General features: G+C 42.2%; 2 protein-coding genes across 5 annotated transcripts; one reads left to right on the top strand and one right to left on the bottom strand.

Annotated features, from left to right (window-relative positions):
* The first annotated feature begins 97,305 nt into the window (after positions 1–97,305).
* AGPAT4 (1-acylglycerol-3-phosphate O-acyltransferase 4) lies at positions 97,306–161,596 on the top strand. The gene is made up of 8 exons (XM_054986389.1): positions 97,306–97,529; positions 116,753–116,922; positions 132,343–132,504; positions 135,688–135,841; positions 141,670–141,772; positions 142,245–142,320; positions 147,529–147,727; positions 161,122–161,596. The coding sequence occupies exons 1-8, from the start codon at positions 97,352–97,354 to the stop codon at positions 161,211–161,213; spliced, it is 1,134 nt and encodes a 377-aa protein (XP_054842364.1). The 5' UTR covers positions 97,306–97,351; the 3' UTR covers positions 161,214–161,596.
* A 3,876-nt stretch (positions 161,597–165,472) lies between these two features.
* On the bottom strand, positions 165,473–245,665 carry MAP3K4 (mitogen-activated protein kinase kinase kinase 4). Of its 4 annotated transcripts, none has more exons than XM_054982231.1 (27): positions 245,284–245,665; positions 216,003–216,193; positions 210,805–212,165; positions 205,698–205,940; positions 204,169–204,315; positions 203,058–203,215; positions 198,661–198,777; positions 198,184–198,283; positions 198,005–198,088; positions 196,528–196,794; positions 193,520–193,669; positions 192,606–192,767; positions 191,970–192,103; positions 187,993–188,071; positions 187,719–187,797; positions 186,194–186,290; positions 184,117–184,233; positions 182,824–182,924; positions 181,321–181,401; positions 179,136–179,327; positions 176,850–176,920; positions 176,328–176,444; positions 175,681–175,840; positions 174,523–174,645; positions 171,901–172,007; positions 170,194–170,373; positions 165,473–166,044 (listed from the first exon to the last, which is right to left on the bottom strand). In XM_054982231.1, exons 1-27 carry the CDS (start codon positions 245,358–245,360, stop codon positions 166,024–166,026), a joined length of 4,716 nt encoding a protein of 1,571 aa, XP_054838206.1. In that variant the 5' UTR covers positions 245,361–245,665; the 3' UTR covers positions 165,473–166,023. The 4 variants fall into 4 exon arrangements, with proteins under 4 accessions (XP_054838206.1, XP_054838217.1, XP_054838225.1 ...); XM_054982242.1 differs by having other exon boundaries at positions 187,731–187,797; XM_054982250.1 differs by lacking the exon at positions 184,117–184,233.
* Positions 245,666–280,662: the final 34,997 nt, after the last annotated feature.

Genomic DNA, 280,662 nt, shown 5'->3' with positions numbered 1-280,662 from the left:
GCAGTAGTCCATCGCTGAGATATGATCCTTGTAACTCACATCTACTAGTCCTCTGCCCTTTCTACATTGGATTATAAAAGGTTTATCAAGGTACCATTTGATTCTTTTCTGGAAAAAAGTCTGGTAGTAGAGTTTTTAAATCCAGATGGAATCCAAAGGAGAATGTGGATTCTGGTCAGTCTTGAGACTTTCCACAGTGGTAACGTACTCTGCACAAACAGAGAAGTCTCCAGGGTCTCAGGTGGAGGTCTTCACCATCACGTGCTACCTGACCCTTTTAACTGGAGATGCTAGGGATTGAAGACGAAACCATGTCAAGCAAATGCTCTACCCCTGAGCCACAGCCCAAATGGTCCAGAAGGAAAGGATGGGTGCATTCACCCTGTTAAGTGCCTGACAAAGATCATCTAGTGGAGTTACCGGGGCAGTTTCTGTCCTAGAATTGCAGCGGCAGCCAGTTTGAAAAGGTTAGTTCTCCCAGCTAGAAAAGGCAAATGATGCTGGAGAGTTGTTTGGGGGCTACTGGGGGAAATATAAAGATCTTCAAATCTGCTGATTTCCCCTCAGTCTGGCAATTCATGGTTACAGAAGATCTTCCAGCCAGCACACCTACAGCCTGCCTGCCTCCAAGGAAGCAGCTGCCCTTCATATGAACACCCGACACCTAAAATCAACGTGGAAGTATTCTTGTCAAGATCCTGTTCTAAGATCCAAAATGTTGATGTTGCTTTTGAGAATTACGAGCAGGATCGATGCTAATTTGGTTTTCTTTACTAGGCTGGGACTTTTGAACATTTTGAAAATGGTGTTACAGTAGGAAGCCATTACCAACTGTTTTGTTCCTTTTTTGCAGTATAGTCCTGATCTATCAACATACTCTACAGTTTTCATCTGTTTAAAATGACAGACTTAAGATACTTGACAATCTCCTGAAGTTCTAACTCACAAATTCCACTATTTCCAAATGCTTAGTTAGTAAAAGTCTAAATTTAGGTGCACATCTTTCATGCAAAGGTTAATTCCTCAGTCCATTGCCAAGACATTTTGAGTGAAGAGATGTTCACATTTGCGTGAACATGGCAATCACTCATTTTATTTTTAGATTCAAACCTGCTAGGACTTGAGTCATTCAAAAGATAGGTGAAGCATTTTGTCATGCAGGTTTGCTTTTCTTATATATTAACTCCCACCAGTTTCTGTGCTGATTACAAGCAAAGGGCTGTCATGAGCTGGCAAAGTCAATGGAGGATATTACTTGCATTTGTGATGTTCTAGTGTCAGGATGATAACATCTGACAGATCACCTATATATACACCTGAAATCCTCGCCCTTCATTTTAAAGTTACTAGGCATCAATCACCTGTTTCAATTGTGTAGACACACTGGTGCAGGATTTAGTGGACATGGGAGAAAAGTAGCTTTGCTAGTCACATTCACAATGTAGACCTATGCAGAATTACTCCAAAATTCATTGCAATTATGGCTGCAATCCTAATAACACTTTCTTGGATGTAATGCCCATTGACTAAAGTTGGATTCACTTCCAAGTAGACTGCTTCCTAAACAGTCTACATATTAACACCTGTCCAGGTTTCCATTAAAGTATTGGACTCATTGAAAATGCATCTTTTTCTTAGGTTTTTGTATGCATTTAAGACAAATTGTAAATTTTAAAAATCAATTTAAACGTTTAGAAAATCCATTGATGCCTGCACAGTACCTACAACTTCACAATGCAGATAAGAGAGTCAATGTTTTTTTAAAATGACCACACACATACACTGCTATGTCAAATATATATGGAATGTCACCATTCAAGAAGGGGAAGTTCTAACAGTTCTAAAAAGTTCTTTGCCTAACATGTTATGAAATTTTAACCAGGAGGAGCATTCAGACTTGATTTTCTGGCCTGCCTACTCCGATGACGTCTTTTTTCCAAATGATGCTTGACTCTGGCACTCTTGAACAATGGGAGTGGCCAGTTAATCAAATGTGCTAGATACTCAGGCTTATTGTTTTGCCCTACCTCCTACCCACAGAGGAATATGCAGCAACCAAACCATCCCCGTTGGGAATATTATGGTGGCAATCCCCACACACCTCAAACTACACGTTCTTGGCAATATACTCACTTTCTTTTTAAATAAGAAATGGGATAAAAATAAATATATGTAGCAGTCTTTTCAGGAAGGCTGCCAGCTATAAACTCTTTTTTGCCCTTCTCCCCAAGCCATGGAAGTATCTTACACAGCAGGCAGACAAGAAGGCCAACTGCCCAGAAACCCTCAGGCAGAGGAGTTGTTGCTGTTACGTATCAAAAATCCAATAAATGGGGATGAAATCCTTGCGAGAATTCATGGTTCATTTCAGTCAATCATAACGGAAATTTTGCTGTAGTTACTGCTGCACGGCACAGTGACAGTGTTTCCTTATATTTTGACCCAGAGATACAGAGAGCGGAAATTAAAAATTGCTCAGCTGAGGGATTAAATTATTAAATGAGTGCATGCTGCTGAGATGAAATGGCACAGTTTAAAGTACTTGAAATTTAAAAATATCATGGAATGTTTAGAGGAGGAGTTCCTGCAACTACCAGGCAGCTGAGACCACTGTCTCCATTCTGGAGAGTTGGAAGTAAGGCTCAAAAACAGGGTTTTCTGTAATTTTTGCAGTTTGGGATTTCCAAAACGTACACCCCTACTACATATGGCATGATTTGCTAACCTGACTAGTGTTGTGGCCCCTCCTGGGTCAGACTTGGACTCAGGATCAGATTCTTCAGAAGATGACTAGGACAAGCCAGAGACCACCCTGGGGAAGACCAGGGTCCACCTGACCTAGAGGACCCCTCCACCCCAGAACCTCTTCCACACCCAAAGCCCCTGACTCCTGAGGCTTCCATTGAAGGGCCTGCTCCTGAAGGCTTAGCTCCAGGTGAAGCTGCCAACTTGATTGTCTCTAGGGCAGCCAGTCCTCTGCCTTGTAGGACCAGCTCCCATACTACCAGTCCCAAAAGTTCTCTTCCCAGCCACCAGGCAGGCAAGCTAGGAAGCAATGAAGAAGTGCCATGTCTGGCAGCTCTGCTCATCTGTAAAGGATCTTCTGCAAGTGCAGACCTCCAAAGTGAGCAAGATCAACAACTGCCCTAATGTGCTTTGTCTGTTATGTGGAATGGCCTGCCTGAGGAGGTCAGGAAGGTTCTCAAACTTCTGTCACTCTGCAAACTAGAATTGTTGAGAGCTTTTCTATTTAAAAAATAGGGCTATAGTATAAACAAATATTTAAGGACAGCCCTTTATAAGGGTAAGGGATTGTGGATTATACCACTGTGTATAGAACATATTATCAGTTTGCTGCACTTTCTACCCTGTTGTTGTTTCAGTGTTTTCTACTGATGTAATAGCATTTTCTTCATTATAGCCACACACTCTATCATGCCTAATATGTTATCCTCATTCAGATTTCAGTAATTCTAGACCTAATACATTGCTTATTAAATGTCTCCTCATATAGATTGTATTGGCCTACTCTTAGATGTCTCTTCATATGTTATTGACCTACCCTGTGTAATCCTCTTTGAGTCTCAGTGAGAAATGCAGACTATATATACCATAAATATATATTATCATGCTATACTTCTCTGAATTTCAGAACCCCTAGATTCAGTGTACGTGCATGCACTTGCATGTTCATCTGGCGTGAGGTGCTTCCCAACGATGCAAATGCTCTTGTATTGGTATAAGGGCATCTTGTGACATCAAAAAGCTCCTAAAATGGGAGGAGCATACCAATGCAGTTCAGCAAAAGGTTGCTGATTTTTTGGAGGGAAAGGGATTGTTTCCATGACTATCACCAGAAAGCATAGATTCACATTCAGTCGACTTTGTTTGTCCTCTCAAACTACACGTTCATGGCAATATACTCACTTTCTTTTTAAATAAAAAATGGGATAAAAATAAATATACATACTAGTCTTTTCAGGAAGGCTGCCTGCTATAAACTCTTTTTGCTCCTACCTCTGAATCACTATGAAAATGGTTTTAAGCCTCTATTACAATTCCAGTGAAATCCTTCTGACATTCCAGTGTGGGAGTCTGCATCATGATTTGCGTAAAAAAATCATTGTAGAACATCCAAGATCAAACCTTGCACTCATATGAAGCCAATGGGAAACGTGTTCATTTATTTATCTTTATTTAAAACATATGCTGCCTTTCCACCCAAAAAGGACCCCCAAAGCAGCAACTATTGTGATACCAATGCACACAGGACTTTTTATATGTCATTATTAATTAATACAGTATTTTTAAGACCCCAAATCTAACATGAAATACCTGGTGCTTATTGAATTATTGGATAGCTATTCAGGTATTTAACATTACCATTTGTATCTGATTAACTTTCTTCTCATTCATATGTAAATATAAATTCAAGTTCTGCCATCAGGTACAGTGAATATATTTAATTATTCTTAATATTCCAAAGTATTTCCAAACTCACCATTGCCAATAAAACCTGTTTACTGACATGTGAATCTCTGACTTTCACCTGCAATCTAGTTTAAAAGATAGCTCATTGTAAGTTTTAAAGTTTGTAGTGACTCTCCTTTTCTATTTGACAATCCCTAGATAGCACTAGTCAGTGGGACAGGGTAAAAGCCAGAACGAGACGGAACAGGCCGGAACGGGCACTAAAGAAATGCCAGTGCCACAAAAAACAGTGGGATGTGTTAGAGACACTCCAGAACAATATTTTAGAAATGAAAACTCTGGACTGCCCCGCTTTTATTAACCCGTTCCATGCCAAAAAGCTCCCGGAACAGCACAAAACAGCCCGGAACAGCACAAAACAGCCCGGAACGGGCACTAAAGAAAGGCCAGTGCCACAAAAAACAGTGGGATGTGTTAGAGACACTCCAGAACAATATTTTAGAAATGAAAACTCTGGACTGGCACCCTTCAATTAACTCATTCCATGCCAAAAAACTCCTGGAACAGCACAAAACAGCCCGGAACGGGCACTAAAGAAACGCCAGTGCTACAAAAAACAGTGGGATGTGTTAGAGACACTCCAGAACAATATTTTAGAAATGAAAACTCTGGACTGGCACCCTTCAATTAACCCTTTCTATGCCAGTATGCTCACGGAACAGCACAAAACAGACTGCAGTTTTCTTCAGACTCGGGACTGAAAGCACACCCAGACCATGTTTTTCGCTTCCTTCCACCCCAACAATTATCTGTTGGTAGCCTGGGACTTAGCCTCAGGCGAAGAGGAGTTACCTGGCTGGATGCTCCAAGTAACAATAAAAAAATATGTCCTATTTTTTCAGTTATTTATTTGTTTATTTATTTGAAAAAAAATTAAGAGATGTCCAATTAATATATATAATAAACCAAAAAAAGGAATCCACTTTAAGGATTGCTTCCCATAGACCAATTCAGTTAGAGGGTCAAAATGAAGGTGAGTGCAAAAATGATGCGAAGGGTGTGTGTGTTTGTACAGTGAACAGTGGATTAATGTGAACAAAATCAGTGATGCAAAAATTCGTGACAGCTTGGTTGGAAAGCTGCATGAAGTATTGGTATCTGAAGAGGGTTTTGACTAAAGTGTCAGCAGGTGCTTGGAGAGACGGTTCAAGCATACAGGAGGGAACAGCAGAGCTGATTTGAAGAGAAGGAGACTGGGTAAGGTTGCAACCTCCAGATAGAGCCTGGAGTTCTCCTGGAATTACAGCTGATCTCCAGATAAGAGAGATCAACTCCCCTGGAATAGCTGCTTTGGAGGGAGGACTCTATGACATTATATGCCACCGAGGTTCCTTTCCTTCCTAAACCACACCATCCTCTGATATTACCCCTAAATCTGCTGGCACAAGCAGGAGTCAGCAACTGTAAGACTGGGGAGGCTGAGGATGGTGAAGCAGCAAATATCATAGATAGAGGGCTTCTAAGCAAGATCAGGTTTGCCATTATGGCCTCTAGGAGAAAATTTCCTATGGGATGGTGGTCTGGGGTACCACTTGTCTGCACACAACACACACATACGCCAGTGCCCAGGCAGCCAGGAGGGCCAATAAGGCTGGCAAGGCAAGAATCAGACAGTGGTCTAGTGGTGCAGAAAAGCCTGGTGCTGCAGCTGCTGCCTATCCTCCTCACCTGGCTTGCCTTTGCCTCAGTTGCCCCATCAGTGATCCCTCTTGATCAGAGTCACCAGCCACAGATGACCAATGATGAGGCAAGTGAGGCAAAGACGAGCCGAGGGAGACAGGCAGCAATAGTCCTCGGCTTCACTGCGGTGCTGCCTCCTGCTGCGGGGAGCGGGGGCGGGGCGGGGCGGGGGGCGTCGGGGGGAGCGGCGCAGCCGCGACCCCCGGGGGCCCCCGGCTGTCTTTGTCTTTGTCTTTGTCTTTGTCTTCGTCTTCGGCCCCTCGGCCCCTCGGCCCCTCGGGGATGGGGATGGGGATGGGGATGGGGATGGGGATGGGGATGGGGAATTTTATTTTTGGCAACCTCTTCTACATGCAAACCTTTTTTGGTACAATGTTGTAATGTTATAAAATGGTAAAAATTTCATAAAATTGTAATTTTACTAACAATCCAACTCAAATATGTTTATAGATAATTCAACCAGTATTGCTTCTGTAATCATATTAGGCATTAATATTAAACATAACTTTTAAACATTAAGTAAAAAGTATTAAATACTCGGTAGAGATGGGTTGAAGGTTTTATCTTAAATCCTGAGCAGCTTGAAACCTTCAAGTGAGAACTGAAAACACGTTTCTCTGTTTTAGAGAAACTGCTTTTCAGTACAAAATAAACGGGATGTATGTTTTCGTTGCACTCTCCCAACCAGGAGACAGACTCCTCCTAAGAGTTTAATGGCTTCTTTCATTAACAAATGCTAGTCATTTTCTTTACGTGAGGTATCAAAATATAAATGTTAATTTAAATAAAACATAGAAAAATAGAACAGATGGACACAACAAGAATTAAGTTTCCTAACATTTCTTAATGAAATCTAACTCAGTCAGATTAACGATGAAATGCATTCAAGTTACCGTAGCACATATTACAAGGGTAAGTTTCCTGCCTAGATCTTCATGAGATTTCTTTTGGCCAAAACCCTGATCTGCTATTTGGATTACCATTTTTATATCTTATCTTATGCAGAAATCTAAGATCTTTTCATATGATAACAAAGATAAATATCAAACCAATCATAATTTAATTCTTTTTTACTATTTCCAATCATGTGACATTCTACCTAGCCAAAAGTACCACTATGCCCAGCTGCAAGATAAGAGATATGGATAGTAAAAATGACAAGAAAAGTTACATGACCAGATCATCCTTGGTCTCTGCTAACAATTACAGAACATGTATCTGATACTGTTCACTATTTTTAATTGGCTGTCAAAGATAAAGCACCAGTTATACACCATACTAGAAAAAGAACTACAGTGATGTTCATACAGCGTTATTTAGAATGCATATGTTTCACGAAGTATGTGTTGTAAACCATAATCAGCAGTCTACTGGTTTGAATCCCACTACTGACATGAGCTCAGTAGGTGGCCTTGGGTCAGCCACTCCTCTCAGCCCCAGCTCCATTGTGGGGATAAGAATAACACTAACTTGTTCACTGCTCTGGGTGAGGCACTAATATGTGTAGAAGAGCGGTATATAAGCACAGTTATTATTATTATTTATATTTCCATGACACCATCCCTTGACCTGTGAAATTAAGTATTTTGATAAATATGAAAGTGATACAAAATATAAATGCATTGCATAATGTGTGAGTGTACATATACAAACTTTAAAAATTGTATTGGATAATACCGCAAAGCATGATTACTGAGAAAGCTGCTTTCACTGCTTTCAGTGTGGAGAGCTGCTTGTAGATCAAAACAACCTGACGAGCTGTCTTCATGCAGAGTACACTTGATTCTCTTGGCTTTCAATTCTGCTTTCGTTCAGCATGGGTAAATCAATGTGTCAGCAGTAAACATTTGTATCACTCCTCTCCGAATGACCTTTTAAATTTTACTGCCTATCGTGTCAAAGCAATTAAAATTAACAATACAGTTACTAAGCTGCTAAGATCAATTAATGGCTCTTAGGCTTTATCTATTGATCTAGTGACATCTTCAAAACCCAATGGTAACAGACTATACATATTTCTCTTCTATCCACAATATATACACAAGGATTGATTACATATTCTTATCTTCTAAATTACATATTTAAATGACATATTCTTATCTCCTAAATTAATTAGTCAAACTCTTAGTACATCAAGGATTGGTGACAAGTTGTGGACAGACTATGCTTGGACAGAATGTACACTGAGAATAAATGACATCAAACAAATTGGAAACTAAATAAATCACTTTTATTTAACAAATAAATTTCTTCTGAAGTCTCTTTAGAAATTAAACAATAGAAACAAACTATGTGGCATTCCTCAAATCCACGTGTAGGATGCTATGGAAGTGGTACTTAGAGGGAAATTAATCTCCGTTGCCTCCTGTCATGAAGAGCAAAAAGAAAACATTAGAAATGAAATGATATCTAGAATAAGAAAACTAGAAGATGAACACAAAAAAGGCCACCCAATCTATAAACTTGCTTGCATGAAAATTAGAGGGAAAAACCTCCTCACATTCTATACAAGCTATTAAAGGCACCCAGGAAAAACTCAAACTAATTCTGTAAAATTAGCCGATGTATTTGCTGAATACTACCAAACCATTTGTACATCAGACAATCCTGACACTAATCATATTTTAAATTATTTATCATCACAGGAAATTTGGAAAAAAACCTCACAAGAACATAAGCAATATCTGGACCAACCAGTCACAACAGAAGATGTTACAGTCACTATCAAATCCTTGAAAAAAATAACAAAGCTTCAGACAGGGATGGATTCCCTGCCAAATTTTTACAAAAAAATACATTCACCTACTTTCAACTCCACTAACTGCCACATGCAACTCTGTTATGTTGGGAGGTAGCATCCCTCTATCTTGGTCAGAGGCTGAAATACTAGTTACTCCAAAAAAGGACAACCATATTACAAATACTAAATCTTCTCAACCAATACCCTTACTGAATCAAGACCAAAAGATCTTTACAAGCATATTTGCCAAAACATTGTCTAAATTTAAATAACCAACTACATTCACCTTGACCAGACAATACACGTAACACTTTAACTATAATTAATTTCTGTGAAGCATACAAAACCCCTGCATTACTTCTGGCCTTTGATATAGAGAAGGCATTTGATTAAGTGGAAATACCATATCTAAAACTTTTACTTCAAAAAATGGGTTTTGGCGACCAATTCCAAAATGCCATTAATGCTCTTTATCTTTCTCCAAAAGCTACAGTTAGGACTAACAATGTACATTCAATAGATATCCATATAGCAAGGGGAACTAGACAAGGCTGTCCCCTTTCCCCATTTCTGTTTGCCATAACTATAGACAGGGCCAATGCTACCATTAGACCAACTAGGCAGCCGCCTTGGGCACAGACCTCAAGAGGGGCATAGTTTTAAACAGATTACTTTCTTGAAAAAAATGCAACTGAGAAAACCTATTGAGCGCCCCCTAAATGGTCCTGTCCACAGACATCAAGCAGCTCAAAAGCTCACCGTAATGTTTTTATTTATTTATTTATTTATTTATTTGATGTATACCCTGCCCTCCTCACAGATGGGCTAAGGGTGGCTAACAACATTAAAAAATACATTAAAATCACAGAAACATAAAATCAATCATATTTTTTTTAAAATAATTAAAATAGTCCAGGAGCAGGCTATTTAAACAAATATTGGGAGTCCGTATACAGGCATGGCTGATGGCTGAGGGCAGCTCCGGAAGAAATGGTGGTCTTAGATCGAAGAAGAAGGACACTCGCTGGCACTCAGCCAAAGGCCCAGCAGAACATCTCCGTTTTACAAGCCCTGCAAAACTGTAACAGGGCCCACAGGGCCCAGATCTCCAGCGGGAGAGCATTCCACCAGGCCAGGGCCAGGGCAGAAAAAGCCCTCGCCCTGGTTGAGGCCAGATGGATGTCCTTTGGGCCAGGGACCACCAGGAGTTGCTTGTCTGCAGAGCGCAACACCCTGCAGGGGACGTAATGGAAGAGGAGGTCCCGCAGGTATGGAGGTCCCAGTCCATGAAGGGCTTTAAATACCAAGGTTAACACCTTGAGCCAGATCTGGAACTCCACTGGAAGCCAGTGCAGCTGGCACAGCACATGATGAATGTGCGCTTGGATGGGCGTTCCGGTAAGGATGCGTGCCGCTGCATTTTGGATCAGCTGTAACTTCCGGGTCAGACCCAAGGGCAGTCCAGGATAGAGTGAGTTGCAGTAGTCTAGCCTGGAGGTGACCGTTGCATGGATTACTGTGGCCGGGTCCTGTGGTGAAAGATAGGGCGCCAGTTGCCTGCCCTGCCGAACCTGGGCCTCCATTGAAAGTGTAGCATCCAAGGTCACACCCAGACTCCTCACCATCAGGGAAGGTTTCAATTGTACCCCATCAACAGCTGGGAGCCGGTTCCCAGCTCGATTGCCCCATGATCCAGACACAGAACCTCTGTCTTCAGGGGATTCAATTTCAGGCGACTCTGATGTAACCATACCATCACAGCCTCAAGACCCTTGACCAAGGAATCCAAAGCAAGATCGGACTGGCCATCTGTAATGATTCCAAGTAAATGTGTGCATGTATCTTTAAATGCTTGATGAGATAGGTGAAGAGTGGGGGGTGAAGGAGATGGATGAGTGAGTGATATGTGTCAGGCTATGGCATTCCAGACTTGATAGTCTGTTTCACTCCCTTCTGCAAGAAGACGAGGTCTTTTGATTTCAAAAGGTTGATTGTTCAAGCCCAGATGTGCATATTCCAGGATTAGAGATCCTGGCCGAGCAAAGCGTTGCTAGGAATGAATCATAGAGCAAAGGTTGTTACATTTCACACTCCCGGAGCCCAGCCTCCCCCCCGAGTTCATACAGCAAAACTTCTCAGAGGTGCGCTGAGCTGGCCAAGGTCGAAACAGCAGATAAGACAGGATCCTTTCCCATGGAATCGGCTCCTTGCAGGTGTTGCCTGGAGGAAAAGAAGTCTAAACACTACACGATTAAATATGGCATTACTTAGGTTAAAACAGTTTCTGACAATATGATTGGTTGAGGACTGAGAGGGTGGGTGGAGTGAATGCAGTTTGAGACTGAGAGCAGAGAGAAAATTTTTAGTCAGAAGAAAGCAGGCTAGCTGTGTGCTGCCTGAATATGTTGAAGTGTTTATGAGAGAAATATAACCTGTGTGGAACCTGAACTGAGCATGTTTGTGAAAGGACACTCAGTCAGGGAAAGAGAGGCCAGCTGTGTGAATGAGAGTACATGAAGTAACTTTAAGAACCGAGAACTACGTTTATGAAACCGATACGCTTCTCGAATAAATAAAAGCTTATTTTTGTTTTGCTATATCCCAGTGTAGCTGTCATTGCTATATCCCATTCCTATCTTCAGGGCCACATAGAACCACGAAGGAGCCTGACGCTTAGGAACGTTACCAAAGGGAAAATTTAAATAAAACATCTTGGAATAAAATATTCCGGGTGGCAGCAGACTACCCAGAGGGTTAAGGGATAGATTAAAAGAAAAATCTACCCTAAAGAAAGTAAAGGTCATAACACCATCCATCAGCAGATAGAGCTGAGTGTCATCCGCATACCAGTGACAACCTAGCCCAAAGCTGCGGGCTAACGGGGCAAGGGGGCACATATAGATGTTAAATAGCATCGGGGAAAGAATCGCCCCCTGAGGGATGCCACATACCAAAGAATGGTAAGCAGACATCTATTCCCTGAGTGCCACCCTCTGTCCTAGATTGTGAAGGAAGGAGTTCAGCCATTGCAGGGCTGTTCCACGAATCCCCACATCGGCAAGGCAATGGGTCAGAAGATTATGATTGACCATGTCAAATGCTGCTGTAAGATCTAAAAGTATCAGCAGTGCCGACCCACTCCGGTCCAGGTGTCGCCGCAGATCATCTGTGAGGGCAACCAGAGCCGTCTCTGTACCATGGCCAGGCCTGAAGCTGGACTGGAATGGATCCAGGATAGAGGCATCACCCAGGTATACCTGCAGCTGTTCTGCTACCGCCCTCTCAATTACTCAAAGTTATCTCAGAAGTCTCAGTCAACTTGAGAGGAACAATCCTTAGTGAAACTACTCCTTTTTAGCTCTCCAGAGAGCCAGCTAAAAAGAAGAAAGCAAACAAATTAAGTAACTGCAGACAAAAGTATCTCCTTTTCAAGTACAACACAATTCTCTCTCTCATTGTCTCACAGCAAACATGAGAAGGGGGTGGGAGTAGAAGACACTCTGTTGTGCCAGCCAGGAAAAAGGTGGGGAAATAGCTTCCAATGCTAGAAAAAGAAACTTTTCAGCAACTTGAGGAAGCCAAGCAAGAGGTGAGAAGGAAAACAAAAGGGAAAAGGTGGGAAACTGCCTCCAGAGCTAAGAAAAAAACCCACTTCTTAGAGCAAACTGTATCCCAGCAACACCAAGAGAAGAGGCAGAGTGGAAAACACTAAAATCTTCACAGCTATTCTGCTGTGTCTGGAAAGAAATGGGCAGAAAGTCAGCTTCATGGCTGCAATAAAAGGGAGGAAAGTAGGGAAATTCTGCTATAGCAATGCGCATAGCATACTTGCTGCAGAGGAACAAGTGCAGGGAAAAATACCTCTGCACTAGAACCTACAACTATATAGCCAAGCTTTTAAGGTTTCCTCAAAATCTGAAAATCCTTTAAAGAGTTATGATGACCTCGTCCAATCCTTAAGGCCACTTTTGGTAGGTGCTCGAGAGGGAAAACTGGTCAAGACCAATTTGTCATCTAAACCTTGGTTTGATCAAAGCTGTATTTGTGCTAAAAATGCTTTAATCTATGCCTATAAGCTAGCACTGAGAGCTGATGAAAAGACCAGACAAGATGCATATCGTTCTCTTTCATTTTTAAAAAAGAAGTATAAATCACTGGTTGCCCGCTGTAAGAAAGAACATACCAGAAAACTGTGGGCCAATATAACTGAAGCAGCTACGAGCAAAAACTCAGTGGTGTTCTGGAAACTAGTGTCAAACCGCGCCTCCACAGCCGCCTCCCCCTTGGCTTCCTCTATCCCCCCAGATAAATGGACTTCTTTTTTCCAAAAAATGTATGATGATCCTATTCAACCCCCTCCTGCCCTAACAATAGAAAATCTGGCCAAATGCCCCCCAGTTCATGCCGAAGAGGTAACAGCTTATATTAGCCAGTTAAAGAATGCAAAAGCCCCTGGGCTTGATGGAATATCTCCAGAATTACTAAAAACAAATAAGGACTGGTGGGAAACTTTCCTAGCCTCCCTATTTACTTATATTGATGAAACCGGCTACATCCCCAATGATTGGGGAATGGCTATAGTAGTCCCCTTCCATAAGAAGGGAAAGAAGGAGGATCCATCCAATTATAGACCAATCAGCTTACTAAGCATTGTAAGCAAGTTGTCTACAAAACATCTGCTGAAGAAATTTTTAGACTGGCTAGAACAGGAGGATATAATTGCTGATGAGCAAGCTGGGTTTAGAGCTGGCAGGTCAACAATAGATCACTGCCTAGTAATGCAACACCTTGTAGAGAAATACGCTACAGGAGACCAAGCATCACTTTACCGGGCATTTGTTGATTTAAAAGCAGCTTTTGACACAGTCTCTAGAAATAGACTTTGGAGGAAACTGCAGGCCTCCTCTATTGATAGGCGACTGCTGTCCCTTTTAGGGGCTATGCACAAGCAAACTGCCCTGAGTAAGGTGCAGCCGAATTGGGCATTTGACTGACCCCATTCAAACTTACAGGCAGGTGTGCCTTCTAGCCCCCTTTCTGTTTATCTTCTACATCAACAATTTGGTAAACCTTTTGAATGACCCTGGATTGCACCCTCCCAAATTAGCAGATAGGCACATTCACGTACTGCTCTATGCAGATGATGCTGTATTACTTTCTAGGACCCCCATAGGGCTGAAACGAGCCCTAAAAAAATTCTCCCAATTCTGTGATACTGAACACCTTCTAACTAATTACCAAAAAACTAAGATCCTGGCTTTCGGTAAAAATCCAAAGATCAGACGATGGGAGCTTCAGGGGCATCAGTTAGAACAACTTACCAGCTTCAAATATTTGGGTGTAGTTTTGCAAGCCTCAGGTACCAAAACAACACATAGCAGCTTCATTGCTGATGTGGGAGAAAAAACAGCACACGGTATACTGAAATTCTATCGATCACAAGGGGGGCAGTATGTACTGGCTGCACTCAGTTTTGTTTAAAGCCAAACCATTGGCCCAATTAGTATACGGATCATTCTTGGGGCTGCCATCCTCCTCTTTCTCTCAACTTGAGAGAGTGCACTCCAAATTCCTTAGAGCTCTATTACAAGTGCCCAAATGCATGCCTAACTCATGGGTTAGACTGGAAACAGGAATGTTAAGGGTAGAGGCCAGAATCACCATCCTTTCAATTTTCAAATGGCTGTCAGGACGTCTAAACCCGCAAGGTCTGCTCCCTCTGTTATTCCAAGACAATCTAATTGGCAAAAGGCGACTCTGAAATCCCGGGGAAAATTGGGTCTTTCCCCTCAAAGTTTGCTAGTCATGGGGTTAGACCGAGCAAAATCACTCATTAAGCAGAGAGTGACAGGCATTGAAAGACAAACATTTTCTGGGGGGCGTGGCGTCGACGCCGATAGGAATGGACGCCTAAAGAGAGAGCTCCGTCCCAACCCCACCACGAAGCCTGTAAGCTCACCTTCCAGAAAGTTTTGATTCATCTATTATGAAGGGTAAGCAGGATCAGAATAATAAGAAACACTCTCAAAAGGCGGCAAAGTGTTTACAGACGTATTTTGCAGCCTCGCAGCAAGAGCCTGCTCTGGAAGCTGAAGCAGACGCGGGAGCAAACATGGCGACCGCGGGAAATAGCGATGACGCACAGATTGCTCCCGTATCAAACTCAATGCTTAAGCTAATGTTGAAAGAGCTTGAATCAAATATCTTAATTCAAATGTCTACCCTGATGAAGCCTTTAACAGAACAAGTTACTGGTCTTAAAGTGGCTATAGACAACGTAGCTAAAAAAACAGATCGTGCTTTGGAACTCAACACAGTAATGCAGGACGACATTAAATCGTTGCAAGCTGAAAATGATCGGGTGCAAAGCAGAATTACGAGTTTGGAGCTCCAAGTGTGCAGTAATAATTTGAAATTTAGGGGGATTGAAGAGGAGGTGACGAACAAAGTAGATCTCCCTAACTTCTTATCTGCTTGGCTGTCTGAGCTATTACAACTGGACAATATAGCCTTGATAGTATCGAAGGCGTACAGAGTTGGCCCCCCTAATTTGGATAAACGGAGAGGCCCAAGAGATATTATAGCAACTTTCTCGGACTGGAGAATGCGAAAGAAAGTCCTTGAACTGGCCCGAAAGCAGAAAACTCTTATGCTCGAGAACACTCACATCGCCGTATTTACTGACTTCCCGAAGGAGATCCTGGAGAAACGGAGACAATACAAGCAAGTAACTGAGGAACTACGAAGAGCGCAGATAGAATACCGTTGGATAAATCTCAGCACCTTAAAAATTCATTATAATGGCAAATCCTACTATGCATCAGATTTGGACACCGGACTTAAAATTCTCCAATCATTGGGTATAACAGCTCAAATGGAAACAGACCCCACCTCACAAAGCAGGAAACGAAGTCTACCGTTCTCTCCACAGAAAAACAGTAAAATCCCCGTCCGAAATTGAAGAAAAACGTATGGAAAGTACTTGCAATGAAACAAAATTAATTACTGCCTGTCTTTAAAGCATATTTTTGGAATGTGACTAAGCTTTTATGTCTTTCAGGAATTAAGGCAGGAGGGTGGGGTTGGAACGATAAGGTTCTCCACTAGCCCTACAAAGTTTAGACAGTCCTTTCTAGTGTAAATTCACGGTGGTCCCAAGATCAAGATCTATTGGGGCTACTGAGGACTGTTTAGCAATTATATTCAAGTTGATCATTAGTATATATAATAGTAGATAGTTGATTGTAGAAATAGTAAAATTTATCAAGAATCAGACAATATAGAACTTAGTAAGCGTATTAGATTTGAATTGTAGTGTTTTAAGTTTATTTGTAAATTTTATTATATAAGCAAAAATAAATAAAAAATAAAAAAAATATAAAATAAATAAAAAAATTAAATAAAAAAAAATCAGTTCATTATAGGGTAAGCCTCCGGCTTAGGACAATCGATTAGTAAGTTTAGAATTTATTGTACTAAATCTTAGAAATATTGATAAGTAGTTGTATTAGGAATTTGACTCAGTCAGTTGCAATAAAAAGTAGGTTAGACATTGATGTAGGGTTATCACGAAAGTTTGCTTGTTACTATAGTATTGACATATTAGGCTAAACAAAACAAAAAAATTGATAATACTTTCAAAGATTGTTGTCTTGTGATTTAATACTCAATAATTCTATATACAAGCTATTAAGTGATAGTTGATTAATATATATATATATATATATATATATTGTTATAAGGTTAGTATTATTCATTGACAAATATAACAGAAGAAGGAGATTTACAAGTTTGTTTGATTATATATACTGGAGAGTTGATCCATATATAATCAAGTATATCGGTGCTAAGTTACAATGTCTTTACAAGATGAACATACTTTCCCAAAATGTGCGTGGTCTTAATAATATAATCAAACGAAAAAGAATTTTGTCTAAATTAGCAAAACTTAATATAGATATTGCAATACTGCAGGAAACACATCTTCATGCAGTACATGAGGCAGAACTTAAAGCTTCATGGATGTTATGCCAATTTCATGCAAAAGGGTCTTCTAAATCTAGAGGGGTGGCAATTTTATTGTCAAAAAGGGTGCAATTCTCACTGAAGGCTGTAATGAGAGATCCAAGGGGAAGATACCTATTTGTTAAAGGGCATCTTAACGGTAATATGTATACTTTGGCTTCATTATATGCTCCCAACTCTGATCAATTGGGTTTTATAGAAGAAGTGATGCAAAAACTTTAAAAATTCCAAGAGGGTTCGGTGGTAATTGGAGGAGATTTGAATTACATAGCTAATTACAATTTGGACAAATCTCATTTTTGCAGCAATAAAAAAGCTAAAAATCTAAATGTGATACCAAATTGCCAACAATATTTGAACAATTTCACCTAATAGATATCTGGAGAGAGAAAAATGGAAACACCAAAGACTATACATATTTTTCATCACGCCATCACACATACACAAGAATTGATTACATCTTAGTATCCAACAATTTAATTGATCACATACAACAAGCCACAATCGGAAATATAGAATATTCAGATCATGCCTGGGTTAAATGTGCTTTAACAGTAGATTCAGAGGGCTTAAAGGAAAGACACTGGACACTTAATAAGAATCTGTTATTTAATGAAAACAACGTTAAGATTATAGAGCAACATATCAATCAATATCTCACAGAAAATCAAATAGAGTCAACCTCCACCTTGATGATTTGGGATGCATTAAAAGCAGTCTTAAGGGGCCAGTTAATAGCTTTGTCAGCTTTTTTAGTTAAGCAGAAAAATACTCAGAAACAGAGTATTCAGGATAAAATTAAAGTCTTAGAACGTCAGCATAAAGAAAATGGAGGTAAAAAAATCTATCGGCAACTTATTAATGAACGTATATTATAAGAGTCTTTAGAAACCCATAAAATTCAAAAAAAATCTTCTTTTTATAAAAAAAAAATATTGGAATCACTCTCCCAGGACATTGCGCAACATCTCCTGGAAAGTAAAAGAAAAAAAATCAATAAACATAACAGAATCATGCAAGATACAAATGGGAAAACTTACACTAAAACAGCTGAAATTCTACAAGCATTTAAAACCTTTTATTCTAAACTATATTCCTCCAACAATCCCGACAAACAAAATTTTTTGGAATATATTCAAAATCACAAAGGGATTAAAACACTTACAGATGTACACCGCCAATTAATGGACAGCCCAATTACGACCTCGGAAATCACAGCTTCTATTAAAAATCTTAAAAATAATAAGGCATCAGGCCCAGATGGGTACCCAGCGGAATTCTATAAGAAATTTGCCACCTCTGTAACCCCGCCTCTTTTGGATGCATGTAACAACATCTCAGAGTCAGGGACTCTCCCACCATCCTGGGTGGAAGCGACAATAACCGTAATCCCAAAGCCAGGGAAAAACACATCTAACCCAGCCTCTTACAGGCCGATCTCTCTACTGAATGTAGACTACAAAATCTTCACATCTATTTTGGCCAAACGCCTTAGTTCATTTATAGGTAGCTACATCCACTCAGACCAAGTAGGTTTCATACCTAATAGAGACCTGTCGGATAATATATATAAGGCTTTAAATATAATAGCTCTTAGCAATAGCCAACACTCACAAGCAGTGTTTTTATCACTGGACATTGAAAAAGCCTTTGATTCGTTAGAAATTTCTTTTTTGCAAACGCTTCTCAGTAGGATGAATTTTGGCAACAATTTTATGCAGGTCATGATGGCACTATATGCGGGGCCAATAGCCAAAATTAAAATCAACAACATGCTATCAGGCTCTATAGACCTCAAGCGGGGCACGCGTCAAGGCTGTCCCCTTTCACCAATTCTTTTCGCAATCGCCATAGAGCCACTAGCTGAAGCTATACGAAATAATGCCCAAATTCAAGGTATAGTAGTTAACAAAAAAGTATTTAAGTCTTTTTGCAGACGACATTTTGTTATATGTCACACACCCAGAAACATCTTTACAACCCCTTCAAGAGGAACTCACAAAATCTGGCCAAGTGTCAGGGTTACGGATTAATCAAAGCAAATCGAAATTACTACCTATTAATGTGTCAATTACGACATCCAAAATTATAAAGCAGAAACACAAGTATCACTGGGTCTCAGACTTACTTTATTTAGGTATAACATTATCACCCAAATTAACTGAGTTACTTCAGCTTAATCATTTACAGAAAATGAAAGAGATTAAAAATATGCTTTACAAATGGAATAAACTGCAGCTGTCCTGGTATGAAAGATATAACTTAATTAAAGTGTTTATTCTCCCTAAATTAATCTTTTTATTTAGGACAATTCCGATCAACGTCCCTCCAAAAATCTTAAGACAGTGGCAATCACTTTTTAACAAGTTCCTATGGCAATATAAACGACCCAGAATTGCCTTTAAGATACTGAGGAAACAACCACAATATGGAGGTTTTAAATATCCTGATTTGGAACTTTACAGCACTGCCTCTAGGTTGTCAAATGTCATTCAAATATTATGCAATAAAAACCAAACAGACTGGATTGAATTATTTAGCCCATTCCAGTCTTCAAAAATAACTAAAGAAATATTTTGGTCCCCACGGGAACTGCGCCCGCATTTAACGGCTCAAAACTTATTTTTAAAGACCCTGCTTAAGACATGGGATAGATATAAGATTTTATTACTTCCTGAAGTATCCAGATATTCAGTGATCTCAGCCCATAAAAACTTCCCGCATCACTATAATACGATGGACCCTAAAGCATGGGAACAAATAAAAGACCTAAGGTTATTGGACATTGCATCACGGAAAGGCATACTGGAAAAAGCTATTATAGAACAAAGAATAGATCAGAAAGTACCTTGGTTTTTTTATTTCCAACTGACATATCTCTTAAATAGGCTAAAAATTAAAGAAATAATGAATAATTCTAGAACAGAATTTGAACTGATATTGGACTCACCTACCTATGTCCGTAAAGGCCTTATAGCGAAAATCTACAACATCATTTTGAGCACTAAGGAGCTACGGAATACCAAAGTACAAAACAAGTGGCAACAGGATTGTGAAATTGATTTAACTGATAAGGACTGGGAACATGTATGGCTATCCCAAATGATCAAATCTCCTGTAATTAACATTAGACTGCAATCTTATAAGATAATCCAACAATGGTATCTCACACCCCAAAGACTAGCACAGATTTACCCTACCAGAACACCCCTCTGCTGGAAAAAATGTGGGGAGCAAGCTTCTTACTCACATTGTTGGTGGAAGCGCGAACATATAGTAAAGTTTTGGCAAACAATTCTGCGTCAAATTTATGCAATCACAACATATATTATACCTTTAAGACCCAAAATAATTTTTCTCGACATCTGGAAAGATCAAAATATACCCTGCCATAGTAAAGAGTTGATAGTGTCACTCTTAGCAGCTGCAAAAAATGCTATAGCCTCAAAGTGGAAGTCGCACCTCCCCCCAAATCTAGATATGTGGTATTCTAAAGTGTGGGAACAACTTATCATGGAAAAGATCACAGGGAGGATACAATTGTCATCAGATTCCAGTAAAGCAAGTAACTTTTATGAAAAATGGCACCCTTTCCTAGAATTTCTTACAAAAAATGATTTCCTAACTACAAAACTACCGCACTACATGATCATTAACCCAGAAATCTGAATCTTTGTATTTAAATATTTAGCTATAAAGAAATTTCTAGTAGTTGTACTTAATGAGTAACTTTAATCTCATGATATTGCATGACTATATTATGTACTCAGCTGTAGACATCTATTGGCATTATTATACCTTACTTGATGTTATTGCTATGTTGCTGGTTGAATGTTATGTTATTTTTGTTTGGAAAAGTTTAATAAAAAAAAAAAGACAAACATTTTCTTAGAGCACCAGGTTTTATTTCTTCAGATACTACTAAATATGTTGCCGCTCCTGCAGCCTATTTTTACTTTCTTGAATCCAGTAACTCCAGAAGGGCATTTGCTTTAGCTAGAAGTTCAACTCTACCCTCTGCCGTTCTGGAAGGAAAGTTTAAAGCTGTCCATTACTCTCTTAGGCTTTCCTCCTATCCCCTAAGAGAAATTAACTCAATGGAGCACATCTTCTTCAACTGCCCAAGTCATAGTAAAATTAGAGCGGAAACCATCAGTCCATTAGTAGAAAGATTCCCTGGAAGTTCAAATAAAATCAAACTTGATTATCTTTTGTCTGTTCGGAATCACCAGACACCATGTCAAGTAGCAAGATTCTGTGCCCAGGTCTACAAGCAACGTAAATCACATAAGGCAGCTTAAACAACTAATTTATGATGATCTTATTTTTTTACTCTTATATTTATTCATCATTCTTCCCCGGTATCCAGTCTCAACTGCTTTTAAACTGATTTGCAAATGGTTTTATATGTACTGGTCGCAGACTGTAATAATAAACTTGACTTGACTACCTCTGCACTAAGAACAGCAGAAATACCTGAACCTACTTCATGGGGTGAAATATCCTAGCTACCACCAGAAGAAGCTGAGAAATGGAGAAAAGCGGAGGGTGTGGTGTCAGTGTTGAAGAGAATGATAGCACTTTGAAAGAGCTCCGTCTCTCCCATGCCTGAAATTTAAAATTTATGTTGAAAAGGTAAAGTAAAAATATTTACCTTTCCAACGTAAAGATACGCTAAGAGATCCAAAAGGCAGATTCATATTTATTAAAGGCACTATAGAAAACCAAACTTACACATTTGGCTCAATTTATGCCCCAAACCAAGACAGCCTAATGAAATTCTAAAACAAAGTTCACATGTATCACACAAATTACAACTGATCTCCAAATGACAGGTTTTAACATTCTCCGAAACATAGAGGCTCCATATGTCCTATTTTACCTAAATTGGAGACAATGGTGGTATTGGCACCAGCACATGTGCTTGGTGTCAGGCCACAATCTTTGGTTGCGAATGTGGCCTGTCTCCAAGCACCCAGTATTAGACATGGCTTTGAATAAGGAAGTGGTGAAAATATAAGCCCTCTGAAACCCAAAACAATATTTGGATCACCCCAAATCACACACCCCTGAACTAGAGAGACTGTCCCCTACAAGAGGACATGTGCTGGTGCTGATCCAGTCTCTGGTTCTGGACCTAAGGCCTCGAATGTGGCCTGTTTCCAAACACCCTATATTAGACATGGCTTTGAATAAGCAAGTGGTGAAAATATAAGCCCCCTGAAACCCCAAGTTGGCAACTACTGTAAGGAGGTGCTTCAGACACCCAGTTGCCAATACCCAATTTGGGTTGTAATTTGTGGGGATCTCCAGGAGGGTTGACAACCACAGTGTCATCAAGCCAGGCGGCCTTAGCATGGACCTGCCTGCTGCCAGAACTGCCACTGTCTCCCAAAGAACCCCAGGAGCAGCGAAGGCTGAGGGTAAGGGCAGAGGCATGGACCAAGCACAGGAGCGCATGCCTGGCAGCCCACGGCCTTCCCCCTGCTGAGGAAATGTCAGGAGAGCCAGCACAGGATCTGATCTACTCCTCCTGAGTAGCAGAGATGAGCCAGCTTGGAGAAAGAAGCTTAATGAACCCAGCCTCACCTGTAGGAGAAACTCCCTTTATAAGGCTGCAGCTAGCATGGGATTAGCTAGTCACAATTGTGGTATTCTGGACCTGGCTGTCGGTGAGCTCTTCGGTTCTGGCTGCCTGAGCCTTGGTGGGTCACAGTCTTTGATTTTGGAATCTGTTACTTGACCATGGAGTTTGACCTGAGAATCTTTGTTGTTGGCCCTGTTGTTGTCAGAACTTGCCTCCAACCTAGTGAGTAGGATAATTTTAATCCTTCTGTTTCTATTTGTTGCTGTCCATTATACTCTTAGATTATGTTGCTGCTGTTTCTGTGGGTTTGTCATGAAAATATGGTTTAGAGCAAATTATACTAAGTGATACATGTGAACTTTGTTTTAGAATTTCATTAGGCTGTCTTGGTTTGGGGCATAAATTGAGCCAAATGTGTAAGTTTGGTTTTCTATAGTGCCTTTAATAAATATGAATCTGCCTTTTGGATCTCTTAGCGTATCTTTACGTTGGAAAGGTAAATATTTTTACTTTACCTTTTCAACATAAATTTTAAATTTCAGGCATGGGAGAGACGGAGCTCTTTCAAAGTGCTATCATTCTCTTCAACACTGACACCACACCCTCCGCTTTTCTCCATTTCTCAGCTTCTTCTGGTGGTAGCTAGGATATTTCACCCCATGAAGTAGGTTCAGGTATTCCTGCTGTTCTTAGTGCAGAGGTAGTCAAGTCAAGTTTATTATTACAGTCTGCGACCAGTACATATAAAACCATTTGCAAATCAGTTTAAAAGCAGTTGAGACTGGATACCGGGGAAGAATGATGAATAAATATAAGAGTAAAAAAATAAGATCATCATAAATTAGTTGTTTAAGCTGCCTTATGTGATTTACGTTGCTTGTAGACCTGGGCACAGAATCTTGCTACTTGACATGGTGTCTGGTGATTCCGAACAGACAAAAGATAATCAAGTTTGATTTTATTTGAACTTCCAGGGAATCTTTCTACTAATGGACTGATGGTTTCCGCTCTAATTTTACTATGACTTGGGCAGTTGAAGAAGATGTGCTCCATTGAGTTAATTTCTCTTAGGGGATAGGAGGAAAGCCTAAGAGAGTAATGGACAGCTTTAAACTTTCCTTCCAGAACGGCAGAGGGTAGAGTTGAACTTCTAGCTAAAGCAAATGCCCTTCTGGAGTTACTGGATTCAAGAAAGTAAAAATAGGCTGCAGGAGCGGCAACATATTTAGTAGTATCTGAAGAAATAAAACCTGGTGCTCTAAGAAAATGTTTGTCTTTTTTTTTTTATTAAACTTTTCCAAACAAAAATAACATAACATTCAACCAGCAACATAGCAATAACATCAAGTAAGGTATAATAATGCCAATAGATGTCTACAGCTGAGTACATAATATAGTCATGCAATATCATGAGATTAAAGTTACTCATTAAGTACAACTACTAGAAATTTCTTTATAGCTAAATATTTAAATACAAAGATTCAGATTTCTGGGTTAATGATCATGTAGTGCGGTAGTTTTGTAGTTAGGAAATCATTTTTTGTAAGAAATTCTAGGAAAGGGTGCCATTTTTCATAAAAGTTACTTGCTTTACTGGAATCTGATGACAATTGTATCCTCCCTGTGATCTTTTCCATGATAAGTTGTTCCCACACTTTAGAATACCACATATCTAGATTTGGGGGGAGGTGCGACTTCCACTTTGAGGCTATAGCATTTTTTGCAGCTGCTAAGAGTGACACTATCAACTCTTTACTATGGCAGGGTATATTTTGATCTTTCCAGATGTCGAGAAAAATTATTTTGGGTCTTAAAGGTATAATATATGTTGTGATTGCATAAATTTGACGCAGAATTGTTTGCCAAAACTTTACTATATGTTCGCGCTTCCACCAACAATGTGAGTAAGAAGCTTGCTCCCCACATTTTTTCCAGCAGAGGGGTGTTCTGGTAGGGTAAATCTGTGCTAGTCTTTGGGGTGTGAGATACCATTGTTGGATTATCTTATAAGATTGCAGTCTAATGTTAATTACAGGAGATTTGATCATTTGGGATAGCCATACATGTTCCCAGTCCTTATCAGTTAAATCAATTTCACAATCCTGTTGCCACTTGTTTTGTACTTTGGTATTCCGTAGCTCCTTAGTGCTCAAAATGATGTTGTAGATTTTCGCTATAAGGCCTTTACGGACATAGGTAGGTGAGTCCAATATCAGTTCAAATTCTGTTCTAGAATTATTCATTATTTCTTTAATTTTTAGCCTATTTAAGAGATATGTCAGTTGGAAATAAAAAAACCAAGGTACTTTCTGATCTATTCTTTGTTCTATAATAGCTTTTTCCAGTATGCCTTTCCGTGATGCAATGTCCAATAACCTTAGGTCTTTTATTTGTTCCCATGCTTTAGGGTCCATCGTATTATAGTGATGCGGGAAGTTTTTATGGGCTGAGATCACTGAATATCTGGATACTTCAGGAAGTAATAAAATCTTATATCTATCCCATGTCTTAAGCAGGGTCTTTAAAAATAAGTTTTGAGCCGTTAAATGCGGGCGCAGTTCCCGTGGGGACCAAAATATTTCTTTAGTTATTTTTGAAGACTGGAATGGGCTAAATAATTCAATCCAGTCTGTTTGGTTTTTATTGCATAATATTTGAATGACATTTGACAACCTAGAGGCAGTGCTGTAAAGTTCCAAATCAGGATATTTAAAACCTCCATATTGTGGTTGTTTCCTCAGTATCTTAAAGGCAATTCTGGGTCGTTTATATTGCCATAGGAACTTGTTAAAAAGTGATTGCCACTGTCTTAAGATTTTTGGAGGGACGTTGATCGGAATTGTCCTAAATAAAAAGATTAATTTAGGGAGAATAAACACTTTAATTAAGTTATATCTTTCATACCAGGACAGCTGCAGTTTATTCCATTTGTAAAGCATATTTTTAATCTCTTTCATTTTCTGTAAATGATTAAGCTGAAGTAACTCAGTTAATTTGGGTGATAATGTTATACCTAAATAAAGTAAGTCTGAGACCCAGTGATACTTGTGTTTCTGCTTTATAATTTTGGATGTCGTAATTGACACATTAATAGGTAGTAATTTCGATTTGCTTTGATTAATCCGTAACCCTGACACTTGGCCAGATTTTGTGAGTTCCTCTTGAAGGGGTTGTAAAGATGTTTCTGGGTGTGTGACATATAACAAAATGTCGTCTGCAAAAAGACTTAAATACTTTTTTGTTAACTACTATACCTTGAATTTGGGCATTATTTCGTATAGCTTCAGCTAGTGGCTCTATGGCGATTGCGAAAAGAATTGGTGAAAGGGGACAGCCTTGACGCGTGCCCCGCTTGAGGTCTATAGAGCCTGATAGCATGTTGTTGATTTTAATTTTGGCTATTGGCCCCGCATATAGTGCCATCATGACCTGCATAAAATTGTTGCCAAAATTCATCCTACTGAGAAGCGTTTGCAAAAAAGAAATTTCTAACGAATCAAAGGCTTTTTCAATGTCCAGTGATAAAAACACTGCTTGTGAGTGTTGGCTATTGCTAAGAGCTATTATATTTAAAGCCTTATATATATTATCCGACAGGTCTCTATTAGGTATGAAACCTACTTGGTCTGAGTGGATGTAGCTACCTATAAATGAACTAAGGCGTTTGGCCAAAATAGATGTGAAGATTTTGTAGTCTACATTCAGTAGAGAGATCGGCCTGTAAGAGGCTGGGTTAGATGTGTTTTTCCCTGGCTTTGGGATTACGGTTATTGTCGCTTCCACCCAGGATGGTGGGAGAGTCCCTGACTCTGAGATGTTGTTACATGCATCCAAAAGAGGCGGGGTTACAGAGGTGGCAAATTTCTTATAGAATTCCGCTGGGTACCCATCTGGGCCTGATGCCTTATTATTTTTAAGATTTTTAATAGAAGCTGTGATTTCCGAGGTCGTAATTGGGCTGTCCATTAATTGGCGGTGTACGTCTGTAAGTGTTTTAATCCCTTTGTGATTTTGAATATATTCCAAAAAATTTTGTTTGTCGGGATTGTTGGAGGAATATAGTTTAGAATAAAAGGTTTTAAATGCTTGTAGAATTTCAGCTGTTTTAGTGTAAGTTTTCCCATTTGTATCTTGCATGATTCTGTTATGTTTATTGATTTTTTTTCTTTTACTTTCCAGGAGATGTTGCGCAATGTCCTGGGAGAGTGATTCCAATATTTTTTTTTTATAAAAAGAAGATTTTTTTTGAATTTTATGGGTTTCTAAAGACTCTTATAATATACGTTCATTAATAAGTTGCCGATAGATTTTTTTACCTCCATTTTCTTTATGCTGACGTTCTAAGACTTTAATTTTATCCTGAATACTCTGTTTCTGAGTATTTTTCTGCTTAACTAAAAAAGCTGACAAAGCTATTAACTGGCCCCTTAAGACTGCTTTTAATGCATCCCAAATCATCAAGGTGGAGGTTGACTCTATTTGATTTTCTGTGAGATATTGATTGATATGTTGCTCTATAATCTTAACGTTGTTTTCATTAAATAACAGATTCTTATTAAGTGTCCAGTGTCTTTCCTTTAAGCCCTCTGAATCTACTGTTAAAGCACATTTAACCCAGGCATGATCTGAATATTCTATATTTCCGATTGTGGCTTGTTGTATGTGATCAATTAAATTGTTGGATACTAAGATGTAATCAATTCTTGTGTATGTGTGATGGCGTGATGAAAAATATGTATAGTCTTTGGTGTTTCCATTTTTCTCTCTCCAGATATCTATTAGGTGAAATTGTTCAAATATTGTTGGCAATTTGGTATCACATTTAGATTTTTAGCTTTTTTATTGCTGCAAAAATGAGATTTGTCCAAATTGTAATTAGCTATGTAATTCAAATCTCCTCCAATTACCACCGAACCCTCTTGGAATTTTTAAAGTTTTTGCATCACTTCTTCTATAAAACCCAATTGATCAGAGTTGGGAGCATATAATGAAGCCAAAGTATACATATTACCGTTAAGATGCCCTTTAACAAATAGGTATCTTCCCCTTGGATCTCTCATTACAGCCTTCAGTGAGAATTGCACCCTTTTTGACAATAAAATTGCCACCCCTCTAGATTTAGAAGACCCTTTTGCATGAAATTGGCATAACATCCATGAAGCTTTAAGTTCTGCCTCATGTACTGCATGAAGATGTGTTTCCTGCAGTATTGCAATATCTATATTAAGTTTTGCTAATTTAGACAAAATTCTTTTTCGTTTGATTATATTATTAAGACCACGCACATTTTGGGAAAGTATGTTCATCTTGTAAAGACATTGTAACTTAGCACCGATATACTTGATTATATATGGATCAACTCTCCAGTATATATAATCAAACAAACTTGTAAATCTCCTTCTTCTGTTATATTTGTCAATGAATAATACTAACCTTATAACAATATATATATATATATATATATATTAATCAACTATCACTTAATAGCTTGTATATAGAATTATTGAGTATTAAATCACAAGACAACAATCTTTGAAAGTATTATCAATTTTTTTGTTTTGTTTAGCCTAATATGTCAATACTATAGTAACAAGCAAACTTTCGTGATAACCCTACATCAATGTCTAACCTACTTTTTATTGCAACTGACTGAGTCAAATTCCTAATACAACTACTTATCAATATTTCTAAGATTTAGTACAATAAATTCTAAACTTACTAATCGATTGTCCTAAGCCGGAGGCTTACCCTATAATGAACTGATTTTTTTTTATTTAATTTTTTTATTTATTTTATATTTTTTTATTTTTTATTTATTTTTGCTTATATAATAAAATTTACAAATAAACTTAAAACACTACAATTCAAATCTAATACGCTTACTAAGTTCTATATTGTCTGATTCTTGATAAATTTTACTATTTCTACAATCAACTATCTACTATTATATATACTAATGATCAACTTGAATATAATTGCTAAACAGTCCTCAGTAGCCCCAATAGATCTTGATCTTGGGACCACCGTGAATTTACACTAGAAAGGACTGTCTAAACTTTGTAGGGCTAGTGGAGAACCTTATCGTTCCAACCCCACCCTCCTGCCTTAATTCCTGAAAGACATAAAAGCTTAGTCACATTCCAAAAATATGCTTTAAAGACAGGCAGTAATTAATTTTGTTTCATTGCAAGTACTTTCCATACGTTTTTCTTCAATTTCGGACGGGGATTTTACTGTTTTTCTGTGGAGAGAACGGTAGACTTCGTTTCCTGCTTTGTGAGGCGGGGTCTGTTTCCATTTGAGCTGTTATACCCAATGATTGGAGAATTTTAAGTCCGGTGTCCAAATCTGATGCATAGTAGGATTTGCCATTATAATGAATTTTTAAGGTGCTGAGATTTATCCAACGGTATTCTATCTGCGCTCTTCGTAGTTCCTCAGTTACTTGCTTGTATTGTCTCCGTTTCTCCAGGATCTCCTTCGGGAAGTCAGTAAATACGGCGATGTGAGTGTTCTCGAGCATAAGAGTTTTCTGCTTTCGGGCCAGTTCAAGGACTTTCTTTCGCATTCTCCAGTCCGAGAAAGTTGCTATAATATCTCTTGGGCCTCTCCGTTTATCCAAATTAGGGGGGCCAACTCTGTACGCCTTCGATACTATCAAGGCTATATTGTCCAGTTGTAATAGCTCAGACAGCCAAGCAGATAAGAAGTTAGGGAGATCTACTTTGTTCGTCACCTCCTCTTCAATCCCCCTAAATTTCAAATTATTACTGCACACTTGGAGCTCCAAACTCGTAATTCTGCTTTGCACCCGATCATTTTCAGCTTGCAACGATTTAATGTCGTCCTGCATTACTGTGTTGAGTTCCAAAGCACGATCTGTTTTTTTAGCTACGTTGTCTATAGCCACTTTAAGACCAGTAACTTGTTCTGTTAAAGGCTTCATCAGGGTAGACATTTGAATTAAGATATTTGATTCAAGCTCTTTCAACATTAGCTTAAGCATTGAGTTTGATACGGGAGCAATCTGTGCGTCATCGCTATTTCCCGCGGTCGCCATGTTTGCTCCCGCGTCTGCTTCAGCTTCCAGAGCAGGCTCTTGCTGCGAGGCTGCAAAATACGTCTGTAAACACTTTGCCGCCTTTTGAGAGTGTTTCTTATTATTCTGATCCTGCTTACCCTTCATAATAGATGAATCAAAACTTTCTGGAAGGTGAGCTTACAGGCTTCGTGGTGGGGTTGGGACGGAGCTCTCTCTTTAGGCGTCCATTCCTATCGGCGTCGACGCCACGCCCCCCAGAAAATGTTTGTCTTTCAATGCCTGTCACTCTCTGCTTAATGAGTGATTTTGCTCGGTCTAACCCCATGACTAGCAAACTTTGAGGGGAAAGACCCAATTTTCCCCGGGATTTCAGAGTCGCCTTTTGCCAATTAGATTGTCTTGGAATAACAGAGGGAGCAGACCTTGCGGGTTTAGACGTCCTGACAGCCATTTGAAAATTGAAAGGATGGTGATTCTGGCCTCTACCCTTAACATTCCTGTTTCCAGTCTAACCCATGAGTTAGGCATGCATTTGGGCACTTGTAATAGAGCTCTAAGGAATTTGGAGTGCACTCTCTCAAGTTGAGAGAAAGAGGAGGATGGCAGCCCCAAGAATGATCCGTATACTAATTGGGCCAATGGTTTGGCTTTAAACAAAACTGAGTGCAGCCAGTACATACTGCCCCCCTTGTGATCGATAGAATTTCAGTATACCGTGTGCTGTTTTTTCTCCCACATCAGCAATGAAGCTGCTATGTGTTGTTTTGGTACCTGAGGCTTGCAAAACTACACCCAAATATTTGAAGCTGGTAAGTTGTTCTAACTGATGCCCCTGAAGCTCCCATCGTCTGATCTTTGGATTTTTACCGAAAGCCAGGATCTTAGTTTTTTGGTAATTAGTTAGAAGGTGTTCAGTATCACAGAATTGGGAGAATTTTTTTAGGGCTCGTTTCAGCCCTATGGGGGTCCTAGAAAGTAATACAGCATCATCTGCATAGAGCAGTACGTGAATGTGCCTATCTGCTAATTTGGGAGGGTGCAATCCAGGGTCATTCAAAAGGTTTACCAAATTGTTGATGTAGAAGATAAACAGAAAGGGGGCTAGAAGGCACACCTGCCTGTAAGTTTGAATGGGGTCAGTCAAATGCCCAATTCGGCTGCACCTTACTCAGGGCAGTTTGCTTGTGCATAGCCCCTAAAAGGGACAGCAGTCGCCTATCAATAGAGGAGGCCTGCAGTTTCCTCCAAAGTCTATTTCTAGAGACTGTGTCAAAAGCTGCTTTTAAATCAACAAATGCCCGGTAAAGTGATGCTTGGTCTCCTGTAGCGTATTTCTCTACAAGGTGTTGCATTACTAGGCAGTGATCTATTGTTGACCTGCCAGCTCTAAACCCAGCTTGCTCATCAGCAATTATATCCTCCTGTTCTAGCCAGTCTAAAAATTTCTTCAGCAGATGTTTTGTAGACAACTTGCTTACAATGCTTAGTAAGCTGATTGGTCTATAATTGGATGGATCCTCCTTCTTTCCCTTCTTATGGAAGGGGACTACTATAGCCATTCCCCAATCATTGGGGATGTAGCCGGTTTCATCAATATAAGTAAATAGGGAGGCTAGGAAAGTTTCCCACCAGTCCTTATTTGTTTTTAGTAATTCTGGAGATATTCCATCAAGCCCAGGGGCTTTTGCATTCTTTAACTGGCTAATATAAGCTGTTACCTCTTCGGCATGAACTGGGGGGCATTTGGCCAGATTTTCTATTGTTAGGGCAGGAGGGGGTTGAATAGGATCATCATACATTTTTTGGAAAAAAGAAGTCCATTTATCTGGGGGGATAGAGGAAGCCAAGGGGGAGGCGGCTGTGGAGGCGCGGTTTGACACTAGTTTCCAGAACACCACTGAGTTTTTGCTCGTAGCTGCTTCAGTTATATTGGCCCACAGTTTTCTGGTATGTTCTTTCTTACAGCGGGCAACCAGTGATTTATACTTCTTTTTTAAAAATGAAAGAGAACGATATGCATCTTGTCTGGTCTTTTCATCAGCTCTCAGTGCTAGCTTATAGGCATAGATTAAAGCATTTTTAGCACAAATACAGCTTTGATCAAACCAAGGTTTAGATGACAAATTGGTCTTGACCAGTTTTCCCTCTCGAGCACCTACCAAAAGTGGCCTTAAGGATTGGACGAGGTCATCATAACTCTTTAAAGGATTTTCAGATTTTGAGGAAACCTTAAAAGCTTGGCTATATAGTTGTAGGTTCTAGTGCAGAGGTATTTTTCCCTGCACTTGTTCCTCTGCAGCAAGTATGCTATGCGCATTGCTATAGCAGAATTTCCCTACTTTCCTCCCTTTTATTGCAGCCATGAAGCTGACTTTCTGCCCATTTCTTTCCAGACACAGCAGAATAGCTGTGAAGATTTTAGTGTTTTCCACTCTGCCTCTTCTCTTGGTGTTGCTGGGATACAGTTTGCTCTAAGAAGTGGGTTTTTTTCTTAGCTCTGGAGGCAGTTTCCCACCTTTTCCCTTTTGTTTTCCTTCTCACCTCTTGCTTGGCTTCCTCAAGTTGCTGAAAAGTTTCTTTTTCTAGCATTGGAAGCTATTTCCCCACCTTTTTCCTGGCTGGCACAACAGAGTGTCTTCTACTCCCACCCCCTTCTCATGTTTGCTGTGAGACAATGAGAGAGAGAATTGTGTTGTACTTGAAAAGGAGATACTTTTGTCTGCAGTTACTTAATTTGTTTGCTTTCTTCTTTTTAGCTGGCTCTCTGGAGAGCTAAAAAGGAGTAGTTTCACTAAGGATTGTTCCTCTCAAGTTGACTGAGACTTCTGAGATAACTTTGAGTAATTGAGAGGGCGGTAGCAGAACAGCTGCAGGTATACCTGGGTGATGCCTCTATCCTGGATCCATTCCAGTCCAGCTTCAGGCCTGGCCATGGTACAGAGACGGCTCTGGTTGCCCTCACAGATGATCTGCGGCGACACCTGGACCGGAGTGGGTCGGCACTGCTGATACTTTTAGATCTTACAGCAGCATTTGACATGGTCAATCATAATCTTCTGACCCATTGCCTTGCCGATGTGGGGATTCGTGGAACAGCCCTGCAATGGCTGAACTCCTTCCTTCACAATCTAGGACAGAGGGTGGCACTCAGGGAATAGATGTCTGCTTACCATTCTTTGGTATGTGGCATCCCTCAGGGGGCGATTCTTTCCCCGATGCTATTTAACATCTATATGTGCCCCCTTGCCCCGTTAGCCCGCAGCTTTGGGCTAGGTTGTCACTGGTATGCGGATGACACTCAGCTCTATCTGCTGATGGATGGTGTTATGACCTTTACTTTCTTTAGGGTAGATTTTTCTTTTAATCTATCCCTTAACCCTCTGGGTAGTCTGCTGCCACCCGGAATATTTTATTCCAAGATGTTTTATTTAAATTTTCCCTTTGGTAACGTTCCTAAGCGTCAGGCTCCTTCGTGGTTCTATGTGGCCCTGAAGATAGGAATGGGATATAGCAATGACAGCTACACTGGGATATAGCAAAACAAAAATAAGCTTTTATTTATTCGAGAAGCGTATCGGTTTCATAAACGTAGTTCTCGGTTCTTAAAGTTACTTCATGTACTCTCATTCACACAGCTGGCCTCTCTTTCCCTGACTGAGTGTCCTTTCACAAACATGCTCAGTTCAGGTTCCACACAGGTTATATTTCTCTCATAAACACTTCAACATATTCAGGCAGCACACAGCTAGCCTGCTTTCTTCTGACTAAAAATTTTCTCTCTGCTCTCAGTCTCAAACTGCATTCACTCCACCCACCCTCTCAGTCCTCAACCAATCATATTGTCAGAAACTGTTTTAACCTAAGTAATGCCATATTTAATCGTGTAGTGTTTAGACTTCTTTTCCTCCAGGCAACACCTGCAAGGAGCCGATTCCATGGGAAAGGATCCTGTCTTATCTGCTGTTTCGACCTTGGCCAGCTCAGCGCACCTCTGAGAAGTTTTGCTGTATGAACTCGGGGGGGAGGCTGGGCTCCGGGAGTGTGAAATGTAACAACCTTTGCTCTATGATTCATTCCTAGCAACGCTTTGCTCGGCCAGGATCTCTAATCCTGGAATATGCACATCTGGGCTTGAACAATCAACCTTTTGAAATCAAAAGACCTCGTCTTCTTGCAGAAGGGAGTGAAACAGACTATCAAGTCTGGAATGCCATAGCCTGACACATATCACTCACTCATCCATCTCCTTCACCCCCCACTCTTCACCTATCTCATCAAGCATTTAAAGATACATGCACACATTTACTTGGAATCATTACAGATGGCCAGTCCGATCTTGCTTTGGATTCCTTGGTCAAGGGTCTTGAGGCTGTGATGGTATGGCTACATCAGAGTCGCCTGAAATTGAATCCCCTGAAGACAGAGGTTCTGTGTCTGGATCATGGGGCAATCGAGCTGGGAACCGGCTCCCAGCTGTTGATGGGGTACAATTGAAACCTTCCCTGATGGTGAGGAGTCTGGGTGTGACCTTGGATGCTACACTTTCAATGGAGGCCCAGGTCATGACTGTTGCCAGGTCTGCCTTTTTTCATCTTCGGCAGGGCAGGCAACTGGCGCCCTATCTTTCACCACAGGACCCGGCCACAGTAATCCATGCAACGGTCACCTCCAGGCTAGACTACTGCAACTCACTCTATCCTGGACTGCCCTTGGGTCTGACCCGGAAGTTACAGCTGATCCAAAATGCAGCGGCACGCATCCTTACCGGAACGCCCATCCAAGCGCACATTCATCATGTGCTGTGCCAGCTGCACTGGCTTCCAGTGGAGTTCCAGATCTGGCTCAAGGTGTTAACCTTGGTATTTAAAGCCCTTCATGGACTGGGACCTCCATACCTGCGGGACCTCCTCTTCCATTACGTCCCCTGCAGGGTGTTGCGCTCTGCAGACAAGCAACTCCTGGTGGTCCCTGGCCCAAAGGACATCCATCTGGCCTCAACCAGGGCGAGGGCTTTTTCTGCCCTGGCCCTGGCCTGGTGGAATGCTCTCCCGCTGGAGATCTGGGCCCTGTGGGCCCTGTTACAGTTTTGCAGGGCTTGTAAAACGGAGATGTTCTGCTGGGCCTTTGGCTGAGTGCCAGCGAGTGTCCTTCTTCTTCGATCTAAGACCACCATTTCTTCCGGAGCTGCCCTCAGCCATCAGCCATGCCTGTATACGGACTCCCAATATTTGTTTAAATAGCCTGCTCCTGGACTATTTTAATTATTTTAAAAAAAATATGATTGATTTTATGTTTCTGTGATTTTAATGTATTTTTTAATGTTGTTAGCCACCCTTAGCCCATCTGTGAGGAGGGCAGGGTATACATCAAATAAATAAATAAATAAATAAAAACATTACGGTGAGCTTTTGAGCTGCTTGATGTCTGTGGACAGGACCATTTAGGGGGCGCTCAATAGGTTTTCTCAGTTGCATTTTTTTCAAGAAAGTAATCTGTTTAAAACTATGCCCCTCTTGAGGTCTGTGCCCAAGGCGGCTGCCTAGTTGGTCTAATGGTAGCATTGGCCCTGTCTATAGTTATGGCAAACAGAAATGGGGAAAGGGGACAGCCTTGTCTAGTTCCCCTTGCTATATGGATATCTATTGAATGTACATTGTTAGTCCTAACTGTAGCTTTTGGAGAAAGATAAAGAGCATTAATGGCATTTTGGAATTGGTCGCCAAAACCCATTTTTTGAAGTAAAAGTTTTAGATATGGTATTTCCACTTAATCAAATGCCTTCTCTATATCAAAGGCCAGAAGTAATGCAGGGGTTTTGTATGCTTCACAGAAATTAATTATAGTTAAAGTGTTACGTGTATTGTCTGGTCAAGGTGAATGTAGTTGGTTATTTAAATTTAGACAATGTTTTGGCAAATATGCTTGTAAAGATCTTTTGGTCTTGATTCAGTAAGGGTATTGGTTGAGAAGATTTAGTATTTGTAATATGGTTGTCCTTTTTTGGAGTAACTAGTATTTCAGCCTCTGACCAAGATAGAGGGATGCTACCTCCCAACATAACAGAGTTGCATGTGGCAGTTAGTGGAGTTGAAAGTAGGTGAATGTATTTTTTTGTAAAAATTTGGCAGGGAATCCATCCCTGTCTGAAGCTTTGTTATTTTTTTCAAGGATTTGATAGTGACTGTAACATCTTCTGTTGTGACTGGTTGGTCCAGATATTGCTTATGTTCTTGTGAGGTTTTTTTCCAAATTTCCTGTGATGATAAATAATTTAAAATATGATTAGTGTCAGGATTGTCTGATGTACAAATGGTTTGGTAGTATTCAGCAAATACATCGGCTAATTTTACAGAATTAGTTTGAGTTTTTCCTGGGTGCCTTTAATAGCTTGTATAGAATGTGAGGAGGTTTTTCCCTCTAATTTTCATGCAAGCAAGTTTATAGATTGGGTGGCCTTTTTTGTGTTCATCTTCTAGTTTTCTTATTCTAGATATCATTTCATTTCTAATGTTTTCTTTTTGCTCTTCATGACAGGAGGCAACGGAGATTAATTTCCCTCTAAGTACCACTTCCATAGCATCCTACACGTGGATTTGAGGAATGCCACATAGTTTGTTTCTATTGTTTAATTTCTAAAGAGACTTCAGAAGAAATTTATTTGTTAAATAAAAGTGATTTATTTAGTTTCCAATTTGTTTGATGTCATTTATTCTCAGTGTACATTCTGTCCAAGCATAGTCTGTCCACAACTTGTCACCAATCCTTGATGTACTAAGAGTTTGACTAATTAATTTAGGAGATAAGAATATGTCATTTAAATATGTAATTTAGAAGATAAGAATATGTAATCAATCCTTGTGTATATATTGTGGATAGAAGAGAAATATGTATAGTCTGTTACCATTGGGTTTTGAAGATGTCACTAGATCAATAGATAAAGCCTAAGAGCCATTAATTGATCTTAGCAGCTTAGTAACTGTATTGTTAATTTTAATTGCTTTGACACGATAGGCAGTAAAATTTAAAAGGTCATTCGGAGAGGAGTGATACAAATGTTTACTGCTGACACATTGATTTACCCATGCTGAACGAAAGCAGAATTGAAAGCCAAGAGAATCAAGTGTACTCTGCATGAAGACAGCTCGTCAGGTTGTTTTGATCTACAAGCAGCTCTCCACACTGAAAGCAGTGAAAGCAGCTTTCTCAGTAATCATGCTTTGCGGTATTATCCAATACAATTTTTAAAGTTTGTATATGTACACTCACACATTATGCAATGCATTTATATTTTGTATCACTTTCATATTTATCAAAATACTTAATTTCACAGGTCAAGGGATGGTGTCATGGAAATATAAATAATAATAATAACTGTGCTTATATACCGCTCTTCTACACATATTAGTGCCTCACCCAGAGCAGTGAACAAGTTAGTGTTATTCTTATCCCCACAATGGAGCTGGGGCTGAGAGGAGTGGCTGACCCAAGGCCACCTACTGAGCTCATGTCAGTAGTGGGATTCAAACCAGTAGACTGCTGATTATGGTTTACAACACATACTTCGTGAAACATATGCATTCTAAATAACGCTGTATGAACATCACTGTAGTTCTTTTTCTAGTATGGTGTATAACTGGTGCTTTATCTTTGACAGCCAATTAAAAATAGTGAACAGTATCAGATACATGTTCTGTAATTGTTAGCAGAGACCAAGGATGATCTGGTCATGTAACTTTTCTTGTCATTTTTACTATCCATATCTCTTATCTTGCAGCTGGGCATAGTGGTACTTTTGGCTAGGTAGAATGTCACATGATTGGAAATAGTAAAAAAGAATTAAATTATGATTGGTTTGATATTTATCTTTGTTATCATATGAAAAGATCTTAGATTTCTGCATAAGATAAGATATAAAAATGGTAATCCAAATAGCAGATCAGGGTTTTGGCCAAAAGAAATCTCATGAAGATCTAGGCAGGAAACTTACCCTTGTAATATGTGCTACGGTAACTTGAATGCATTTCATCGTTAATCTGACTGAGTTAGATTTCATTAAGAAATGTTAGGAAACTTAATTCTTGTTGTGTCCATCTGTTCTATTTTTCTATGTTTTATTTAAATTAACATTTATATTTTGATACCTCACGTAAAGAAAATGACTAGCATTTGTTAATGAAAGAAGCCATTAAACTCTTAGGAGGAGTCTGTCTCCTGGTTGGGAGAGTGCAACGAAAACATACATCCCGTTTATTTTGTACTGAAAAGCAGTTTCTCTAAAACAGAGAAACGTGTTTTCAGTTCTCACTTGAAGGTTTCAAGCTGCTCAGGATTTAAGATAAAACCTTCAACCCATCTCTACCGAGTATTTAATACTTTTTACTTAATGTTTAAAAGTTATGTTTAATATTAATGCCTAATATGATTACAGAAGCAATACTGGTTGAATTATCTATAAACATATTTGAGTTGGATTGTTAGTAAAATTACAATTTTATGAAATTTTTACCATTTTATAACATTACAACATTGTACCAAAAAAGGTTTGCATGTAGAAGAGGTTGCCAAAAATAAAATTCCCCATCCCCATCCCCATCCCCATCCCCATCCCCGAGGGGCCGAGGGGCCGAGGGGCCGAAGACGAAGACAAAGACAAAGACAAAGACAGCCGGGGGCCCCCGGGGGTCGCGGCTGCGCCGCTCCCCCCGACGCCCCCCGCCCCGCCCCGCCCCCGCTCCCCGCAGCAGGAGGCAGCACCGCAGTGAAGCCGAGGACTATTGCTGCCTGTCTCCCTCGGCTCGTCTTTGCCTCACTTGCCTCATCATTGGTCATCTGTGGCTGGTGACTCTGATCAAGAGGGATCACTGATGGGGCAACTGAGGCAAAGGCAAGCCAGGTGAGGAGGATAGGCAGCAGCTGCAGCACCAGGCTTTTCTGCACCACTAGACCACTGTCTGATTCTTGCCTTGCCAGCCTTATTGGCCCTCCTGGCTGCCTGGGCACTGGCGTATGTGTGTGTTGTGTGCAGACAAGTGGTACCCCAGACCACCATCCCATAGGAAATTTTCTCCTAGAGGCCATAATGGCAAACCTGATCTTGCTTAGAAGCCCTCTATCTATGATATTTGCTGCTTCACCATCCTCAGCCTCCCCAGTCTTACAGTTGCTGACTCCTGCTTGTGCCAGCAGATTTAGGGGTAATATCAGAGGATGGTGTGGTTTAGGAAGGAAAGGAACCTCGGTGGCATATAATGTCATAGAGTCCTCCCTCCAAAGCAGCTATTCCAGGGGAGTTGATCTCTCTTATCTGGAGATCAGCTGTAATTCCAGGAGAACTCCAGGCTCTATCTGGAGGTTGCAACCTTACCCAGTCTCCTTCTCTTCAAATCAGCTCTGCTGTTCCCTCCTGTATGCTTGAACCGTCTCTCCAAGCACCTGCTGACACTTTAGTCAAAACCCTCTTCAGATACCAATACTTCATGCAGCTTTCCAACCAAGCTGTCACGAATTTTTGCATCACTGATTTTGTTCACATTAATCCACTGTTCACTGTACAAACACACACACCCTTCGCATCATTTTTGCACTCACCTTCATTTTGACCCTCTAACTGAATTGGTCTATGGGAAGCAATCCTTAAAGTGGATTCCTTTTTTTGGTTTATTATATATATTAATTGGACATCTCTTAATTTTTTTTCAAATAAATAAACAAATAAATAACTGAAAAAATAGGACATATTTTTTTATTGTTACTTGGAGCATCCAGCCAGGTAACTCCTCTTCGCCTGAGGCTAAGTCCCAGGCTACCAACAGATAATTGTTGGGGTGGAAGGAAGCGAAAAACATGGTCTGGGTGTGCTTTCAGTCCCGAGTCTGAAGAAAACTGCAGTCTGTTTTGTGCTGTTCCGTGAGCATACTGGCATAGAAAGGGTTAATTGAAGGGTGCCAGTCCAGAGTTTTCATTTCTAAAATATTGTTCTGGAGTGTCTCTAACACATCCCACTGTTTTTTGTAGCACTGGCGTTTCTTTAGTGCCCGTTCCGGGCTGTTTTGTGCTGTTCCAGGAGTTTTTTGGCATGGAATGAGTTAATTGAAGGGTGCCAGTCCAGAGTTTTCATTTCTAAAATATTGTTCTGGAGTGTCTCTAACACATCCCACTGTTTTTTGTGGCACTGGCCTTTCTTTAGTGCCCGTTCCAGGCTGTTTTGTGCTGTTCCGGGAGCTTTTTGGCATGGAACGGGTTAATAAAAGTGGGGCAGTCCAGAGTTTTCATTTCTAAAATATTGTTCTGGAGTGTCTCTAACACATCCCACTGTTTTTTGTGGCACTGGCCTTTCTTTAGTGCCCGTTCCGGGCTGTTTTGTGCTGTTCCGGGAGCTTTTTGGCATGGAACGGGTTAATAAAAGCGGGGCAGTCCAGAGTTTTCATTTCTAAAATATTGTTCTGGAGTGTCTCTAACACATCCCACTGTTTTTTGTGGCACTGGCATTTCTTTAGTGCCCGTTCCGGGCTGTTTTGTGCTGTTCCGGGAGCTTTTTGGCATGGAACGGGTTAATAAAAGCAGGGCAGTCCAGAGTTTTCATTTCTAAAATATTGTTCTGGAGTGTCTCTAACACATCCCCCTCTTTTTTGTGGCACTGGCCTATCTTTAGTGCCCGTTCCGGCCTGTTCCATCTCGTTCCGGCTTTTACCCTGTCCCCTAGTCAGTTAATGAAGACAGTTTAATGAATTGATAGTTCCACTCCTCACAGGTGCTTGGTCTAATTACATCCTTGTGTATTAAATTTACATATTCTCTTGCTGGCTGTTTGGCTGGTTCCTTTATTGGGTAAATAAAATTTTACCCCATCCAAACAATGGAGCCTTCATTTTTATAAATAAGCTGCTTCAAAGATTGATGGCTGTTGAAAATGGAGTTGCTGGGAACTGGTTAGCCCTTCAAAGAGTTAAGTCAACCAAGGTGAACTTCCTGCTGTTTGTTTGTTTGCTTGTTTTTTGTTTGAAAACACAGACATATCAGGGGATGTCTCGGAAATTACCTGAGAAAATTACCTAAGGACTTGTAAGTAAGCTCAGAATCCTACCTTGCATTCTGGTTAGCATCAGTCAGTATAGGAATGTTTGTATGTTTTCTAGTTTTAATGCTTGTCATGTTTTGATGCTTTTTTCTGCTTCTGCCATGTAAATTGCCATGTAAATTTCTGGTTTTCCTTTTATAACAATTTTTTAAATATTTTGAATGTGAGATAACCCTTTGTCTACTTCCTTCCATACTTCAGTTATGTATACCATAGTTCCCTGTTAAATATTGAGATCTTTTTCGCTCCTTATTTAGAAAGATTATAAAAAGATGCTTGGGTAATCTTAAGAGGTGTTCTAAGTACCTGAAATCTAGACAGTGACCTTTTACAAAAGTTTTGGTCCCTTGGTTGGATCAAGCAGAGACAACCCATTTCAGAGTACAATGATTGAGGATGGAAAGCAGTCCGAATATTTCAAAAGGCTTAGATCACCATTCTCTATATGCAAGCACTCCATGACCTTTTCAAAAAGAACCAGAGGAACTTCATGGTGGATTTTTAAAATAGCAATTTGAAAACATGTCAAAAAGTATGGCAGAATGGATTCCTCAAATCTACCACTCTGTTCCTATTTTTGGCTAAAATTTGATGTCCCCTCCTCCTAGGTTTTTCAAATGCAAGCAAGGCCATTTTTTGTTATTGTCATTGGGCACAAATAGTAAAGGAATTTTGACTTTGAAACATTCTCCAAATATCTTTTAAAGGCAATAGGCATATTCAGAAATGTCTTTCTCAGAAGCAAACTTATGTATTCTTTGTAGCATTTTGGTGAAGAAAGAGGAAGATGAAACTACTTGCATTTAATTGTGGCTTATTACTTTATTTAAGTCCCCTACTATCTAACATTCACTAATGAGGACAGTCACTGTTATGTCTACTTGTCGTAATACTATTTCTATGCATGCAAAGGACAATGTTAGCAGCACCCTGTAGGATAACACACAGGAAATAATTACCAAGGAAGATAAGAGATCATCATCCTCTCTGTTCTCCCACTGGGTTATTAGTCTATTTGCAAGAAGCTTTAGCCTGAACTACAAGAAAAAGCTTTTTATAAATAATCAGGAGGCTTCTGGCACTTTTATAGATGAACACATTTATTATGACATAAGCTTTTGAGGCACTTTTAAACATTTTCTCCTCAGCTTGCAAATACTTGCAGTGAGTAAAGGCACTTTTAGGGCAGATGCTTCTATAATTCTTTATTAAGAAAAGGAGGCAAATTCTGGCAATACACTAGCAGTGATCCTTAATGAGAGCTCAGGGATGTTATATACAGTAACACTCTATGAAATATTGTTAAGTTTATGAATCCTATGACTTGCACTGTCTTCCAATTCATCTCCAGGATTCCCCCAGTATTTTATGGGTCAAAAGGACCCTAAATGGTGTATGCTATTCTTTATGTGCCACTATCTGGAATTCTAATGTCCCTGTGAATTTCCCGCCCCACTCCTTAATATCTGTGCTCGATGTTTGATCTTTCCAAGATGTTGAATTTTATGGCTGGTTTGATTTTAATGATAGGCCTGTCTCTTGATGGGATGTGTAATTCTGTTTGATTGCTTTTATTATTCCTTTTATTTTGTATTATTTATTGTTCTTGATGATACTGAAAGTTGTTTTATAGACCTCTATGAGTTAAGAGCACCAATTTAATTTACTTTTATATTCAATCAAGTGCCAGGCAAAGTAGGACAGTGTGAAGAACATTAGGCTGAAGATTACTGAGGATTCCTATATTACAAACTGAATATTTACTCTGTTTGCTTCACTGATTCTTGATCATCTATTCTCCAATCTTCCCATTTGCTCCAGTTATACAGATAGTTTCTATTTGCCTTATACATTTACCTTTCAGGAGATCACAGAGAAGATGTATAAATCTCTTTTGAGAGCCACCATTGAAAATAATTGGGTAACTTCATTTAGGTTATGGAGACTACATGTTCTCAGATTTTAAATCAATTCCCAGCAACTTCCTCTTGAAACTGAATCAGCTTTATGTGTAATGCTTCTCATACATTATCTTTTATGCCTGTCTTCAAAAAGTAAAGGTCACTGAACTCTCTTACAAGCATCTTAAGTTTTTTTTAATAAAGTCACTCTGTTTTATATCCCATATATCCCTTTGGCATTTTCTTTTAATGGCAGCAAATATCCTTCTATATCTTTGGCAGCTTTTTAGGTTTCATGTATGTTAATGCATAATTATTTGAGCTTTAGCTTCTGCTTTTATTTTATAAATATTTGATTGCTGAGTGTAATTGAAGCTGGTGAGCATGCCTCACCTTGCCAAATACACAACCAAGCTGGCACCAGAGGACACTATCTGATTCACCTCTTCTCGTAGGTAATGCCCCACATTTGTTTATCCCAATTTTTTCCACCCTTTCCCCAAGGAGCTCAGCCCAGTGAGACAAATTCAGCTGACAGTGGCTTACTCAAGCTAAAAATTGAGATTCTTTGCTGATCAGGGATTTAAAATAGGCTTCTCTTGTTCATGCCCAGGACTTGGTTCACTGTGATACATTGATTATTATTTTTTTATATAAAAATTTTTATTGGATTAGATTATATCATTCAACACATACATTACCCCCTTATAAGTCTATTTCTAACCCCTTCCCTTTCCTCCCCCCTTTTTAGTTGACTTCCAACAGTTTTCCAACCCTTAGTCTATCTTATTACTTAATTACTTAGTATCTCATATATTCTATTAAACACACTTAATACTCTTTTCTCTAAGCTTGTTAAATCTCTACTAGAAATATCTCTATAATAGAAGTTTCCCTTTAAATACCTCATTTAAACCATATATTCTACATAAGATAATGCTAGCATAATAATATATATTAGCAATCAAGATATTAAAAATATAACATTGTGTCCGTTTACTTTCCATTTACTTTAACTCTTTACTTTCCACAATCATCCTGATTCTGATATTAGCTTAGACTCTAATATTCTATTACACACCCATCTTTTACTATTTCTTATTCTAAGCATACTTTAAGTCTATAAGGTAACTGTTATACTCAAATATCCATTATATACTCTTTACTTAAGCTATATATTGTAAATAATATCTAACTAGCTTAATCTTAAATATCCATAGTAAAACATCTATTATTTCATACTCTATAATTTTTAATTTTATCATAACCCCAATGGTAGCTTAGATTTTAATAATTAAATTCCCCCTTTCCCGGTAAAGTCACTTCTCTCTTCTTCTATTACATTTCAGTAATTCTCGAACTGTCACAGTTCCCCTTTCACGTCCCATTTTTTTTCTAGATATTGTTTCAATTTCTCCCAATCTGCATTAAATTGTCCTGGATCAAGATCTTTAAGTTTTCTTGTCATTTTGTCCATCTCAGCCATGTACAGCAATTTGTAGATCCAATCTTCTGTAGTTGGTATTTCTTGTACTTTCCATTTCTGCGCATATAAAAGTCTTGCTGCTGTAATCATGAAAAATAACAATGTTCTATACTGCATTGGAACATCTTCCATTCCCAAGTTCAGTAGCAGCAATTCTGGGTTCTTATTTATTTGAGTTTGCAAAACCTCATTAATTACTTCAATTATTTTTTTTTTTATAAAATTTTTATTTTTCAGTATACTACACAACACTACAATAACACTACACAAGACTATCACAAGGGAAGGGAAAGGATGACTTTAATTACTTCAATTATATCTCCCCAGTATTGCTTCGCTACCTCACAAGTCCACCACATGTGGTATAATGATCCTTCATGTTTTTTACATTTCCAGCATTTATTCGACATATTAATATTTCCTAGCGCAATTTTCTTTGGTGTCAAGTACCAATGATAAATCATTTTGTAGACATTCTCTTTAATACTTGTACATGTCGTAATCTTCAAAGTTGTTTTCCACAGGTATTCCCACGCCTCCATTGTTATTTCTTTGTGAAAATTTATAGCCCACTTCACCATCTGGACTTTTACTGTCTCATCCTCTGTAAACCATTTTAAAAGTACTTTATAAATCCTTGAAATTTCCTTTTTACCTTCTTGAAAAATTACATCTTCTAATTCTGAGTTCTCCATTCTTATTCCTCCTTTCAAACAATCCGAATTATAAAGATCTCTGATCTGTCTATATTGAAACCATCCATAACATGGAGACAACTCCTCCTCTGTTTTTATTCTCAATTTTGAAAATTCTACTCGTGTTATCTCCTTGTAAGTTAAACACTGCTGCTCATTATCGACAGTTCTCGGATCTATTACTTCATACGGAACCACCCAGGAAGGAATTCCGTCTTGTAGGTAATTTTTATACTTCTTCCAAATTGTGAACAGGCTTCTCCGAATATAGTGGTGTAAAAACATAGAGTCTGCTTTTACTTTATCATACCACAAATATGCATGCCATCCAAATATTTTTTTATATCCCTCCAAAGCCAGTAATTTGCGATTCTTCAGCATCATCCATTCTTTTATCCATGCCAAACATATTGCTTCATGATATAGTTTTAGATTGGGCAGCTGCATTCCACCTCTCTCTTTGGCGTCCTGTAATACTTTCATTTTCACACGGGGTTTTTTGCCTGCCCACACAAAGTCCGATATTTACATGTTCTGTCTGTAGGTGTCCCGTTTAACTACTCTCCTGATAGGCAGTTTTCCAAGAAATGAGTGTCAGGGCTCGCCACAGATGCCACTGGGCGGGGCACCGGCATGCCTGGCTCCAACTTCAGGGGGTGTCAGAGATACTGCAGGGCCCTGCCCTGTGAAAGGAGAGGCAGTATACTTCACCCTGGCACCCTCTCAGTCCGCTTGCTGGCCTGCTCAACCTGACCCCGTCATCACTCTTACTTTCCTCCCTCTCCTCCTTCGTCAACTCGCCTCCTCGCACTCTCTCGCTTCTCTCCACTCCATCACTCCTACACAACCCACCATGCCCTGTGGGTGGACTTCCCTTATGTCCCACCCCTCATCCCAGGCTCCACCTGCTAGGCCACACCCCTCTTTTGCCTTCCAGCATTGGCCTGGGCTGCCTCAAGCAGTTGTAGCTAGGGTAGCTAATTTGGCTGTGTTGGACAGCTATAGCTGTGCTTTCTTGGCTGGCTGCCAAGCTTCCTCTGTTCTGAGCTTCCAGCAGCCTCAGCTGGTCGCTATGACTCCCTTCCTCCCTGTTTGCAGCTTGGGGTGTGGTCTTGTGCTGCTTCTGCTGTCCTGCTGGTAAGGTAGCTGTCTGGCTGGCTGCCCCTATTTCTTGTACTTCCTCCCTCTGCCCTGGCCCCCTCCTAGCTGTCCTTACTTCCCCTGTCAGGGCCCTTAGTCTCCCACTGAAGGGTGGGTATTCTGGAAGCAGCTGGGAAAAGATGCTGGCTTCCAGGTAGCTTTAATGCGCCACCTCTTTCAACCCAGATTTCAAAGGAATCCTTACTTACAGTTAGAGCCAGTGAACGACACATGGTTCAATCAGAAGCAAGATACATCTTTATTGGTCCAGATTTATTTGTAGACAAGCGGTGAATTCATGATAGCTGTTGCATCCTTGCTTGAGGGGGAGGAAGGAGGAAGAGGACCATCAACTTTTAACACCTTCACAGGAAGCCTACAATAAACTTCTATATTGGAGGGGGGACTACAATTCCCATGAGTACCAGTTGTTAAAGGGACAGCACATAGTTCTGACTACACAGATACTGAGGCTTTCTAAGCTGTGGTTACAGTACAGTGGGGCTGGCTGTCTTTCACCTGCTCCTTCTGATCCTCTGGGGCTTGGGAGCTGCTCCACCTTCCTGTGGCTGGGTTGCCTCTTTCTCCCCTAGGGCTTGGGCAGTTAGATATTGGAGGAAATGATAAACCATCCTTAAACCTGTTGGTTTATTTGGAAGCTGAGAGATCTAACATAGTGCAGTGCAGAAGGCAGAGTGTTGTGTTTGGATAAGGGTGATTACAGGCAGATTCTCTGCATGTTTACTTGGAAGCAACTCCCACTGAATTCAATGGAACTCATTTCCAGATAACTGCATATAGGATTATGGCTTTAGATTCAAACAGTTGCTCAGCCATGAGGCTCACTGTATGAGTTTGACCAAGTCACAGTTTTTAAGCTTAGGTTACTCCAAAGACTTGAAGTGAGGATGCAATATTATAAGAAATATTGTTGTTATCAGACATAGCTTCTCCAGAATCTTTGCACTAGGGGGGGTTATAAAAAAACTGTCAAATAATTTGCCTATGATAAGAGAGTAGAAGAAAGTATATATATTATCTTATTTGCATCAACTCCTTTTTCATCAGTAGCAGTTCTTCATGCCCACCTCTAACATGCAGAGTTTACATGACATGCAGATGTGTAAATTCTCCCATGTGATCTGAAAGAAACATGTAACAAATGGCATTAGAATTTATATCTAGATGTGGAAAACTGACAGGCAGAAGTGGTCTCTTTTGTGGGAAAGGTAATGTGTAATATACGTGCCAGCCTCTTGTACAGCTGGTAAAATATCTTGGTTCATATTGCATTTGCACAGCAGCTGATAGACTCTACCTGTTTGTTGTTGGATCATGCTACTTCTCAGAAGTTCCTTGGTGATGGGGCTATGTTGATCTATAGAAAAATTATAGAAACAAAAGTTGTATGATGTTTTTTGTTAGAACCAATCCAACTTCCATAGGATAACATGTTTTTAAGTCCCCAGAAATCTTATCCAAGCTTTAAGGACCCTTAGTCAGGTTTAGTAGAAAAAGAAAAGAGTGAAAGAGAAAAGAAGTTGGGAGTGCCTCTTGTTTGCAATTTGATGAGGAATACAAGAAGTGTTGCAGACTTATGCTCTGTGCGTTTTGTTTAGCTCAAATCTTTCTCAAACCAGGCAATGGTACAGCTAAAGAGGTGAGGCAACAAATGCCACTCCTGTTCATCTGTAGATAAACCATTCATAAACATATTTATTGCACTATTAACCTATGTACAACACCCTGGCATAAAGATGAATGACGTTGTCAGCATAGCTAAGGACAATGTAAAATATATACATTGAGGAATGTGATTCTCTCTTCTGTAAATATTCTCAGAATATAAATGGGGGAATGAATTTGATCTTATCATTTAGGATGCTGCTGCTGAAAACAATAAATCTATAAAGTAAGGTGACTGCAGCAGTTTCCATCTTCTTGGATGGAAACAGGACATCAATGCCTTTCCTTCTTTCTCTTCTTCAGAGCATTTTCTGCTTTTGTAAGTTTATTGAAGTTTTCTTTTCCTGTTTTTTTTAGCATTTTAGTGAAATTTTTATTGAAACGTTTTAAAAAACAATACAAGTTTTAAAAGGAAGGGGGGGAACCCATGAAAAAAGAGCAAATTAAAACAAGAAAAGAATGAAAGGAACAAAAAGATATATAGGAACAGCTTTTGATTTTTTTCTACAACAAATATTGGCATAGGCCAATTCCACACCACCTTACCTCCCGCTTTTTTCCCGATATCATTGCGTCATGTTCGAGGGCGCAATAATCACGCACGTGTTCACATCACCTTCCGACTTCTGTCTTTTTTGCGCGACACCACGATCACATCCCCTAAACAAAACCCGCAATGAATGTGTGGGGGCGTGGTTTTGCTCTGAAAAGTCATGTGCCTTTTTTAAAAAAAAATATATTAAAGCGGTCGGTATACCGACACGATACTATCCTGTCCTGTCGAAACCACACCCCGTTAATTGGCGCTGATTGGCTCTTTCTCCTCCCACCATCGATAGTCTGCAGTGATTGGCCCCCTGTTTGGGCAGGCAGTTTTGAAATGTCTTTCAATACTGGGTCCGTGGAGTTTTCATCTCTGTGGGTAGTAGGCGGATTTTGGGATTGCTTGTCATGGCTCCTCGTGAAACCATCCTGTGACCAAATGACCAAAATAAATATCTTCTGATTAAGGCGGGTGATCGCCTGTGACAGGGGAGGCGTCACCCACTGCGGACCCCTGTTTCCACACTACATGACACTGGTTCCGTGAGGGGCAATCAACATCCTTGTCCGTCCTATGCATCATTCTCCCCAGCTTTCATCTGAAGATCCACTCTTGCAACATGACGGAGCAGTCAAGCCGAAAGCTGACATGACAGCTTGCACCGAAAAATGTTACGATTGTTGGAATATATGTGTGTTGCAAGGTCTGAGATTCAGTCATTATGGGGTTAATGTGTTTACCTATCATGCTATTGTTTAGATTGACCTGGAAAGGGAACCTGGCACAAAGCCAATAATCTGCAAGCCCGGGAAACTTGAGAGTGGCCAAATCCACATTCACCCATTACCCGCATGTTTATCGGATATCTTCCGTTTGCCTCCAATCCGTGATTTTTTCCTCTTCGTTCACATTCCTGCTTCCAATCCACCTTTCTCGTGCGTCCCTCCGGTTGCACGGCCGCTCGAAAACTGCTTTTTTGGGCGGGACCTTTTTCCCCTGCCCATTTTTTTTAAAAAATTTTGAGCTCACTTTTCCGTTATTTCGATCTTGTGTTATAAAGAAACATCATTGAAGATAATGATGCCTCTCTTTCCCCCACTGACGGCTCTCTCCCGTTTCTTTTTTGAAAATTTGGAAGCATGTGGGAAGCTTTCGTGGGCATTTACTATGCAGAACAGTTCAGTGCTTGATTTTTACTGAAGTTTCACAAAGCCAAGCTTTGGGCGGGTTCAGGCCGGTGAGTCGCTTTGGATGAAGAGGGGCCATACAAAGGCTGGTTTGAAAGGTGTGGGTTGCATGTCTGTGCGAGTGGAGAGCGCCAAGACGCCGCCCAGCTGTCCGCTCCCCCTTCCCCCCTCTCCAAGACTGGAGCAGCAGCGCCTGCGGAGTCAAGCCGGCTTGGTGGCCAGAGGGCCGTTTACCCCAAGAGGGGAAGGCTGCGCCCCCTCCCCTCCCGCGGACCGCCGTGCCGATGGGCGACCTCGCAGGGGCAGGCGCCCCTGCGCCCCGCGAGCCAGGCCTTTGCGTGGCGAGCGCCTGAGCCGGAGCGCCCGCAGTGGAGAGCGCACCTCGCAGCGCAGCGCATCCCCACCCCCCCGGCAGCACGGCACTGGCTCACTGCAGAGAGAGGCTTGGAGGGACGCGGCTGTCTCCTCGGCTGGCATCCCCAGCCCGCCGCCGCCCATTTCCCTCGGCAGCAGTTTTTAAAATCCCTGTTCGTCTTCAGCCCCCCTCCACAGACGTGCCAGCCCACGGGCCAAGCCGCCTTTGCTGTCCCGGCAGCCCCCGCAAGCCCCGCCATTCGGCTCAGCCGAGGATGCCTCGGCCAGTCCCTTCTCTGCTCTGAGCCGGGAGCCTCCAGCAGAGCCTATGGCGATGTCGTCCTCGCGCTGAGGAGCGAAGAGGAGCCCCGCGCTTGCCGGTCTGTTGGCTGCGCCTGGGCTTCCACTCGGTCTGCCGGGCACCTTCTTGACCCCGGCGGGAGGGGAGGCGAGCGATGAGCCCACCGGCTTCCCAGCGCCTCCAGCCCCGCTGCTGGGGCGGCCCTCGGCAGCGACTGTTTTCTTTATTTTGAATGATTGATTCACTGTAATTTCGATATTACAGTGATATAAAATTTAAAAAAAAACAGTTAAAAAGGAAGTTTCGCGAGTCCGTTCTGAGGATGGATTCACCCCAAAATGATTTTTCAAACTACCAGATTTGATTCTGAAACAGCATAATCAATAAATCCAATGCTATGAAGTCAACAGTCTTTTGCAGACTACGGAGCACTTGCAAGTTGAATCAGCCAATAGGAACTCTTGGAATGGCCGGAGAGACAGGAAGGGGGGTGGTTTTTAAAAAAACCGCGTAAATTGCACATTGGAACGTTCACGGCCACCGTGAAACTCCCGTTGAAAAACTGTGACCACATATTCGGGAGAAATGCGAATGAAATGCGTCTGTTTAATGAGGTAATGTGACCGTGGCTCGGGATTGCGGGGAGAATGCGGGGAAAATGCAGGAAAAAAAGGGGTAATGTGGATTTGGCCAGTGTTTGTAAACTGTTATTGGTCAACAGGTCAGGTGACTGTCCTTTCAGGGTCAAGAAGAAGGAGGAAGAAGAAGATTCTCCATTCTATTATCTCAGTTCTTTGTTGTAAACAGTAAGGAAAAATGTAGCTCCAGGTGTTTGTTGTTTTGTAGGCAACCTGTGACCCTTTTCCCTTTAGAAGTAAATGTTTTTTAAAAGCTAAACTCGTGTGCTGACTCTCTATTGATTCAAGATCCATTGCACCTCTGATTTAAAGCTATTTTTAACCTTTTCCCCCAACAACGATGCGGTCCGTTCTAATTCCGGGTAGGTGCATGGAGGTTGATTGAGTCGCGGTGTCGGCATACCGATGAATTGCCCTTCTTTTTTTTCCCCTTTGTGCGGGGGCGGGGCCGCGGAGATGAGGGGTGCATATTGATTGGGTGATGCTTTATGGGATGGATGATTTAATGAGCTCATAGCGCAGTGAAATCGCGGTGGTCTGCTGCGATGCCGTAGCGATACCATTACGATTTTTTTTTAAAAAACGTGTGAACAGAGGAATGTGTAGCACGGCGGCAGCGAAAAACTAGCGCTAAAACAAGGTAGTGTGGAATTGGCCATAGTTACAGAATTTACACTTGTACTCTTATCACAATAAAATTTCTCAGTTTTCCATAGTCCCTTTTTTCCCTCTTACACTTCAAAGCCACAAATCATCAGTTCATTTTTTTTCAGTTTCACACAGAAAGTCAATAGGTGTTTCCAATTTCTTATATATGTAAATAGTGTCTTCCCTCTAATCAAAGCCATAAGTTTAGCCATCGCGGCTAACTCCATCATCTTCACAGTCCACTCCTGAGTATATAATAACCTTGCTGTCAGGTCCAGAATGCTTTCATGTATGCTCTTACTTAACCGACTCCATTTTTAATCCTTTCAGTGTTATAAGTGCTTTCTTCACAGGTGCCAAGATGTTCCCAAGCAGCTATCTCACAGAGAGGGATTGTTTTGGCTACCGCCGTTCCACCAGGAACCAACCTTGAAGGACTTTCGCTTTCCTGGCTTCAAAGGGATTGTTTTGAGAACTATGGGAGGAGGTTGGGCCTGCTGGGATCTGTTACTTTGTACCTCATGCTTTGCCTGTCATTGGTAACAATTCACATGTACCATCCTGAATATTGTATTCAAGCTCGTGGACTATAATGAATTCTTTCTTCAGTAAACTTTTGAAAACAACGGGCTTTTGTCTGATTGCAGAAGGTAGTCTGGAGTAAGGACATTATCTAGCCACAGTTCTGACACTTGCCACTGTTGTCATATATAGAAATAGAGTACCATGTCTATTTTCCAGCTGTCTATCCATTAGTCGCAACAGAAAAGCTTCTGGTTTAAGTTTTATATTAATCTTCAGAATTTTCTGAATTATCATATGGATCTGTAGCCAAAATTTTTCGGCTTAGCAGGGACTAAAACTAGCTTACAGCAGAGAAAATAAGGCAGTGAGCAACAAACAAACCAATTACATCTTGGGCTGTGCCTCTATCACATTTAATTAAATGAAAGCAGATGGCTGAAGCATGGTAGCAATGCTGCTTTCTAGAGGGAAATGAAAACCATTTAATATGACCGGGAGGAAAAAATGTTTGCTAAAGGAAATAGTAGTTGTTCTTGTGATTCCAAAGTATTTAGGAAGCGATGTATTGTCGAAGGCTTTCACGGCCGGAGAACGATGGTTGTTGTGGGTTTTCCGGGCTGTATTGCCGTGGTCTTGGCATTGTAGTTCCTGACGTTTCGCCAGCAGCTGTGGCTGGCATCTTCAGAGGTGTAGCACCAAAAGACTGAGATCTCTCAGTGTCACAGTGTGGAAAAGATGTAGGTCATTTGTATCTATTCAGGAGGGGTGGGGTTGAGCTGAGTCATCCTGTAAGAGTTTCCCAGGGTGTGGAATGCTAATGGCGGGAGGCTTCACTGTGTCCTGAGGAGGTTCTTTTGCATATGGATTGGTGCTTGATGTGCTAATCTTCTCTGCAGGGCTATTGTCGGGGATAGAATGTTTTGTTAGCCTGGTGTTTTTCAGAACTGGAAACCATGCTCTGTTCATTCTTAAGGTTTCTTCTTTCCTGTTGAAGTTTTGCTTATGCTTGTGAATTTCAATGGCTTCCCTGTGCAGTCTGACAAAGTAGTTGGAAGTGTTGTCCAGTATTTTGGTGTCCTGGAATAAGATACTGTGCCCTGTTTGCATTAGGCTATGTTCAGCCACTGCTGATTTTTCAGGTTGTCCAAGTCTGCAGTGTCTTTCATGTTCTTTTATTCTTGTCTGGATGCTACGCTTTGTGGTCCCGATGTAAACTTGTCCACAGCTGCAGGGTATACGGTATACTCCTACAGAGGTGAGGGGGTCTCTACTGTCTTTTGCTGATTGTAGCATCTGTTGTATTTTTCGGGTGGGTCTGAATACTGCTTGAAGGTTATGCTTTTTCATAAGCTTTCCCATCTGATCAGTAATTCCTTTGATATATGGCAAAAACACTTTTCCTGTGGGAGACTGTTTTTCTTTGGTTGTTTGCTTCATCCTGGGTTTGATTGCTCTTCGGATTTCATTTCCGGAGTAGCCATTTGCCTGAAGTGCGTGGTTTAGATGATTAATTTCCTCATTTAGCAAGTGTGGCTCACATATCCGTCTTGCACGATCCACTAATGTTTTCATTATGCCTCTTTTCTGTCGGGGATGGTGATTGGAGTTTTTGTGTAGGTACCGATCAGTGTGAGTTGGTTTCCTGTAGACCTTGTGACCTAACTGAAAGTTTGCTTTGCGGATGACCCAGGTATCCAGGAATGGGAGTTTTCCCTCGATTTCTTTCTCCATGGTGAATTGTATGTTCAGGTGGATGTTGTTGAGATGATTCAAAAACCCCATCAATTCTTCCACCCCATGGCTCCAAATGATAAATGTATCATCCACAAACCGGAACCATACACTAGGTTTGTGGGGTGCTGATTCTAGGAGAGGAAGAAATCTGCATCTCAGAGAGCCTAATTATATGTTAACATTTTCCCCAGCACAAGCAATGTCCCCAGGCTGGCTTGAGAGAGGTGGTCTAGAGATATAGTTGCCAACCCTGGGTTGGGAAACTTGAGGATTTGAAGTTGGAGCCTGGGAAGAGGTAGAGGTCTCCATGAGATATAATGCCATAGAGTTCATCATCCAAAGGAGCCACTTTCTCTAGGGGAACTGATCTCTGTCACCTGGAGATCAGTTGTAATTCCAGAAGAACTCTAGGCCTCCTCTGGAGGATGAGATCCCTGCCTGGAGATCAGTGCTTCCTAGGGTGTGTGGGCCCAGTTCAATCTGGGACCATGCTATGCAGAAATCGGGAGTGCAGCCCTTCCTCCCTTTCACCATTTTCCTGATTAGTGGGGAGCCACTAATTGCTCTTTTAGGAGCTCCAGATGTACTGATGGGCTACAGAATTCCCCAATGGGCAAACAGCAGCAGAGATCATTTCACCGTGGAAAATTGGTCTATTGGATGAACACAGCAGAGGCCATAGCAGGAGGGGAAATGGTGTGTAGGGGGGAATCAAAACTCCTTTCCTGTGTGCTGTGCTCCCAATCTGAACTGGGCAGGGCTGTGTCTGGGACCATGGACCATGGAACTCCAGAACACTTCTTTTGAACCAATCAGTGGGTGTAGCTGGAGCAATGTAACATGTTAGTCCCTCAGAAAGGAAAGGGGAGGGGGGAAGAGTATGTGAGCTTATTTATTTATTTATTTATTTATTTATTTATTTATTATTTATTTATTTATTTATTTATTTATTTATTTATTTATTTATTTATTTATTTATTTATTTATTTATTGGATTTATATTCCACCCTCCCCACACCAGCAGGCTCAGGACGGATTACAAAGAGCCAGTTTGGTGTAGTGGTTAAGAGCACGGGACTCTAATCTGGAGAGCCGGGTTTGATTCCCCACTCCTCCACAAAGCCAGCTGGGTGACCTTGGGCGAGTCACAGTTCTCTTGAGCTCTCTTAGCCCCACCCACCTCACAGGGTGATTGTTGTGGGGTAATAATAACACTTTGTAAACCGCTCTGAGTGGGCATTAAGTTGTCCTGAAGGGCGGTATATAAATCGAATGTTATTATTATTATTATCTCCTGATTACAATCCTGATCTCCAGTCCATGGTTGGCAGCGTGATGCCTGCATCAGAACTTTGAGGGAGTGATATTACAAGCAAGGTTGTCACCAGCTTCAGTAATCTAGGAACTGGGGAAAGGAAATGGTGATTCTGAGCTTTGCTTCAATTGTGTTGTTTGCACTAAGCTAATTAAAAATATTGTTTCAGTTTTGTCGAAGGCTTTCACGGCCGGAGAATGATGGTTGTTGTGGGTTTTCCGGGCTGTATTGCCGTGGTCTTGGCATTGTAGTTCCTGACGTTTCACCAGCAGCTGTGGCTGGCATTTTCAGAGGTGTAGCACCAAAAAACAGAGATCTCTCAGTGTCACAGTGTGGAAAAGATGTTGGCAGGTCATTTATATTTACTCAGGAGGGGTGGGGTTGAGCTGAGTCATCCTGTAAGAGTTTCCCAGGGTGTTGAATGCTAATGGCGGGAGGCTTCACTGTATCCTGAGGAGGTTCTTTTGCATATGGATTGGTGCTTGATGTGCTAATCTTCTCTGCAGGGCTATTGACGGGTATAGAGTGTTTTGTTAGCCTGGTGTTTTTCAGAACTGGAAACCATGCTCTGTTCATTCTTAAGGTTTCTTCTTTCCTGTTGAAGTCTTGCTTATGCTTGTGAATTTCAATGGCTTCCCTGTGCAGTCTGACAAAGTAGTTGGAAGTGTTGTCCAGTATTTTGGTGTCCTGGAATAAGATACTGTGCCCTGTTTGAGTTAGGCTATGTTCAGCCACTGCTGAACTGGGCCCACTGCTGAAATCGAGTTTTGAAATCGAACATACATTGTGAATGTATGTTCAGGTGGATGTTGTTGAGATGATTCAAAACTCCCATCAATTCTTCCTCCCCATGGCTCTAAATGATAAATGTATCATCCACAAACCGGAACCATGCACTAGGTTTGTGGGGTGCTGATTCTAGAGCTGTTTTTTCAAAATGTTCCATGTAGAAGTTTGCTATAACTGGGCTGAGAGGGCTCCCCATGGCCACCCCATCCATCTGTTCATAGAATTCGTTATCCCATTGGAAGTAACTGGTTGTCAGACAATGATGGAATAAGGCTGTTACATCCTCTGGGAAAATCTGATTAATAAGTGCAATAGTGTCTTTTACTGGAACCTTGGTAAACAGGGATACAACATCAAAACTGACAAGTATATCTTGTGGATTGAGTTTCAGAGAACTGATTTTGTTGATGAAATCTGCTGAATCTTTGATGTAAGACGAGGTTTTCCCGATGTGGTCCTGCAGGAGATCGGCCAGATGTCTAGCTAATTCATATGTCGGTGAACCAATGGCACTCACAATGGGTCGGAGTGGGACTGAATCCTTATGTATTTTGGGGAGTCCATATAGTCTAGGTGGCTGTGCTTCTGTCTTGCATAGTTTTCTGTGCGTGTCAGGATGTAGTGAGGAATTCTTGATCAGCGCATTTGTTAGCCTGGTGATTTTGCAGGTGGGATCTCGTTTTAGTTTTTTGTAGGTGGAGGGGTCCAGGAGTTCCTTAATCTTCTTTTTGTATTCCTCTGTTTTCATGATCACTGTAGCATTGCCTTTATCAGCTGGTAGAATGATGATGTCTGGATCTGCATTGAGGGTCTTGATGGCATTTCTCTCCTTGCGTGTATATTGCTGGTGGGAAGCTTTGCCTTTCGTAGAATCCTGGCTGTCTCTCCTCTTATTTCCTCAGCTTCCTCTTCAGGTAGATGACGAATGGCAGCTTCTACATTTGCAATGATGTCTTCCACAGGAATTCTGGTGGGGGTGACTGCAAAGTTTCCTCCTTTTGCCAAGATGGAGGTTTCTTCTGGTGAGAGTTGACAGTCTGTCAGATTGATGACAATGCATGCATTGTCGAGCATTGGGCTTGTCTGTCTTTTTTCCTGTAGTTTGTTAAACTTCTGCTTCTGTCTGGATGTGTGGTTGGTAAAAACTTGTTCCATCTTCCTGTAGGTGAGGTTATCGACCTTGTCCCAATCCTGACTTCTCATTTTATGGCTGGTGTTGATATGCAAGCCAAATAGCTCCTTGTCTGTGGCAGCAAGCTCTCTGCGGGTAGTGTGGATTCTCTCACGTAAGAGGGCCTGTTCTAGACGGTCATAAATGCGGTTCGCATGTGTGGTTTTGAAGATTCTTTTTGTTGTGAGAAAAGATGGAATGGTTCTTGTGTCCCTGCAGCATAGGAGAAAGGTTAAAGAACAGAGTAGATGTGCTTTCTTGTTCCGAAGTGTTTCCAATCTCCGGGTCTGTTGGAATGTTTCCTCCCCATAGAGGTGTTCGATGTATTGTCGAAGGCTTTCACGGCCGGGGAACGATGGTTGTTGTGGGTTTTCCGGGCTGTATTGCCGTGGTCTTGGCATTGTAGTTCCTGGCGTTTCGCCAGCAGCTGTGGCTGGCATCTTCAGAGGTGTAGCACCAAAAGACAGAGATCTCTCAGTGTCACAGTGTGGAAAAGATGTTGGCAGGTCATTTATATCTACTCAGGAGGGGTGGGGTTGAGCTGAGTCATCCTGTAAGAGTTTCCCAGGGTGTGGAATGCTAATGGCGGGAGGCTTCACTGTATCCTGAGGAGGTTCTTTTGCATATGGATTGGTGCTTGATGTGCTAATCTTCTCTGCAGGGCTATTGTCGGGTGTAGAGTGTTTTGTTAGCCTGGTGTTTTTCAGAACTGGAAACCATGCTCTGTTCATTCTTAAGGTTTCTTCTTTCCTGTTGAAGTTTTGCTTATGCTTGTGAATTTCAATGGCTTCCCTGTGCAGTCTGACAAAGTAGTTGGAAGTGTTGTCCAGTATTTTGGTGTCCTGGAATAAGATACTGTGCCCTGTTTGAGTTAGGCTATGTTCAGCCACTGCTGATTTTTCAGGTTGTCCAAGTCTGCAGTGTCTTTCATGTTCTTTTATTCTTGTCTGGATGCTACACTTTGTGGTCCCGATGTAAACTTGTCCACAGCTGCAGGGTATACGGTATACTCCTGCAGAGGTGAGGGGGTCTCTACTGTCTTTTGCTGATTGTAGCATCTGTTGTCTTTTTCGGGTGGGTCTGAATACTGCTTGAAGGTTATGCTTTTTCATAAGCTTTCCCATCTGATCAGTAATTCCTCTGATATATGGCAAAAACACTTTTCCTGTAGGAAACTGTTTTTCCTTGGCTGTTTGATTCATCCTGGGTTTGATTGCTCTCCGGATTTCATTTCTGGAGTAGCCATTTGCCTGAAGTGCGTGGTTTAGATGTTTAATTTCCTCATTGAGAAAGTGCGGCTCACATTCACAATGGAGAAAGAAATCGAGGGAAAACTCCCATTTCTGGATACCTTGGTCATCCACAAAGCAAACTTTCAGTTAGGTCACAAGGTCTACAGGAAACCAACTCACACTGATTGGTACTTACACAAAAACTCCAATCACCACCCCCAACAGAAAAGAGGCATAATGAAAACATTAGTGGATCATGCAAGATGGATATGTGAGAAAAACAAGAGAAAAACAGGACTTGTATTGGGGCCCTAAAAAAGAGTGGGTCATGCTTTACCTAGATTATTCTAAAGAAGTGTCAATATTACATCATTAATTCACAAAAGCAAGAGCTTTTCCAAGAGATTTAAATTTGCAATACTACATCAAGTATCCTGCCGACTTTTGTGTCCAGTATCAGGATCAAATGAAGAAGTTTTACAAGCCAACTCAGGCCGTTTTAACACGTCTTACTGGCTCTGATACGCAAAGCTCCCACAAGGACAGCGTCTTCCTGGCACAATTTCCCCGTTCTCACGTGAAATTGCACCAGGAAGACGCTGTCCTTGCAGGAGCTTTGCGTGATGTACCAGAGCTGGTAAGACGTGTGAAAACAGCCTCGGTCTAAAATGATAAATTGTTTGTGCTGACCATCTGAAGAAATATTAGAACATTTATACATCTACAAATGAATCTAGAAACAAGCAGTCTTCCCTCAATCCTACATTCTTTCTCTTTTTGTTTTTAATTGCGATCTGAGCATAACTGGCTAGAGATAAAAAGGCCTGGGTTTTGCTAGGTTCTGTATGTGTGTGTGGTGCCTAGATGCTGTTACTTATCTTGGAATATCAATCTCAAGGAGTATTAAGTACATGAATTTGTTTAATTTTAATAAGCTGATCTCAGATATATCCTTGGATTTGGATAGATGGGCACTCTTAAACCTGTCCTTATAGGGTAAAGTAAATACACTAGAATATTATACCTCAAATTATATATGTCATGCATGCAATTACTTTTTATATATCTTGTAGATATATTCATAAAATTAATACTTTGTTTTGGAAATTTATGTGTGGTTCAACACCACCCAAGAATTAGATTCGCTTCTGGAAATGCTATGGGTTGAAATTACGGGCCCAAATGGAAACTTAACTGTGGGAGTTTGTTATCGCCCTCCAGATCAGAAAATAGAGGAGGATTATAAAATGATGACAGGATTAAAGATGGCTGCTAAACAAAAAAACTGTGTTGTAATGGGTGATTTTAACTACCCACACATTGACTGGGCCAATGGGTGTTCGAATCGGGGGAGAGAAAGTGAGTTTCTAGACTGTCTCAATGACTGTGCTATGGAACAGATGGTTACAGAACCTACTAGGGGAGAGGTGATCCTGGATTTGGTCCTCAGTAATGCTGAAGACCTGGTGAGAGATGTAAATGTGATTGCACCACTTGGGAACAGTGACCATAATGTTATTGAGTACAACATATGTATAAATAGGAAATTGCCAAATAAGACCAACACAGCCATGTTTAACTTCAAAAGGGGTAACTTTTCTGAGATGAGGGGGTACGTGAAGAAGAAACTGAAAGGAAAAGTAAAAAAGGTCAAAACACTTGGGGAATCTTGGAGACTATTTAAAACTACAATCCTGGAAGCTCAAATTAAATATATACCGCTGGTTAGGAAAGGCACAAATAGGTTTAGGAAAAGGCCAGCATGGTTAACAAGCAATGTAATAGAAGCTGTAAAAGGTAAAAAGGATTCTTTTAGGCAGTGGAAAACTAGTCGGAGTGAGGTTGATAAAAAGGAGCATAAGCTGTGGCAAAAAAAGTGCAAGTCTGTGATCAGAAAGGCAAAAAGGGAATATGAGGAGCATATTGCAAAGAACATAAAGAAAAACAATAAACAATTCTTTAAATATATTAGAAGTAGGAAACCAGCTAGGGAGGCAGTGGGGCCCTTGGATGACCAAGGCGTAAAAGGATTACTAAAGGGTGATAGGGAAATGGCCGAGAAGCTGAATGTGTTCTTTGCTTCTGTCTTCACTGTGGAAGATAAGAAGTGCATGCCCACTCCGGAAGCACTGACTTTAGGAGGGGTTTTGAAAGACCTGAGTCACATTGAGGTGACGAGAGAGGAGGTTATGCGACTGCTAGATAATTTAAAAACTGATAAATCACCGGGCCCAGATGGCATACATCCAAGAGTTCTGAAAGAACTCAAGTGTGAACTTGTAGATCTCCTCACAAAAATATGTAATCTGTCATTAAACTCTGCATCTGTTCCTGAGGACTGGAAGGTAGCTAATGTTGTCCCCATCTTTAAAAAAGGTTCCAGGAGATCCGGGAAATTACAGGCCAGTCAGCCTGACGTCAATACCGGGTAAGTTGGTGGAAACTATTATCAAAAATAAAATTAGTGGGCACATTGATGACCAAAAGCTGATGAGGAAAACTCAGCATGGGTTCTGTAAGGGAAGATCTTGTCTCACCAATCTGTTAGAGTTCTTTGAGGGAGTGAACAAACAAGTGGACAAGGGAGACCCGATAGATATTGTTTATCTTGACTTCCAGAAAGCTTTTGACAAAGTTCCTCATCAAAGGCTCCTAAGTAAGCTCAGTAGCTATGGGATAAAGGGCCAAGTCCTCTTGTGGATCGAAAACTGGCTAATTAATAGGAAACAGAGAGTGAGTATAAACGGGCACTTCTCACAGTGGAGGGTGGTGAGCAGTGGGGTGCCACAGGGGTCGGTATTGGGTCCAATGCTTTTTAACTTGTTTATTAATGATTTGGAATTGGGATTAAGCAGTGAAGTGGCTAAATTTGCAGATGACACGAAATTGTTCAGGGTGGTGAAAGCCAGAGAGGATTGTGAGGCACTCCAAAGGGATCTGTCGAGGCTAGAAGAGTGGGCATCCATGTGGCAAATGAGGTTCAATGTAGCCAAGTGCAAAGTAATGCACATTGGAACCAAAAATCCAAAATATAAATACAAGTTGATGGGGTCTGAACTGGCGGAGACTGACCAAGAGAGAGATCTTGGAGTCATGATAGATAACTCACTAAAAACGTCAGCACAGTGTGCGACTGCCATAAAAAAAGCTAATGCTATGCTAGGGGTTATTAGGAAAGGGATTGAAAACAAATCAGCCGGTATCATAATGCCTCTGTATAAATCGATGGTGAGGCCTCATTTGGAGTACTGTGTACAGTTCTGGTCGCCACACCTTAAAAAAGATATCATAGCACTGGAAAAAGTACAGAGAAGGGCAACTAAAATGATTAAAGGGTTGGAACACTTTCCCTATGAGGAAAGATTGAGGCGCTTGGGGCTCTTTAGCCTGGAGAAAAGACGACTGAGGGGAGACATGATAGAGGTTTACAAGATAATGCACGGGTTAGAGAAGGTAGAGAAAGATGTGTTTTTCTCCCTTTCTCACAATACAAGAACTCGTGGGCACTCTATGAAATTATTGAGCAGTCGGGTTAGAACAGATAGAAGAAAATACTACTTTACACAAAGGGTGATAAACACATGGAATTCGTTGCCACAGGAGGTGGTGGCAGCTACAAGCATTGCCAGCTTCAAGAGGGGACTGGACAAATATATGGAGCAGAGGTCCATCAGTGGCTATTAGCCACAGGAGATAGATGGTATTCTCTTTGTGGGGAGGTGGTGCTCTGTTGTCTTGGTGCTGGAAGGAAGGCAGTGGGAGGGCTTCTGGTGTCCTGGCCTCACTGACAGTCCTTTAGATGGCACTGGATTTCTAGCCACTGTGTGTGACAGAATGTTGGACTGGATGGGCCACTGGCCTGATCCAACATGGCTTTGCTTATGTTCTTATTTCTTTAAAGAGGATGCAACTTTCACTTAATGAAGGAGATTGCTCCTCTCAATTGGAGTATAATAATAATAATAATAACAACATTCAATTTATATACCACCCTTCAGGACAACTTAATGCCCACTCAGAGCAGTTTACAAAGTGTGCTACTATTATCCCCACAACAAAACACCCTGTGAGGTGGGTGGGGCTGAGAGAGCTCCAGAGAGCCATGACTAGCCCAAGGTCACCCAGCTGGCTTCAAATGGAGAAGCGGAGAATCAAACCCGGCTCTCCAGATTAGAGTCCCGTGCTCTTAATCACTACACCAAATTGGCTGTCCAGTATCCATCTTGGGTTCTCTTGGAGGCGTCTTTTTAAGTTTAATTATCTATAACCTTGCACAAGGTCAAAAGTGGATGAAGGATACATTGGAGTGCACATATACCATCTTTGTGAAAGGGATTCCAGAAACGGGACTCTGCACCGGTTTCCCGTCAGATGGATATTTCTATATGATTTATGACCTATAGTGCTTTCCTGGCCATCTATATTGTTGCATTGAATTGCATTGGACTGAGTTATTCTGTTTATGGATTTATGTATATAGCTATATAGCTGTGGTTATGGACTATTTGCTATACCAGCACTGAGCACTTTATGGGTCTTGTCACGAAGACTGTATGTATTAATATAGCTTTGCATTGTGAATGGATTTTGAATATTGTGTGAACTGCATGTAATCTGGCAAATTGTAATTGTATTGAATATATGAGTGTTCACTTTTGAAGTGGGTGTCGTTAGGTGGTCCTGAATTCTTCTGTTAGCCAACTTCTGCTGAATGGCAATATTTACAGTAGCAAAATTTGTTGGTGTCCAAATATGGTCTGGTGCCTTTGAGTGCTTCAGAATCTCCCCCACTCTTGGAGATGCTTATTGAATCAATACATAAAGCAAAATCTACAATATTTGTATATAAATATTTGAAGTCAGTTAATATGATATACAGAGCCTTAGAAATAAGTTGCAACTTATTTAGCAAAATAATGATGTTTATGGTATATTGGACTGTGCAGCGTCTTTTTATTAAAGGTTTAAGCACAGTGTCTAACTGTTGGCTGTGTAATTCATAAGATGCATCTCTTAAACGTATGCCTTGGACATGTTCAGTCATTTGGCCCTTGTGGGAGGAAGTTATTAGTGATATTAATTTTGTGTTAGAAAATTAATTTATTTTTGAGGATGTTAATGTCCTGTTAAGACTATTTGCCTGTCTCTTAGAATCTAACTAATGGTCAACAGAAATGGACCCTCTGAACCCTTACAGTTGCTAAAAAAACTTATGCTTCAACAATGGAAAGATAAAAGCCCACTTCCTGTAATTCACTGAATTACTTATCAACATTAGAACATATCATGCATAGAATACAATAGTGTATGGGCTTATTTTTAGATATTTGAAAATCTTTTATAGATGCTTATGTATAGATTTGCTAATAATGTTTTTGTAGTCAGCACTAGACATGAGCACGAACAGCATTATGAACAGAAAAAAAACCACAAACAGCCCAATCTGCTGTTCGCAAACCAGCTGTTCGTGATGCCCCATCCTAAACGAACAGGTGGTCATTGTAAGCCTCGTTCATTGCCTTCGGCAGCCGTTCATCAAGCCAGACAGTCTGGCACCTTCAATCAATCCCCTTGGCAACCAGAGGCAGGGACTGAACTCTGTCTGAACTCCTTCTGCCTTTCCTTCTGGCTTTAACCCTTCAACGTACTTCCAGCAGAGAAAATGACAGCCAATGGGGAGACCCGTGGATCATGCCTTTCCTGGGGTACAATCTCTCTGAAACTTGGGGGGGGGGTCTTCAGAGGACAGTGAGGAATATGCGCCCTGCAAATTTGGTGGGTATTGAACTTTGGGAAGGTCAGTTGGTAACCCCTCAAAGTAGATGCCAGCAGACACTGCTGTTTTTGCCAGGACAGTACCCTTTAAACTATCAGCTCGCTGGCGGCAGGGGGCAATCCCCGCCTGTCGCCTGCCAGTTGATAGTTTAAAGGAATCTTTAAAGGGCCAGGTAAGTAGGTTTGAGGGGAGGGGGGCTAAGTGGGGGGGGTTCTGGCCCCCACGAACAACGAACATGTCCGGGAACAGTTCATGTTCGTCCATGTTCATTGTTCATTGTTCATTGTTCGTGGATGGCACCAAACGACGAACAGGGTGTTCGGGTTTTTTTTTTCATTTGTGCCCATGTCTAGTCAGCACTGGGTTTATTGTGAATCCTGGATTGTATTAATACCATGTCAGTCTGGAATATAGACCTGGGTCAAGAAATGGTATTATCACACACAGCTGTGTCACCTGTGTTGGCATGTTATAGTGATTGTAGCTAGTTGTATGCATTTTTGTCCTCTCTGTTTTTTATTAGCTCTGATCTTTTAGTATTAAGGATGGCTTTTCAACCCCTGGTACTTAATACCAGGCTGTATAATTAGCAGCAGGTGATATGATGGGTGACCTCATTACAAGCGGGGTTTGAATGAACAGTAAGTTTTTATAAGAAGAGAGCATTTAAACATATCAGTGGGCATATCTTTCCCTATTACTGCATACCTGCCAGTTTTCCTCCCCCTTATTTTCACATTGAATTGCTCTGTTTTCAAGCTGAGCTGTTCTCTTCATCCTACACCTTCCCATAGCTACCATAAACAGGAAGTATATTCCAGCAAATGACAGCCTCCTACACTGCAGAAGCTTGATTCATTCATAGTTTTTTTTCTGTCTAGAAAATAAGACAAGAGTGGCACAGGAAGGGGGACCAAATCCAATCACTTGGGGGTGGGGGTGAGAGCAGAAGAATTTCTGACTTGGACTCATCTTAAAGCCTGAATCATTATAAGTCCACCTTCTGGCAAGTCCAAATTTGATCCATTCATAAATGTTGTTTTCCACTCAGCAGCCACACAAGTGTGAGTAAGTGCTTTGACTTTATAGATGATGAATGCTGTGTTTCAGAATACTCAGAACTGGTAAAGCAGTCAAACTTCTGAAGTATATTTATTGTTGTTTGCACTATATCTTTTCTGGCTGAATTAATATCACATCCACCCAACCTCATTAACCTGCCTTGAATGATAAAAGATTCATGTCTCCCAGAAAAAGCTACTATTAACTCTTCAATCATCTGTCTTTTCCAGTGGTTCAACTGATATGACTGTATAAATTATGCAATTAACAGAAATCATTAACTCCTTGGAATGGTTATAAAATGTAATCCCTGCCATGTGAAACACCTTGAGCTACTATTAATTGCAAGAAATTATTGTCGAAGGCAAGAAATTATGTTCTAGATTTGGTGTATACTCTAATCAGAACAGAATGCCTGACAAAACTTCAGACCTTAAATCACCGAAAGGCTAAAGAGTCGGGGGGGGGGTGCTGTTTAGAAAAAAATATTACTACAGGGGAGGATGGTAGAGGTTTATAGAATTATGCATGGAATAGAGAAGGTAGGTAGAGGGTGGGCAATGGGTATGGGCATCCATGTTATTGAGCATTATATAAAGTGCTATGTGGAAGCAGTTTTAATTCAGCTTTCTGCTGATTTCAGAAGAACAATGGGTATTTGTGGTGTAGTGGTTAGAGATTTCAACTAGAAATAAGGAGAATTGAATTCAAATTCAAGTAATTTTCTCTCAGCCCTGATATACCTCCCAGGGTGGTTGTAAGGATAAGAAGGAAGAACTAGATATACTGACCTGAGCTCCTTAGGGACAGCGTGGGTTAAAAATATAAGAATAAATACAAATAATGAGTCTGCAGATTTAAACAGTTCTAGTATAGAATTCTTTAGCAGAGACAGAAATTATACACTATTTTGATAGAAGTAAGCTTTGGCTCCATAGGAACTCAAAGCAGCTAGCACACTGTAGAAAGAATCTGCCTCTCTACAAAAGTTATATACACTGTGCATTTTCTTTGACAATTCATCACCAGGTGACATGTGGGCTCTGGCTCACAAAGGCTTTAACAAACAATGGGATTCCTTGTTACAAAAGAAGAGACTGGCCAGTCCCCCAGAATGTATTAAAGCTGGGTTGCCCTGTGAGACTAATATTGCTGCCTATGCTGAGAGTGGGGGAGGGGACGCTGTGCCGCCCCCCACGGGTCACAAAGCAAGAGAACCGGTCCCAACAAACCCGACAGACAACAGTGCTGGGATAAAAACAGGCCACAACTTTATTAACATAACAATAGGAGCATTGGTGCAGCATGAGGGTCAGATCCCAGCCTGAGTCAGCTGGCCCGCCTGCCAGCCGAAGAACCCACCCCCCTCAGCCATGCTGTGGGGGGGACCCAAGGAGTGGCCTTAGCGGGGAGTCACCTGGGTGTACACCCCTGAGTGGCCTCCCCAGCCACCTGGGAGTGAGTTTTCCTAGCTGCCCCCGAGCTGGGCATGCTCCTCCGAACTCACCCCCAAGATTCCTTATGGGAATCCCCTAAGGGAGGGGGCCTGGGCGCGCAGGCCCTGGCCCCCCCAAACGAGATCTGACCCGATGCCAACCGCCTACAAAGTTGCAACGAGATAATGCTATAACGCAGGGAGAGGTGGGTGGGGGCACAAACTCCGCCGGCGACTGAGCGAGGCGGGGGCCGGCCGCGGGCATATATGCTGAGCGGCCGGACCAGAGGGAGAACTGCGGCTCCGCGGTCCGCCCCTCAGCCACACCCCGGGCACCCATGATTGGGTGGCCGGGGTTCAAACCGATTGGCTGGCCTCGCCCGGGCCCCCGGGTGAGCCCAGCAACATGGTGGCCGCTGTGCTTCCCTCCCCCCAGCGCCGGCACCAAACCGGCCCTAGGTAAGTCTGAGGCCACGCTTGCTGCCTATGCTGAGAGTGGGGGAGGGGACGCCGTGCCGCCCCCCACGGGTCACAAAGCAAGAGAACCGGTCCCAATAAACCCGACAGACAACAGTGCTGGGATAAAAACAGGCCACAACTTTATTAACATAACAATAGGAGCATTGGCGCAGCATGAGGGTCAGATCCCAGCCCGAGTCGGCTGGCCCGCCTGCCAGCCGAAGAACCCACCCCCCTCAGCCATGCTGTGGGGGGGACACAAGGAGTGGCCTTAGCGGGGAGTCACCTGGGTGTACACCCCTGAGTGGCCTCCCCAGCCACCTGGGAGTGAGTTTTCCTAGCTACCCCCGAGCTGGGCATGCGCCTCCGAACTCACCCCCAAGATTCTTTATGGGAATTCCCTAAGGGAGGGGGCCTGGGCACGCAGGCCCTGGCCCCCCCAAACGAGATCTAACCCGATGCCAACCACCAAGAGAGCCCGGCCGCCCGGGCTCCCCGCCAACGCTCCTATAACCGCAGCCAAGTCAGCAAACCATCCCTGATGTCCTGCAGCCAGAGGTCTTGCCCCCAGCTGGATAGATGGACCCCGTCCGGCCGGAATAGAGCCTCCAGGCGATGAGAAATGTCCAGGTGCCTAATTAGGAGGCCCCCATTCTCCAAGGAAAACCGTTCCATGGCACGTGCAAGCCTCTGCCTGATGCCGTCCACCTTCCTGGGGCAGCGGGCCCCCCGCCAGGTGCGCCTCTGCAGCAGGTCAGACCAGAGAAAGGTCGTCCGAGGGAAGAGTCCTCATAGATGGCCCAAGTCGGCACAAATGGATCGCTTCAGGTCAGGACACTCCCGCTTGCCAATGTCATTCTCCCCCAGCTGAATTACGATGGCGTCTGGCGGGCCCAGCTGCTGGGCCTGGTGTGTCAACATGGGGACAAGGGCCTCCCACAACATGCCTTGGACCCCCATCCAGCGGATGTGAAGTTGCCCGTCCAGGCCCAGGTGCTGGCCCCAGCCGGAGGTTGCTGCATATTTGCCCGCCCAGTGGACAATGCTGTGGCCGCACACCCAAACGCTCTTCCTCCTGCCTGGGAATAACAACAAAACCCACAAATTAGTGCAAGGCCTCCCCAGTGGGGCAGATGTAGGAACGGAAAGCGCTGGAGCGCCAGCGACCGATGGACTAAATGACAGGCGGCGGGAGCCCCAAGCCAGCGGCCACGGTCGCCGCCCCGATGCGAAAGGAGTGTGAGCCAAACTGCATAGAGGGAAGCCCCGCGGCCTGCAGGCAGGCCCTGAGAACCGAAGAAAACTGGTACCGGGAGAGGGGGGACCCGTCCCCATGAATAAAGAGAGGGCCGCGGAGAGGGGGGCGACCGTCCATTAAGGCCCTGACGGCCCGCACTGGGCACAGGTGCCGACGCCTGGCTGCCAGCAGCGTGACGGTGCACCCCGGCCGCGCTGGTCGGTCTTGGAACGCCGCAGGGTGATGGTCACGCGGCGAGGGGAACAGGTGAGGTCAGAAACCGCCAGGGCCCGACCCGATGTGTCGGAACAGGAGCTCGCTACCACCTTGCTAACGTGGAAAGCGCCGAAGAAGGCTACCACAAAAGCGGCGCGAAAGAGGCGAGCCTCGCCAGTGGACCAGCAGAGGCCGGGCAGTGCATTAAGCACGCGTTCGAGGATGTCCAAGGTGATGGGGCGCCTGTGGTCAGGGAGCGGGGGGGTGACCCTGGCCCATCCCTCGAGGGCCCGACGGACCATGAAACTGCTGCAAGGGTCGGGGAAGCCCTGGGCCTTGCTGAAAAAGGAAATGGCCGCAAGATCCCTCCGCATGGAACATGGGGAAAGCCCCAAACCTCTGAGGTGCACCATATATTGCAGGACCATGTTCCGAGAAGTGGTCCAAGCCCCCATGCCCCCGGAGGTACCAGAAAAAGCCAAGAAGAGGGCAAGAGCCGACGAGTACACCCGGAGGATGGACGGGGCCACCGAGCACAATACTCCCTGCATCATGGCGTCCCTCCAATCAGCCACAAATCCTCTGGGAAGGGATCGGGGGCGCGTCGTGCCTCTGGAGCCAGCGCGAAGAACCTCTCCATCTGGAAGCGAGATAATGCATCGGCCAACCCGTTATCCACACGTGCAATATGGCGGGCTGAGAAGGTAATGTTAGCAGCGAGACATGTTAACACAAAGCGGCGGATGAGGCCCATGACCCGCTCAGAGCGAGAGGACTGCCAGTTGATGACCCTGACCATTGCTAGGTTGTCGCACCAGAAGGTGACCCACCTGTCCCGCAGCTGGGGCCCCCAAATGACTACCGCTACCACAATCGGGAAGAGTTCTAAGAATGTAAGGTCCCTGAGGATCCCCGAGCCTGCCCAAGAGGAGGGCCAGCGCTGAGCGCTGAGCGCACCAGTGACCCTTAAAATAGACCCTGAACCCCAGGCTCCCACCTGCGTCTGAATGGACTTGCAAGCTCGAGCCCAGGTCCAGGGGGTCCTGCCAGAAGGAGACCCCATTGAACCCCGCCAAGAAATCCAGCCAAACCTGGAGGTCAGCCTTGATGCCTTTGTTGAGACGGATGCGGTGATGGGGAGCGGACACCCCCCGGCATGCCCTGGTGAGCCGGGAACAGAAGGCCCGCCCTGGAGAGACCACCCTGCATGCGAAGTTAAGGTGGCCTATGATGGATTGAAGCTCCCGGAGGGTACTCTTTTCCCGGCGGAGGGTGGAAGTTATGAGGGCCTGGAGCCGAGCAAGCTTGTCTGCTGGGAGCCGAGACTGGCCAGCAACTGAGTCCAGCTCGATGCCTAGGTACGTGAGGCAGGATGAGGGCCCCTCCATCTTTTCCTGTGCGAGGGGAACCCCCAGCTCGCGGGCAAGGGCCTGGAAGGCGCTGAGGCGGTCGGCACAAGCCGAGCCGCCTGTGGGGGTCATTATCAGGAAGTCATCCAAATAATGCGTGACAAAAGGGGACCCCATGCGGTCCTTTGCAGCCCATTCCAGAAAGGTGCTAAATGTTTCAAAGGCCGCGCAGGCCACGGAGCAGCCCATGGGCATGGCCTTGTCAATATACCATCTGCCCTGGAACCTAAAGCCCAGAAGGCAGTGGTCCAGTGGGTGGACCGGAAGCAGGCGGAAGGCTGACTGGACATCGCATTTGGCCATGAGGGCGCCCGGCCCACATGCCCTGACCAGCCGGATGGCATGATCCAGCGAAGAATACCTGACCGAACAACACTCCGGGGGAATCAGATCGTTCACGGATGAGCCCTTGGGGTAGGAAAAGTGGTGTATCAAGCGGTACTCACCGGGGGTCTTCTTAGGGACGACCCCCAGTGGTGACACCCTGAGATTAGGCAGAGAGGGAAAATCGAAGGGGCCCACCACGCGGCCTGCCGCCACTTCCTTGGCTACCTTAGCTGCGACCACCTCCGGCAATTCCCTGGCGGATTGTAGGTTGCCGGAGGTGGTGGCCACAAGGGGGCCTGTAAAGGGGATCCGAAAGCCCACCGAGAAGCCATCCTGCAAGTACTGGGCGGCCTGCCTGTTCGGATAGCGCGCCAGGAGGGGAAGGAGGGCGGCCAGCCTGACGGGGGTGCTGGCGAGGCCCAGCGAGACCTGAACGGGACTAGGAGCTACCGGCGGCAGCTTGGGCAGCGGAGGCGGCCGGTCCTCCGTCCTTCCGGGCAGCTGTGGTGGAGGACCGGGCCCCCCGAAAGGGCTGGGATGAGGCAGAACCCCGGAGGCAAGACGGGCGAGCGTGGGGGCCGCCGCAGGAATCACAGTTGTGATCAAAACGACACTTGGGGCGAAAGCACTTTCCTTGATTATACTCCCAGCAGGGGCCCCTGGGCCTGTCGCGGCGGCCAGCCCACTGTGTGCCATGGGACCCCTCCCCCCTGCCCTTCATGTGAGGCCCCACCAACCAGAGCCATAGCTTCTGGTTTATAAGGTCCCACCGTGCCCTGGGGTTGTGGGAAGCCCTCTTCCGGAAAACCTCGTCATATTCCAAGGCCGCCTGTTCCCCGGCCAAGGCCCGAGCCCGAAGGACGTTGCTCAGGTGGTTAGAAAGGTGCCAACCCCGGTCGGGGTAGGCCACCTGAATCACCCCCATATACACCGAGAACCCCTCCAGCCAGTTCGCGAATGTACGCTCGGCTGTTGCCTTCCTCCCCGCCTTTTTGTCCCGTTTGGATGAGGGGGCAGACCTACCATCTTCCGTCTCAGGTTTTAAGAGTGAGAAGATATCCAAATAATACCCATCAAGAATGCGCCCCCGCACCCTGCGCGACAGGTGGAGGCCCGGGGGGTCCTTGTCGTCCATGAAGGACGAGACCTGCGGTGTCTTGTCGTCCGCACCCCAGACCTCCCGAGGGGTACCCTCCTCACTGCGTTTCCCCAAGCGCCGCCGAGAGGCCCAGGCCGATAAGCCTGGGACCCCTGCAGCTACCTCCCAATAATCTTCCCAAGAGGACCCCTCCTCTGACGATGAGGACCCACCTGATGTCTTCTCGCTGTCTGAATCCTCTCAGTGTTGGCGGCTCCTCTTTCTGCGTGGCCCCCGTCCCCTCTTCGCCGGCCTCTTCTGCTCCCTGCTGCTTGAATCCGATGAGCTGGACAAGGGGGATTGCGGCGTCTTCCGGCCCTGAGCGGGGCGCGTCCTGCCCTGCCTGTCCCTGCCACGCAGAGGGGGCCCAGCAGGCCCAGGGGCTGGCTGACCTGCCCCGGGCCCAGAGCTCCCCAGCTGTTCCACCCGGGCTGTGATGAGTTCCAATGCCCAGCTGATGCTGCTCAGTGACTCAGGTGCTGGCCCCTGCCCGGAGCGGGCCTGCTTCCCAGCCCCCTTTTGCTGCCCCAGCCGATTAGGGCTCTCTTCCCCTGCCCACGTGGTGGCCGAGTGCCCCGCCTGCTTGGCTGCCCCTTTTGAGGGGCCCTTTGCCTTGGAGCCGCGGCTCTCCCGTTTCCCACCTGGGGGAGAGGCCTGGAATGGCCGCCTCCCTTGGCCTGACGAGGCGAAGTGATGGCTGCCCCCTGAGCCGGGCGGCCGGGGGGGGAGAGGGTCCCCGGCCTTGCCCCTGGAGGCCGCGGCCCTGCTCCCCTGCCCTGGAGCGGGAGAACTGGGGCCCCTGGTCGAGCCCGGGCCGCCGGCCCCCCGACTCCCGGCCACCCGCACACCCCTTCCCTGTGTTTTGCCCCGTTTAGAGGGAGCCATGCCTGCCGGTCTCGGAATGGCCGAATGAGTGTGGGATGGTTTCCCACCGCCGCTCGGCCTCGTGTCTCCGTGCTCTCCTGGTGCTCCGGCGAGTGGCGCCGGCCTAGCTGGCCGCGAGGGACCGCCGTGTTGATCCGCCGCTTGAGGCGAAGCTGCGCCGCTTCCCCGCCACGAGGCACGAGGTTCAGCTCGGACCTCGCCTGCGTGCTCTTCAGGCGCCGTCCACCGACGTCTTCTGCCGAGGCTGGGCCGGCGAAGCTCCTCCAGCTAGGTCGAGGAGAGAGGCTCAGCTCCGACCTCCTCCTCTAACCCGCGCCCGCTCGGTCTTCTGCCGCTCCGTTCGCTCCGCTGCGATGCCCTCTTCCGTGCTGCATGAACTCCGCCGGCGACTGAGCGAGGCGGGGGCCGGCCGAGGGCATATATGGGATGCCCGTGATTGGGCGGCCGGGGTTCAAACCGATTGGCTGGCCTCGCCTGGGCCCCCGGGCGAGCCCAGCAACATGGCGGCCGCTGTGCTTCCCTCCCCCCAGCGCCGGCACCAAACCGGCCCCAGGTAAGTCTGAGGCCACGCATATTCACTGTATTCATTTTTGTGGGTTCTCTAATTATTCCTGCTCCTGACATTCCTCAAAACTAGAGGCACAAGAATATGCAATGAACATATGAGATACATTTATTTATACATAAAATATATGAAATAACAAAAAGCTAACAGGAGAACAACATTAAACTGAGTAATAAATCTCACTAAATTCCCTTCCTTGCCGCAAAAAGTGAGAACTGGTGTGGTGCAGTATAGCTGAAGGACTCGTTGCCTGTTCCGTGAACTCACTAGGTAACCCTAGGACAGATATACTCACTAAACCGCCATCTTCAACATGAGGATAATACTGACCTGCCTTACAACGTCGTCAAACTCTTATCTATGACGGACTTTAGAGGATTCAAAATGCTGGAGTACTATTAACAAGTTCTTTACAATCTTAGAGCACTCAAATGAATTCTTCTAAGTGCGAGCCTCTTCAGCAGAACTCTTGACTGTCCAGGCCTGCCACTGACCTTTGCATTGCTCACCCCAACTGAACATTTTCTAGATATCTGATAAAAAAATATGATGATGATAATGGATCTTAAGTGCTCTTGTGGAAACATAAGGTACTTCCACTCATTCAAGGTGTGTGTGAGAAGCGTCTGCAGAATTCATGGATTTCCCACACTCTTGTACAGGCTGCACTACTCCTAAGGGTCTCCTGACTTTCAGGAGAAACTTTTGGGATGGTGTAAGGGGCTGCAAAAAACAAGAAGAGAAGGGAAGTTGCCACTCCATGAATGGAGAAATATTTCTGGATCTTTAGATCCAACCCAATATTTGTATCTTGCTCTTCCAGGGGCATATGATATCCTCATAACAACTCCATCTAGGCCCAACATTTTTGAGCCTGTGAGTGCCTTTGGCATCCTCCTGACACAAGGTGGTGAGCCAACCACAAATCGGCCACTGCAGGAGGCAGAGCTGACCACAAAATGGCCACCATGGGAGCCAGTCATACAATGTCAGAGTGAGGTTATGCATAGCACTAATAGAAACGTTCAACATTTCAGAAAGATGTTTAACATGATGCCTTTTAAAATGTATATAGTGTTTTAAAATATTTTCTTGCATATACGCACAATTTACCTTCAGTCACCCAGTGAAGAACCTTGTGCTGTGGTGGTAGAAGCCCTCCTAGGCAAAAGTGTCACCATCTGCTTTCTAGAAACAGTTGGCAGGCTCCAGGGAATGCATCAGTGAGTACCATGAGTGCCACATGGGACCCTTGATCTAGGCTGAGAAATAATAACAATCATGGACTCCCAGTGAGTGACTTTTCATAGCTAAGCAGAGATTCTTCATATGCATTCAGGATGTTTTCACAAAGCTCTATACCCTCTCGTTTATATCTGGTCTGAACTGCTAAACATTGTCCTCCTTGGGAGCCACCCATACATAGACAGATAAAACAGTATAGTTAATTCAACATCCTGTCTCTTCCAGAGCGTTATATCTGTTAGCCTGCTGCAGCCAGAACAACAAAGAGCTTTGTTCTGTGGCATGGGCTTTTGTGGGTCAGAGGTCACAAAAACAGAGCTTGCAGCAGATGTAAGCAAAAAAACCGGTGGGTCTATACCATAATAAATGTTCTGTGCCTGTTGAGAGTGACAATGCAAATTATTCCTCAGGGAGGTACAAAATAGGATGCACTGACAACCCCTTTATTAATCCACAGCATCTGATAGTTAGAAGTATAGTATCTCTGAAAACAGGTGTTTCTTTTAACTATCATAGCCTATAGACATACACTTACACTCCATGCATTCACTTAATCCTTTTTACAACATTTATGTTTCTGGCCAATATAATATCCTGCGGCAATGGAATCTACAGCCTAGTTATGCATTATAGTAGTGTCAATGCCCCTATGTTTTTGCATTTTGAAAGCAAGCATTATTTTCTTATTTACTTGCTTTTGTAAATCTTTCTTATTTATTTATTGCCAGCCTTTCTCACTGAGACTCAAGATAGATTATAGAGTAAAGAAAGAGGAAAAAATGCACTCATACAGCATAAGGCATCCAATGAACAATGTGATAGGACTAGGAATACAAAATTCAACAACAGTACAATTAACAATATAAACAGGAAACTGCCTAAGGCAAAATGTTGTATGAGGAATGAATAAGTGGGATTGCAAAGGTATAAGATGATGCAGTAAAAGCCAACAATATTAATTGCAAACCTATTCCCATATGAAGGCAATAATAAACCACAAACCTATTCCCATATGAAGGCACATTTCTGGACTGTTCCCTCTTACTACAGTTAATTCCATTAAAAATACCCTTCTGAACATTTCTATTTTGCACATTTTGCAGAATAATGGTACTATGGGAGCCTTCAAGATCTCCTCAGGTAGACTGTTCCACAAGATCAGAGACACCTCTAAACTAACAATCCTCATCTCTTCAACCGTTTAGTCTAGGCTTGCACAATTTATAGCCCCACTTCCCAACTAGGCATGACAGCCCACCAGGACTTGATAAATCTCCTCCACCATCACCACCCTCTTCTTGGGACTGCAAACACAGAGGAGTTACATGAGATATCCAGGATGCCAAGGAGTCTAGCAGATTGTGTATAACTTGGTGGGGGTCACAGAACAAACCAATTAAAATCAGTGGGCCTGATGACGATATTAAAGTCTCCTGGACACCAATTCCTCACTCTTAGATCAATTTAAGTGGTGTGACATTTTGAATTTTTCTCTCCCCCAAAGTGACTTTTTAAGACTGCCAAGCTACTAGCAGTCATGTCCTGGGAAAAAGGAGTTACAGAATCCAATGTATAAGGCATTTCTGTGTGCATTGGAATGTGCAGCCTGGGGCACAAGTCCAACAATGTTATTAGAAGAGAACTAGTACAGGGTCTTTCAGATAGGGATGTGTGCAGTAGTATTTCCAGTCTGAAAATATACCTGGAAAATACTTTATCAGTATTTTTATCAGATCAATATCCTAGATTCTGAGATATTCCAATCCTGATTTGTCGTGGAAATATTCTGGAATATCTGGGAATAACCAGGGCCAGCATTTTAAATGTCTCAGCAGCTTGGACTTTTTTTTGCTTTTGCAGTTTTCAAGGGGGGGGGAAAGGGAGGGGGAAGGAGGCAACTTTAATAGGTGAATGGCATTGCACATTAGGGGGAGTTTAACTGTCTAGCCAATCACAACAATTCTCTCATAGCTCTCAGAAAAGCTGGTCTCTTGTAGCCTGTGTAATGCCATATTAATTTCTGTAGTTGTTTAGTCTCTCTCCCCTCTAGGTCCCTTCAAGTACATTTCCATGGGAGAGGATGCTGTGTCTTATCTGTTTCCTTCTGAGACGACCTTGATGAACCAGCGTTCCCACAGAGAAGCTGCCTGCTATGTGAACTTTGTGGGGAGGCTGGGATCTGAGACTTTGAAATGTACCAACTTTCATTTTGTAACTCATTCCTAACAAAGCGTTGCTCAGCCAGGATCTGATTGGTCCTGGAATGTGGACATCTGGGCCTGAATGCTGTCTTTCTAATAAAACCTTTTGAAATCAAAAGACCTTGTCTTCTTGCAGAAGGGAGGAAAGCAGACTCTAGCCAACTGGAATGCCATAGCCTGACATGCTGCAGCTTCAGAGTGAGATTTTTTTTAAGTGCATACTTTTGGCTGTTCTAGGCTCTTGTCTTACTTCTGTTGCTTGCTGCTGGGTTAGTTCTGCTGGGATTCTCTGGTTTGGCATTGGTTCTCTTGGGCTCTGCTGATTCTTTTTGTATTGAGAGGCTTTTGGTCAGTGGTTAATCTTGTGTATTTGGCTAAGGCTTCTTTGCCCTGGAGATTGGATTATTTCTGCCATAGGAAAGAATGGAGAGTAGCTGGAGTCACCTGGTTCAGGGGCCGATAGAATTGGACCCCTTGATCCAATCTACTTGAAACTTGGGGAGTCTTTAATGGACAGGCAGCAGCAGAAATTTTGGTTTAATTTGCATAAAAAATAGCCACTCCAGCCCTCTGGAATGATTCTCCATAGGGAATAATAGATCTAGTTAATTTCAGAATTCTGGGGGCAAAATGGATCCAAATATGAAACCAGTATGAGAGGACCTAATATACAGAACTACCAATATTTATGACCTTCCCAATATCCAAATCTGGAAATGCTTTTTTTTTTAAAGTGCACATCTCTAGTTTCAGAGTCCAACCAGCCAGGAAATGAGGAGGAAGTAAAGATTCTCAAAGGTCCCATATGTTCTATACCTCTCTGTAGCTTCTGTAGTGGTTAATGTATCAGTTTTAGTGCTTGAAATGCTACATGGTTGTTGCTATGATTCTGTCTCTGCCTACTGTAGGAGCCTCCCCTCAACCACAACATTGTGAACCACAATCTCAGAACCATTGACGTATCCTCTGATTTAAGTTAATTACAGTGCTAAGCTATTAAAAACAAGAGTACACCCACAGTCTTAATTAGCATAAGATCAAGAAGATTATAAATTGTATATGCTGTTTTAATTGGTTTGGTGCTTTTGCTTTTTAGTCATATGTACGCTTGCTTGCGTGTAAGCCCCATTGATCATAGTGTGATTTACTTCTCATGTAAAGATGCATAGGATTGAGCTGAATGTTAGGATGGTTAAGAGTGTCAGACTAGGACCTAGGAGATCCAGGTTCAAATCCCCACTCTGTCATCAAGCTTGTTGGGTGGCTTTGGGCTAGCCATTCTCTCTCAGCTTAGCCTGCCTCATGGGGTGTTGTGAGGCTAAAATGAAGAGAGCTGTAATATTCAGAAATCTGTATAATGGTTTATTATAGTTCTATGGCACCAGTATCTGGAGCATGCCAGACCAGGTTTTACTGTTGGCTCAGGATAAACTGGCTATGTGTATAAACTGGAAGAAGCAGTAGAAATCACACAAACTGTTTACTGGAACACAACAACTAACTAGTTGAACAGGCCACAACTAGGTCCCAGTAACTCTAACTCTTTCACTGGTAATGGCCACAAGATCTAAGCCTCTCTTTTCTAGAGAGTTTCTGGAAGTTGTTCTTTCTTGTCTTCTATTTCTAGCTCTTCAGTAATATTCTGCATGGTGAGCCATTCTTCATCTGTACTGCTCACTTAATCTCTGGGCTCAGCCCTTCATACTTCATACTTTCCAGGTATCTGGTACTGCTCACAATATTGTACTGAGATGCGACCGGGTATCCACTTCCAATGAACTTTCTACCTACTTGTTGCAGGGCGGCCTGAGCTGTGCAAGACTGCATTGTGGTCTCTACCAGGTCAGGCTGTGGATCAGACCGTTTGTGCCTTTGAGTCTGTGTGGATTCATGTCTGTTGGGGGTACTGACTCAGTTGCTGTCAGGTACCTTCTGTTGCACTGAGACCTTCCTCCTGTTGCTGTTTCAGTGTAAGAGGACCATGGATCAGGGCACGGTGCTATTACCTTTGCCGGCTTCCAGCCCTCTTATGCTTCCATGTGTACTGGATCCTGTGGCTGGAAAACATGTAATTGTTTAGCTATGGGCTGAATAATTGTGTGAGTGGATGGGAGAGTTGTCTTCAACATGCACCCCATCAGTGACTGTTCTGGGCAGTCATATAGGCCACTCACAGGTGCTAGATTAATTTGATTGTCTGAATTATGCATTTGAAAATTCCTTGGGTATCGTGAGTCACTGTTAGTGAATTTTATCCACCACAATCTAGCTAAATATGCGATTTCTTTGCTGGCAAGTGATCACTCATGACTGATTGTGGGCTGTCATGTCTGGCAAACATAGCTTTCATTCTGGCAATAACAGAGTATGCTGACTTATCTGGAGATATGCAGAACTATGGTTGTTGTGGGTTTTCCGGGCTGTATTGCCGTGGTCTTGGCATTGTAGTTCCTGACGTTTCGCCAGCAGCTGTGGCTGGCATCTTCAGAGGTGTAGCACCAAAAGACAGAGATCTCTCAGTGTCACTGAGAGATCTCTGTCTTTTGGTGCTACACCTCTGAAGATGCCAGCCACAGCTGCTGGCGAAACGTCAGGAACTACAATGCCAAGACCACGGCAATACAGCCCGGAAAGCCCACAACAACCATCGTTCTCCGGCCGTGAAAGCCTTCGACAATACATATGCAGAACTTCTGGAAACTTTCAGTAGCAGTCCGCTACTAGTAAGTATGAGTCCCTGTCAAAGTAAAAGATATCAGTAACTATTTTATTCCATAGAAGGTCTGGGATTTTCTGTGGCAAGAGTGATTCCTTCAGATTGACTTGGTCTCTGATCCTAATATACTCTTTCAATCATTTCTTCTATGAGCTGGATTATCTGCAGCCAGTGCGTGAACTGCCTTGCGCAAGAACACTCCCATGCCCCACAGGGGCCCACAATGGGCCCAATCCGTGCCAAAAAGGGCCCAATCCGCACCTGTTTTGGCACGGATTGGGTCCGTTTTGACGCGGATTGGACCCATTTTGGACCCCTATGGAGCATGGGAGCGTTCCTGCGCTCCGTAGGGGCCCACAACAGGCCCAATCTGCGCCAAAACGGACCCAATCCATGCCAAAACGGGCGCGGATTGGGCCCCTTTTGGCGCGGATTGGGCCCGTTGTGGGCTCCTGCGGGGCATGGGAGTGTTCTTGCGCAAGAATGCGGAGCACAGGAATGCTCCTGCGCTCCACAGGGGCCCCGATCCAGGCCAAAACAGGCCTGATCCTGGGGATGCTGTGTGCGGGGGCGCGCAGCACCGCAGGGGGGCGCGCATGGAAGGTGCGCCCCCGCGCTGGCCAGGTAAGTGGGGGTGGGAGTGGGAGGGTTGGGGCGGGGGGATCCCCCGCCCCCACCGGGGGTCTGGCAGCCCTAACTGTGCTTCAGTTGTATCACAAGATCCATGTAGATTGTGGTTACAGGGTCCAACCAATAGATTGTTTTTTTCTTCTGTATTGTTGTTACCTGGTATCAAGGTGTTTAATAGGGCTGCTCTTGACAACACATCTGCATTGAGCATTCCATTGCCAGGAAAGTGTAGGACAGTCAGGTCATGTTCCTGCAATTGGACTAGCTTGTGCTGTAGGTGTGCAGGGGCCTGTCCTAGAGGTCGGTAAAATATCACTTCAAGTGACTTGTGTTCTGTCTGTACCATTTCCTGCACCCTGTAGTTGTATTGATGGATTTTTTTATAGCAAATACTATGGCTAAAGGTCTTTCTCTGTTCATAATTGTGCTCAGCTGCAGTCAAAGCTCATGAAGCAAATGGCACAGGCCCCACATCCTGTAATAGTCAGGCACCTAAATCATCTTTGGAGGCATCTGCTTGGGTAGTAAATAACTTTTCAGGTCATAAAACTTGAGTACAGATGTTGTGAAGTGCAGTATTGCCATTTTTCTTTTCAGCAATTATTAAGCCATTGTTTCAGGATGGTTTACTTTGACACTACTTAATCTTTTTCTAGTTGCTTCAGTGTGCTTTTCAGTTTGTCCATAATGATGAAGAGTATGTTTCTGTACCCATGTATGACAAGGATAACTGCTGCATCTACATGTATATGATGCGTGCCCCTGAATTCTCCCAATTCTTTTAAGCCTGTGAGATACCATGTAATAAGTTCTTCCTTGGTTTGGTATCTAGTGGGACAATTCTTCATATTAAACAGAGTTGCACATAGGCCTTCTTCCCAAGTACAGGTGTTATTGATGCTCTGGTAATGAAGAAATGGAGATTTGCCTGAGTTTAGCTGTTGTAGCTTTTAAGGTGAATTCTCCCTCAGTTTATTCTGGAACCTTCATATGCAAACAGATTGATCTACTGGTATGGAATTTGGTAGGTTTTCCAAAAAGTAGGCTGGGAGAACAGGCCTCAGTATCCAGCTTGAATCTTATGGACATGCCTCTTTTTATTAAGGTGGAGTACCATGGTTTTGTCCCTGTTGCATGAGATTGCCTCCTCTGCATCCACAAAAATGAGCTGCTTACAGTCAAGCTCAGACATTCTCTGTTGCTTAAGAAGACCCTGTGTGATTGTGGTATCTTACAAGAACAGTATGTGCTTCCCTGAGCTCCTCAGAGGAAAGGTAGGGTTAAAAACTACCAAATAAATAAGCATGTATCCATCAAAAGTTTGTGACATTAGCACTTAGCCTAATTCATTTGCTATTCTGAGCAGTGATCTCAGCATAAATGTTTTCTGCAGTGCTCCTTCATTAAGAAATTTGCAAGAAAGGAAGGGTCCATGGCCTGTTTCAAAATAATACCGTCAGCAGTGTTTCTTTTAAATTAATAATGCTCTGATTTGGAGAAACCTGCTCTGGGCATGACACCAGCATTTGACCTGGAAAGGTCAAATGAAGTCCCTTTGGCATGAGAGGAGGGTCAGAGGAGGGAGAGAAAGATGCTACGTAAAGAGCTTTTGTTCCAAGGTTGGTTTCTATAACAGCTGAAGGCAAAGAGGGGTGGGGGAGTGACTCCCTCCGACTAATTAGCAGGGCTTTGAGCCTTTGACGGAGGCCAGAATCACGTTACACGAGGGGAGCATCCTGCTCTTCCCTCCATTGCTGAGCCGCAGCTTTAAAAGGAAGTGACATGCGGCGGGAGAAACGTCAGCCGAAGCGGCCTGTTTTGTCCTTTTTTTAAGGACCCACCCCTAGGGTGGAGTCTGGCTTTCTTTCACTGTGTTGGCTGACTTGCCGCTCGTGCAAAGTAGAGGCAATCCTGAGCTTCGCTCTCTCGCTTTTGCTTCCCTGAGCTTCTCTGTCAAGGGCTGGCTAATACGGGTATGTGTGTGTCTTCTTGCTGTTTCTTCTCGAAAACTTTGAGTTTGCATGCAATTAATTGCCTCTTTCCTTCGCTTTTCTTTCATGGAGTTTCCCCCCTTGAAAGGCGTTTAGTGGGGTGGGGGCGTATGCAAGGTGGGGAGAAGGAGCTGTGCTGCCTCCTTAAACTTAGCGGCTTTAATAATCGTCTTGCTGCCTCTCGCCTTTACCTTCTTTAGGCTCCGTTTCTTAATTCATTTCCGAAGCTAACAGGAAATCTTCCAGCTACATGTTGGTTCTTTCTGTGTGTGTCATGCAACATGTCTTTATTCTCTGTTCCCATGGAAACAGCCCCCCCCCCCCCCGCCTCGTTATCCCCAGCTACATCTAGAAAAGTCTTTTGTGCATTCGGAAAGATTTTTATTCGCGAGAGGCTTCAGCACGCGTTTGCCGTTTCCCCTCATGTTCCCGTTTGGTTTTTCCCCACCACAAAGAGGAGGTGGGGGAGGGAAGGGGTTGCCTAGGAAACAGACACTTGTGACATTCTATTTACAGTCGTTTTCCTGAATGTGCTTTACTAACCGAGTGAACCGTGGTGTAGGCTAAATCATTAGCTGTTGCTCTGGAAATGTAACAAAGTACTCAAATACATGTGTTGTGCTTTCCATCCAGCCTGTAAAAACTCCGAAGGGTGCTTCTCTGGTTTGGGAAGCGCGAGCTGTCCTGGGTTACTCTTGGTTAAAGTTGTACTTGGATGAAGGTGTTTCTCTCCGGGACATCGAGGCTGTTGATGATAATTAGGGTCATTATTTACACTAAGGCAATGCCATCTCTGTTACCAGAATTTTTTTTTAGGAATACTCTACTAAGCTTGCCAATTACACATAACATAATTTGTTTCAATAAGCAGGAATTGACTGAAGAACATAAAGGTCTAGGCAAGGGTTTGTGATGAAAACCTGATTTCTAAATATGTGAATTTGTTTTGCATTCTGAAGGCTGCATTTTTTTGCTTCAATAAAGATTGGCATGGGGTGGCTGTGTGCTAGCATGAGTGTGTAAACTGGATTCAGTTTTGTAAAGGCCTGGAGGAATACCTCAGATCTTCCCAAATGTCTGAGAGAATCCAACAGAAATGCACCATATATCAAAGCACAATGTGTATGTTTCTCTTGATGAGTAGGCAATTGATACAGTCTCTGTATCAGGCATCTGAAGAAGAGAACTTGATTCTCGAAAGCTTATGCTAAAATAAAATTGGTTAGTCTTAAAGGTGCTACTGGACTCTTTTCAATTGATCATTGGCACTCATTATATGGCTTACTTTTAAGTTATAAGAGAACTCTCACAGTCCTTTCAAAAACATTGTTACGTGATTTGTTTGGCAAGTAAGAAAACTGAGGAAATTCTTATAAAACTGAACTTCAAATGAGCTAGGCAATTTGTCCTTGCGCAGAGTCTACAGTGGAACCTCCTGATTATCTATAGTAGTTTTATCCATGTACAATCTGAGTTTATGGATGTTTACCTGGAAATAAGTCTCATCGAGTTCAACGCAGGCAAGCATGCTGCTTAACTCTGCAAACATTTATTTAAAAGTAAGTCCTATTGAATAAACTAGGACTAAGGAGGGAGGACTGGGACTAAGAAGACTGAGCTGCGCTCCTCTCATCCTTTTGAAAACATCCTCAAAAACATGGTTTAATACGCACCACGCTAATGTGAAGACAAAACATTTGGAACCACTCAAGTATATGTAGGCTACCTGTGACCATTTAACTTTTTTTTCTGGGCAAAGAGTGAATGTGGTAGAACTTGATCTAAACTGATTGTCCTCCTCCCCCCCACCTCCTCCACTCTTTTATTAGAAGAAAAAAAATAGCTCTTTCCTATATGTCCTGCTAGATTAGGGTTTGTTTTATTGTGGGGTTTAAACTGCTCTTGGTTACCAGACTGAAGTGTTAAAGGTGACCATGAGACATGACAGCTTGAATTGCTTAATTATTAGAGAATGTTATTGATTCCTAATTTTATTAGGCATGAGAAGGAATGATACCTTGCACATTTGCCTCCTTTCTCTTGCTTTGCTAGCAGAAAGAACTTTCAGGGATACAATCCAGAGCCAATTTGGTATAGTGGTTAGGAGTGGCAGGACTCTGATCTGGAGAACCGGGTTTGATTTCCCACTCCTCCACTTGAAGCCAGCTGGGTGTCCTTGGGTCAGTCACAGCTCTCTCAGAACTCTCAGCCCCACACACCTCACAGGGTGATTGTTGCAGGATAATAATAACACATGGTTGTTGTGGGTTTTCCGGGCTGTATTGCCGTGGTCTTGGCATTGTTGTTCCTGACGTTTCGCCAGCAGCTGTGGCTGGCATCTTCAGAGGTGTAGCACCAAAAGACAGAGATCTCTCAGTGTCACAGTGTGGAAAAGATGTTGGCAGGTCATTTATATCTACTCAGGAGGGGTGGGGTTGAGCTGAGTCATCCTGTAAGAGTTTCCCAGAGTGTGGAATGCTAATGGAGGGAGGCTTCACTGTATCCTGAGGAGGTTCTTTTGCATATGGATTGGTGCTTGATGTGCTAATCTTCTCTGCAGGGCTATTGTCAGGTATAGAGTGTTTTGTTAGCCTGGTGTTTTTCAGGACTGGAAACCATGCCCTATTCACTCTTAAAGTCTCTTCTTTCCTGTTGAAATTGTGCTTATGCTTATGAATTTCAATGGCTTCCCTGTGCAGTCTGACAAAGTAGTTGGAAGTGTTGTCAATAACACACTTTGTAAATCGCTCTGAGTGGATGTTAAGTTGTCCTGAAGGGTGGTATATAAATCGAATGTTATTACTATTATCCATCCAAATAAATATCATTCCAGCCATTATCTTAATGGGATGTATATATCACAGTTTAACAATCTGATCTTATATAAAGTTAGGCATGGGGGTGCCTAATTTTGCATAGGGTAGGGCTGTAAACTGTCTGAAATGCAACTATACAGGTTTAATTTAATTTATTCAATTTATACTCTGCCCTCCCCACACCAGCGGGCTCAGGGCGGATCACCACAAGGCTTAAAACACATTATACAATTAAAACCATTATTACCATTAAAAACATAAAATACTACATACCACAATTTAAAATACCACATCTATATACATATAGAAACAAGAAGCATAGCAGCACATAATTTAGACGACCACCTTTTCACCATCTCCAAAGCATTTTTACCAGAAAAATATGTGGGAGATGGAAGGTGACATTGGACGGGAAGGCATATAGTTTATTCCCCCCGACTGGGGGGGGGCACTGCCTAGCATCAACCATATGCCTGGCGGAAGAGCTCCATCTTGCAGGCCCGGCAAAATGCTAACAAATCTTGCTGGGCCCTGGTCTCATAAGACAGAGCGTTCCACCAGGCTGGGGCCAGGACTGAAAAAAGCCCTGGCCCCGGTCGACGCCAGGCAGGCCTCCCTAGGGCCAGGGATCTTTAATAGATGTTTATCGCTCGAGCGAAGAGTCCTCTGGGGCTCATATGGGGAGAGCCGGTCCCACAGATACGTCGGTCCCAGTCCACATAGGGCTTTATAGGTTAGTACCAAAACCTTGACCCTGACTCGGTACTCCATCAATGCATCTGGTGCAATACTGGTGTTATATACCCCCATATTGGTGTTCCGGCAATGACCCATGCCACTGTATTCTGTACCAGCTGTAACCGCCGGATCAGATTCAGGGGAAGCCCAGCGTAGAGTGCGTTGCAGTAGTCCAGCTTAGAGGTGACCATTGCTTGGACCACTGTAGTCAAGCTGTGGGACGATAGATAGGGGACAAGTTGCCTGGCTTGTCAAAGATAGTAAAAGGAAGACCTGGCAACTGCAGTAATCTAATCCTCCATTGTCAGGGAGGAATCAAGAATCACCCCCAGGCTCCTAACTCTCAGAGCCAATGTAAGCACTGCCCCATCGAGTATAGGAAGCCAGGGTCCCGGATCCATACTTCCACAACTCAAGTACATGATCTCCATTTTCATAGGGTTCCGTTTCAGCCGACTTTGTCTCAACCATCCAGCCACAGCTTCAAAAGCATGCTCCAGGACGTCCGAGGCCGATTCAGGCCGGCCATCCAACAACAGATAGAGCTGGGTGTCATCCGCGTATTGGTGACACCCAAGCCCGAAACTCTGCACGAACTGGGCAAGGGGGCACATATAAATATTAAATAATAATGGGGAGAGTATCGCTCCCTGCGGCACACCACATACTAGTGACCTATGGGATGATAGCCTCTCCCCTAGCGCCACCCTCTGTCCCCGATCACGGAGAAAGGAGACTAACTGCTGCAGCGCTGTCCCCTGAATCCCCACATCGGCGAGGTGGTGGGTCAAAAGATCATAGTCGACCATACCGAATGCTGCTGAAAGATCCAATAGAATCAGCAGCGCCGATCCGCCCCGATCCAGATGCCTGTGGAGATCGTCTGTGAGGGTGACCAGCAGTGTCTCCACCCCATGTCCTAGGCAGAAACCAGACTGGAAGGGATCCAGGGCCGAGGTCTCCTTCAGGAAACTCTGCAGTTGTTTCTCCACCGCCCGCTCAACCACCTTACCCAGAAACGGGAGGTTCAAGACCAGGCGGTAACTGAGCGGGTCGGTGGGATCTAATGATGGTTTCTTCAAAAGAATCCGTACCACAGCCTCCTTTAATGCCCTAGGAAAAACTCCAGAGCTTAAGGACAAGTGTACAATCGTCTCCAAGGAATCCCGTAGTCCGTCGACACTGGCTTTTACCAGCCACGACGGACACGGGTCTAGGGGGCATGTGGTAGGCCGCACCACCTGCAGAATCCTGTCTACCTCCTCCCTGAAAAGGGGGCTGAAACGATCAAACATCCGCCCCAGAGATGGCCAAGGGGCCTCTAGTTCACATACTGTGTCAACTGTGGCTGGTAAGTCGTGGTGGAGAGACAAGATCTTATCAACAAAAAAGCTTGCAAAGGCCTCACAGCTTATCTCCAAATTCAAATTTTGGTGGTCTCTGCCTGATTGGGAGACCAATGAGCGCACCACATTAAACAACTTAGCCGGGTGTGAGCTAGCTGATGCAATGGAAGCCGCATAGTATTCCTTCTTCACAACTTTCACTGCCATCTCATAGGATCTCATAAGCAACCTATAAGATGTTCTTGCGTCCTGATCATGAGATCACGCGCTCAAGTCATCTTAGTTCCCGTTTTTGTCACCGTAGTTCCTCCGTATACCAAGGACCTCAGCGATTTCGGCAATGAAGATGACGACGGGGCGATTTCATCGATGGCCTCAGAGAGCCAGAGCTGCCAGTCCTCCACCAGCTCATCTAATGAACTGCCATGGCGCATCGGTTCCCACAGGGCATACTGGAAACCAATTGGATCCATGAGTCTTCGCGGGCGAGCATAAATTTGCTCACCGCCCTTGCAGGGGCGGGGGTGGCACACCCAGCCGAGCCTCCAGGACCGCGTGGTCTGACCATGGCACTCACTCTATTCTGTACAGAACCACATCCAGTCCCATCCCAAAAATCAAGTCTAGCGTGTGGCCTGCTTCATGTGTGTTTAAGTAATTTGAGGAATTTTCTTCAATGTGAAATTAAACCTGCCTTTCAGCTTCATGTGGGCTTTTTGTTGTTTGTTTTTGCAAATCAGATGTACCAGGCCTTTTAGCCCCTGTTGATCCCTGGCAGCTGCTGGCAAAGACATGCACTCTGTGATGTTGGCATGTCTCTGCACGACAGTATATTTAGTTAACATTTCCTGAGCTTGTGGTTTAACAGTACAGTACCTCATTAGACGTGCAGAATTCTTGTGAGCAAAAATAGTCAGTATGCTAGGGAATAGTTTTGACCTGCTTGACTTATAAGGAAGAACTATGTACATGGAACTGATGGAGTATTGGAATACAAGTTATTAAGTTCTGCAACTTATACAACTTCCAAGAATGCTTAAGGCTAGGACAACATGGGTTGTGGAAAGATCCTTTTAAAAATAAATGTGTTTAATTAGAAATAAATGAGAGGCTGCATGTTGCCAAATCAAAATTCCTACTAGAGGATTCAAAGTTGAAGGTGCATAAATCAGAGCAGTTTCAGGTGAATAGCCTTGTTGGTCAACAGTAGATGAGCAAGGTTCGAGTCCAGTGATCTTGAGAGCTAGATAGTTGTCTTGGTGTAGAGTCTTGCCTGGGTGGAATATGATTGGGCTCTTCTCTTATCAAGAATAGAGAAATTGGGGATGCATATAGGGTATGCATATAAGAATATTTACTTTGTCATCCCATTTAGGATTAGTAGACATATATGATACTGAGGCTTAGCAAGTTTGAATATGATCATTGCTTAGGAAGGAGACATTCTAGGAACTCTCTGAGTTTCATGATGAAAGGAAGGTGGAGTTTTAAAATGCAACTAATAAATCCCATCTCTACTTATAATGAGGGTATGGTGTATCTCTGTGTTGTAAGCAAGCCATAATTACCATTGCATGCATGTGTTTTGCATGACTTTATTGAAGAACAGTTATACTGGGACTAAGAAGGCATTCTGAAATTGTTCTTTTTTTAAAAAAAATTAAAAAATACTGTTACAACTCATGACTATGAATTAATCTTTTGTCTGGCTTTTCAGAAACAGATCACTTTGTAAACCTAACTTGCCAAACTGTGAGAGGTAACTACATATGCAACCTTGAGCTCTTTGAAGGAAGGGTCAGATGAAGATCTGGGGCAGGGCCATGGCTCAGTGGTACATACTTTGCATGTGCAATGTCTTGGGCATCTTTGACACCTTGTTAAAAGATTCACAGACATTCATAAAGCCCTTTTTCTGTTTGAGATTCTGAGAGCTGCTGCCTGTTAGAGCAAAGTGCTGAGCTAGAGTGACCAATAATCTCTAAAATGTTATTATGTTTTGTCTTCTGAATTTCAGTTAACAGAATTATTTAAGTTTCTTGTTGGGGGGATGGTCTTTTTAGGTGTCTTTAAAGTAGAATGTCTTAATTTGCTTCTAAGGCATTCCAAATGAATATTACATTCAAGCTTGCAACATCACTTCCTGATTTTAAAAAGTACTAATTGTATAGTTTAAAAGTAGAGATGTTAACAAATTTTGTGAAAACATTGGTTCTGTTTGAAAGTTCATGTTCTTCACAGTTGGGGCAGAACCGTTGCACACACGCACATGCACACACAGTGGTTAAAATTGATGCCAGTTTTTATTTCTGTGATATAAAATAAATTTTAAACACAGGAAATTTGCTGATGAAAATAGTCTTAAAGACACATATTCTTATATTTTTATTTAAAAGCTATTTGGATTCCAGATGTACATGTGGAATACTGTGCATGGAATTTATTTACATGAGGGAATGCTTATTAAATTTGCAGATCATACTAAATTGGTAGGAGAAGAAAATACGGTAGAAGACGAAGTCAGGATACAGGATGATCTTGACAGGCTGGAAAATGGGCTAAAACAAATAAAATGAATTTCAACAGAGATATTTGTTTATTTATTTGAGGAATTATAGTTAGTAACCATTACATCCATTTAAAAACATAAATGAGCATCATACTCAAAATACACAGCTTTGATATAAAAATAATTGTATAAAAGCTTAACGATATAAGTACAAAAATTTGGGCTTTCAGAATTAAGTGTAAAAACAAATGTCACTCCTTTACATCATCTCTGTGGATTCTGTAGGCTGCAGCTGAAAACTTGGCACTAGCAAGCATGATCTGGGAATTAGAACCTGACAGCTTATTAGTTAGCTCCATATCCAGAAGGCTCGGAAATTTCTTCAATACAGGTTGGATATATTTTATACATATTTCATGATAACGCTTACAGGCACGCATGATGTGCTCAATTGTTTCTACTTTCCCGGTCACACATGGGCAAACACACTCAGCCATTGGGACCTTTTTGTAACGGCCTTCAAGTACTGCAGATGGGAATATATTGCATCAGGCCAATGAAAAAGCCCTACGATGGGACGGAATTTCCAGACTTGATAAATAGGAAGCTGGGGAAACTACATATCTCATTTGGGGTGGGGGGGAGACTAGGAAATTCGAAACCCTAGCAAGATCCTTCTTTCAACATCTAACACTCGCTTTTTAACCATGGCCCTTGCCTGGTCTGGGGCCATCATCTGAAGAGATTCAAATGAAAAGCCTAGCGTAAATAGTTTCTGGTAGATGGCCCTGAGCCAGGCAGAACAGTACCTATCCTTAAGAATTAGAGAGGTGGTGTCCGATGGACAATGGCTGAGCTTAAGTCAAGTATTAATTGAAGCCAGGGTTACCATGGCCTCTATTCTCAGCAATCCGGTTTCCAAACGTAAAATCGCGTTTGAAACACTACACGGGAATCCAAATATGGCTCTTAAGAATTTAGATTGGATTTTCTCCAAAGGAGCTAAACATGAAGGAACTGGACCCAGTGTCGTCCCATATATAAGTTGCGGCACTGTCTTCAAAAGATATAATTTAAGAGCCACTGGAATATATTGCCCCGCTTTAGTGTGGAAGAATCTAATAATTCCTTGTACAGATTTCCGACTAGAATTTGCGGCATATTCATAATGGGCATTTTTTGCTCCAGTAGATTGGATCATAGCCCCTAGATACTTATAGGTTGCCACCTGTTGTAACGTATGACCCTTTATACTCCACTCCTTTATCTTGGGTTTGGGGCTGAAAGCCATTACTTTTGTTTTTTGATAGTTGATCTCTAAATGGATTAGGTCGCAGTAAATACTAAATTGCTTTAGTGTCTTTCTCAAGCCTACTGGTGTCCTGGATAGCAGGACCGTGTCATCTGCAAAAAGTAGGGCTACTGTATAGCGATCCACCAAAGAAGGAGGATGGGTGTCAATTAAGCGAAGGTTGTTAATCAAATTGTTAACATAAATGGCAAAAAGGGTAGGGGCCAAAACGCAGCCTTGTTTTACTCCTTTTGTTGTTGGGATACAATTAGTCAGGAGACCTTGACCTTCAACAGAAATAAATGTAAAGTTCTGCATTTAGGATGGAAAAATCAAATGCATAATTATAGAATGGTCTTGGCAGTAGTATATGCGAAAAGGATCTAGGGGTCTTAGTAGACTGTACACTGAACATGAGTCAGCAGTGTGATGTGGTAGCTAAAAAGGCAAATGTGATTTTGGGCTGTATCAACAGAAGCATAGTGTCCAGATCACGCAAAGAGATGGTATTGCTCTACTCTGCTCTGGTTAGACCTCACCTAGAGTATTGTGTTCAGTTTGAGGCACCACAATTTAAGAAGGCTATAGACAAGCTATAGACAAGCTGGAACATGTCCAGAGGAGGGCAATGAAGATAGTGAGAGGTCTGGAGACCAAGTCCTATAAAGAAAGGTTGAAACAGCTTAGTATGTTTAGCCTGGAGAGGAGACAACTGAGAAGTGATATGGTATTGGTAACCATCTTAAGGTAATTGAAGGGCTGTCATATAGAGGATGGCATGGAGTTGTTTTCTGTTGCCCCAGAAGGTCGGACCAGAACCAATGGGTTGAAATTAAATCAAAAGAGTTTTCGGCTAAACATTAGGAAGAACTTCCTGACAGAGCAATCTCTCAGTAGAACAGACTTCCTTGAGAGGTTGTGGGCTCTCCTTCTTTGGAGTTTTTTAAGCAGAGGCTTAGTCTGTGAACCTAGGCAGATGGTGAAAGGGAGGGCAGGAAGGGTTATTTCAGTACTTAGTTCTGGGAGCCCTTCTTATATGCCGAGGGTAATACCAATCACCACTTTGGGGTCAAGAAGCCATTTTCTCCAGGCCAATTTGGCTAGGGATCCTGACAATGTTTTGCCATCTTCTGAGCATGGATCAGGGGTCACTGGGGGTGGTGGGCAGTAATTGTGCATTTCCTGAATTGTGCAGGGGGTGGACTAGATGACCCCGGAGATCCCTTCCAGCCCTATGATTCTATAATTTATAGTGTGCCTTTCACACAGAAAATCAAGGCAGATTAGATTATACAGTGTAAATCAATACAATCAACAATATGGAACATCCAATAAACAATGTAATAGGAGTAAGACTGCAGAAATCTGAAATTGAGCTGATATGAAAGCTAAGTATTAGCAGGATATGTTAAACAATGTAAAAATTATGTACTAGGATAATATATATGGCAACAGATAGTATGTATGATACATAGTTGTATAATCCACAGTCTCTATCCCCTTATTAATGCAGCTCTCTGAACCATTTTGTTATAATAGAGCTCTATAATCTGTGTAAAAATGCCCTCGTGTCAGTTTTTCAATGTTTATGGAATGCCAGGAGAGTGGGAGCCTTCCTGACCTCATCAGACAGGACCTCCATATATGCAGAACTGCCTCTCCACCTATGCTCTACCACAGCAGCTTAGCTTATCCAAGCAGGGCTTTCTGCAGGTACCACCCTGCACATGGGCAAGATTAACATCTGCCGATATATGTGAATTCTCTGTTGTAGCCCCCACCTTATGGAATGGCCTGTCTGATGAGGTCAGGAAGGCTCCCACTCTCCTGGCATTCCATAAACATTGAAAAACTGACACGAGGGCATTTTTACACAGATTATAGAGCTATATTATAACAAAATGGTTCAGAAAGCTGCATAAATAAGAGGATAGAGACTGTGGATTATCCTACTATGTATCATACAGCTATTGGGTTTCTCATGAGAATTGGGACTTTCGCGCCTTTTTCTAACTGCCCCAGGGGAGGAGGGAATCCTAATCCTTATATCAAAGTGCCTTAGCTTGTGTTCTCATTCCTGCCAAATCCTATTCATCTTTGAAGGACCTGTGAACTGAATGGATCTCTATAATAAAACCTTTTCAACCAAGACCCTGGAGTACTTGCTGTGAGGGGTTTAGGGATGTATCTGTCATGGACTGCCATTCCTAAAACTGACAGTAGCACCTCTCCAAAGGTGCTCCTTCCCCCCTCTCATCCAGTGGAGTTGAAACCAGTAGGTGGGGAGTGAGAGTTCCGTGCTTCTCCTCTTTCGATGACCCAATTGGCAGGGAGACAATGCCATTGCCCAGGAAGAGCTGAACAAAAAATGCACTGATGTGCACTGCACACATTCTGCTTCCCGCCAATGGTGTTAATTGGTCTAACACTGAGTCTCTTCCCTTGGATTCTGACTGGTTGGTAGACTTGCCATTAAGGAAAACAAGATGCTGCTGCTGTACCAATGCTTGTCTGTCTACACTTGCTGCTGCATGGTAAGAGCTGAAGCAAAATGCATGAACTTTTCGAGGAGGGGAGAGTTGTTACAGCTTCTTTTCATGAAGCAGTTTCACCATTCTGGAAGCTGCTTTAATGAAATGAAACAGCAAATTCCAGGTGTAGTCCCTGCTTGTTTATTTCATTTTGCACACCTGCAATTTGCTTGAATTCTTCTATGCTGAAGATATTTGTTTTGAGTCCAAAATAATTAAGACAAAGTATTCCATCTTAAGAGCCATTCTTGACTCATTTTTGCAGTGTGAGTTAGGCCTAAAGGACACTTTCATACATTATACAATAAAATGCCTTATAGAACCTTTCTCTTTTTGAAAAATTACTTTTTCATTACATTATTCCAAGAGGCTTAAGCTGGTACACATGGTCCCCTTCCTAAATCTTCACAGCAACCTGGTTAAGTAGAGATTGACTGTTCTCTACGTTGCATTTGAGGAAGTGAGCTCTGACTCATGAAAGTTAATGCTGGAATAAATGTTGTTAGTGCCACTGGACTGTTTTTAGTTTATTCCAAAGTCAGTCATTGGGCTTGATGGCTAACCTGAGGCTCTAAGACAATATTACTAGCACAATGGTTAATCAGGCTACGGCCAAGCTACCCCTTTTATCAGGTGGGACTTGTTGGTACACGCTTTGACAGCCTTTTCTTGGTAGATCAGACAACTCCAGGCCTTGGAAAAATGGGTTTCTCTCATCTACTAGAAACACAAATTCTTAGCAGAGTGTGTGCTGTGAGGCAGTGGGAGACAGCTGTGCATAGTTATGGTGCTGGGGCAAAAAGCTTCAGATCTAGTGCTTCAGGCTCTGGCTTGGCTATAGCTCTTTTTGGATTCCCCTCAACTTTCCAGATTCCATTTTTTGGGCATGGGGTAAAAAAGCCTTTGCTACCCATGAATAGTGAACGGTGGGTGGGTAGAAAGCTAAGACAGTAATACCTGCACAATAATGTGTGCCATTTCTGTTGATGTCAAGACTTTGGAATATATATTTGCAGTAATACATCTAATATGAAAAAATTCATAGGTACTCCAATAATAGGCTCAAGTTTCAGGCTATCCGAGAACTAGAATGCTTAAGTTGAGCTTGGTAAATGGCTTTGAAAAAGTTATCATCACCCACAGTCTTAAGGCACTCATCATGGATCTAAGGCACTCATCATAACTGTCATGTGAATGGTGTTTTAGATTGCTTCTTATGACAGCCCTCTGCACATAACAAACCATTTTTCTGCACCAACTTGATGTGTAAATCAGTGTTGTTCAAGAACAAGGTCCTATAAATCCATTTGACTGCTTGTCAGCAGCAAACACCCACATGTCAGACAAAGAGCCCCCAGAGTTAAGGTACTGCCAGTAACACCTGTGAAAGAAAGAGAAACCAAAACTTGTGGACCACTCAGACTATCAGGGCTTGTGAGTTCCTTCCACCACCAGTGACCATTATTTATGTAGACTAAAGGCAGAGAAACTAGGTACGTGATGGGTTGGACTCCTGCAGTGAATGTTTACAATATGGCTGTTGAAAAGGAAACTAACCATGAGTATGTTGATTCCTGTGGTAAATAAAGTGCTTTGAGACAAGGATTTGTACATTTCTGCAATCTGTAGTGGAAGCTCAGTCTATCAGGTGCATTCTCCTAGTGCCCCAGAGTAAAGGAGACACCTCTTCTTGTACAATGTGGAAGCAGGGCTTGAGAGCATCTCCAAAGAGACTTTAGGCCCCACCTACTTACAGATGTTGTCATGTTGTGCCAGCAAATCTATGTAATAAGGAGGTTTTCAGGGTTATTTAGAGGGAAATGAATAGTAATCTGTACAAATGCTCTACTCAGCTTTAATTATTCCCTTTTTAAATCCTATACCAACTGTCAAGAGGTGGCATTTTGGACAGTTCTGATTACTTACTAGGAAAGTAACTGTTTTACTCTTTTTTTATTAAATAAAGTAGGAAGCAGATTTTCTGGCAGGTGTTCAGGAAAGACTGCCAGAAATAGCTGTGAGAACTAAACATATAAATGCTTATTATGCAGGTGAATATGCTTTTGAAGCAAGCTGTCATGTCAACAAATGAATTTGTTTTCTAACCAGTGTAAATTAAGTGGGTCCACTGTGATCTTTCTGAAACAACCAGGCTTCAAAGCACAAGAAATGAAGGACATGTATGTACAGTTTAAACTAAATGGCAATGCCATCCTATGAAGAGTTGTCCATTGTTTTCAATGAGCTTAGATTGGAGTAACTCTCCATAATGTAGCACTAAAGGAAACTGATTTCAGAAGCTGCAGGTCATAGAATTGAGAGAAATGCCCTGCCCCCTTACGGAGGCTTACAGAAGCTTTTCATAGCATGGAGGCAAATGACATCACCTGGTCACTAAGCTTCTGTTAAAAGGACAGGACTTTTTTTGGTCTAGACAGTTGGCCACATCGGAAACATTTGGCTGAAGAATGGGGCAGATACTTTAGAGGAAAACAACTGTGATATATTCTATTCATTTATAATAGATTTTAGTAGTGCGCAAAAACAAATGAGCCAGAAATACACCTGGAAATTGTATTGGCTTGTTAAAATAGCTTCTGGAAATGCAAAATAAATTTGGGAAATGAAGCTGTAATGACTCCTCCCCCCCCCACACACACACACAACAAAAAGTTCATGTGTTTCAGTTCTTACCGCACAGCAGCAGAGCGGGTGGTCAGTCAGGCAAAAGGCCAACAGCAGCAGGCTGCAGCATCTGTAATTGTTTTCCTTAACAGCAGCCAACCAATCAGATCTCAAGGGAAGAGACTGAGCCCTACCGTAGGGCTGAGTTAGGCCAAACAAGGCCTCTAAGGTAATTACTGTATTGAATGTTATGCACTGTTAGCTTCAGGTTATGTCAAGGTTCCTAACGCACTTCATTCTCCTTGGTTACATTGCCTGTACTTAATCCTCATTGGGTACATTCACATGCACATTCATTGGGTACTTCCTGAAGGCAGCAGCCAATCGGTCCTCTCAAAAAAAGACCAATCAGTGGCCTGCCTATCTTATACATTGTATATAGTTAATGCAAATGATGGTATTGTAAAGTACACATTCTTATTGGTTGCTAGCTATTCTTGGGGCGGGGTTTCTCTGTATATATTAAGGGCTTCTGTTCAGTCTGTAGTGAGTGTCTAGTGAGTAGTGTCTGCTGTTGTCTGTCTGTTCTGGCTTGCAATAAAGAACCTTGTTTTGGCTGAAATCACTCTGGGCTGCAATCATTCTGAGCTCCAGGCTCAGTACACAATACATAGTATAACTCCTTTGGTGGGAAGGGGATTGTGCACATTGGACATGAGTGCATTTTGTCTCCAGTGCCCTTTGGGCAAGGGCTCATTCTCGGAGGGATCAATTCACAAAAGGCTTGCTTTGCACCAGGGAGAGAAGCAGCTGAGGGCATGGCATCATCAGAGTTGCTTCGCTGATCCCTTTCTGTGTACTTTTTATATGCAATGCAAGGAAAGGCTGGCAAGCAACTAATGTCCATGTGGGTACGCATGCAGAATCGGGGAGGGAGGGGGTTCCTCCTGCCTCCAAGGCCCCACTGCAACAAAGGCTCATGTTATGCAAGTTAAGGTAAAAATTGGAAATAATAAACCACTATTAAAGGAGAGCCACACTGAAAAGGGCCCATCTGTGTGTGGGCCAGGTTGCCCATTCAGTGCCCTTCTGCTGCTGTGCTTCGTGTAGGTGCCACTACAACTAGCCTACAACGGAGAAGGTCCTCTCCTGGATTGCTACTTGTCTAGTCTCTAAGGCGGAGGCATCCAAAAGAGGGCCGCAGAAGGAGGGTTTTTGTTTTGGGGGTGGGGAGTCAGATATATTAGGGGAGGGGAGGGAGAGAAGGAAAGCTTAGTATGAATACTACTGACATCCAAGGAAAAACGATGGGCTGCTATTATAAGTAATGCTGACAACAGCTTTGGTGTTCCTCTCCAGAGATAGTAAATTCCAGCTCCTGATTATTTGCTTGTGTTCAAGTAGAAAGCATGACATTCTTAACGTGTGCTACTCAAAAATGGTAACAAACTTACATTGAAATTTTAAAGTGGGATTACAAGTATAAAGACTAGGAATCAGCTTGTCTTCAATAATTGACACATTTCTTATGAGGTTTTACAGTCTCAAAATAGCTTTTTGAAGTGCTTTGTCTGGTTCTTTTGATCTTCTTGTTTCTGCAGTAGTAACTAAGAACTAAATCTTGAAGCTTGCTTTATCAAATCCAATGCTGCGCTTACTATGAATGTGAATGACATCTGTGCTGAATCATGAAAAATGTATCTCTTTTAATTACATCAGGGTTTCTGGCTCTAGCAAACTAAAAATGTACAATGTCATTCTTTTCCATTCCTTGTGTTCCCATCTTTCTGTCCTTCATATTCCTGTCTTTGAAAATATAAAGTGTTTTCAGAATGGCTTTGAACTGAAAAATGCAGGAGGCTGCAAGCGATCAGCATGCAGGTCAAAGGGAAAAGAGGGCTATGGCTTAGTAACAATAGACATTCCATAACTAGTTGCAGAATATTTGCTGGATTTAACATGGAATCACATCAGCTTTGCTATGAATGAAAATTTTAGAGAGTGACACTGCCTCTCTTTTACTATTCTTCCTATGGCTTGGGCATGAAATGTAAATGTTTTATTGACCTCTGGTAGAAAAGATTAATTGAAGCACCGAGCGCTTTTTAAAAGCAGTTTTCTAATAGTAGGATTATGTCTGTTCTTTTTGCAGTGACTTTTCAGAATTTCTGGATTGCCTTCTTCATTCTGGAAGCTTGCCTTGCTGACTTAAAACATGGACATCATTGGGTTTTTGAAGTCTCAGTTCATTTGCCACCTTCTTATCAGTTACATATTTATAGTGTCGGGACTGATAATCAACTTCATCCAACTCTTCACATTAGTTCTCTGGCCATTCAACAAACAACTATTCAGGAAGGTCAATTGCAGGCTGGCTTACTGCATTTCTAGCCGTAAGATACTTTTATCTTTCTATTTTAACAAATGCTTATGGTGGGGGATGGAAAGAATTCAAATGTGTTGTTGAATGCTAATATAAAACATTTAATCAAAATAATCCCTTAAAAGAAAGCACAAGAGTATAAGGCATGTCTTTCATTTTGATCAAAACTCCCCACCCCACCCTTGTTGGAGATAAAGGTTTTTTTCCAGAGTAAAGTATGTTCAGCTGTGCTAAAAGTCTATCATGTTATGGGAGGATGACGTGTAGGTTGCACATGATGCTTTTTAAAAAGGTGATGCATTAGCAGAAACATTTGGCATATAACAGTGGTTTTCAGATTGTTCTGGGTAATCCTTGGCACGCTAAGCATTCTTCAGTACGATCAGTAATTGCAGACATGCTCCACAGCGGGATACCTTATTTGCCATTAGTGATCCTACCCTGAAATGCTCAGCACTAGGGTTGCCAGATGGGGTCTAGAGAAATACCAGACCCCAAGGAGAGGGGGAGCAGCACTCACCTGTTCTTTAAAAAATCAGCATGTGTGCAAAGTGTGCACACTCCTGCCCCTGCATAATTACATCACTCCCAGAATGATGTCATCATGCCATCCTACTTCCTGGCCAACCACTATTGGGTGCTGTAGAAGAGGCCAGGCAGCCAGCCAGCCACTCCCAGGTGGCACCACACATCTGCAGAAGATGGGCCAGGCACCCAGACTGGTTGGCCACTCCTGCAAGTGCTGCACAGCTGCAGAAGGCAACCTGGGCGGGGGGGGGGTGTGGCTGTTTATCTGGGCCACTGGGAGAGACCAGGTGTCTGGTTTGGGAGGAACATTTTCCCCAGACAGTCCTCCAAAATACCAGACTGTCCTGGTGAAAACTGGATACCTGGCAACCCTACTCAGCATTCTAGTTTGCCAAAAGACTGAGTTTAGCAGGCTTAGCTAATGTGGTATCCCTGCTTAACTGAGAGTCCACCCTACAATTTAGTCAGTGTTCACTGACCCCATGGCATCTACCAAGAGCAAACAGGTGGATATAGAAAAAGTTTGCAGAGGTTATAAATGTACCACGGTATTGAATCATCTATGTAGATTCTATTTACTTGAAGCATTTTTTGCATCAAAGGTGGGCACAATACTATTTCCTCATTTTACCTCCCACCTCCATTCCTCTTTTAGCTCAAGGTACATCTCCATTTACCATAATAAGGTACTCACAGAACCAGGCCCCCAAGGGTAGAGAGAGTATTATGTTTTGAAATTGTAAGCTGATCACACTACTTTGAGGGAGAAGCAGCATGAATTTGAGTCCATCAATCAACACCCCCCCCCACACACACACACACAAGAGCATCTGTGGTTTAATTGTGAACAAAAGTAAAAAGTCTTGTTATTCTGTAGTGAAGAAGGAAATAATAATAAGCTTTTACAAATCAAAGTGTGAATCCTTCATCTAATATTGCAAAGGTTAGAATGCAAATAGTACTGCAATAGTTTATTCTCCATGTTAAGCTCTTTCATGGAAACAGCCTATATACCCTTTCTGTTTCCTTCATCTTGAGCTATTGTTGATTTTTTTGGCAATTTCTGTGAACTTTTTCACTAGTGGACCAACTATGATACCTTTGCTTGCAAGAGTAAGATAATAGCATACGATTCATTCAACCTTGAGTAGCTCAGGATTCTCTGTAGTATGGAGGTTTATGGGAAGGGTGTAGGTGAGCCATCCATAAATCTCCGTTGCATGTTCTGTGTTGCATGCTCCATCCATAAAAGTGGGGTTTTGCACTGAATGAGTAGATGCTTATCACAGTTGATTGGAAATCTGGATGCTAATGAAATAACAGCTGTTGCCCTGTCTATTCTCGCCTCTCCCCTGGCAGGCATATAAGCCAAGCTGTTCTTGAGTCTAGATCAGAATTCCCTGTATTTTGTCTCTGTTCCAGTAGGAATACTACCAAAATGAAACAATTACCTGAATAATAGAAGATATTGGGGGAATTCCAATCCCTCCACCAATCCTCTGGAATTGTGATAGTCTGTAGAATTAATGGATACTACTTATTTTAGAACAGTATAGCTCTACTCATTTATATTCTGGGTGACATCCTACATTTTCAAGACCAGCATGTTTGGAAAATGATAGTGATGCTTCATTGTAAAGCTGGCAGGATTGAAAACACTTGCATATGTTATGCTGGAGTGGTTTTACTGGGGCTCGGGAGATGGGAGCTTCTGTGTTCTTTTTCGCACTCCTTTCTGGGAACTTACAGGAGTGTAAAGTAAAATAAGAGATTTGCACCATAACCTAGCATTTCCTGTCTAGGAATAACTTCTAGCACCCATGTGAATTACAAAATCGTAACTTGTAACCTCTCTTCTTCCCTTCCCCCTCCTCCCCTCCAGATTTGACATACTCAGAAGAACTCTCTTCATCTAGGGCCCAGGTCATTACAGTGAAGCAAAGCAAAAGAAAGAATAAAATTGATGGGCAGCACTAGATCTTTAAAAAGCCTCAAAGGGCTGTCCCTTCCTTAAGCCTGTATTTTGTAGTTACATTGGCTTTCCTCTTGTTTGCTAGCAAGCAAGCACTCAGGTAGATGCTGTTCTTTAGAGAGTTGTGCTTGTTAATTTGAAGACTTAATAAAATATTCTAACAAATGAAGAGAGATTGTTGGAAAATTTTATTCTAAACTTGTAGCCAAAGGCACATGCTGTTTTATTATCCTTCAAATTGATTATTAAATCCTTACTAGTGTAATAAATTGTGCTGTATAAAGACTGATACTCTAGAAACAAGATCAAAATATTTTTTTAAAAAAAATTCTCAGTCACACTTGATTGAAATATGGGAAAGAAATTGAAATAAATTTCAAATTGGCACTGAAAATTAGTGTTAAGTTAACCTTAATGTAAATGTATATGCTCACAAATGCCAGTTTGGTGTGATAGCCAGTTTGGTGTAGTTGTTAAGAGTGCAGGACTCTAATCTGGAGAACCGTGTTTGATTTCCCACTCCTCCACTTGAAGCCAGCTGGGTGACCTTGGGTCAGTCACAGCTCCTACTTCTGTCAGCCCCACCCACCTCACAGGGTGTTTTGTTGGGGGATAATAGTAACATACTTTGTAAACTGCTCTGAGTAGGCATTAAGTTGTCCTGAAGGGTGGTATATAAATCGAATGTTGTTGTTTTTATAAAACTGAATCCATGACTAGAGATGGGCATGAACCAGAAAAAAACCGAACCATGCGGTTCGTGATTCATCAAATTTCACAAACCATGAACTTTCATGAACCTGCCCCTGGTTCGCGAACCAGTTCGTTTGGTTCATGAAAACGTCACACCCAGGTCAGAAAATCATCATTTCTGGGTAAGCAGAAGGTCACTTCCGGGCCAGCAGAAGGTCACTTCCAGGTCAGCAGAAGGTCTGCAGGAAGTCCATCCCCTGTTGCCTAGGAAACTGATTGGCACCAGGCTGTCTGCAGTGACGAACCAAAAAATGAACCAAATGAACCAGTCTAAAAGTTCGTGGCGGTTCGTCAGAAATGGGGTCTGACGAACTGGTTCGCGAACCATGAACCAGCCTGGTTTGTGGTTAATTTTGGTTCGTATTTCAGTTCGTGCCCATCTCTATCCATGACCTTCCATTAAACACATCTGCATGAGTTTGTCTAGATAAAAATAATTAATCAGGGGCAGCAACATCTGACTCAAGCAGTTATAAGTTATACAGATGGACATGAATTATATTTATTATTGTGCAAATTTATAAATTGGTGGCCATCTAAACAGCAGTGGCACAATCCATATAATGTAGAAACACCTTCCTGCTCACCGACAAGTTGGCATTTAGTCCTTAGTTAGTATCCTTATGTATATATGGAAAGGGCCAAAGAGAAATCTTCAATTCTGTAGTGCAAAAGACATGTGGGCTGCATGACCAAAGTTTTGAATTACATTCTTGGGTGGTATAAAAGTTCATGTTGTAGCTACCTTTCAGTATGCATGCTTGTTTGGAAAATGGTTTAAATTTATATAGTCTTTAAAGTGCCTTGATGTATATCAATCAACACTCGTATTGCTGAATGCTAGTGTAATAGTAATTTTTACAAGGGTGCAAGTGCTCAAATGTGCTCAAATTCTACAATAAATATACTACAATAAATATACAGCTAATAAACCTTCATAAATAATCATAAATATTCATCAAGCGTCCAATCCTTCCAGTCCACTTTGAAAAATCAGAGTTGTAAACTGTATATTCTTAGATGCAGAGGAGTTAGCCATGGAGAACTTGATTCTCGAAAGCTTATGCTACAATAAAATTGGTTAGTCTTAAAGGTGCTACTGGACTCTTTTTGATTTTGTATATTCTTAGTTCTTGTTCTGTTTCAAAGCTGTTAATATCTGTGTGGAGTATCCTCAGATGACAGCATTTCCTAGTGGTTACAGCTGAAACACTCCAAGATTGTGCTATGAGAACCTGTATGATCTTGTTCTTTGTTCTGTTTCAAAGCTGTTGATATTTGTTTGAAGTTTCAGAACTGTTCATATACATATGGAATATTTCCTGGAAGATGAAGGAGCTGACGGACCATTGCCATGAGAGCAATGAGTGTGGTGGTGGTGGTGGAGTGATTTGTATGTTGATTTGAGCTTTTGATCAGAGATTTAGAAAGAGGAAACTATTTACAGGTGTTGGTTCTCTTCTGCAGTGGTATGTGCAGCATGACTCTTCACTTCTTTAAGAAGTCTGTCCACAACATATTCTCTTGAAAAGTAGTTTGGCACGGAGGGAGAGAGGTTCACAGTTCCTCATCATCATAACAACATTCAATTTAGATACTGCCCTTCAGGACAACTCTCCCATTGAGTAAAAATACAGGAGTGCCACTGTAAGCTGAAATTCTGATAATCAGAGGCACTCATTTGAACACTTGTTTCCAGAAGTTCCATGCCATAGACAGTAAAATCAGTGGTACACCACCACCGATTTATATACCACCCTTCAGGACAACTTAATGCCCACTCAGAGCAGTTTATGAAGTGTGTTATTATCCCCACAACAATCACCCTGTGAGGTGGGTGGGGCTGAGAGAGCTCTGAGAGAGCTGTGACTGACCCAAGGTCACCCAGCTGGCTTCAAGTGGAGGAGTGGGGAATCAACCCCAGTTCTCTATATTAGAGACCCGTCACTCTTAACACTACACCAAACTAGCTCTCTGAGAGCAACTTGTTCTTATTTTTAGGTGTACATTGCTCTTTCTGAGAAACCATCATGCTTTCCAAAATACAAAAACATGGACCCCAGCAAAACCTGAATAGCAAGCTCCATGCATGCTAGATAGCCTCTGCTGTGGAGTGTGCTTCTTGTGCTAGCACTTCAGTTTGCTTATTGAACAACCATTGATCTTGGGCAGATGTTAAGTGCTAGGGCAAGTGGAAGCACACTTGGCAGTGGAGAGTATCTATCATGTGTGCATGGAATGTGTTCATAGGATCCAGGCCATTGTCTCTAAAAGGTTCATTTACATTCAAGCAGAGATGTACAGAACTTCATGAGGATGGCTTGGCCAAAATCAAGGAACTGCTTTCTTGAAGAGTGTTTTCACTCAGGCAGAAGTTTCAAATCTTTGAAATTGCAGAACTGTAGGTTTGCTATGTTGTTCAAAAACATGGGAACTACTCAGATTTTATCAGGCTTCTAGGTAGCATTTGAGAAAGATTATTGCACAGAGCTTACACTTGCCTAGGTTTTTTTCAATTGATGTGTCTCTTATGTTACAAACAACATTTATATTGCAATCGTGCTACAACCCAGAATCTGAGGATGATATGCTGTCTGTAAATGAGGCTATGAGCTGTCAACAGAGCTAAATTGCTTGCAAGCCCCAGAGGTGAAGAAAATTGAAATGTTCCCTTCTTCTGTAATGGAGCAAAATGAAAAGTTGTCTTCAGGTCAGAGTGCCAGGGTTTTGTATGATTTATAACTGGAAATAAGTGAAAACAAGTGCCTGCTGAATGGGCATTAGACTTCCAGAAATATTACTTGATACATCTCTTGCAATATGTCTCTCATCCTAGCCATGGGGTTACTCCACTTTTTTAGTTACTACAGTCTTTTTGCCTTTTATTTTTAAAGCTAGAATTTCTCCTTTTGTCTTCTTTATGTAATTGAAGGGAGTGATTGAGGCCCCTACAACATTGGGAGTAGAAGAAGAAACTCATTTCTAGTGGTGTGCATAATGGGGAAAAAAGAGCTGAAATTACACACAAAATAACTGGTTCAGCTCATTAAAGCAGTTTTTGGAATGTTACAACAAAATCAGGAACCCAAGCTGTAATGGGTTCCTGCTCACTGATCACTCCATTTGTTTCACTCAATCAATCAAAGGTTTATTACGGTCGCAAGACCAGCTAAGTTAAGTACAGATAAAAAGAACAGTTTTTAAATACATAAAATGGATAAATACATAAAAGATAAAATCATATATATATCTAACAGTAAAACTCACTCCCTTCATTAATTCACTTCCCAGCAATTGACGTTTCCTTTGTCAAGTGATTCCAGTTCCTGAGTGCTATAACACAGAATTTTGCCACTGTGTAAGATACAGTTCTCTAGCTATCCTCTAAAAGATATACCCAAAGGGTTTTAGGACTGAAATCCATATAATACTCTAATGGTTTAAATCTATAGAGTAGTGGGATAGTTAATTATATGCTTTCTTCTTGATAGAATTCGCAGTGCAAAAGTATGTGTGTGATATTTTCGGCCACTTTATTTGAACAGGGGCAACAACGCTGCTGCAAAGGCAGGTGAGAGAATCTCCCATACAAAAGTGCAGAGGGGAATGCATCAAATCATGCTCTAGAGAATGCCCATCTACATCTTTCGTTTGTAATATCCGAAAGATATGGGGATATGGTGTAACTCAGTCCTTTTTTAAAGCTCTTATAGCTTAGAGGGCGCATTGCCTCATCATTTTGGGACTCTATATTAATTAATCTTTGGGTGATTAAAACTTTTGCTTTGTTGAGTCCCATATCAAGCAGGGCTACCGGGTCCAAGCCAATCTGTTTAATTTTATCAGCTATCTTTGAGCACCATGTAGGATAAGGTTCAGAAGCTAACAAGGGAATTAAGCCCTTTGGCTCAAGATGAATTCTTAGCCAGTAATAGATGACATGTTCCCAGATCAGTGAATGCCAGTCCTAGAGGTATGTCAAAACAGTTTGAGTATTTACTTCCAGGACCAGGTTATGAAAAAAAATCCACTGCAGATGTTGGTCTCCTGCCTATTCACATTTAAAAGATTTGAAGTGCTCATGCTCCATCTCCTGTTGTGAATGAAACCCTCTTGTGGTAGTGGTGGCTTTTGAGACCAGGTGCCTGCTTAATAAAGATCTAAATTTTCCTGGTTAAACAAGAGTCCTAGTTAGCATATCAAAAGTGGCAGAGGTTGTTGCTGACACTTCTTCTCCTATCCTCGTTTAACTACAAATAAAAAATTTCTTTCCTGAGATGAAACAAGGGAGCTCGTTTCCATCGTTGTGCCAGAATTAAGTCTGATTAAAAGTAAGGCGTTTGTACCAGCTCTAAACTAGATTGTGTGACTAAACACCTAATCTCTGTTTAAAATCTAGTTCACCAGAAATGTTCATTTTTCAGTAATTGAAAATCCACAAAGCAATCTTCTAGTTGGAATTGCTCTTCTCTAAAGAAGTAGGCTGGACTTAAGGCCTAACAATCAGCATTATAGCAGGTTCTTCGTGGCTATGTATGGGAATGACATTTCTCCTCCATAAGATGCTTTGATAGTAGGCACATTTCACATTCAAAGGAAGCCAGAGAACAACAGCACTTACATAGTGTGAACAAATGACTGGGGAGATTAGTTGTCTTGGCTCCTAATCTTATTCATAAATAAATAAAGACAAAGCTAATAACAGTTCTTGTGTGTTTCAAAAGGATGTTATTACAGTCCTGGATAAAGTTGCATAGTACAAATTATGAGCTGTGAATTACTTTTTAGAGAGATGTTGTAACATCAGTTTCCAGTGGTAGGAGAAGCTATTTGGTCTAAATCAAAATATTAGAGAACAGAGGAAATTAAGTTCTCTTGTTTGTGTGCCTAAAGAGAATCAGTTAAGAAACAAAGAACTGGTTGGGGGGGAAATCATTTTATAACAATAGAAGGCTAATGAAATCCAACCCCCAAATGTAACAATGGAGGAAGACTAGCAATCTGCATTGTGAAACATTGGAACTATTTCTAGCATTTGACTGTCTTAACATGGGGGGATTAGAATATGACACATTTCCTGTACATGTGTATTGTGAAATGGAGACTAATATACCTGGGATAAATAAAATGGATGGGCCCCATTATTCTTGTTTATAAATTATCTGGTACTAAGAACGAGCAGTATAACAGGTAAGATGCCGATGATGCTATATTATTCAGGATGGTAAATTCCAAAGATGAATTTGAATGCACAGTGGAATAAAGGTCACCTCATAGGCTCTGGAGGATATAGCGTTGGCCATATGTATTAGTGTTCAAAGACATGTCGTGGAATGGATGTTGCATTCTTTGCTCCTGGGTTTCCAGGTAGCAGCTGTGGCCAGGAGTAGAGATGGGCACGAACAGAAAACAAACAAACAAACATGATGTTCGTTGTTCGTTGCCATCCACGAACAACCACGAACATGGCCCTGTTCACGAACATGTTTGTGGTTGGCTGTTTGTGCGGGCCAGCAGGCTCTCCTCCAGCCATCATCCAAGTCAAGATCCCTACTGCACCACTCCCAGAAACCTTACCTGAGCAGGCAGCAGGAAAGGTACCAATAATAAAAATAGCTTGGCCCAGAGCCTGGCAGCAGCCCTGGAACTTGAAGGGGTAGATCCCTATCCCATGACTCACAAAGAAAATTCAAACTTCAATGCACTCTATCAAAATGCCAATAGCAACTGTCTTTCTCTCTCTCAACTGTCTGCAGAGTCAGAGCTGGGAGCCCCCCTACCCCCTGCTCTTTGCTCCCTTGGTGTAACAAATTTGGAGCTCCACACTTGAAAGGAAGACCTGCCTATCAAGCTAAATTGGGCTTAGATTGGGGCTTACAAGGCAACAGCAGGAGTTCAGACAATCCCTGCCTAAGTTGCCAAGGGAATTGATTGCAGGTGCCAGACTGTCTGGCTTGACGAACAGTGAGGCTTGCAACAACCACCTGTTCATTTAGAATGGGGCCTCATGAACAGCTTGTTTGTGAACAGCAGATTGGGCTGTTTGTGGCTCTTCCCCCCCACCCCCGTATTGCTGTTCGTGCCCATCTCTAGCCAGGAGTGCCTCTTGCTGCTGAGGCTGATATGTCAGCTATGAATTGTTCTGGTCCAGTTCAAATCACTGGCCTTTGAAATCATATATGGCTTAGGACTTTCAGCAACTGCCTTCACCAACGTAAGTCTATCATGTACCAAGATGACATGAAGAAATCCTGCTTAGGGTCATGTGCCTTCAGAGGTTAAGGAGGTAGTTAAAGAATATGCATTAGAGCCTTTGGGAGGCAAATCTGACACAGTCTGTACTTCTTGTTGTGAAATGATGAAGACCATTTTTTAGAAAGACTAACTTGCATTACTTCCTCTGAATTCCTCTACTGCTGTGTGCTGCTTTCCTCAGCATCTTTCCCCTTCTCTTGTGTCCTAGTATTTTTGTACTGGTTGCTATTAAAGTTTTAAATTGTTTTTTAATTTCTGATGTAAATCTGCTGTCACAGCTGCTGGTGCCCAGGGTAGCTGTCTGTAGGCCGCCACCACTCTGGTACAGGTTTCCGAAAGAAGGGCCCAGAGCACCCCACTAACACCTTTTGTTGATTCTTTCCCAGTAGGTTTGATTTAGTACATGACCAAATGAGGCATGAGGACCCAGGCAGAATAATAAAGAACTTTATTTAAAAGGTTTATTAATAACAGTTTTTAAACTTGGTAGATTAAAGAAAATAGTAAAGGTTGGTGAACAAACAAAAATAAAATACCCTAACGCGTCTAACTAGACTGCTCTTAACTGTCCTCTGGTTACTGGCTTCCAACTGTCTCACCCCTTCTGGATGAGGGAACACTCCGTCTGCAGCAGCCTCTCCTCAGCTGTGCTCCCTAGAAGTGAACACCCTCCCCCTGTGATGAGGCCTTTTATCTCTTCTCTCAGGAACCATCTCCCTCCTTTCCTATTGGTGCAATTTTCGCCTCAGAATCCCCTCTTACCCAATCACAGGGGCCAAAGGGAACCTGGGAAATGTAGGCCTTGCAGTAACTTGAGTGCAGGCTTCACCAGAGCCACTAGGCCCACTAGGCTGAGGCTCATAACATCTGCTCTGAACCCACTTGTGGGGAGAGCAGACTATAAATTAAATAAATTTTTTTTTGATGGTTGGATATGGTTTATTATCATTTTGTGTTGCTTTTGTAAACTGCTTTAGGGATTCTTTTTGGGGGTCAGTGGGAGGATCACTTTGCCCTGAGCGTGATGCTGGTGAGAGCAGAGCGCTCCACCAGGCCGCGCTGGCGGAGGTTGTTTCCTTGGGGGTCTGGGACAGCACCACTTACAACCTCGAGGCTGATGGCTCAGGAGGCGGCTGCCGCCACACTGTTCCTCAGTGGGACCCTCGAGTGAGGATCCATGGTGGCTGGGGGATCAGGTCCCTGGTCCGAATGACATGTCCTCTCCCTCCCACGCTGGGAATACCAGCGCGCTCCTCTTTGGCCTGGTGGTGGCGGGGGGGATCTTTCCACTTACCCCCCACATGACCCCCCAGCATCCGTGGGGCAAGGCGGGAAGGTGGGTGATGCTGCTGATGGAAGCCTCCTTTGGGCACTTGTGCAGCAGCTCAGGAACTGTTGCACATATAGTTCAGCCGCACGGTGCCCCCATCCATCGCAAATACAGAGCCCTCTGAGCAGGGGGGAATGGGTCGCTTGACTGATGTCCTTCCCGCAAAGGCAGGAAGGTGGGTGATGTCAGCTGCTGCTGCTGCTGCTGTCCCGTTTCTGTCTCCCCCTCTCAGGACCCACTCTGACCAGTCCAAACAATGTCTCCTGTCCTGCCCATCCCCTACTTTCCGCAAAGGCAGGACGGCAGATCAGGTCAGCCCCTGCTTCACAAGGGACTATCCTGTTACTGCTCCCTGGTTGCGCTCGCACAGCCGATTGTATTGTGTACGGATACAGTCAGTTGACAATGTGGTGGCACCCCTGTCAACAGGACTGACAGGACCTCTTTCAGCTGGGTGGGAATGTGTCCCACAACTCCCGTCCTTTCTGTCAAGGCAGGAAGGTGTGTACTGTCGGCTGCCTCCACCGCACTGTTCCTCAGTGGGACCCTCGGGTGACGACTCGCGGATGCTGGGGGATCTTCCCCTACCCCTCCTCATAATGACAGGTCCTCTCCCACCCACTCCGGGAATACCAGCACGCTCTTCTTTGGCCTGGAGGTTGGGAGTGGGATCTTCCCACTTACCCCCCACATGACAGGTCCTTCCTCTCCCTCCCATCTTTTCCAGCAAGGCAGGAAGTTGTATACTGTTGGCTCCCGCTGCCACACTGTTCCTTAGTGGGACCCTCGGGTGAGGACCCACGGATGCTGGGGGGTATTTCCCCTCCCCCTCCTCATGATGACAGGTCCTCTCCCTCCCATCCTTTCCAGCAAGGCAGGAAGGTGTGTATTGTTGGCTGCCTCCGCCACACTGTTCCTCGGTGGGACCCTCGGGTGAGGACCCACAGATGCTGGGGGATATTCCCCCTCCCCCTCCTCATGATGACAGGTCCTCTCCCACCCACTCTGGGAATACCAGTGCGCTCCAGTTTGTCCTGGCAGGCGGGCACATGGGGGGTGCCACCGGCGAGCAGCCAGACCCTCCACCCCCTGAGGGGAGGCGGGAAAGGAGGTGATCCATCTTAAAATGTAATTACTACTCTTCGTCTTGGTCCAGTGAACATACCCCCTGGGATGCATCATGACCATCCAAGTCTCTGGTGGGGGATCCCTGCCCCAGATCCCATTTATTCACTAAAATGCTTAATTTTGTTTCATGTAATTGTAGGTCAGAATGTTAACAGTGAGACCCCTCCTTCACACTAAAAAGGACAGTTTATGGATATGGAATATCATAAACCTCTTCCTCCTATGCCATGAGCACATGGCACTGCCTAGTAAGGCAGAACGGTTCCTGGAATGTGACTCATAGGTAGTCTGGCTAGCTGATGTCCCCACGCCCCGGAGAATGACACATGCCTAAGAATAGAGAGGTCTCACAAGAACTCCCAGTTAATCTCATCCACACCCTTCCTCTCTTGCTCGACCCACCTACCCAAATCAGAACTATTCAGCGAACCTGATGGCTCTCCCCATCCAGCAATTACTGTGTCACCAAGCCCCATTCACACTTTTGTCTACCTCAGGTAGAGCCATTTAGCCTCTCCTAACTTATTGTCCCAACCTCCAGACAAGTCTTTGAAGCAAAGTGTCAGTTTTGTCCCAGGACATGTTTTGCCATATAATTATACTCCCCCAGCCATATGTTCTATGTGTGTGATCTGGGACCCATCCACATATCCTCAGATTACATATGAGCCTTCCTTTCTCTTCTGTGTATTGCTGATTGTTTTGCTGCTCCTCCACAGACCTCTGCTCCTTCTTCAAGACTGGTAACTATAGCCCTCCTTGAAACTGCTTTCCCTTTTCCTCACTGTTTTCTTAGTTAGCTCTGGGCATAGGCTGTGTTATTTTCTGTATGCTTGCCTCTTATTTCTATGTTAATAAAAGAAACATTTCCTGTAGAACATCAGCCTATTCATTTAAGAGTTCTCTAAGGGAACAATCCTAGTATACATTGGTGGAGATCCCTAAGTTACACCCTCTCGCTATGTCTTCTTCAGTGCTAATTCCCCCAACTCACAAGGAGACCCCTCCATTAGGGTAACAAGAGGCTACAGAGCAAAAAGAGTTAATTTAGTAAAGAGAGAGTGTTATCAGCTCTCGCAGTTAGAGAGAGTTTATTAGCATTGCTTTAACACTTGGCTTGCTTGTGCAAAACAGCTTCAGTTGCCTTGTGGGATTTCTGACAAATCCAGGGCAACATGTCTTGGGCTTACATGTGGAAAAAGAATCCAATCTGATATTAAATTTGTTTGAAATGTTTTCTCTTCCTGGAAATATAAAATGGGAATGAGGGGGAAACACCTCATTTATTTCTCTGACTACTGCAGTTAGCAAAGATTGAGAATGCATTGCATTTTTTTACAAAATAACCCACTGGCTTTTCTTAGTTCAGCAGTTCAGACAATTCAAAATGTGAGATGATTAATTCTTAGGACTTCTTCACCTCTGAAGACTGTAGTTCAGGACCCAGAACCACTGCCACACAGCCCAATCTCTTCAGAGGGGTTAAGGTTTTATAATAAATTCTTCACCAGCTTACTAAAAAGAGTTTTACTATTAGGGAATGAATGCTTAGGCACGGCTGGGGTATTTCAGACGACGAAAAAAGAAGCATATCTTTAAAAATGTATAGGCAAACCTTGTGTTTCGTCAGCTTTGTATATCATCGTAGCTTGATAAAGTTGGTAGAACTAGTGTGGGGCCAGATAAAAACTGCTCAGGATTGTACTGTGACAATTTGACGCTGAGTTTACATGCTTGTAAACCTATTGGCTGTTGCACAACCTCTGGACCACTATCTAAAAGTAACTAATTAATGCTACTTACTAAATACATTTTATGTCTAAACACAGATTAAAAATAGTCTTCTATTAACATATTCTTGTAGGACACCAGAAAGCCACTGTCTGCACTATAACATCTCTCTGATAACATTGATGGAAGTTCACTAAGGTTAAGCAGTAGTTAAGGTTCTCCTTAACTAGAAGACAGGAGCCTCTCTGTAGTGTGTATCTTTCTCTCTTTCCAAGTTTCTAATCATTATGGCTATAGGCCCAACCTCAAAAAGTATGCAAATATTGCTCATGGACAGGCTACTAAAACTTCAAGAAGATCTAAAATGTCAGTAGTGAGCAAGTCAATGCTGCCAACCTGTTAGCTTTGTGAATGAACCATATGGACTAGTGGCATTACCAGTCCCTTGGTGGGGGCAGGGAGGTCTCTGCCCCCAGCTCCATGTTTCTTGCTGTTGCTCTGAGTAGCAGAGGGAGAAGAATGGCCAACAGGAGGGCTATGGTGTGATGTCACTTTCAGGGCAACTGCTAACAGCTACCCTCCCATGCCTCCCTAGTCTCTCACAAGTTGCCAGGCAAGGCCTGATATCACTGTATCAATCTAGGCCTTGGTCTGTCAAGTACTTATTCCTCTGCTGATTTGGATAACAAGGGAGTGAAGAGTCTTCACTAAAAAGTATTGTTGAGACTGTTTCATATTTTACAGTGTGTACTTCAGCTAGAAATAAATTTAGAATAAATTAGACCTCATCTCAGAGTGGCTCATGTTAAGGTTCTTAATGAGTAGAAGTATCAGTAAAATAAAAAACGTTGCTGATTAAAATATCACTCAATTAAGAAAAAATTGTAAAAAAAATTATTTTTGCAAAGCAGAAAAAGAAACACAACAAAAACAATGGTGGCAAGTCTATACATAGGCTTCTATAAAAGAGCTACAGATATCTAAAAATAAGTCCATACACAATTGTCTGTATGCGAAATGTTCAAATCTGGGTAGGTTTATAAAGTCCTCAATCCAATGAATTGTAGGAAGTGGGTTTTTATCTTTCCAGTGTAAGTCTCTTAGTGACTGTAGGAATATAGAGGGTTCACTTCCATTGACCATTAGTTAGGTTCCATGAGACAGGCAAATAGTTTAAAAATACATAAACATCCTCAAAAATAAATGGGTATTTTAATAAATAATGAGTATCGACTTCTTCCCCAAAGGACAAATAACTGGAGATGCCCAAAGTTTATGCTTAAGAGATACAATGCCAACAATTGGATGCTGTACTTAATACTTTACTAAAAAGTACTGTGGTATCCAGCATACCCTAAACATAATTCATCCTGGGCATGAAGCTATTCAGACCGGACATAAGTACATTACAGGCACAGGACACACTCTCCTACCGCTTGCAAAGGGATGGTATTCACGGACTTCACTTTAAAGATTTGAATGAATTCCGGACAGTGAAGATTAATGATTTCATGTTTGAAAACGAATGGACTATGTATTTTTGTAATTTTGTAATCATACTGTATGATTAATTATGTATTTATTCACCATAGCACTTTTGCACTTTGCACTTCAAAAATCTAAATACTGAAAAAAATATACATAATTAACTCTATGATTTGAGTATCCCTGGTCTTGTTGCTTCTTCTTGGTTTTTGTTCTGGGGCTGCCCGTTGTTTCTTTCTAAACTTATTTTATGGCTTAAATAAAATAAAATGTATCATTGTATGTATTCATTGTATGTCCTAGCTATTGATCATCTTGACTTGCATTGTGCAATCTGCTTTGAGTCTCAGTCAGAAAGGCGGACTTTAAATAATATAAATAAATAAAATAAATATACACTTTAGCTGGCATATAAAATTGTCCAATTAGTATGTTTATGAAATCTAAAAGTATAAACGCCTTAGTTTTCTACAAACGTAACTGCCAATATTCCAATTCTATGAGACAGAGCTTGAAATATCTTTGCCCTGTTATGCCTTATACCATGTATTTTTGCCATTTAAGAGGTAGGAAAAATAAAAAACAAATCTTGAAGTATACAGAAACAATTGTTTGCAATCTCAACAGGGCTTGTAGCATGTTTGTACAAACTATTATCATCTGTGAGAGAATGGGCTTTTAAATGAAAGGTATACTAAGTGCAGCACCCAGAGAGTGGAAGAGAAATAGTTAAAAACACTGCCTGAAGGCAGAATGATTGACAGGCTGCTCCCTAACCCTTTTGTGATTGGCCAGTGAGAAGGTAACAATTGGTGCTGACAGAATTGTTGAAGGAGTTGAAGTTTGGAGTCTGACAAGGAGGGTCAGACTAGTAGCCTTCTGTGTGAGGAAAAAGGAAAAGTTTGCCCCAACTAGGACAGTTTTAGGTACATGGAAAAATTTTAGTTAAAGTACTTAAGTGTGAGAGCTAGCACTGATTTACACAGAACCGGAGGTGTGTTGTTGGCAGAGGAAGTGGGTAGTAAAAGGAAACTCCCTTTCAGCCAAGTGATATGGGTTATACCTTTTGGAGAAAAATAATTCCTGCCCAGTGTCTAAAAAAGGGGGAAGTTGGTTTTGCGGAGGACCCTGGGTCTGGTGTAAAGGGAGAAGAGTGCTTTATTGAAGTCAGAATACCTAAGTTGTGAAGTGAAATCTCTGAAGGAACCTTGTTAAAATAACTTAAGTCTGAAACTACCAACCTCTCAGTTTTGAAAATAAGCTTTAAAAAGATTATTGTACCTAATACTTGTGAAGTATTCTGTTCTACAATCAAATTTTACCTTAGTTTTTCTTTCCCTGCCTACCTATTTACTAACCCTGCCTGTTTAATAAATCTGCTGTTTGCTTTTGAACTTTACTCAGCCTCTAATGCCATTTCATTTAAAGAAGACATGGGCTCTTGCTTCTCCCCTACCAAATATTTGGGCTGGGGTATAAGCAAAAAATATATATGTTTTAAAGTGTGAGACAAAAGGAACTTAAGATTACACCCAGAGACATGCTACCAGAGGCTGCCAGCGAGAACAACAAGCATTCTTGACCATTTTGGAGGGAAAATCTACCTCACAGTGGGGAAGTGAGTGGAACTTATCATCAAACTCATTATAGTATATTAGGCAGTATAGTGCAGTGGCTAGAGTGTCATAATATAAGTGATGATGTAGTGGCTAGAGTGGTGGCATATAAATAAAGTAAAATAAAAATTAAATGAAATTAATTCTTGCCAAAATTATTCACATTTAAATTATAACCATAGCCTTGAATATGGGTTGTATGTATCTTCAATGAACTTAGGAATTACCATTTACTAATGCTATCCTAATCTTGTCATATTTCGGAAGCTAAGCAGGGTCAACCTTGAATAGTACTTGGATGGAAGACCACCAAGCAAGTCTAGGATTGCTTCTCAGAGACAGGCAATGGAAACCACTTCTGAATGTCTCTTACTTTGAATACCCCACAGGGTAACCATAAGTCAGCTGTGACTTGAGGGCAAAAGAAGAGCTATAGATTCTTACAAAAATATTATCATACTATCCATCCTGAATGAGTAAATCTTGTTTTAAAAGCATTGCATTTTTTCCAAAAGAGAATGCATTTCATAGCAGCTTTTTAGCACTTCCTAAAATTTCCATAGGAAGAAATGGAAAAAAAGAATGGAAACAAATCCCCCTCCTGCTTTTTTGGGGCCTTCTCATTTCTAAAATAACCTTTTTGGGGACTCTGTAAATAGTGAGTAATATGTATATATGTATTGGTATATGTCTTTCTATATAGAGATGGGGGGGACCAAAAAGGTTGGCTGGTTGGTTGGTGAAAGGGAAGAAGACAAGGAGGAAAGGGGTTGCCAGGACAAGGGAAAGAGGAATTAGTGTGGGAAAGGGAATACAGGGGAAAGTGAGATGCCCCCAGCAAGTCCTTGCTGGTTCCCTACCATGTGGTTGGGTCTGGCCCAGCTGCTGGCACCATGCACGGGGGACCGGCAACCCTACTGGGGCACAAGCTTTAAGCAGCTCTTCCTTAGACATAGTTCAGGAGAAGTGTACTACAAATGTCTATCCTTACTCTTTTTGTGCTTGCCCTGATCTCATCAGATCTCAGAAGATAAGCAGAGTCAGCCTCGGTTAGTAATTGGAAGGGAGACCTCCAACAAAGACCAGGGTTGCAGAGGCAGGCAATGGAAAACTACCTCTGTTAGTCTCTTGTCATGAAAACCCCACCAGGGTTTGCCATGAGTCAGCTATGACTTGAGGGCAGTCTCTACCACCACCACTCATTTTGTCTCCCAACCACCCACTCCTTGGATTTTGTTTTTGTTTTCAGGAAAGACACCAATATGGTGCCCATGGGCACCTGGGTTCCCACTGAAATCTTTCCTGGCTCCTGCCAAGTGTTTTAGAAAGTGGGTGGGGCCAGATGGGTCATTTGTCCAGCAGGACTTGTGATTGGTTTTGCAGGGTTTTTAAAAAACAAACAAACAAACTTTGGTAGCAGCTGCTACCACATCACAAAAACCTGCACTGCATGACTAAAGGTAAGCTATGTGTATGCAAGAACATATTTTAAAACAATATGTTCATTTAAATATAACCTCTCTAGCGTTTTGTGGTTGGCTCCTCATGTCTGCTGCAGCTATTTTATAGTTGCTCCCACCAATCTGTGTCAGGATTCCAAGGGTGCTCAAAAAAGTTGAGGATCCTTTTTCTATACCATCTAATTTAAATGCTGGATACAAATACAATAGGCTCGACATTTCCCTGCTGATAGTGGGCAATCCCCTACTCATGCCTCAGTCCCCTGCCCTCAGTGATCTGAAGAGTGGAAAAAATAGCACTGATGATGATACTTTAGAAATTTCCTCAGTGTCTATGGTAAGGAGGGATTCTTGGAGCATCACTCAGAAGTGATGTCACATAGTCTAACCCTGCATTCTAGAGTGACATCATATCCTCTGTTTTATGGTCTTTGCCATAGAGATTGGGGACATTCCTAAAATCACACAGAAGATGTGATGCCACATTCCCTGAAACTCTACCCTTCCCAAGCACTACTCCACCCCTACCCCCAAAATCTCCCAGGATTTGCCAGTACAGAGCTGGCAACCCTAAAATACAGCAGAGTGAACTAAAACTAGGCAGTAAATTCTTGAAACTAAGGCTTCAAAATATATGCTTCTATTCTCCTTGCTTCTTCTTCTAAGAGGGGACCACACAGTCATTTGTGCTACAGGTTTTTATTTAGCATTATGTCAACTATTTTCACTGGACTGTATCCAACCACAGAATTTCTCTGACAAAAAAGCATTCCTCCCTCTCACTACAGATCACCACTTTGTCTCCTATTTTTTTTTCCTGAGGCTCTACTTCCTCTCAGGAAGGAAACGGGAAAGTCCTGCTTTGCAGGTGGTTAGAAACTGTGTTCTCTGGAAATGAGAACATACTCTGACAAATAACTGGTATATAGGCACCTTTGTAATGTTTATATTCATTGATGTATTGTTTTGTTCCAGAGTTGGTGATGTTGCTGGAATGGTGGTCAGGCACTACTTGCACCCTCTACTGTGACCTACAGAATTACCACAAGTACGGGAAGGAAAATGCCATCGTAATCCTTAATCACAACTTTGAAATCGACTTTCTCTGTGGTTGGAACTTTTGTGAAAGATTTGGGGTTTTAGGGGTGAGTTTTTGATTAGTGTTTCAAATGTTTACATGACAAAACAGCTTTCCCCAGAGTGTGTACTGGTGTGGTGGTAGTTATTGCTTGACTATAGCCTTCCTATAAGTGCTTTATGGTTTTGCTTTTTATTGGCTTAGAAGCGTTTTAGAGGAGGAATAAGGTAGAAGGTTGTATGATGTGCATCAATCTTATATAACTAGCAAATGACCAAACCTAGCCCAGCAGTCATATACTGTAGTTGTGCAAGCAGCAAAAATGAAAGATGTATTAAGTCCCTGATGAGCTGCAGTTAGCTGGATAATCACAAGTTACACAGCTGTGTTAAGCATAGAGCAATTAGTATTGCAGAGACTGTTTGCTAGAATGGTAAAACTGGAAAACCACTACATGAATACTAATATGTAAAATATACACACTGAGTCTGATACCTTCTTTCTCTAACTACCTAGGATTAGAAGACTCTTAACCCTATCCATGAAACTTGTCTTGATGCTCATCTAAGTCAAGGACAAGCACCTTATAAGGCAAATGGCATCTATCCCCGAGGCAGAGACAGAGCTTGTATGTAGCCCCTATGGAGGTGGAGGAAAGTGCTGTCAAGTCATAGCTGACTTATGGTGACCCCTGGTGATATTTTCATGGCAAGAAACTAACAAAGGTGGTTTGCCATTGTCTGCCTCTGTAATCCTGATTTTCATTAGAGGTCTCCCATCAAATTATTAACCAAGGCTGACCCTGCTTATCTTCCAAGATTTGATGAGATTGGGCTTGCCTGGGCTATCCTAGTTAGAGCATGAAGCCCCTATAGCATGGTACTAAAACAGTTTCTAGTTATGGTAGCAGTATGCGATTTTATTACTGCTGCAGGGGCAGAGTAGTCATCAATGTCAGCAACAGCAGCAGTGTGTATGTGTGTGTGTGTGTGTGTGTGTGTGTGTGTGTTTGCGTGTATGATGAGCTTAAACTTACATTTGAAATGTTAAAGTGCTTTCCAGGTTGCAGTTTTAATATAATAGGGTTTGAGGATTCAAGTATTAACACATTGAACTGTTTGTGTCATTTTCATTTGTAGTATTGTAGCAGGGTTCAGTGTTCCCAAGAATTGAGACTAGACAGAATCTTCAGGAAGGAATGATGTTTATTGCCGGCAGAGCTCAGCGTGACTAGTGCCACAAAGAACTGAGCTCCCGATTCATTCACAGTTCCTCATTTTATACATACAGCATATAGACACATCACATGGTGTTGGTGTCAGGTAAGCTAAGCTCATTTTAGCTAGAATGCATCTGTTTTCCCATCTAACAGCGAGGCACTTCAACTGACATTTTAGATAAACATGTCTACATTGCTTCCGCTTTCACTTTGAATGCAGGCTACTGTAAAATGTGAGAACAGAGTTTATTTTTCATTATAATCATTCAGTATTAATGGCACTCAGCATTTGCAATCTATTAGTTAATTAAACAATTGGTATTTCCTTCAGCTACATTGCCCCCCTTTCAGCCTCTGATTAGCGCAGCAAAGAGGCTGACCCAAAACTTTGTCTGCACAATTTATGCCTTTAGCCCCACATACTCCCCCTCCTCCTCTTCATCCTCTGACGGGAACCTCAGAGCCCGCATCTTAATTGAATGAACCCGTTCAGGAGATAGAGAGGTAACAGTATATAGCTGAGTCAGGGGTGGGGCTCCCCTGGGTGGAGGCGCCACCGGTGTGGCCATCATTGTCATGCCTGAAACTGTAGATTGTATGAGGCGAATAACACAGGGAATACAACAAGGGAGGAATATAATACCGGCTAGAGCACACCCCATCAGAAGCAAAGCTTTCTTCCACCAACCTCCTCCTAAGAAGGAGTCCCACCAGGTAGTGTCCCAAGCAGATTTCCCCATCTGCACAGGGACATGGGCTAGCTTGCGTATATTGGAAGCTATGTTTGTAACTGCTTGCCCACTGTCATCAATTGATAAACAACAATCCGAGAGATTAAACTTTCCACATACTCCTCCTTCCTCGGCTAGCAGGTAGTCTAGAGCCAATCTATTTTGGTAGATAGCTGCTGTTTGGGTCTGCTGCCGGGCCAAGAGTTCAAGAGCCGCAGCTGTTTGATTAGTAATAATCTCAAGGACAGCCTGAAGACGGATTAGGCGGTTCAGTATGTAAATAGGGGTGCGGTAGCCCTAAGACCCATCCTGTGCCCAGGTGACTGGGCTATAATACTTTATTATACGCTGGGGGGGCCATTTATCACCTCAATGCTGGGTACCACCAATTTTCAGGGAGCATTTGGAGCGAGAAAGATCATCAAATACCGGTATGCCCAGTGTATCACCCTTGTCTTTTGGCAGCAGAAAGAACCCTGGGCGGATGGTCCCTATAGTGCAGGATCCGGTCCATTTCCTGGGGAGACGGAAATAAGCAGTTGACCCACATACCCAGTACAGAACTTCTGGGGCTTCCCAAGTAAGGGAGAGGCTCTGTGGGTTTTCCCAAAATGGCTTTAGAGCAGTATGGTTTATCTAGGGATTTCGTGCTGGGGCAACTTGCTCATCTGTGGCATTCACCCAGGAAGGTGATAGTGTGGATGGGGAAACTGTCAGGGCCCATCGGCAGGGGGTTTTACCGACCTGGGAAGTATAACTGGCACTTGGGAACCGTACCAGGCAAAGGGTTCCTTCTATCGGGGCAGCCAGAGCCCAGCCACGGGGCCGTGCCTGAGGGGGGGGGGGGGCTGAACTGTATGGTTCCACTGGGTTAATATTTCAGGGGTCACTTCCATTGCCACCCAGGGCCATTGCTCACTCATAAGGGGTCCTCCACACACCCAACAATCTGAGACATTTAAAGAGGCGGCTATTTGTTCAGCAAGAGTCAAAAAGAGATTTCTACCAGGGGCGGGGATTGGAACATCTGAGGCAACCTCTTGATACAAGGAGGAGTATATAAGAAACACTGGGGGCAGGGTATGTTACTACAATGTTGTTGACCACAGTCAGGACAAACTACCTCTTGGATGCCTGTCCCGATCTTATAAAAACAACAGATATGGAGAACAAAACACAGGAAAAATGCACAGCCAGTAAAGGTATAGGAGAAAACACGAAAAAACATCAACTGTTACTGTAGTCCACCGATGATCGAAGCTTCAGCTGTGGGTAGACTAGCCAGCCCAGGAGTGGCTAGACCAGAGCGTCTTCAGCCTTGAACCTGAACAGCCTCCTGGAGTGCTCAGGTACCAGGCCCTGGAACTGTTGCCTGTGAATCTTAGCCTTTTCCGGTAGGCTGAGATCCAGAGGGTAGCTTCTTTAGTCAGAAACGGAGGGGATCGTCTGGACAGATCTTTGAAACTCAAGGCATGGCAGCAGGTTTAATATTAGTCCAATGAACCCAAACTGCAATGCCTTTTACCTTCACAGCAGTAGGAGTTGCTAACAGGACAGTGTATGGGCCCTTCTATTTAGGTCCTAGCAGAATTACTTGCCAGTCCTTTACCCAAATTTCATCTTTTGGCTGAAACTTATGGACTGGAATAAACACTGGCAAAGGCTATTGTTCTCCTACATACCTTTGAATTTTCTGCAAAGTTTTACCCAGGGCCATAACTTGTTCCCTGAGTATCAGATTTTCCAACTGACAAGGGTTTCCTGTAACACCTTGTAAAATAGGAGGTGGCCTACCAAACATTAACTCAAATGGGGACATTTTCACTTAAAATAACTGCTGGCAGACCCCACCGTCCTACAATTTCCTTTAAGAGACACCGAACTACCTCTCTGGCCTTTTCAGTTTTACAAGGAAACGCTTCTACTCACCCAGAATATGAGTTAACAAACACTAACAAGTATTGGAATACTTGGTACCGTGGCAATTCAGTAAAATCTACAACTAGTGACTGAAATGGCAGAGACCCCGGGGGTTGGAACCCAGGAGGTGGACCTGGTCCTTGTCGGGGGTTGTTTCTGGCACACACGACACAGCTTCTGGAAACAGCTGCACACAGTCCATGTAGTTTAGCAATGTACAAGTCCTTGTTTAGTAACTCTGCTAGTGCTGACTTTCCATAATGAGTGGCTTCATGGGCAGCTTTTACTACTGCATGAGCAATTGGTTCTGGCCCAAAGAGTCTTCTATCTGGAAACTGAAGCCAGTCATCACGTCTCTGGGTATTCTGAGGACTAGCCTAGTTCTCCTCCTCATGGAAATACTTTGGAGTCCAATCAGACATCTGGACTTGGAAAAGGACATTGAAAATGGGATGGCTGCAAAAATTCTTCTCTGGCCACTGCAATGCATGACAGTTACTTTTTAAAGCCTTGGAGCAATTGCAAAATCTCAGGTCCATTTTTAATTCGTTTTCATGAAGCAGTGATGAGACCTTTCTCTTTGTATAAAACTCCATAAGCATGCAGAGTAAGAAATGCATATTTAGAATCTGTCCAAATGTTAACCTTTTTATCCTTCTGCTAACTGAAGAGCTCTGGCTAAAGCAGTAAGTTCAGCTTTCTGAGCAGAGGTATTGGGTGGCAAGGGTTTAGCTTCTATATTCTTTGTCCAAGTTACTACTGCATACCTTCCGTTTCTAACCCCATTTTCGACAAAGCTGCTGCCGTCAGTAAAATAATGTCTGGGTTTGGCATGGGGACATCAGTCAGGTCCTTTCGGCTAGAGTAAACTTCATCGATGGTTCGGAGACAATCAAGGGTTGGGCTCTCCTCATCTACTGGCAGTAAGGATGCTGAGTTGAGAGCACTAATTACAGTTAGCTTCACTTGTGGGTTTTCAGCAATCCCTGATACGTGGTCATGCATACATTTGTGAACGAATCTCTTCCCTGTAGTCCATCAGGGTGAGCACAGAATGTGGGACTTTAACACAGACCTTCTGTCCCAAAGTCAGCTTCTGCGAATCTTTGACTAGCAATGCTGTGGCTGCTACTGAACGGAGACAGGCTGGCCAGCCTTTTGCTACAGCATCCAACTGCTTAGATAGGTATGCTACTGGCCTTTCCTAATTTCCCAGATGCTGGGTTAATACTCCAGCTGCTGTGCCATTCCTCTTATGCACAGAAGAGCAAAAAGGCTTCATAAGGTCTGGCAGACCCAGGGCAGGGGCTTCCAGCAACTGTCCTTTAAGAGTCTGGAATGCTTGCTTCTGCTCTTTTCCCCACAGAAAAAGGATCCCGTTCTCCCCCCTTTGTAGCTTCATAAAGGGGCTTTGCTGTTTCTGCAAAGTTGGGAATCCAAATTTGGCAATACCCTGCAGACCCCAGAAATTCTCGCACTCGCCTCCTGGAGGAGGGCTCTGGAATGGAGCAGACTGCTTCCTTACATTCATGGCACAGGGACCTGATTCCTTCTGATTTATCAAATCCCAAATATTTTACTTGGGGCTGACAGAGCTGTGCTTTCTGACACTTTGTAGCCAGCTTTGTATAGCACCTTTAGCAACTTCTGGGTAGCCTCATAACAAATCCCCTTACAATGATTGTTTTATCTGTCACTGGGACTACTGGCTGAGTTACTACTGAACGTTCAGCTCCAGTGTCCACTAAGAAAGAAATATTTTGGCTCCTCATGCAAATTTCAACCATGGGCTCCTGGGGGCCAAGATCGAAGGTGCTCAGTCTGGCCTATGCCTCCCATTCTTCGTCCCATTCAGAGTCTATTTACCATCCATATTTGTCCTCTCTCAATGCTGCTTCCATGGCTGGTCCTCATCTTTTATACATTCCATCTCGGACTTCCCCTCGGCTCTGGGGGGTCCCATCTTTTGCTTCTTCTATCATCTCGTCCTCTTCCACATCCCCTGATACTCTGTAGCCTCTCTTTGCACTCATCTTTCCAATGCCCTCTTTTAAAACACCACGCACGTTTCAAAATCTAGGGGCTGCCTGCCTCCTCTTCTCTCTCTCAGGGTGCCCCCCATATGTCCCCTTCCAGGGGGGGTATTGTCCCTGTTGGGGCTGCTGGGCCAGTGCTACAGCCAGCAATTCTGCCTTCTTTTTCATTTTCCTATCGGTCTCTCTTTGTGCTTCCTGTTCACGATTAGAAAAAACTTTATGGGCAATTTCAAGCAGCTGCTCTATATTCATTCCCAGGAACCTTTCTTGCTTCTGTATTTTCCTTCTAATGTCCCCTGCTGCTTAGGTGACAAAAGTGTTCAAAACCATTCTCCTATTTTCTTCTGCTTCTGGGACATAGGGAGTGTATTGACGGTAGGTCTGGTAGACCCTTTCTAGGAAAGCACCAGGAGGCTCATTTGGTCCTTGTTGACACTCTTGTATTTTTCTCATATCAGTTGCCCTTTTTCCTGCAGCCTTTATCCCTTGCATCAGGGCCTGCTGGTACCTGGTTAGTTTAGCCATGCCTCCCTCTTCATTGGCATCCCAGTTTGGATCTGCCATAGGAAATGCCTCTTTCACCTTTTGTTTCTGCATCCTCCCATTCTTTCACTAGCTTTGCTAGGTATTTCCTAGCTCCTTGTATAATACGTTTGCGTTCCTCTGTATTGAAGAACGTGATCAGGAGCTGGTTACAGTCCTGACAAGTTGGTTTATGGCTATTAATTATGGACTGAAACAAAGTAGTCACCGGTTCTGGCTGATCTGAGAATGGAGGTGTTTGAGTCTTCCAATTGTACAGATCAGTAGTTGGAAAGGGTATATATATTAAATGCGAGGTCCCAGAGCGAGGGTCCACTGTCTCTCTTAAGGGACAGGCTTTAGTTTCCTTCAAGGGATAGACATTGCTCTCTTCCCCTTCTTTTTCTAGCTCTGGGATATCTTTATACTCATCTTCTGCCTCTGCATCTTCTTTCCATGTCTAAGATCTGGTTTTGGCAGGGGTAGCATTGGAGGGGTTTCTTGGTCCACCCCCAGCTCCCCCTACTTGCTCTTCTACAGGCCCTTCTGCTCTCTCTCCTCCTCTAGGCAGTGAGGGAGCATATGGTGGTGGGGGCACCTCTTCTTCTTGGGTTTGTTGAACAGGCTTAGACTTCGGCTGGAGCCTAGCTTCTAGAGGGGCAGTGGGGCAGGCAGTATCTCGCTTTACTGGCACCACCGGGTAGATGCCTCCCTTTGGTGGTCGCCTTCTTGACTATGGATTCATCCTCCTTCCTTTCCCTAGGGCCATAAGCTGCACCTCCTTCTTCCTAGCCCGGTACCCCGGCCAGTTCTTAACCCAGGGAGGGGGATTCAAACAAGTGTCAAACCATGACTGTGCATATATAATCTGATCATCATGATACTTAAGAGTAAAGTGATAAACATTTAGGGCAGTTGTTTCGTCAAAAGTCCCTTCCTTTGGCCAGCCTAAATCAAATGTAGGCCAGAAAATTTCCAACAGCTCAGGGGTTGGATTCTCCCCTGACTGGACCCATCCTCCATACACCTCCTGGAAATGTTTCAACATCAATTCCAGGGGGGCATTTTCTGGGGATGAGCATGAACCACCCATTATCAACACAGAGCCCAGACAAGACAAGACAGTCTAGGGATTAATAACAGTGAGAAAGCAGTAAGGGGTCTGCTTCTCAGGAGGCCCTACGCACTCGCTTCTCGTCTTTGACGACCTGATGAAGTCGCCCAGCCAGGAAATGCGTCTCGGAGATTCACACACCAATCGCCCTAGGCGTTCCATTCATGTCATTCACATGACAAGTTTCCATCCCAGTTCCTACAAGCACCAGCGGGTTCAGTTGAGTCCCTCTGACTCACTTACTTGGGCTGTGCTAGGGGGTGATCAAGCCCCTCTTCGCTCCAAAGTGGAACGGTAACCCCAATTACTCCATACTCACATGTCCCGGGACTTTCCTGGATCACTCGTTCCTGATTCCGTCACCGGGTCGTTGACGCCCCAGTGGCGCACCGCTGACACCCGAGGAAGGCAGGGCCTGCTCCTGAAAAACTCAGGGGGCGCCCACAGGTCCACTACCAGTCTAGAACCAGCAGCCATGGACTGGGGGTCAAGGGGGTACCCCAAGGGTCCCCTCAATCCCGGAAGAACGAGCCCCCCAAAATGTAGCAGGGTTCAGTGTTCCCAAGAATTGAGACTAGACAGAATCTTCAGGAAGGAATGATGTTTATTGCCGGCAGAGCTCAGCGTGACTAGTGCCACAAAGAACTGAGCTCCCGATTCATTCACAGTTCTTCATTTTATACATACAGCATATAGACACATCACATGGTGTTGGTGTCAGGTAAGCTAAGCTCATTTTAGCTAGAATGCATCTGTTTTCCCATCTAACAGCGAGGCACTTCAACTGACATTTTAGATAAACATGTCTACATTGCTTCCGCTTTCACTTTGAATGCTGGCTATTTTAGATAAGCATGTCTACATAGCTTCCTCTTTCACTTTGAATGCAGGCTACTGTAAAATGTGAGAACAGAGTTTATTTTTCATTATAATCATTCAGTATTAATGGTACTCAGCATTTGCAATCTATTAGTAATTAAACAATTGGTATTTCCTTCAGCTACAGTATGTTTTAACAATTGTTTTGGAATCTTACAAACTGTGCATCTTTGAACTGCTGATAATATTTCAAGAACTTGAAATATATTGGTAAAATTAGAGCTTCCCTATCGTTTATTAAAATAGTCTTTCATGCCCTGCTTCAGCTTCCCTTCTCTCACCAACTTGCTTATATTTCTTCACAACTGATTTTTTTTTAATCTCCTCTCAAGTGACTCTGCTGTCTCAGGGAACAGATGGACAATGAAAAAACTATTCTTTTTCAGGTGTGGAGTGCTAGTAAAGGGGAAAATTTAATTCAAATTAAACATTTGATGTTTACACAGTATTCCAAATTCAGCTGCAGCATAGATCTACAAGGGCTTTATAATTCCAGCCATTTAATTTTCATTTCATTTCATCTCTTTGTCCTTTTTCGTTGTTGCCACATGTATGGTTGTTTTCATTGAGATATGTTATAGGGATCCAGGTCTCCTGGGGGGGCAGGGAATCCCCTGCTCCCACCATCTCCCCCCCCCCGCCCCACTCACCTGGCTGGCAGGGGGGAAAGGCAGGGAAACAGGCCTCCCAGGCAAGCTCCCAGGGCGGCGCGATGACATCACTCCTGGGAGGGACATGGTCACATTGCCCTGAGAGCATTCCCACACTTCACAGTGAGCCTATTTGAGCCCCAAATCTTATACTTATGGAAGGGTAAGATACAGGTCAATGTATCTTTATAACTGTAATCCATTCTAAGGCAACAGAATTGCCTGCAAAGAATCATTTTCAACAATTGTTTGTGTGTTAGAAGACATTAGATCAAGTATAGAGTTAGGGATCAAAATGCCATTGCTTTTTTTATAATCTATGATAGTTTCAGTGTGATGAGAAATGTGAGCTTTTGTTGGGCAGCAGCCACAGACTTAAGTTGTACTGTGTCTATTTATGTTGATATAATTTAAACTCTCCTTTAAACACATTGTACTGGCTTATCTATCAACAAAGCCAGTATGATATTCAGCAAAGGTAGCAATACCTTTCCTCTGTCCTCCTGAACACCAGGATAGAGCTTTTCATCATTATTCAATCTGCTTCAGTGGAGGTAAATTAGCTTACATACTGGTAGTTTTCATGGCTAGTTCACATGTTAGTTACTTGTAGATAGTAGCATCACATAATTAGCTGTATCTGTCAATGAACAATCATAAATTAATTATGTGTAGAATTTCTTTGTTGTCTAATATTGATTCTCAGTACTTCTCAGCAAAGAGTTGGTATCTTAAGTACAAGTGCTTCCGTGAATTGGTCATACACTTAACTACTTTAACTAACCTTACCAATCTAGTGAGTTGAATCTTGCCAAGTAAACTTGATTGGGCTGCCATTTGAAATGGTCTTGTGTAACTACTTTGTTTGTTCCACATATTTCGTTTGGGGAAGCCTTCGACCCAGAGCCTCACCTGTTGCATCGTGAGCCTTGTTCAGCTGCTATACAGTCCCATTGTTTGGTGCATACTAGGACTTATTCCTAGTTTGTACGTGTAGAGAGCAAGGTTCTATAAGTTCCTGCCCCTCTTTCTATAGATGCTGAGAGGAGCAGCTGTACGGCGAGGAAAGGCAACGCAGTGATGGAAAGGATTCCTTCATGGCTTTGACTCTTGGTTTGTGCTTCAGTATAGTACACATTCTGGGGCTTAGCTTATGTTTCTTGTCCCCAGATCTCTTGGGCTACAATCCTAGCTTTGGCATCAGAAAAGTCATAACTCTGGCTCCTCCTGTTCCTGGTATATGATTCTGTCAAGTGAGTTCCTATCACTTTTTTGCAGCTCAGTCACAGGTCTGGAAAGGTTGAAGTCCACTGATCTAGGGCTACATAAAGCACAACTACTTAATAAACTTGTTATAAGTCAATGTTTGTTGATAAGCTGAATATTTGCCTTAAAACCCACACAAGAGAAAACATGCAAAGAGGGCTCAATTTTGTAGTCTTTCTCAAAAGTTCATAGCAGAGTTAAGTTGCAACTTTAAATTCTAAAAGGAAACTCCTTCAATTGCTGCAGGAAGGCTTCATCTTACAACTTGGAGCTATTCAGAACAGTCAGCAAGTTCTCCCATAATATTCTGAATTCTGTTTAGAATTCTCTGAGCTGATGAAACTATGATGAAATGCCATCCTTACTGCCCCCATTGTCTGAATGAAAAATTTCTGCTTCATGTGCTGTTTTCTCATAGGCTAATTCTGGGCTGATGTGAACTAAGGAGTACTATGAACAATGGCCTCAATGCCTTTGACAGAATGTTGTCTTTTATGAATATTATGTAGAAGAGAGTCCTGGTCATCTTCTTCCTTCTCTCCTAATCTCAGTCTCGTCAAAGCATGTTTCATCCAGGAATTGGGATTAGGAAGATACATTCCTGATTTCCTAACTGTGTAGCTCAGTAATTGTACTCCTCAGTAATTGTGAAGTCTGTCATGTTTGCACTTTGAACAAATTATACAATACCCCAAAAAGGCGTATTGTCTGAGCCATGCAGGATACGTTAATTTCCCTACCCAAATGTTATTTCCAAAACTAGTTGGAAGGATAGAGTAAAATCTATAGCAACACATTTTCTACAAACTGAGTGATCTGGAATACAGTACTATTGGGATAATCCCATGTCAGGATGCAGGTGAGTGGACACTGTTCCATATAAAGCCACTCCCTATATTTAGAAAAATAACATGGGTGAAAAAAAAATTTAAAATGGGTGAAAAATTTTTAAAAATCAGTAACCCAGTTGAAATGGGGATAGTACTTTATGATTTATTCAGAGTATGTAGATCAACTGTCTTATTTTGAATGATTATAAAATTCTAGTAATGTTCTGGTTTTGTTTTGATGCTGAGGTTAAACAAATTGAATGAAACAGTCAATTCTATCTCTATCAGTGTCTGTTCCATGATATTAGACTGTTAAGGTTGCAAACTACACGAGTGTAATAAAACTAGAGAAGCTCAATTTAATTTGTAAATCCTCAAGATTGTGCATAAAATCAAAACCACGACAGCAGAAGTTCCATTGAAAAATAATTGCAATTAGACTGTCTGGATTCCATGTTTCATTTACAATAATTTGTCTGTATTGCTTCAATAAGAGTGTATTGTCCAGGTGGATTATGGTGAAGAATGTGATCTACTAGATGTTTGTTGTCACAGAAGAACTTAACTCTTATATAATGCAGTCCTCTTGCATTTCATAAGAATGCAATATATGAGACTGCTGTTTTTAATCAAGATATTTTATTTATGGATTTACTTTATTCTCTCCTTCTTTCAAGGAGCTCAGGTTGGCTTACATTGCCTCTTCCCCATCCAGTTTTATAGTTGCAACAATCCCCTGAGGTAAAAGAGCCCCATGGTGCAGAGTGGTAAGCTGCAGTTCTGCAGCCCAAGCTCTGCTCATGACCTGAGTTCAATCCTGGTGGAAGCCGGGTTCAGGTAGCCAGTTCAAGGTTGACTCAACCTTCCATCCTTCCAAGGTCGGTAAAATGAGTACCCAGTTTCCTGGGGGTAAAGTGTAGATGACTGGGGAAGGCAATGGCAAACCACCCTGTAACAAAAGTCGGCCAAAAAAAGTCATGATGCGACATGGGTCAGTAATGACTTGGTGCTTGCACAAAGGACTATCTTTACCTTTTAATTCCCTGAAGTAAATTAGACGGAGAGATTGTGACCAGCCCAAGTTAGAGAGCAAGCTACATAGCAAAATGGTGATTTGAAAACAGCTGTCCCCAGTGCTAGTCCAAAAGTGGCTACTACACAACACAGGTTGTTGAATAATTTTTGCAGCCCTTTTTGACCACCAACAATTCTCTCCTCTCCCTCTCTCACCACAGCTCCCTGACTCACACAATTGTCTGTCTCTTTGGGTCCCAGCCATGACCCCAGGAATAATCTTTTTTGTGGATCAAAAGAACCTCAAAGTAGGGAGGATCATGGGGAACATCAGCATTCCTTTGGTGCTTCATAGGATACAGCTACCATTTCTAGTGAATTCTGGCATCTCCCAGTTATGAGAGCCATTTTATTAGGATCATGCAAGTGATGCTATTTTCCTAGAGGCAGCACAATTTGCATTTCTAATTCTTGACTGGATTTTGGCAACTTCAGGTTACGCTGTTTTACTGTGTTGGCCAATTCTTTTCACCTGCCTTGAGCTCAGCGGATGACACCAGCTGAGGCCCATGGAGATAGTGAGCCTCTTAGGAGAAAACTGATCATCCATTCTGTGAGATATTGCGGTAAATGTTTGCATGAGAAAGGCAGTGTGGGGTGAAAAGGTCACAGTGGTGATAATGCCAAATCATCTCAAAACCCTTTTACAGAAATCTGATAAGGCTGGATCTTGCAAACGTAACCATTTTTGGTTGCAATTACAACGTGAGGGATGGGGAACATATGTATAATCAAGGGGTGCAGTAATTCAACAACCCCTAAGTGCAACTATGTACCACTGATATTACAGTCTATGGCATGGAACTTCTGGAAACAAGTGTTCAGAATGAGTGCCTCTGATTATCATTGGTTTACTGTACTTCATGCAGAATTACAGCTTGGCACTCCTGTAGTTTTACTCAATGGGAGAGAAAATATTTTAGTTCTGTGGCTGCCAATGGCACTTGGTTGTGTATGGTTGGAACCAGTTCCATTGAAGCTGTTCACTGAAACCAGTTCCAGCAGAAGTGTACAAACTGAAAGCATGCCTGACAGTCACTTTCCCCCTCATTAAATCAAGACCCCGTCCAGAAACTTCTGCATCATCCCAACGGACTTTGGGGGAGCTGTCCTATGTCACACTCATTCAGGACCTGCCAAACTGAAATTGGGGAGGGAAAAACTGTAAATAATCATTATGGGTATGACTTGGACCATGGGCCACCACTTTGCCATTGTGACATTATTTTATTAAATTTGTATTCCACTACCCCTGCAAGCAGTCCATTAACCACTATGCTACAGCAGCTCATTGGATGTAAGAGCTCCTGTGTTTAGCTTTGTTCTGTGAGCTGAAATGTTAAATCACATCATGATTGATGGGGACATGCACTGTCCTATCCGTCTTTGGGAGGAGGAGATTGAAGTGCTATATTAGGGATGAACAAATGAAGAAGGAACCACATTCATTCACTACAAGAAGTATTTATTTTTCTCTTGGTGTAGAAGCAGCATTTCACACAATTTGCAGTTCTAATTTCCATTGTGACAGCTCAGGAAGGCATCTTAATAAGAGTGTAAGCTGGTAAACAAAGAATGAAAGAAGAGAAAAAATAAAGAGTATCCTGAAGCACAACATTCTTGTTACAATTAAGGCACTGTGTTCTGAAACTGAAACAGGGAAGTTCTTAAAAGCTGATGCAAGCAGCATTGTGGGGGCGGTTTGAAATGTGCCTGATAAATCGAGGGTGATGCATGGTTTGTGTCATGAGTAGAAACGCATCCGAGTCTGAGGAGGTGTCAGTGGGGCTGAGCAAGCAAGCCATCAGTCCGATTTCATCCCTCCTGAAGTTGTAGGAAAGAGACACTGGGCACAGCTGGAGTATACCACTATGCTTTTTGCAAGCCTGCTTTAAAAGGGCATTACTCAGTTGCTGTTTCCCCCCAACCTGCTCCTTCCCTCTCAAACCTGTTGCCAAGTTCTCCATACTAAGCTATGGGAAAGTGTATTTGTTTGATTTGACCTCTTCCAGTTAAGTTTTGTTTTTAATTTGCCGTAAATTATTCTCTCTGAAGAAATAGTTACTCAATTCAAACTTTTGCATAGTTTCACCACAAACTTCTTTCCCCATAGGCAAAATTCATTAGCATATAAAAAGGTTATCCAGTCAAACCTCTGGCTCAAAGGCCTTATAGAAGCCTATACAATCCAAACAATGCAGATCATGAAAATGAAACTATAGGTTTGAAATGGCTTTGAAGATTTGCTACGTAGTATATATATCTAGTGCCCAACACAAATCATTCCTTTGTCCTCTGTGGGCTGATTGCAAAAAAAAGTGCCTTGTAAGGAGGTGTGATTTTATGAAGTGTCATAAATTTTCCTGCCTACAGAAGGATCATGTGGAAGGATCATGTAGTGCAACCCCTATCAACATTTCATCTTGTATCAGACCTACTTTAAAAGGAAAAGGTGGTGTAAAAATAGTTCTGTAAAGTCAATGGGTTGGATCCAGTACAATTTCCGCTTGCACTAGAGCTCTTGTGCAAATGGAAATGCAGGGGGGCGGAATGTGATTGCCGCTTGATGTAGGTTAACTTTATTGTGTTTCTGCTTGCGTGGGATTTTGAGGCATTATAATACATCGGGATCAATGTGCTAGATTGCACATTGCACAAGATCTTGCACAAATGGAACTGAAAAAAGCAAGTTGGCATGGTGGCCTTCTATCCACTGGCTCACCATCTCTCTCATTACCTAGACTAAGCCCATCTAGCCATGTTGATCCATGCTTCTGTAACCCCTCTGTTGCATTACTGCAATACACTCTACATAGGGCCATCCTTGAAAACAACCCATAAACTATAACTGGTCCAGAATGTTTCAGCCTAACTATTGTCTGGGACTAGCTGCTGGGAACATACATTGCCCATTTTGAAACAATTACACTGATTCCTAGTATGTTTCCGAGCTCAATTCAAGGTGTTCGTTATGACTTTTGCTTGCATGTTCGTGGATCCAGGTCAATAACTAAAGGCTTCATTTATCACTTATGGTGCATGTGAATCCTTAAAACCAGACCTCATCCTTATTATTGGCATTAAGTTCTTATTTCTCCTGAAACTAGTGGCATTTTCTCCTAACAGAAACATGGGTTTATAGAATAAGAAGTCAGTTGTCTTCTCTCTTTAATTTTTCCCTTTCACTACGTTTGTAGAAATATCTGCTTTTCTATTAAGCCTTTTTTATGTGTGCCCCTTTTGCAGAGTTCCAAAGTACTTGCGAAGAAGCAACTTGCTTATGTGCCAATCATTGGCTGGATGTGGTATTTCTTAGAGATGGTTTTCTGTAAGCGCAAATGGGAGGAGGATCAGAAAACGATCATGCAAGGCCTTCTTAATCTCCGAGATTATCCGGAAAATTTCTGGGTAAGTGTTAGCAGTATACTAGAGCACATTCACCTGGAGTTACTGAAAGGTAGAAAGATAGAATATGAATGCATTAAATAATCATGATAGTGCAAAAAAAAAAACCCCTATACAATAGGTAGAATGCTGAATGTAGAACATGTATTATGTTCTGGAAATGTTAAATCAATAAAGAAAAGCTTTATTTTTTGGCCGTCATCACAGCTGGCCCATGGCAACCCCACATGGTTTTCAAGGCAAGAGACATTCAGAGGTGGGTTGCCATTCCCTGCCTCTGTGTAGTAACCCTTGGTGGTCTCCCACCCAAGTACTAACTAGGGCTGACTCTTGCTTAGCCACTGAGATCTGATGAGATTGGGCTATTCTAGCGTTGTCATTTTTCTTTCATTTTTAAAGCACCAAGTGATAGGGGATGAAATGTATGTATCTACCTTGAGAACATTGAGGGTGAAATTAATCTGCTCTAGGATATCTGAACTTCAGGAACATTACAAAAAAACTACCCTTGAATTCTTGCCCATGCCAGTAAATGAAGTGTTGCACTCACTTTTGCCTACCTCTGTTTTCCTACTGTGCCTTTACACCTGGTTGTTTGCTGCTTTTGTCCCTACTGTGTTTAAGTTTCATTCTTTGGAACTCTGTTATCTGACCTAGGAAAGAACTGGGTTATTTGTTTTCAAGCCATATTAATTTTGGATTTCCTTCCTTCTATGCATTTGGAGCTTGTGACTTTGAGCTGTTTTTTCTATGCTGTTGATGAATTCCTCTATGTTTCACCAGCTGTCACATACACATTGAAAAATAGTACAGAGTCCAGTAGCACCTTTAAGCATGTATTTGATGAAGAGAGCTGTGGTTCTCAAAAGCTTATGCTGCAATAAAGTTGGTTAGTCTTAAAGGTGCTACTGGTAGTGGACTCTACTATTTTGCAACTACAGACTAACAGGGCTAACTCCTTTGGATACAAATTGAAGTTATTCATAGTGTTCTACCTTCAGTAACCAAAGGGACCATATTGCTAACAGTAGAAAGTGTTATCATATTAATGAATTTGGTGATAGTTGTTTACTAGATGATGGGAACATCATCTGTGTGTAGTGCAATCAGGCCTGCATGCTGTAACTTCGTAAGGTCAGTAGTCCACATGCATTTAGTCCTTCCACATACTCATTTGTAGTGAAATTGGGTGTCTGCCAGAGAACAGCATCATATTGGAGGTATGTAACACTTGACAAGGTCAGTCTTGGTTAGTAATTGTTTGGGAAACCTCCAAAGACCAGAGTTGCAGAGGTAGTCAATAGCAAACCACCTCTGTTAGTCTCTTGCCATGAAAACCCCAGCCGAGGTTGCCATTAGTCAGCTATAACTTGAAGGCAATTTCTACCACCAAAGCACATGTGGGCACCACTATCATTTTTCTCCAGTCTCTTCTACACCTCTCCCAAAGCCATGTTAGACAGATCTGCTAGAACTTCTCACTTGGCAGGCATCTTTCAAAGGAGGAAATTAGAAGTGAATTTACTTCCAGCTCGGAGAGATTCTTGGTACAGGCTGAGCCATGCTTCACATGTTGCCTTTGCTGAGTAACTGCTACTCCTCAGAAGTTGTTGTATAGGAAGTGGCCTTGCCCCGACCAAAATTAGTGTAAGAGAATTATGCTGCTTTCTGTCCCTGACAGTGGGTGGCCTCTCCCATAGGGAAATTGGAGGTCACCCCAGAGACCTTTGCAAGGCAGAGGAAGGACAAGAGCATGGTGCTTTTATTATCCTTTCGGCCAGGCCTGTGTCAGATTGGTGGCCATTTGTCTTCTCCTTCATCCAAACTATTTTGACGCTGGGCCTTAATGTTATAGCTTTTGAAAGGTGGGGGGATTGTACTTCAGCATGGGAATGGCAGATTTCCCCCCAGTCAAGTTGCTTGAAGCTGAAAACATGAACCATTCCTGCTGTATATAGCACATAGTTACATGGGAGCACCTGCCACACCTGTTGGATTCACTGTTGTTCTGCTTGAAGTGAGAGTCTTAAAATGCACTTGTCTGCAGCTGTACATTGCAAAAAAAAAGATTGGTAAGATGGCTTACAAGGAAGATGGTCCATAATTACTGATCTCATTGAGGAGAAGCTCTCTGTTATTGATCTTGTTGCAGAGTAGTTTTGGTTTTGCATGCCAGAACTTGTGTTTAATCCCTTGTATTTCCAGGTAAACAGTTTCATCATTAATAGGCATTGGGAAAGAGCCTTCTGTGCTTGATACCCTTGAGGGAGTCAATCAGAGTGTAAAAAATCTTTTCTAGAGGGACCAATAGTGTGATTCTGTATAAGGTTACATGGCATATTTAGTAACTCCGGTAAGGTTCTGAGGAATCCCATGGATCTCCAGAATTGTTTTTAAAAAGCGCTGCTATATTGGATAGAAGGGTTCTAGAGAGGAACCAATAAAGAAATGCTGCTAAAGGTTTTTTTCTCATTTTTCAGTTCAGTTTGAAAATAGCGATGATGGAGCACTGCTGTCCTGGTTTTAAAAGGGGCTAGCCTTTCTGAAGCATTTGGATGAGACATAGTGTTGCCAGGTCCCCTTGCTCTCCCAGAGGGAGGGGGGAGACCCAGCATTTACTTTTTCTTCACTCCCATCATGTGCGTCCATCCCCATTGCCTGCTCAATGATGTCACTTCCAGGAATGATGTAATCGTGCTGCCCCAGCAGCATGCCTGGGAAGCCTGTTCCCACCCCCTTCCCCCTTGCTGGCAAGATGAATGGTGGCAGGGGGCAGAGGGTGGGGGTGGGGGATCCCCCCTCCCACCGGGGGAATAGGATCCCTAATGAGACAGCTGCCAGAACAGCTAGCTAGGAAGTGTGTTGAGGCTTCTATGGTTCTGCTAGGCCTTGTTGCATAAGGACCAGGTGAGCATCTGCAGTACCACTTTTTTAATGGTCTTTGCTGCCTGGCACCTTTTAAATAAATAAATAAACTTAGAAGCTAGTCTTTCTGTGGATTAATGCTTAAGCCTTATGAATCAGCTGTACTTTGACAATTTTTCTGCTATGCTGCATTAACCTATTGGGGACAGCAAATTTGTTTTCCTCTGTCCAAACATCCCCCGGCACACAAAATGTAACAATTGTATGATAACTGTGTTTTGTCCATTTATTTTCCTTATCAGACTTTGGTTTTGTTTTCAGTTTCTGATTCACTGTGAAGGTACAAGATTCACAGAGCAAAAACACCAAATCAGCATGCAAGTGGCTGAAGCAAAAGGCCTGCCCAAACTTAAGTATCACCTCCTGCCACGGACAAAAGGATTTGCTGTCACCGTTCAGTGTTTGAGAAATGTAGGTAAGGAAAGTCACAGGGAGCCAACTCTAAGAAGTTACTTAAAGTCTCTTCTTTTCATAGCTGCTTATTAATTGTCATTGAATTGTGTCGAAAAGTCAGCAGTTCCCACTAACATATACTAACTGCTAAATCAAACAGTTTGTCCTACAGATTATTTTGCAGTGAATAAAATGGACTTGGTGCGTGTGACCGAGACCTTGGTTGGGGAGGGTGAGATGGTTGCCTTGAAAAAGCTGACCCCTCCCCCCACACACACAGGTTTCTCAGTCCTTCATTAATTTAATTTAATTTAATTTATTATATTTATATTCCGCCCTCCCCACTTTCGCAGGCTCAGGGCGGATCAGTCCCAAACAATGGGTTGGGGGGCAGGGGGTGATACTTATTTGAGAGGCTTTCTTCTTCAGGCCGCTCCCCACACCAAAAATCACTGGCACGGATTATGTGGGCCTGGCATGGGATGCTGAGGGGAGCTGGCTCTCTGGCTGGTGTACTGACCGCCTAGTGCACCAATGGATACCGTGCTAAGCCTGGAGAAGGTGGTCGCTGACTGGACTCTTAAGTGCCCTAGGCTTCTAGTCCTGGGGGGCTTCAGCATCCATGCTGACAGTCCCACCTCCTCACAGGTGGCAGTCCCAGTGTCATCCATGGCAGCACTAGGTCTCTCTCAAATAGAACCAGCTCTCACGCATCGAGCAGGACACATGCTAGATTTGATCTTCAGGATAGGGATAAATGTGGACCAGAATGCAACTGATGCAGGGGGATGGGAACCCTAGGTCCTTGGTTCGTTGGCCAGTTTTTTTGAAGACACGGGCGGCAAGCCACAAGGCCATCAATCCTTTTGCTTTTGGCCTTTAGCTCACACCTAAGGGCTCGAGTCTCTGGCCACACCCAAGTTTTTATAAGGTACCAAAAACAGAAAGGAGAAAAACAGTCCTGAGCAAGATATTCCACAGCTGGTAAAGATGTTCCTTCTCTTATCCCTTCCCTCCCTTGTACAGAACTACATCTCTTCTTGAGTGGAATGCTGTCTTAAAACACACTCTGGTGTTCAAAATATTAACTTAGCATGATATCTGAATATTGCCTTTACTTATTTGAACTTGTGCTGCTGCTTTTGAAATCTCATGTTATAGCATTTCTTTTAATTAAGCATATTTATAACTGTCACTTGGTTAAACAACTTGTCTCTGAGTGTTTGTTTTAGTTTGCTACAGAGAGGACTTTTTTAACTGCTCAGGTTCAGTATTGGTCATTGAAAGACTTTAAACTTGTTTTAAAATATATGAATTACTATATACAAATAAACGGTGGTGTGTGTGTGTGTGTGTGTGTGTGCGTGTGTGTTCTGGGAGTGGCAGGAGCACACAATGTTGTGCCATGTTTACTTTTCCCACAGGTTACATGAAATAAGGCGAAGCTTTTGGCTAGTAAAGAATTCAGTATAATGTCATATGTAACTGTTTTCTCTTGATACCATAAAAAACAAAATTCTGTTAATGGGTAATAAGTTTGAAAATCGAGTGTTTGGTCATTTGTCCACTGTCTCTGATTATGCATGTGTTTACTGGCACAATGTAGTGCAGTAACTTGTGTCTTTGTTTCTTTGGCATGTGTTTATCCTGGATAGCAATGTATAAACAAAGAACAGGAGAAATATTGTTAATTGCTGAATGTGCCAATATTTAATCAAATGCCCTGAGGAAGTGTCTTATCTGGTATATAGAGATATGACCTTTTCTGCCCTGATTTGTGTATTTCCCTTTCAAAGAGAGATGAGATCTGGTGTCATGGCCCAGTCAGAGAGTGAGGTCTCCTCTGGAGGAGAGGAGCCTCGTGTAGCCAGCCAGGACTCCTCAGGAGAAGAAGAGTTCTGTGTAGCCAGCCCTAGCCCTGACTCAGCAGAAGCCGGCAATCAGGAGCAGCAGCTGCTGGCTGATCAAAGCCCACAGCCAGCAGCTGAGACCACAGCACCCTCTAGCCCCAATACCACAGGGGAAGCTCAGCCAGGGACTGCCAGCACCACAGGGGAAGCCCAGCCAGGGGCTTCCACCCCTCCAGGTTCACCCACGCCTACAGAGCTCCGCAGACAGCACCAGAGACTGGAACTGCAGGAGAGACGGCGCAGTGCTCGTCTCCTGAGCCGACGCCAGCTGCTGGAGAGCGACGATGAGTAGCATCAGGATGGAGCCCCAGCAGCTGGCTGAAAACCATGCCTGGCTATAAAAGCCAGTCAGGAGCAACTGCCAGGTGTGGAAGCAATGTGTCTACTGCCTGCAACCACTCCGTGTTCCATGGATCTTGCCCGTGCCTGCTTTTGGACCTGACACTATCGGTAACTGACCTTGGACTGTGCCTGACCTTGCTCTTGGACTCTGGACTCACTCTTGGTGTTATCTCATGCTCTGACCACCAGTTTGACCTCGCTTTCGCTCTTGGAACTCCCCTTAGACTTTGGCATTAAGGCTTGGACTTGAGCCACCCTGCTTGGGCTAGCCCAGCCCATGACATCTGGGCTCAGTTCTGACTTCTTTAAACCCTACAATCGGGGTCCAGGCCAAGCCTGTCAATCAGTGGGAGGGTTGGGGCTGGGACGTGGTGGGAGGCATCATAAGCATGATGGCATCACTTGTAAGGAAAACCCAAAAGCAATGGTGGTAGCTCTGGGAATTGCTGGAAGCTCTATGAGTTTATCACAGAATTTTCAAAAACACTGTCATAAAAACAGTTTTCAGCAATTCCTAGGGCTACCACTATCTAAACTAGAGGCCATCATCCTTTGGCAGTGAATTCCACAGTTAAATTACTTGTTAAGTAAAGAAGTACTTCCTTTTGCTGTTCTGAATCTATTTTCATCAACATAATTGAGGGGCCTCAATTTCTAATACTATTGGTGGGGGGGGGTTACCTCAGTTAAAAACCAATACAAACTATAATATATTCAATAAACAATCTTTGACCTGTGGGTAGAAACTGACCATCTATAACATGGATTGGTTTAGCTCAGTGACTGGCAGTTGAATAAGTGCCTAAATTCTTTCATTTCAGAGACCAGTTCAGCTGGTGTCTAAAGCTCTAAGCAATTCCCTCAACTCTCTAATTTGATTTGCCAGTTTCATTGTGTATTGCAGCCTTTCATGTTACAGCTGTTGGATTATATTGGATTATATATCACTTCCAGAGAGTGAAAGCCCTTTTTTCATTTTAATTTTTCTCACAGCCTTTTAGATTTGGTAAATTTCTGGAGCTGTATGCATTGCTTCTGCATTTGCTCAGGCTTTGAAGCTTAGAGAAAGATTGTAAATAGCCAGGAGCTTTCAAAAATGCCTTTTCTCCTCCTCCTCCCTTCTCTCAAGTAATTGACAGGATGTATATGCCTTCAGGACTCAGGAGTCTTAACAAATGCTCCTTACACTAAACTATTCTTGAGATTTGAATAAATGTACAGGAATGTTGCTGATGTTCATTCCATGTAATGGAACCAGTTACCTATTGTTCATGTAAATAAATAGTACAGAACACATTGTGGGAGGAAGTTAGTTGTATTATGAAAGGCAGAAACCGCTTCCTCTGTAATGACCAGTGCATATTATGGGTTACTGGCTCCATCTCCTGGCATTCTAAGAAAGCCTGCAACCATTCTGAATGATTATGGATACCATGGAAGGGATCTTAATAAATTCAAACATTTTTCCAGCTGAGAGAGTTACTTGCTTTCCCCTTTCTGCAGAACAGGTCAGTAGCTTGGAATCAGGAAAAAGACATTGCTTTTTACCAGGTGAACATACTGGATGGGACACAATGATGGGCACATGGGCACACTTCTGAGATTATGTACAAAAGCAATTATATATTAAAGTCGATCAGCTGTTCATTGAAAAATCAAGAACTGTTGGACCACCTCCTTCTTTATACATCTGAGTGCTCCTTCTCCACTCTTGTGATTTGTAGCCTTGGGATGTAGGAAAAACAGCTGCCCCTAGCACTGTATGCGCAGCATTTGGGCAGCAAGTTCCCTGTCACATCCTGTTCCTGGAATCCCCAAGGATGCAACAGGACTCAATATATCTGCTGCTCCTCTGTGTGTGTGTGTGTGTGAGTGAGTGAGTGAGTGAGTGAGTGGGAGGGAGGGTTGGGGGGGTTGGGGGGGTATGGACATGCAAGTTGGGATTTCATTTTGGAGACCAGGCAATGGGGTGCTGGTAGTCTTTCTGTCAAACTCTACTTACTGCTGTAACATCATATAATTATTTAATCTAACTTGTATTTTAAGGGCAGTGGGTCCATTAGAGCAGAACAAATTGCAGAAGTGGAAAGCCCAGCCTAAGGTGACAGCAGCCAGTCCTCCTGATTGGCAGTCCCCAGAACGTCGTGCCACACTGACTAGAGTGTAGCTGGACTTGGTGGCAGCTGATGCTCCCTTCCTTCTCCCTCTCTGTTCCTGAGTCAGGGGAGGTGGGGAGAGAGAAGCACCTGGTCCTGACTGAGAGACAAGCCTTGCAAATTGCCTGAAAGCCCCTACTTCGCTACTCAGCTTGGAAATACAGCAACAAGATGTTCTGGTTGCCAAAAGCCAAGACTTCCTTGCCACCTTGGCAGAATGACCACCCAGCTTTCTGCATAACTTCCCCCTTCAACAATTAGTAATTCATTAGTAAGTCCAATTTACCCATAAAGCCCGTGGCAGTGTTTGGCTAGAGGCATGGGCAAGGCAGGTAATTTGCTACCTGAGCGCTCAATCAGGGCATGTTGCAGGTGAATGGCAAAATGCAACTAAAGCATATACTGTACCTAAAGATTTACTTTTCAAGGTAAGATGAGATGGGAAAATCAATCCCAGCATCATCACTTTTTCTAATCTTTCCCCATCTCCTCTGTCCTTATTTTTCTTAGGCTTCCTTGGGCTTTCTTTAGGCTTTCTGTACCTTTTCTTTCTCAGATTATGTTGCACAGTGCAAGGCCTATTTTTGTCTAGATACTTGCTGTCATAAAAGGGTGCACATAAATGGCCCTTTACCATATGCTCACTCTCCTCTTGCTGTACCTCATAGCCCCATTAAATTATTGTTAAAATACTTGCAAAGTATAATGAGTCTCATTTCAGTTGCATCTCATAGATAACAATCTTTAACAGGAGTTGAGCATTCCAGATATATTCAGCTAATGTTTATTCCTGTGGGACATGGGGCATAGTAATCCTTGGTCATGTGGTCATTTGAAATAGCTAGGGGTTTTGTGATGGATATGGAAGGTTTGGATCCAGAGCAACGTTTGCATAGGACCAAGGACTTCCAGGCATGGAATGCAATGTCCTCTCTCCCCTCTTCTGCAACAACCTGAAATACATCTCCCCCAGTCACATTCCTGGGGATCTCCTCTCCAGGAACAGGACTGGTGGGGAGCATCAGGTTGCTATAGGAGGAGAGGATGCAGGACAATCATGCTGTGACAGTAGAAGTCTTTGTATTCGTGATAACTAAGTTGGTTCCAAGTAACTATGCTGTTGTTTCTTTGCCAATAATTATCATGTATATGAGGTGGCAACTTTTCATATTAGCTTCTTTGTTAATATGAAAAATATGGTTCTAGTTTTCAAATGGAACTTTAAATGCTGAGTTTTTCTGAATTTGTGGTGAGTGTTCAGTCTCATTTAATTATTGACACTGTGGGAGGTGAGAGATTGTATGCAGCCATAATTTGTCCATGGCTTGATGAGACCAAGCGTATTTTATGCAATGCTTATTTAGATAGGTCCAGTAATTAATCATAATTTTTAAGAAGTCTGTATTTGCTATCACATAGTGGTGTCTTGTCTTCTTTTGTAGTTTCAGCTGTGTATGATTCCACATTGAACTTTAGAAATAATGAAAACCCAACTTTGCTTGGAGTTTTAAATGGGAAAAAATACCATGCAGATTTATATGTAAGGCAAGTATATTCACTTTACTGTTTTCTTCCTTTATATAACTGAATGGTGAAGTTTGCTGGTAACTAAATAGATCATGATACATTTGAAATTAACAAATACATTTTTGAGTGGTTTTGACTGATTTATGTGTTTTTGATTGAAGAAGTATTTATTTTTGATTGAAGAACATTATATTTTGAACACATTTTTTCAAAAGGACAACAAATTTGATTTTTTTTTTAAAAAAAACTATCAAATATTAGCTGCAGATAAAAAAATTATCTCCACAACTGCCCTAACTGAACTGTACAACAGGCCAACTAGAAAATCAAAGTGGAAATACTTATCCACATTTTAAGTTTTCATACATATATGTGTCCAAGCCTTGTCCACTAATAATTTCATTTTTCTTAGATTGCTGCTGTAAATGAGAGTGGGTAAGTGTAGGTTGGCTTTTGTTTTCACTGTACTATCTCCTCTCATCATTTGTAGGAGAATTCCATTAGAGGAAGTCCCAGAAGATGAGCAGGAATGTTCTAATTGGCTTCACAAGCTCTATCAAGAGAAGGTTAGTTTATTGTTCAGTGGGTATTGTTATGATTAAAGTTCTGTATGTAGGCAGTAGGGAAGGCAGCATGGTATAGTCCAATCATGCCAGGTCTCAGAAACCAAGCAGAGTCAGTATTGGATGGATGACCACCAAGGAAGACTCTGCAGAGGAAGGCACTGGCAAACCACCTCTGCTTCTCATTGCCTTGAAAACCCCTTGCTGGGGTTGCCATAAGTTATAATAATATAATAATAATATTCAATTTATATACCACCCTTCAAGCCAACTTAATGTCCACTCAGAGCGGTTTACAAAGTATGCCATTATTATCCCCACAATAACAACACCCTGTGAGGTGGATGGGGCTGAGAGAGCTCCAGAGACCTGTGACTAGCCCAAGGTCACCCAGCTGGCTTCAAGTGGAGGAGTGGGGAATGAAACCCAGCTCTCCAGATCAGAGTTCTGCACTCTTAACCACTACACCAAACTGATTACAACTTGACGGCACAGAAACACACAAATTTGTTGGCAGCAGTTTTATTTTTCCTGCAAGGTTTGCATTAAGGTATGTTTCCCAATGCAACTCAAAAAGCAGCCATTCATTAGAAATTCCTTATGTGTAGTAAGTGAATAAGGGAGAGGAAGAGCAAAAGAGAAGGCTGTCTCCTGGATTGCCCCCACCTAATCTTAGAAGACAGGGGCAACTGAAGCAGGGCCTCCAAAGATTACCATGGTGGTTGTGAACCATAACAGGTTCATAAAGGAATAGGTAGTACTTCAGTTATGTTGGTCTCAACCAATACAGGGTTTCAAACATCAATGCTAGCACCTTGAATTGTGCCCAGAAATAAATTGTGAGCCAGTGTTGATGGACCAAGACTGGAATGATACAGTCCCTATGGCCCACTCCAGTCAACATCCTACTGGCAACATTGGTACTTTTCGCACTCGGTTTTTAGAGCACGTTTGTACCTGTTCCACATCCCATGTTTGCAAGGTTTTCACACTTAAAAGCAGTCATGGGATGCAGTCCCGCTTTTTGTCTGCTGTATCCCCGATTTTTCCCCCTGCGGACATACCCCGATGTTTTTTTTTGAGTTCGCTGCCGACTGGCAGCTGGCCCGCATTTTGCTAATGTGAACACTTTCCCCCCCTTTTGCTTCTCCCCCCCTCTCCTTTTCCCTGGGAGCTGATTGGTTTGTGCAGAATTAACCACTCCCACCCTCCTCAGCTCTCTGAACTCCTTGTCTACCATTTTTTTTAGTAAAGCGAGCTGAGGGTCATAAGGCTGCTTCTTCGTTGGTTTCCTTCCTCCCGGTATGCATGCTCCTTTATTTTTTTTCAAAAGCCAGGAATGATTCCTAAGCTTGCTGCTAATTCCCTGCTAGCTGTAAAAGCAAGGAAAGTGTTAAATAGCTGCTTTCTCCTTCCTCCCTTAGGGTATGCACACACATTCTTTTTTTTTTTAAAGACAAGAATGGGTTGCAACATTGCAATGTTACTGCACTTTCTTCCTGGCTTTAAAAGCCAGGAAAGGATTAAATGGCTGCTTTTCCCTCCCTCCCAGGCATGTTTCAGACTTTGCCAAAGAGGGGGAAAAAACCCAAGCATTTTGCACAGCCCTTTGGAAACAAGCCTCTGCTTCCTGGGAGGAGATGAATCAGCAGCATTTTAACCCTTTCCTGGCTTGATTTAAAAAAATGAGAGTGGTACATGTTTTCCCCCAGAACTCTGCCACCAATTGCCTCTCCAGTGGGCAGGGGACAGCCCAATCAGCAAAAAGGGGGGTAGGGTTCCAACACTGCAATGTTACTATGCATGCTCAGTTTTTTAAAAAAAAGTGTGACGTGAATTGCAAGGCCCCGAAAGCCCAAAATTGCACCGAGGTTTTAAAATGAAGCACAGACACCAAATCGAATTTGCAGTGGACAGTGTGAAATGAACAGGTGCAATGCCGAAGCCACTGCGATCAGGGCGAATGCTCATAAATGGTGGTTTAAACCGTAAGTGCGAAAAGGGCCATTATGTACCAATTGAAGTTTCCAAAGACTTTTCAAAGGCAGCTCTGCATAGCGTGCATGGCATTAATCTAATCTACATGTAACCACATGTATATCACAGTGGCCAGATCTTTTCTGCCTGGGAAAGGCTGCAGCCCGCTAATCAGTTGAAGCTGGTGAAAGGCTCTCCCTGCCACAGCTGCCGCCTGCTTATCCAGCAGTAGGCCTGTATCCAAGATCACCCCCAAACCATGGACCTGTTTCTTCTGGAGAGTGCAACCCCATCTAGAGCTGGTGATACCTTAAATCTTGGGTCAGACCTTCCACTCACCAGTAGCACTTCTGTTTTGTGGGGATTTAGCTTTGATTTATTAGCCCACATCCACTCCAAAACTGCCTTCAGGCTCTGGTTTAGGATTTCTACAGAGCTGCTGTAGCATAGTGGTTGTGGCTGGGCTCCAAGCCAGCCTTCTGCTGGTTTGACTTCCACTAGTGCCATAAACTCTCCAGGTGGCCTTGGGTAAGCCGCTCCTCTCAGCCATAGCTTCCCAGCTGTATTGTGGGGATAATAATAACACTGACTTTGCTAACTGCTCTAAGTGTGGCAGTAATTTGTCCAGAAGAGCAGTATATAAGACTACAGTTGTTGTTGTTGTTGTTGTTGTCATTATTCCTGGGATCATCTGGAAGCATGATATAGAGCTGAGTGTCATCTATATATTGGTGACAACCCAGCAAAAATCTCCAGATAACCACACCCAGTGGTTTCATGTAGGTGTTAGAATATAGGGGATTAGATGGAACCTTGCGGAACCGCTCAGGCCAAAGAGCTGACCAGCAGTCCTCCAGTACCACCTTCTGAAACCTAACCTCCAGGTATGACCAGAACAACTGCAAAAGGTGCCTCCTAATCCCAACCTGGAAAGGCAGTCCAGAATGCCTTTGCATTTTGTATTGTGTGCCAACTGGATGAAATATTTTGCTGGTTTTCTATATAAGTTAACTTTGGGAAGAATGCTTTCCCCCTCCTCCCCAACACAGACTGACAGAAGATGCAGGCACAAGTTGTGCTCACTTCGCTCACTCTGAAAGACCAGAGCCTCAAAATTGAATAGCAGCAAATTGACTTTTGGGGAGGACCAACTGCTCAGCTCTACAGGAGAGCAGGCGAGTGTGATGAGGGCTAACAATGTTGCTAGCATGGGCAAATACATGCTTGCTCTGAGCACTCACAGGAGGGCCTGAGAGGAGCTCTGGGCCATGCAAGAGAGGTCTGGCCAGACTGCCTCTTTCTTGGCCCAGTAGCTCAGAGGACAAGTGGTGCACAACTTGTAGGGCTCTGAAAGGTAATCCCTGACTATTGTCTCCGCCAAATCCGCACGTCAAGTTCCCAGAGGGGTTTAGCACATCCCCAACGAGTAGTCATGAGATAAGCCAGGTCTTTCCTTCAACTGCTCTGGGCCCTATACAGTTGGCATAGTGCATAGCAGGATTCTCCATAATAACAATAATAGAAAACTACCCACAGCATTACGCCAGAATGTAGATCTTGGACTAGTAGGAAACTAGGAGTTCTGAGCCCTGCTCAGCTATAAAACACATTGGGTGACCACAGAGCATTCACCCTCGCAGGGTTGTTTGGAAGATAAAATGGGGGGGGGGATCACATACACTGATCTTTGATCTCCTTGGTAAAATGATTGTAGAATAAAGAAAGCAATTAAAAAACAGGGAGTGCTTTAGAAAAATTCAGAGATGATTCTTGTTCAAAGACCTCCTGTTGACCCATACCTCTGGGGTGGGTGTTTGAGGGGGGAAAACCCTCCATTTAGGGACTGAGCCTTTGTACACATTCAAACTGTGATAATTCAAACTGTATAAAATGCAAATCTGCAGAAGCGCTTTGACAGTGATAGAATTGACTCATAGAGTTGATGTACTTGCATCAATTGAGAGCACTGGCCCAGGATAAGAAAATGTTCTCTGCGTAGAACCATTTGGGAGTAGCCAAAATATGCAAAAGATTACATAACTCCAATATAGAAGCAATACATTCTAAAATATCCTATATAGATGTTCCCTCAGCTATCTTTAAGGTCACCCATTTGTTGATGAACTGAGGATTTTACTGTTCAGATATGGAACTGTGAGGGTGAAATGCACATGTGTGGATCCATATGACCAATAAAAAAGTATAACCACAGAAGAGGAGAAACCTGACACCTACAGATAATGAAAAATAATTACAAAATCTATTTTAAAATTTACAAACATACACCAGAATATAAAGTCAATGACTACTTGCAGGAATGCATGAATACATGAATAGAAAAAATTCATGAGACCTGAATAACCATACAAAAACAGCCACAATTTAAAAAGCTGAAGCTCTAATGAATAACACATATTATATGGTGGCTGCTAGTAGTGCATTTTGAATTTCTTCTTCAGATACCTAAATGTTATTCTTATCTTCAGAAATATGGAGTATGTTTCTTTTTTACATAAAGCTGAAATATAAAATTGAAATTTACCAGTTGTGAGCTTGCATTGCACAGACCTGAGAGAGAGAGTAACTGGCAAATTTCTCCTTTGTATTTCAGGTTTTTAAGTTGTGGCTGATTTTGTACGGTTATTCAGGCCTCGTGTATTTTTTCTATTTATGTATTATTGCAAGTAGCCATTAACTTTATATTTTGGTGTATGTTTGTATATTTTCAAATAATTTTTTTAAATTATTTGAGTGTTAAGTATTTCCCTCTTGTGTGGTTACACTTTTTATTGGTTCTTCTAGAGGGGCTACTTTTTTCTTTTTCCTCTTGGATCCATATGACTATACGGACTCTAATCCACAAAAGCATATACTAGAGTAAAAACTTGTTCACCTTTAAGGTGCCCCGAGACTCCAGTTTGTTTTATGTACATTGATCATTGGAAGCTGCCCCGTTCCACGTCATATAACATTGATAGCTCCAACTCAGCAGCGCCTCTTCAGACGGGCAGCAGTTCTTCTGTTTTTTCTTGGTAAGATGTTTGGTAGGATCCTTTAGCAGGGGATGCCAAGGACTGTAGCCGGGACTTTTGCAAGCAAAGCATATGGTCTGCCACTAAACTATAGTTCCCTTCTCTGCTAAGCTCTGCCTGATCCCCCACCCACAAAACAATCTCTTGTGATAGTAAATTGATACCTAAATGTTGTATACCCCTTTTTTTTTGCTCTAATCAGGACTCCTTTCAAGAGGAATACTATAGAACAGGAGCCTATCCTGGCACTCCAATAGTACCACCCCGGCGGCTGTGGACTCTGTTGAACTGGCTTTTCTGGGCCTTATTATTGCTATATCCTTTATTCAAGCTACTCATCAACATGATCAATAGTGGCTCATCATTGACTCTGGCTTCTTTTGCCTTTGTTTTCATTGCAGGTAAGTTTTTAGGAATAAAGGAAAAAGAAAGAACCTCCTTCTGCCTTTAGGTTGGCACATATTCATAGAGTGAGATAATGGACAGGCAAGGGGGAGTGCCATGAGCTGATTGCTCTGGAGCTCACTTAGGTGCACTTTCACTGGACTGTTAGTCATTAAAAAGTAATCGTTTTTTGAATTAATCCTTTTCAAGTTTTCAGAACTGAAAAGTGCCTATGGAATAATATATTTAAGAGGTTTCGATTTTGCTTTCAATCAAGTAACAAAAAGAAGAGAACAAACTGAAGCTAACAAGTTTTCAAATGTACTAATATTCCTCAAACCTAAACTTTAACTCAATGTTGTGTTTTTCTTTCTATAAAATGTTTGATATTCCTTGAGGGAAAAATTATCAAGATGTGACCTTTTTGGAAAATAACAATTTAGATCCTTATGCACCCACCTCCTCAGTCCTGTCTAAAATTTAAGCTACATGGTTGTAAAATCATATTATATACTAAACAGTTAGAAAACGGATAAGTGTCTCCCATTATTATGCTGTGCAATAAAGATCTGGATTCATCCCTCACAGCCAGCTGTAATTAAACTGCAGTCAGGCACAAATTCATCTTGTTGCCATGTCTGTGCACTTCCCCCACCCTTGTCAAGTCCAAACGAAAACTTCTCAGTTCCAGTTTGCCATGACACTGAAAAGTGGCCTCATGGGCAAATTGGGACTGCATTTGGATGCCATGGTTAAATGGAGCATCATCAAGCCATGAAGTTACTAATCAAGCTTCATTTGAGAGGAAAAGAGACAGGAGAGCAGGAGCAGAGCAACAAGATGTATTGATGCCTGATCATAAATTAATTACAGCTTGTTGCAGCTGAACTCTTGTGGATCACTCAGTGATAAAAGGAAGGGCATGCTGGCTAGAACACAAACCCAAGGCTCTGCCTTTTGAAGTTACAGTGCCCCTCAAAAGACTTCCTGAGGCTGGGTTTTTTCTGTAGAAATAAACAGTTGTTTTAATTAAGGAACATGTGGCAACTGGGAACGCACCACGAAACTCCTCATGCTATCAGATTGGTTAAAGTTGATGTGCTGAGTGTAATGGGACTTGTAAGAATATTCTATGTAAAGATCAATTCAGATTTTTAATAATGTTCCCATTCTTTAGTAATACTCTGAGTGTTTTGTCTGTTTGGAGGGAATTCATAAAGAACCATCTAGATTCTTTACTAAGGATGTGCTTCCACTTGAAGCCAGGAGAGCTGTACTGTACTTATTTTTGCCAATCAACAGCATTTCATTCATTAAATAGGTCAAATTACTACTGAATTCAAACCACCTATTGCCTTATATCTTGGGTCATTGGAAAGCTGGATTTACTGTACTTAGTTATGAGTTGAAGCGTCTCATTTCTCAAGTGCAAAGAACTGCCTTTGAAATAGAGATTTAATAATTCTTATACAAGATGATCCTAAGGGATTAGAAAAGCATCTTAAGAAATTAAATTATTTTTGTTGTTCTCCATTGCGGCAAATCATAGCCAGTGGCTCTAATGGTTGTGATTTCTGGTGCTGATATACAATGAAAATGCAAATCCTTTAATCATAGTTATGGGACTGGGAATGGGCCATAGGACCTTACGCTCTGTTTGCCTGCTAATCATAACAAAAACCTTTTTTTGATAAAAGGCCAGCGGGAAATTGTGAGTGAATGGGAGAGAAAGTATATTATCCTGCAGCTTGTCCTGTAACCATGGTTAAGGACTGAGCAATGTTACATTGGCAGCAGCCTTGGTCTCACAGCTGTGTAGAGTCCGAGTCATACATTGGTGGACAGAAAGGCCATGTTGTGTAGGTAGAAACTAGAGACCTTAGTCTGTTGTGCTCTTCTACAATATAACAGAAGGGGCCAGCCAACCACCACCACAACTCCAGGCATAATTTTTCCTGGAGCCAAAAGAATGGCTGGGAAAGGAAATACAAGGAGAATCTCCATCTGCTGGACCCTTCCAGTGGTGGTTGGTTGGAGACAATACATTTTGTGTTTGTTTAGCATTTCTAAAGGGATTTTAAAAAACATTATCAACATCTTATAGTATAGAGACAAATGTTTGGGCACCATTGGTCCATAAGCAATGGTGGAAGGGTGGAGTGTATATTTTGTCTTAAGAAAGTGAGATGCTTGGTAATGTTCCATATGGAGGAAGTATTCTGGCTCTTATTGCTCAAGATATGTATTTTTGTTAGCTGTTCTCCCTTCCAGCTTTTTCTAGCAAGATTATTACAAATTCTGTGCTCATGAAGCCATTGTCTAACAACAGGATGTGTATGTTATTACTTCCTGGAAGTGTGAAACTTGTCAGGCAAGCTCATAGACCAGCAATTGAGCTCGTCTTTTGCTATTATTCTTTTGCTTTTACAAAGGATGCTTCATGTAATGGTGAGAAGGAGAATGGGGTGTATGACTGAAAAGTGCACTAGGTGAGGGAGGGAGGGAGGCCAGATGAGGAAGAAATCCCCTTGCAGCCCTCAATGGTGTGTGGTTAGGTGCTGCCAAGAAAGTCATCTGTCAGTTTTGAGTCTGTGTGTTATATAATGCAGTTGTTTCAAAGGTCATGGAAAATTCCACTTTGTGGAGAAAAGAACCGGAGTGGAAAAGAATCAGACAAAACTTTCACTTCATAAGGTTTTTATATAAGTTACTGTAGTAGTTTTTACTGTGTCAAAAATCAATGTGAGAATTATGCCTGCTGTTATGATACTGACAAGTCTTTGTTGTCGCTGAGATGATTTTGAAGCCTGTCTTTAGCAAATACTTGCTAGTCAGTAGTCTTTTGTTCTAGGCAATTTATTGTTTTGCTTTTATGCAGCTCTGTTTTAAAAGCTATCAAAAACAGGGTTATCAAGATTGCAGAAACCTGATTTTGCTGATCTCCTATAAAAGTTAATGTCACATTTCATAATTCTCTGACCTAGATTATTCAGTTTACAGTCATGGAAAAGTTTCCGGTAGCAGCAAATGGAAATTAGCAGAATGTGCCTTTGAAAATATTTTGTTTCATTCAGGACATGGCAGTCTCTTAAAATGGAGGATCATTTCAATTGGCACATAGCATCTGCAGTGCGTATAGTCAATAGGGTTTCCTGGTTCTGAAACATGCCAGTTCACTAGCTCACAAGACTTGCTTCACTTTATCAAACCAGATTCAGGATTTGATCGTCCCATGCATTTCCATTCAGGTAAGACATCCATATAATTCAAAAACATCCTGTGAGAAATTGGGGTGCATTTCTCTTGCCTGTAATGCTCAGAGGTTTTTTTCCCCCCAAATCATCACCTTTCTTTCTAAAGGTGTCTCTAATCTTACCTGTCATATCCTGTAGTAATGTTTGGTATCCATGCTATATCTGGTCTCAGCTTCTATTAGGAATAGTTAGCATTTTGTTTGAAGCAATAGTACAACCGAGTGCTTATCATTAGGGCTATTAAAGAATAATGAACAAGTGTCTGCTTTCACGTAGGCTAGATTTCTGAAGGCTATGTTGTGGATGTCTTCCCTATAATCATCTGCCCAAGTGATAAAAATCTATACCAGGCAGACCCATACTTTCACAACAAGGAAAGCAGAGTCCCACAACTTACATACATTAGGCAAACAATGCACAGTTGTGTACATTTGCTTGTTTTGGGTAATTCTCTTTTGCTTGGAAGAGTACATGACACTGATGTTCTGGCCATTAGAAATCCTGCCCACACACCACCACCTTTGTCCTAGGCTTCTGAGGGACAAGATATACTTGACACAGGAAAGCTTCTGCCCAATCTGCTGGGTTTTAAAAAATAATAATAACATTTTATTTATATACTGCCCTTTAGGACAACTTAACACCCACTCAGAGCGGTTTACAAAGTATTATTATCCCCACAGCAACAACACCCTGTGAGGTGGGTGGGGTTGAGAGAGCTCCTAGAAGCTGTGATTGACCCAAGGTTACCTAGCTGGCTTCAAGTGGAAGAGTGGGGAATCAAACCCAGCTCTCCAGATTAGAGTCCCGTGCTCTTAACCTCTACACCAAACTGGCAGAAAACTGCTTGGGAGGGGGGAGTTCATTTAGGTTGGTGCTAATTCAGATCTCTCTCACTAATACACATGCACATGCTGCAAAACAAACTGGTACCCTTTTGGGTATCCATATGTCTCTCTTTTCAAGAGGGTAACCTGCATCAGGTAAACAGTGCAGAGGAGAAAGTGCTGCAGCTGTGATACAAATTAGGGCCCACTAGTTATTGCCCATGAGTTTTCAAGCTTTTATTTGTAGCTGTAGCAGATAGAAAGCTTTTTTTCCACAAACACACTCTATGCCAAATGTCAGTGCTTGCCCAAATTATGCACTGTTCTGTTTATAGTTGCAGAAGCCACGATCTAATAACAGTGTATGAGCTTTTGGACAGAAGGCCTTTCTTCTATTATCTGCAGTTAGAATTATGGAGATGGGAAAGGGTTAGATAAGATGGTCTGAGTTTCTGCAGAGGAACCAAGACTTGCTGCCAGGCAGAGTTGATGGTACTACTATCTACATGAGGCTGCTTGTGGACATAACAAGTAGGTCATCCATGTACTTTGCTGCAAACATAAAATGCGACTTTGCATTTTGCCTGCTGCTTAAGAAATCAGGCAGCGTTCTGTCCAGTCTTGGATGGTGCTTGTGGCCTGTTCACTTAACACAGATGCAGTGATATCAGTGCTGAAAGAAAAAGCAGCCAACAACACATTGAGCCAGGTAAATCAGTATAAGGCAGCTCCTCTTTCATAGGGAAGTACTAAACTGAGGATGTGCTTCTGGTGATATGATGGATTACAGGAGCAGGAATGTTATGGTCATATTTTTTATACTTAGAGGTTTTAATTTTTTGGTACATGATGGAAAATGGGGGCAAAATTTATTAGGTTTTGATGCAAAGTAATGTCAGAAATTATTTTTTTCATTAATTTAGCAACAGTGTTTTGGTTAATGCTATATATTGAAGGCCAGGAAGAGTAGTGCTGGATTTTTAAGATAGAACTCAGAATTATGCTTGTCAATATTTTATTATTAGAGTTATATGGGTATCTGAGATGTCGTGGAATGTTTCCAGCCCACTCATTTTACAGGCAAGAGAATTAGCTGATATTTTAAAAATTAGCATGAAAAATTATAAGAAATTTAAGGCTCTGCATGACCATAATTAATACATGCTCTAATGCTACAGTAGGAGCTGCAGCTATTGATTTGGGGTGTGGGTGTGGTAGTTAATGGAAACAATGCTGTTCAGCGTATTTAGTCAGATTCCCATGTGCATTGTAAAATGAATATTCTAACAGTCTGCTTGAAATTTCTAAACCCATCATCTCTGCAATTGATTAGAGCTAAATGATACAAGCAATGGTCAATTAGGCAATTACAAAAAGAAGGAATGCTGTTTGTATAGTTACTCGTGCTGCATGTATTACTGCATGCTTAGTGCATGCAGGTTTGCTGAAACAGTCTTGAAAGAGCTGCTTTTAAAATTTTCAAGCAAATGTGGATTTTAATTACCGAGTCTTTTCTGATAAAAAATATGCAGAAAACCACATAGCGATAAAAACTTACAGTAGTGTATCATCATATTAAGCATATAAGCCATACAATCTGAAACTGCAGACCTGGGGACACCAATGCAAAATAAGTATGGAAGCTTGACTACAGTGGGAGTCACGTTTTAAAAATCAGAGGACTAAGCAGATAAGAAAATTGAAATTTTACAGTGTTGGCACAGTAAGTTTATTAGGGGCTCCAATTTACTCTTAATGATGGATACAGTGTCAGTCTCACATCCTGTTCCCCATTGGAGATCAGGCAGCTGATTAACTGAAAAGTGGTTCACGTCTGTTTGCATCTTTTCATAGGACCAGGCTACTTGCAGCCATCAGAAGCCACTCACAGCTTCTGAGCTTCTGGGGAAATTGGTGTGTGTGGGGAGGGGGGGGCAGGGTTTAGTAATTGAGACCAAATTCATGTTGTTATGTGGAGTGGATTTCTGTTTCCAAAATTTAGTTTCTTTAGGTATAGCCATTGATTCCTCTTATTCTCTTTTTCTTTCTCAAAAGAAGGGTTTCTCTTTGATTTCTCTTCATAGTTCCATGTTACACCTCTATGTATCCTTTTGTAACTTCAGCCTTTGGAGAGTATTTTTTTAAAACGTCACACACCCAAGGATTCTCTAGAAGGAGAGCAGGAAAGTTTGGGAAGACATTGCCTGCTTCTGAGTATCTGCAAAATGAAATTTTATAGAACCTTCCTTCCTGCCCTTCCTCTCTTTGAATTTCTCTTTTGATAAAAACTGAATCGATTAAAAACAGACTCCAAATTTCTAAAAAGTGAGAAAGAAATGGATTATTGGATTTCAGGAAGAAACTAGGTAAATGGAATATTGTGCTTAACAATACTACTCCTAATTGATCACAGGAATCAGCTGGAAGTCAAGTCCTTAATCCCCCACCTTGGAAACTTTGCTGCCTCACAGGCTTGCTGAAATGCAGCAAAAAAAAAGGGAGGTCAAAAGTCCAACTGATTGGAAGGGAGGGGAGAGAAATGATTTGCTTCTCATCTTCCCTTTGTAATGAGGAGAGACAAGTGATCTTCAACTTTATTGTGTGGCAATTTTTCTGATCGGAGTGTGAATCAGAAGCCCATTCCCAGCTGATCCCTCATCAGCTGTGAGTTGGCTTCTGATTTCCCCCCAAAGTTTTTCTTGTTACTAGGCACAACAAAGCAAGGGTACAGGGAAATCATCCTTCTTTCTTCTGTGAGTCAATTTCTGACCAAGAGGCAGCTGCAAATTCAGTGCAAGCTGATCACATCCTTGATTGGCTCATGTTCTGTGTTCTGATCATAACTGTTGTACAGGGTATATTGGCCTGCAGAACAGGTTTGCCACCAAATTAATGGTAACACTACTTCTAATCCTGATCCTAAATATCTGAGCCACAATCCAGTATAATGTCAGTCATGCTTAAAGCTCTTTAATTTCAGTTGTCTGCTGGACTGTGGCCATTAAGGAAAGTGATCCCTACTGTTGTAATATAGTGCATTCTGGAGAAATTACTTTGAGCAAAAAAGAAGGTTCTTGTATGAATCTTCTTCCACCCTTTGTTCTTTTGTCAATGGTTGATGGAGAAATTTGTGTGTGTGTGTGTGTGTGTGTGTGTGTGTGTGTGTGTTAGAAGCGGTTAACTCTGCATAGGATTTTACTGTTAGTGGCCCATTCATTGGTGCAAGTCTATTTTGGCTGAAGGAAATTTTGTCATCTGCATAATCTAGTGTTCACAATCTAAATGCAAAGCTCTGAGAATCTCAGGTGGCCTTGCTTCTTGAAAGCTACAGGCTGGGCAAAATAGACTCTAGGAACTCTCAATCACATGAAGCCTGAATGTCCCCATTTAAAATTTTCACACAAATTTATTTTCAGTTATTTTTAATGCTGTTTTCAGTAGATTAATTCCAACAGCACAACTTCCAGAAGGGGAAGGTGCTTCTCCTCAAGGAATAGTGGATCTGTGATGTCCACCAATTCCCCTATCCAGTTCTGGGCCAACCAAGTTCTGCATCTGAAACCATTCCCAGGGTCTCCTGCCCTTCAGAAGCAGCTTGCAAAACAAAGGACTCCAGCAGGAAGGGGGAAGCCCTATGCTATTCACAATACTTAGGAATGGATTCAACCCTATTTATTTTATTATATACCTAAATTGGTCTTGATTTCCTAAATAAATGTCACTTTGGTTTGTGTGACTCAGTTTTACCTCCGGATTATTTAAGATTCAAGTTCTCACCATTTGGTAACCATGCTAGTTGTATATTATTTCTGATGTTCATACATGGGCAAGTTGAATGGTAGGCCTGGATTGGAGAAACAAAATCTTTTGGTGCAAAATCCTACTACTGGTATCCTTACTTATGTGGAAGTGTGATAGAAGATTGGCAGCTGCAGTAAACAGTGTGCCAGCATTAAAGCTGATTGGTCCACCCCAAAGTGACTCTCAGGCCAAACTAGATGTGTTTGTTTTTAATGAGTTCAGTCAGGGTTCCCCACAGCCATACAACAGCTGGAGAGAATGGTTTTTCAAAAAAAAGGAGAGCTTGTTTGGGCTTGAAATGCTGTGGCAGGGAGGAAAAGAGCTCCTGTCTCTCCGCTCTTTTCCTGTGCTGGGGTGGGGTAGTTATTTTTCCATGTTGGAGTATTCTACATAAATAGGGCAGCAAATATGGGGAACTAACTCCTCCCCCTGCAGTGGTATTTCAGCACAAGAAACAGGAGGAGAGGCAGGAGCCCCTCCTTCTTCTGTGGTGGCATACTGAGCCCAAACAGGCTCTCCTTTATTTTTAAAAAGCCATTCCCTGCAGGGGAACCCAAGCTGGGTCCAGTGAACCCAGATCCAAATCTTCAAAAACTAGTTTGTCCCTCAGTGTAACCAGAATGACTATAAATTTTGCTGCTACAATAGGGATTTATGTACTTCATCTAAACTTCTCTAGGTGGTACAGTGGAGAGCAAGTTACAATATAAGGAATAGTAACAAACCATCAGCCTTACCCATTACTGTGATTTTTCCTTGTAGTCTGTTCTTGAAAGAGGTTGTCAGAATCTCCTTCTGATAATAGTAAAGAGACCAGTAGCACCTTTAAGACTAACCCACTTTATTGTGGCATAAGCTTTCGAGAGCCACAGCTCTCTTCGTCAGACACTACAATAAAGTTGGTTAGTCTTAAAGGTGCTACTAGACTCTACTATTTTGCAACTACAGACTAACATGGCTAACTCCTTTAGATCCATCCTTCTGATTGTGGACTATTTCTGAGGAACCTGCAAGAAACCATCTGGTGGCCTGCATTGGAAAACAGCCTTTCCTCGCAAGATAAATTACCGAAGTATCTAAAACAGCAAGCACTGCTGATTGCAGTAAAAAAAAAAACACCCACTTTCTACCCAGTGAGAGTCCAGAAGCTTAAACTTCCCAATCTAATTGGCTGTATTTAAAGACTACTAAGGTGTTTTGTGGCAAGATACTGATAACTGCCTTCTTTTTTTACTGGGAAACCAGGGGAAAGAAGTGAAAGGAGGTGAATCAAAGTATCGACTAATACTGAGTTTCTGCTTCTTTCTTTCAAGTTTAGATATAAAGTGAATTTTCATAAATGTGTATCATCAGTATAATTTGCTACAATCAAAGTTTTCTTGCCTTCTTTAGTTCAATTTGAACAATATTGAAACAGGTTGTAAATAAAATGTATGGAGTTCCTGGGAACATTTTTCTGTTGATACGGTGAGTTTTCTTCTGTTGTGCATACTACCAGATAGAATGCAAAGGTTATTCTGGGCAGCTAGGCAATAGTATAATCTCCAGTGATATCGGATTAGACACTGTGAAATTGCATCATTTGCCTTGAGGTCAGAGGTATGCAGCTTGCTTTGCTGGTGAGTCATTTCAAGGAGGCAACAAAGTCAAGTTGTGGGACAAGCCCCTCCCCTTTCTGAGTGGTCTGTTCAATTGTTGATGTGAAAACTGCACTACGTCTCTACAGTTCCCCTTGGATCCAATCCAGTTGAATTTAGTCATGAATAAATCCTGCTGAAAAAATTGTAACTAGCCTAAATGTCCTGGTTGTTGACACGTTGACAGGGCATGGCTGTCTTTAGTTGGATTTGTGATCTTTGCCTCAGTCTCATGCCTACCTCCCGCGCTGAGGATATGTGCACATGTGGGACTGGGGGGGGGGGGTAGAAAAGACAGAATGAAGGCTCCCTTCTGTTACCTTCCTCGTTTCCTCCTTTCTTATAAACTAATCTCAAAAATCACTCTTCCTTAAGGTACTTAAATCTCACCTCCCATGCATACTATTTTCCTCTCTTCCTTTCATCTCTACTACTTAAAATGTAGTAGAGATCCACTTAAAATCTATTACTTAAAATGCCAAAGCAAGAGCAGGAGGAACGATCTGGAATTGCTAACCTAATGGCCAAGATAGACTTCTCTGAGACCACAATTTGCTAACTACACTTTATTGGCTCCTATTTTAAAAGCTTTTAAATTCAGCTTCTGTAAAGTAGTCATCTAAAGTCAATGCAACTCTTTTCAACAACTTTAGCCACTAGATCACCCTTAATAGGATTTATTTTCATAAGAGCATGAGCATGTCTCTTGGATGAATTGTGCATGTGTGGATGTGTCTGTGCTTTTTCTTTCTCTCTCCCCTCCTTCCTTCTAGGATTCTGCTAGGTGACTAATGGTTAAGGATCTTGGAGAAGGCTTAAAGCTAGTAAGTGAAATTGTTTGAGCCCAACTGCCAAAAGTCTCCAAGGAAAATGATCACAATGGGTTGCCAGACTGGATGCTATGAAGTCTGACTCTGAACTTCTCTTTTTTGGTTCTTTAAGTTGCTGTTGAGATTACAGTTTTTTCAAAGTAACTTGAATTTTCTGAGTCATTTTATTATTTTTGTCTCTTTTTAGAGGAAGACTTATTTAAAGTAGTAAATAAATTAAATGATATAGTAGAGATGGCATCTGAGCAGCTGTTAATTCCATAGTAAAATTATGGCATGTGGCAACTATCTCAGATCCCATAGACCAGGAGTAGCAAGATCCTTGAGGGTGAGGAGATGGGTGTAGGCAGCTAGGGTAGATTCTTCATAGCCTGCAGCTCCATTAATATCACTAGTGCTGGCACAGAAGCCATTAAAAGCAACAATTGAGCTCCTTGGGTCACTGTTTTTAAAACACCCACCTACTAGACAAGAAATGCGTGTGGAGGCGTTGATGGAGTATTTGAAGGGGGGGCACTGAAAAAAACCAATAGGAAATTTTAGATCCCAAATAAGGATTTATTGTAGACTTAACATGGTTCATTTATTTGTTGCTTCTGGAGATTGTTTTTTATGAAGTTATAGGAACAGTTCTGACCTATAGAACTGACAAGAGCAAAAAAATTCCAGTAGTGCAATAGTACGTTCAGTAGAACCAGTTCAAAGTTCACAAAACAGCAAGGACAAGCTTTTGAGTTCCCAACAGCTATTCACCAAGCTGCATGTTAAATGTTAAAGGGTGGACTTTGCCATCATATCCCCAAACAACTCTAAGTCTTTTTAGTTTGAAGTTTTCTCAAAAGAGAGAACAGGTGGTTCACACCTGGGCCACTTCCACATGCCCTTAATGGGACGGCCTGCCAATGGAACTCTAGCAGGTTATTTCACTCATTACACGTCATCATTTTTCATGCACAAGCAGGTCATCATGATCCCGGTTTTTAAGCATTTTTTTGTGAGACCTGTTTTGGTCTGTTTATTTTTGATGCAGGTTTTCTGCACAATTATCCTAACATTTCAATGCATGTGGAGGCTTTTTTGTGCTTCAGAAAAGCCCTCTCACAAATTTCCAACCTCTCCTCTAAACATCTCACATGCATCTGGCTCACATGCACAATCGTATAATCCCCCCCTTTAAACTTTTTTAATGGTCCTTGTGCTAGTACGATATCTACATATACAAAGGAAATCATATTGCAGTGTTTGCTGCATTGAATCACTCATTGCCCGAACTCAGGGTCAATTTAAATAAGTCAGCGTTTATTGCTGTATATTCTATTTGTCAATTGTTATTTTTGTGTTAATCTGTATTACGGGGACTTTGTCTTTTTCTGCATTGAATCACTCAGCAATTGGACTATCAGTCTAGGAACAACACTGAGAACAGAATGCCGTTTCTGATTTTATTTTAAATATGGAATTGCGCGATCACGCTACTCTACTGTTTGCATATTTATTAAACACTTTTGTATTTAAAACTTTGAGCGGGAAATCAGTAATAGAGACCAGAATACTATGCACGCACATTTTCTACAGAAGCTGAAAGACAAGACAATGGTATAGTGCAATCCCGCATGTATTAAAAAAAAAAAAAAAGGAAAGTTGGGCGGAAATGCGCCGTCTTTCATGACGAGGCACAGATAAAGAACGTGTTTTCTGTTTTGGGATCTTTCTTCCATGACAAACACCCACAAAACATGCATGAGGATGATGCATGTGAAAGGTGAGTTGTTGAAGTAGATTGGGAAGACGTGGCTTTGGGACAGGGAAAACTTGAAAAAATTGGAACACGTGGAAGCAGCCTTAATTAAATCATGTAGTGTTAGGTAAAAACAGACTTCAAGGTGCCTGGGATGTGGAAGAGAGAGGCCATTCTTGAAGTAAGCTTTTTTAAAAAAATTATTGTACTACCATTGTGGCAAGTCTCTTGCATTAATTGCCTCTGTTCATTCAAACAGCATTTTGCAAATATGGTTTGAATTGTGTCAACTAGAGTTTACACATGTCTTTTTGAACCTTATCTTGACAGAATTCAGTTCCTTTAGGCTTTCTGAAATTTTCTGTGTAGTGCAGAAAGGGTGGTGCCTGTTGATTTTGTGAGGATGCCATGTGTTAAAGTCATTACAGGAAGGAAAAATACATTGCAGTGAGTGTGTGATATGGGCCTTTAAAGAGTTTGAGATAAGGGCTAGATTCTTTATAGCACATACTTGGAACCTGCAACGTAAGATTTTTCCTGGTATTTTCTGTTTCTGGGGCTACTTTTTTGTCATGGCTCTCAGTATTTGATACTTCTGATGGCTAGTTCCTCTGCACTTACAAATGTAGTAATGGAAATAGTGTTGATGCATCCTGTAAGTTCAGTCTAGTATTCATAGAACTTGACAGCAGCAAGTTGGAAAGCAACTTCCTCTTCCTTGGAAAGCATAAGCAAAACTTCAACAGGAAAGAAGAAACCTTAAGAATGAACAGAGCATGGTTTCCTCTTCTTTGTTTATTGGGGTTTTATCATTAATGCGCACTGCTATCAGACACATAATTTAAAAAACTTCTTAAAGTTCTCTGGTTCCTTAAAGTTGTGATTCTTGCCGGGTGAGGTTGAAACAGTAGTTTGAGCTTGATTAATGTTTTGGGGAGTAACCAAAGTTGTCTAACTTCCTGCCAAGGCAGCAGAGATACCTGTCCATGATAGGTTGTGAAATGCCTGTAAATGACTAGGCAGCCAGATCTTTTAGGCACCAGTATAGGACAGTTGTCTTCTGTCTTAGGTATAAGCTCTTTGCTGATGGGTTGTATGACTTCTGACAAAACATTTATTTGTAACATTTCCCCAATGGCCAGTGATGCGTGTTTTATTTTATATAATGTCCAATAACATTCTTTGGTGGCTTTAACACAAGGCAATGTTGTTTGCAAATGCTCTTCTCAGTGCTGTTTAAAGATAGATTTGCTATTGGTCACAGGCTTCTAATGCATTCTCTGCCTAACAAATATACCCTAATGCAGTTTTTCTTTTTTTCCAGCTTCTGTTGGTGTTCGATGGATGATAGGAGTTACAGAAATTAACAAAGGTTCAACTTATGGCAACCATGGTAACAAAGGGAAACTAAAGTGAAACTCTCCAGAGACTGCTTCACACCCAAAGGGACCACACACACCTGTTCCAACTGTTGTGCAGATTATTTTTCTTCAAACATGAGGAAGAAGCCCAATGGAGGACCAGCCAGATGTTAGCAGAATTTAGACTCCATTCTCTCCTCCCCTTCATCCTGCTGGTTAATATTCTGCAACTGATTCTATAATTTTCCCCCATACAAGAGCCCACTCCCCCGTCTAGCTTTTCACAGGAAGTGTCTTTAATGATTGGGAAAAATATGCAAAGGGACAGCCTAACAAACAAAGAACACTTTTAAGGAATTTGTTCAGTTTTCTCTCACCCTGCCCCCTGAGAGAAAAACCCTTCTAATGGATTGAATAAATATACTTTCTTATAAAATATCCATTTTAGTTTTTTGTATTTACAAGAGGTTATACCTTTCATGTTTTGAAGTGACAAATGTCTCTCTTAACTGGATCTGAAACAAAGTTGGTTACACAGAAGTGTCAGTTCACCCTAAATGTCATTGCAAAACACATGAGGGAAGCTGGAATGTAGCACCCTGTCATAAAGCGCACCGAGTTTACATCTCTTGAGTAGCATGAAAGGATTAGAGGATCTGTCCCCATCTACCAGACAGGATTTGGGGGTGGGGGTGGGGGTGATACAACTGTGAAAGCTTCAGTGTAGTTTGTCCATTGCCATAGTAACTGTGCAGTCAAATGTCATGGCAGTAATGTAATCATATTCTGTACCAAACCAGCAGTAGACCACTATTGAAAAAACAAGTGACATAAATTGCAAGTGTTATAGTGAGGCTGCCCAGTAAGGGAGGAAGCTGTGCCTGCTCTACTTTCCGCAGGATACAAACATTACTTGTGGGTGTGTGGTTTAGAACAGGAATGTTTTCAATAGCTGTTTTCCTTGTAGGGTTACTCAGTGCTGTTGACTGTAACTTAAGAGGGAAGGTCTTGAAAAAGCTAATCACTTTCAAGTGCCACTGGTTGCAACAGGAGTTAAACATCATTGTCTGAAATCAGTTGCATTTGAAAATGCTTAGCTTTGATTAGATAACTCCCCTTCCCAATCATGTAGTCTTTCAATGTTTCCTCAGGTTGTTGTGTATAACAAAGAGTTGAATTTTCCCCATAAACACTTGAAAATACAATTTTCAGTACGCAAGCCTCTGTTGGCTGGCAAAAATAAAATGGGAGAAGTCATAGTGAAATAAAGTTTTTAGACAGAAGTGTCCATAGTAGCAGAAAGCAGTGATTTCTTATTGCAGTTTTACATATCAAACTGGAGAAGGGAAGATAGCTGAAACAGAGTTGAGAGAACAATATGATGTCTGTGTTTAAGTCTTCATTACAAAGTGGTTGTATATTAGTAAGGTTAACAGATGACTCATCTAGCAAAAGGCACATTGTATTAAAAGATTCAGAATCAAGTTGGTTAGGTTCTGTACTACTGCAAATACTGAAGCCAAAGTTATAATAGTTACTAATATTTTTCCTACTTATATAGAATATTTAGGCAGGCAGCTGCTGTTCAGATTTGAAATGCTATTAATAAAGAGAAATTTCTGTATGCCTAGCCGTGCTAAAGAAGTACAAATGGCTGAATTGTTAGTAGATATCTAGCATATAGGTGCCAAGAACTGTGGTTCTTCCAGTACTTTACAACCCAGCAGCCAGCATCTCCCCAATGGCTATTAAAGTGTACATTAACTATTCTCTGGATTTATCCATACCTGTTTACTACAGATTGTACAAAGTGAAAAAGTTCAAAGGTTTACAAGTTGCAGAAAAAGGGAAGGAAGAAGCCTACTACTATAGAAACAGGTAAAACAGGGAGCCAGAAACAGAAACAGGGAGCTAGTTTGGTGTGGTGGTTAAGAGCAGCACAACTCTAAACTGAAGAGCCGGGTTTGATTCCCCACTCCTCCACTTGAAGCCAGCTGGGTGACCTTGGGCTAGTCATGGCTCTCTGGAGCTCTCTCAGCCCCACCCACCTCACAGGGTGTTTTGTTGTGGGGATAATAATGACATACTTTGTAAACCGCTCTGAGAGGGCCTTAAATTGTCCTGAAGGGTGATATATAAATGGAATTTTATTATTATTAAAAGAAAGGATGGATTGAATACAAGAAAGACTTTATATAAAGAGAAAAGTGGCTTAGATGTCAGCTTCCTCCAAGTACATTCCTTCACTGGGTTAGTAGCAGGACCGTCCTAGGAACACGTTACTGGGAGTAAGTTGTAATGAAGAGCCAAGTAGGATTCTGACTAGACTAGTTTAGGATTGCTTAGAATCCTTACAGTACTATCATAAGCAGAGTTCCACGCTTAGTGGAATCCTAAACAGTTACTTATTTCTAAGTCTATTAAAGTCACTAACTTAGAGTAACTTTTCTCATGATGGCATTGTAAGGATCCTATCTTAGTGGAGGGGAATGATACAATGCAAATAAAAGTACAATAGAAAAACAATGCCAAGGGAAGGATGAGCAGGTATCAAGCAAGAGCTTAAACCATTGTCCTACCATTTTGGAAAGTAGGAAAGTATCAATTCCTTGAGCTGCCGGCATAAATGAAAACATCAGTTAAAAGTATATCAAATCAGGGTTCAAGTACAATTCTGGGCCACTTGATAAATACAGGTAAGGTATACAAGCCACGGTAAAACACTAAATGTTTTGAACTGCAGCGTTAAAATAAGACTATTCTCAAATGATACCAAGATTGTGATTATATATCTTGAACATAGGAAGCATTCGACCTAAAACTCCAGGATACCCTCTGACTCACCTCTATACGACTATGCTCATAAGGCATCACCATGTCAGAGGAAATCGGCACAGCAGCTGCTGCTGCTGCTGCTGCTGCTGCTATGGAAATTCTTTGTTTAAAAAAAAGTATCAAGTGCTTGAGACAATTTGTCTATCAGCGGCTCTTGTGCCAATAGTCTAAATATTTCTCAGGAAGTTTTAAAAAACAGATTGGAGATGTGTTGGTGAGCTGCTAATAAGTAAATGTTTACTTTGGATCATGTCCAAGAACACAGAATGGAAAGTCTAAAAGGACTGGACAAATCCCTGGAAAAATGTTTCATGAGCTATGAGGTACTATCATCGGAGGGTAAAAGGTTGGCAGTGAATGGCAGAGAATTAAGTGATTATGCTTATGCTATTAAAACACTACCATTTCTTTAGAGAAGGAAACTACACAATAAATGTATCAAACCATTTTTATGTCTGATACATTCCTTGCACTTCCCCATATTCTAATTGCAGTGAGTTGGAAGCATGAATGGTGCAGGTTTACAGCCTTTCAGTGACAATTATTTTTCCATTGTGAAAACTCTGAATTTGAAATTGTACCTTTAAGAACATAGGAGATACCCACTCCACAAGTGGGCAGGTAAGATAATTTGATAATAAAAGGATACTTGTCAAAATAAATTTTAAACACTAATTTGCTGTAGTGAGCAATTCCATATTGTCCTGTTTTAAATATCAGTGTTCACCCTCCATGAGGAACTGTATGTTTTAAAATTGCCTTAACAAAAAGTAGTCTTGCATTTGTTTATACAAAAATAAAGACAAGTTAAAAATGAAATGACGGTGTAATTTCTATTAAATCATGTGACATAATGATAAATTATATGATATAAACAGAGTAACCGTCCCTCGCTAAAGGAAAAAATAAAAAGGGAGCATTTGCAGCAGCCCTTTCTCAGTGCGGCATTACAAACCGTCCCTGGTTTACAGGGGGAAAAAATTAAATGGAAGCTGGGGAGGGAGTGGTTTCAACCAGGTGTCCAACCAATCAGACACAGTTAGGGACTTAAGACTTCCACACACACACAGGACGCAGCAGTGGAAATTCAACAGCGGCTTCAAAAAAAGGGTCGCTGTATGTGTGCATTGGAAAAGTCTGAGGAAAGCCAGGGGAAAGGTCAGTTCTGTATCTCATGCCTCCTTTCCTCATGTGGGAAGCTGGAGATCAAGAGAAGCAGAACAGAATCAGAGTCACCCTCTCGTGTGTAAAGCTAGAGATAGAGTGAAGCAAAATGGAATCAGATTCACCAGAAATTGACCGTGCGGAAACCATGGTAATTTCCCAAGAAACATAAGAGGGTGGAGGTTCCATTTATATTTTACAGTAGCTCTAAACAAGTGATCCAACCTAGACTTGTCTTTAAAATAGGTGTAGAACTGCAATACTTCGAACCTTTTGATAATGTTCAACACTGGCAATGAAATAAGACACAAAAACTTCCTAAAATAAACCATTTATTGAGAAAAAGCTTTTAAATTTCATCAATCAGCCTTTGCATAACAAATCAGAAGCTGGCCAATAAAAAACAACAACAACAAAATAAGGTAGAAGTTCACAGTCAGTGCACTCAACAAACAGGAGATTAAAAATAAGGTCCAGAATGCCTGATATAACACTAACCTTTGTGTTTTTTTCGAACCTAGAAAGTTCAAAAATACTACATATTAACATTACAGTTCTCAATCATATGAGAAACTGAGAATGAGGAACAAAAATAGGGTCATGGTCCATTATACAGTAGTAATGGCACTTTCACTGAAACATGCAGCTTCTTTAAACTTGCAGGCGCCATCACAGGAGCAACACGTGCCAAGGAAAATGTTTGAGAGCAGCAGTAGAAGTGACACTGGTCACTTGTGCAGTCTTAAGTCACGGTAAGGTTTGAGCTTCATACCGTTTCTCAGCACAGTCTTTATGTAAATATTACATACAGTAGTGATTAAGAGATACTTCACCAAAGTACAGGAGGCCACATGTGTATAATAACTTCATTCTTCATCTGTGCACACCTGTGATGATTTAAACAAAATGTTATTATTGTGCAGAGGTTCAATAAAAGTTCTGAAGAGCGGTGCAACTTAGTGGTTCTCATTCACTGATACTGGCCTTCTATTGTAGACCATCTGTTCCTCCCATGCAAAAAAAAATATCATTTTTAAAGGAAACATTTCAGTCCTCATGCATCATGAGAAGTTGTAAATTCTAACCTGCTTGTAACACACAAGGCTTACAAGTGTCATAATTTACAAATTAAATGCAATGATAAATTTAATTCAGTAGTAATGTGAGTGCCATCCAAGCATCCATAATGCTTGGAAAAGTGGAAGGCAGTAGGAAAAGAGGAAGACCTAAAATGAGATGGCTTGACTCAATAAAAGAAGCCATGTCCTCCAGTTTGCAGGATCTGAGCAAGTCTATTAATAATAGGGCATTTTGGAGGTCTTTCCTTCATAGGGTCGCCATAGGTTGGAGGCAACTTGACGGCACATAACACACACAGTAATGGGAGAAGACACTTTTCTATAACATACTATCAGGCTTGGAGTTAGCCATGAGGACCCCCCCCCACACACACACACAGAGATAAGCTATCCGTTACATCTCTCAGGCTACAATAAATTCATTAACAGAAAAAACTCCTGGTTTCATTATAAATATGCATTTTTACCTGGAGTGAACAGTCTACATAAATGGTTGTTGTGGGTTTTCCGGGCTGTATTGCCGTGGTCTTGGCATTGTAGTTCCTGACGTTTCGCCAGCAGCTGTGGCTGGCATCTTCAGAGGTGTAGCACCAAAATACAGAGATCTCTCAGTGTCACAGTGTGGAAAAGATGTTGGCAGGTCATTTGTATCTACTCAGGAGGGGTGGGGTTGAGCTGAGTCATCCTGTAAGAGTTTCCCAGGGTGTGGAATGCTAATGGCGGGAGGCTTCACTGTATCCTGAGGAGGTTCTTTTGCATATGGATTGGTGCTTGATGTGCTAATCTTCTCTGCAGGGCTATTGTCGGGTATAGAGTGTTTTGTTAGCCTGGTGTTTTTCAGAACTGGAAACCATGCTCTGTTCATTCTTAAGGTTTCTTCTTTCCTGTTGAAGTTTTGCTTATGCTTGTGAATTTCAATGGCTTCCCTGTACAGTCTGACAAAGTAGTTGGAAGTGTTGTCCAGTATTTTGGTGTCCTGGAATAAGATACTGTGCCCTGCTTGAGTTAGGCTATGTTCAGCCACTGCTGATTTTTCAGGTTGGCCAAGTCTGCAGTGTCTTTCATGTTCTTTTATTCTTGTCTGGATGCTACGCTTTGTGGTCCTGATGTAAACTTTTCCACAGCTGCAGGGTATACAGTATACTCCTGCAGAGGTGAGGGGGTCTCTACTGTCTTTTGCTGATCGTAGCATCTGTTGTATTTTTCGGGTGGGTCTGAATACTGCTTGAAGGTTATGCTTTTTCATAAGCTTTCCCATCTGATCAGTAATTCCTTTGATATATGGCAAAAACACTTTTCCTGTAGGAGACTGTTTTTCCTTGGTTGTTTGATTCATCCTGGGTTTGATTGCTCTTCGGATTTCCTTTCTGGAGTAGCCATTTGCCTGAAGTGCGTGGTTTAGATGATTAATTTCCTCATTGAGAAAATGCGGCTCACATATCCGTCTTGCGCGATCCACTAATGTTTTCCTTATGCCTCTTTTCTGTCGGGGGTGGTGATTGGAGTTTTTGTGTAAGTACCAATCAGTATGAGTTGGTTTCCTGTAGACCTTGTGACCTAACTGAAAGTTTGCTTTGCGGATGACCAAGGTATCCAGAAATGGGAGTTTTCCCTCGATTTCTTTCTCCATTGTGAATTGTATGTTCCGGTGGATGTTGTTAAGATGATTCAAAAACCCCATCAATTCTTCCACCCCATGGCTCCAAATGATAAATGTATCATCCACAAACCGGAACCATACACTAGGTTTGTGGGGTGCTGATTCTAGAGCTGTTTTTTCAAAATGTTCCATGTAGAAGTTTGCTATGACTGGGCTGAGAGGGCTCCCCATGGCCACCCCATCCATCTGTTCATAGAATTCGTTATCCCATTGGTAGTAACTGGTTGTCAGACAATGATGGAATAAGGCTGTTACATCCTCTGGGAAAATCTGATTAATAAGTGCAGTAGTGTCTTTTACTGGAACCTTGGTAAACAGGGATACAACATCAAAACTGACAAGTATGTCTTGTGGATTGAGTTTCAGAGAACTGATTTTGTTGATGAAATCTGCTGAATCTTTGATGTAAGACGAGGTTTTCCCGATGTGGTCCTGCAGGAGATCGGCCAGATGTCTAGCTAATTCATATGTCGGTGAACCAATGGCACTCACAATGGGTCGGAGTGGGACTGAACCCCACCCCTCCTGAGTAGATACAAATGACCTGCCAACATCTTTTCCACACTGTGACACTGAGAGATCTCTGTCTTTTGGTGCTACACCTCTGAAGATGCCAGCCACAGCTGCTGGCGAAACGTCAGGAACTACAATGCCAAGACCACGGCAATACAGCCCGGAAAACCCACAACAACCATCGTTCTCCGGCCGTGAAAGCCTTCGACAATACAGTCTACATAAAGAATGCTTTCTTAAACTTAAGGATAAAATCACAGTAGTAGCAACTTTATACATGCACAACCATCTCAAATAAACCAGATTCATTTTAGCACCTGGGTGGTGGATAGAGGAGCACTGTGAACTGACACATACACACTCAGAACAGACAGGCCAAAATGCTTAGCTTTGGCACTGTGCACTGTGCTCATGTGCACACTTCGGAGTGTGCACATGAGCACAAGAACAGTCTTTTGGAACTTGTTGCACACAACACTTCCTTGCCTCCTCCTGCTTTTCTCACTCCACTGAACTGTACAATATTCACAGAAGGAAAGCCTGGAGCACTCACAGGGTGAGCTTAGGAAACAAATTATGAAGGAAGCTCAACTATTTTAATGGAGAAGAACTGGGAAAATTCCTCCTTGGTTCTTTTAACCAGAAACCCACATCAACTTTAGCATCTGGGGTCACTTACACAGGACACAAATTCCTAACAATTCCAGAAGGCTGAGATACTTCTTTAAAGAATTAGAACAAGCATTGTTTCCCAAAACCATCCTATTGGCAATCTAAGGAGGGTAGAACTGAATGGTTAAGACTGTGGCAGCTTGACACACCAGAGACAAAGCCAAGAAATTCCAAGCTACCGTCCATTCATATGCTGTGCAAAAACACTTTTTGGATCAGCATTTTACTACTCCCCCAGTTGTCGAATGAGACAGATATTACACCTCTTAGATGAAGTACTAATGTGGGTAATCTCTCAACCCCTCCCCCACCACACACATTTAATTAGCAACCAAATGCTAATAATGTTCTCATAAAGATTGGTTCTAAAACTTCTGTGCCTTTGCAGAAATGGCTTTTTGCTATCTTTGAAACACTGCATGTCAAAACAGTATGATGGCTGTAAACCACAAGCCCTCTTGAACTGATTCTTTTACATCCAGGTTCCACACTAATTTATTTAGTAAAAGCATTTATAAAACTGCCTCCACCCCCTCAAAATGGATCAAAGCAGTACACAATAAAACAAAACCCAAGCACATACAGTGAAACCAAATAAATTCTCTGGACCACAGACGAACCGATCGGTTTGAAAAGTTCTCTGATTTTTATTTTTTGTAAAATGGTTTACAGTTCTTCCTGATCATAGCCTAGGACTGTGCACAGGGAGTGTATAATTTGCAGCCCATTCCACAACATGGGGGCCACTACAGAAAAAAGCCTTTTAGCAGGTTGCCACTGACCTCACCTCCCTGTATGAAGGGATGACAATAATCTGATGCAGTGAAAAGAGTAACTGATGGGCAGACATTTACACTGAGAGATGGTCCCTCAAGATATGTGGATCCAATGCTGTGAAAGACTTGATAGGTCAAAAAAAGCACCTTGATTAATTCCAGCATCAAACTGGAAACCAAAGCAAAGCCTCAAAGAGAGAGACAGTAGAAAACCTAGATGCAGTGATTTGTTCTAGTTGTAGTTTGAGTTGTCTTGCAAGTAATCCAGCCCCGAAGTCTGTGGATTGGCAGGCTGACCGTATCTACTAATAATCAGAACCAAGCAATTTAACCAACCTTGACAAATGAATGATCGAGGAGCTGGCTTGCTGTCCATCTCATCTTTGGATCACTCTCCAAGCAGTGAGAAAGGAAGTCTTTTCCTTCCGGGCTTATCCTTTCTGGTATAGGAGGTTTATGACCCATTCCTACCCGATACATGATCTGGAAGTTGTGTTCATATTCATGCCAGGGCCTCTGCAATGGAGTAATATTAAAAAGATACGTTTGCACTTGTATTTCTTAACATGTGTTTGACGGTGATTAATACTGACCAGAAACTTGATAAATGGAGGATATCTCTCTGATGGGCACAAGTACAACATGGCCCAAAATTGGATCAACACAGATTACTCTTTTGAAAAAATTCACATGCAGAAGCAGTGTAGATGACGATTGCACAAAATGGAAAATAAATGATTAAATTATCAGAAATATAGTAAAAAATAAAAAATAAAAAATGGCATTCTAAAATGACAGAACCAGTTTTAATTATCTAAAAGTCCCTTTCTTCAATTAAAATTACCAATTTGTATACCAGAAAATGTAATAGATCCAGAGCAGTTAGCCGTGTTAGTCTGTAGTAGCAAAATCAAAAAGAGTCCAGTAGCACCTTTAAGACTAACCAACTTTATTGTAGCATAAGCTTTCGAGAATCAAGTTTGTGACAGTTTAAAATCTCATAATTGTGTAAGGGGCATAGAAAATGTTTTGCAACTATATAGTAGTTATCAGGTTAGAACAAGAAAGGAGAGAACTTTTAATAATTCTTGGGCTTTGGATAATGGCAGTAAACAGAACATTCTGTACCCAAAATATTTCTCTAAAATCAGAATGATGAATTTGTGTGTTAAAAGTGAACTGAAGCCTTCAACTCTGATTCAATAACCAAGTACCTCTAAATCTTTAGAACTTTCTACTGTTCAAAAACATGGTCTGTTTCCTTATTTAAAATATTTATATCCCATCTTTCCACAATGCCCAGAGCATTTAGATATTCAGACCCCCTTTCTCCCCAATGGCAACCTAAAGTAGCTTACAGCATTATTCGCCAAGACTGTGTGACTGGCCCAAGGTCACCCAGAAAGCTCCCATGGCAGAGTGGGAATTTGAACCTGTCTCCCCCAGATCCTAGTCCAACACCAAGCACTACGTAACAGAAAAGCTATGATCATATTCAGAAATGAGGGGAAACAAACTTGTAATCTGCCCTGCTTGATCAAGAAAACGAAAGCAGTTTCATAGAGTATAATTTTCTTCCCAAGGATTAAATCTTCACAGAGACAACAGATGTGCCTTAATGGGAGAGCACATGCTTTGAATGCAAAAGGCGACAGGCTCAATCACTGGCATCTGTAGTTAAAGGCTCCCCAATATTACATGTTGGGAAAGACCATGAAGCGCTGCTACTAGTCAGAAGCAAACACTCCTGACTAGGACAAATGGTCTGACTTGGTGTAAGATGGTGTGTGTGTGTGTGTGTGCAAAACAAACATTTACACTATCTTTCGTTCACATGTTTCACATGCATGCAATTCATCCCCAGGTTGTATGACCTCCCCCATCCCCCCCCTTCTATTTTAATAGTACATCCATCCAGGATATTTTCAAATAATCCAAAATTCTAAATACAATCCCTCTTCAATACAGCAATAGGATGTCTGGGACTGCCACACAACCGTACCAATCCCCACAGGGTGGCTTGGGCTCACACAATATGCTTACCTTACCAGTGACCATTTCAATCACAACACAGCCCAGGCTCCAGATATCTGCTGCACGACCATGGCCTTCTCCTTTAGCTCTAGTAATGACTTCAGGAGCCATGTATGCTTTGAAACAACACACATGATGACATCAGTTTATGGAAGAAAAGGAACGGGAAGCTTCTGAACAAATGGATTAATCTTCAAAGCCAGTTACCCCTTCCGTTACCTGTTACTGTTACTTATAAGCAAGGACAAGTTGCATGTAAGTGGACCTACTCTCACCTCCTCCATCTGAAATGCTTATTCTATAAGCATTCTCACAAAATTGATTTTACTACAGAGATCCCCCTTACTAAAAGGTTTGGGTTCCCATACTTGTTCCAGTGCAATGGAAATACCTTCATATGAAGTTATTGCTAGTTGCTACAGAGACAGAAATCGATCTCTGAAAAATTATCCTATTTGAGCACCCCAGCATATAGAAACGTCAAGGTGAAATGAGTGTGTGTAAGAGCTGGAATAGTAATTTATAACATATACCAAATCAGAATAGAGCAGCTGTTGGGGCAAAATTATTTGATGACCACCAATGTCTTTTTTAAGATGGCATCCACTAAAAGCTTATGAAAGGTTAAAAGCTTGTTAATCTTTAAGGTGCCACAAAATGTCTTTATTTTTACTGAACAGACCAGGATTTCCCTCTATTTGTACTGCTCACTGCAACATTCAAATAAAAAGGCACCTAAAAATTCTGTATACTTTAAATGTTGCAAAGTAGTTCTGGCATCCCTTTCCTACGTAATCGTTACCTAGAGGTTCCTCAGAAATCACCATTTCTAATAGCCACATCCATGTAATTGGGCCAGCTCGGCAAGACTGAAAATTCTGGGAACCCCCAGGCTTTCAAAAAATTCAGAAAAAAATCTAATGTTTGAAAAAAAAATTAACGGCAATTAAACGTTCTTTGAAACTTAAAAGCTATGTACAAAATAACCAAAATCCCACTGGGGTTCTAACTGTGGGAAGGAAGAGGAAGTGATGGTGAGAAAGAGCAGAGACCTTTGCTAAGGGAAAGGGGAGTTGAGAGGAAATGTGACCCCCCCTCATGAGTACCACTCTTATACCCCATATTTGGAGTATGGACTAAGATTGGCTTACCTAAAGCCACCCATGGCACAGGAGAGATTTGAACCAAGAATCTCTATTCACAGCTCAGGGTATTAAGCACCAAGTTATACAAGAAGAGTTCTGATGTATCACAACCCTATCCATTTACGTAGTCCAGCATCCTGTTTCCCACGGAGGCCAACCAGACGCCACAAAGGCTTACATGAAGGGCACTGAGGCTACCTAAACTGGCAATCATTACTAGACTTTGTGGCAGTGAATTCTCTAAGTTAATAAGTGTTGTGTGAACAAGAATCTTCTATAGGCTAATTCCTCCGGATTCCTGAATCTTGATATTGACTGTACTAATCTCACACTGTGTAATCCGATTTGAGTCTCAGTGAGAAAGGTGGACTATAAATGACATAAATAAATACAAATAAAAAAACAACTGTTGTTTATACTAATTTCAGATTATATGTTACGGTTATCTGTGTTTTGTTTATGTACGGAAGTTTTTTAGTAGGAGTGCTTCAAAGCCATTACAATGTATTTTGATTTGGTGAAGCATGTGATAGTTGCTAAGCAGAGATTACTCTAAGATCACTAAAGAAGTGTTTTCAGAATAGGTTTTCAATTAGGAGGGATGCTTTAAGAGGGTTCCTGAAGTCCAGAATGCCAGAACCAATTATAACAAGTGTCAGCAGTCAATTGGGTGGAAGCTTCCTGAGAGGGTATATAAGTGGCAGTTGAGAGAGTAAGAGAGGAGAGGAAGCACAGAAGCAGCTGGAATACAGTTGGAAGGCAGAAGATCTTTAGGAAGAATTTACCAGCTGAGGTAGGGTTGCCCACTTTAGTTTGAGAAAGCTTTGAGAGGGCAGAACCTGGGAAGGGAAAGGAGGTCAGCCAAGATGGGATGCCATAGAGTCTTCTCTCCAAAACTGCCATTTCCTACAGGGTAGTCTGGAGATCAGTTGTAATTTGAGGAGAACTCCAGGCCCAACTTGGAGGTTGGTAACCCTAAGATAAGGGCTTACAAGAGATGGGTGATTGAGGCTAAAGGCAACAAGGATGCAATTAAATAGAAGGCAGGAAAAAGGGATAGGAAAAAGATGGTTTTCAGAACACTTCCTATCACAATACATCACTATGTACCTATATATAAACATGGGCTTTGGAGGAGCTGAACTAAGACTGCCTGGAGTTCAATTAAAGGTATCTCAGAGGTAGGCACATTTTTGTTAAAATATTTCATCGAGCAAAGAATAAACACAGTGGTGCTGTGGAAGAAAGTTGTTTTATTCAGACATTTCCACTGTGGAAATCACCTGATATTATTATATAGACACTCCCCCCCCCCCCAAAAAAAGTGTCAGTGAAATATGCAGGGGCAATATTTCTGAATGAAACTACTTTTTTGACTGCACCACTTTTTTGGTTCTTTGCTCCATACCTGATGCAGCCCTCTTCTCATCAGAAGAGGCCAACAGTTCATGTTACTCATAAGGGTCTTTCAAAGCTGCTCTCTTACCTGCAGTCCCCAAAGTACTATTCACTTCACCAGGCATGGTCTGTGTGTTATTCTTTAGTTTTACTGAGCAGCCAAAGTCTCCCAGCTTAATCAACCCAGATGAAGTAAGGAAGATGTTAGCGCCTGAAATTGTAACAAACAAAAAAATGAAGTAACATCAATTCTTAGTTGACAGCTAGGTAAGAATTTAAAGTCAATGGTGATAGTTTACTACAGATTGATCACTCTCAATTAATAAGTTGATAGTTGCCACGAGGCAAAGTAACCCTGCATCTACCGTCCTCAGCCCCCACTTCCCTTCCAGAACACAGAGAGGAGGTTTTCAACAACCTGGGCATGACATCATGTTCTACCATGATCTCTTAACATCTAACCATCCTAGGTTACCCCTTCGAGCACTCTTGACTTACTTCCCAAGTGAATTCTTTGTGCAAGCTTCACAACAGCCAAAACTCCCACATGTATATTCTGCTCCAGAAAAGAATTCTGGAATATTTATTTACTTTTATACTCCACTTTTCTCCCCATTGGGGTCCCAAAGTGGCTTACAACACTCTCCACTTCTCCATTTTATCCTCACAACAACCTTATGAGGTAGATTATGTCATGAGGGTGTGACTGGCCCAAGGTCAGCTTTCAAGGCAGAGTGGGGATTTGAACCTGGGTTTCCCAGAACCTAGTCTGGCACTCTAACCACTACATCACACTGGCTCTCTTCCAGAAGATAACAGTATCTTTTGGAACATCTTCCAGAAGTTCTAAAATCTCCTATCTCGAGCAGAAAGGGGGCACAAAGCTGGGATAACTTAACCTGTCTGGGGTTTGTCTCACCTTAGTCTCATGTTTTATTATAGTAAATGTTTCTTTTCTTGTTGGTTTTCATATCTTGTTTGAGCTGGGGGCCATAGTTCCACAGTACAGCATCTGCTTTGGATGCAGAAAGTCCCTGGTTCAATCCCTGGCAAGTAGTGGGAGATATGAAGGAACTCTACCTGAGACCTTGGAGAGTCATCACCAGAGTAGACAATACTGAACTTGGCAGAACAATTGGTCTAAGTATAAGACAGCTTTATATGTGTATGTATTCATGTGCTTATAAGTCAGCCCATAGCCTCCTGGACAATGTTAGAAAAGAAAATGAAAAATAAAATAGCTTACCTTTAATATCTCGATGCACTATACCATGTTCATGCAGGACATTGATGGCTGTTGTGATCTGCTTTGTGTAGAGCCTAATAACGTGTTCCTGAAGACCCAGCCTTGACACCTCTTCCAGAGTTCCCTCATCACAATATTCCATGAATATGTACATTTCCTCCTTTAGGTGATGAGCAAAAAAATATTACTAGGACTCATTGCATCTTCTGTATGCAGGACATTGGATCTGTTTCAGGAAACTTAAAAGTAATGTTTAATTGCATATTTGCATGCAATTGTTATATGTACTGTATTTTCTACCAACAAGGGATAAACACAGCAACCATCTGTTGCAATGGGCCAAAAATAGGGTCACTACATATAACACGTAAAATAAGTCAACTTGTTTATAACAACAAACTCCCACTTTATAAAGCCTGCTGTAACATTAAAATGGCAAGCAGAATTCTTATACAAATCATATGTCACTTGTTACTATAAATTATGCATACACCAAATATGATGCCATCTATGGAACTTACTGGACTGGTTTATGTAAAGTTACAGTAACAGAACTGATGATACAAAACAAGGTCCAAAGGTTCTGTACATTCCAGTCAGTTTGCAGCTTTGTTATTTATAGGTCCCAATGACCAATACTGACTTACCCTGTGTAGCTCTACACCAAAGTACCGAACTAGGTTAGGGTGTTTAATGCCTTCAAAAATTTTCAACTCATCTGCAGTTTCTTTGATTGTTTTGTGATCATTTGGCTGAAACCTTATCTGCAAAAGAAGGTGTTCTTCATTAACGCTGCTGCCAAAATCAAGGAAAGAACAGCAAAATACACTGGGGGGGGGGAGCCCAATAAATATGCCACCTACAGGTCTCTTTAGATAATGCCAATAGGACAGGCAAAATTTTATTCGTAATTTTTTTCAACTTCAAGGTGCCTTACGAAGCAGTATTAAAATACAAAATAGTAATAAAAACACAACCATCTCCAAACCTCCTTCAATCCACATGAGATACAGGCCCCTAACATTTTCTAGGCTTTCAAAACTTAGTTTACAAAACAAATCAGAGAAGAATGTATGCATGTTTGTACAAAGCAGGGACTTTGTCCTAAAAGCATTAGTTGTTTTTAGTTGTTTTAATTCTGCAGTGCATTTCATAAGTACGAGACTTACTTCTTTCATGGCCATCAATTCACCAGTGTCAACACTGATACAGGTATACACTTTTCCATACTGACCTTCTCCTGCAGAATTACAAGAATAGTGGTTTAAGTACCCTGAAAATATAGTTCACAAATTTACTGAATGCCAAATATTAAGAGAGAATCGGTATAAAATGTTTTTTAGATGGTATATTACTTCCAAGGACACTGCAAAAGCTAACAAGGATTACAATGGAAAGTGTTGGAAATGCCAAAACACAGGTGCAACATTTTATCATATGTAGTGGGCATGCAAGAAAGCAAGGAACTATTGGAAAGAAAAACATGAAGAAATGCAAAAGATATTAAAGTTTAAGTTTGTGATGAAAAATGTTATTAAATATTTTACCAAGTAGTATTACAAAAATATATAGCAAATTATTTAAATATATGATGATGCGACAAGAGTAGTATTTGCAGCAAAATGGAAAGCAGAACAATGTCCAGATCTGACAGAATGGAAAAACAAGTTATATGAAAATGCATCAATGGCAAAATTAAACATCCTATATACACAACAGGCGAATCTGAGAATTCCAGGAAAAATTGAAAATATTTATTGATTATGTAGAACAATTATTATTAAATATGATGGAAAGATATTTAAATAGAAGTAGAAAATTAGGAATATATATGGGCAAGTTCTATATAGGTTTAATGACAATTTTATTTAATTGATAATAGTTTATTCCTTATGTTTCTCCCATACAGGATTTAGATGATATGCTTAGATTCATATATGACTTGGATGATTATTGATGATTGAATTAGTGGATGACTGTAGAGATATGATTTGGATGATTGTATGATGTAGTTATACTTTCTGTGTATATAGTTATTATCTGAAATAAATAACTTTGCAAAAAATATATGGTTCACAATTCTAGCAAAATGAACCAAGTTTTGTATCTGACCCATCCATTTAAAAATGCATGTTGATGATCAATTCCATAGCTATTTTTTCCTATGTTTATGATTTAATACAATCACTAAAAAATAGAATGAAGTATTGCATCTCTGCACTGTAAGCAGTTCAGTGCACAATCTTCTAGGTTATATAGAACCTTTATTCCCACAAAGGACAGACAATTTTCAGTAATACAACTGAACAGCACAAACTGTATAATAATGCTACATGTTGCAATTATGGTTATAGTTATCCATATGCCTATTTGGAAGCAAGTTCTACTGAAATCAAGGCATCAGGCAGCCAAGAAAGGTTATATTCCTGTTCTGATTAAAGTTGTTGTGTAGTACGGAAGTTACACTTATCTTTTGCAAACAGCACTCAATAAAAGACATTTACTTATGTCTCTCAGATGAAATTATCAAGACCTATAACAATACATTAAGACTTTAGGTGAATAGCATTTATACTTCTACTACTTCCAAACACAGGATTTGTTTTGGATGAAATTCCCCAAGAACATCCCATATAAAGCAAAAGTATGACTCCATTCATTAACTGCAACACTTCTGTAATTGTGGCAACTAAACACCAAGTAATGCATATGTTCTTTTTCTCCTACACAGAAATAACTGAGTAGCAAAAATGTGCATGAGTTCCAAGAGCTTTTTTTCTACAACTGCATGAACACATCAATTTTAATTTCTAATTGATTTCTAACTGATCAGTAATAACTTATTCACCAGCTGTAAACAGTTACTAACTGTAGTTATAAACAGAGCTTAACATAAGAAAAGCCCTGATAGATCAGACCTGTGATCTATCTAGCCTAGCAACCTGTTTCACACAGTGGCCTACCAGTCATCCTGGGGGGTCAACGAACAGGGCATAGTGGCCAAGAGGCGTTCCTCTGATGTTGCCTCCTAGCACGTTTCAGAGGTTTACTGCTTCTGAATACAGAGGTTCCCTTTAATCACCATGGAATAGTAGCCAGTGATGCACCTACCCTTTAATGAGTCTCTCTAACCCCCTTTTAAAGCTATATATGCTCATGGCTATCATTACAGGTGTCCATGTGCATATCACTTCCTGGATCATGAACCACAGATGCAAGTTGGATGCCATTTGGGAGACACACTGAAAAATGGATATCATCTGTTTGTACTAGATTACTTTAAATGTGTTGTGCAACAGAATGCATAATCTCATCAACATTTTAGCCAATTGGAAAAGTGTAAAATACTATTTTGGCATGCTAACAGCTGAGTCAGAGCAACAAATATTTAGGATGTAAGGGGGGTAGGGATGCATTTATTAAAACTTTAGAGGTAGTTTACCATAAGTACTTACCAATTTTGTTTCCTCTTTGCCATTTAAAAGTCACCTTTCTTAAGCCTACATGCATGATATTATCGTAAGATTTGGGGGTGTCACAAACTTGGCCAATAATATTTTTCCGCCTCATTTCTCGGTACCGTTTCTCTTCAAAGAGCTGAACTGATTTCTGAACTGCTTCCATGGGCCCCTGCCTGGAAGCAGAGTCTGAAAGCAAGAAAAGAAAGGGGAAACTGAACATGTTCTGTTATTTAAACATTTATTTCATGTGTACCACACAACAGTGCCCCTATACTATTAAAATAGTATACAAAGCCACTACTGAAGCGTTTCAGGACTTGATTGGAATAACTGATAATTAAACCTGTTTCAAACTGTTATTATGGAGCAGGGAGGAATGTAGCAAAGACTGAAAGGGGGTGGACCTCGGTAATGGATGTTTGTACCAAGCTTGGCAAGGGAAGGGGAACGTATCTTTCCCCATTAGGTTGCAATTAATTTTTTTAAAGAGATGATAAAAAGACATACTGGGTTGGATTCCCACCTACAATTTTCCATGATGGTTGTTGTGGGTTTTCCGGGCTGTACTGCCGTGGTCTTGGCATTGTAGTTCCTGACGTTTCGCCAGCAGCTGTGGCTGGCATCTTCAGAGGTGTAGCACCAAAAGACAGAGATCTCTCAGTTAAGACACTGAGAGATCTCTGTCTTTTGGTGCTACAACTCTGAAGATGCCAGCCACAGCTGCTGGCGAAACGTCAGGAACTACAATGCCAAGACCACGGCAATACAGCTCGGAAAACCCACAACAACCATCGTTCTCCGGCCGTGAAAGCCTTCGACAATACATCAATTTTCCATGATCATAAGGATTTCTGTGCATAAAAGTATGTTTTCCCTGCATCCTCCCCTCCTGCAGCAGCCAGAAATGCCCTCCAAATGCTCCTTCTGGGGAGACCATCAGGAATAGCTTGGGAAGGGAACTTGCCATGGGTGTGTGGGGAGAAATCAGTGAAACTCACCCTTTATGTTGGTAAAAACATTAAACAAATTAAACCCATTGGATGTCAATCAGATTACCTGAAAGGCCAAGGCGAGGTTTGCTGGAGATTTAGAGTGGAGCAGGAGTTCAGGGTTTAATTGACCCTTGCTGAGTCAATTATGCCTAGGAGGTTATACTAAATAAAGCATTGTTGTTGGGGAAGCAAGTTAATCCAACTGTAAAAATGCTTTTTCAAACTTATTCTAACCTGGAAGATGGTCCCCTACCTTGATATGAACAATTGGGCCACCTAGATCCACTCCACAGAAACACTAAGACCAGACTGCTGCAAAGTTAACTCAGAGACTCCAACTGGTGCAGAATGCCGCAGCTCGGTTATTATCATGAGCTAGATGGAGTATTCATATTACTTGCATTTTGCATTCACTCCACTAGCTGCTCATCAGCTACCAGGCTCAATTCAAGGCACTGGGTATCACATACAAAGCCTTTCATGGCTTGGGGCCATCATATCCGTGAGACTGCATCTTCCCCTATGCTCCATAACAACAGCTTCACTTTTAGAAGCAGAACTTTCTGCAGTTGCCACTCTTCAACTGAGCAAAATCAATAGCTGTCCATACACATGCATTCTCTGTTGTGGCCCCTCGCCTTGTGGAATGGCATGCCTGATGAGTCAGGAAAGCTCCCATCTCCTGGCTTTCTGCAAACTATGCAAAAAGGAATTATTCAGTAGGGCTTTTTTAATTTTTTAACACAAGTAATACGGCTGTACTGTAAAGAAATGTTTCTGAAAGATGCTTTGGTAAAAAGATGGGCACTGTGGTCTATACTACTGAGTCTCATGCATATTGTATGTTGCTATAAGTATGATCCTGCTATGTAATCTCGGCATCATTTAGTGTGTCATGTTAATGTTTATACTTTGCTTTAACTTAGTGTTAGCTCCCCAGATTGTCTCATGCTGTGTAACCTGCCTTGTGTCTCACTGAGAAGGGGGACTATAAATGACATAAATAAATATGCCATCATTCAATATCCATTCATACTGACGAAGACACAAACCTTGGCTTGATTTTTGCCCTAGACTTTGTTAACAGTTTATAACAACTGGTATATAGAGAATTTCTAAAATCATCCCTAGTATCAATGGTAATCTAAAATACTTCTCTTAGCAAAATAACTGCTTCTTATCCTTACCTTTGGTCTGACTGATGAGAGTTCGAAGCTCCCAACTTCTTCGGGCTGACCCACCAGAATCTCCTTTAGGATAAGATGGCTCTGTAAGAATAAAATGTTGTGAAAAACTTTAGAAACAATAGACGTGCAACCTGGTTTTTCACCAACTGTCTAATGGCTCCTATATATATTTAAAATATGTCAAAAAATTCAGAATTATTATAAAAGGCCCTATAGTGGAAGATGATATTAATATGGAGGAAATTAGCCTGAAAGGCCTTACAATCTAGAGAGAAAACAAAGTTGCCTATAAGGGTAGAAACAGGCATGTTAAAACCAGGCACTGAGCACTATTATAGAGCATTCCTTCTATAGGCATTTAAGGCTATACACAAAAACAAAAAACTGTGAATGAGCAAATGATGGAAAAAAGGTGGAAAACAGGACTTTCTAAATAAGCAGAGAAATTAAGTCATCCTTGCAATATTCTAGGATCCCAGTAACAAGCCATAAGTGATGTTTAGAGAATATGCAATTTCCTGATCAATCATATAAAAAATCCTAAATAATCTGAATAAATTAAGTTCTCATTAAATATAATTGCTGGTTCATTCATGTGGTGGTACCACAGAATCCTCCTGGATGACTTCTAGGTCTTACTTACTTGTATTTGCCTGGGGAAAACTTTCATATGAACTAGAAAGATACATTCACATGCAATTGATACAGCCTCTATAGAAATTGTCTGAATCATGGCAATTGTGTATAACCAAGAATATCTGTACTTCTATCACAAGTACCAAATCTAAGAACATTTCTACATAGGGCTTGCTTGAGGGCAAAATCCCCAGGATTGGTTCAGAGCCCTGGAAGATAGACAGAACTTTGGTACTGATTGCCGCAGCAGCAAACAAACAAAATGTTAAAATTTGCAATTAAATCAGTAACCGTGAAATTAGAAATTGCCCTCAAGCAAGCCCTAGAGACTGGTCAGCCAGTCAGAGCCTCTAGAAATTCACTGGTTAGGAAGGGGGTAAGCCACTTCAACCTAAAAAGAGAGGACTGGTGTATTTCCCTTCAGATCGGGATATTCCAATTCTGGATAAGAGTAAAAACTGAGTTAGGCTTCTTCTTCTGGTCTTTTTAGTTAGGATTTTGCAGTCATGATATGGCAGATCTCCTGTTTTAAGGCATTAAACAAGCACCCTGTCACTCACAGTATACAAAAAAAAGTGGTAACAACCAGGAGTTAATTGTCACAGTGCTTTTTGCAGTTTGATGGAAATGTTGAACATAAATAGCTCTAATGAATAATTAAATAATCTGAAGAGTGAGGTCAGTTTGAAAACCTTCCTAATGTAAGAGGCCTATTTTTAAAGGCTGGTCCTAATTTGGCAAGATCTCCTCATGCATTTGGGAAAACAAGAGGCCAAAGTTGGCAGAATCTCATTTTGAAGTGAAAGGTTTTAGGAAAACCACACACAACAATTTGCAACAGCTTATCACAGTGACAAAGGCAATCACCTTCACGTTCCTCAGTGGGACTGGAGTGGCGACTCAAAGACCTAAACTGCAGCTCACAAGCTATTGAAGCCAGTCGATCATTTTCGGGGACGCTGGAACCTCTGTTTCAAAAGAAAACACAAATCACTGCTGCATTAACTAGCACTTTCACTCCCCCTTTTCTAAAGTATCAAGGCTTAGAAGCTTCCAATACGTGAAAGCAGCCTGGTCACATCAATGAAAGCTACATGGGGTGGGGGGTGAAAATGATACAGATCTTTATACAGCTATTCAATAGTAGTGAATTCCCCAAGCAATGTGAATTTTTGTTTGTTTTTTAGACAAAGGATAGATTGGGATAGATGAATATACAGGCACAGTCAGAAACCTATCTTAGGTTGCATTGTGGGAAAGGGGGCCTTAAGTCTTTGGGGAGTAGCCATAGCTCTATTACTTTAAAATGGAGCAGTATCAGAGACAACGGGGTGAGGGGAATGTGCACTTCACACATTCCACGAAAAAGAACATAAATGAGAGACAGAGCGGAAGGCGGGGGCGGGGGGGAGTACCGGGTGGAATGCCAAAACATTATGCTTTTGGAACCCAATCCTATAACTTTGGATCTTGTGCATATGAAAGACCTAGCAGCAGAGGAACCAAGTGCACAGTAGCCAGAGAGAAGCATGAGAGGAATGTCCGTGGGATCCAAGCCACTGTACAAAGAAACAAATAATTCATGGAAGACATTGTCAATGTTCTGGATACAACTGCCTTATCTTTGCTTTGTTTTCTACTTATCTGAAATATGGGATACTGGAAAGAAGAGTAACTAATTATGGTAGCATTTGTGCACTGTGCATTGTTTAGTGCTCCAAACACACATCTATCTGATAGTGGGTTTGTCACCAAGAGTTAAAGAGTTCAAATAGAAAACTTCATACTGCCAGTAGGTAGAAACTTATAGAATTAAGTTCAGTTAAAATGTAAATAATAGCCTCCAAGTTCAATGTGAATTCATTGGCAATTACGTACTATAAAAATGCAGAGGAGCTACAGAAAAAGAACTGCATGCATTAGTGATACTAAAACAAGGGAATTTTCTTTTCAATCATGCAAAAAAACGTTCAATTTTTTAATCTTAACATATAACATGCACTGTGCTAATTTTTTTTAAAAATGTCACAAGTTTAATAGAATGAGTAAATCACATGGAACATACAATGGAACCAAAGGAACTACTGGTATCTAAGTGCAAGCAGAATGGATGAGGGACATGAACAGGAATGAGTCTGCTACATTGCCGGGTGGAGCTACCTGATGTCATTTGTACTGCTGACAGGTTTTGGCTGAGTTGAGTCACCACTGACGGGAGTGGGGCGACTAAGAGCAGTGCTGCAATGGTTCCGTACGTCACATGGGACACTCCTTGTGCTGCAGTAAGAAGAAAAACTTCAGGGAAAGGGCCTGCCTCCATCCTTTTTTGTGGCTTTTTAAATTATGGTGACTCAAACAGTAGTCTGATAAACCTTGTGAAGTGATTTTGCTTATTTGAGTTCTGAACAAATTTAATAGAAAGTAAAGTTCCCAGACTACTCACTAAAACTTGCTTGCAATATTGAACCCTGATGGTTTCCAGCATACAAGAGATGATCCATCCATATGTATCAAAAACAAAATTGGAAAAGCACCTTGCTATTTTTATTTATGAATAAGAACACACTGAATGGTTAACTTTTAAGGTACTTTTGGACTAATTCTGGAGTTGAAATCTTGAGAGTAATGTGAAACACCAGTGTTCCTTTCTAAGATGCAGAAATGCCACCATATTCAGGTTTCTTTCTTAATATACTTTAGACAGGAGTAGCAATATCAGAGGTAAATGTATGCACACTCCTGCACTTTACAACCAGAAGAGAACAGCATCACAACAGAACCTTTATTTATTGCATTTAATTTCTCTGAGTATCCTGTAGTCAATTAATAAAACAGGGTTTCAACAATAACACTATTCTAGGCCATCCCCACACATCTGCCCCAGGTATAATGCGGATGGAAATGGGTTTTATTTATTCCTGCTTCCTCACTACATGGTGAAGTCATGTACGTCTCAAGATTTCTACAACTTTTCTCAAACCTGCTTTGCAGTGGTTTTTGAAAAGATAAAGCAGTAAAACTGGGATGACTGCCATGTGGGTGGGAAAGTTCATATTTTCATGCCCACAACAGCTATTTTCCCCTGACCCTGCCCTCACTGTGCCCCCCGCCCCCTGCCCGGGGAGGCATTATTGATTTTTTTAAATCGGCAATTTCATATTGTTGTATCAATATCCCATTATCTTAATAAATGTAACAGTCTGGTGGATGAGAAGGACAGAAGGAAGCAAGAAAAGCAGGGCGCTTTCAAGAAAGGGGAAAAGGAAATAGTGGGAGAGAGGAAAATGAGATGCCGCCTTCAAGTCTCTAAGGGTCCCTGTTTCTAAAAGTGTATTAGTACAATGATACAAAATTGATGATTTTTTTAAAATGAAAAAGCTCTAGTAGCCCAGGGGAGAGGGAGGTGGCAGTTGCTGGGGGAATGGAGCAAGGAAATTTGCTATATGGAAAACCCATTGCAGCTGTTCTTTATCAGCACAGCTACAGTGGAAACACGGAAATCACACAAGCCTGCTCCCATGTGAAAACCACCTAATATTAGAACTGTTATACTAGGGTACTACTATCAAGCTATTCTGTCTTCATATAGAAAGAAAATCTGGAAGGGCATCCATGTTGTGGGTTATAGCTATGTTGCTATTTGATGCCTTTTGTGAGGACGGAGAGGTAGCTAAAGTTATGAATAGAAAAAGAAATCAAACAGGTGGAGAGTAACACAACCTTAGCATTACTGCCTTCTGAAGCTGTTTATTTTATTTATTTGTTTATTTACTTAGATTTACAGTCCGCCCTCCCCAACCAAGTGGGCTCAGGGCAGATTTAGAAACAAAAAAGGAGAGAAGCTAACTACAGCACTGCAGCAGGATGGTTATTTACAAAAAACACATTATCAGGGGAAACAGAAGGGAAACAAACAAGGAATATTAAACATGGCTCAGGGATGAGCGGCAAGGAGAGGAGGGTGGAGCTGTGTCATTCATCACTACAGATTTCATAGGCACTATACCATGGAAGCAATCACATTCCACAAAACAAGTAGCAACGGATACTATGGCAGGGGAATGATGGCCAAAACACTGTAGATTTCAATGCTGGGAAAATGCAAATATCCTTTTATCTAAAAACAGATTGAAAAGGTTGGAGATGGTAAAGCTGCTTGAACTGCTTCAGAAACAACATTTCTCTTTCTCTCTCTCTCTCAACTACAAATAATATGGATTAGATATACTCTTAATACCTGAACCCTTCAGGTGTTGGGATGATGAGGTGAGGATTTGGGGGATCGCTATGGCATCGTGGTACTTTCACAGGACGAGGACTATTCCGATGAATAGCTACAAATAGGAGACAATTCAAATGGCTTAAGAAAACACCCAACACATGCATGCCACATTAATACAAGAGCATTGTTACTGAGATCCAGTTTATGCAACTTGTTTGAAGTGGCAGCAACTGGGTTGAAATCCATCTAGATATTCTTTAGTAAACGATAAATGGAATGATTCATGATGTGTGCAGATTGCCTGACAGTCCAGTGTAAGTGAAGTTTAAGAAATGGGTCAGTTCATCATACTGGCTAATGATCTGTAGAGGAAATGAACCATTCTAGACAATTGGCCTACTACAAGAAATTGTAAACACTAATACATGAATTAGTCCTACTTTTTAAGGTTCTATTTGTCATAAAAAATAGTTTAAGAAAACAAGAACAAAAGGTTTTTTTTTACAAAAGTTTTTTTTTAAAGTTTTGTTTTTAAACAAAAGGCTACCTAAAATTGAAGACAAATCCACTTTTGGAAATATATCTAAAATAAATATTTAACTTGACTATGGATGTATGTCCTGACCTGGGTTGTAAAGCTAAGCAGGATTGTCCTTGGTTAGTAATTGGAGGGTAGACCTCCAAGGAAGACCAGGGATGCTAGGCAGAGACAAGCAATGGCAAACCACCTCTGTTAGTCTCTTGGCTTGAAAACCCCAGCAGGGGTTGCTGTAAGTCAGCTTCAACTGGACACTTTCCACTATGGATATATACTTTCACAGCGAACCTATACTTGCATGAGTCAAAATCATTTCCAGTCTACCTTTGATGATCAAATACTACAGTTCATATTTAATTTCCTTAAGCCAATGGTTCTTCCACAAAAGTCCACTAAGGACCATTCAAGCTCAGCATTATATAATGATAGTGCACATCTATTAATGTAATTGAAGCATCCACTGTAACTGCACACATCATAGTAATACAGTCATTTTGTAACAAAAGAACCTCATTTGTTTATATATTTTCTGCAGAAGAAGCCACACTCATTCTACGTATTTGCTTGCTGGCCTCTCCAGTTCATACACACTGGCCAAACCTAATACAGTCCACCAGCCAAGTTCAGTGGTCCACCACAGATCTGCTGTTTTTACTCATTGCCAGCAGCTGCAAGAGAATGGAGCGGGGGGGGGGGTTATAAACACTTGGAAGATCAGTACATATGGCTGATGGGTGGTATTTGGCTGGATGGGTCACACAGCGTTCAGGCCTAAGCTAAAGGATCTTTAATAGGATGGCTGGGAAAGATATTTACATGACCAATATGCAACCTGTGCATTAGACAACTGATTTGTAAAGCACAACTTCCAGTTAATTCACCTTTTATTGCAACACTTAAAGAGTTTCAAATTAACAAATTCACTTTTTACCAAAAACACTTACATATCTATAAACTACAGCTGTAAAATTCCAGAGGAAGAGACTGTTGCTGTTGCCTTACCAAGGTACAAACCTGTAACAGGACTGTGAGGCTTTCCAATTACATGGCCAATACATTCATTCATCAAAGCCTGTAAACTCTGGAAACAGAAAGTAAGAAGTGTTGAGACAATAAATACCACAGCATTCTATTTTTAATCAACATGTATCAGTCAAGTATAATGAATGCTGATGAACTCTAAAAACAGCCCTTCTCTCCCAATAGGATGGTCTCAAGCACAGCCATTTGAAGCTAATACTGATCAACTTAAATGTAAGAATGGTTAAGGACTTACCAAGAAGTCATCTTCAGGCAGAGCTGAAATAAAGGCTGGCTCAATAGCTTGAAGAAAATCAAAACCTTGTGTTGCCCACCTGTTGATGAGACAGAGGTTAATTCATTAGCCAAAATGTTCATATAAGGTTTAGTAAGGAAACTATCCTTGTTACCATATTACACAAAAGCCAGGTTCAGGTAGCCGGCTCAAGGTTGACTCAGCCTTCCATCCTTCTGAGGTCGGTAAAATGAGTACCGTTTCCTGGGGGTAAAGTATCGATGACTGGGGAAGGCAATGGCAAACCACCCAGTAACAAAAGTCTGCCAAGAAAATGTCATGATGCGATGTCCCCCCATGGGTCAGTAATGACTTGATGCTTGCATAGGGGACTACCTTTACCTTTTAACCTTCCCTAAACATTATACAAATATAAAATAATAAAGCCAACTGAAGATTTTGTCCCCTGAAGCTTTACTTGCATTAATATTCATAGAGGAATACACAGTTAGATGGTCACACTCTTCACTCCCCCCTACTACTGCTGGGGGGCTGGAAAGGTGAAAAATGGCACCTGCACTCCTCCTTCCATGCTGTTTTCCGAGCTCCCCCCCCTGCCCCTCAATCTGCCAGCATGAGGTAGTGAGGAGACTGCATGCTGTTTTCCTCCTCCTCCTCCTCCTCCACCAGCACCACCACCACCACCCTGTGATGCCAGGAGACACAGGAGGTAGGGGCTGCGGCTTTGGTGCCCAAAATTCTTAGGCTAGCCCTGATTAACCAAAACTAAACTGTCCTGAGTGAAAATACCTGCTGAATCACTAGAGAGTGTCAGAGGGTTAGTGACTCTCTTGATTCAATAAATATGCTGAAAAGTATTCTCTAAACAGCATTGCTTATTTAATGGCAATAAGAGATTGCTTCTACCTCCAATTAAGAACAGTTAAATTATGTGGCAAGTATTAATTCTAGGCTTGTTTTCTGGTTATGACAATTAACTTATTCCAAATGAGCTTACACTTCATGAAATAGTATTACCCCATGGAAGTCCAGAAGTTCTTAACAGCCATTCCTGAAATCTCACTAAACATGTCTTCTAAATTAAGAAAATAATTCAGGAACAGTTTCCCTCATTGATTTCTCAAGAATATTTGTCTTCAAACAAGGTAGGTTAAACTGAGAGTGTATGACTGGTTCAGTCACTCAGTGAGCTTCCACAGCAGGGTGGAGGCTTGAACCTGAGTCCCCCACATCCTCCTCTGAAACTCTTAACCACAACACTACATTGGCTTGGGGTGGGGAGAGTTTGCTGTTGAACAGTAGTAAGCAGCCAGGCCTGGGTGAATCATGCAAATCACGTATCAAGTCACCTGGTGGTTGCTTCTTGGTCTGGCCCTGATCTGTCTATCCTCAAAGGCCAAAACCACCTTGGAAAGGGCCTTGCCCCCCTCCTATGCATTTTACTAACATAAAGCAAGCCCAGAATACTGGATGAACTGTTACAGTTGCCTAACAACAAACACTGAGTGCATCTGGTTAAAGTTACAGATGCTCCTTTGATCATTTTGGAGTTTTTTTAGTCCCCAATGTATTTTTTTTTTACATATCAGATTTTTCTCCAAATCTGGGGCATTTTTCAGGTATCTAGGAAGATCTGTCTTATCCATTCATGGCTTTAATCTCTGGATTTAAGTATTCACAGATCAGGGCCACTTGGCCATTAGTATATATCTATAAGAAAAAGAGCCCTGCTGGATCCGACCACTGGTCCATCTAGGGTCTTTTCCTCATGGGGCTTTTTCATTGGTTCTGGCTCCATGCTGCGTTGATTTCTATCCAGAGTTCTGCACACATGGACAAAGTATCTCCATTAAGTCTCCAAACTGTTTTCCAGACCTTTTTGTGATCTGCACAGGAAAGGGCTGCATCTGCCACAGAATTGATCTTTCCCCGGCTTTTCTCCCTATACATATACACACCCATTTTTTTTCCCAATGTAGTTGAACTGCTGCTTTTTTGACATGCAGAATGCTTCATTCAGCATGAGGCCTGGTCCTAGCCCTGCCTTTTGCCCTCTCCTTTATCTACCTGCACTATGATTGGTTGAACAGCAACCAATCCAGGGTTTTTCCTGAATTTTTCTTAATCTTTTTTTTAAACAGCAACAGTGCAATTTGGTTCCTTTAAAGAAAAACTTGCAGCTGATGTGGGGGAGGGGGGGAGAGAAGACTGCAATATGGCTAACACAAAACTCTGCAGAGAGCTGTGAATCCCACTTGATATTTTAAAGTTTCCCTCTGTGCTTCCTGCAGTTTTTAGTCCACTCTTTTTTGGTGTTTATTTTTTTTTAAAAAAAAAACAGCAACATTGCAATGTTGGTGCCTTAAAAAAAAACCAAAAAAACCTTGGTAAGTTTCATCAGCCGATCAACTGATGAAACTGACATGTTCCCCAAAAAGCCTGCAGCAGAAAGAGGGCATTTTTCTAGTGCAGAAAAAATAAACAGACCCCACTTCAGTTCAAACCCCTCAAGTGCAGAACTACAGCGGCCCAAAGTGGATCCAATCCTCACGGACTGAATATCCCAAAAACACCTAGTCTAGCATCCTGTCTCTCATGTAACATGTTGTAACATTTCAATAAAATTCCTCACAGCAATCAAGCAGCAACAATGCTTCATGTTTGTGGGAAAGTTTCTTTTCTACTAGCTTAACTTATTCCTGAATTTTTAGTAGTCAATTCACAAGGATTGAAATTAATTTGGATATGGTACTTCTGCATGTCTGCCCTCCTACATTTTTACAGTTGTGGAATCAGTTTATTTTCTTCTGCATGTGCCTTAAATATTCAGGATTTTCAAGCAAGAGTGCTGCTGTCATTGGTGGCATCACAGCACCTCCCTTTTTATTTTTTGTGCATGGGTATAATGGTTGATTTTTTTGAAAAAAAATGATTCTTCCATCTCTCCACCACCAGCACATTCCTCTTTGTGAGGGCAAGTTACATTCTAAACTGGTGAAAAGGGACTGGAAAAGAAGCAGCCAAAAATGTGGGGAGGGAAGCAAAGCTTTGGGAATTCTCCAACCAGACTTTTGGGAAGGCTCCAAGCAGACTTTTGCCAAGCTCTGAAAGGGGGAGGGAAAGACTGGCTGAGCAGGGACTGTCAGAGTCCAAAGCCAAGAAGCCCAGCTCTTTACGAATTCATTGGGTTGTGTGTCACTGATCAGTTCTGTGTAGCTAGTGGAAAGCATAGCAAGACAGTCACAATGAATGCTCTATGTGAATGGATCTGTGTGTGCACGTGGAAGGGACAAGTTGCTCAACAAGCACACTTTCTTCTCCTCCCCCCCCCCGCCCTATCATGGACACCTCCTCCCTCTTTCTCATACTGCTGACTTTTTAATCTCTTCACTAATCAGTTGCTGCACAAAAACAAGTTTGTGGATCCTGAACACAGCTTGCTCACATGAATTGTATTATCAGATGGGTATAAGTGAATTGTGATTCTCTGATCTGTAATAGATAAATGTGTACATCCAAGAATCATCATTTGCTTCCACATAATACAAGCAGACGCCTCATTTCCAGGGTGGAGAGGGAGGGGGAAGAGCAGAAGGCATGGACAATAAGGAAAGACCAGTCAAAAAGTGGGTGGGAGGTGGGTGGGAGAGGGCAGGACAAACAAAGCCGAAAGAAATATTATGAGCAAGGAACAAAGGCAACTCAGAGTCAGCTTCAAATAAAGACTGCAGCAACAGCAGTCAGAGAAAATGCAACAGCAGTCAGAGAAAAATGCAACAGCAGTCAGAGAAAAGTCAGAGAAAATGCAAGGAACAACTAAACTGACAACAAAGGGCACCAAATAGCGCGTGGAAATCAGCCCAAAGCCAGACATAGTATGGGACCGGAACCGAGGAAATTAACCTGTGCAGAAAAGCTCCAGGTCTTACTGAAAAGAATGGGAAGGAAAACACCAAAGACTGCCACATAATCATTACCTTGGTCTAGTGCCTCGACCACTCTCACATTTAGTAAGGACATAATTCATCCACTTTCTTGCAAAAGTAATATACTGGTCTCCAATTTTCTGCCTGAATTCTCCAGACATCAGACGAATGACTTCTTTATGGTACTGTAATATATTAAAATCAAAATTAAGGTTTTCCTGTACCTTTTTTTTACCCCTCAGAGTTATATACCCCAATCTACAATTTCCCAACAACCCATGTAATCACAATGCAGCTACACAGAAAAATTCAGCAACAAATAATCATGCAGTATGTGTTTGTAAAAATTTGCATTCAAAGCCTGTTGCTATCTACAGGAAAATCAGGCCACCTGCACCTTCTTTGTAAAGTTAACGTAAGAGCAGACACTTTTAAGGGTCCCTGTTTCATAGTCACTAAACAGAAGGAAAATGTCAGGCGGCCCAGTACAAAGGATATGAAATGGAGACGAGCACAGTTTGAGCAGATTCCGTGCATTCTTCTGTTCTCCAAGCAACTCTTTCAGTTTAGCATCCCAGGACGCTAAACATTACAAACAATTTGCTGAAATACAATTTCTTTTCTTTGAAGCAAGTTAAACATTTTTAATCCTATGGAAATGAGGCAAGAGGTTTTGGCTGAGCCTACCTCAAAACCAAAATTGTAACACTGAATCATGGCTTCTCGATAATATTGCTGCAGTGTAGCAGATTCTGACTCATCCACCTCAGCGTCAAATTCAGATGTGAACATACGATCAACTCTGTCAATTGCACCACTTATCTTATTGCACAGTTCCAAAGCATCACTCTGGAAAACAGAGGGCGGGGGGGGGGAGAAATCAGCTGAACTATTCTGTCAGGATTTTAAAATAATCCTAAATGGCCACTTGTTACTATTTTAACAAACAACAAAATTTGCCCTGCTATGCTTTAAAGAACAAAATGAATTGTGGCATGAGATTTGAGAGGCAAGAGCCTACTTCATTAAATGCATAATGGAAACAGAAATGGGAAGAAGCTGGGCAAAAGAAGAAAAACATGTTTTTTAGAAAATCGAATCAAATGGAAAGCCTGGAAATTTGGGGGAACACCAAAAAACCTCCTAAGAAATATTTTCTCTTGTGGAATAAATTAAATGCTTTTTAAGACAAGATTTTACTCACAAAAAGTACAACATGAAGATTTACAGCATTAGAGAATAATTCCTCTATAGGTTCACAGAAATATACAATATTTCTATTATTCTATTATTACATTTATCATTTATAGGAAGTTTTAAGGATGTGAAAAATTGCAGTAGTATTGCAGGGAGTGATTTTATTGCTATGGCTTTAAACCATACACACAAAATACTAATTCCATCAGAAGTTAAAACTGTAATTCTATTGAAAATAATTTTACTGCTACAATAACTGTAAAACCTCCATTTATATGGGTAAAACTAACTGCAAATGATCTTTTTCTGACCATTTTTGTGAAAAAATCAACTGCAGTAACTCATTTAATACTCTGTAGTAGCAAGCTACGTAGAACATTCCATAAGACACTGAAGACAAGTACCTTCAACTGCTGCAAAGCTTTGGCAACAACTGGCTGGCTGGATGTTTGCTCCTGATGTAAAGAGACCAGTCCTTCAAAAGACTGTTGGAAAGCTTTCCTCTGGTTCACAAGATGAACAGGCTGCATGACTACAAGGAGGAGGTTGTCAACCTAGTATATACAAAGTTATATTACCTGAAACTTTGCCAAAAACGAACTCTCAAAGTTATCATCCTGAAAAGTGAATAGTGGTTGTTTTGAAATTTAAAGCACTTACTAAATTTTAAAATAAATATTCAGATATTATTGCTTTTTTCCAACAGAATTGTTGATTTGATGGACAACTTCTACAATTATAATTCTCTATTTTCTATTGATGTCTCTGCAAGCCATCCTGATCAATTATTAAATAGATTTTTTTTAGTCGCTGCTCACCCTAGGGTCTCAAGGCGACTTAAAACATTTTAAAATATAATAAAGTCAAATAAAATATTATAAAATATAATAAAGTCAAAATATTAAAATACATTAAAATAGCTGGCTCAGCACCACACCACTGTCAGGATCGACCTCCAAAATGTCTGGTTAACTTTCAAAATCCAACTTGAACAATTTAGCCTTTGTGTGCCCCACAGAAACAGATCCGAGAGGGCCGAGGTGTCATCAGAGTGTGTGTTCCACAGGGTAGAGGCCACAGCTGAGAAAGCCCTTCCCCTGGTGACAGCTAATCAAGCCACCCTGAGGCCAGGCACCTGAAAAAGGCCCTGAGAAGATGACCAAATGGCAGAAACCTTTCAAAAACAAAATCCAACGGGAGGCTGCTGAACTGGAATTCATATGCAAATTTGACTCTGTCAAGCTGGGACTGAATAGGGACTATGAATGGTTATCACATTACCACAGGTAACAGATTTCCTTTACAGAGGTGGGGTCTGGGGGAGCTCAGTGGCACCTGGTGTGGGCTTTCGGGAACCACACATCTCTTTGTCAGATGCATCTGGCAGGGAGAGCTGTGGTTGTCGAAGGCCCATACTACATTGGAATTGGATGGTCTAGCTGTTTGGCTGCTACAAACTAACAGGGCAAACTCCTTTGAAGCCAACTGATACACACACCAAAAGGAGATGTTTACATATACTAGCAAAGGAATGTTTTGATTGCTCCCTCCCCCTCCCCCCCTAATTGCCGCCTCTCTTCTCTCTCCTGCTCTTCTGTATTTGGCCAGTATCTGTATCAGGCATCTGACGAAGAGAACTTGATTCTCGAAAGCTTATGCTACAATAAAATTGGTTAGTCTTAAAGGTGCTACTGGACTCTTTATAATTGGAGAGACAGTCCTGTAGGTATGAGGGTCGCAGACCCCAAAGTGCTTTAAAAGTTAGCACCAGAGACTAATTGGTAGCCAGTGCAGCTGCCACAATCTTGGGAGTAATATGAGCAGACCATGATGCTCCAGTCAGCAATCTAGCAGCTGCATTCTGGACCACCCACAATCTCCAAAGCATTTTCAAGGGTAGCCCTACATAGAACAAATTACAGTAATCTAATCTAGAGGTGTTGCCTGGATCAATGTGGCAAGGTCAAGCCAATACAAATAAGGAACCAGCTGGTGAGCCTGGTATAGGTGAAAAAATGCCAACTGCACAACTATGGTCACTTCTTTATCCATACCCCAAGGCTCTTTACAGAGACTACAGCGGTCAACTGAATACCATCAAGTCTCAGGAGTGACCCTCCAGCTAGCATCTCAGTCTTTCCCAGCCACAGGACTTCCATCTTAGATGGATTCAATTTCAGCCAGCTCTACCACCTCTAGGCACTGTGGTAGTGCTGAGAGCCCTATTTATATATCAATACAAGTCTTGCAGGGAAGATCTCTCCTCACTGATAGCAACCCTCAGAGAGCATCCCTGGAGGAACACGGAGAACCATCCAAGGGCAGTGCCCCTCAACCTCAGGGAGACAAGCTGGTTGATCAGGATCAAATGATCAACCCTATCAAACGCCACTGATAGATCCAAAAGAATCAACAGTGCCAGATGTAAGTGGAGATCATCAACCAAGGTGACAAACACAGTCTCAGCTCTAAAACCAGGCCTGAAGCCTAACTGAAAAGGGTTGAAAGCAGATGTCTCCTCCAGAATAACCTGGAGCTGCTCAGCCACTACTCATTCAATTACCTTCCCCAGAAAGGGAATATTAAACACTGGGCAGTAAATAGCCAGTTCCTTTTTATCCAAGGAGGGTTTCTTTAATAACCTCCTTAAGCGAGCTAGGGAAACAGCCCTGTGAGAAAGATGTATTAATAATCTGTCACGATCTGTCACGTCTTACCACTTCATGGCATGATTTTACCAGCCATGAAGGGCAGAGATCCAAAGAACAGGTAGTCAGCTTCACAGCTATTAGGATCCTGTCAACATCTGCAAAGCTGAGCAAACTAAAGGAATCTAAAGAAGAAAAACCAGGTGATGCACACAGAACCCCCATCTTATTGCTGTTATCAAGTTTGGTGGCCAACTCCAGGCAGAGTCTAGAGACTTTGTCCGTAAAAAAGACTGCAAACGAATCACAGCTAAAGGCCAAATCAGTATCAAGTTTTTTTCCTCTCTCCCTATGCCTGGCAGCTTCTCCCTGGGAGAAGTCTGGCTCAATTCTGGAGTGTTAGCTGCTAGGTTAGGACCAATTGTGCAGTAGGGAACCAGCAAGGACTTGTGAGGGGCATTTCAGTTTTCCGTCACCCTCTCCCCACACTATTTCCTCTTTCCCTTCTCCTGGCAGCCCCCATATCCTTACCTCGCTCCCTGTTTCCTTGTCCCCTCCCACCCATCCACCAAACTATATTTTATCTACTCCTCCTCAACCAAATTTATTACATTTTTACAATTATACACCACCTTTCTCCGCAGCCCCTCCCCTCCCCCCTTTTATTTGTAATACAATTTAGTTGTGAAAAACAAGAGCACCTCTGAACTTTTGTAGCCCATAAATCAGTACAAGGACAGATTCCCAATACAGAAAATATTTACCTGCATACTTTTCAGTGTATCAACAGTTTCCACCTGAGGCATTAGTTTGACAGGCTGTCCATCCCATATGCTCCAGCAGTCATCCACTTCATGATCTCTACCACTGTACTTAGTCATAAGCAAGAAGGGTTCACCTGCAACTTCATCAGAGTCTTTTGAACAGTCCTTTCCTGCAGCTGCATTAAGCAACTGCAAGATAATAGACTTCTGTCCTGCAAGACTGTCTTGAACAAAGATTTGTACATTTTCAAGTCCAGGGATTTGCACCTGAAGAAAGAATATGGCTCAAGTTATTAGCACCTAGAAACATGCCGATTTACATTCTTGAGATTTTTCAGAGGAAAATGAGAATTTTCATGGAACACAAAATGCCCCCCACCCCAGAGAAAGAAGAACAAATGAACTTGTTTTCAATAACAGAGGGAACGTTCACAGCTACCCCCTTCAGTAATATTGAGATCATATACTGAGGGACCTGGTAGTGAGAATGATCGTGCCACTTTGACACTGAGCCAGGACTGGCCTCAGGGATGCATTTCCTTCTGCCCAAGCTTGCTCAGTACCTGAATACCAACTCCTATTCACGTACATGTATGCCATCTCTCATATACACACATGGATTCACTCACGAAACCACTCACAAAGGGGATGCTTTTTGCATTTGAGCAGCAAAGTTGTAGATCGTGCTACCAAACAGCATTACGGAGACTGTCATTCCTTGAAAGCTACTGAGCAAAGGCAATACACCCATCTAAGGCACATCACTATTTGTATTATTGCTGACTCATTTCTCATATAATGCAGCTTAAGCTCATTTTATTTTTCTGTAGTTCAAATATTTGAGAGAGGATCCAAAGAGCTCTTAGACTAACCTGAAGTTTGATATCTTTTGTTTGAACAGCACACAGCCACATTGCATCACAAATTCCTCTACAAAAGCTTCCCATGTAGGGGGAGACTGCTGTTCATGTCCTGCAATATGTTTGGGGGTGTACTAATTCACGGTTCAGGTAGGGGCTGAATGTTTCTTTCAGGGGTGACAATAAATTACTAAAGTTTGACCTTATTTAAAACTTTAGTTTAAGTTAAGTTTAAATCTGCTTGAAACTTATAGGACTTTAGATTAGAGGCAGGACAATGTTCTCTGCAATTTTAGTGTCATTATCTTTATAAACAGCTGCCCCAGACCATCATATACATTCCACATTTTAAATAATGGCCCCAAAACTCCAGAACCCAAAAAGGCACATAGATTTGAATCGCAAACCAGTAATTTCCTACCTGAAAATCAGCAATCATGGTATAATTTCCCTTCAAATTCCATATCCAAAGTAACATTTTTTTCTCTCAGAGCATATCCCTATTCACCACTTTTGTAACAAAACTGACTGCAGGAAAAACCACAACTAACAGAGTTTACTTCTGCTTTTAATCATTTAAGATTTCTAACGCCACTAAGCCCTTAGACCCATTTTACCTTCATGTACTGTTGTATTTTCAGGGCACTGAGGATCTCACGCACTGAGGCAGACAACATGAACTCTGCTGCTATTTCAAGATCCTAATGAGGAAAAAAAATTTTTTATCCAGTTGCACTGTTAAGAATGACAAGGCAACTGAATTTTGATGTTACTTAGAACTCTTTTCAATTTTTACCTTCCTTAACCTCTTGGCAAAGCCAAGAGCCTTAGAGGCTCTTTCTCTAGCTTCATGAAACAGCTCTTTCAATGCCCGGCTGATCTCTATAACAGACCTCCTATAAAAATAGAACAGAATGCAGTTATTTGAATAGCTGAAAGAAATATGTTAAAAAAAATAAAAGAAAAATATATACAGGCAAGAAGAAGAAAAATATATACAAGCAAGAAGCTAATGAGGAACCCACAGCTGCTAAAATGCCACATCCTTCCTAGAAATACAAAATATTAGAGAAATAATGCTTACAAATTATTCTCCTGCCCCATACAACATATACCACTTAACATATGTGAACGTATTTCAACTGGAAAAATTTTTTAAAGCATGCAGATTGTTTCTTTCATACATGTAAAGGTATTTTAAAAGGACAGCATGTTTTGTATAGCAAGTGAAGACAACGAGATCGAAAGGAAAACTCTGAAGATTTGGGAGTACCTGATTTCATCTGAAGCAGTACTATCATCAGCACTGGCCCAAAACTCATCACAGTTGTATTGTAAGCCAGAGTCCAAAAATATTCCTGTTGATTTAAGTAGCACTCCTGCAATGTCACTGAAAGAAAATGGAAATAAGTTTTTACTCCTTTTACTCCAAGCATTAGAACTTCTAAATTAAAGAGTAATTAATAACGAAGGACTTAAAATAGTAAAGCATACACAAATTAATTTAGGTAAAGCTTGGGGTAGGGACTTTTGATTGACTTTCTTAACAAAGGAAGACAGAAGTAAGAGAAAAATACTTTAGGATAAGGGAATAGGAATGAATGAATTTACAGAGGATTTCTGCATAAGCTAACAGTCTTCAACCCATGCATCAAAAGCCTCAGGTGGGTCACAGGTCCTAGAAAGCTGCTTTTTGGGAGGCCCTAATTCCTATTTTATATAAAGAGAATAATGGTACCAGGCCTCCAGTCTCCTTTTGCACAATCGATGAAAGAAGCAGCAGGTTAGCAAAACTAAGTGATGGTGATTTCTCTTTAGCAAAGTTCTTCAGATACATGAGGAGCAAAGGGAAGGTGAAGGGGGCAATACCCCAGTTGCTGAGTGAAAAGAAGAAACTCTGACAGAGGACAGAGAGAAGGCAGAAAGGCTCAATGCCTGCTTTGCCTTAGTTTTCTCCCTGAAGGAGAGAACAGGCCCACCTAGAGATGGTAGTAGGCAAAGTGTGGCTTTGAGGCTGCTGGATGACATGAGCAGAGCAGCACCTTGCTGCACTGGATGTGTACAAATCCCCTGGGTCGGATGGGATGCATCCAAGAGTACTTAAAGAACTTTCAAAAAACCTTGCAGACCCTTTGGTGATCATCTTCCAGGCCTCTTGGAGGACAGGTGATGTGCCAGAAGACTGGAGGAGGGCAAATGTCATCCTAATCTTCAAGAAAGGGGGAAAGAATGATCCAGGGAACTACAGGCCAATCAGCCTGGTCTCTATCCCAGGGAAGATACTGGAGCAGATATTAAAGGCATCAGTCTGCAACCATCTGACGGACAACATGGTGATACAGGGAAGTCAGCACGGATTTGTCTACAACAGGTCCTGTCAGACCAATCTCATCTCCTTCTATGATCAAGGGACGGGCTTACTAGATCGTGGGAACGCTATCAATGTAATTTATCTGGATTTCAGCAAAGCTTTTAACAAGGCTCCTCATGATGTTCTGATGGGTAAACTGGTGAACTGTGGACTGGACTCTAGGATGGTTAGATGGATAGGGAACGGGCTAGATAACTGCACCCGAAGAGTAGCTGTCGATAGCATCACATCTGATCGGAGGGAGGTATCCAGTAGAATGCCACAGGGCTCAGTCCTGGGCCCAGTGCTTTTCAGTATTTTTATAATTATCTGGATGAGGGTGTGAAGGGATTAATCATTACATTTGCAGATAACACCAAACTGGAAGGAGTAGCAAACACCCTTGAAGACAGGGAGAGAATTCAATGAGATTTGAACACACTGGAAAAATGGGCAGATTTGAATAAGATGCAATTTAACATGGGTAAGTGCCAGGTTCTCCACCTGAGCAACAAAGAGGCAAAGCATGCATACTGGATGAGGGATACACTTTTGGATAGCAGTATGTGTCAACAAGAACTTGGGAAACAAGTGGATATGAAGCTAAATATGAGCAATCAGTGTGATGCAGCAGCAAAAAAAGAGACACAATCTTGGCGTGTAGTAACAAAGGCAAAACATCCAAATCACAGGATGTCATTATCCTACTATATACCGTGTTGGTAAGGCCCCATTTGGAGTATTGTGTGCAGTTCTGGAGGCCTCACTTTGGATAAATTGGAACAGGTGCAGAGGAGAGAAACCAGGATGATCGGGGCCTGGAGACCAAGGCCTACGAGGACAGTCTGAGGGACTTGGGAATGCTCAGTATGGAGAAGAGGAAGTTGAGGGGAGACATGATTACTCTCTTTAAGTATGTCATTTTCAGGAAGGAAGGGAGCTGTTCCTGTTGGCAACAGAGGATAGGACTCAAAATAACTGGTTTAAACTACAGGAGGGAAAGTACCAGCTGGATGTTAAGAAAAACTTCTTCCCCTTAAGAGTAATTCAGCAGTGAAATTGGCTGCCTAGGGACGTAGTGCGTTCCCGCTCATGGGCAGTCTTCAAGGAGCTGCTGGACAAATATTTGTCAGAGATGCTTTAGGCTGTTCCTGCAGTGGGCACAGAGTTGGACTAGATGGTCTATAGAACCCCTTCTAACTCTATGATTCTATGAAAGTCAAATTCACATACACACAAAGCTCTTCCTTGCCTTTGCTCTCTTTCCCCAGATCTTAAGAATGTAAGAACTCCACTGGAGGTGACCAGTGGTTTATTTAGTTCAGCATCTTGTCTTAAATAGCAGCCAACCAGTTGCCCTGGAGGGCCAACAAACAGGGCAATAGTAGAGCCTTCCATTTATGTTGCTACCTAGTACTGGATTTCAGAGGTTTGCTGCCTCTATAGATGGAAATCCCCTTCAGTCACCATGGTGAGCCCTGTGGCGCAGAGTGGTAAGCTGCAGTACTGCAGCCCAAGCTCTGCTCACGACCTGAGTTCAATCCTGGCGGAAGCCGAGTTCACATAACTGGCTCAAGGTTGACTCAGCCTTCCATCCTTCCGAGGTCTGTAAAATGAGTACCCAGTTTCCTGGGGGTAAAGTGTAGATGACTAGGGAAAGCAATGGCAAACCACCCCGTAAAAAGTCTGCCAAGAAAACGTCATGATGTGATGCCCCCTCATGGGTCAGTAATGACTTGGTGCTTGCACAGGGGACCACCTTTATCTTTTACACCATGGCTAACAAGCACTGATGGACCTCTGCCCCGTGAATCTGTCTCTTCCACAGATCTAACTCCCCTTTAAAGCTATCTATGCTTGGAGCCATCGCTACCTCCACTAGCAGTGAATTCCACAGCTTACTTGTTGGAGTGAAGAAGTATCTCCTTTTGTCTATTCTGAACCTATTTCCCAAAAATTTCATTGGGTACTCCAGAGTTCTAGTTTATGGGAGAAAAAGCTCTCACTATCCACTTCCTCTACCTCATGCAGAATTTTATAAACTTCTATCATGCACCTTCTTAGCCTTATTTTTTCTAAACTAGAAAAGCCCAGGCCACCACACCATTAGTCAGAGGACATAGTACCAAGCCTCCCACCCTCCCGATCAGTAAGATTATAACTTTGTCCTGTCATGTGAATCTGATGTCATATAGTTGCAGCTCAGCAAGTCCTACCTACCAAGTGGGTGTTAATGATGGATCCCAGGCTCAGAATGGTTAAAAACCACTGAGCTAGAATCTGTGACATTTTTGACTTAGTGATGTCAACAGGATTAAATTTTATTAAAACAGTTATGGAAGTTGTTACTGTTTTCACTAACATAAAAATGTTATAAAGCACCAATATTAAGATGCAGCTAATTCCTACATAATATGCACTACACACAGCATGAATGAGGACCTGTTAAGAAACAAACCAATGAGCTATAAAATCTCTTTTCCTCACAGATTATATTCCAAGAGCCAAACATTTCCTAGATGATCTGGTGTTATCAATCAAATTATACTGAAGAGCTACAGCAGAGTTGCAATGGGCCACATAATATAGGACACTCTATGCCATGCATTTCTTCATTTACTATTATAGTAAGTGTGTAACGAACTGCAACAGAGAAGCCATGGTCTATATAACCCAAGACATTTGCTCTTCATGAAGGAAAATCTTTGGGCACACTGACATGGCAACCTTACCTACCCTAGATTGCTTTTCTGCGTGTTAAAAGTGCAGGCAAAGCAGGTATCTTTACACACATAAAAGCCATCTTGATAGAATGGAATCATTACTGCTGCCAGACCGACTGCAAAGCCCATCCTAGTCCAGCAGCAGCACCTATTTGAAATATAGAGCAGCAGGTATGGAGGACGAACTAGCATTTCAAGGTATTAAAATTGATAAATCACATTTGATAACTTTCTTTTTGCATTGTTTTTCTAACATTGTAATCTTCGTTCCACTGCAGTGTTTACTGGATGTCTTATACTATCTGACTGCATTGCTTATATGGTGTGATCTGCCTTGAGTTTCAGTGAGAAAGGTGGGCTGTAAATAAAGTAATTTTTTTTAAATCGCTTTCTACCACCAGCTTTTTATTTTGACAAAAAAGTAGCCTGTTAAGAATCCAGCACTGTAGCATTTAAAAATCATATTCTACCTCTAAAACAAGCATATGAAACTAATATACTTCCTAACAAGAAACATTTTTAGTGGAATCACATTACCTATTTTTAAAAAAATCTAAGCTAATTGTGTATGAGAATTACAGTAATAAGAAGTTCTACCAGAACAGTTTTCCAGCTTGAGCTTCACCTCCTCGTATGTAAGGGGTTATTTCTTTGGTGAAATTCCATTCTTCCTCTAAGAGATTTTTTAAACTATGAGATGCTTGAGGTAACTGCTGTAGCATTTGGATCCAGCTTCGCATATAATCAAAATAAACCTTGAAATAGGAGGAAAAGCAATTTATACAATTGTTCTACATTAAATCCACAAAATGTCAGAGAGTCTCTCTATAATATGATAGCATTTTTATAAATTGAATAAATTGGTTAGGGACAGTCTCTGCCCTTCCTCAGACTAGAACCCTTCCATCAGCCTTATGTGCACACAACTCAGGTAAGGATGCAGCCATAAAAAGAAAACAAATGCTGAGATCTCAAAATACAAGTAACCATAGGAATGCTCTCTCTGCTTTGCTCAGAAAAATTAAGTCCTTCCAGATGAGGGGCTGCGAATTAATCTGACCCTCAGTTGTTCAAAGATCATGAACCACATTTGTTAATCACAAACTACAATTATGAGAAAACTTATAACATCAATACTATTTAGTATTCTATTTCACCTATCTATAATAGAGGTGATCCAATCCAGATGTACATATAGAGATTCCCTCGTATACAGAGGTAATTTTACATCTAAACCTTAGTCATGAATCAAAAGCAAGGAAAACTGAGTTCAATGGGACTTACATCTTGGTAATTTTTCCTAGGGAAGTCATAATAACTCTTCTAAGATCCTGTAACCCAAACTATACACATTCTGTGAACCAATGACAGGGAACTTTGTTAACTGAATAAACAATTAAACTGTTAACTTTTGAAAAAACAATCTTTAAGCATATTGGCAGACACTGGCCACATTTCAATGAAGGCTAGAAATCAAAATTGAACTGACATTTTCTAAATTCTACAGACTGTAGATTCTGCAGATTCTACTCAGTGGTCGTAACATGGGATCCCCTCCCCCCCCCATATATATGGCATACAGCTAAAAACAAAAGAGAGCAGAGTTATAGACTTCAGCAGTTGTTAACTAATGAGGATAAACTGAACATGATCAAAAGATTCAGTCAGAAAATTAAACTGCAATGAGATATGATCAATTGCTACATACCATTAACATCTTATGCAGGTCCTCCTCGAAAGAATCAATGTTGCAGTTGTTCTTCTGTAAATCATCTAACACCTCACGTAACATAAATTGATAATATTGCTTCATTAGCAGGCCACCTTTCAGGACCTCTTTACACTCTCTCACTAGCTGCAAGGGAACAATCCATAACAGCAATAAATGTGGTATTTTCAAATTTGGAAATGTAACATTTACCTAGGGCCTTTAATGCATTCTGTAGTCTTCTAGAATCTCAAAGCCTGCTTACAAATAGCCTGTAAAACCACTTTAAAAGAGCATCATGCAACATATGAGCTACAGTGGGGAAGCTGGCTCTTCACAACAGATTTTTACGTATCTCTCTACAATGGTTTAATCTGCCAAGCATTTTGCAAGGCGTCTCTCATTCATTACATCATCAAAACAATCCTAAGGTATGGGGCCATGTTTAATGGCTAAAAAAGAACAATGACCACTGCAAGTATCTGAACCCAGCCCAGGCTCAAATGCCACACATTGTCTCAGGGGCCCTTAACCTTTTGAGCCTGAAAGCACTTTTGAACTCTGATACAGCATGGTGGTCACAACCACAAAATGGTTGTGAGGCAGGAGGTGAAGCCAGCCACAAAATGGTGAAGTGTGCCATCTGTCACAAGGAAGAAAGATCTTTGTGCTGTGGTGGCAGCTGCAGCCAATCAAATCTCCAACGGCCAACTGGAAGCTTTGCTGGGCAAAAGCCCCTCCTGACCCACTTTTTCAAAGCACTTGGTAAGCACCAGGAAAGGTGTTGGCGGGCTCCAAGGACCCCACTCTATCCAATAAAGTCTGTCACCTTTTTAAAAAAAAACCCTGCACAACACCCTTTCTTCACATTTTATCTCACTGAACACTAGAATTGTGAAGAAAGAGGGGTTATGTTTTGTTATTTAACTGAAAGCTCTATGTACAGAAGTAAAACCAGCTGACATACTAGCTTCTCAGAAGCCATCTATGGCCTACAAATCAGGAGTAGAACAGAATCAGTAGCTTCACATAGTAACGTGGCTGTGTGTGTAATTTAGACTATGACCTTCTGGACAGGGCAGTCTTTATTATATTATAACTCATTATATTTTAATTCAATCAAACTGCTGAAACAAGATGGGATGTAAATCTCATTAAATAAATATAACTTATGCTACATATGTTTTGCTATCTAATGTAATTCTTTGCTAGCTTTATACCAGATATGACCATTATTTACCATTCACAAAATCCTCAGTAATTATCCTCATTCCTACCAGAAATGGAAGTGACAGCATATTGTTCTTCTAAAAGATTGATCATTGTAGGCAATTTGGGAGAACAGAAACACAATGTAATTATAATTATTAGTAAGCCCCACTATTAGAAAATTATTTGCAAGGTGTTAAATTATCCACAGATAATACCTTCCTTAGCTATTGTTAAGTATCTCTGTCCACAAAATTCTAGGGTGCAATGTTAAATTATTAGGGACAGATGGGAATGTCAATAAAACACATTAGACAAACCTGTTTAATACTCAAGAGAGATGGCTCCCCAGCAGGCCGCTGTTCCAACCTTAATTTGAGACACTCATGGATGACATTGAGAAGGACTCGGCAAAGAACTAGAAATGCAGGTTCAAAAGATGGTAAATCCATCGATTTCAGCTCTTCCCATGACACAGTACTGCATTTTTGATCTGAGGAAGGTGGAGAATTTGACAACTGCACGTAATCTGAACATAAAATGGGATCAGGGTACTCTGAAAACTGTAACAAGAAACAGACACAATATTATAAACAATTTAAAATGCTTTCCCCCTCCTTCAGATTAGCTACATGTCAGATTTAAACTGTCAAACATTGCTTTTAAGAAAAGCTTATTGAGATATCATCACAGTAGTCATGTCAACTTTCTGGCAGACCTGCAGCCTTTTGACTATAGTCTGAGGCCTTAATCCAGAGAATCATACAACTATATTTGTATTCTCAGCAAGGCATTTGAGCTTCCTCCAAACAGCATTATCTCACACTGTATAACACCCACATTTCAAATTTCAAAACCAGTCTGCAATACAGCATGAGGTGCTGAGAGACCCCCCCCCCCCCAAAAAAAATTCAAAAATTCCACTATGCATATGCAAGCCCTTGGACAGAAACTTGTGTAATGTTAGGCTTAACATGGGCAAAAAGAATAGCTGCCTACACCAGTTTCTAGAAAACTTGCAATGGGCTGAAGTGTCATTTAAAATGGGCATTTCCTTGAACTATTAATTTTAAAGGCAAACATTTCAGAGATTTTGGTGCTCTTCAAGGAAGCTTCTGCTTCTAGATTTTACAGAAACCAAAACCTCTATTAATATATACAGGAGATCAACATTTTTAAAGCATTATATTAAACTGAATCCACCTAAATAAAATATCTTATATAACTGAGGAAGAGATGTGAATAAAGCTCCATACTGTCTTTCACATCACATTCCACACTGTGATTTATTACTGCAAGCTGCTACCATAAAAAAGTTGGATATGACCAATTTAAACACACAAAAGCAGTACACAAAATGAGAATCTGATGTGCAGTTATCCTACTCCAAAACACTGACTGATTAATCCTATGGTCCTATTACACTAGCCAGAGAGCCATAGGACTAAACATCCTATGCTGGAGCATCTTGGAAATATTCCAGTATTGGACTCTGCACTGGCAATGACTGCTGTATGCCACTGTATTATCACCCTGCTGCTGGTGTAAAAGTGGCGCCAGCCTTGTTCTGCAAGTGTTCTGACCTGGATCAAGAGGCATCAGAGATGTGCTGGGGGGGGGTATAACACAGCTGGCCACTTGACCAACGAAGCATGTTATGCCAGCAAAACAGGTGTGTACATTAAAAAGTTTAAAGGACTCCTTTAAAACTCACCAGGGAGGAGAAAATCGGTGAGTTTAAAGGAACCACCTACTCTCTTATGAGCCTACCTGATCACTAGGGTCATCTTGAGAGCCCCTGTTTCAGGAGACCCCACCTCTCAAGATTAGGCAGGTGGCAACAGGGACACAGCCTTTTCAGTAGTGGCACCAAAACTCTGGAACTCTCTCCCCAAGGAGATTCACCTGTCTCCTTCTGTTTGCCATCTTGCACTAATGGATTAGGCTTTTTTTGTTTTGCTTGGCATTCCCTCAGCAATCCCTCCTTCCACCCCATGTTTTAACTATTGTTGCTATCTTTTGTATTTAAGTTCTAGTTTTCATTCTTGTTAATAATAATAAATCAAATAAAACAATGATCCTGTAGGCAGTCACAGCACACTATCAGCAGTATAAAACCCAGGCTGACATTCTCAGTGATAGGACCCATAGTGCAAACTGTATCACTCATGATGACATAAATACTTCTGTTCTTCTGTGCCTTGCAAAATTAGGCTTTTCCCTCTCTTTAACAGTGTTCCTCCAAGGGCACTTGACCCCCTGTTTGGGGAGGCCATGTGTTTTTCCTTAAGGTTCCTCTCCCAGGTGATCTACAGAGGTAGACGGGGTGAGCTGACCATCCTTTTTGGTGTGTTATCTGTATGGCTCACATGGAATATGAAGGCTACAGGACTTCTACTGCATGCACCGTAACGCTTAACGCAGTTGAGAGCACTATGATGTGTCTGTGTTAACCATTTTCTGGTGTATATGGGGAGAGGGCATATGGTGACATCACAATGATGTGCTATCACCACCATATATGGATTGGCTCCTTCCATGAATGGTTAATGTGGTGATGACCTCTACCAATCATGCTGTCATACCAGTTGCATTTTCACAGGTTTCTGTGGTGTCTGCTATGTGATGTTCCTCAAAGAACATATTTAAAAACATGTTTTAGTGTTTGGATTACCAACTAACCTGTGCTTGGTTTAGTTATGCTAGTTTTGCAGACATAGTGGAACAATAAGATTGCTCAGTAAATGTCTTAACCTTCAAAACTGCAAGCAAAAATCAATTTGTTTTTGTTTATATACCACAAACACATTTTTGACATTTTGCACAATGACATATACAGAACAGCCCTAACCAAAGTCCCACCTTTGAAGTCAGTGGGCTTGAAAGGGTGTAACTCTTCTTAGGATTGCACTAAAACTTTGATATACAATGAAGCAACTAATACTAAAATCTGAATTTCCTTCTACTAATCTTGGTTATATTTCTTGTGATTTCTTGTGAGTCCAGTTAAGATGATATGTGCAGAAAGGGTAAAAAAAAAAAAACACCCTGTTGCAGAAAGGTTAGACTACTGCTTTTGGAAAAAGAAAAAGAACAAAACCCTATAATATAAATGAAGAGTGAAAACTTACCTGCACTGGAATTCTGGCAATTAAACAGCATTTTATATAAAAAATACTATTTGTTTCCATCCCCATTCCAAATACAGAAATGGGTTAGTTTGGAAAATGGATCCAGTCAGAGTATCAATCCTAAACATCGCTGTTCACCTCCACACCCCAATTTCCAAAATACAATGTTGTGGGTTTCTTAACAACCCATGTAATTTCATTTCCCATGCTTGTCATGATTCTTTATAAAGAGAGCAGGAAAAAAATCTATTACTGAAATTATCACATTATTTTTGGATAGTTAAAATACAAACCCCAATAGTAACACTCATTTCTTTTCATATTTTAAAAATCTGAACTGCAGAAAAAACATTGAGGCATTAAAAGAAATTTTCCAATTGTGAGACCATTTTGCCAATGGAGCGAAAGAAGATGTAGTAAGAGTTCAGGAATAATGAATGCTGCCTCGAAGCATGAGGGATGACTTGAAATGCCTTCCAATAACACAACCCTATTATTTTACAATTTTTAAATCAAATGAAACCACTCTATTGTAAATTTAAAAAGCAATTCGATAACACAGGGACAACAAGGCATTCATCATACCTACAGTCATACTTTTTTAATATCAGGGCCGGTCCTATGCTTGGGCACCCAAGTCACACACAAAAACGTAGGTCATGCCATAGGGAAACAGAAAGAAGACAACCACCACCACCTCACACACACACACTGCAGTGAGAAGCTGCCACTGCTGCCAGCCTCACTGTTAGCAGTGAGACCCTTCTTCCTGCTTCGGAGCAGTTTATTGATACGAAAGCATAAATACCCTTCCTCGTATAGTATAAGCGCAAGGCATTGCCATGCCTGAAATAAAACAAAATGAATGCCAGCTAGTCAAGAGTCTGGAAAAATATTTCAGAAGAGAGTCAAAGGAGAGTCTATTCTCAAGATTGGTAACTATAGCCTTCCCTGAAACTGTTTTTTTCCCTTTTCCTCCCTGATTTTCTCTCAGTTAACCTCATATGTGTGCAGTGTATGATTTTTGTACTTTTGGTCTTTCATTTCTCTTTTCATAAAAAAATGTTTCCAGTCGAACATCAGGCTGATTTTGAGATTTCTCTAAGGGAAAGATCCCCGTAAACATAGGTGGAGAATCCTAGTTACCTCCCTCTTGCTTGTCTCCTTTATGCTAATTCCTCCAACTAATTAGGGTAACACATGCCCCTCATCAGTCAGATGAGGTAAGGAGGAAGGGGGCCAGCCTGTCTTGCCTTCCTGATGGAGGGAGGAAAGGAGGGAGTAGAGTCCTTGCCAGGGGTCCCTCTTGGGGCAGACTCTGCTGCCACGGATGGCTGGGTAGGGGATGAAGAGGCCCACCAAGACTAGTTGGCGCGCCTCCACCACTAGCACAAGGCAATTGCCTAGGGCCACCTAGTGGATGGGCTGCCCATCCACTGTTTATTATAAACATGTATGGTTTACTGTATAAACACTAATGTTTTATCAAACAAGCAACTGGCATTTATCTCAAAAGTCAGAAATCTTCTCTTGGATTTCAAATTTCCAGAAAGCACATTTGAATAATATCTGAGATGTTTTTCCCAGTGAAGAATATGTGCATTCTAGAGTAGCCTGTTAGGTATTCTAATATTCACAGTAGAGAATGGGGGTGGAGAAGGAATTCTCAGATATTGTAATTTGTTTGTGCCAATTCATATGACAAAACCCACACTTTGAATTCTGAAAACTGGCCAAATTCTAGGTATACTGAACATTCTGTTTCAGCTCTACTATATGGAGTTCCATGTAGACTTTGGCTCCCCCGTATTTCACAAAATACCAGAAAATTTCCTTTTCATTACCATGGGACTGTATCCACAATGTATCGAGTCTTCAGAAGTTAAAATCAAAAATTGTAAGACAAAATATTCAATTCTTAAAGCTTCGTTTCTAATCACATTCTATCATCATGAACCATTAGATATCGTGCACCTGCTATAAGCCAAGTGAGGAGGTAGGAAGGAAAGATCTTTGGGATGGGACAAAAGTTACCCTCACCACAGCTTCTCTTCACCTGGAACAAGATTTGTGCATACTGGAAATTTAACACGATGCACATGGGAGTACCATACTGTACTTATAAGCAATATTCCACTGACTATGCTACAGTGCTCAAGAAAGATAGCTGGTTAACAGTTATAGAATTACACAATGGACTGTGCACAATTAGAAGAACTGTTCTTGAAGAGAAACAAGCAACGAAGCAACAAAGAAACTGCTTACCAGCAGACACAAGCCATTCAAGAACACCTACCTCCAGCTGCTGATCATTCTTTATCAATGCCATTCGAGCTCTTTGCAAGGAGCCATGCATTAACTTGTGCAGTCTTAAAATTAGCTTTCGCAACCCCATTTGTTTCAGTGCTTTATCTACAAACGGTCTATAAATAGAGGTCAAACAGTGTCTGCTGCAGCCTGCCTCACCACTGCACTCTGTAACAGCCCAGCAGGTTGAGTCGTCCTCAGATTCAAGCCTGTCAAGTTTCCTTGACAAATGGTCTTGTGCCTGAAAGTCAAAATTTGGCTTATAGGTAAAGTTATTCTGGATGGCTTGTCTGAGTTCCTCCACATGCTCTTCAGAGATTTGTTCTTCATCTTCACTTTCTTCTGTGCATGTCCCCGAGGTTTCCCTATCATCCTCAGGATCATCGTCCCTGAATGGGCGTGGAGAAGGGATTTCAAACACTGGCCAGCCAATGTCAGAAAGATCCTTGACACCTAAAACAGTTCCCATAATCCTTAACTTCTGGTTTAAGTCTTTTGTAATATTTAACCAGAGACAGAGTGCCTGCACCCTGCCCTGAAAATCCTTTGCAGCATACTTTTCATAGTCACTTTGAAGGGCCTTCAGAGATGGATAAAGTGCTTCTACATATTCTAGCAGCTCCATTATCCGCTTTACCTGCTCAAAGGAGACTCGCTGGCGATGGAGGTGTTCATGGTAGCTTGCGTAGCCCACTGCACTTGCTCCATGGGCTGCTTTACACTGTACTCCTGATGTACCATTAAGACTAGCTCTGTTTCCTACACAGGAGAGGTTCCCATAGTTCACCTTAAAAGTAAGAATGTCATTGATAATATCTGGGATGGCTTGGCGGGCAGTATATAAATAGAAGTCTTGGTCATTAATACTCCGGCCTGCATGCCAAGCCTGAAGCTCAAGCCAGATTAATTCATTGGATCGGTTTAACTCAACAGAGGAGGTGCTTTCCTGCCCTTTTTGTTCCTTGTCCTTTTTCTTGGAAACTGAGGTAAGCTTTAACAAAAGCCGAAGGGTTTCAAAGAACTTTAAGCGGTCCGCTGGGTAATCAGTACGAGAAGTCTGACGTGTGGTTTTGGCTATAGGCACGGGTACAGGTACTGGAGGCTTAGTGTTGCTGCAGCCAAGGCTGAGGTAAGGCTTATTGAGATCAACATCTGGAATTGGTTTTTTTGGCAAGGACCCACCAACCGAGTCCAACATGAATGAGCACTGTACATTTTTCTTGTGATCCCGCTCTGTTGTCCTTAGAGTGGCTCGGATCTTTTTCCCCTGCTTATAGCTATGCTCTTCTGTGTTCTCCGTGGTTTTGACATTGTCTTTGTTAGACAGCTGGTTTGATGAGGTCATCTTCTCTGAAAAATAATTTTTAAAGTGTTTGTTTCCATCAGAATACTTTTATTGGTTATGCAATTCACTCTCTCTGTTTTATTTGCATAAACTTTCAATTCTAAAAGTGGCATATAGGTCTCCGTTACACTTGTTCTTGTATATACATATTTCTGACAGATCTGTTCAATTGTATAGTATAGTACAAATATATAGTACTTAGAAGTCAATATATTTTTATAGAAAAATATTTAAATATCTTGCCCATGCTCTTTACCAATACATTAAAACAAAATTACATGCACTGGTCACAGCAGTTACATCATAGACAATCAAAATAACTGATACATCGAGAGTCCCCAATTTAAAATACATTTGTTAATTTTCAATTACAAATGTGCCACCTGCCAAATTAGTCCATCTGTTAACTGATAAATATGATATTGCAATTAAAAATATTTTACATTTCAGGTGATTTGTTTAGGTACTAGAAATTTATAATTTTCAATTTGAGATCGTTCTAATTGTTCAGCAGAAACTAAAACCAACTATATAATGATAAAATGCTGTACTGAATAGTCATGACTCTACTGACACTGAAGAAACACTTGGAACACTTCCAAATATCAAGACAGTGCTTAGTCACTTTGCAAGTAAGGACATAATTATACTGTGAACCATTTTAAATAATAGGTTTAACTCCAAAACCACACTAATGGAAACATTCTGTGGTACTAATTGTCATTATGAGACTTATTATAATTATCTCTTTTGCTGCATATGATGACTAGAATAAGTGACTAAGCAGCAATCCAAAGGGCACAAGGTCTGATGGCATGGAGAGAAAGGATTTCAGACTTGGGAGGCTTTGATTAAGCTATCAAAAAAGTAACAAGTTCTAAAAACTTGCCTAGATGGTGAAAACCAAAATGGAATGTGAAGACCTCTGAGATTATCTCTCTAAATTGGGTGAGCAGCCAACAATATGACAAATTAATTTCATTGTTATTAGTTATTGAAAAAATTTTATGCCACCTTTCCAATCAGTTCAAGTTCCCCAAAATGGTGAACAGACAAAACATTAAAACAAATTTTAAAATGCATATACTTGATAATAAAAACAATTCAACAAAACGAAACAAAAAACATACACATAAACAGAAAAGAAAGTCAATGAGGGAATGCCACACAAAACAGAAAAGTCTTCACCTATTGGCAAAAGACAGTGATAGAGGAGGACAATCACAAGGTGATGCACATGAGAGCAAAACATCTTAACTTTAAATATGGGCTGATGGTGTCCAAATGCACAATGGCTGAGAGGGAAAGATCTTGCGATTGTAATGAGCAGACTGACAAAAATGTTGACTCAATGTGTGGCGGCGGCGGCAGCAGAAAAAACAAACAAACCACGTGTTAGGGATTATTAGGAAACTACTGCAATGCCTTCGTATAGATCTATAGTGAGGCCTCATTTGGAATGTTATGGACATTCTGGTCACCATATCTCAACATATATACTGCAGAACTGGGAATGGGCAGAACACGGCCACCAACATGAGGGGGTGCAGTACCTTTCCTATAAGAAAATGATTAAGAGTCTGGAGCACTTCAGTTTACAGGAGATGAAAACTAATGGGGAGATAGAAAGTGGACAAAGAGAACTTTTCTTCTCCTCTCCCATAATACTAAAATGTGCCTGGGGAGGGAAAGAAGTTTATGAGCAATAGATTCAGGACAGGCAAAAGTATTTCAAGCAATGAGTAACTAAATTGTGGGATTCATTGCCAGTAGATGTAACGGCGGTCACTAGCATAGATAACTTTAAAAGGGACTTAACACAGATTTGTGGAGGATAGGTGGCTACTAAAGGGAATTTCCATATTCAGAGGCAGTAAACCTCTCAATATCAGTGCTAGAAGGCAGCATCATGGGAAGGCCTTGGCTTCTAAGCTCTGTTTGTTGGCCCTCCAAGCCTCCAGGGCAACTGGTTGACCACTGAGTGACACAGGATGCAGAACTAGATGGACCAACGGTCTGATCTAGCAGAGCATCTCCTATAGTCTTATGTTCTAAAATGGCAAGTTGTGAGCCTGCATGCTATTTTTAGGGACTAACTCAACATGAAAGATTTATTTTAGCAGCCCTTTTTATACAACCTATGAGCAGGATTTCCTGCTCTCAGTACAAGAGAAAAAGGCAAAAGGAGAACCATAAGAGAATCATGTAACACAGGAGAACCATGAAAGTTAACCTATACTCCTTGAAAGAAGGGCAGGATAAAAATATATAAGCAACAGACAGCAATACCCTTAAATTCAGTTATACTTCCATAATGCCCTCAAGGACTCTAAAGATTATCTTCTTCAGTACCCAGAAGCTGCTCCAATTTAGGTTTTCCTTGCACAAGTAATGGGTCTTGGTAATCCATACCACTGCTATCAAGCAACACCCAATTTTAAAAGTTATTTTTGTAATGTATTAACAGCTCTTAACCACTTTCACTGACTCTGATGACCTCTCTTTTCCTTTTACATTAAATAAATAGAGGCCAAATGGTACATAAAACCAAGATGAAGAGCTGGTATCAGCTGAACTATGAATCATAAAATCTCCAGTTCCAATCTAACTTCTGCAATGAAATCATTGGATAGCCTTAGGCAAACCATTTTTGCAATATAGGGGTAACAAGACCAACTTACACTGAACACTCTAAATCACTTAAATTATTATTACTATCACCCCTTTTGGAACAGAATACAGTTCCTGGACTTCAGTCACTGCATCTGAAATATGTAATAGCACACCATTGTCTCGGATCTTCCACTGGTACAAGGAACAGTATAAGATTTAGGCACACTCCTCAGCTACTATACAGCATAGGAAAAATTGTTTATATTAATGTTGTACATATAGAACCATTCAATGGCAGTCAAAGATGTTTTCTATATTGACAACTTTTTTAAATCCTTGAATGGAGGCATAATAAAAAGGTAGAAAAAAGATTCTCCCCAATTCTCACAGAAGCAATCAGATTATTTTGCCAGATGCAAGACTGTTCCTTAACCATTATTAGGATTACTATTTTTGCCCTTATAACTGAATGTTAACTGTTACTATTGATACCTCTTGTTTCAATGGCCCCAATCCAACCCTTTGCTTTTACAACTGTACTGCAATGCAGTATGCTACAATGCAGCAACCTCAGGCCTCCTGCTCCTCCCACTGCAACATCTGGTAGCTCAGCCATCCCACATCACCTATGAAAACTGAAAAAGAAAAGCAAGCGCCCACACACAAAACCCTGGCCATTTAAAGCTAAAGGCCATGGACCACGGTGGCACACATACGTGCTAGGCAACATAGCTCAGAGGCAGAAAAATTGCTTTGCATGCACAAGGTCCCAGATTCAATCCCTGGTATCCATAGTTAAAAGGATTAAGTATGAGGTGATGTGACCTCTGCCTGAGACCCTGGAGAGCTGCTGCAGTCTGAATAAACGATACTGACCTTAACAAACCAAAGGCCTGACTCAGTATAAGGAAACATCATGCGCTCCTGTTCATTACTAAGAAGCAAATTAGGGGAAGGGAGAAGGAAAGCAGACCTCTTTTACTTATTCACCCCTTGCTGCCACTCCTGCAATACAGATATCTACTTCCTGACTGAAACACTAGAAGGAAATAATGATAGCTTCAGCTTAATGGCCCAACAGAAGTTTACTGAGAAACCTAACAGTACCAACCCCCACCCCCACCCCCTACAACTCATGTATAGAATTTGACTAAAGAAGGAAGAAAGAAATGTATATTCACACTACTAGCCTCTCTGGCCTTGTGAACTATAAAAATTCCCACACATACCTTTCAAAGTGGAACGGCTAGTAGGTCTCCCAACATTATTTTTCAGGTGTTTTGTTGACATGCGCTTCATCTGCCGTGGTGTGCTAGGAGGCGAGGTTCCATAGAAAGTTTCAGCATTTGCTTCATCAGATAACTCCTCAGAATCAGATTCAGAGATCCTGCAAGTGACATCTTCTGACTTGCACTCTTGCCTTAGCAGAGGAAGGAATAAAAATAAACGTAAATTTATAACAGGCAGCCTATTAATTTTCTCCACCTCAACATTATGAACTTTGTGTACTCTTGCTAGTCCTATATGACAAATAAAAACTCTCCCAACAAAGCCATTTTCCCCTATGTTCAAATGACACACTTTTATGCCTTTTGTTGGACAAGGCTACGGATTGTTCATGTATCACTTGCCTTACAGAGTATCTTAACAATAAAATTCAATTTGAAAGAAATTTCTCCCCCAAAACATTAGAATGCTAAAGATGGTCATATTCACAAAAATGCATAACCAAATTGCCACATACATCCCCTTCTTTTCAGACAAAATAATGGCTATCACAGATTACTGTACAATAGAATAGATGTGCACAATCACTACAACTGCACAGCAGATACTGAAGCACATGTAATCCTGTATCTAGGAAAAATGGTAGCTTAAGAAAAGGACTGTATCATACACAGAAGTGTAGGGTACAAGGTTAACGTACCTTGGCAAATATCTATTTACTGGACAATGGACCACCTCAATCTAGCAACAAAACATAGTTTCTCCTACTTGCTATAAATGCAAACCTCTCTATACCAACATTGAGGGTTTTTTTTCTTAACTGTTGATAGTTTGCTTTCTGTTAATTTGTTTTGTTTTGTAAATTTAGGCTGACTCTGTATCACAGTACTGCAGGTCCATTATTATCAGGAGCTAGGTGACGCATGCGTATTATTCCCATTCTGTAGTCACTCCACTGGCTACCCATCAATTCAATTCAATTCAATTCAATTCAATTCAATTCAATTCGTTTGCCTATTGCATACAAAGCCCTTCATGGCTTTGGTCTATCATATCTATGGCACCAGCTATCTCCCTATGTTCTGCCACAGCAGCTTCTCTCATCTGAACAGGACCTTCTGTAGGTGCCATCCTGCACATGGGCAGTAACAACAACTGTTCATTCATGTGCTTTCTCTGTGATGACATCGTAGGAGGTTGTTGGAACTTCTGGATGCCCTCTGAGCCCCTGGAGATGCTAGCGTCATCAAGACTGTTGAAGACTAGCAGGGCCACTGGCCTTACTGTATTCAGGCCAGAGAATCAGACTGTTGCAAGTGGAAGCCTTACCGACTGTTCAGCCTAGTAGAACGTCGCCAAGTTTACCCTCCGTGTTATATTTTAAGATGCTATGCAATATAGTTGTATATTGTGTGTGCTTGGTGGGTCCGTTCATGATGAATGCACCGCATGGATAAGAGTGAGGGGGGAATGATTTTCACTAAACCTCCCTTCTTGTTGAAGTACCTCCATTCCACATGGGTTATGACATGCTGCCTTTCTTGTCTCTTTTGTCAGCAGGCTACAGGGGGTGGCTTCACTCCCTTCCCTGTCCTCACTGCATCCCACCAACCCATATAGTTACTACTAATCTCTACAGGTTCCATGAGCCCAAGATTCAACTTTCTGGGGATGGAACAACTGCTGGTGGGAGGGGAAAGCAAGGAAGATCTACATGAGGCCATTTGAGGGGCAGGAAGGCCATTTTGGCTTCCTCCGCTGCCGAAAACGGCCTCCCTGCTCCTCAAATGGTGGCCGCAGCAGTGGGGGTGGGGGCTGGGGTTTGGGCAGTTTAAAGGGCCCTGCGGCTTGCAAGCAGCAGGTCCCTTTAAACTATCAGCTGGCAGGCGGCAAGGGGGGATCACCCCTGCTGCCTGCCAACTGATAGTTGAAAGGGACCTGCTGCTTGCAAGCCGCAGGAAAAGTTTATATGGCCATTTCCCTGGGGAAACTGCCCCTTTACGACCCAAACAAACCAGTAGACCAGTTCGTGGAAGTTCATGGAAACGAGCTTCCACGAACCACTGGTTCACGAACCATGAACTGGCCTGTTTAATCCTTTTTTTGGGGGGGTCATAATTCAATTCATGCCCATGTCTAGTCCTTGGCAGGTAGAATCCCCAAGTTCTCCACAGCAAACTTTGAAGTAACTTTATTAGAGATCCATCAAGTTCAAGGTGCTCAGACAACTGAATTGGCAGAAGTGACGTACATGGGGTTGGTGATGTTAGTTATAGGGAAAGTTCCCGCCATCAGGATAAGGACCATTAAGGTTTGGGGCGCAAAAGAGCCGGGGGTGGGGGTGAAAGGGAGAAGCTAGGTTAAGGCTAGACAGAACAAAGAATGAAATCATCTCAGTTCCCAAGAAGGATACATTTCAAGCTGGCCACAACCAGGGAAAGAGAAAGTAAATATTTGTGGGATAACCTACTGCCTTAACATCAATAAGAAACTTCTCATGCCCTCGGAGGACCAGTACATAACACAGAATACATTCATGGCAGATACACAGGCAGGCATATATGACATATTGTTTCATAGGGCTATTACTCCACATGAATTCAATCGGATGTGAATTTTCCTTAGTTCAGAAATCACTGCTGAGGGGGGAAGAGAAGCAGGGAAGATCCACTTGCACAAGGATTGCAAATCATGGGATCCACCCCACTGTTTCATAATAAAAGTCAACTATTTTGTTTTCGTATTCAAGTGTAAACCTGTTGATTTTAAAAGTATCAATTTCTGTTGTTCTAAATATATTTATTACATTTTTATCCCACCCTTCCTTCAAAGAGCTTGTGGCAAAATTAGGATTTGAACCCAGGCCTCCCCATTCCTTGTCAACCATTCTAACCACTATACCAGGCTAGCTTAAAAAAATACTTGACCAATACCTGACCAATTTTTTTTTGACCAGTCAAATACCCAGCCCTACTGGTAGCCACTGAATCAGTCACGAGCTCCAATTTCCATGTAAATATGCACAGAGCTACTATTTACCTTGTTGTAGCAACCATATGGGAACTATAGTTAAGACCAAGCTGGTTAGGCATGAGGATAAACATCTGTTGCAATACTGAGAAATATGGATAAAGATGTAGCTAGCTGGGAAGCAGTTGGTCTGCTCCACAGGTGGTGTGTTAGTGGGCAGCAGTACTTGAAGAAATCTCCAGCCTCTCTTCACAATATGTTGTTAGATATAGACCTTTATTTGTAATCTGATTTTCTTTCTGCAAAGCCAGCCAGACAAGATGTTTGGTGTTCCATGAACTGAGTTCCCAGCTCCCCCCCCCCCAAAACTAGGTGTGCCAGAGGCCCAATTCCTATCAGAATCGCTGCACAAGGTGAGGAGAGAACCACTGTGAAATAATAGTATGTCAGGCTAGAGTTCGGAATAGCTTGGTGCAAATCCTCATTCACCCATGAAGTTCACTAGGTGACTTAAGGCCAGGGCTTTTTTTCAGGGGGAACGTGGTGGAACGGAGTTCCGGCACTTCTTGAAAATACTCGACAATAGTGCTTGAAAATAATATTATTTCAAAGAAACGCATGTATTTCTTCCTCATTTCCCTCTTGAGAGTTCGATCACCTCTTTTCCCAGAAAAAAAAACCTGCTTAAGGCCAATCATTTTACTGTGAGCTTGACATTCTTTGCAGGGTTGTTGTGAAGACCAAATGAAGGAGGGGAAAATCATATTCTGAGCTTCTTTTAGAAAGGGTGAAATAAGTATGTTAAATCAATGGGGTGGAGTTTAAATCTTCTCGATGTACCATTTTCCCAACATGAAACTGGTACACTGAGTTGGTTGGTCATACTGGGGTAAATATAAGTTTCTAACCATCTGTCTGAAATCAAACTCACTGTCCCCTCATTTCATAATTACTTCTGCAAGCTTAAAATCACGTAGCAGATGAATTCTGGTTCTTAGACATTCATCAATGGTACTTTATCACTTCATATTCAAGATCCAAAATGATGACTGAGTGTTGTCTAGAATTTACTGCCCTGTAAGGTCTCCTAGAAAGTTTTGATTTTGCCATATTTCTTTTCATTTAGCTTGCAGACATAGCCGCTTACTGCTGAGTCACTTTCTAACACCCTTAAAAACCAAATGAAAGAATTTAACTATAAGGAAATAGTAGTATTAAGTGTTCCTCTCATACCTCAATGCTGTAATCACTCTGATATTCTGGAAAATTTCCTGCTACCCAAGTACTTTTAAAAATTCTTAATAGTTTTTTTTTAATTTAAGAACTCTCTGGGTAGCTGACTCTCACATGGAGAGGGTAACGGGCTGGGTTTCAGCTCATGTTTTAAATAGTTTTGGGAACTGGTATGTAGAAAGACAGAAACGTAGAGCTGGAAGGAACCCCAAGGACATCTAATCCAAACCCCTGCACAATGCAGGGAATTCACAGCTACTTCCCCCCCCCCCCACACACACACACACTCTAATTGACCCCTGTTCTATGGCCAGAGGAGGGGGGGGGGAATCTGCAGGATACCTGGCCATTGTAGCCTGGAAGAAAATTTCTTCCTGACCCTTTACCCAGGGCATATAAGAAAGGGCCACAAGAGCCTAGCACAGGTTCATCCTTTCCTGTCCTCCCTCTCAAGATCTGCCAAAATTCATATTAAGTCATATAATCAGCATTGCTGTCAGATGACCATTTATCCTTCTCTCAAAAAATCTCCAAAGAAGGAAAGCCCACCATCTCCTGATGAAGCCTGTTCCATTGAGGAACCATTCTGTCAGGAAGTTCTTCCTAATGTTAAAGTCTTTTAATTTTAACCTCCTAGTTCAAGCCTGACCCTCTGGGGCAACAGAAAACCACTCCATCCTCTATGTGACAAACCCTCTTCAAATTCTTGAAGATGGCTATCATGTTACCTCTCAGTTGTCTCCTCTCCAGGCTAAATATACCTAGCTCTTTCCACATTTCCTGTTAGGACTTGGTCTCCAGAACCCTTATTATCTTTTATGCCCTCCCCTGGACACATTCCAGTTTATCAACATCCTTCTTAAACTGTGGTGCCCAAAACTGAACACAGAACTCCAAATGAGGTATAACCAAAGATGAGTAAAGTGATGCCATCACTTCACATGATCTAAAAAATAAATTTCTATCGATGCAGACCAAAATCGCGTTTGCTTTTCAGATACCGCATCACACCTCTGACTAATGCTCATTATATGATCTATTAAGACTCCTAGATTACTTTTGAACTACTGCCAAGACAAGTCTCCTCCATCCTATAAGTATGCCTTTGATTTTTCCTAAGTGCAGAACTTCACTTTTATCTCTGTTGAAATTCATTTTGTTAGTTTTAGCCCAGCATTCCAGCCTGTCAAGATCATTCTGAATCTGCAAATTTAATGAGTATTCCCCCTATTCCTTCATCCAAGTCATTTAGAAAGATGTTGAACAACACAGGACCCAGGACGATAGATCTCTGAGACACTCTTCTTGTCATGCCTCTCCAAGAGGATAAGGAATCGTTTAAAAGCACCAGGCAGTTCCTTTAGTACCCTAGGATGCAATTCATTTGGCCCTGAGGACTTGAGCTCATTTAAAGAAGCAAGGTGTTTATGTAGCATCCTTATGTCTTTCCTAGATTCAAATCCCTTTCTTAATTATGTTTTTCTCTTTTTGCCAGGTTGAGCAGTTTCCCTTGCAAGAGAAGACTGAGGCAAAGTAGAAATTCAGCAGTTCTGCCCTCCCTTTAGCGCTTGTTAAAATTCCACTTTCCTCTCCCTGCAGTGGGTCGACAATGTCCTTGTTCTTTTTCTTGCTCTGAACATAACAAAGAAACCTTTTTTGTTGTGTTTAGCATCTCTTGAGCCTAAGTACTCATACTGAGCTTTAGCTATTCTAACACTCTCCCTACAACCACTAGCTATTTGTTTACATTTATTATTGGTTATATGGGCATCCTTCCATTTCCTAAATGTGTCCTTTTTAATTCTCAGATCATTAGAAAGCCATTTATGATGCCACCCTGGCTTCTTTAGTGTCCTCCCATTTTTTCTTCTCATTGGAATGATTTGTAGTTGTGCCTTCAATATCTCACTTTTAAGAAACCCCCATCCATCCTGAACTCCCTTCTTGAGTGTTTTGAGTATGTAAGGTGATTTTAACTTTGTCTAAAATAATAGTCAAATTTCTTTGTACTTACTGTATTACTGAATATCAGTTTCCATGTGTAATAGTATGAAATTAAGTGATGCACGTGATTTCTTTAAATGCATCAATTTAAATGCAATTTAAATGCATCAAATGCCAAACTTGAATCCATATAACCCATCCCAGCCTACATTGCTTTCAGTAGCTTCTGAGACAGTAAAAACCAATGCAAGGCAATATAAAAGAATTGCACCACGGCACTATTAATGCCTCAGCTTAAACTGTTCCTACAGTAACTATTCAAGCAAGGAAGACAAGCAACAGTTTTGTAACCGACTGTCTTATCTGTGCCTTGCTAAATATCCTACTAACTCAAAAGAAAGATTTATCTTTGACTCTTGGATAGCTTTCAGCAATTAATAAGGCCTGTGAAACAGGACTGCTCTTTGAACAATCTGCTTATCAGTACATTATTTATAGGAAAAGGTAAAGGTAGCCACCTGTGCAAGCATCAAGTCATTACTGACCCATGCAGGGGCATCGCATCACGACGTTTTCTTGGCAGACTTTTGTTACTGGGTGGTTTGCCATTGTCTTCCCCAGGCATCTATACTTTACCTCCAGGAAACTGGGTACTCATTTTACCACCCTTGGAAGAACAGAAGGCTGAATCAACCTTGAGCCAGCTACTTGAACCCAGCTTCTGCCAGGATTGAACTCAGGTTGTGAGCAGAGCTTGGGCTGTAGTACTGCAGCTTACCACTCTGCGCCACGGGGCTCTCACATTATTTATATAGGGTCCTTACTGCCTTGCCCCTTCTCACCTAGATACTCATGAGATTTCTTCCAATCAGAATTCTAACACATACTGAACTTGCATGTTTTATATGTTATCTTATGCAAATATCTTAAGATCTTTTCACGTGATAGCACAAACAATTGGTTTGATGCATCATTAAATATTCATAATGTATACTGTATAACCTTTTAATTAGCCAAAAATGATGTTATATCCAACTTGCAAAATAAAACTATAAATCTGTGAGAAATGACAGAAAGAGTTAAGTTGGTAGATCACCATTGGTTCATTTTCTAATAGAGGAACATTAATCTAGATAGAGTCCATTATTTTTAATTAACTGTCAAAGATGAAAAGGACACCTGTTTTGGTTACCTAACATTCTGGAAAAAAAACACAGAGACAGTTCATGCAAAGTTGAGAAGTTCACCCAGAATACTAGTGTACTGCTTACTGCAATCTGCTTTCATCTTATATTACTGCAACAGTTTGGGCTATCAGCTTAGCTGCAGTATTTACAGAAAGCACAGCAGAAGCTGGTATATGGATGGACTAGTGCATGGGCCCCTACTGCACCTGTTGTGGTTGTGAGACCACAGAACCTCAGTGTTTGGCTGATGCCCAAAAATGGTTTTAACCATGGCTACAGCAAAGGGCAAGAGAAGCCTACGAAGTTATCTCCCTGTATAGCACCTGCATCATGTAGAAGCAGAGGTCCAGGTAGCAAAAACTAAAACAAGGCTCCCACTGCTCATACAGCAACCTGCCCTGCTAAAGTCCCATGCAATCTTCTACTGTCCTCATTGCAGCAACTGCTGCAAGGACAGTACAGGATTGAGTATGCCACAGTGTAAATTCTCTGCAGATAACTAGCAACTGTGCTATCTAACAGACAAAATAGTGATCTGAATAGCAAATGTTCCATAGTCAGAATAAGAAGAACAGATGCGAAATAAATGTCAAAGCTTAGAAAAAACAAGTGGAAAAAAACAAAGTTCTGATTTTGTTTGTGACTTCATTTATCAGAGGGAATACACAGGATGCATTTTGCACATAATTGACAGCAGGATCCTTCAGATTCTTAATAGGGAGACCCACCTTGAACTCCAATACAGGATCACTTAAGTTATTACTTCTTATGCAAAATAAACAGAAGATATTTAAACTTAAAATCCAGGGCACCTTAATTTACACATAACATTTACACTGTTTAACCTTCCCAAATGTAATTTTCCTACGTTTTCAGATTTTTCTGCAAACCCGGGAGTTCCCCAAGTTTACAGAAATATCTGTTTTGTAGCCAAGTAGCCTGGATTGGTGGATTACGTATCCACATGCCGGAGTTACTTGGCTACACACACAAACATACATAAGTTAGATACAACAACAAAGTCTATTTTTTCTTAATGGCAACAATAGCAGTTTCATAATCCACTTGATCACAACCCACCAGATGAAAATCTCTAGTTATAATTAGACATGGGCACGAACAGGGGGAAAAAACCCAAACAGGCTGTTTGTTGTTCGTTGCTGACGACGAACACGAACAGCCGAACAGAACCAAACATGTCCCGTTAACAAACGTGTTCGGTGTTCGTCGGCTCCAGAGTGGCCCCTTAGCACTTAGAGAGCCCATAATCACAGGGAATGTGCAGCAGGCTGTCCTCCAGCCATCACTCGAGTTTGGTCAAGATTGCAGTATGGATCTCGGAGTTATACATTCCCAAATTCAACACCTCCAGGAAACTCCCATTCAATACAAATGGAGCCACCCTCCCCGGTTCACTTTGGCCCCATGCAGTGGACCTGAAGGCGGGCCGCCTCCCCTGTAGGGGGCGGGTGGTCTGGCCGCTGGCCGGCGGCACCCCCATGTGCCTGCCCACCAGGCCTCCCCAAGGCTACTTTCCGCCAAGGCAGTATGCCTGCAGCCACTGCATAACCAAATGACCTAGCAACAGTCTGCAAAGAAAACCTTCCAGCAAGATATGATGGCGTGCGCGGAGTCCTTGCACACACAAACACACACCCTGGTGGATCAGAGACACCAACACACGTCCACCAAATGGGGACATTATGGCATTGGAGCCAATGCTCTTGTCCACACCGCACGTGGTGCAGAAGCTGTCACCGCACAAACGCACCAGCTGGACAAGGAGCAGTGGATGTTTAGGTGCATGGGATAGGTTTCTCAATAGACAGGTGCATAGCTGTATGGGATAGGTGTCTAGGATAGAGGGATGCATGGATACATAGAATATCTGTATTGGATTGACAGGAGAGACAGATACTGTGTCCAGGGATATTGGGGAGACAGGTGGATCGCATTACTATCTGCGTTATCCCATCATTGGAAAGTTGGAAGGAAAGAACCAAGGGTGGGAGGTGGGGCCCACCCCTAACACGTAGAAGCAGAGGCTCACGTGCTGGCCATTAAGGCGGTGGAGGATGCCCTCCCCCCCCTTGTGGGGGAGGCATCGTTTCCCCTAGGAAAGGGGATTGTGGGCAGACAGGTAGATGCCCACATGTGCAGCTGTAGGCTGCCCCCCACCCGCATCACCCATCTTCCTGCCTTCACGGAAAGGAAGGGAGTAGCGGGACCCATTCCCCCCAGCTCAAAACAGACAGCAACTGCTTCAGAGCTGCCCCTTGTGGCCAAAACATCTAGCCCTTGACAGAAAGGGCTAGATGTGCAGGATAGTAGAGGTTGGGAAGGGTCGGAGTGGTTCCGGACAGGGAGAAGTTTAAATAGGGACCAGCAGTCCCAAGAACTGAGTGGTGATACAGCAGTCCACACCACTCAGACACCTTTCCTGCGCAGGCAGGACAGGCACTTCAAATAAGTGGCGTAGGCTCCCACCAGCATCACCCATCTTCCTGCTTTCGTGGAAAGTATGGGAGGGACAGGACAGGAGAGGTCGTTGGGAAGGGTTGGACTGGTTCCAGAGAGGGCGAGGTTCAAAGAGGAACCTTGAGCTTGACAAGGACAGGATGACCTTAACAGCCGCATTGCACAGCAGGACCGGGAGGACCACAACATCCACCCTGAAGGAGTACGCAGATTGATGCTGGAGAGGCTTGTCTGCCCCTCTTGTGTCGAACTGGAGGCTGCTGCCAGCATCACCCATCTTCCTGCCTTCGCAGAAAGGACATGACTGATTGTGGCAGTACCCATTCCCCCTTGCCCAGAGGGGACAGCCGCTGCCATTGTCAGGGGCCACCGCAACGTACAATTTTATGTGCAACAGCAGCAGAGCTGTCCTTCGTGGCCAAAAGCGGGAGCAGCGAACCTCACCCACCTTCCTGCCTTTGCGGAAAGGAAAGGATGGACAGGACAGGAGAGGTTGTTGGAAAGGGTTGGAGTGCTTACAGAGAGGGATAGGTCAAAAGAGGGACTGGGAACTGGAAAGATCCTGACAGTTGAGAGGCCTCATCCGAGCAACCCACTGAGGTGCTTAGTGGCAGCAGCTGACATGACCCACCTTCCTGCCTTCGCGGAAAGGATAGGATGGGGATGGGCAGGACAAGAAAGGTTGTTGGGGAGGGTCAGAGTGGTTCCAGAGAAGGTCATTTTCATAGAGGGAGGAGGAGCTTGACGGGGAGAGGAGGACAAGGAGGACCTCAACATCCACCGTGTCGGATTGTGCAGACTGCTCCGGCATAAGCTTGTCCGCCCCTCCTATATCGCAATGGAGGCTGTCGCCGGCAGCACCCATAGATAGGGCAACACAGGGCCCTATCATAATCAACAGCAGCAGAGCTGTCCCTCGTGGCCAAAAGTGGCGGCAGCTGACATCACCCACCGTCCTGCCTTTGCAGAGAGGACAGGAGGGACAGGACAGGAGAGGACTTTGGGAGGGGTTGGACTGGTTCCAGAGAGGGATAGGTCGGGAACGGGAACTGGGAGATCCTGACAGTTGCAAGGCCTCCTCCGATCAATCCACTGAGGTGCTCAGCAGCAGCAGCTAACATCACCCACATTCCTGCTTTCACGGAAAGGACAAGAGGGAAAGGAGATGTCATTTGGAGGGGTTGGAGCGGTTCAAGAGTAGGCGACGTTAAAAGAGGGATGATGAACTTATCAGGGAGACGGGGACAGTGGGTTACCACGTCCTGGCCACCTTGCAGAGCAGGACTGGGAAACACCCAAAGATTTGGGTGCCTACGTCTTTGAAACCCATTGATCTTGTCAGCGGCAGAAGGAGCCATCACCCGCCTTCATGGAAAGGACAGTATGGGCCAGTCAAGAAAGGTCATTGGGGAGGGTCAGAGTGGTTCCAGAGAGGGTCGGTTTCATAGAGGGATGGGGAGCTTGATGGGGAGAGGAGGACAAAGAGGACCCCAACATCCAACATGTTGGACTGCGTAGACTGCTCCGGCAAAGGATTGTCCGCCCCTCCTGTGTCACAGTGGAGGCTGTCGCCGGCAGCACCCACCTTCCTGCCTTCACGGAAAGGGTGGGAGGGACCCATTCCCCCCTGCTCAGAGGGGACAGCAGGTGCCATGGAAAGGGGGGCACCATGTGGGGCAACCCTATCAGCAGCAGCAGCAGAGCTGTCCCTCGTGGACAAAAGCGGTGGCGGCTAACATCACCCCACAATTTGCCTTCGCAGAGAGGATGGGATGGGCAGGATAGGACAGGAGAGGTCGTAGGGCGGGGTCGAAATGTTCTGGAGAGGGATCGGTCGAAAGAGGGAAAGTCCAGGACCTTGTCAGGGAGAGGAGGGCACGGGTTGCTTGTCACGGCCGCATTGCAGAGCGGGACCAGGAAGGCCCAAAGGCGGCGGCAGTGCCGTGGTAGTCCCCTGTGTCCAAAGGCGGCGGCAGCTGACATCACCCACCTTCCTGCCTTCGCGGACAGGATGGGATGGGCAGGACAAGTTGTGGAGTGGGGTGGTATTGGCGCCATACAGAGAGGGAGAGGTTGAGAGAGGGAAGGGGAACATGTCTGGGAGAGGAGGGCAAATGTTTCCCCAACAGAGGACTGCAGTTCCACAGAATCTGCTCCAATTAGTGACAGCTTTCCTGTCAAGGCAGTTCAGGCAGTCTGCTGCCAGCATCACCCACATTCCGGCCATCGCAGAAAGGACAGGGGTTGCAGCTGGGACCCACTCCCCCCTGCTCAGAGGGGAGAGGACAGCAGGTGCCAATGGATGCGGGGGGGTGCTCCACAACTACATGTGCAACAATTCCCGATCTGCCCCTCGTGGCCAAGAGCAGCAGCAGCAGACAGCACCTACCCTCCTGCCTTCATGGAAAGGATAGGTGGGAGGGCCCCATTCCCCCCCCCACACCCAGAGGGGTCAGCAGGAGCCCATAGATGGGGGCCCCGGGCTGTGTTGTCCTATTATCATCAGCAGCCACAGAGCTGTCCCTCGTGGCCAAAAGCAGTGGCAGCTGACATCACCCACCATCTGGCCTTCGCAGAAAGGATGGGGTGGGCATGACAGGAGAGGTCGTTGGGAGGGGTCAGAGTGGTTGCAACTGCAGACGGTGAAGATGAAAGAGGGACCATCCAGGGAATTGTCAGCTAGAGGACAGGATGGGCAGGACAGGTTGTGGGGAGGGGTTGTATAGTTGCCATCAAGACAGGGAGAGGTAAAAAGAGGGACCTTCGGGGACATTGTCTGGGAGAGGAGGACCACTGGTTGCCAGCCGTGGAAGCAGTCCTGAGAACCGAGGAGTGCTGGAGCCCGCTGCACAGCACCTTGGCCGAGAGCCACAGTAGACTCAGGCTCAGAGGGCAGATAGGTCGAGGTCCAAAGAGGGATGCCCAAGGAGGTTGAGGTTGACCTTCATGAAGGTCAACATGTCCAACTGATCCAGGTGCAGACGTGCGGAGTGGGGACGGAGGAGGTCTCCCAGGTGGGAGAACACCCGCTTGCTCTGCACGCTGATGGAAGGGCAGGACAGGATGTTGGTTGCCACAATGGACAGGTCCAGCCATTCGGAAGAATTTCTCACCCAATACTCCAAGGGATTAGAATGGGGGGGCTCGGTGGGCTCCACCAGGTACTCTCGCACCATAACCCCCGCAGAGTCCTCCACTGCGAGCGATGCACCCACAGTGCTGTGGCCAACCACGCAGCCCACCGACGAGGCCCAGAGATCAAATGGGGCCGTTCGGGTGTCTCTCTCCTGGCATGGCTCTCTTCCGAACTCCCCCCGCCCCTCCTCATCCTCCTGCTCCTCCTTCTCCACCGCCCGCCCTTCGTCCCTGCCCAGTTCCCTCAGGCCTGCCTTCTCTTTCTGGTAACGGAGCACCGCTTTGCAGAGTTCCTTTTTCCAGCGCAGCATCTGACCCGCCTGCATGGTGATGCTGCCCTTGGTCTGGGGGTCACAGAGGGAGGCCATTTGGTACAGCACCTCATGGCGCAGAGGATGCAAGCACTCAGCCACGCATGCCTGGATCCTCCTCACAAAGTCCAGGACCCTGGGGAGCAGCTCTTTCTCATGCTTGAGCTCCTTGGCCAGGAACTGGTCGAGCCCGTGGATCAGGGGGATGACCTGACCCAGGCTGGCCTCATAGGAGCACAGGAGCTCGGTGGCCTCCTTAAAGGCTTTCAGCATCCAGGACATCTGGGCAAGGACTCAGAATGTCCGTGGATGACAAGATGTCCTGCAACGGGCCCCTCTGCTCCACCAGACGACATATCATGTCGTAGGTGGAGTTCCAGCAGGTGGGCAGGTCCAGTGGTGGCGATGTTCTTCCCAGTATGGACCTCGTCCATCCTATGGGCCTGGAGAAGAACTACCCTGTAACCCGGTATCAAGCATGGCGCCTTTTTCCAGGGAACAGTTCTTGGCCTGGGGCAGCGGAGGTCCTCTGGTTGCCACCAATGGGTGGTGATGGCAAGGTACCCGTGATGGCAGTCGCTCCAGAGGTTGGCTGTGAAGTGTACGATACGGCCTTTGGTGGCCAACATCTCCCGGAGCACCATGTCTCACACAGACTGGTCGAGGGCAGGCAGGACTCGATGCCCAATGGTGCGCCGTAACGGCATGGAGAACCATGGGGCAAAGTGCTAAAGCAGGCTTTGGAAACCCATGCCCTCCACGATGGATAGGGGGAATCCTTGCAGGGCAATCGTCTCCACCACCACACAAACGCCCGCTTCCTGAGTCCTTGACCTCATCCTCTTCAACGGCACTATCCCAGACCCCAAAGGAACAACCTCCCCAAGGGCGGCCAGCCTGACCGTTCTGCTTCCACCAGCAGCGCCCTCGAGGCAAGGTTTCTTTGCTTGGGGTGGATTCCGGTGACCCTCCCATTGATCCCTGCTCAGAGGAGCTGGTAGCCCTCTGTCTCCTCCTGCCGGATACTTCGCTGGCAGAGGACGGAGACTACAGGCTCGGGTGCTGCGTCTTCAGGTGCCTGGTCAGGACCGTCGATGACAGGTGCTTTGGGTCATTGCCCCTGTGCACCAGCCCATCACAGACACGGCACCGCACCACACGGGGGTCATTTGGAAGGGCCCAGAAGGGCCTCCAGGCAGCCGATTTGAACCGTGGCCGGCTAACTCTTCCAGGGGAGGGAGGACAAAGGGTTACTGGCTGCGCTGCGGAGCTGGCAACGGAAGACGGAGTGAGGGGTGGACTGCAGGCAGGGACAGCACAAAGAGTTTGGAATGGGGATGGGATGGATGCTTCCTGCGGGGCAACTGGAACAATCTTTGCACTTCCCCCCACGACCACACTTTGCCCCCACCCAAAGACTCATTGTGCCAGCAAACAAGGAGGAAAGAAAAGGGGGCAACACTGTGAGCCCTCAGCCGAGGTGCCCACAGAGCTTGGTCCCAGGGCCTGGCAGCAGCCCTGGAACCAGAGGGAGGGGCTAGAGCCCTAGCCCAGCACTCCCAGAAGACTGATCAGATCCGGCACTAATAATCAGGGTGAGCCTTCAGCCGAGGTGCCCACTGAGCTTGGCCCCAGGGTCTGGCAGCAGTCCTGGAACCAGTGGAGAGATAGATCCCTGTCTAACCACGCAAAAAAAAAAAACCCAGCTCCAATGCACTCTCCCTGTCTCTCTCCCAAAAGGCTATCAACAGCTCTCTCCCACTCCACTGCTTGCTGAAAGTGAAAGCCAGAATTGGGAGCACAGTGCCCTTTTATAAGCAGATGTCTCATTGAGAACGCAGGAGGTCTGTGGTTGGCAGTCAGAACTGCAAACCTAAGGGTTTGCAGGGATGAGATTGGAGTTCCCATAGCCACAGAACACCCCCCTTCCTCCCTCCCCCTTGGTGTCTGCTTCCTGGTTACCGATTGTAACCAATTTGCAGCTCCACACTTGGAAGGAAGACCTGCCCATCAAGCTAAGTTGGGCTTTGATTGGGGTGTCCGGGACAACAGAGGGTGTGCAGACAGAGTTCAGGCAGTCCCTCCCTCCGTTGCCAAGGCAACTGAACGAGGCTTGCGACGACCACCTGTTCGGCTGGAATGGCGCCTCACGAACGGCCTGCTCACAAACAGCCAATCGGCCTGTTCGTGGGTTTTTTCCGTCCATAATGCTGTTCATGCCCATGTCTAGTTATAATATCTCTTGGCTATATATTATAATGCATCCTGATGAATAAGTAAGACATTTTTTGTAAGCCTAAGCCTTCCTTGGAATGTCTAGGATTTATTTCTTTGATTAAAAAGGAAATTCTAGGCCAAGCTACGCCCAAAAGCAAATGTTTGGTGAGTGTTTGGACAAGCATTTACAATTTGTTAGCATTAAGATGTGATTAATTTAGCACAAAAAGTCTCTTCCTTTGTAAAAATCTTAAGAGGTTATTCTAAATCCCTCCAATATATAATTCCTAATCTTTGCAGAGTACTACTGTTGACATTTTAAATGTATTACACACTCTAAACTAAGGAAACAGATAAAAGAGCAAGTGCTTGTTTTATGTCTAAGGAAAAAATTGTACTGACTTTTAATATCACCATCTGTCAGGCTAATGAGGAAGGAAGAAATGATTGTCCCCTCTGTCATGATAAAGTCATCTTAGAAACAATAAAAATGTAGAAGAGTCAAGTGTATTTACACCCTAGAAACAGACTGCCCTGAAAAATAAATGTATAAACTCCTAAGGAGCTATTAATTATTACCAGAATGGGAAATTACATCCAACAAATGCAAGTGTGGTTATTAGCACAATGTACAATATGTATACAAAACACAGGGAATCAACAGATACTATGCTAAAGACTAACATTGTAAGATTTACCCCCTACTGATATACACCCTTGACTCTACCATGACAAAACAGCAGTACAGTTGTGTGAACGAGACAACAATTCCCGCATATCTGACAGCATATCTCTTTCTTTCACTTTGAGTTTGATATGCCTGAATGAGCACTCTATTCATACCTCCATTTTAAACATAATTCACATGCATTAGGGATATTTTTCCTGAGCCATAACATCTCACAGTACACACCTTTGAAAACAAGCTACCATGCCAGCTTCAGCACAATTGATTTCAGCAACCTTCTTCCTATGTTCACACTACTTCTGTCACCGACATCATCTACAATGGCACAAAAGCATGACCTATATTGCAAGCCTTATTCACTTATCCCCAAGTTGTGCAATCAATCTTTTAGCTAACCACTTGTGAACAAAGATAGGCGCAGGTTAAGCTCTGACAGTAACAATTCTCCCATTAAAAATGTGGCAGTAACTTAGCAGAACCTCTACTAATATTTACTACAGCAGAAGAAAAGGTTGGTTTCAGTGTGGGGTAAAAAGATTATATTGATTACGTTCAGATTTTTTTCTGTTTAAGAAAAAAGTGTTTACACAAAACAAACAGCTTCTGTCTCTGTAGATTTTCCTACCTGCAGACAGTTCTATCTTTAATGATCTCTATTAAACCCTAATGTTACTTTTTCTGTTACGGAAGAACTCTATTAACCCCTGCCCACCCACAGCAAGCTACAAGGAACATCAAAAGCAATTTTGCTAAGGCATGTCTGTTGGTTGTTCAAAAAACAAAAATCCACTGGGCTATACAATCTCCTTTTATGAACCTATGCAGTAATCCAGATCCCAGACTGCTTTTAAAAAATCCGAATCTAATGTAATTAGTTATTTGATTGCATTATATTTATTTAACAGCTATCCTAATTTTTCTTTCAAAACTAGGAGTTGCAAAATGAACAGTCATAGATGAGTCCAACAGTTATTAGAAAGAGACATGGCAAGAGAAGAGAAATCAATTTTTTTAAGTACGTTGTGTAGCTAAAGGTAAGAAAAATTGGAATAACATACAATTTTCCCCTAATGCTAGCTGTAAACAAAATGGAGACAACGACTACTTACAGTACAGCTCTAAGTAAATTGCAGAACAGATCTATGCACTGACTTCAATGGACTTAGAAGGGTGCAACTATATTTGGGTTTGCACTGTTCGAAACTTCTATGCCTTTGATATCACTAGAAAAATAAAGCCCTTTTGCATTTTTGGCAGTTCTTCGTGTCCTCATGACAACAACAAAATAATCAGAACTCTGAGTTCCCTCTAACTGGTACAATTAGAAATAAATATGATAACATTATTTTTTTTCACAGAAGATTTTCAAAGCAGTTCAGAACTTTAATTGAAACAACATACAAATGATATTATTATATTTAATATTATGAGACAACAGAAACTGACACTACTGGCAAAGCTGGTAGGAAAAGTTTATCTATTCTCTGTTGACAGCTTGTTAAATACGTCTGTTGTACTTGGGACTTAATGCTTTGTTCATTTTCACCTGTTTCAGTTTAAAATTAAAAATTAAAATAAAAACCAAGGCATTGTTAAAATCTGTGTAACCTAAAAGAAGAGTGATATCTGAAAGTGGAACTTAGCAAACAGTCAATGAAATCTCCTGGTTTATTTGTCTTAAGGAAAAAAACCTAAAATATACATGGGGAGGGGGACAGGAAATTATTCATAATCTTTTTGAATATTAAAGTCTTATCAGAGGCAGTCCCTTTACTCCAATATAAGTTCTGAAGGGCTTAAAGCCTGACAGCCCCATTCTAAGACCCTGATATTGGTGGTACTGTGGTACACAGCAGTGCCTGAATGGCTATTCAGAATCCAATGTCTGTTGCCCAAAGGGGTGTGTGACAGAAACACCCTCCACAAGGATCCAACAGCATAGCATTCACACTGGAGTTCCCAGTGACCTCCTAATGACATCCACCAATGAGGCAACAGCATACTGCCACCATCCCCACAACTGGCAGCCCATCAACGCAGCCAACCAATGCCCATAGATGCAATCATGGACACTCGGACATCACACCGCCAGCCAGACACACACAGTGCTAGAACTCAAGAACAAGAAAGTGGTAGGATGGATCCTTTACTATGTCAAGGATGCCAGTGACACAAGTAACAGGAGCCTTGGAGTTAGTGTACAATAGAGATCATAGCAGATGAGGTTCAAATCACTGCCTGCAGCTGAGTTCCTTTCTTTTGAGGGAAAGACATGGGAGGAAACCTGGCCAATACAGTCAAAGCATTCTTACGCTCCTTATAAGACTACAGACACACTGCTGACTAATCAGTCCAATTCATCCTGTTTGTGGATTACAGTACCCCCTAAGGTGCAAGTTTGCAGACTGGGGGTACTGTTAGATATAGTCTATTAATTGGATGGAGGCAGTGGTCTCCTTGTTGCAATTTGTGCCTAACCTATCTCACAGGGTTTGTTGTGGGGGGACGGAGAGGAGAATGATGTAAGCCACTATGGGACCACATTGGGGTGAAAGGTGGCGTATATAATTGAAGTACTTTTTAAAATAAAAGCCATGAGCCTTGCTAGCTCAGACCAGTGGTCCAGCTAGTCCAGCATCCAGTTTCACAGAGTGGCCAACAAATGGGGCATAGAAACCAAGGCCTTCCCCTGATGTTGCTTCCAAGCACTGGTATTCAGAGGTTTGCTGCCGCTGAATGCGGAGGTTTCCTTTAGCAACTACGGTTAGTCGCCATTAATGGATCTCTCCTCCATGAATCTGCCTAACCCCCTTTTAAAGACATCTATGTTCATGACTATTGCTATGTCCTCTAGCAGTTAACCTACCATTTAAATGAGTAAAGAAGTACTACATCTCCAGTCTATCAACTTCATTGGGTGCCCTCTAGTTCTAATATTATGGTAGAGAAAAGGAAGTTCTCCTTATCCACTTTCTCCGCATCCATGTATAATTTGCATGGGGGAACAGTTCTTCACCCACTCACTCACTTCACCCACTCACCAGGTCACAGCAATGATACGCAGTACAAGGCATCAGGCACCCTCTGTAGTAAACATCAGCCACAGAGTACAGAGAGAAATATGCCATACTGGAAAGTCACAAGAGTAACACATGTGGAGAGTTGTGAGGCAGCCCAGATGGATTCCCAAGCACAGCTGAAATTCTGCCCCATGCTAACTGGCTGCCACAGTTGTCCATCATGTTGGCCACCAAGCTGGTGCTCACCCAAGACTGCAGCTGTGCTTCCTGTGTTCCCCACCAAGAAGGGACACCAGCATGCTATTGTGATGATAACAAGGTACCAGTGTGTCATATTTGACAGCCTCTTTCATGCATACTGTGTACATCTTAACACTAGCAAATTATGCGGTAGTCAGAATTGTTAAGGGTACATACAGGGGGCCAAGGGAGACAGCAAGAGTTCCAGGTGGGGCTAGGAGTCCCCTCCCTTGTGTGGTGGCTAGGAGTTATAGGTTACCATGTTAGCCTATTTGGAGAGTAGGGTGTCTTCCTCTTTGATGTCTGATATTAAATACCTGTAAGGGTTCTAAGCAGAGCAGTGTCAGACAAATGCAACAATAACACTTATTTGCTCCCTTGACTGTTTGTGCTAAGTGCCCATTGACTCCCACCAATAAATTGCATAACTCTGTGCTTTAAAGTGTGGTATAAGCCACAGAGAGAAAGACCCATGCTGCATGCCCTAGCACCTGAGCTATGGATGTTCTGTCTGTTACATATACAGAGCTGTGGGGGGGGGGCGGTGAATGGCTAACATGGAGACATATGACTGCTACAAGGGAGGATTGTGATTGGCTGTATGCTTAGTCAGCATCCTGAGCTGCACTAGCACTTGGGGTGGGTAGAGAACATTTTGTGTTTTCCACTGCACAGTTCTCCATGTGCCATTCCAGGGGTGTAACATTATGCTGGCATTGGGGCATATTCGAGGCTTGGAAATCAGATCAAGTCCCGCTCAGCCCATGGCATGTCCTGATACCACCTAAGTATTTGCCAGTATAGCATGCAGGGCTTGGCACTGACATAACTCAGAGATATGCCAATACAGCAGTTAATTGTTATCCCAAGCTGTTTCAAACCAGGCCTTAGGATGGGAATGTAAATTTCCAATTCTGCCTTTTATTAGGTTTGATATTTGACCCATTTGCCCTTTGAAGCAATAATTTCTCAGTTTCTAACATTACATTATACACCAAGGATCTGTTTCAACTACCAGAAGGTTCAGAAAACCCACCGTTTATATACAGATGTTTTAGAACATCTAGGTTCATAAACACAAGTGGGGGACCCACAGGGACTTGCAGGAGGCATCTCATTCTCCCTGCCCCACTATTTCCTCTTTCCCTTCCCTGAAAGTCACCATAGCATCTCTCCTTTTCCTGCCTCTTGCTCTCTTTTCCTTCCAGCCAGCCAACCTTTATCTGCCCTCCTGTTTTCAGCTTTCCCTCCTGCCCTCCTACTAGCGGCCTCTCCTCAGGAAAACTCCAGTTAAGATGCACAATTCCAGCTGAACCTGTCCCAGTTGTGCAGTGAGGAACCCACAAAAGGAACCCACACTATTTCCTCTTTCTCTCCTCCTGGCAGCCCCCCATAACCTTTCTTTACCCTGGTTCCTTCCCACCCACAACCTACCTTTTATCTGCCCCCCAACCTTCAATTAGTCAGGCCTGGGTGAGTTAAACAACTCATATAGTAACAAGTAACTTGCTGACAGGCCTAGCCTTGATGACAGGCCTAGCCTCCCTTAAAGCTAAAACAGTCTTGGAAAAGGCCTTGCCCCCTCACCCTGCCTTTTACTGGCAGAAACCAAGGTTTGAAGGCTGGCAATATTGTTGTAGTTGCCTAGCAAAGGCAACCAATGGCATCTGTTTCTTAAAGCTGCAGGCATTGCTTCTATTATTTTGAGTTTTTAACTTCCCACTGTATTTTTATTTGTTTTTTTCCTGCAAACCTGGAGCTTTTCTCAGGCTTGTAGAAAGATGTGTCTGGTCCATTCATGGCTCCAATCTCCACAGATTTAGCCACAGTGAGAATTAAATATATTGATAATATAGTTGATGTTTCATATTAAACAAAAGGCTTTTGATAAGGAATGTATGTTCTTTCTGCTTCCTTTCAGCTTCAAACTACATGAGCAACAATTAGCTTACTAATATGCCAGATACAGCTCAACTAGATCCATAATCAGATCACCAGATACAACAGCAGGAAGAGAAGCAGAACTTGTAGTTGTATTCCTCAAAGCCCTTTCACTATCAGATGTTTCTCACCCCTCTAGGCCTCTTGATGACACTGCTTAAAAGCTGACAGGGCAGTTTTGTCTTTGTATCAGTACACTGTATAGTTGTGTATTTCCTACTAATTGTGAACTTCTACTTTGTTGCACAAGGCATGAGAATTGTTTCACAGAATTACTATCTTTTGTCACCATTCATACATTTTCTGGATGCTTATGAAACTATTAACAACACTGAGCATACACGTGAAGTATTCATAATGTCAGATCTTCAAGGTATCCATTATCCGTTTAAATCCAGATTCTTATTTTCTTATGGAATTATGTGATCATACTGTTTTACTTACAGTGCACCCCTTTCTTTAGCTAATGACTCAAGAATCTGTACCAAGGTAAGCTGAAAACAAATGTGAAGTGAAAGGAAAAACTGCAAAAAACAATACATTAAATTAGTTCATATTAAAAACACGAGATGAAATCTCAGTGGCTTATTTAAATGAACTGTAGAAATTGGCTGCTCCTTCTTAGTACTTTGGGGTCCCCACTGAGGATAAAGGCAGGATTTAAATGAAGTAAAAACCAAACAAACAAACATCAATGGGTTGGATTACAGATCTTCACCACTTTCCCCTCACCAAGCCATCCTTTCTAACTCTGGGAATGTTTATTCCCAGGGCTACAGAACATCATGGAGTTGTTGGACTACAGTGAGGATTGTCCACTGACAGAAAAGACAGGAAACACACTGGTAATCAATCAATTAATGGGCTTAGACTGCATAGGACTGTACTATGGATTTCTTATATAATGACTTATTATTCCATCTCCAAACTTTTCCTCTAGGAAGATAGCATGAAGAATATATTGATCCTTACATTTTATTTGCACTGTACTTGATACTTACTCATTCTGCTAACTATTTTATTTCAGAATATATTACATCCAAAGCAAATAAATAATGCAACTCTATGAAATTCACTAGGGCAAATATTGACAAGCCATCAATTACTATCTATCACACATTTTCTCATGTAAAATTCTTCTGCTCTTCACCTAATCATTTTTCCTTAACACAGAGAAGCTATTTTGTTGCCACAGCACGATCTGTGTTCCACAAGGATCAATATGCCTGATTATATAACACAATCAACCTCAACACTGAAAGCCTTAATTAACATACATGAAAAAAACGAGGCAGCTACGCAATGCAAACTAATCCTTTTTGCTATGAATGCCAAACTCGTATCACACTCCATGTCTTTTTGATTAACACTGAGTCAGACACTCATTCATACACACAACACACAACAGGCTGCAACACATAAAAACAGATTGGATCCATAGAAAATAAGAAACCTATGCTATTCATTTTAGTTCAGATTAATGTTCCATATGGAAATATCAATGGGAATAAATCAACATGAGAAGCATGTTAAATCCATTTAATTACACAAGTTTAATTCCCAGAACATTTTTTCAATAGATGAGAGTCTGATTTACCACTGTTCTATAGCAAACAGAATAGGGAACTTCAGCCACTAGGAATTTCACCTAGTATAAGTGGTGCAGATATGGCATAATCCATTCTATTCGTAGTTGGCCATTCATCAGAGGGAGCATGTTATAAAGGAAAGAAGGTTATAAGCAGCCAGATGCAAGTTAGGCTGACATCCTGCTTTCCAATTCAAAAAAAGCAGAAGAAGATCACCAATGGTTTAAGACCTCCTTTTCCCTGTTATTAGATATGACAAGGAAGTATTTTAAACAACTGAAAAAATACATAAAAATGTAAAGCCAGGACAAATGCTTAGTAGTATTAAAGTCATTGGGACTGGAACCTCATATGTAATAATCAGGAGGACTACTGTCTTCATATACAACATTATTCTTTTAATTATTGTATGTTCTTACATAATATATTTTGTCTGTCTCCTGTGCGTTCATTTTATTTATCATGTATGTATGTTTCACTTCCTTGAGAAATCCCATTTTACTACACAACAGCCATATGAGGTAGGTTATATGAGAAGCAGCAGCTCTATACACTGCAGTACCCTACCGTGGTACTTGATCAGGCTAAGATTACTGACAATGAAACAATAGTGTTATACTCACTGTACAGTAATTCTCTGGAAGTAAGGAGAGGAAACATTCATGTTACAGCATATGTTAAGCAGTTTATTGTACTAATAAAAGTTCGTTATTTTACAAACTTTATAACTTTTATAAAGATAATCCTTCCGCCCAGAAACCCAAAAAAATTCTCGGAGTAAAGCCCAGAATCAAATGGGGCTTGCTTCTTAATTGACCTGCTTGGGATTGTTCCCTTAAGCATGTTCATTCATTTCATGCAAAGGTCATGGCTTTACTAAATGCTAATCACACATCTATATCATAGGAAATATGCAGACTAAGACACTACAAATGATATAATCTAATACTACAGTAGATAGGAAGTACAGACCTGCCCTTAAGTATGCTAGTACTATTTGTGCCTTTCCCACTTAAGTCACATTTACTATCAGATTTAAAAAAGGAAGAGTATCAGAGTTGCAGGAAAGTGGTTGCATTTTTAAACAAATTTATACTTATTATCCAAATGTTTTAGTATAGCATCTGAATGCTACATTGAATTTCCCACAACTTGCAAAGCAACTATGAGCATCTATTAAACTGATACCATGTTCTGTCTAGCAGTGACACCTTGATCTGTTGCACCACCCAGCACTACCTCAGGTTCCTGTTCAATCACATGAGTGAGCTCTGCAGTGTAAGTACTGGGGAAGAGACTTTGCATTCCCCAGGTACACTGAATACCAGTCATGTAAGGTAGAAAATTTTCCAATGCTATATTTTTCCATAGAAAATTTCCCACCCTACTTATTTATATATAGGCTGTTTATCTATAGTTGTCAAGGCTGTTGTGCTACAAATGAGTCATGTTAGAGGAGCTAAACATGGGACATGAAGCATGGACAAACCCAGTGTTTGTACAGGGTTCAGGCTTGTACATGGTGGATATACCTCATTTGATAACATTATTTAAATTATTTATTTGAAGAGAGACAATTTCTAGAAAATTTTACAATTCAATTTTCCCAGAAAATCCATACCAATACTGAATGCCAAATTTTGGAGTCACACAAGGAAACTGACTGACAATAAATTCAGGACAGAAAGAGTGAAACACTTCCTGACACAATGCAAAACTAGTTAGAAGTTTTTACTATTTATTTATATCCTGCCCTTCCCACAAGCAGGCTCATCCCATACGAGGCGGCCCTGGCTCAAAGGGATTAAAAGAGATGAGATAAAATTGCTGAGCAGAGGTTTATTGATTGCTAGTAGCAATGACAGTTAAATAGAAGCTCTATGTTCAGAGGCAGCACTAGAAGCTGGAGCAAAGAAGGTTGTCATAAAGCCTGTTTATGGCTTCCAAAAAGCATCTAGTGGGTTAATATTGGGAACAGGATGCTAGACTAGATTGACTCTTAGTCTGTTTCAATATAGCTTATATTCATTCTCATTTTATACATACTCTCAAGAGCAGCTACATCCCACTAGTAGTGGCACAACAAAGAGTGTGCATGTGTGTCTGTATTACAGAGATTTTCAGAAACAAGATGAAAGAACTGAAAGAACTAAACTGCTCTTCATCACTCGCGCCTTACTAACAGTGCTGAGTTACTCCAGTCTAAGCCCATTTAGATCAGTGGATTTATACTAGAATAACTACACATCTATGGTGGACTTTGACTGTATAATGGATTTGAATTTGAATAACTACACATGGGATTGCACTGTAAGGTTCCATTCCTAGTACACACATTTGGAAGTAAATCCCACTGAGCAAAACGGGACATCTTTCTGAGTGCACATGCTTAGGACTGAGCTACATGGTACAGAAGCACTTGATTACTCCACAGCTGCTAAAGCTAAGGCTGGAATCAAAACTGCTGTACTGTGTAAAAAATAAGAAACGTAGAAAAATGAAAACCTATATAAATGAACATGCTAAGTAAATCCAGCACCACTAGAGTAGCATTAAAAACTTAATACTATAAAATGTAAGCTTTCTGTGTTCATAACAAGCTATACTGCATGTTCCAAACACAGTCTTTTTAGACACAGTTGTTCATTTAAACCTGCTATTATACAAATATTTAACATCTAAATAGTAGTTTAGAAGCTGGTTTGTTTGGAAGACACCAATACCAAACACCTGCATTCAGATATCATGACAAACCAGAGTTAATCAGAAGACTTCTGAAGCCTGAAAGTCTTCATCCACACCATGCACATGAAAGGAGTGAGGAAGCATGAGAGCATGACTGTTAATCAGATTTGTGCCTGTCAAGTTCATGACGTCTGAACAATGTCATTGTTTTAATTATTTTGCCTATTATGAGATATCCAGATAGACAGCTTAGGAGTTTTATGGAATAGTGGCATTACAACATGCAAATCAGGATAATTTAAAATCAACGATGTGTGAGACTCCAGAAGGAATCTTTTGTCTTAAGAGTCCATGATGGGACTTAGAAGCTTTGTTCTTTCCTGCCTGAAAATAGTATATAACAGTCCCTAGATGTTATGTGACATTTTGGCTCAGTCCTGCTTTCTCCTTGGCTCCTCTCTTCCATCTTTCAACCACCCATTGTTTCCTTAGATTCTGCTTTTCAAGCCACTGCCTACCACGTTCCATTCCTGAAGCCAAACAGTCTCTTGGCCAGGCTCCATGGAACTCCTGCATTTCTCCCTCTATAGCACGCAGCTTCTTGCAACCACAAACACTATGAAATGTCCTTATAATTACTTCTTGCCTGAATTCTTATTCCCTCTGCTCTTTCATCTATCCTTCTTTCATTCCTAATTCTCAATCCTTTGTGCCTTCTCTGCACCCTTCCTTCAGTTACCTTGCCTCTTTCCCTCAAGTCTTCTTTCCTGCACCCCAAGACCTCTTTCTAGTCCTCAGATGCTTGAGCAAAGCTAGTTGTCTGTAGGTTCTGCATGAGATTTTAATTCCAGCCAAATTAACAACTTTCCCTTTACTCACAAAAGGTAAACTGCAAATATTCTGACAGCACTGTTCCCTAAGCACACTAGCTAAGCTATTCAGCACCAGATACTTTACTGCCACAAGCAGTAAACAACAGATTCCAGCTTTCCAGAAAAACTTTCTTTTGGGTGCTTATCAAAGGGAACTTTCACTATCATTACAAGAAGAATCTTGTAAATGCAGATCTAGCTTTCCTTTCCAGCTGCTGGAATGGAGCCTCTTCATTTGTGATCCAAACTTTTTACTGATTGGTGTTCAAAAGGAGGCATTTCCTGAATGCCTGACAGTGAGAAGTAAAATGAATCAACAGGATGTTATCTAAGCAACAGAAATAATTGCTTGGGAATCACTGAGAGTTATGCAGTAGTCTGACAGCTGTAAATTTAAAGGCATTATATCTATGAAATTATTTTCATCTCTGTTTCTAAAGACCAATTCCCACTAGAGTCCATGTGCTTATCAATTCAGAGCTGCAAGATGAAACAATCACATAAGACTGCAAGCATATGTGGACTGCATATGAAAAAGAAAAGACTATTCATGCAATCAAGCCCACTACATATACCAAATCTAACTTGAAGATCTATTAAGCTTCAGCAGAACTAACTAGATTGGAAATACAAGTTCGTTTCTTTCTTCTTCCACAAAAGTTCAACGTGGTCTTCGGCAAGCCACCATCTCTCATCCTACATTGAAATCCTTAGCAGAGTTACTCCAGTCTAAGCCCATTGAAATAAATGGGCTTAGACTGGAGTAACTCTGCTTAGGATTTCACTGTTAATTTCTCTCACTTAACTATGCAGAGGATAACACAAGATAAGAACATAGGACACAATCTTGAGCCCTTGATACTGAGTGGAGAAGAAACATAAAACATACTAGTAAAGCACAGTGTGAGGGGCCATACTTTCAGAGGAAGCATTTATGTTCTAGTTGTTCACAACACTGATGGTACCACCACTAGAATGCAAGCATGGGGCCAATTTGGACTTCAAAACTGAATGCTAGAACTGTGTTCTAAACACACACAATTTTCACTCTGATGCTGGGATTTTGAAGGGAGACAGTGCATTGCATTGTTTTTCTATTTTTTTCTTATCCTTTGAAAGGCTGTACAAATGTTGAGTTAGGGTTCCTAATAAAATCATGGAATGCTGTCCTGAATATGCACACCAACTTTCATTGATACGTTTTATTCTTTAAGTATGACATTGCATTGTATTTTGTATTTTCCTCCTCCCATATGAAACTGAGGGTGTCAAACTGTTATTCAAACTTGAAATGTGTAACTGTCTGAATGTATGTACCAAACTTTATTCTAACAACTCTGTAGTGAATGAAGTTAACCCCATTACAAACAAACTTATGAACTAGTAAAATACTGAATGAGAGTTAAGCTATACAATCCCCTTTCCTTCGGTGGCAGCATACCTGTTATTTGGAAACAACCTGAGTCTGAACACATTCAGTAAGTAGTTTTGGGTCTTAACATTAATACTTTTAATTCTGCTGCTGCCACTTATAAGTACAGCAGCAGAAGAAAGATAATCACTGAGATTACTTGATTTTATGAGGCAGCCCACAAAATCTCTGTTGGAAATAACAAAACTACAACTGCTAGCTCCACTCTGATCTAGCAATAGAAAAATTCTCTAGGACACAATATATTTATCATTTAAGATGTCACAAGACTCTATTATTTTAGCTGCAACTAACTCAGTTCCCCCTCCCCTGAATTTGTAAATAATAGAATAGGAATCAACAGGCAGAGATCAATGTGGCCCTTTTTCAATTAAAAAAAAACAAGTCATTTGAAAAAGGCACCTCTTCCCTTATGCATGACTTTCTCTTTTCCAATTAGCCTCGTACCAAAATCTGCCTTTTTAACATTTTTAAAATGAAAATGTAACTAAGTATATTTATGCAATATATGCTTTAATGATCACATACTTAGAATATTTTCTCACAATCCTCACAATCTCACTACTGTTATCCTCACAACTGCAGCAGCCATCTGCCACAACCATCAGAAAATTATTGTCTTCACAACTTTCTCCTCTAGGAAAGAAAGCACTGAAAGCAGCAACAGAGACCACAAGAGGTCTCACACCTCTTGAGAGAGAAAGTTAGGCTACAATCCAAAACACACTGTATTCCAATGGGCACTCCTGTGTATGAATAAGAACATGCATATGTGAAAACTTTTTTTCACTCGTGCTATAGAAGAGGTTAAAAGATTATTTTGAGGACAAGAAAAAACAGTACAGCAGTACAGTTCCTTAAAATCAAACATTATTTCCCAGATACTCCTTTGCAACATTACATTAAAAAATCAGAAGCAGCTGTCCATTCTTTTTTGCAAGGAGTGCTTTTTGAGCCCAAGAATAAGACCACTGAGGCTCTAGCCCAATTATTCCGAATTCTACTAAAATCAATGGAACTACTAAAGAGTAAAACGGGTAGCAAGATCGATGCGAGCAGCACTAATGACGAAGCGCAGCATCAAACTGCCATCCACCCGCTGACCTTCCCTCATTTTTTCCAGCCAAACTACCATCCACAAAAAGGACCCTTGCAGAAGCAACGGAGCAGGCGGAAGCTGCATCAGAGGAGTCCATTGTCAAGGGGACGCAGCCTTCTAATGGGCAAAGAGGAGCACAGGGGCAGCTGCAAACGGAAGCAGGGGTGGAAAGGATTTGGCCTCCCTTCTCTTCCCCCCCATCGCCAACATGTTACGTCTTGGCAGCCCCGCCGGCATCTAACCTGCTGGCCGAAGAGCTGCGCTCCGGCTCCTCCATAGCTCTGGCAGCAGCGGAGGCGGCGACGGTGGCGTCTCTCATGCGTGCACCGAGGCCGGCATAGCGCCGGCGGGACCCCTTCTGCAGCCCTGGCCGGCGACGAGGCAGAGGGGCCACGCAGGCGGTTCAGGAGCGGAGGCCGACGAGTGTCACCGGCTACCCAGCTGCAGAGACCCGGCCGCGCAGAGCCAGCCGTGCGGCCGCCATCTTGGAAGGAGACTCCGAGAGGAGCGAAGCCGGGAGCATCGGTAGTACGGAGAGCGTCTAGGGACAAAAGCCAGTCACAGGCGCGCTGGGCCGCTCCTCTGGCGAAAGAATGGAGCGGAGCGACACCCGGAAGGGAGGGAACCGAGACACGCCGCGCGGAAAGCTGTGCCTGCTGCCTGCAGCCGCTGGAGCTACGGCGGCGCTCGGAGGAAGAACAGGAGGGGCGGGCGAAACGGAGGCGGCAGCAGAGGTTCAGAAGGAGGACTGAAATTCCCCGCCTGTCGGGATTCCTCTCCCTTGCAAGTCATGATTCATCCCCGTCGTGCGTCATTTCTACACTAGGGCTGCTCTTGTGGCATCAGCGTCTCTCGCCCTGGACTAGAGAGAAAGCCCTTGGTGTTAAGAAGCGCGATTTAGCGCTGGAGGCGGTGGGAGGTTAAGTGGTGCCGATGACCAGAGTGATTCTCAGAGGGTGGGGGCTATGGATTTCGTAGCGCTCCTCCCTCCCATAATCCCCGCACCGAACACGAAAAGTTCCGGGGAGCGTGACCATCAGTGAAGCACTGGGAGGAGTGGCTGTTCACGCGCTAGGCTTCTCTGAATGCAGCCCCCCAGATGTGTGCAGACCAGGAACATCCAACATCCGTCAGAAAACGTACTTCATACTCCAGAATCAGGCGCTGTACATTTCTGAGGTTTTTGAAATTGGATAGACCCATTCTATGTCTTTCCAAAGACAATAATGCTAAGGAACTTTGAAGGCAGTAGGAAAAGAAGACCCAGCATGAGATGGGAAGCTGTAAAGGAAGCCATGGCCTTCAGTCTGCAATAATTCATAGGGTCGCCATAAGTTGGAAGCAGCTAACACAAATACATGTCTTTCCACTTTCTGTTTTCTCTCTCAGGGACAAGTTCACATTTCTCCTGAAGATGGGACTGTCTCACACAGTTTTACTATGAACATTGTGAAGAAAAATCAAAGTTGGCTTGGAATAAACACATGAAAAAAAATGACGGCTTACCAAACTATCTATATACCTCAGTGTTTCAGTCCACCAAAACAAGTGGTGTTCCATTGTTAATAGTTACTATATAAGCCCCAGAGCGCAAACTACAAACATGTAAAGTGGTAATTTACAGTGCAAGTATTTGTCAAGGGATTAAAGTGTAAGATTAAAACATCCAAAATTGGCAGTTCACCAGCAAAAATTAAAATCATAAATAGTATTGCCTTTACTGTTTTGTACTAAACTCACTAAGCAATTATGCACTTAAACAAATCCTTGCTTCAGTGTCGTCATACATTACCAGTTCTCTTTCCTTTGCCCAGTACAGCTTTTTCATCCCCGCACAAGTATTAAGTTAATGATCTAACACCTGTAAAAGGTACTTGAGCCCATGAGAGATTTCTAAGAATCAAGATATGACATAAGCTTGTAAACAGTGATAGTCTGTGGTAATAATCACTTATGGATGACTAGAAACTTTACAAAAGTTAGTGGCTTTCTTTAGGCAACAAATGACCAATATAGATAAGTGTGGATAAGCTGTTAAATATGTTTGTGGGCTAGTAACTGCAATGGAATTATTTGTAAGCTTGATGAAGGATGGCTTCCCATCCCAACAAAGATGGTGCTAACTATCCATTTATAGAATCACTCCTCAACTGACCTGGATTTCTTGTACAAAATCTGTTTTCTGACAAAATGTACATTCTGCAGCGTACATCATTCTTCTGTCCTCCATTTTACCTTCGTAGCAACCTTGTGAGACAGGTTAGACTGATGTGCCTAATGTTACCCAGAAAGCTTCCATGGCAGAATGGAGATTCAAGCCTGGGTTTCGAAGATCCTAGTCTAACCACTACATCATGCTGGCTCATTGCTTATATTGTATGTTGCAGTATTTTGATTTAAATATATTTTAATGTGCCACTTTAGAGAACAAAAGTAATCTAATACTGTTAGGACTAACCATATTATCACAAAACAGTGTGTGAGCTTTCAAGATTCCTATTAGTCTTAGATATTTACAAAATGGGTGTTAGGGAGAAAAATGATGTGACAGGCCAGGATAAAGCCCCTGATCTTTGGAGAGCTGATATTCTGAGTACACACAACACATCAATAAATAGTAGAAGGAATTCTGAAGTTAGGTATAAAATTCTCTACCTGAAATGTATAATTATCCTAAGCTTCATCAGGAGGAAGTAAAGTCCACATTTTAAATATTCAAGGGGAACATTATCCTTTGGTAACACTGTTTCTGAGAACTGCATTTTGTATTACTATGGTTCCACACAAGGAGCAATTTTAGAAAGCACAGTGCTGGTTTTCACATTCTGCCAGCCACTTATGGTCTTTACAGAATTTCTGCTAATGCTGGAGTTACTTACAAATGCACTTCTTCCAAGACTGCAGAGGTTTTCCCACACTCACCGTTGCCTTAAACTTCACCCAGATTGAACTATAACAGACTCTGCTTGGGGCTGTCTTTTGAAGTGTGTTCAGAAACGGCTGTTGATCCGGGATGCAGCTGCCAGGTTGTTGATGGGGATGGGTTGCTTTGAACACATAATTCCAATTCTGTGTCATTTGTACTGGCTCACATTTGAGGGGTGGGGGGGTCCAGTTCAAAATGCTGTTTTTGATCTTTAAAGTTTTAAACAGTCTGGGACCAGGATGTCAAAGGACTGCCTTCTTCTACAAGGACTCACCAAATCATGTAATGTTTAAATGACCTTTTTTGTGTTTTCCCACCATTGGAAATGTGGCTGGTAGGTACACAGGATAAACACTATGTTTGTGGAACTCCCTATCTAGGGAAGTCACTATTGTTACTATATAGATGGCTTTTGTGGCATGAGATTAAAACCTTTGTTTCAAAGAGCCCTTGGTAGCTATTGCTAATAGTTATATTGTTGGGAGTCTCTTTTTAAAAATGTCTTTATGGGGGCGTGGCTCTGCTTTGGATGAAGACAGACGCAGAAACCTGAGCTCTGCTCTCCCCTCGAGCCAATTAGTATAAGAAAGCAACTCATTTAAGCAAGAACGCTCAAATAATGGGCAAGAACAATGCAGAAAAGAAAAATGCAAATGGCAAGTCAGCTAAAAAGCTCCAGGATTACTTTCCCGTGCCGTTGCAGCCTGAGACTCAAGCACTCAAAGCACTCAAAATGGCACCTGAGGCAAATGCAACAGGTAAAACTTTGTCTGAAACTAGTCTGCCCTTGTTGCTGCAAAAAATGGAGCAAAGAATCTTGTATAAAATTACAAATTTAACTGACCAGATCTCAGATATAAAATTGGACATTACTAGAGCCATTCATCAGGCCGATTGTGCAATGGATCTGAGTACTTCATTGCAAAACGAAATCCAAGCCTTGCAAAAGGACAATGACTTAATGAAAAGCAAAATTCAATCCCTAGAACTTTCAAATTGCAAGCTTCATCTTAAATTTAGAGGGATTGAAGAAAATGAAGCAATAAATGAAGATCCTGCAGCTTTCTTGAACAAATGGCTAACAAAAATTCTAAACCTCAGAGATCATACTGCCCCTCTAATTACCACAGCACATCAGCTTGGTTTGCCAAATAATTCACGAAGGAAAAGCCCCAGGGACATTTTAGCAATTTTTTCAGATGGGAGTTCAATAAGAAAGATCTTAGAAATGGCCAGACAACAGAACTCACTTACTTATAATGGGTCTTATATTGCTGTCTTCGTTGATCTGCCAAAAGAAATCCTCAACAAAAGAAGAGAACTTAAACTAATCACAGGAACTCTTAGAGAAGCAGGAATTGAATACAGATGGTCAAGCTTTACAAAGCTCCGAGTCACACACAAAGAGAACACTTATTTGGCAGAAGACCAAGAATCAGGTTTGACCCTGCTGAAGAATATGGATCTGTAGATACCCATAGACCCAGAGACTATATCTCTTAAAAGGAAAAGATCTCAGCCTCCTACCCCCCAAAAGGGTAGTAAAATTTCAATCAGACATACTTAATAGTCATTTTCCTCATTGTAGCCTGCTTATAATTCTAACTTTTCTGCATAGAAGCAGCTGTATATATTCTGACAAATACAATGTTCTAGTTTACTAATTAAGGTTCGGGGATGGGAAAAGTTAAAGTGTTATATTATTTCAGGTTCAGCTCCAGGAAGTATTACAGCTCTTCTACCTTGGTAAGCGATACCAAGTACCTGAGTGGGGTATATACCCACAAGGTATAGAGAGCTGTTTAAATAACTTGATCAAGTGATTTAAGTTTAACTGTAATTCTTCCCTTTTTTTGTTTAGTGCATAACACTTGATTAGCGAATCTAGCAATTTGTATCTATCTTTGTAGGGGTAGAGGGAGGTTAGGGAGGGAAGGTTTGTTAAGGATGGAAGGAGGGGGGCAATTTCAGCAGGAGGGAGGGTAGACAACTGTTTACGTAAATGTTAAGGCATGTTGGTAAAATTTTCCAAATTATTATTTTTCATAGCTCTAACTATAATCACTTTTAGATGTAGAATCCTTGTGATAATGTAATGCTAAAAATCTTTGTACAATATCTTATTTTGCTGTTGAATATCTTCCCTTTTGTTGTTATTGAAAAAGTTAAAAATAAAATTTAAAAAATGTCTTTATGTACATAATTTATTGTCCTCCTTTCTCACTGAGATTCAAGGCAGATTATACAGATTGCTTTTAGGCTTAGACTACTTTATTTTAAATGCTGCTTTAGAGTTTCTGTAAGCCACACTAAGAATCCACCTGGATGGAAGGTATAAAATATTTAATATTTAATAGCAATGATAATAATAGCCAGGTATCTTCATTATGTGACTCTTTAGGGCCTCTTGCCAAGAATGTATTTAGTAGTATCTTAAGCAGGCACCTGGCTTGAGCCAGGACTTGACTCAGCTGCATACAGGCTTCCCTGCATAAACAACTAGAGCTGGGCCTGTTCTAAAAGTAGGTCCCAAATAATGGGGCCATAAGGAAGTCATAAAAGGCCAAGTGCAGAAAGCAAAAGGGCTGGATTTCATCCAGAGCTATGAAGGTATTTTGTGTCTGAATTAGGAAAAGGAGGGAGAAATACTGGCTGGTAGAACCAAGATTGCGGAAGTAAACTTATCACATCTTTTGAGTGAGAACACAATATGAATTTAGGCAAGCTAAAGGGTGAAGAATTGGGAAGGAGTTGTCTGGCTTTGGATCAGCATTGCTTTTTCCCATCACAGGCTATTCAGTTATGTTTGTGCTCACTAGACACTGCTTGTTCTTCAGCAATCTATCTTTTGAAAACTGGGATGTTTATATGATGACGTGAAAGAGAACGGAGGGCTGAAAAATAGTAGGGGATTGAATGATCCCCCTCAAACTCTGCACTGCACATGTGGTATGGGTTGTTCCGTTCGATATAGTAGTCAGAGTGTCACACTAGGATCTGGAAAGTCCAGGTTCAAATCCTTACTCTGCCAGAAGCTTGTTGGGTGACCTGGCAGTCACACTCAGCCTAACCTACCTCACAGGGTTGTTGTGGGGACAAAATGGAGAAGAAGGATGTAACCTTAACTGGATCCCCCATTGGGAAGAAAGGTAGGGTATATATGATGTAAATTAATTTTAAAAATAAAAATCATGCACAGCTGGGAATATCTGGATATACATATGAGAAGAGAGGACAAGGACAGTATAGATTTTCCAGCATTTTCTTTTTCTTTCTTTCTTTCTTTCTTTCTTTCTTTCTTTCTTTCTTTCTTTCTTTCTTTCTTTCTTTCTTTCTTTCTTTCTTTCTTTCTTTCTTTCTTTCTTTCTTTGCTGTGCACAAATATTTTTTTAAAAAATTAAAAATTTTAAGGACGATGAAGGAAAAATGCATAGAGTATACCACTAAGGAAAATTCTGAGGAAGTTGTCACCACGTCCTGACAGTTCTTAAGCTACAGCATATTTTCCACAAAGCCTTCCCATTCTCCCAGTTCCTCCCCCGCCCCACACATTTTTAGGTGAATAGAGGCTCAACCTCAAAATTACCATTAAGGGGGAGGAAACAGCACTGAAACAAAATGCAAAGTGCTCCAGTGTTTCTGAGCCTAACGTTTCTGAGAGCTAAGCTACAAGTGACGCCTGACACAGGTTGGACACTTGTCAGCTTCCCTCAAGTTTTGATGGGAAATGTATGCGTTCTGGTCTTGCAGCTGTAATGGAGAGCCAAGCTGTAAAACCAGGATGCCTACATTTCCCATCAAAACTTGAGGTAAGCTGACAAGTGTCCAACCTGTATAAGGTGTCACTTGTAGCTTGGCTCTGAGTGTAAACCCATTAGGCCTATTTATAGACATATGAGCATGCTGGCAAGCTTACCTATGGGATGCATTCAGATTCCATGAACAAATCTCTGCTTGTTCATGATGGGAATAAACCTGTATGGGTGTTATACCTGTGCACTCCCCTTCCTTATTCCCCTGTGTACAATGCATGATCAAAAGCCTCCTGGTTAGGGAAGCCATCAATTAAATTCAATTGTCTGTGACATCTGAAATGGGCAATTGGAATTTGCTTCCTTCTCCCAAACTCTAATTCTAAACCAGTAGTATAGAATCACGACTTGTGGAAGAGAGAAAAGCTCAATTTACTTGAGGCACTCATTTTCAGATAATTTAATTTAATTTATTGGATTTATACTCCGCCCTCCCCGCATCAGCGGGCTCAGGGCGGATAACAACACAATTTAAAACATATTTAACTATCATTCAAATTATAAAAATACTACATCTTATCATTAAAATTACATTCACATATATATATATATATATATATATATATATATATATATATATATATATATATATATATATATATATATATATATATATATATATATATATATATATATATATATATATATATATATATATATATATATATATATATATATATATATATATATATATATATATATAAATACACACACACACACACACACAAAGAGCAAAGAAACAAGGCAGCACATAATTTGATTTGGATGTTCCATACAGCAGTTCTTCCCAGAACAAAAATATAAAAAGATGGACAACGACATTGCATGGGAGGGCATATGGTTTAACACATCCCCCCAGTCTAGGGGGGGGCACCACCTAGCATCAACCATATGCCTGGCAGAACTACTCCATCTTACAGGCCCGGAGAAATGTTAACAAGTCTTGCTGGGCCCTGAGACAGAGCGTTCCACCAGGCTGGGGCCAGGACCGAGAAGGCCCTGGCCCTGGTCGACACCAGGCAGGCCTCCCTAGGGCCAGGGACCTTTAATAGATGTTTATTACATGAACGAAGGGTACTCTGGGGCTCATATGGGGAGAGACGGTCCCACAGATACGCCGGTCCCAGTCCGCGTAGAGCTTTAGAAGTTAGTACCAAAACCTTGAACCTGATTCGGTACTCCACCAGCAGCCAATGCAGCTGGCGCAACACCGGTGTAATATGCCCCCATACCGGTGCTCCGACGATGACCCGCGCCGCTGCATTCTGTACCAGTTGTAACCACTGGATCAGGTTCATGGGAAGCCCAGCGTAGAGTGCGTTACAGTAGTCCAGCCTAGAGGTGACCACTGTTTGGACCACTGTAGTCAAGTCGCGGGACAATAGGGGGCAAGTTGCCTGGCTTGTTGAAGATAGTAAAAAGAAGACCTGGCAACCGCAGTGATCTGATCCTCCATCTTCAGGGAGGGATCAAAAATCACCCCCAGGCTCCTAACTCTCGGGACCAGTGTAAGCACTGCCCTATCGAGTGTAGGAAGCCAGGGTCCCAAACCCATCCCTCCACGACTCAAGTACATGATCTCCTTCTTTGTAGGGTTCAGCTTCAGCCCAATTTGTCTCAACCATCCAGCCACAGCCTCAAAAGCACGTTCCAGGACACCCAGTGTCGATCCAGGCTGGCCGTCCAACAACAGATAAAGCTGGATGTCATCCGCATATTGGTGACACCCAAGCCCGAAACTCAGCACCAGCTGGGCGAGGGGGCGCATATAGATATTAAATAATAAATAATAATGGGGAGAGTATCGCTCCCTGTGGCACACCACATACTAGTGGCCTACAGGACGATAACCTCTCCCCAAGAGCCACCCTCTGTCCCCGATCATGGAGAAAGGAGATTAGCTACTGCAACGCTGTCCCCTGTATCCCCACATTGGTAGGCAGTGGGTCAAAAGATCATAATCGACCGTATCGAACGCTGCTGACTGATCCAATAAAATTAGCAGTGCCGATCCACCCCGATCTAGATGCCTGCGGAGATCGTCTGTGAGAGCAACCAGCAGTGTCTTGACCCCATATCTTGGGCAGAAACCAGACTGGAAGGGATCTAGGGCCGAGGTCTCCTTCAGAAAACTCTCCAGTTGCTTCTCCGCCACCCGCTTAATTGCCTTACCCAGAAATGGGAGGTTCGAGACCGGGCGGTAACTGAGTGGATCGGTGGGGTCTAATGATGGTTTCTTCAAAAGAGGCTGTACCACAACCTCCTTTAGTGCCCTAGGGAAAACTCCAGAGCTTAAGGACAAGTTTACAATCACCTCCAAGGAATCCCGTAGTCCGTCAACACTGGCTTTTACCAGCCATGACGGACACGGGTCCAGGGGGCATGTGGTAGGCCATACCACCTGCAGGATCCTGTCCACCTCTTCCCTGAAAAGGGGGCTGAAACGATCAAATATACACCCCGAAGACAGCCAAGGGGCCTCTAGTTCACGTACCGTATCAACTGTGGCCAGTAAATTGCGGCGGAGAGACAAGATCATATCAGCAAAAAAGCTCACAAAAGCCTCACAGCTTATCTCCAAATTCAAATTTTGGTGGTCTCCACCTAATTGGGAGACCAATGAGCGAACCACATTAAACAATTTAGCTGGGCGTGAGCTAGCTGATGTAATGGAAGCCGCACAGTATTCCTTCTTCACAGCTTTCACTGCCATCTCATAGGATCTCATAAACAACCTATAAGATGTTCTTGCTTCCTCGTCACGAGATCGCCGCCACACATGCTTAAGTTGTCTTAGTTCCTGTTTCTGTTGCTGTAGCTCCTCTGTATACCAAGGAGCTCGGCGATTTTGGCAATGAAGAGGACTACGGGGAGCGATTTCATCGATGGCCTCAGAGAGCCGGACTTGCCAGTCCTCCACTAGCTCATCTAATGAACCGCTGTGGAGCATCGGTTCCCGCAGGGCATTCTGGAAACCAATTGGATCCATAAGTCTCCGTGGGTGAGCACAAATGTGCTCACTGCCCTTGCAAGGGGGGGGGGTGACACACCCAGCTGACCCTCCAGGACCGCGTGTTCTGACCATGGCACTAGCCCTATTCTATCCAGAACCACATCCAATCCCATCCCGAAGATCAAATTCTATCCAGAACCACATCCAATCCCATCTCGAAGATACTGTAGCTATTTGGAGTTTGTGGAAGAGCTCAGACTCCTGCAAAGAGTGAGAGAGTGTGCATATCCAGCAACAAATCAGGTTTGTGCCAATAGGACCTAAGTATCACTATGTAGCTTAAGCAGTGAGCTCTGACATGCTACACTTTGGCACACTAGATGAGTGAGCCAGTTGTCAACTGCAAGATGGTGGCTCAATTCAGACAATGGAGGATTGTGAATGAACCATGGTCTCCTGTGCTTCTCTACTCCTCCCCCGCCCTCTTTTTTGACTTGGCTGTTTCAGTGAATACCAGAAGTTCCATTTTTTTCTTGTTTTTAGCATCTATCTAGAAATCATTAACTATTAAATGCAAATGTTTGACTTTAACTTAGTTTGAAAGTGTGCTTGATGTGGTTTGCACTGTATTGTTTTGAGGACACTAGAAGATGGAGGCCTCCATGTAGTATGTGAAGCTTGTCGTGTACTTTGAAAATACACTGTCCAGTGTGTCATGGGCACCAATAAGAGAGGAAGAAATGGCTTGGAGAGCCATTAAACTTTAGATCAAAAGGGAGGTCAAGGCAGGGAAGGGCATGCGCACTTCACTGTGGGCCCAAAATAGGCCCGATTCGGCCTGTTTGAGGCCCAAATCAGCCTGCTGCAAAGCGCAGGAGCACCCTCAGGGTGGCATGATGACATCAGTGACATCATTGCGCCAGCCCTGGGAGCATGTCTGGGAGGCCCATTCCCCACCTCCCACCTGCCAGCCAGGTAAGCCAGGTAAGCAGTGGTGGTGGCAAAAGCTGGGAGCAGGGAATCCCCCATACACACCAGGGGAATGGGATCCTTGGCTCTTAGTCATAAATGTGGAGCAAACAAATTCTAGGCATTCCCTCTGCAGTTGCTCACACTTTTTGGAATGGACTCTCTGATGAGGTGAAGGGGCACCATTTGTAGAAACTTTCAGAAGGCCAGTGTATAAGTATTTCTATATACCTGTATGAGATGTTTCTGCTGTGATACATTCAATTCAAAATTTGTTGTTGCCAGATTTGCAGAGTTCAACAGCCTGGCTATGTTAGGAGGTCAGAAGACTTGAGAGAGAGAGAAGGGTATTTCTGTCTCAGCACTGTCAGCTTACATTCTGCATGTCAGATCCTTCTAGTCTTTGGTGCCATTAAGTCATTGCTATTCTAGGACTATTTAAATCATGGTACCATAAGGTCAGCATCATTCTTGGGATTCATGCCCTCTAGATTCTGCCAGCTGAAGAATTTGTCTCCATTTCCTGTTTTATACAGTATATCTGGTTGCCTTATAAGAATGGCTGTTAGTTACACACATTTTTTGTCAGGTAAGATCTTAACTTCCTACATTCATACACAGGAAGACATTATGAATACAGATGACCTTTTTGTGACTGTATCACCAGTACTGAGTACCAGCACCTTTTTCCAGAGCTCTTCCCAGTCCTGATCCTCATGCACCAGCCTTCCCTGCTCAACCAGAGAAAGAGAGAGGACCCTGAGGAACAGCTTAGTCGGGATCTGCAGAGGGAAACTGGTGGAAATTGGCACAAATGCATATGAGTATGGGTATCTTTTTTAAAAACAATAACAAAAAGCATTGTGAATATACCTACCCAAAACACTAAAGTCCATTTCCACTGATATGTTCGGCCTACCAGTACATTTCTGTTGTTAATAAGTATGTTTGTATCCTGTCCTTCCTTGAAGGGACTCTACATGCAGTGTCCATGGTTCTGCCCTCCTCCATTTTATCCTTACAAGAACCCTGTAAGCAGGGGTGGATTGGCCATTAAGGCCTCTCCCTGGGAAAAGTCCCAGTGAGCCGATGGCCTAGAGGGCTGGACCCCCAGGACAACCTCAGGCCCAAGCAAGGGCAGCCCTCTCCCCCACTTCCTGTGGGATAGAGAAGGAGATGCCCAGCAAAGCTGCATGGGGCTGGCTGGACAGGCTCTTTCTCCCTCCCTCCCAGGATCATTTTTCCTTTCAGTCCACCCCTGGCTGTGTGGTAGGGGTTAGTTTTAGATTCATATCTGAGTGGAGATTTAGACCCAGGTTTCTCAGTCCTAAGACAACACTCAGTCCACTACTCCACACTGGTTTTCAGAACAATCATGTGACATAGATTAATCTGTGAGACAGTAACTGGCCTACATTGATCATTTGAGCTCTATTGTTGAGTGGGAATTTGACCCACCAGACCACACTGCCTTTCAGTATGAGTTTTAAATGCAGCTGTAACTGATTAATTTGACAGCAGAAACAAATTTACCTCAGCAACTATCAGTTTACAAAACAGAAACCAAAGCAATAGGGTTGGCTGAAATTTAGGCTATCCTCGCTTTTAAGGTTTACTGAATTAGTATGCTGATATATCATAGCACAGTTGTTTCCATTGGGTTGCCTTATGCTGCTTGCGTTCAAATACCAAGTTAATGTGCATTTCCCTTTTTCTGAGTTGTGCCCTCATCTATACCTTGTTCTTCCTATTTGATCCAGGTAAGTATTTTGAAATTTTTACCCCTAATTTTAAGAAAATAAAAGTTAATACAAAATGCAATAAAGGACAGGACAGAAATATATGATAGAGTATAGAAATATTGAATCACTCCTTTCTAGGTTTGCCAGCCTCCAGGTTGTGGCTGGAGATTTGCCAGAATTACAACTGATCTCCAGACAAAAGAGATCAGTTCCCCTAGAGAAAATGGCTGCTTTGAAGGGTGGACTCTATGGCATCATAACCTGCTGAGCTTTAGCTCCTCTCCAAACCCCACCATCCCTAGGCTGTACCTCAAAAATAAGAACATAAGAACATAAGCAAAGCCATGTTGGATCAGGCCAGTGGCCCATCCAGTCCAACATTCTGTCACACACAGTGGCTAGAAATCCAGTGCCATCTAAAGGACTGTCAGTGAGGCCAGGACACCAGAAGCCCTCCCACTGCCTTCCTTCCAGCACCAAGACAACAGAGCACCACCTCCCCACAAAGAGAATACCATCTATCTCCTGTGGCTAATAGCCACTGATGGACCTCTGCTCCATATATTTGTCCAGTCCCCTCTTGAAGCTGGCAATGCTTGTAGCTGCCACCACCTCCTGTGGCAACGAATTCCATGTGTTTATCACCCTTTGTGTAAAGTAGTATTTTCTTCTATCTGTTCTAACCCGACTGCTCAATAATTTCATAGAGTGCCCACGAGTTCTTGTATTGTGAGAAAGGGAGAAAAACACATCTTTCTCTACCTTCTCTAACCCGTGCATTATCTTGTAAACCTCTATCATGTCTCCCCTCAGTCGTCTTTTCTCCAGGCTAAAGAGCCCCAAGCGCCTCAATCTTTCCTCATAGGGAAAGTGTTCCAACCCTTTAATCATTTTAGTTGCCCTTCTCTCTTACGTACTTCCCAACAAGGCACCCGCAACCCAACTCCTGTCTTTGATAAGAACAGTATTGTAAATCTAAAAATTACCATGTATAATGTTTAATTTCTATAAGCATTCTCTGCTTTTTAGTCCTGTTTCAATTATTCTTTTAAATCATATATTACTTCTATAGGATAGACCTAAACATTTTCTTCCAACACAGTCAGTGTCAGCTGTGGGTTTCTGGTTAATGTGTGGCATCTGTAATAGCTGTCTTGTGCAAGACATGAGGCAAGTGTGTGATTAGGCCACGAGGTTGATGTTGCTATAGCAGAATAATGCTTTCCACACCCATAGTGCAAAGCTAAGAGAACTTTCTTGGGAGTAAGTGCCATTTAATAAAATGGATCTTTTTTCTAAGTAGACCAGCTTAGGCTTGATCCCCTGCTTTGTCAAGCAGTTCCCCTCTTTTGAACATGGGGCAATTGTTTGCAAACCTCAGAAATTAGCCTGCAGGGCACGGGAATAGAAAAAAAGGTTGACAACTGGAGCTTCTGTTGCTTTTTAGAGCAACCAGGCATACAACGATCAAGCAAGGGAAGCTTTTCTCATCATTTTGTTACTATGCCAGAAAATCTGAACAATTTAAATTCAGAACAAGGGCTACAATTACCATTCTCCAGGTGGGACCTGAAATTCTCCCTGAATTACTACTGATCTCTAGGCAACAGAGATCAGTTCCCCTGGGGAAAATGGGAGTTTTGGCGGGAGAACTCTAGGGTAGGTCATACAATCTAGGAGAAACGGGAGTTCTAGAGTAACATCACATCCCTGCTATTCTCCCTACACTCCCCAAACTGTGCCGTCCCCAAGCACCATCACCAAATCTCCAGGAATTTCCCAATCTGGAGTTGGCTACCCTAAGAAGGGCCAGTAAATAAAAGATGGTGATTCTGAAAACTGAACACAAAGTAATTCTTTTTGAAAACTACCAATATGGGGGAAAAAACCAGCAACAGAATTAGTCTGATCAAACCCATTATAAATTGTGAATTATAAGCTGGTTCAAATAATTAAAATACATATTGATCACAGGGTGAGGAGGAGAAGCAGTCACTTAGTGGCTGAGTACATGCATTGGAAGCAGAACATCCCATTTCATTCCCTGCCATCCCCAGTAAAGGACCTCAGGTGGCAGGTGCTGAGAAAGCTCTTCCACTGCCTAGAAACCACCACTGCCAATCAGAGTAGGTAATACTGCGCTAGATGAACCAATAGCCCACTTCAGTATAAGGCAGCCCCATATGAGAAAAGGAAAAACCTTCAGTAAGATTTAAAATACTGTATATTAATTGTAATGATAACGGGGTGTATGAAGTGATTTGATGCATAACTGATTTGAGCTGGAATATGAAAATAATAAACTAATAGACGAAATTATGCTTATAGTAGCTTTTGGTTTTCAAAATTCTGCCACTAAGATCGGAGCAGATATGGAGTATATTCCCTCGGAAGGAAACAAGGTTTTGTGCTGAAAAAAGAATATAAAGGAATAGTTCCTCTGAGCATTAGAATGCCTTTTCCTACTAAGAGGATAGATTTGAAAACAGGCGCCCCTACTTTACTATACATAAAACAGGCCTGCAAACAGCTTTTGACTCACCGTATTTTATTATTATTATAACATAACCCACAGTTCCATGTATTATGGCCTCCCTGGTGTTCAATTGCTCTACTTTAGTCAGTTGCAACTCTAATTTATTCATAATTTGAAGCTATTTGCTTGGATTTCCATTTTTAAATTTCAAACAAGGGAATTTGGTTTGCCCACTTTATTTTCACCTCTATTTTTATGAGGCGGATTGACATAACCTTTCTGACATGTCAGTAGTACTGACTTGTCCTTTATGGCCACCACAATGACTAATCTTGTAAATGTCCTCACAATCAAGACATCTGGGAGGGTGAGGGGATTCTATTCAGAATGTGAGCCAGGACATGCTCAGCCACAATCTCAACACTAGCTAGAACATTCCAAAGATTGGTCACCACATCTACAACTCATGGCTTCACCATTTAACCACCATATTAAATCTGTCATGAGATTCTGTCTTAATGTAGACTTTTGTAATACAATCTTGGCATGGGATTCAGCTGTACTCATACATTTTTGGAATGGAACAGGCCCAGGTGCTTCTTTGTGGTGAGTTTCCACCCCCTCACTGTAAAGCCTAGATCTATTTATCACATGACTCCTTCCTACTATGAAGAGTTTCCTTGAAACCTTGGCATCCACTGCTAGCAAGAAAAATCTCACCATGTGATATGGAGGAGTTGTGAAGTCAACAGAGATAGATATGACACTGCATGGGTGGATAAGTCATGAGGAAGTACTTAAGGTGTGGATAAAGTAGCATAGACTGACCAAAGCACTTGATTATTTTTAAAATAATTTATCCCCTACACACTTAGTCAATATTTAGTTCTTGAGGCAGCTGTTAAAATTTCTGATGGACCTTTTCTATCTTTTCTGCCCTTTTTCAGAGGCTTAGTTCATCCTTTAAAAAAAGTATTTCACTATGGTTGTTTTTGAACATTTTTTGTGGACGAACACTACTACCTAGAGCAGGGGTACTCACTAGGGGTGTGCGTAAGCGAAAGTCTGAGCCAGAAAAATAACAAAAATAACTGTTTTCAAGCCTACTTGCCAGAATGGAAATGCTGGTCTTGGCTGCTTGGTCATCACAAAATCCCTCCTTCGTGAAATCCATATTTTTCCCCCAGTTCCAGCGTTTACCAGCAATGCAGCATGAGCTTGCATGTCACTTTGAATCTATATAGTGAATCTCTCCCTTGCAATCAATTGCAAGAAAAGAATAAAGAGCACTCCAAGCCAATCCTCCCAATGAGGGCTGCCATTTCTCCTCCTCTTGCCCCCTTCCCCTTTCACATTTCCTTGTGGGCTGTGGAGAGATTTTTTTTCTTGTGAAAGTAGAAAAGCCTAATGGTGGGAGGTGCCTGCTCAGGGGCCTGTAGAATTCAAACGCTTTGCTCAATTTGCTTGAAACTTTGGGGGGGAGGGGGTTATTTGAAGGACTAGTCATTGAAGGGCTGCAATTTTGGTGACATTTGGTTGAAAAGCAATGACTATCCAATCATAATAAACATTTCACTCAACAGCCATGGATTCGAAAACACAAGGAAAATTTTCAAAATGCACACTGATAGTACTCGCTCCACACCTCAGAGAGCCACATTTGCAATTACCAGCAACCAAAAGAGCTACATGACTACTGCATGTCATATTCAACACACAATAATATAGGATAAGTATTAATATTGTATGTAACAACAACTTTTTTAAATTACTGGAATATCTCTGTACAAATAGGGTTATCTCTCCCCACCGCAGCTGAACCTTAGCCAGTCCTTGTATATCTAGAGTGAGGGGAAGGACTTCCCTCCCTGCCTTCCCATTATCTGCTCAGCATGAGGCACTGTAAGTCAGGCAAGGGAGAATGAGAATGAGATTGCCAAGATGAGAACTCATCTGGACAAGAACTACACTGTGGGGTCCCACAGGGATCAATCTTGTCTAGGGTTGCCAGTAGGTTTGCCAGCCTCCAGGTGGTGCCTGTAGATCTCCTGGAATTACAACTGATCTCCAGGCAACAGAGATCAGTTCCCTGGAGAAAATGGCTGCCTTGGAAGGCTGAACTCTATGGCATTATGCCCCAATGAGGCCGCTCCCCAAACCCCACCCTCTCCTGGCTCCACCCCTAAAATTTCCAGGATTTCGCAACCTGGACCTGGCAATCCTAGAACTTGCCAGGTCCCTCTACCCTCCCACCAGGAGGGTAGAGGCCCTGACACTTACCTTGTGCCAGGCACAAGGTCCTTCTTCTGGAAGTGACTTCAGTCTCCAATGAGTGAGGTGACAGCAGTAGTTGTAGCAATAGCCAGAACTTACTAGGCTAAGGTCGAGAACATGGAATAGAATCCAGAGAGGCTTACAAAATGGGGAGGAAATAGTTGGCACTGCAACAGACATGAGAATGGTGGAGCCAGTATGAGATGGAATTAAGATTTTCCAACCCCTCACTTTTTTCTGAAAGAGGGTACAGTAAATGAATTGAGCATTTCACAATTCTATGATCACCACACACAAAAAAGTCCTTCTTGTACATCACAACTGTATATATATAAAAGTAAAACCTTTGAGGATGACCGCATCAGAGGACTTCATTTTGGTGAAGATACTCCCTAAAATAATTAGACACAATTTGGAACACAGAAAGTTAACTACCAATATATGGAACTGGGTTCAGAAACAAACTGAGAATCAGTGAAGTTTTAAAAACTAGCACAATATATTAATGATTCCTGTCAATAACTGAACAGCCCCGCCCTGTACCATCTGAAATTTCTAGACTGCCCAAGGGCCACGCCATGTTGCTTTCTGCTTCTAGTATCCATTTTATTTTTGTGCTTTGGAAAGCTTGTTGAAGAGAAATATATAAATGACAAAAATAAATAAATGGAGAAACGAATACAGAAGATGAAGAATCAGCAGCTTGAACAAAACCCCAATCACTAAAAAGATCAACAGATAATTAATCAAAAGCATTGATTAAATAATAAAAAAATCACAAACTATTTTTAATGGAAGCATATTCTTTTAGTAAGATATGGGAATGCTGACAAGTTTATCTGTTCAATCAAAGGCATTTGATATAATTGGTTACTGGGTTCTGTCCTGAAGTTACATAACTGTATCTTGCTTGCATGAAGTCATAGAGCTATTTATCATCCAGTTCCCTAATTAGGTATTTTAAACCTGAGTCAGTCTAAGATTAGCCATACTAACCTTTTGATCAGCTTCTTGATGAGAACTTCCTCAATGTAAACTCTAAACTGTACATACTGGACATACAGTAATTATGCTATATAAGAAAAGATGACACCTGCTGGCAAAAGGGCAGTTTAAAAGCCAATTAAATGGCAACTGAAGAACAGGTGTGTTGCTGCTTGACCTCCCCGCAAGAGCCAATTTGCTCCTTACTAATTGGGTAACATACCTATTTTTATACATCAGGCAGAGGATAGGCAAAGAACCAGATGATGCGGGGATGATGTGAAATGAATTATCAATTGATAATGTTCTATGACTGGGGACTGAGATGTTACTGTGGAAGAAATCATGAGCCATTGCCCATATAGCAAATCAAACCCCACAGTGGACTGGTGGTGTTGTGGGGAGTAATGTTTAACCTCCTTCCCTGCCTTCAAGTGAAAGAAGACAAACATCTGGAGGAATGCATCCAGTTTTACAAACCTGCCTTCTTGCTGATCCTGTGCAGTTACTCCAGTCTAAGCTCATTCATTTCAGAAAAAAGCATAAAAGTAGTGCTTCCAGTAGTACATTTACTTGCTAAAAAAAGCACATTCTTGGCTGACTCATATGCATGTTTTACATGCCAAGTGTATTATTTAATGCAGTTCCCAAAATCCTACTGATATAAACAAACATGTTCATTCCTCTCAGAGTTCACATTTGAGGCATTTTAATATTAAAAACTAATTATTACTATGAAAAGTAACTGTCAGGGGAGAGGGAAAGGGACCATGGCCAACATATTTATTCTTTTTGTTTGGAAACCAGTTCCACCTACTAGTATCATTGAAGTGTCTCTAGTAAATACAGGCCTATTTTAAACTCAATATCAGGACTCAATTTAAAAACATGTATAATAATATTAAAGAGCGGCATCCTCTGGACATGAACAAAGTAAGGTTTTGTAAGCAGTTGGCTCAGCCTCCGCCATCTTTAATAGCCATTTTAACATGGCTACTTGTGATATTAAAAATCACCAGGCCTCTGGATTTAAAATTGCAGTTTGTATTGCAGCTAGAGGACCTCCAACAGTTGCTGAGTCCCGCCCGGGAGACCCCGGCATGTATGGAATGCCACAGAGGAATGCAGAGTGATTAGAGGTGATTGGATTTGCAGTCCCTCCAGCCCCTAAGGAATCCAGTGCAACAAAGGTCTCGCAGAGTCATCCCCACTCAACACATTCCTTTCCCTCCTTCCGTGATGAGATCTCCTGTCCTTGACTGAGGAGCTAATCAAATGACATTCATAAGTTTGTACAGTTGTTCCTGGGAAAGCACAGTCCCCACCTAAACTCATCAACTTAGCTCCGGTGGAATTCACTAACAAACTATCCCTTTTGTATAGCGCTAGAACAAGTTTTGCATTTGCTTTCACACGCCTTGGCAGTACCAACCAAGGTAATCAAAACCTTTGTCACACCCAGGAACTGACTGTTGGAGTCTTTGTTCTAACAGCTAGGTGGGTTCTCCCACCTCAGGGCACGTTTTCCCTATAAAGGTAGAGCCCTGGCCCTGTTCAAATTGTGCACACTTCCTGGCTGCTCCCTTAGGGTCGCTTCCCTAAGCCTCTCTCTCTTTGTGCACGCTTACTGGATCCAAATCACTGCTCCCTTGTGGTTTCCCCTAAGCCTCTTGCTCTCCTGGCTAAGAATGCTAGACGTTTGAAGCTACTTTCGTCTCTCGTGGACTGGACTACTCTTCGGATAGGTAGATATACTTGTTCCTGCTCTCTGTTCCCAACTTCTGGCTAAGCTTCCTAGGACTCTGTGTGCGTGTAACCATTTTATCCCATAACTCTGTGTGTGTATGTGCATGAAGTTTTGTTCTTTAATAAAAGTTGTTATTTGACTTTAAGCACCAGCCTCTTTTGTTACAACAGAAGGGACCCTGTAAAAATTGGTGATAGATCCCTGCGGTTACCAGCCTCTTGCATAGCTGTCTTCCTTGCTTGCTAATTCCCCCCCACAAATTCTTTTATTCACAAAAAGACCAATTCCGGTAACTGTTTGTTTGTCACCAAGTCTCACCAGTGCTGGCTTTCATGTCAGGCTCTTCCTATCCTATAACATGTGCAGCAATCAAAGAGGCATGAATCCCTCTGGATGTAAGAACAGCCCTGCTGGATCAGACCACTGGTCCATCTAGTCCAGCATACTGTTTCACATGGCAGCCAACCAGTTGCCTTGGAGGCCCAGCCAAACAAGCAGGGATAGAGGCCAAGGCCCTCCTCTGCTGCTGCCCCCGCCCACCACTGGTATTCAGGTGTTTGCTGCCTCTGTAGATAGAGGCTCCCTTTACATGGCTAGCAGTAGCCACTGATGGTCCTCTCATCCAAACCCCCTTCTAAAGCTATCTATGCTCATGGCCATCACTGCCTCCATTGACAGTGAATGTCTCAGTTTAATTACTCATTAAATAAAGAAGTATATTTCCTTTTATCTGTTCAGAATCTATTTCCCAACAACTTCATTGGGTGAGTCTGCATTCTAGTATTATGAGAGAGGGAGAAAAAGTCCCTCTATTCACTTTCTCCATTGCTACCACTCCTTCTCTTAGCCATCTTTTTTCTAGACTGAAAAGGCCCAGACTCTTCAGGCTTTTCTCATAGGAAAGAAGCTCCAGCCACCGGCCCCTAATCATCTTGGTTGCCCTCAGTGGTACTTTTTCCATTCTACAATATCCTCTTTGAGATACAACAACCAAACTGCAGCCAGTTATTCCAAACAAGTCTGCACCATAGCTTTATATAAGAACATTAAAATTGTGGCTGTTTTATTTTCAATCACTTTCCTAATAATTCCTAACATAGGGTTTTCTTTTTTTACTACCACAAAGTGTCTATTGCTCATTACTGAACAGGTTCAGAGCAGGGAGCCTTAGGAACCCTGGAAAAAAGAGCAGATATTTTAGGCGGACTGTATCAGTAGAGGGAGCTTAAGTACATGAATGTAACATATTACTTCTGCAGGAAGTCTAAATGAATGGGGTTTCTACAAATAATCTAGCCAAGCAATTTTTTAATTTTTAATTCATGCTTTGTTAACCAGGGAACAGCACTTGAAGAAAAGTTTTGATAAGGAAGTAGGATCTTAAACCATCTGTGCATACCAAGTTCAATAAGACTTATTTCTAAGTACATGTGCATAGGGATGCAGCCTTAAAGAATGAAAAATTTAAAAAATCAATAAGAAGAGATGAGGAAGCAAGAAGACACCAAGACAATTTCATTGCCCTTTCTATCACGAAATTTATTCTAAGTTCATCTTCCCTTTACTTAAACAGCTGTTTGGAATCAGTGTATACCAGAATGTTGTTAATAGATGAAAACTGAATGGTTACAGTGTGCAGTGTACAATTTTTCGCAGCAGCTTATAAAATCCATCAACTAATGAAGGCATAATAATTTTATCAGATGAAATGTTAAAATTGCATTCTTTTGTATTATATTTATTAATATGGGAGTTAAATATATAGCTTTAGAATTTTTGACTATATGAATACGGTTACTTTTTATGCTGGTCAAGGACCATTTTTAATCAAGATTGAGTGACTGAGTGACTGATGTGGGGAGATGCACAGAGAATGACTATAGATTAATAGATTGGAGGGAACTGCAAGAACGAGATAAGGGAAGATAGGTGATTAAAGATAGAGAAGCAAGGACTAGAAACTTGACTGTTAGCACCAGAATAGTTAAAGGAATGTAAACCTGAGCTAGAACCTAAGGAAGCTTCTACTTGATAAGCAGGTATCTCTTCCTTGACCCAATGCCTGGATGCTGTAGTGAAGTGGCTGAGGAATAGTTAGTTGAAGTTAAATCCTTTGAAAACTGAGGTCCAGTGGCTCGGAAAAACTTCGGCTGTAGAGAATTTGTCAGTGTCACTCACTCGACAGAGTCCAGCTTTCTGCTGCAGGGAGTTTGGCTTGATTCTAAGCTTTCTGTGGACTAACAAGTGTCCATAGTGGCTAAAACAGCATTTTTATGTTTTCGCCAGGCCCAACAACTTTCCCTGTATCTATCTCAATCTGACCTTGCCACATTGATCCATGTGAAGGTCACCACTTGTTTAGACTACTGCAACTCGCTCTATGTAGAACTACCCCTGAAGATGCCCCAGAGACTTCAGGTGGTGCAAAATGTGGCTGCTAGGTTGCTGACCAAGTCACCATGGTCAGCTCATATAACACCGATCTTGAAGCAGCTGCACTGGTTGCCGATTAGCTTCCAAATCCAACATGTTGATCCTCACCTTTAAAGCCTTTCATAGTCTGGGACCTTCATACCTTCGGATCCACCTCTCCCATTATGACCCCTTCCTGCCTGCTTCATTCATCTTCGCAGGGCTTGGCACGACTTTCTTCCACCAGGAAGAGGGCCTTTACAATTGTGGCACCCTTCCTTTGGAATGAACTGTCAGAAGGCACTCGTGCTCATCAGGACCAGTTGATGTTTTGGAAACTCTGTAAGGCAGAACTATTCCAGCATGCCTTTGCTATCTAATTTTCTTTTGTGAGGCAGAGCAAACTGATGTGCATTTTTATCTACCTGCAATTTTTATGTTATTCACAGCGTTTTATCAGTTGGGGTTGGGACTAGAGTGGCTTTTTATTATTGTATTAGGTTGTTTTATTGTGATGTTATTGAATATTATATTTTTTTAACCATTGTAATTGTTGTGAACTGCTTCGAGATCTTAATTGAAGAGAAGCAGTATAAAAATTCAATAAATAAATAAGCTACATCTTAGGGTCTTGGATTTCCAATTTAGTCATTGGGATCTCTTAAACTTGAGCTAGATTAGGGGTCAGAAACTAGTCTAAAGAAAACCAATTCCTTATTGTGCCCCCCCCCCCCGCCCCCGGACCTAATACTAACTGTGTAATTCTTAAGAACACTAGCAAAAATTCCAGGACTATAGCTGATCAGCCTGTTGAAATCTGACAGCGTGAAAGGTAGTGTTGCCAGCGCCATATTGTGAAATTCCTGGACATTTTGAGGGTGGAGCCTGAGAAGGGCAGAGTTTAGGAGGGGAGAGACCTCAGCAAAGTATAATACTATAGAGTCCACCTTTCAAAGCAGTCATTTTCTCCAGGGGAACTGAATTTTATCATCTGGAGGTTGTAATTCCAAGAGATTTCCAGCCACCACCTGGAGGTTGGCAACCCTAGTAAAAAATTAACCTATCATTGGGAGGCGGGGTGTTACTGTGTTGGATAAGGAAGTAACATTCAGCAGTGATCCAGTTATCAATGCCATACTGTTAAATAAAAGCCAAAATGCTTGAAGCATGGAAGAATACATAAAAGGACATCATTTACACAAAATGTGAGCTGAAAGATAGTAAGAGGAACTGCATCCTTCTGGTCTTTATGGCAATACATTCACAATTTCTCCATTTACAGAATTCCCCTTGATATTTTCTCCCTCTCCCTTCTACAAAGTAGTCTCTTAAGTTCAGGATTTTTTCCTATCAGTAAAAAAATGACAGCTAGTTCTGGAAAGAATGGAAAGTAGTTTTAAAATGAACATGAACCCAAGGGCTTCTAGTTGGCACATGTGCTTTTCATTGTGCATTGAAAGGGGACATCTTGCTCAGCAGCAACTTTCCCTCTCCCCCGCAACCCCATTATATAGGATATAATGCAAGTTCCTAGTACACTGTTACCTAAAGTTACTTACAAGAAAAAGCAAAGGCAATTATAGTAATTTCTATTAATGAAAGCTTATGGTTCCCAAAACCACTTGTTTGCATTTAAAAAGCTAGACTTTACAGCAAAATGTAATAAATGGTTGGTGATATTATGGAGGTCATAGCATTCAAAATAACTGAAATTCAAATTCTTCAAAAATCTGAATGCATACAGTTTGAGAACTAAATGCATCTCACCAGCAGAGAAAGTATTCAGCTCAGACTGTGTATAGGTTTTTTAAAAAGTGTGTTTAGCACATTTTTATTCTGCCTTTCTTCATGTCCTACATGGTTCTTCCCTTGAGAGGCACCCCCTCCTTTGGGGAGCTTCCATCTGGCTCCCTCTTTAATGCTCCATGACCCAAGTCTCCCCAGGCCTCAGACCAGAAAGGCACAGCAGGAAAGTTTTGTCAACCTTCCCCTCCCCCGGGTGCTTCCTTCCCAGGAGCCCAGGCCCCTTAGTAGTTTGGCTGGCACTCATTCCTCCTCCGTGGCCTTGCTACTGGAGTCCTCTTTTATATTCTTCCCACTACCCTTAGCCCCACGCCCGCCTCCCTGGCCCCAACCCTAGGGCATGTGCCACTACCAGGGCCAGTGGTTGGAGTATTATCTGGCCCAGAGCCTGGCTCCACCCCCATAGGCCTATCTCTGGGCCTGTGGCCTGAGCTGCCTCTGAGTTGGGCCACCCCAGACTTTGGGCTAAGTTCCTAGCTCCTCCCCTGAACTTCCCTAGCTTACTCCAGTTATTGCCAGGCAACAAAGAGGCTTAGCATCTCAGGCAGCCGCTACTACTGATGCTCCACAAGGCACAGGTGAAAGAGAGGTAGCAGCTCTCTCTCTCTCACACACACACACACACACACACACACGTAGAGCAGAACTACAAGTGACAAAAGGCACAGATTAGACACTTGTCAGCTTCCCTCAAGTTTTGATGGGAAATGTAGGCATCCTAGTCTTGCAGCTTGGCTCTCTGACTGCTGTCCAATGGACTTTTCAACTGTCACTTGTCCAACATTCCGCCAAGCTGCCTACATTTCCCATCAAAACTTGAGGGAAGCTGACAAGTGTCCAACCTGTGTCATTCGTCACTTGCAGTTCCACTCGTACTAGCCCAAGGATTTCCAGTGAGTTCATGGGGATCAAGGATTCGAACCTGAGTCTCTCCAGTACTTTAACCACTAGTCCTCTGTAATCATGTGGGAAAATGCTTTAAACCATGTCTGTCTTTTATTCTTCTCTTACAGGGTTTTTTCCCCTCCACATTGCTTTCCATTCCTCCCACAACTGGAAAACTGGTGTCCATTTATTTATAATTAAAATATATTTATATCTCATCTTTCCTCATGGATCAAGGCAGCTTAAAAATCACAACGAAGAACATACAAACCCCCAAATAACCTCCCTTCCCTGCAAAGATACCTGTAATCTATACTTTGTTAACAATCCTAGCAAGTAAAATGGCCTTGCAGTGCCTCTTGAAAATTTCACAAGAAGCCACTCTCTCACCTCCACAGGAAGCACATTTCACAAAGTAGAAGCTGCAATGTAAAAGGAGTATGTTCTAGTTGATGCCCCCACTTCAAGTGATCACTTAAGTGGAGGAACAACCAGTAGATATGATTTATTTTATGTTATCGTATTTATATTCTGCCCTCCCCGCAAGCAGGCTCAGGGCGGATAGCAGCTTGATGACACATGGGAGGAGATGGTTCTTCATATAAGTGCATCCTAGGCTGTGAAGGGTTTTAAAGGTCATAACCAAAAACCTTGGACTTGGAATCAAACTGAAAGCCAATGTAGATGTTTTAAGATGAGTGAAATATGTTCCTATTGGCTAGCTTATTACAGTAACCAGGCTGCCACATTCCAAATCAGCTGCAGTTTCTGGGTTGTCTTCAGTGGCATAGAGTGCATTGCAGTAATCCAACCATGATGTTACCGGAATTGGTCTCCTTGCCAGTAAGAGAATTTGTGGGGGGGAATTAGCAAGCAAGGAAGACAGCTTATGCGAAAGGCCAGTAACTACGGGATCTTGTCACCAATGTTTACAGGGTCCCTTCTGAAATAGCAAACGAGGCTGACGCTTAAGTTCAAATAACAATCTTTTATTCGAAGGAAAAATGTATGCACAGACACACAGAAATTCAGGAGAAAAAATGGTCATGCACACACACAAAGTCCTAGGAAGCTTGCCAGAAGTTGGGATAGAGAGAGGGGAATAAGTATATCTACCTATCCTGAAGAGTAGTCCAGTCCGCGGGAAAAGAGAGTAGCTTCAAATGCCAGCATTCTCGGCCAGGAGAGCAAAAGGCTTAGGGCAAACCTCAAGAAAACAGCACGTTGGATCCAGTAAGCGTGGATGGAGAGTCTTAGGGAAGAGACCCTAAGGGAGCAGCCAGGGAGCATGCATGATTTGAATGGGCCAAAGCACTACTCTTATAGAGTAAAATGTGCCCTGAGGTGGGGTAGCCCACCCTAGCTGTTGGAACAAAGACTCCAACGGTCAGTTCCTGGGATTAACAAAAGGTTTTATTACCTTGATTGGTAGTCGCCAGGGTGTGTGAAACAATGCAAATCTTGCCTGGGCTCTGCACAAAAGGGCAGTTTGTTAGTGAGGTCCACCAAAGCTAAGTAGATGAATTCAGTTGGAGAATGTACCTTCCCAAGAACGATCTGTAAATACTTATGAATGCCATTTGATTAGCTCCTCAATCAAGGACAGGAGATCTCATCACAGGAGGAGGGAAAGGAATGTGTTGAGTAGGGATGACTCTGCGAGACCTTTGTTGCACTGGATTCCTTAGGGGCTGGAGGGACTGCAAACCCTGATTTTTTTTTGACAGCACAGACAGCTTTTTTGAAGTACAGAATATTTTCTGCATTGTTAGCCCTAACCTTGCCTTTCACCCTCACCTTCATCCCCCTGCATCCTGATTGGTTGGATAGCAATGTATAACCACACCCTTTCCCTCCCAGTGAAAGGAGAAACAAAGGCTGGCAGCATTGTTCTTTCTCTGCAGCTCTTAATGGTACAGAAACTTTGGCAGCCCTGTCCAAAAGCATATCTGGTTCCAATATGGTATTCACCTTCATTACCAGTTATAGCTAGACTATTTGACCATGGCTAGGAGTCACACAAGTCTCACACAAGAAATTTAAACTAGAGTTACAGACACTTGGACTTTTGGTAGGTTACTATCTCTCAGCTTTTCTGTCAAATGAAGACAATAGTACTGACCTACTTTATAGGCTTTGTAAGGATTACTATAATAATGAAGCACCTTGAATACTGAAATATTATCCTGACTTTATTGAAATATTATCCTCTACTTTATTGCAAGAATACTGCAAGTCCAGAGGTCATAGAATCATAGCGCTGGATGGGACCTCCAGGATCATCTAGTCCAACCCCCTGCACAATGCAGGAAATTCACAACTACCTCTACCCCTACACCCCCAGTGACCCCCCACTCCATGCTCAGAAGATGGCAAAACACCATCAGGATCCTGACCTGCAGAAAAAGCTTCCTGATCCCAAAGTGGCGACCAGCATTACCCTGGGAGCGTAAGAAAGGGTCACAAGAACTAAGCACTGGTGTAACCCTTCCTGCCCTCCCTCTCATGATCTGCCTAGGTTCACAGAATCAGCATTGCTGTCAGATGGCCATCTAGCCTCTTCTTAAAAACCTCCAAAGAAGGAGAGCTCACCACCTCCCAAGGAAACCTGTTACACTGAAGGACCGCTTTAACTGTCAGGAAGTTCTTCCTAATATTTAGCCAAGAAAACTCTTTTGATTTAATTTCAACTCCTTCTTTCTGGTCCAACCTTCTGGGGCAACATAAAACAACTCCGCACCATCCTCTATCTGACAGCCCTTCAAGTACTTGAAGATGGTTATCAATCATATCACCTCTCAGTTATCTCCTCTCCAGGCTAAACATTCCGAGCTCCTTCAGCCTTTCCTCATAGGACTTGGTCTCCAGACCCCTCACCATCTTCGTTGCCCTCCTCTGGACATGTTCCAGCTTATCTATATCTTTCTTAAATTGTGGTGCCCAAAACTGAACACAATACTCTAGATGAGGTCTAACCCAAGCAGTATAAAGCGATACCATCACTTTGTGTGATCTGGATACAGCCCAAAATCACATTTGCCTTTTTAGCTACCACATCACACTGCTGACTCATGTTCAGTGTATGGTCTACTAAGACCCCTAGATCCTTTTCGCACATACTATTGCCAAGACAAGTATCCCCATACTATAATTATGCATTTGATTTTTCCTACCTAGATGCAAAACTTTGTTATCTCAGTTGAAATTCATTTTATTTGTTTTAGCCCAGTTTTCCAGCCTGTCAAGATCATCCTATATCCTGACTCTGTCTCCTACCATATTTGCTACCCTCCCAATTTAGTATCATCTGCATGTAGGTGCATGTCTACCCAATATACAGACAGCATTTCCCTTTTGCCTTTCTAATTTCAAAAAGTATGCTATGTTTCAGGTACCCATCACATCTGGAAACAATCAAATGAAGGTCTAATGTAATCCACAGCCCTGAGATTCTTTTGTTCTTGGAGCACTTCAGGTAGCTCAGCCTGAATGTGTAAGAACTCATTTAATACTAATATGATGTGATGTTGCTTAAGACAAGTCTTGCCTGAGAGCTTGCAACATATCCTTGCTTAACCAAGGGTATGGCCACATGTTTATGCTTTTAAAAATATAAATCAGTCCCAATTCTGCAAGTCATACAACATCCTTGCACAGGATTTTGTACTAAGGCTACAATTTAATACATGCTTGCTTGGGATTAAATCTCACTGAAATCAGGGGACTTGCTTCTGAGTAAACCTTGAAATACTTGAGCTACAATCCTATGCATACTTACCCAGGAGCAAAAGCCACTGAGTTTCCTAGTAAAGATGCAGAGGATTGTGGAATCAAGTGTTTGGGCAATATTTCAATGCAGATTGACTAGCTGATCCAGAAAAATATACTGTAAATTCCCAATGCATCCACATTTCAAAGCAAAATATGTACGACAAACAATACATTTTGCAGGAATAAAGGAAAAGGGATTAACAGAAAAAATGAAATTTGGTGACACCTTAAAGACTAACAGATTTATTGAAGCAAAACTCTTCGTAGGCTTAAGCCCACTTCATCAGATGTATGAAGTGGTACTTCAGTTAGCTGAAATATATGTACAGCAGATGGGGCTAGGGAGGTAGAAAAGAGAGAACGATTAGAAGGTAATGCATTGCAAGAGTTTGTAACATTTCCATGCAAAACTCACAGAAAGTATACAAGTTGAGACCAATATCTGTTCAGAACAGCTGTTATTTATGATAACACAGTTGTATTAAGCAATTTAACATTGAGGAGCTGGATATGTTAATTATAATTTAGCGATTTCTTTTGTTGAAAAATGCTGACTTGTAGTTCTGGTGCCACAAAACTCCTTTCTATTTTCGCTATTTTAGTCTATTTAGCAGACTAACACGGCTGTACAATGGAGTTGTTGCTCGTACCTACCTCTGGGGAGTACAAGCAATCCATCGAAATAAATGTAATTTCGTTAGTAGTGCTAGGTTGTCATCTAGTCTCCCACAGAAGATCAGAACAGCTGCTGAAAAAATAACGCACCAACGTTACTCCCATATCCTTCCGGCTTTGGAAATTCAAGAGAACAATGGGGGTGGGTCGCTCACGGTGCTTCCAAGCTGCCTCTGTAGAAAAGAAAGCAGCCGAGAGTCTCTCTCCGGGCAGCATTACACAATTCTCCTCCAAGGCACCGCCTTCCCCTGTATCCATCGAAGGGGAGAAATACCAGTTTGGAGGAGTTGTTTCCTTCTCCTTCCACTTCTTTTTGGTGAGAAGGAAGAGAAGATACTTGGTTTTAGCATCAGAGAACGCTGAGCAATGAGATGACAAAGAAAGCGCAAAAGCAAACAAAAATAAACAGCTGCAGACTCATAAGCTTCTCCAGACTAAATTGCGCCTCAAGGGCCAGTTGCTCTTTAGGCAGGGGATTTTTCTGAACTGCTGCCCCCTCCTGAGCACTAGTGCTATAGCAGGCTCTTCAAAGATAAGACGATTAGAAACTGGAGATCTGAAATGACCGCCAGAATTCTCGTTGCCATGGCGCCCCCATTGTAAAAAACCGTGCACAAGTTTTGATTGGCTGATAGCTTTAACATGAAAGGAATTCTCCTTGTGTATCTGGAGACAAGATCCTGGAGTTTGCTGTTTACTCATACTATTAAGATGTCAATTGCTGACACACCTGTCATACCCAAGGTCAAACCTGGGTTATGAAAGAACTCTGGAGCGCACAGATCTGATGGGAGAGGAGTTCTGAATTTCAGGAGTTCGTGTTACTATGTTAGCATGTATGTCAAGATATTTCTTGTGGGTCACTTTATAACATGACAGTTTCCCTGCATATAGATCATCTCCATGAGGTTTTTTTAAAAAGTCTGTATAATTTGAAGACTGCAGTTCTATCGCACATAACTGCAGTCTCACTAACTGCAATTCATGTAGTTAAGTTTGGGACAAAGAGTCCTCCTGTTTTCCAAATACATTGGTGCAAATTCATTTTATCTGGTATGTTAAATGGATGCCACAAGCAATAGTAGATTGTCTGGAGCTAGATAGGAAGAAGACTGCTTGGGAACTCCATGCACACTCCTGGGAGTTGCCGAAAAGAGTTTTGCAAATAAAAACTTCAATATATACAGAGAAAACTAACCAAATTTACCTGCAAAATTAACTGTTCCTGGTTTTACACCCACCCTGAGCTTAAGTCCATCACTCCATAGAAGAAACAATTTATAGTGCAATCTGGAACAGAGTTGTATCCATCTAAATCCGTTGAAACCAGGTGGTAGAACTGTGCAAACCTGTCTCTCTTTCTGAATTTGGGTTTCACTCAACTGCCTTTTCTCTGGTTAAAAAATACAGTAAAGATCCATTTGTGGTTCTCCCAGACGAACATCTTGCTTGGCCCAAAAAGAACATTTTCTTGGCATAATAGAGCCTTATTTTGCCTTCTCACACACGCCGCTTGCTCATACTCTGCCTTTCATTCTCTTGCTGCTCTTCTTTGAAGCATCTTATGCCAACCTGCTGTTTGCATACCTCAGTGTAGCAGTTTGCCTTTTGCATGAAATGGGACGAAAGCTCCCAACAGTTTTCTATTTGCCTGTAATTCCAGAGGGGTCACAGCAAAAATAAACACCGCCACCGCCACCACCCACCTTCCTACATAGCTGGGAATACCAGCGTGCCCCGCTTTGGCATCCACGATCCACGATCCACGATCCACAGCTCGGGAATGGGAGATGATCGGTGTGGATCATTAATGCGGGATCGTCATCAGTGCCAATCCACGATCAGCTGGATCATTAATTTTTTTTGGATCATGCCCATCTCTAGTCATGACAGTTTAGCGGATATAAAACCAATATACCACCCAGGTCTGCATTTATATTCTGTACAGAAAGTTTCAAGATGCTGTGTGAAATTGTAGCAAAAAGAAAAAAAAGTGTAACAGCACCTGAAATGCTTTATTGAGTATAATTTTCACAGATAGAATCAAGGATGGACAAAACCCAGGGGTTCTGATTTGGTTTGATTTCTAGTTTGCCAAATATATTAGGCCGGTTGTTCACAAACTGTGGTCAGGACTATTGCAGATTGGTCATGAGGGCAAGAAGGGCAAGATGATGAACAGGGTAGCTGAGAGAGGAGAATCTGGTAGGCTTGATAACAAATTAGGGGTGGCCTCCATATAATGTGTGTAATGATCATGAAATACAGACTGTTGGCCTAGCAATGCAATATATATTTTAAGTACTAACCATGAAAAATAAATTATAAACTTGTTCAATGTTAACTGATGTAAGATTCCTGCATTTTATATTGGGGACAAGGTACTATAAATAGAATTACTTTGCAAGTGGGCCCCAAAAACTTCATTAAATTCAAAACCTGACCAAAACCAGGAGGCAAATCTCAAGATGGAGATAGAAATAAGGGAGGTGAACAAATGAGGAAATGTTATAACACTAGGTGACTTCAACTACCTTCACGTTGATTGGGCAAATGTGTGCTTAAGTCGTGCCACAGAAACAAGCTTTCAAGGCATCATAAATGCCCGTGCATTGAAGCAGTTGGTCACAGAGCCTATAAGATGTATAGCAACAATAGATGTGGTTCTATGCTGAGCTAGAGAACTGGCACAAGGTGTAAATGTTGTACCGACTGGGAATGGTGACCACAGTGCTATTAAGTTTAACCATAGAATTTCCCACAATTACCAGAGTTTCCCAGCATCCCTCAGCAACACTCTGATATCACTTCTGGGTGCATGGGAATGATGTCAGTGCATTGGGATGCTTTCCATAATCCCCCAGTTTCCCCTCTCCCCCCTCCCACTGGCCAGCTGATTGGCAACAGGAAGCACTGGCTGACATTGCAGATGATACCAGTTTATTCAGGATGATGAAAACCATGGCAGATCATGAAGAGCTACAACAACATGGCAAATGATGTCTTACATGGGTAAATGTAGGATGTTGCATACTGGAATTAAAAATCCTAATTTAAAATATATGCCGATGGGATCTGAATTGAAAGAGACTGAGATTGAAAGAGACCTTGAAGATGTAGTGGAAGGCTTGATGTACATGGTGACCCAGTGTGTGGCAGCAGTGAAAAAGGCAAACCTCGTGCTAGGAATTATTAGGAAAGAGATTGAAAATAAAAGGGCCAATGCAGTAATGCCCTTGGTTAAAGCTATGGCGTGGCCTCATTTGGAATACTGTGTGCTGTTCTGCTCACTATATTTTTTCAAAAAAGGATATTTCAGAGCTGGAAAAAAGGAGGACAGCCAAGATGATTAGGTGGTTGGAGCATCTTTCTTATGAGGAAAGGCTGGAGGATATGGAACTTTTCTGTCTAGAAAAAAGTCAGCTAAGGGAGGGCATGATAGAAGCTTATAAAATTATGCATGGGGTTGATAGAGAGAGCTTTATCTCCTTCTCCCATAATATTCGAATTCAGGAGCACCCAATGAAATAGTTGGCAAATAGGTTCAGGAAATACTTTTTTATTCATTGCCAGTGGAAGTAGTGACAGGAACAAGCATAGATACCATTAAAAAGGGGTTAGACAGATTCATAGAGGAGAGGTCCATCAATGGCTATTAGCCATGGTGACCGAAGGGAGCATACATCTATAAAGACAGCAAGCCTCTAAATATCAGTACTGAGACCAGGGCTGCCAGTCCCCTGGTGGGTATAGGGGATTCCCCACTCCCAGCCTCTGCCCCCACTGCCACTCACCTAGCCAGTGGGGGGGGGGAAGGCCTCAGGGAATGGGCCCGGGCGGCATAAAACCTCTTCCAGAAGTTACATCATTACACTCAGCGACAGTCATGCTCCCGACCTTCACATCGCACCTGCCAGGAGTGTGCATGCGCAAAGCACATATACTAGAAGATCAGGATAGTATCAGGTCTCCCCTCCTACCGGAACGGTAAGGTAACCTGGCAGCCCTAACTGGGAGGCAGAAACAGGCCTTGGCTCCTATGCCCTGTTTGCTTGGTCCTCCAGATCAACAGTTTGGCCGCTGTATGAAACAGGATGCTGGAGTAGATGGACCACTAGTCTGATCTAGCAGGCTCTACTTATGTTCTTAAGTTTGGATACATTAAGAAGTGGGTCTCACTTCAAAACATTTGAGAACTACTGAATTAGACAGTTGTCAAAAAAAACCTCTTGACAATTCAGAATCATGTTAAAATTTAACTGACATTTACAGCACAATCCTGAAAGGGTGTGTGTGTGAGCAGTCAGCCTGGCCTCCACCATCTTTAATAACTGCTTATGATATAAAAATCATAAGCCCCTTGAATCTGATGCGCCTTAATTTGCATTATAGAGCCAGCCAGCTGAGCAAAGTGTTGCCAGATCACGCCTGGAAGAATGAGTCATGCATGGAATATGTATACAAAGTTGAGTGATTGGGCATGATTGGCTCCTGCCTCCCCATGCTGCAGAATGTGCTATCTTGACAAGAAAGATGCTCATGAGTCACCACCCTGTACATTCCAATCCCTCCTCTTTCCATTGATTAAATCCTGTCCTATAATCTAGGGCCATCAATCAGCTCTGATAAGTTTGTAACTCCTTCCTGGGAACATCTAATCAAAACTCTAAATTCATTAGCCAAGCTCCGGGAACATTTAATTAATGCCGTTTCTTTGTGAAGCACTTGGAGTAACCAATCTGATTTCTTTGTCACATCCCAATAGCACCAATCAAAGGTACTCAAACCTTTGTCATTCCCAGGAAGTGGGAATGTCTTTGTCCTAACAGCCAAGGCACCTTCCCACCCCAGGGCCTGATTTGCCCTATAAGAACCCAGTCTTTGCCCCCCCCCTCAAATTGTGCACACTTCTTTGGATCTGAGCACTGTACCCTTAGAATCTCCTCCCCTAAGCTCTCCTGGTCAAGAACGCTGGCCATTTGAAGCCCTCTTCCTCTGTGGACCACTCCACTTTCTGGATAGATAATTATCACCCCAAAATCATTCAAATCTATTTCAATTTCACCACTTTTTCCTAGGAATCTTGTATGCTTGTGAGTTACTTCTTGTATGTTTGAGTTTTCCCCTTTAAATTAAAAATACTCTTTGTTTTCGAAGAACCTGTCTCATCAGTTGCCTTGGGGAGGAGACCACGTAAAAATTGGTGGAGTATCTCTCTTTGTTACCCCTCTTGTATAGCCTTCTCCTTGCTGCTAATTCCCCCCTCTACTCATAAGGAGACCCATTCTAGTAACAGTGGTTGAAAGTGCTAAGGGAGCCAACTAAGAGTTAGCCCAGTGTATCCTGGACTTACCTCCCCTATGCTGATGCAGTGGTGGGTGCCACTCTACCGTGGCCCTCTGCCAGTGCCTCAGTATGGCAGGAGGGCACTCGTGTAACTGTGGCATAAGTCCCTGCACCAGCACCCAGCGGGTGGACCGGAGCATGGGGCATGACTTAGTTGGCACCATAAGCTGTTTTGGGAACAAGCATGCCCCCAGGAGCAGTGTACAGTTATGCCATAAAAAATTACAGCCTAGCCAATAGGCGCCAATTGTATGGGGAAAGTTGAGGCCCCCCTCATGTCTGGCTCTGCCCAGTTGGGCCAGTGGAACATAGAATGCCGACTGCCATGGGGACCAATTGCTTGCACACCCATAGCAGCCAAGCTCCCTCCCCTGCACCCAATCAACTCCTTGGGCACCCTACATAAGCTCTGGCCAGGGCACCTATGACCCCAGGTAAGTAGGGACGCAGCTGGTTGCTCTGCCCAAGAGCTCCCTGCTGTGAGAATTTAAATTTTTTAAATTTTTTTAAAAAAAATCTAATCAACAAAGGAGATACAGAAAAAAAAATAAGGAAAAACAGAAATACCCATTACACTGGGGGGGGATTAAGATACCCTTTACACAGATTATCTAGAGCATGATCACTATACATCATTTGAATATTATATTCAAACCCACAACAACCATTCTCAGAGACATTTCCTTTCTCTTCCACTGTCTTGCTATTAAACCAAAAATATTACTATAAATTATTTGACTATATTTACCGCTATACCTCTTCCACCTCCAAATCAATAGCTCAGAACACACCATGATTTATACATTCCATTACTATACTAGAATGCACCAAACTATACTAACTATG

Source organism: Eublepharis macularius, chromosome 1, assembly GCF_028583425.1.
Source record: "Eublepharis macularius isolate TG4126 chromosome 1, MPM_Emac_v1.0, whole genome shotgun sequence".
Classification (NCBI taxonomy): Eukaryota; Metazoa; Chordata; class Lepidosauria; order Squamata; family Eublepharidae; genus Eublepharis; species Eublepharis macularius.
The sequence above is the reverse complement of the archived record's forward strand: the minus strand, read 5'-3'. Positions and strand labels throughout refer to the sequence as shown.

Coding starts and splice junctions, on each gene's coding strand:
- AGPAT4 (XM_054986389.1), top strand. CDS start 97,352: ATGGACATCATTGGGTTTTTGAAGTCTCAGTTCATTTGCCACCTTCTT. Junction 97,530..116,752: donor GGCTTACTGCATTTCTAGCC/GTAAGATACTTT, acceptor GTTTTGTTCCAG/AGTTGGTGATGTTGCTGGAA. Junction 141,773..142,244: donor CATGCAGATTTATATGTAAG/GCAAGTATATTC, acceptor CATCATTTGTAG/GAGAATTCCATTAGAGGAAG.
- MAP3K4 (XM_054982231.1), bottom strand. CDS start 245,360: ATGAGAGACGCCACCGTCGCCGCCTCCGCTGCTGCCAGAGCTATGGAG. Junction 216,194..245,283: donor CGCAGCTCTTCGGCCAGCAG/GTTAGATGCCGG, acceptor TCCTCTGCTAAG/GCAAGAGTGCAAGTCAGAAG. Junction 184,234..186,193: donor CCAACACCTGAAGGGTTCAG/GTATTAAGAGTA, acceptor TTCTTACTGCAG/CACAAGGAGTGTCCCATGTG.